Source organism: Saccopteryx bilineata, chromosome 7 (genome assembly GCF_036850765.1).
Source record: "Saccopteryx bilineata isolate mSacBil1 chromosome 7, mSacBil1_pri_phased_curated, whole genome shotgun sequence".
Classification (NCBI taxonomy): domain Eukaryota; kingdom Metazoa; phylum Chordata; class Mammalia; order Chiroptera; family Emballonuridae; genus Saccopteryx; species Saccopteryx bilineata.
In genome coordinates, this window is record NC_089496.1 from 66,152,955 (window position 1) to 66,441,312 (window position 288,358).

General features: G+C 48.1%; 2 protein-coding genes and 1 long non-coding RNA gene across 8 annotated transcripts; 1 reads left to right on the plus strand and 2 right to left on the minus strand.

Moving 5' to 3' along the window:
• Nucleotides 1-1,227: 1,227 nt before the first annotated feature.
• RGMA (repulsive guidance molecule BMP co-receptor a) lies at nucleotides 1,228-31,419 on the plus strand. 4 transcript variants are annotated; one of them, XM_066239661.1, is made up of 4 exons: nucleotides 1,228-1,544; nucleotides 12,722-12,837; nucleotides 23,325-23,839; nucleotides 29,161-31,419. In XM_066239661.1, the coding sequence occupies exons 1-4, from the start codon at nucleotides 1,531-1,533 to the stop codon at nucleotides 29,878-29,880; spliced, it is 1,365 nt and encodes a 454-aa protein (XP_066095758.1). In that variant the 5' UTR covers nucleotides 1,228-1,530; the 3' UTR covers nucleotides 29,881-31,419. The 4 variants fall into 4 exon arrangements, with proteins under 4 accessions (XP_066095758.1, XP_066095761.1, XP_066095760.1 ...); XM_066239664.1 differs by lacking the exon at nucleotides 1,228-1,544 and adding an exon at nucleotides 12,072-12,090; XM_066239663.1 differs by lacking the exon at nucleotides 1,228-1,544 and adding an exon at nucleotides 12,150-12,247.
• An 8,345-nt stretch (nucleotides 31,420-39,764) lies between these two features.
• On the minus strand, nucleotides 39,765-163,988 carry CHD2 (chromodomain helicase DNA binding protein 2). 3 transcript variants are annotated; one of them, XM_066240294.1, is made up of 39 exons: nucleotides 163,415-163,988; nucleotides 162,940-163,068; nucleotides 142,472-142,715; nucleotides 137,189-137,275; nucleotides 135,446-135,507; nucleotides 127,910-128,017; nucleotides 125,297-125,437; nucleotides 122,250-122,383; nucleotides 120,697-120,922; nucleotides 119,520-119,620; nucleotides 117,778-117,822; nucleotides 117,433-117,611; nucleotides 115,403-115,527; nucleotides 112,905-113,121; nucleotides 110,975-111,064; nucleotides 109,952-110,142; nucleotides 104,468-104,656; nucleotides 103,752-103,914; nucleotides 100,227-100,379; nucleotides 96,254-96,325; nucleotides 92,228-92,377; nucleotides 91,015-91,163; nucleotides 87,830-87,926; nucleotides 87,320-87,412; nucleotides 82,722-82,892; nucleotides 81,528-81,703; nucleotides 80,353-80,394; nucleotides 79,213-79,352; nucleotides 68,860-68,998; nucleotides 68,173-68,323; nucleotides 66,928-67,050; nucleotides 65,209-65,337; nucleotides 64,216-64,356; nucleotides 61,805-61,939; nucleotides 56,048-56,226; nucleotides 53,635-53,734; nucleotides 50,650-50,863; nucleotides 46,038-46,278; nucleotides 39,765-43,150 (listed from the first exon to the last, which is right to left on the minus strand). In XM_066240294.1, exons 2-39 carry the CDS (start codon nucleotides 162,996-162,998, stop codon nucleotides 42,817-42,819), a joined length of 5,490 nt encoding a protein of 1,829 aa, XP_066096391.1. In that variant the 5' UTR covers nucleotides 162,999-163,068; nucleotides 163,415-163,988; the 3' UTR covers nucleotides 39,765-42,816. The 3 variants fall into 3 exon arrangements, with proteins under 3 accessions (XP_066096391.1, XP_066096390.1, XP_066096392.1); XM_066240293.1 differs by lacking the exon at nucleotides 163,415-163,988 and adding an exon at nucleotides 159,506-159,999 and having other exon boundaries at nucleotides 162,940-163,071; XM_066240295.1 differs by lacking the exons at nucleotides 127,910-128,017; nucleotides 163,415-163,988 and adding an exon at nucleotides 159,506-159,999 and having other exon boundaries at nucleotides 162,940-163,071.
• A 66,021-nt stretch (nucleotides 163,989-230,009) lies between these two features.
• Nucleotides 230,010-233,902, minus strand: LOC136310191 (uncharacterized). The gene is made up of 3 exons (XR_010726529.1): nucleotides 233,806-233,902; nucleotides 230,918-230,964; nucleotides 230,010-230,153 (listed from the first exon to the last, which is right to left on the minus strand). It is a non-coding gene; the product is annotated as an uncharacterized lncRNA (long non-coding RNA).
• Nucleotides 233,903-288,358: the final 54,456 nt, after the last annotated feature.

Consider the following 288,358-nt stretch of genomic DNA (forward strand, 5'->3'; position numbering starts at 1 on the left):
AAAGCAGCCATCCCAATGCCCAGTCCCTTCCTGCTAAATCCCACAATTTTATTTATATCCCAGCTATATATTCTCTCAATACACTTGGCCAATAAGGCGCAGGCTATTGTGTTAAAACCACTTCCCTCGGGACCACAAGCAGCAATAGCGAGCTTGCTTTACTGCAGATGATGCCATTTCATTTTGCAAATCCAAAGAGTTGCCATCATATCAAAACCCAACACAGTTTGTTTTCTGTAAGAACAGAAGGTCATACTCCTGTCTGAAACGCACGAGCGAATCTCTCTACCCCCGCCCCCCTCCCAGTGCGATGCTAATCTGGGCGTGCGTGAGCTGTGTGTTCAGGCTGACTTCGTGCCCCAGCTGGGGTTTCACGTGTGCACAGGGGGTTTGCTGTCTCCCGGAGAGGGTCTTTCCTCGGATTCCGGAAGCCCCCCCGGGATTTACCGCAGCTAAGGGAGCATGGCTGTGCTCTTGCCAGTACGTGCATGCACTGCATGCTAAAACACCCTTTTGCAGAGCCCGTGAGAATCCACTTGCTTTCTGTACGTGTGCGTGCAAAAGTGCCGAGCAAGGACTGGAAAGAGCCGCAGCGGAGCACACACTCCCTGACCCGAGGTTACCTCTGGGGATAGGCTGCAAGAGGGAGAGGAAGGACTGTGGTCTCCTTTTTCACCCGAGATAAGCCTGAGTTGTGTTAAACTGTGCGCAAGAACGTATTCGTGCGTTGCACATTTCCTACAGAACATATACATTTTTTTAAATAAGATTTTTTAAAACAAAATAACATCTCAGTAGAACAAAGGTGCGTCTCGGCAGAAAGCTGCGGTGTTTCTCACGGCAGTGACTGGCTACCGCAGAGACCTCACAGCACGGAACTTAGGTGGAAAACGTGCTTTCCAGGGCATCCCGGCGGGGGATTTGGGAAGTTGGGGGCAGCTCGGGGATCGCCGCACTGGCCACGCCTCCCAACCCGTGCGCTCAGCCAAGTCTTGACTTTTCACTGGGAGCAGCCCCCCCCCCCAGTCCCCCTCCTCAGCCACCCCGCGTGTGCTGATGCGGGAGGGTGCGGCTGCGACGGGGCGGGGCAATCGCACGCGTACCCGGTCCCCTTCTCCCGCCCCGCTCGACCCCCGCCCGCGCCCCGGGCGCCGGCCCGCCCCCTCCCCTCTGCGTGCAAACGAACCTCGCGACGCCGCGCTTGGCGGCGGCAGGAGGGGGCGGGCGAGGGAGGGGGTGGCCCGAGCCACCCGACTCCGCAGTTGTCTCCCGAGCGCGGGCTGTGCCGCCCGAGCAGCTGGGCTGGGGACGCACTAGCCGTTCGCTCCCGGGCCGGCTTCTCCAGGCACTCGCAAGCATGCAGCCCCGGAACAGGCGGCGCGTCCCGGGCCGCTGCTGAGCCGGCCGGGGCGGCGGGACCAACGCCTGCCGAGCCCCTCCCTCTTTGCCCCGGGGCCGACGAGCGGCTCCCCGGCGCCCCGTGTTTGCCCGCAGCCCCGCCACGCCACCCCCCGCGGGCCGCAGGGGCTCATGCAGCCGCCAAGGTAAGCTCGGGCCGGGAGCGGGGTGGACCCGGCTCCGACCTCACCGCGGCGCCGCCGACGCTTGCCGGGGCCGCTGCCCTGGTTGAGTCCTTCCTAACCGCGCGTCTCATTTTGCTCTCGTCTTGCCCAGATTGGAGCTTCGCTGCGCATCGGTCTTTTTAGCTCTTGGCAGCAGTAAAGTTTTTGTGGCTTGGTATTTGCTCTTTTTTCCTAAAAGCCTCTCCCCAGGCAGCCGGCAGCACGCGAGGCTGGGTGGCCCCGGCGACCGTCTCCACTGTGTGCGAGCTGGAAGCTTCCTTTTTCCTGCCTGACCACCTCCTCCCGGTAGCTTGGGACGGAGCCGGCCACCGGGCTGTCCCGCCAAGGACCCCTAACTGGCCGGACTCGCCGGGCTCCCTCCTCCTGACCCGAGCCGGGCTTCCTAAGCCAGCTGCACCGCCGCGGGACAAGCGCCTGCGCCCGAGGGCATCAGCTCAGCGCGTGGCCTGGGCTCGGGTCCCAGCTGTCCTTTGCCTGGGGGCGCAGGTGCGCCGGAAAATGCGAGACTTGGCTTGAGTGCTAAGGGATGGGATTCCCAAGTAGCCTCGGCGTCCCTAAGTGGATGGTTGGGCCCTGCGGGCCGGGCACAGCGACGACTCCGCGCCCAGCTCCCGCCCTGGCTCATCCCGGGGAACCAGCTGCGGCAGCGGGACAGGTGTATTCAGGGGAAAGGCCGAGGTGGTGACGCTGGGAAACAATTCTTGATTGCAACCTGTTAATGTAATTGCATTGGATTTGCTCGGAGGTAGAACCAATTCCCCTAAATTGAGATTTTAATGGGGGCTTTCGAGCTGCTATTATGTAGTTTGGTTTCGGAAGGCGTTGGATTGTATTTATTTTATAAATAGGGTGTCTTGCGGACAAATTAGGGGAAATCGCGCCATCTAGAGGAAATGCTGAGCTTCGAGTTCCTTCTAGGCTGCAAAGTTGAGTGTTCTGTACAATCGGTGCCTCCTGAGCCAGGTGGGGAGGCGGGAACTAGTCTCCGCGGAAGAGGAATGCCCTGTGTTTAGTCCCCCTGAGCCCGAGTATCCGAGCTGAGGAGGCGGGTGCAGGTCGTGCTGAGTGGCAGGCTGTCACCTCAAGGAGATCCATCACATTCTTCACCTGGTTTTAGGATCCTCCACAGAAATACAACAGAAAACGTTACCTGCTGGTAAGAGGATGCCTATTCTTCAGGCGTCTGTGGCAGAAATCAGGAAACTCTATGCACGAGCCTTGCTCCTCTCCCGTGCATCACAGAAGAGTGACTTTTGAGGTGAATCCTGAGCCATGACCCCTGGAAAGGAGGTTGGCTGTGCTTTGAAGGACAACTGAAGGAGACCTTGGAAAGGGTCTCTTACCGGCCTGTACAGGAACTGTGTGGTTTAACAGAAATGGCATTTTCACATCTACAAAGAGGTTTCCTACTGTCCCACCAAAGCAGGTGGCAGGCAAGCCCCCTTTATAAGGGACATGATGTCCCATTAATAATGGGGGCAGATCTGGCCCAATGTCAGGCAGAGCAGAGGAAGCCCTTGGGTGGGGCACCCACACATCCATGTAGCTCCACATTCTCTGTGGCTGAAGTTTGCTGCCACCTTCCAGGCCAGAGGGTATTAGCAGTGAGCTGGGTTCTGCCTGTTCTGACAGGGACATTGGTTCCTCGTATATTAGAGTCACCTTCTGCTTGTGGTGAAGACCCCGCCCCAGCTGCGCTGGGGGGAAGGCAAGTCCCAGCCTCTTTTTCTCACCAGTCGGATTCCTGTCCATCATTTCTTCTCCGGTGACAGGTGCTTACTCTCTGAATAGACATGTAGAATTGTCTCCCCACCCCGCATGCTGTCTCAAACTGTCTCTCCATTTGCAGGTGTTTATCTAATAACCAGATTGTGACCAAAAAAAGGTCGGGGGAGTCTGGCAGTAACCTGCCCCCCCCCAAGGAGGGATTCTCTGACCTTTGCTAAGACACCTCTGTCTGCTTTATCTCCTAGTCTGTGTAATCATACAGAATGGAGGTATGAGAAGCTCCTATTTAATGGGACCCTGTAGTACGGCTTCCAGCTGCCCAGTGTGGGATCCAACACAGGAGTTCTTAGGTGAGGAGGTGCAAAATGAAACGAACAGGTACTGAGCATCCCTAACAATCACACAGGAGGTTTCTGTAGTGTGTTGGTATTTTCGTTTCTCAGAAGAGCCCGATGCCCAGAGAGGTGAAGGGGTGCCTTCCAGGGTCTGCACAATCAGTGTGCTCTTTCCCCTATAGTCTTGCTACCAAATGAATTCAACTCGAGCACTTGCCTTGACCACATGTGGTCCTCAAATTCGGCTATGCCTGAGGAGGTATGACCGCCATCTCTCCAGAAGTCTGCCATCCGGGGGAAGGGAAGGGATATTCCCAAGTGAAACTGCGCATAAACAACTGTATTATCAGAAACCAGTGCGGGCTCATTGGAATCTGTATGTCTGTCAAGTGCAAAGCTCCTACTCTTTAAAGATCATTCTTCTAGAACTTGACTTATAATCCCAAAGGGAAGTTCAAGTAACTTATTGGTGTCTGTGGTATTCCTGTGGCTTATTAGGGGATAGCTTTTCTTTTCCTTTCATTTTTTTATTTTATTAATTTTTAAAGAGAGGAGAGAGAGAGAGAGAGAGAGAAAGGCAGGGGAGAGGAACGGGAAGCATCACCTTGTAGTTGCTTCTTGTATGTGCCTTGACCAGGCAAGCCTGGGGTTTCGAACTGGTGACTTCAGCCTTCTGGGTCAATGGTTTATCCACTGTACCACCAGGGGTCTGGCCAGCTTTGCTTTTCAAACATCATTGTTTATTCATTCAACAAACTGAACATAAATAAGTTTAACCTGAGGAAGGGAGGACCAGGCTTTCCCACCTGTCTGGTGTCCAGCCCTATGCAAATGACAGGCACTTCTTTTTCTTATTTTGAACAAACAACAGCTTGATGCGGGCCTCCCTTCCCTTAGCGATCGATGAACAGGGCAGTGGGAAAAAATGGACTGCCTCACCCCAGGGTGCATACCCTGTCAGACTCACCTGTAGACATTCTGAGGCTCCAGATAGCACCCCCTCTCAGGTCCACACCTGCTTTTCACCCCTCACTGCTAAATTGGACTGGTCATGTTGTCCCCAGAACAGGGGATTCATGGGAGTTCATCTTGTTTTACATCAATCAGTGCAGCTAAAATAATTTGATACTTAGATTTCAACGTACTGATTTCAAAATGCTTCTCTTACCATCCTGAAGCACATCTAGTTTTGTATCTTGGGTATCTCAAGATCATACAGGAAAGAAAAGCCAGGTCCTGGCAGGTGGCTCAGTGGATAGGACGTCAGCCCAGTGTATGGGTATCTCAGGTTGGATTCCTGGTCAGGACACACAGGAGAAGCGACCATCTGCTTCTCCCCCTCTGACACCCTCCACACCCTCCCCCTTCTCTCCTTCTTCCCCTCCCATAGCCAGTGGCTTGATTGGTTTGAGCGTGGCCCCCGGCACTGAGGATAGCTCGGTAGGTCTGAGTGTCAGCCTCAGTCACTAAAAATAGCTCTGTACTCAAGCATCAGCCTCGGACTGGGTTGCCAGGTGGATCCTGGTCAGGGCACATGCAGGAGGAGTCTGCCTCACTAGCTCCCCTCCTCTCTCTCTCTCTCTCTCTCTCACACACACACACACACACACAGCAAGCTAGATGCCAGTCTCTTCCATGTTGTAAGGGTTTTATGTCTCTGTTGATAGCATTTTGAGAAAGGAAATCAGTAAACTCCCAGTGTCTGATTTCTTCGTGAGTATATGGATGCTATTGGCAGCCTACCGACTTTGGAGCTGATAGAGAATGTAATACTCCTCTAAACCTGGCAAAGAGTCAGTGAGGGCAAAGCAAACCCAAGCCAAGATGGTGCCCAGGCCCTCCCTTTCAGGGTCAATGGCCAATCTCTAGCCTTGAATTTGAAACATGCTCTGAACGGCTTGTGGTCTGAAGGGACTGCAATGAACTGAAACGATAGGTAGGTTTACCTAGACATCTTGTTGAGTAAGTACTTACCTGTCACTCAGAGCTTATTAAGTCCAGGTAAGTAACTATGTGAAAATTTGACCTAAAAATGCCATTTAGGCCCTGGCCAGTTGGCTCAGCGGTAGAGCGTCGGCCTAGCGTGCGGAGGACCCGGGTTCGATTCCCGGCCAGGGCACACAGGAGAAGCGCCCATTTGCTTCTCCACCCCTCCGCCGCGCCTTCCTCTCTGTCTCTCTCTTCCCCTCCCGCAGCTGAGGCTCCATTGGAGCAAAGATGGCCCGGGCGCTGGGGATGGCTCTGTGGCCTCTGCCTCAGGCGCTAGAGTGGCTCTGGTCGCAACATGGCGACGCCCAGGATGGGCAGAGCTTTGCCCCTGGTGGGCGTGCCGGGTGGATCCCGGTCGGGCGCATACGGGAGTCTGTCTGACTGTCTCTCCCCGTTTCCAGCTTCAGAAAAATGAAAAAAAAAAAATGAAAAAGAAAAAAAAGAAAAAAAGAAAGAAAAAAATGCCATTTAGCATCCAAAAAAAGAAAAAGAATTTTATAACTGTTTCAACTTGCTAAGTTTTTAGGCGGATGAGGGAGATTGTTCACGTTTCTAAACACGTGTGCGTGTTTTTGTTTGTTTCTGGAAAACAGTATATCTCTGAACACATTCCCATTTCTAATGTGTTATCCATCATGACACAGACAAGGCATATTATTTGACAAACAATAACAAGAAAAAAGCCCAACGTGAAGATGAGGAACAGCCATGGTTGGGTGGGAAAACCACTAAACTAGGCATCACCAGACCCTGAGTTTGAGCCTCTCTCTGCCATTTATACTCTTGGTGACTTTGGATAAGTCACTTAACCTCCCTGTGTCTCAGTCTCCTTGTTTCTGAAACAGAGATGTCTGTGCCCATCATGTCGTAGAGACAACTCTACACTTATGTGGGAGGCTTTGTCTCTTGGTGGGAGCTCACCAGAACTTTGAGTATGACCGCTAATGCGCTTAGAGAGCACCAGAAGGCAAGTTCATCTAGGGGTCCTCGGGGAATTCTGCGTACTTCCCCCCTGGTTCCCACACATCCAAAGCTCTTGCGGAATCCAGCCTGGTAGACACTCTCATGTTATCCAAACAATGGTTCTTATCCATGATATAAAACTAATATTGGCAACTACTTATCAACACTTCCTCTATACCAAGCATCTGTACTAAGTGGCCTATTAGTGTATTAACTCACTTAATCCACACAAGAATCCCCCCCCCCCAGGAAGCTGAAGTTCATCCCCGTTTTACCATCCCAGAGCCTGTTCAGACTGCGTTGCCTCTCCATGTGAAAGGGGAGGAGTCACGTCAGCCTCCAGCAGATTTTGACAGAACCATGGAGGCAGAGGGGAACGTCACATAAATTGGACACATTTGTCCTTCTTTCTGGACTGGCACTCTTCCCTACCTCCCATCAGCTGGGATCTTCCTTCCTTCAGCTCTGCATAAGCCATTCTAAACAATTTTGAATTTGATGAATAACTTGGTTATCTGTTCCTATTGCTAAATGTCTATGGTATTTGTGCTTGGCACCAAATGGTTCATTAATCCAAATCCTCCAGCCGTCTGCCGGTTGGGAGAGACACACAGACTCACTGTCAGTTCAAACACACTTGCCTTTTGGTGTCTAAATGGTTCCAAGCTGGTTCTTCTCCCAAGAACTTACTGGAATGGGGAGAAGTAAACACTGGGTTTTCTGTTCTCCGTGACAGGAACCTGTGGCTTCTTGATGTGGGTACCCAAAAGCTGCTTTGGGACAAGAGGTTACTAAGTGTTTTGTAAGGTGTGGTTTTTCAGGTAGACAGAAGTGTCGCCGGGGATTAAGACTGAAGCATTTCATGCTGACACCAAAGCACAAAATGTCACTCTTCCCCAATAACATTTCCCACTTGTTCAGCAACATGTTCACTTGGCGAATTCAGAAATGTCACAGATGAGGCTCCTCAGAGTCAGGAGTGAGCACAGCCAGTTAGTTATACAGGCTCCCCAGAGACATACGACCCCAAGGGCTAGAAGGCCACCCCCCCCGGCAGCCGGGCCATGACTCTGTAAGATTGAGAAGCTGAGCATGCAGAGACAGGACAGGACAGGACACTCGGGCCACAAAGCTAGAGGTTGAGTCACCCCATATCCCACGTCTCTTTCTTTGTATCCACTGCAGTGTCCAGAAGCCTCGATCTCAGTGCTAAACAATTCAGAACGCTGTTGTTTTCATGCGTGGCTTTGTAGGCAGAAGAATTTGCAAGCTCGTAGACCAGATTGTAAGGCAGGGGTCCCCAAACTACGGCCCGCGGGCCGCATGCGACCCCCTAAGGCTGTTTATCTGGCCCCCACCGCACTTCCGGAAGGGGCACCTCTTTCGTTGGTGGTCAGCGAGAGGAGCATAGTTCCCATTGAAATACTGGTCAGTTTGTTGATTTAAATTTACTTGTTCTTTATTTTAAATATTGTATTTGTTCCCATTTTGTTTTTTTACTTTAAAATAAGATGTGTGCATAGGGATTTGTTCATAGTTTTTTTTTATAGTCCGGCCCTCCAACGGTCTGAGGGACAGTGAACTGGCCCCCTGTGTAAAAAGTTTGGGGACCCCTGTTGTAAGGAGTGCTCTGGAGTCTCAGACAAGAGGCTCAAGGGAGAGCAAGAGAGGGGCACTTTTCAGGTGTGACACTCCAGTTAAACACCAATTTACAGTCCCGGTAGGGAGAAATGGGAGAGGTATCAAAAGAGAAAATGTGGCCATTCCGGGAGCTGCTGAGGAGCTCCAAGGTCATGAAGAAGAAGTGTGAAAAGATGGAAGGGTGGGGGCCAGGGCTTAAATCCAAACACCAGGGGAATGTGACCCCAGAAACTGTTACAGGTCATAGGGGGGCTCCAACCCAGCCTGGCCTGAAGCTGGGGGACAATAGAGGCTCCTCGCTTCCCCTTCAGAACACGTGCATGGAGTGGGGCTAATAGAGGCAGGGAGAAGACCAAATCTGCCCGTGCCTAGGAAGGAGCTGGTGAGCTCCTTAGAGGTGGCGTGACAGCTGAGAGTCACCCAGACCTGCTACCAAGTCAGCCGGGTGACTCTTGGTAGGTCACTTGCCTTCTGCAATGCAATTTGCTGTAAGTGTGAGCTATCTGACTTCCCAATGAGAAGGGACAGGATTAACATTGTTAAATGGGAACTGAGGTCCCAGAGAGGATGTAGCTGTGTGAAGGCAGGTGGCATCCCTCATACGGACTATTTGACATTTAACTCCATCTGTACGTACATCTGTATGTCCCCTTGGGCTGGTGAACTCAGTTCTTCTCTGACTGCTTAGGTCCGGCCACGATGGAAGGGTTCATGGAACTGTTTAACTGAGAAAGAATGAAAAATAGGAAATACCCACTGGGGAGGAAGCAGGCAGGAGGTTGCTAATGGTTTTTGGTAAAATGACAGGGAGCTAGATAGTTTGGTTAATTGTTGGATTGACTTTATATATGCTTCTGTCTATCCTGGGACCATCTGGAGGGAAGGGACCAGTGGTAATTAAAGATGGCCAGTGATGCCTAGTGGCCAAGATGAGCAGCTGTCCTTGCCCACACCAGACCTGTGCCCAGGGGCAGACACACCGGGACCCCTGCCCACAAAGGGAGCCCACCCATCTAGGAAGGGTCATTTTTAATAGTCACTTTGGTGGAATGTATCCTAAAAAGTAATACCACCAAGCGCTTCTTAAAGTCCCAGTTAACTGGACAAAGCACAGCACGCCTTCTGAAAGACACCGGCCTGTTAGCATCCTCTGCAGAGGCAGGGACAGGGCTGGAGACACGAGAGAAACCCAAGGACGGATTCTGTTTAAACTTCCGAAGTTCCTCCCAACCAAGTTCCGCTCCCAAGCTCATTTATGGTGAAAATAAGTCGTTGCAGAGTGTGGAGTGCAGGGGAATCGCCACGGATTGGAATTGTCCTTAGAGACAGGAAACAAACAAAATAGCCTAAACAGGTGCTTTTCTGGATGAAGAATTATATATGTGTGTGTGTGTGTGTATATATATATATATATATATATATTTTTTTTTTTTTTTTTTTTTTTTCTGAAGCTGGAAACGGGGAGAGACAGTCAGACAGACTCCCGCATGCGCCCAACCGGGATCCACCCGGCACGCCCACCAGGGGCGATGCTCTGCCCACCAGGGGGCGATGCTCTGCCCCTCCGGGGCGTCGCTCTGCCGTGACCATAGCCACTCTAGCGCCTGGGGCGGAGGCCAAGGAGTCATCCCCAGCGCCCGGGCCATCTTTGCTCCAATGGAACCTTGGCTGCGGGACGGGAAGAAAGAGACAGAGAGGAAGGAGAGGCGGAGGGGTGGAGAAGCAGATAGGCGCTTCTCCTGTGTGCCCTGGCTGGGAATTGAACCCGGGACTTCTGCACGCCAGGCCAACGCTCTACCACTGAGCCAACCGGCCAGGGCCTGGATGAAGAATTATAAACCGCGGGATCCCCAGGGTTCATTGGGGCTCCCAGGCTTAGTTTTCCGGGTTCCTACTTTGTCCAAAGGAGAGAACACTCAGCTGGTTCCAAGCCTGTGGATGAAACGGAGGCTCCGCGGAGGGATGGCAAGCAAATGGTGTTGGACCGCGGGACAAGCTTAGGCGTTAGCAAGGAAATGCATGCTAAGCTTTTGCAGGGGGCCAGCCTCACTTAAGGCATTTAGGAGAACATAATCCAAATTACAAAAAAAAAAAAATGGACTCTGTCCTGTCTGTTTACAGCCACACAAGGGATCCTGGGAGAGGCAAGGAATCCCTGTAAAATGTTTCTTTGCTAAAGGCCATGCAGGTTCAAGTGTTCAGAAGCTATGTACCAGGAGGCCCAGGCAGCTGCCTAGGGAGAGAGCGTCAGTAGTCAGAGTTACCAGGAGCTGTCTGTCTGAAGTAACTACAGTTTGAGTTACAGGAGTTTCTTTGGCAGATGAAGCGCTGACTTCCAAAAGCCCAACCTTTCAAGAATTTCTTATTTTTGCAGAATATTGGGGAGTTGTCAGCAAGCTGGTGGGTTTGGCCAAGGTGGGCAGGTACCCCCAGGTCAGCCCAAGCCCATCATCCCGCTCTGACGGGGCTGGGTTTCTCTTGATGGTTGAAAACCTCTGTTTTCGTGAGGTCCACATTCCACCTCACACATTTCTCCCGGTGAGAGAAAAGCCCTTGGCATTACCTTGCCCAAATTATTTGCTTCTGCCATAAGAATTGTTTCTCTCCTCCAAATGACAGCCAGTCAGTCTCCTAGCAGGAATGCCGGGCAGCTCCCGTGGCCCTGTGCCCCTTAGGAAGGAATTAAGGTGTAGAGACAAGAAGAATTGCTTGCTGTCAAAGGTCCGCTCGTGGGCCAGGGCAGGGCTGGAAGGGGCCACTACCTGGTGGAAATACTAACGGCTCTCTTTTCTCTCATTGGTGGGAGGCGTTAGACTAACTTGTGAAAGGCAGAGTCGGTGCCATCCGGCTCTGGGCCTGCCTGGGTGGGTGTGCCAGGGCCGTCCTGGGGTTCTGGAGAACGCATTGTTGGGTCTGGCCCAAGGCCGGGCCAGCCTTGAGAGGAATGCAGTTCAAGACCTAGACTTCAGTGGGCAAACCTGGAGCATTTTGCAAACCAGGGCTTCAGATGAAGCGCCCTTCAGGGGAGTGATCATTAGAACCTGTTAGAGACCTCGACATTAGAGGGAAATGTGGTGACACCCCAGCTGTGAAGGCAGGTGAGCCCCTGCCACCAAGACCTTTAGTCCAAAGGGAACAACAGCGTCCTTTCGCTCAGACACAGAGCAGCCTGAGCCCTCCTGCCTCTCTCACCTGTTTGGCAGAAGCCGGGTTCAGAAGTGTTGGTGCCTTGGGTTGTGTCTTCACAGACTCGGGACTTTCTTCCCTTGCCCGGAGCTTGTTCCTGCAGAGCGAGGCTCCCCTCCTGGCGGGCAGGGCGCCCTGCAGCCTGTGTGGCCTCCAGCAAGTGAGGGCTGTGATAGTGCTTAAGAGAAACATCTCAATTGGATAAAAACACAGAATTCTTTTCCAAAGAACCAGATGAGTCGGCTTGAAAGTGAGGTGAGGGGGCCAAGGAGGAATTGGTTTGACTAAAAACACTTGCTCCGGCGTATTTGTATTCCGTCCAAAAGATGTTTCTCAGGGGAAGCTGCCAGTCTCTTAAATATCCCAAGAGCAGCAGCGTAAGAGCTGGCGGACTTGGGGAACCTTGGGGAGGAGACAGTTCTCGCCTAGAAAAGTAAGCGACCAAGTTAAGAGAAGTCATCACGCTGATGCCTTCCCAAGAGCAGCCTTGGTGGCAGGGCCCTGAGCACCACGGGGACCGCTGTATCCAGCCCGCCAATGGGGTGGCATTGGTTCTGCCTCTGACGGGTTCCACGGCCCCCAGCTCGGGAGCGCAGCCAGGGCAAGTGGTCGGGAAGCAGCGCGGTGCTTGGAGGGGGTGCTGAAGGCACCCGAGCCCAGGCGGGGTGGGTGGCCCGGGGCCACGGCGGCCGGGCTTCGAGGTGCGCTCGAGGCTGAGGTCTAAAAGGCCGTCCCACCTAACCCCGGACAATCAGGAAGCAGATTTGCAGCCTTTTACACCGGAGGACACTTCTGAGCGAGAGAAAGGAGCGGCTTTGGGACGTTAGTCCAGTTGGAAGGGGGACCTGGGGTGTGTCTCCAAGCAGTCTCTACTTGGGTTGGATATTTATGGGGAAAATTAGGAGGCTGCCGCCTTGGCAATCTGCAGAGCTGGCGGGCCCGGAGACTGGGCCCTTTCCGCGTGGGGAGCCGCGGCGCGGCTACATCCCGGGGTCCCCGGGGTCCCCGCGGCCAGCTCCGGAGCGCCTCGGTCCCCTCCCGACTTCCCCACCCCTCGCAGGCGGTGTTGAAACCTGAGCGCAAGGGGGCGGGCGGCGGAGGCGGAGGGCCGAGCCGACATTGGAGGGGACCGGGTGATGGATGGCGAGGGCGGGGCGCGCGGGGAGGGGGCGCGCCGGGCGCCCGTGGCAGAGGGGTACCGAGCCGCCCGGCTCGCTGCTCCCGCCGGCGGAGCGAGGCTGCCCTTTCTTTGCAGTTTGATTGATTTTCTGCTTTTCTTCTAAACTCTTCTTCCAGGGAGAGGCTAGTGGTAACAGGCCGAGCTGGATGGATGGGTATGGGGAGAGGGGCAGGACGATCAGCCCTGGGATTCTGGCCGACCCTCGCCTTCCTTCTCTGCAGCTTCCCGGCAGGTAAGGCACTGCCCCGGACGCGGGGCCTCCTCGGAGCCCTGGGCCACGGCTGCCGGCGGGTCGGAGCTGAAGTTCGGCGGCGCCTCCCTGGGGGGCCTGCCTCCCATTTCCACGGGTCTTTGTTTCTCCCGTGCCCCGCTGAAGGCGCGGTGGGTGCCAGTGGAGACCAGGGCGGGGACCCTACTCGGACTGCATTGAAAGGGGCCGGACGGGGAGGTCGCTCGGGCCAGAGGCACCCCCTTCCTCCCAAGAAAGGGGGGAGACCAGGGACGCGCCCCTAGGGACCCTGGAGGGGGGTGCAGAGGCGGCACTGTCTCAGAGCAGGGGGCGCTTTCCCCGGCTCCTCACTTACCGGTTTGCAAACCTGCCGGGCACCCAGGTGTGGGCCCGGGGGCGCCGCTGAGGGCCTAGCCAAGGCCCCGATGCCCCCTCATGTAGGACCCGGTCCGGCCCCACGCGGGGAGCCCAAGGACTCGGCGCAAACGAGCCCGTATTCCTGTTTGATAACATCCCGCGTCGCCCCCTGTTTGTTTTTATTGTGTCAGAAAGGGAGAGAATTTCAGAATTAAAGCTGAAAAAGCCCATCTGTTTCCAATGAATCCCCCATAGTTTTTCACAATGTTTTTGGCAGATTGCTGCTTTCAAATTCCTCCGAGCCCGGACCTCTTGTTTTTGTTGGGGGAAGGGAGACCAACTCCACAGAGAAGCATTTGTTCGTTCCCAAACGCTCCAGTTTCTTGACTTTTTTTTTTTTTTTTTCCTTTCGGGGGGAGGGGGGAAGGCACGAAACTTAAATCCCTGCTCTGTTTTCTTTATAATGTTTCATAAAACTTTATTTCATTTTTGCCATATGCTACTCACAGTTGGGAAACGCCAGTTAAACCCTTCATACCTGTTTTTCTCTTGCTAAAAATACAAATAAACCCAGTGTCACGGGCTGAAGTGTCCCCGTTGCAAGGAGGAATCTCCCGGCTGTTGCTATTGTGTTGCGGAGGTTCCAGGTGTCTTCTTGCAAAAAGAATGCGAGTTTGTTTTCGCTCCGCAGCCCAACGCGGATGCGCAGTCCCGGCGCACCGCCGCGCTTTGCAAGAAAGGACCTGAGTTAGACTTGGGATTGGATTGTTTTGTTTTCCTCCTCAGCCAACTGGGTTTCAGGAACTGGCAGAACTGGGCCATCCAGGCTGCGAGTTGAGGCTCCTGGCAGGCGGACCGTGCAGGCAGCGTTAGGGGCCAGGGATCAGTTTACCTTCCCGCCTTAGCCCTGCTTCGGGTGTCCCCGGCAACCCCTGGGTCCAGCACACCCAGTTTACAGCAGCTGCATCCGCACTGGGCCCCGGAGAGCCCTAACCTGCTCGCAGCCCTGGATTCCACAGGGTAGGCCCAGGACAAGAACAAGGCCGGGAAGGGGCGCTGCCGTCAGTGCCCAGCGAGCCCTTGGACCTGGCGTGCCCTCACCCGGGAATATTACAACCTCCACAGTGCGTCAAGCACAGGGTGTCCCACCCACCCCCTCCCCTTTTATAAGTCAGTTTCTCCATCTACAGAGGGGTCTGGCTGAAAGGGTCACTTGGTTTCCTACCAAGAATTTTTTTTAAATAAAAATTTAAATGACCCTCTTCTTTAAAAAAGAAGTTTCCCCTTGAGAAGGAGAGCAGGAGTTTGCAATGCGTGTGCGCATCCAAGTTTGGTCTAGATAAAGATCCAGCCCATTGGAAGTTTTATCAGATGGGTTGATAAATGGCTTTTGTCCCTTGGCTGCTGTGGGGGATGTGATCTCAGCTCCAAGCTGAAATTGAGAAGGGGGGCTTAGAGGCCCTTAAAACAACACCTTCCTGCTCTTAAAGTGGCAGCGCTTGTTAACTTCTTGGGCCAGGGGAGGGAGGAAGGGAAGGGCTGACAGAGGTGCTCAGAGGCTAGAGGGAGCCGCCAGGGCTACTGGTGGTGTTTTTGTTGTTGTTAATTTCATTTCTCCATCTTTGAAACGTTCCAGTATCCCTCCATGGTCTGGAGAAAGCTGGCTGCTTATGTAATTCACAGCCCGAATTCCATCACTTTTGTTTCCAAGAAGCGCATTTCTTTTTGGCTTCCAGGCTGGTAACTCAAACCCGGCAGATAGAACGGATAGCTGTGGCACTGTCATGCCAACTGGCTAATGTTTCTTCTAATTTGAGGCCTTAACAGCTGCATTTAGTCAGAATTGCCCACCTCACTGAAAGTTGAGCTTTCAAGACCCGCAAATGCAATAAGCCGGGGGCTCCGAAAAGTTGTGTGTGTGTGTGTGTGTGTGTGTGCGCGCGCGCGCGTGCATGCGTGCTCGAGAGAAAACAGTGTCTTAAGGAAGGGATGAAATGGGCTGTTTCCGTGGCAGAGAGATGGGCTGCCACATTCTCTGATGCACTGGCAGAGGGGCTGCCTCGGGGTCAAGTCAACCTGCAGGTCGTGATGGGGGGGGGAGCAGAGTGGGTGTTGGGGAAGAAATCAAGCTCTGTCAAGGGCGGGGCCTGGGGACAGTCAGGGACCCTTGTGCCACAGCCTCTCCCACTGAAAACAGGTGAACGGTGGCTCCAGCGGCCGTGTGAAAGCATAGGTCTGTTCGATGCTAACTTGAACGACTGCCAGGAGTAAAGCCCAGGGGGGAGTGCAAATTAAATTGGACCTGGTTATGTGGAGAAAGATGCCTTAAGTTCTGCTGGACTGAGAGGGCTTGTGTCATTGGAGAGTGTTTACATGTAGTCCTTCCACGTCTGTGGCACACCTACCGGGGGCCCTCGTCTGAGCAAGGCTGGCATCTGCCCGCAGGTGGGGGGGGGGGGGCTCAGCGGTGTCCGTGGGCTGTGCGCATGTCTGCTTGGCCGACCGATGCTGTCAGTGGATACAGAGAGTAGCCACGTCTAGCTGGGGGGGAGTTCCAGGGCAGAAAAGTCTTCTTAGAACAGCCCTCCGCAAATAGTATCCTCCTCCAAACACAATTAATAGATACTTTGAAAAGTTTGAATCCCGTTGGGACTTCTTAAAGCAGATTGCTGAGAGAAACCCATTCAAACCATATGCTGCCGGCATGTTGGCACGCTTCCTACGACTACATATGGATGCTATATGCCGGCCTGGTGGTTCTCAAAGTGTGGTCCTGGGACCAGCCCCCCGTCTCCCCAGGAACTGGTTAGAAAGACAAGCTGTGGGCCCACCCCACACCTGCTGCAGCAGCTACCCTGGGGCGGGGCCTGCAGTCTGGACACTCGCCCAAGTGTGAGGACCACTGTTGTAAGAATTACTGCCCTGAAGCCTTTCTGCTTTTTCTTCATTTTTTTCCCCTTTACTTTGAAACTGCAGCTGTTTTCAAAATGTCCGTCCTCAGTGGGGAAACTAAGGCTGAGGGAGACCAAGCCCTCTGCAGTGTGTGTGTCTGTGTCATTTGAGACGCACACATGTGTCCTGAGCGAGCGTTCTTCAGAAGTTTGCCAGCAGCTCGCTCAGCCTGCCTGCCACACTACGGCCCTCCCGTAGGACGTTGTGGCCTAAAAGGCGAGAAGGAAATCATGTCGGTCGCAAGAGCCACATGGCAGCATTCCGGCTCGCCGGCTGGTGGGTGGCACGGCAGAGGGTCCGCAGGGCAGACAGAGCCTTGCCTCCCAGGGAGAACGGGATGTGAAATCCTACAGACAGATGGCCGCTTGAGCCCCGAGGGTGCAGAGGGGAACAAGGAGAGGATGTCTGGTCTTCTGGGGGCCCTCTCTGCAAGGTTGGGGAGTTACTAGCAATCACCCCAAAAGAATTAGGGAGAAGGGGTCCAGGATCATTCCATGAGATGGGAGAGAGAGGGGTCCTGGGCCTGTGGAGATGGGAGGGGTGGAGCAGGACTGGTTTACATGTTGGGGGAGGGGCTTGTGGCTTTTGCTAAAAATCCTCTCTGGTGAAAAGCGCACCCCCCCCAGAACTGGGCAGAGACCCCGACTTTATGTTTTGGTTGAATGGTGATGTACCAGCCTGTTTTAATGCTTGGCTAAATTCAACCTGCCTCAAATTGAAGGCACCGTGTCTTCTAGGGTGACCGACCCATCTGAGTTCACCCAGGATTTTTCTGCCCAGAACCATGTGAAGTGGGTCTCCATTCAATCCAGCCACCTGAGGCTGGGCCACCTCCTTTGCTCTTTCCTGCCTTTTCTCATTGTCACCTCCCAGCCCTGGGACCTGCTTTCCTGTACCCCTGCCCCCACCAAGTCTCCAAATGAGTTGCAATATTTTTTCCAAAGTATTTTTTTCTGATTATAAAAACAATACTCGTTTTCAAAACTAAAGATCGAAAATAATAAGAAAAGGTCAACAGCCCAAATTCCGCCCCCTCACAGGCCACCATCACTAGTGAACATTCATGAGCATCCTTCAAGACATCACACCTTCAGTTTGTTCTCTCCAAAGTAGGATTGTTTGAAAGATAACAGTAACTTTTAAAGCTCTTCCATTTACTGAGTGGCCGCAGTATACCAGGTGCTCTGCTAAGTACTGTTTAAATACATCACTGCACCAGATCATCACACCTTCCTCATGAGCCTCATCGTTCCCACTGTACAGATGAAGAGACAGAAGGTCAGAGAGGTTACCTGATGTTACACAGCTAGTTAGCAACAGAACCAGAGGTAGAAAGAACCCAGACCCCTGTCTTTTTCCATACAGCTGATTTTGTATCAACCCACTCATTAAATTTGCTCTGTAGCATATTAGACTTTGTACTGTGACCATATTAGTCTTTAAAGCAGGGAGAAAAATAAGAAACAAACTTTGGAGACAGGATTAGGCAGCAGAATGAGCAGTGAACCCATTTCCTATGGATCTAGCATTCTTGTCTGCTCCCAAAGCTCTTTTCTGTGCTCCCTTTCCATCCCTGGCTTAGCATTCCAAAGATGTCACCTCGCCATAGTTAGGAAGACCAGGCGGCAGGCTGTTCCTGGGCAAATTTTCCTAAGTCAGATTATGTCTTTGGGGTTTTGCTTATTTATTCATTTCATGCACCATTTCACACGAGCAGTCAGAAACCGAGACACCTATTAAAGTCGTCCGTCCCTCTGCGCCCAGGTCCGTGCAGAAAGGAGCCCATTATTGCTCCCCACGCGACGGAATGTCCCAGGATCACAGGCTCGCATGCGTGTGTGTGTGTGTGTGTGTGTGTGTGTGTGTGTAATTTATGGGTGTGCGCGTGCCCTGGGCACATGACCAGCTGGCCTGCAGTGGCCCTCCCACTGCAGGAGGAAGGTGGAGGAGGAAGGCCAGCCTGCGGATGGTGGTGAGGGAGAAAAGCCACTTCAAATGAATGTTGACCTGGAGCGGCCAAGCAGATGAGCCCAGAGTTGCTGGAGGCTGAGCCAGGATGGAAAATTAGCATCTGTGGAGCTCGCCCTCAACTGGGGGGGTGGGGGGGATGTGCCCCATTTCAAAGCAGAAAGTGCTCACCTGCAAGCTTCAATTACATCTGAAAAGTGATGTCTCTCTTTGCCCGTAACCACCCTCCTTAGGGAACCCTGGTAGCTAGCTAGCTTAGTTCTGTGCCCTCAGCCAGGACGATACAGAAATGGAATCCTGTGCCCGGCCCTTGCCCACCGTGAGTCCTCCCAGCCGGAGAAGCCCTCGCCTGCCTGGCAGTCCTATTTGCCGTTGATCTGGCCCCGTGTGGCCCCAGTGGGAGCTGGGAGAGAGTTCCAGCTTGTAGGCTGAGGTGTGCCCTCTTCCTTGGCACTCGGTGTGGTTTCTTGCAACAACTTGGCACGCGTGGAGGCTGGGGCCAGAGCAGCCAGCCGTGGCTGGGTGTGGCCAGGGGGCACTGCCTACTGCCTCAGCTCGCTGAGTGGCATTCAGCCACCTCTGCCTACACTTGGCAGGGAGTTAACCCCCAGCTCCCCAACCCACCCTCCTCCCCTGCCTAGCTCATTTGAGACTCTGGCTAGAAAATTCCTCTTGCCTCGCTCCGTCTTCTTTAGGCTCATTCTTGGAGGAGACCCCAGAAAGTCCCCAGTGCCCTCAAGGGCTGGGAGACGCATGGAGTTGTAAGCTAGGACCATTTCCCGGGATATTCTTAGGCCGGACTGAGGAAGAATATACCTTTTCAGAAAAGTGATCAATTCTGTCCGCTTGTAGGTTTAAGTAAGGTAGTGTCTCGCTGTACCTGGCGAAAAATCCAGCCCATCGCCTGGGTGTGTTCCTTTCGGTGTCAGATGCCAAACACTTGCACGATTACGCCAGGATGATGGAGTGAAATTCCTTCGAGAGTGACAGAGACGGGCAGCCTCTGGTGTCTGTTGAGCAAGGAGAAGCTAGAATACTGCCCAGGCCACAGTTTACCAAATACTGGCCCTAGCTCAGTCCCCGCCTAGATTCAGGGACCAGAGAGGCTGGAGAATGGCCTGTGGCCCTGCTGCTGGGTCTCACACTGGGTGAGGCAGGTCAGCCCTGATTGGTGCTCGTTCCCCAGCTCCTTCAGGACCCGCTCCGCAGCTTGTTGCTAAGAGATAAGGCTCAGCATCCACGCTGCCCAGGGAGGGTGCACGGTGAGGACTGGTGACATGGAGAACTGCCTTCATTCAGCGTGGCCTTTCCACAGAGGCTGTGCAGTGACTGCTCTTCCAAGCTGTGCCCGCTTCTATCCCAATGGGACCCACTGCCTCTGAGGTTACACCGCCCCCTAAAATAGTGTTCCGATCATGGCCTGTACTTACTGAAAATTATCTGGGGGGGGGGGCCACGATCCGCTGGGTCTAGTGTGAAGTCCTGAGGCTGGCGTGTATCAGGGTCCAGTCAGGAGAACAAAAACCGCAAGGGGCATGTCCACAGAGGGATCTAAATACAGGGGACAGTAAATGGGTGTGGGAACGCTGCCAAGGACCACTGAGGCACACAGAGGTGCTGGGGTGGCAAAGGGAAGAGCCTGGGGGCCCAGGTGGCAGAGGAGGGGCCCCTGCCGGGGGGGGGGGGGGGGGACTAACCAGTGGTGGTTGGTGACAGAAACAGTTGATAGAAGATAAACCAGTGGGCGCGTCCAGCCTTCGCTCCTCCCTCTTGCGCCCCCTTGTGGTGGGACCTAACAAGGAGCCTGGTGACAAGAGACAAGGCTTTTGCAGAGAGAGTCCCATCCCCGCACAGCAGAGGAAAGCAGAGTGAAGCAGCAACATTTGCTTTGTAAGGGGCACAGCTGGGCACAGCTGGCACTCAAGGCTCTGGTGTCCGGCCCCACACTCCTGGCTGTGTGCTCACCAACCTTGTGTTTCTGGGACCTTCTCCAGGCATCACCCTCCAAATCCCACTCCCCTTCCAGACCTCACAGCAGGGAAGTTACTACTTCCCTGATACCCTCTCGAGCCTCCAGTCTTCCATCTTTGTGGCGTTTCAGTACTCAGATGAAACGTGTTTGCTTTGCATTCTGGAAGTTTCCATGGCTCACCCTACCTGAACACAGGAGCTTACTGGGGCAGGTTCCAGGAACAGCGTGAGGCACAGGGCCTGGCGCAGAGCTCTGTAGAGCGTTCCAGCAAGCCGTGCAGGTGACCACGCAAGCCGCAGAGCTAGACGCCACCAGCTTGGCCACGGGGCTTGTGTGCAAACTGCGCCTTACCCCTTTAAGAAGAGGCAGGTTTCTCTGTTTCCTGGTTCACCCCACCCCTCCTGCTCGGCAACTGAAACCCGATCTAATCCCTTCGCAAGCAAGTAATTTATTGGTCTATTGGGCTTTTCTTGGTGGCAAATTGCATTGTCTTTATTCCCGGGTTCAGGCTGTGGAGCGGCTCACCACATTCCTAAGACTCCTTTCTCAGGGCCCGTCCCTCACACCCCCTCAGCACACAGCAAAATAAGTTTTATTGGGCTTCTTTGTCATGCAAACAAGGTGGTAATAATCGAGCTATTATTCCGAGAGATTGGCCTTGATTAACAGTTCAAAGGAGGTCTCCGAAAGCAGCTAATGCCACTCGGTGCATAAATACTTCCCTGCTGCCCGGGTTGGTACAGCTGGGGCTCCCAAGATCCCTGCCTCCCTCTCTGTTTCTGAGAGGCGCCGGGGCTGCTCTAAAGGACACCAGGAAGCCAGGCACGCTGTGTGGCAGTGACCTCTCTGCTGCTGTGTCTCAGTCCAGGAGGGGGCCAGTCTGGAGCCCACCTCCACCCAGTGTGAAATGTTACATATGCAAGGTGCCCAAGAAGGAGAATGAAGAGGGTGGGGGGCCAAGGATTTCAGGACAAAAAATGAGGGGCCCCTGCCCTCAGAGGACTCGAGGACGGGAGGTGGCACCCAAGCTGGGGTGTCATGGATGACACAGGCAGAGCAGCCAGAGGGTGAGGCCAAAGAAGAGGACACGGGGAAGCTGAGTGTCCTCGGTATATAAAGGTGGCAACATGTGAGCCTTTCTGTGCAGCTCTACAGCAGGGTCGAGGCCGCGAGAGGCCCTGGGAGGCGGGAGTGGGCCCACAGCTGGAGCACTTTGGAGCAGAAGAGACCGGCCCTGCCCTGGCAGAGTTCAGCAGCAGTGGCGGCCAGATGTCCAGCAGGCAGGGCTGCAGGTAGAAAGCAGTGACCTCTGGTGTCCCTCTGGGCCCAGGTTCTAAAACTCCGTGCCGCATCTTAAGCCAACACAGCGGTTGGTCACAGCGTGATCGGTAGAGGGACGAGGAGCTCTGACCCTCACTGCACAAGTCAGAAGCAGATAGGTCTGATGGCTGCCCAAGGGTTCACTCCTCAATCCTGTCTCAGGATCCCTGGGTCGAAGCAGAACGTGAATAATGGGCTTCAAGGAGCCTCAGTTTCTGCCGGTGCCTTTGCACCTTCCTGGGCATCTGGGGTGCAGCCCTGGGCACAAGACTTCGCCAAGGGCCCGAGAGCCATCGCAGCGTGAGGACACAGTGGCCAAGAAGGCCATGGACGCTCGGGAGAGGCTCTCCTTTCCAATCAGAGTCTTGCACTCCCCGGCTCTGACCCCCTTGGCTGTCTTGGCTCCATCAGAGGCGGCCCGAGGGCTGAAGGAGCCACACTGCGCGCAGGAATGGGGGAGCAGCGAGACATCTGGCTGCCGGCTGTGCGGGGGGAGGCGAAGGCACCGCCGGGCGCCCCCCCCCCCCCCCCCCCAGCGCGCAAGGCCGGCCTCCTCTTCCTGCTCACACAGCTGCCGTGCGATCCCTTTCAGACTCTCAGACTTGCTGCTCCTTGCTTCCTGGATGCTCACATGAGAACAGGCCGAGGTTTACTGCCTGGAATTCGGGTCTCCTGCTCTTTTATTAAAGATATTGAATATAAAAATCAGCACCTCTAGGGTCCCTTTGGCAGGTGACGCCGCAGCTGAGAGCGTTTTCTTTTGATGCCGCGCCAGGTTACATTCCGGTCCCCGACCCGAGGAGGCCCTCAGCCCGTGATTTAGTAGAGTGGACAGGGGGTAGGTAGCGGGAGGACTCCCTGGGGGTCAGGGGGCCCCTCACCTCCCCACATTGGGGACTACCCCACCCACCCTGGCGTCCCTGACGCCCCTCCCCAAGACCCCTAGGAAATGACAGCTCACTCAAGGCAGACGGGCCCTGAAGAGCTGTGTCAGGGCCTGGAGAGGTGGCAGAAGGGGACAGGAGCCAGCCATTCCAGTCCCAGCTTGTCACTCTCAGTGGCCTCTTGCGAGCTGCTCCCCTGCCCTGTCTACAGCTTCTAGTCTGGAATGGGGCTTGGGCTTTCTCTTACGCTCCCAGGAAATGTGCAAGGGCCAAGGGTTTGAAGGCAGCAGGGCACACGCGAGCAATCAGGTGTGTCAAAGCCATGGTTCTCGGGCGTGGCCGTTTGTAGCAATCACAGAGCTCTCAAAGCTTATGACTCTTTTTTTTTTTTTTTACACGAAAACCACACATTGAGGCAAACCCAGAGCAGGATAGAGAGGGATGGAGGGAGCTACACAGATGAGGTGATCGGAATCAGGCGCCGTGACCAGGGCTGATACTGTAATCATATTAAACCGACATTCACTGAGCTTCCGCTAAATGCTGTTGCCTTTCTAAGTCCTTGAATGTTTTTGGCAGCCTCACATGTTACATACTATTACCCATTTTCCAGATGAGTATAATGAGGCACTGATACGCAAAAGGCCACGCAATGGCAGAGCTTGGGACACACATGGAACAGTGGAGCTTAAATCCGTGCAAGATTTCTGTCGTTTTTGCCAAATTCGTGGGGGATGACTATAAAATTGTTAACAGATGTCAAAGGCCCACTGGTGGCCGCCCCGGAACACTGACCATTCCTCTCCGCAGCCTGGAAGCTGTGGGAGGGACTGCCATCAGCCCTTGCAGCTAGCTTGGGGGTCTGTGGCCACTTGGGGTTATTACTACGCGCGGAAGAATTTAGCCGAGAAGCACCAGTGGGGTTTTTGGTTTCACCATCTGTGTGCGCATGCGCAGTGTGGGCGGGACCGTCCCAGATGGGGGGCGTCTTTGTGCGTGGGCGCACGCTGATGGCGTGTCCCTTCCTTCCTCCACAGCCACCTCCCCGTGCAAGATCCTCAAATGCAACTCTGAGTTCTGGAGCGCCACGGCAGGCGGCCACTCCCCGGCCTCGGACGACGTGCCCGAGTTCTGCGCCGCCCTGCGCACCTATGCGCTGTGCACGCGGCGCACGGCCCGCACCTGCCGGGGCGACCTGGCCTACCACTCGGCCGTCCATGGCATAGAGGACCTCATGAGCCAGCACAACTGCTCCAAGGATGGCCCCACGTCCCAGCCGCGCCTGCGCACCCTCCCGCCGCCTGGGGACAGCCAGGAGCGTTCCGACAGCCCCGAGATCTGCCACTATGAGAAGAGCTTCCACAAGCACTCGGCGGTCCCCAATTACACGCACTGTGGCCTCTTCGGGGACCCGCACCTCAGGACTTTCACAGACCGCTTCCAGACCTGCAAGGTGCAGGGCGCCTGGCCGCTCATCGACAACAATTACCTGAACGTCCAGGTCACCAACACACCTGTGCTGCCGGGCTCGGCCGCCACGGCCACCAGCAAGGTAAGGGCCAGGCTGGGGCTGGGGCTGGGGCGGCCCTGCGGGTCTCCTCGGAGGCCCTGCTGTCACAAGGCCCAGACTGAGCTCCCTACTGACCCGGATGCCTCCTGCAGGTATTATTTTCAGGAAATGACCAGGTTATTTAGAAAGGAATGTTGTCTAGTGTGTGGTGTTTCTCAAACTGTTGGACAGCCCCACTAGGGGGTTGTAAAATCAGCGTTCTGGGGTCAGAAACCATCATAAACAAGTGTATGTATATATAGGGGGTCTTCGGGTTATGACACAGTTTCGTTTCTACACCAGTGATGTAATTTGAATTTTGGTGTAAGTTGAAACACCCTAGCCTAAGTCCCTTACCTATCCTAACCCAGTTGTAAAATCATAATCTAGAACATAAAAACAACTAAGCCATAAGAAAAAAGAAAAAGACATAAATAAACTGTACTGTAAGAACAGAAAACATGACCAAAAAAAATGAACATAGAAAAAATTCCTTACCTTCATTCCTGGGCGGGCTTGCACACTGGAAGGGGCATTGCAAGGTGGGAGAGAGGGACCCATTGGGAGGAGGAAGCTGGAGAGGCAGGAGAACCTGCAGAAGGTGCTGGAGAGACTGGGTCAGGTGACTCCAGATTGCCTAAGGACCATGCAGGAGACCGGAGATGATTCTACCTGTACAACAGGTGTTTCATCTCGAGAAGCAGCTGATGTAGAGGGTACAGGATCTGCTGCAGGCCTCTCTACTTTCTTACAGAATTGTTCCAGGCTAGTCTGGAAAGGTGACGACTTCTTCTCTTCCAAAATCTGTCTTAACACTGACGTCTCCATTTTTGAAAGTTTTTATGGGAGTGAGCGTCGTAAACTCCACGTCGTAAGTTGAGACGGTCGTAACCCAAAGACCCCGTATATTGTTTGTTTCATTGGGCAGGGAACGCGGAGCCTGCGTGTATTGAGGGCAGCTTGCAAATGCACTGCGCACAGTGAGGGTCAGCGTTCGAGGAAAGCTGGCTTCTGTTGTACGTGTGTGTGCACAAATCACGTATAGGCATGCACACGTGTGCACACCTTTGGCCCAGGCGATGGGACAGCCCTGTCGGCCTCCTGCTCTCACTTCAGCGGAGTCTCCCATGACCTCTCATTCAGACTCAAGAAGGAAGCTGGTGGGCTCTCAAAGTCCAGACGATGGGAACAGCTCTGCCGCCACGGGGCTGGGCCCACCCCTGGTGCTTCCAGGTGGGGGGTGGGCCTGTTTTCCTAGGAAGAGCATGTTGCTAGGCACCAGGCTGGCCCATAGGGTGTTTCGGTTCCTTCCCGTCCCTCCATGTCCCAGAGGACAGTGAATGAGATGACCTGGCAGCCGGGAAAAGTCTTGCCACTTCCCTCTGTGCTGGTCGCCACTGCATGCCCACAGAAGGTCTTTCTGAGACCAACTCCTGGGTAGGGAACAAGCGGGTCTTAGCCACAGGCCCTCGGCACCAAGCCTTGGAGTCTACTGGCGGCAGAATGGTGGCCGGCGTTTTCTCTGTCCCCCCTCCCAGCCCTCCACAGACGTGGGGGGCCCACATCAAGGACCCCCTCTGCCTTCTCCACAGCCCCTGCACCAACGCACCTCCTGCCCTAGAGCCAAGACAAATGAATGCTAGGAGCCTTGGCTGCAGCTTCTAAATCCGGCAGCATACACACTCTGGGAGGGGACCCGCCACCATGTCCCATCCTGGCAGGGGCTCACAGGGAGGGACCTGCCCCTCCCAACCCAGGGTGATAACAGAGCCAAGGGAGGAATCGTGATTAGTGACCAGCCAGGCTGGTCTGGGGGGTTGACACGGGCAGAGCAAGGGCCATTAGGTAACATAGGACTGGAGCCTGCAGGCAGGGCCGTGGGCCTGAGCTTAGAACCCCCGAGTACCACCCTCAGCTCCCTGCCGACCTGTGCTGGGGCCCTGAGCCCAGCAGTGCTGTCCAGAAACCAAGTGGATTAATCATTCCTTCTCATGCTCCGCTCATTCACTTGGCTGCGTTTCTCCCAATGCGTTTTTCTAGCTCTGTTGCAGGCCCTCCGCTGAGCACGGGGCTGCAGACCTGCCCCAGCAAGGGTGGGAGCCGCTCCCTTCCTGTATGGGTTTGCAGAAGGACGCGTGGCCCTGAAGCAGAGCCGGACCCATCGAGCCCCTTTCTGCCGTGACACAGGGCCCCTCTGATCTTGGCAGCAGGCTGAGAGCTGTGTCCTCATTAGCCAGAAGGCAGCAGCACACAACCCTGCTGGAGGCCCAGCGGTGACGGGGTCAGTGTCTATGCCACGCCAGTCTTGGTGTCAGGGCAGACCGGGGCCTGACGGTGCCGCAGCTGGGTCCCAGCGCCCGGGGCTCACCCCTGCCTCTTCTCACGGGCCTCCAGCACTCGGGCGTGTGTGTCTGTTCGCCTGTTGCTTCAGCACACATCTGCCCAGCACCTCTGTGGTGGCAGCCCCCTGCGGGACGCGGCCTCCCTCCTACAGCTCCCGGGCTAATAGCGGAGAGCAGAGACCAGCGGACAGGGCGGAGGGTGCCAAGGGTTGTGCCTGGAGCTTGAGGGAAGGCCTCCTCAAGTCCTCGCCCTGGGCTTGCCCCCAGGACGGGAGCGGGCAGCAGCAGAGCCGGCGAGTATGGGTGCAGCTGAAACCCCCAGGGAAGGAAGAGAAGCCAGAGGCCTTTCACCTCAAGGTGATGGGGGTCCGGGGCTTTTTTGACCCGGCTCCCGCCCAGGCTGTCCGCCCACAGCAGCGTGGTGCCTCGCACACTGCCATTTGCCCACCTTCTGGCCCCGCCCATCCTACTCTGGTGGATGATCAAGATCTGGGCTGACGTTTTCACCAACTTCCCGCCCCCACGGGACTGCCTCCCGTGCCCGTCTCCTTCCAGCTGTGCTGGTAGCACCCCATTTTACAGATGAGGAGACCGAGGCCTGGGGAGCAGAGTACTCGGGGCTCTGCCTCCCATCCCCTCTCCCCCTCGCCAGTTCCCGTTGCATGTACGACTCTGTCACCCTGCATAATTTATCCGCTTGGTCTGTGACACCCCCCGAACAGGAGCTCCATGAGGGCAGGGGGCCACCCAGGTGTCTGTGTGTGCCATAAACAGCTGTGGATGAAGCCTGGGCCGTGCCCTATGCCCTGTGCCCAGGCCACTCTGGGAGGGAAGGGGGCGGGGATGGGAGCGGCAGCCCCACCCAGGGCTCTGTTGGCAGCCAGCCGCCCAGCTTTCGACAGGCCCCCTTCGTGCTGTTACTTGTGGTTGAGTCCCTGGCACCGGTGCCAAGAGGAGTCAAGCCGCCTGTCAGCCTTCCAGGAGACTGTCTCCACAAGAGATGGCAGTTAGAGCAAAACCAGCCTTTCCTGTTCCAGGGAGACGGCACTTGGAAGGCAGCCCCCCGCCCCCCCAGAGTGCCTGTGTGGCCCTGCTCACCAAGCAGGGACACCAGAGTCCCTCATCCCCGCGCCCCCTCCTCCAATGACAGGACCACCCACTGCCCAGACCACCCTGGCTGGCCTACCTTGCGGCCCCTCTGCAGGCGGCCCCCGCGTCAGGGCAGGAGCCGTGGATGGGGAGAAGGGAGCCGCAGGAGATGGAACCGGCGAAGGCCTCGCCATCTTTCACAGGCCGGGGCTGGCAGCTCGAAGTTTCCTGCGGCTCGAAGCTGAGGGCTTGAGGGACGGAGGGGCCACCGCCACCTCTCAACATTTCACAGCACGCTGCAGAGCACCTGCTTGTCCTCACGCGGGGTTCCCAGTGCCCTGGGTCCAGGCGACAGGGCCAGGACGGGGGTGGGTGGGGGCAGTTAGAGGCACCAGCTGACCCTGGGAGCAAGGGCGGAGGGGCTGTGGTTATTTCTCTTCCCGGTCCGCTCATGTCTCCAGCCCACACACCCCTCCCATCAGGACTACAGTGGAAAGAGCAGCCAGACCGCTCTGCCAGGATGATTGATGGGCAGGGGGCCTCACTCTCACCCCCCAGGCTGTCTGTCTGTCTCCCGTCCTTCTCCCAGGCCTCCTGCCCTGCAGGGCTGTGGCCCAAAGTCCCAGCTCTGCTGCTTGCTGGCTGTGTGACCTTGGGCAAGTTGCTTTACCTCTCTGAGCCCAAGTTTCCTCGTCTATAAAGCAGAGGTAATGTCACCCTCCCCTGCAGTACCACACAGGACTAGGAGTAATACATATGGTGCCCAGGACACTGATGCAGCGAGCGAGTGTGCCTGTGTGTGTCCTTGGTTCTCAGGAGGATAGTGACTAACGGAGCTGATCACAGGCTCAGCCCAGCCCTGCCCCCAGCTGCAGACTCTGGCGGAAGTGGGCCCTCTGGCTCTGGCCCTGGCCAGTGTCTTGCATTCAGCCTGGAGAGGCCGTCTTTTCGCCAACCGGCACCTTCCTCCTGCTCCCTTCCAGGGCCTGGCTGGGTGACCTCTTAGAGCAGCCTGGGTGGCCTCTTCCTGCCCGCATGGACTCGGCCCCCTCGTTCTTACTCTGAGCATCCGTCTCTTCTGTTCCCCCTGCTGTTATGTCGAGTCTGTGGCTTGCGGTCCCTTGTCAGGCATTCTGCTGGAGGGCCCCCGGCAGCGTGAGAAACAGTGTCAGGTGGTTCTGCAGCATGTCAGTTTGCCGTTGCTGCTGTGACGGGTACCAGGAACTGAGTGGTTCGCACAATAGACAGACGTTTGTTCTCTGGTGGTTTTGGAGGTGAGACGTTTGAGACAAGTATCACAGGGCTACCAAGGTGTCGGCAGGGGGAGTCCTTCTGAAGGTTCCGGGGCACAATGCATTTACTGTCTCTTCCAGCCTCTGGTGGCTGCCAGCACGCCTCTGCTTGTGGCTACATCACTTGAGGCTCTGTCTCCATGGAAACATAGCCTTTCTCCACCCAGAATCCTTAACCTAATCTACCCTCTGCAAAGCAATTGGCCGTATAAGGTCACACTCGCAGGTTCCAGGGATGGGAGCCAATATCTTGGGGGGCTATTATTCAACCTATGACAGCGGAGAGTGACTTTTTATTTTTCATTAGCTATGCTTTTCTTTTTATGGTTTACCTTTCAATATAGTGAACCAGCTGCTGGTTTCCTATCTGTGGTCATGATGTAAAGTTCCCATTCTAAGTTAGCTTTTTTTAAGTAAAACATAAAGTAAGTGCCTAACACTACAGGTGGCACTGACCCAGGGCCACCCCGGAATGGGACAGTCAGTCTGGGGCATCCTAGGTCTTCTCTCGACCCTCCTAGAGCCCCGTAAGCGCGGGCCGGGCCTCCGGGCCCTGTTGTCGCTGCTCCGCCTAACTCCGCTCTCCGCCCGCCTCCCGCAGCTCACCATCATCTTCAAAAACTTCCAGGAATGCGTGGACCAGAAGGTGTACCAGGCCGAGATGGACGAGCTGCCGGCCGCCTTTGCCGACGGCTCCAAGAATGGCGGGGACAAACACGGGGCCAACAGCCTGAAGATCACCGAGAAGGTGTCGGGCCAGCACATCGAGATCCAGGCCAAGTACATCGGCACCACCATCGTGGTCCGCCAGGTGGGCCGCTACCTGACGTTCGCGGTGCGCATGCCGGAGGAGGTGGTCAACGCAGTGGAGGACCGGGACAGCCAGGGCCTCTACCTCTGCCTGCGGGGCTGCCCCCTCAGCCAGCAGATCAACTTCCGGACCTTCCGGGCCCCGGAGGGCGCCCAGCAGCCCCCGGCCGCCAGCCCCGCCCCCGCGGCCCCGGACACCTTCCCCTACGAGACGGCCGTGGCCCGGTGCAAGGAGAGGCTGCCCGTGGAGGACCTTTACTACCAGGCCTGTGTCTTCGACCTGCTCACCACGGGGGACCTGAACTTCACGCTGGCCGCCTACTACGCCCTCGAGGACGTCAAGATGCTCCATTCCAACAAGGACAAGCTGCACCTGTACGAGAGGACGCGGGAGCCGCCGGGCCGGGCGGCCGGCTCAGGGCTGTCCCCGGTGCGCCCGCTGCTCCTGGGCGGCCTCCTGCTCCTCGCCCTGCTCCCCGTGCTCCCGGGGGCCCCAGCAGCGGCGGCGTAGGCTGGGGAGGCACGCTGCCTGCCTGTCACCGAGCCGGCCGGCGGCTGCAGAAGGAAGGGCTGGTGGCTTCCCCATGGCCCCCGGTCTCTGCAGTGGCCGCCCCGCTTACCTCAGAGCTGCCCTGGGCTGTCTGCTGGCCAGGGCCTGGGTCTGGGGGCGCGGTGCGGCCCCTCCGCTCCCCCACGGCCCTGGACAAGGTTGTGGTGACTGACTGACTGGTGCTGTGACATCTGTGACAGTGGAGATGAGTGTGGGGGCACTGTCCCCCTCCGCCCGCCCCGCAGTGTGAATGTGCAAAACCAAGCCCCTCAGGCTGGAGGGGGCCCCTGCCCTGCCAGAGACACTGGGGACGCCCCGAGTCCGCCCCCAGCCCCTGCAATGCACTGAATGCCCGGCGACTGCTGCACGCACCCACCTGCCGTCCGTCCGTCCGTCAGCCTGCGCACACTCACACGTGCACACTCGCACACACCACGCCGGCGGGGCCGAGGCCCCCTCGAGGCTGGACCCCCACGGGGCCTCCCTTCCTCCGGGACCTTCGGGCCCCCAGCCCCGGGATGGCGCGTGTTGGCGCGTGCTCTAAGCGACGCCACTCGAGGGTCCCCGGGCTCAGATGCCCTCTGCCCTTCTCCAGCCCCGCCCCCACAGTCCCCTCGTCCCCCCTGTGCTTAGGAAGTCGAGTTGTTTCTAAATGTCTGAACAGAGAACTACCCTTTGAGTCCTGTTCCTTCCTCTCTGGGGGGTGGCAGGGGCCCTGGGCAGGGGGCTGGGCCGCAGGGCACAGGCAGGAGACCGGCGGATGGGGCCAGCTGGCCTGCCCGGATCCTCTGCTCTGCCCCCGCAGCCCCAGGGCCCTGCCCCCCCCGCCCCGCCCTGTCCACCCAGGTCTGCATTGGGGGAGGAGCAGGCTTGAGCAGGCCTCGCAGCCCCGGGCGACCCCGGCAGGGTCTCCTGCGTCTGATCCCACCCTGTAAGCCCAGGTCCCACAGCAGAAAGACCCACTCACTGCGGGGCCCCAGCCTGCCACTCCAAGGAGCCCTGGGCCGGCCCCACCCCCGCTGCTGCTCCAGAGAACGCCAGGGACCACCACGGGGCTGGGCTCCGCCCCGAGGGGCTGCCAGGCCCCAGAAGGCCACCTCAGAGGCCCTGCAGCCCCTCCCTGTCCCTGCCCACCCTCCCAGGGCACCCACGCGGCCCCTCTGCTGTGCCCCAGGGACCTCTCATACACTGGCCCGGGAGGCTGTGGACATGTCCCCACCTCCCCCTCCAAGAGGTCCCTCTCTCTGCCAGACCCCGCAGAGGGGAGGCAAGGCCCCGGCTGGCTGGTAGACAGCCCCCGCGTTGGAAGGAAAAAGTGAAGCACTTTATTTTGGTTGTGTTTGCTCGCGTTCTGCTTGGAAGTGGGACCCCTCACTGCGTCCTTGTGTCTGTGACCTGTGTGTGGAGTGTCCCCGCTGTGTACATACTGTAAATTATTTATTAACGGCTAAATGCAAGTAAAGTTTGGGTTTTTGTTTTGTTATTTTCCTTTGGACTGTGTATTGGAGTTTGTTTTCTGAACAGAGGACTGGTCCCTTTGGGGGGGGGGTGGAGAATGGACGGATAGTGGGTGGGTGTCCCGTTGCCGTGTCCTGACAGCAGGTGTGTGTGTGGTGTGTGTGTGGTGTGTGTGTGGTATGTGTGTGGTGTGTGTGTGTGGTATGTGTGTGTTGTATGTGTGGTATGTGTGTGTTGTGTGTGTGTGGCGTGTGGTGTGTGTGTGTGTGGTGTGTGTGTGTGGTGTGTGTGGTATGTGTGTGTTGTGTGTGTGTGGCGTGTGGTGTGTGTGTGTGTGGTGTGTGTGTGTGGTGTGTGTGTGTGGTGTGTGTGTGGTATGTGTGTGTTGTGTGTGTGTGGCGTGTGGTGTGTGTGTGTGTGGTGTGTGTGTGTGGTGTGTGTGTGTGGTGTGTGTGTGTGGTGTGTGTGTGGTATGTGTGTGGTGTGTGTGTGTGGTATGTGTGTGTTGTATGTGTGGTATGTGTGTGTGGTGTGTGTGTGGCGTGTGGTGTGTGTGTGTGTGGTGTGTGTGTGTGGTGTGTGTGTGGTGTGTGTGTGTGGTGTGTGTGTGGTGTGTGTGTGGTATGTGTGTGGTGTGTGTGTGTGGTATGTGTGTGTTGTATGTGTGGTATGTGTGTGTGGTGTGTGTGTGGCGTGTGGTGTGTGTGTGTGTGGTGTGTGTGTGTGGTGTGTGTGTGGTGTGGTGTGTGTGTTGTAAATATGTGCAGAGGGTGTAGCAATTCAACAACCAAAACCCCTGCTTCTCTGAGAATGCTTTCTATCCTGATGCTGAACTGCTTTGGGGGCTGGAGGGGGTCCGGGTTCCCTGGCTCTGGAGGGCCTGGAACAGCATCTCAAGGACTTACGGGCACATTGTGGGAGGACGTAAGGTGCCCTCAGGGGAGGCTGGGCGTGCTGGCCTGACACCCAGGACGACTCTATCCCGGTGGTCGTCCCTCCGTCCTGGGACTCGCTGCTCGGCTCCCTCGGAGTCCTGCTGGTCACAGGCAGCCTGCTGGAGCAGTGGCAGCTCCACGGGCTGGGGTGGGAATGTCAGGTGAAAAGAACCAAGGCTTGCTGGGGGCCAGGTTCACTGCTGGCTGGCACTACATTTCATCCTGTGTAAAACTACCCAATGGGCCAGAAAGAAACTCACACCCATTTTACAGATGAAGAAATGGAGACTCAATGTGACTTGACTTGCCAGGGGACTCCTTAGCAAGGGAAGGGCCAGGAAGTACAACTAGGTCTGTTCCTGCCCACAGCACCAAAAACCATGGGGCAGAGTAGCCACAACGTTAAGCCAGGCCACCTTCCGGCACCTCCACGTTCCTAGCTGTGTGTCCTTGGGCAAGTTGCTTCACCTCTCTGAGCCTCCATTCCCACCTCTGTAAAATGAGGGGTGCGTATCACCCAGGATTCTTGGAGGTTCAGTGACTTTAATTCCCGTGCAGTGCTTCTTGGACCGTGGCCAGACTCACAGTGCGTGTCCTGTGTGTTGGTGACATTCTTCCAAAGCAAGCAGGGTTGAATAAGCTGGCAGGTGGGGTGTGAGGGGAGCGGCCACACGGAACCTGGCAGCTTGGGAGGGACCTGCCCCGAAAGGCCAGCAAGGCGGGGAGGATGCGGAGTGAGCATGCACACTCGTCCCAACCCGAAAGGAAAGACTATAAAAGTACGGAGAGCTTTCTAGAACCTTCTAGAACCCAAGTCTTCCACTTCCGGAGAGAACTTGGGAGTCTGGGCTTTGGGAAGGCAAAACTGGTCTGGAAGGGACCAAACCAGGCCAGAACAGACTCACACAGTCTTCCTCAGTTTCCCCAGACTGTCAGTACCAGTGGGCCTCTGCCCGCCGGGAGTCACTCACAGGGCAGCACCACAGGGTGGCAGTCGTGGGCACTTGGCCAGCACAGAAGAATATTTCGAGAGGCCACGGCACACAGGATTTAAAAAAAAAAAAAAAACACCTTGTTCACCATCAGATGAAACTGCCACATAACTTGCCAGAAATATTCTCGGTCTGGAATTAGTTCAAGACCTCCCTTTAGGCTGCAATTCTTTTCCAAGTACTTTGCTACCAGCTGCCCTCCTGAACATGGAAATTCACGTGTCATGTGAGTACGGAACACAACGTCTTCAGCTAAATGGTTCCCGAGAAGCTGCTGCGTCTCGCAAGGCGGGCTGGGTGGGAGCGGGCCTCCGTGCCAGCTTACTCGCGGCCAGTCTGCCTCTCAGTAAGGGCATTTGCAGACGGAGGTGCCAGCCCAGCTCCCTCCCCACTCACTGGCGTGTGGCAGGAATCTGGTTGGTGAACCAGAATTTATAAGGAGAAGATGGGAGAGAAAGTACCGACCGGAAAAAAAAAAAAAAAAGCGAATGAGGGTCCTTTCTAAGAAAGGGGACAAACTCTGGGGTGAAAAGAATTAGCATAAGGTTGCGGCAAGACGAGCTCATGGGCGTGATGCCAGGGCGCAGCATGGAGCGGGGTGGGGGGGTGGGGGGGTCTTCGGCAGTGGGAGGACTTGGCGTCCAAACTGGCCCGGCCCGGTCACTAGCTGTGTGGTCTGCCGTGGGATTTTGAGCCTGAGATTCCTTATTTGTAAAATGGAATTATGAGCACCTACCTCCCAAGGTCATTCTAGAAATCCAATGAGCTAATGCTCATAAACTGCCTGGCACCTGGGCGCTGGTGTAGCACCGAGAGGCCTCCAAGAACCGCGGTCCCCGCCCTCTGTGGCCGCGTGTGTGCGTTTCTTCAGCCGACGGCCCTCGTGGCGACGTGTGCTGCGGTGTGCAGCAAAGACCCACGCTGACAACCCACATTCTCGTCGCAGAGACAGGTCCACAAACACATGGTTTTCATCCAACGCCCCATGGAGACAAGGAGAGGCAGACGAGTCAAAGGCGCTGAGAGGTGCACCTGGATTGGGGGAGGGAGGGGGGGAGAAGCTTCCGTCTCTGCTGGGGTCAGGGGGGCCCTCTGACTCACCTGCATGGATTTGGGGAGCCAGACATGCAAAGACCCGGGGACAGCATTCTACACAGAGAGGAGTGAGTTCCCGGGGCCTGGCGCAGCGGCAGCCGTGATGGGACTGGTGGCAGTGAGCAGACCCACCAGAGGCCATGGTGGGTCCCCAGAGAGGCCAGAACCTGCAGCCTCAGCAGCCGGGGCACAACAGGGCATTTCATTCCTATTGCCGGAAGAAGCCATTCACAGGTTCTGAGTGTAGGAGCAATGTGCCTGACTTGGGTGGTTGTTGTTGTGTTTTTCCTTCTTTTCCAACTGAGAGGAGGGGACATACAGAGGCACACTCCCACATGCAACCCGACCAGGATCTACCTGGCAACCCCCATCTGGAGCCGATGCTCTGCCCATCTGGGGCCATGCACACAACCAAGCTATTTTTAGCAACCAAGGCTGAGGCTCCATGAGCGCCCCAACCAGTTGAGCCCTGGCTCTGGAAGGGGAAGAGAGAGAAATAAGGGGGAGTGGAGGAGAAGCGGATGGTCGCTTCTCCTGTGTGCCCTGACAGAACCAAACCCAGGACATCCACATGCCAGGCCAACGCTCTACCACTGTGCCAACTGGCCAGGCCCTCCATGACCTGGGTTTTCAAGGACTTGGTCTGGTGGCTGTAGAAGCTCAGAGCAGCACCACCAGGAGACGAAGAGGAAGTCAGGGGCCGCAACACAAAGCCAGTCAGAAGTGGGGCGGCAGTGACCATGCTGGGGATGACACGCATGGTGGCCTCAGGTTTAAAAGGCAGATGGTGCAGACAGTGTTTGGGGAGTGGGGGAAGCTGAGAAGGGGCTGAGCGGAGGTGGCTGTTGCACTGCAGGGGTGCTCGGGGAGACGGTGCAGGAAACAACAGGGGGTGCCCCTGTCTGCTGGGAGGCGGCTGTGACAACGTGGGGGCAGCAGAGTGTGCCAGGGGCTCTGATGGCCTCCGTAAGCACAAGGAAGGGACAGGAATGGGAACCTGAACAGCAGGGTCCAAGGCAGCTGCTCAGAGAAGCTAAGCTTGAATTGAATCATGAGAAGGAACAAGATTGAGCAGGAGGCTGGAGGTGACAGAGGAGGAGAGAGAAGCAGCCCCAGGGGGCAGAGCTCTGGCTCAGGAACCTGAGGTCGCAAGAGCAGCTGGGTGGTCTGCAGTCAGGATGCCCGGGGAGAGGGCCAGGTGGGCATGATCAGGATGCCCGGGGATAGGGCCGGGTGGGCACGATCAGGATGCCCGGGGATAGGGCCGGATGGGCACGGTCAGGATGCCCGGGGATAGGACAGGGTGGGCGTGGTCAGGATGCCCGGGGAGAGGGCCGGGTGGGCGTGGTCAGGATGCCCGGGGATAGGGCCGGGTGGGCACGGTCAGGATGCCCGGGGATAGGGCCGGGTGGGCACGATCAGGATGCCCGGGGATAGGGCCGGGTGGGCGTGGTCAGGATGCCCGGGGATAGGGCCGGGTGGGCGTGGTCAGGATGCCCGGGGATAGGGCCGGGTGGGCACGGTCAGGATGCCCGGGGAGAGGGCCGGGTGGGCACGATCAGGATGCCCGGGGAGAGGGCCGGGTGGGCGTGGTCAGGATGCCCGGGGAGAGGGCCGGGTGGGCACGATCAGGATGCCCGGGGATAGGGCCGGGTGGGCACGGTCAGGATGCCCGGGGAGAGGGCCGGGTGGGCATGATCAGGATGCCTGGGGAGAGGGCCGGGTGGGCGTGGTCAGGATGCCCGGGGATAGGACAGGGTGGGCGTGGTCAGGATGCCCGGGGATAGGGCCGGGTGGGCACGGTCAGGATGCCCGGGGATAGGGCCGGGTGGGCGTGGTCAGGATGCCCGGGGATAGGGCCGGGTGGGCACGGTCAGGATGCCCGGGGAGAGGGCCGGGTGGGCGTGATCAGGATGCCCGGGGATAGGGCCGGGTGGGCACGGTCAGGATGCCCGGGGAGAGGGCCGGGTGGGCATGATCAGGATGCCCGGGGAGAGGGCCGAGTGGGCACGGTCAGGATGCCCGGGGATAGGACAGGGTGGGCGCGGTCAGGATGCCCGGGGAGAGGGCCGGGTGGGCGCGGTCAGGATGCCCGGGGAGAGGGCCGGGTGGGCGCGGTCAGGATGCCCGGGGAGAGGGGCGTGGTCAGGATGCCCAGGGAGAGGGCCGGGTGGGCGCGGTCAGGATGCTCGGGAGACAGACATGTTCAGAGGGGCCGGCAGGGGCGGCTCACAGAGTTAAGGCATGTCGTGGAGAGTAGCAGTGATGTCTGGGCCTTGTGGCTCAGGAGGGGCCCTCTGGCTGCCACATGAGTGGAGGGAAGCGATGCTGGACCCCAAAGAGCAAAAGCCCAGTCATCCCTGGCTGGGGGTGACCAGGAAGCAGGGCTGCCATTCAGCCCAGGGGGACACAGAGCCCAGCTCGGCCTCTCCCCGCCTCCGGTACCCTGTCGTGTCCCACCTTCTTCAGGGACAACTTCATTGGTAGGCTCTGCAGCCGCAAGGGACTGAGGGCTGCCTTCCCCAGCTCCATGTTGACAGCCAGATGGGCCGTTTGTGGGTGTCTGCTGCCCTCTGCTGTACAGTTCTGGAAACACATTCACTCAGAGCCACTAACCCCCAAACACAGCTCAGGCCCCACCTGGAGTGCGTCAGGATGTGCTGACACTGTCCTCCAACGATGACGTGATACCAAGCCCATTGTGTCACCTCAGCGACCTCCCTCACCCGACCGCAGCTTGGCAAGGGGCTGCCAGTAAACTGTAGAGGGAGAGGTTGCAGGCCAGCTGGTTCCCCTGGGGGCCTCCCCAACTCCAGGGCGGCCCCGCCCACAGTCCCCCCTGGGGGCCCCAGCACCCCACCCTCCACCAGCTCCTGCGCCTTCTCAGTGGCACTACCTCCCCTGACACTTGTCGTCTCGGGTCTGCCTCCACACCCCTCGGCTCAGAGGGAAGGCCCTGGTCCTGGGTCAGCATGTGGCCCCGGCTACTTGAACAGGGCCTGGCCCCCTGCAGAGGTCAAGATTTTGGTCACAGGAAAGACTTTCGCTGCCCTATTGGGTCCTAGCTGCACCTCCCCCGACCTGTGAGTTCCCCGAAGGTGCAGGATGGCCGCCCCAGCCCTGGGATCGATTCCCCGCCGGACCAGTCTCATGCGCCCCTCCGAGAAGCTGGGCTTGCGGAGGGCAGCTCCCGGGTTCCGGCTCTGGGGTGACGGCAGCTGGGGCACAATGCTAAGCAGCCCATCCTCCAAGCCAGGAAGTCCAGTTCCCACCCCTCCCTCAGCCCACGGCTGAAGAACAGTCACCCTCCTGGTGGCCCTTGGGGTTTGGAAATGTTTTCATGTTCCAGCCTTCACTTAAAACCCACATTAATCCTGCCTGACTGGTGGTGGCTCAGTGGCTAGAGAGCATCAATGTGGAATGGTGAGGTCCCAGGTTCGAAACCTGAGGTCACCAGCTTGAACAGGGGATCACTGACCTGAGCCCAAGGTCGCTGGCTTGGGCAAGGGGTCACTGGCTCAGCTGGAGCCTCCTGGTCAAGGTACATATGAGAAAGCAATTGATGAACAACTAAAGTGAAGCAATTACAAATTGAGGCTTCTCATCTCTCTCGCTGTCTCATGAAAAATAAAAGATAAGCCTGACTGGTGCAGTGGATAAAGTAGCGACTTGGAACACTGAAGTCCCCATTCAAGGCCCTAGGCTTGCCCGGTCAAGGCACATACGAGAAGCAACTATGAGTTGCTTCCAGCTTCTCCCCCCTTTCTCTCTCTCTCTCTCCTTTCTCTAAAAATCAATAAAATCTTTAGAAAAAAACTTTAATAATAAATAAATGATAAAAAATAAAAATAAAAACATTAACCCTAGAAGATGCCTGCGTTTGCAAATGATGAGGCCATCTGTCCAACCACACAAAGGGAAGGACCAAACAGGGACAAGTGATGGCTCCCCCCCCCCCGCCCCCTTCAGACCAGTTCAGCCGCAGAAGGCCACCCCAGTGCATGTGGTCAGTGAGAACTGAACTCAGCCACGGTTCCCTCTTAGGTCACGAAAGAACTGACAAGATGAGACACCCCTAGGGACACAGACCTGTCCATGTTCCCCAACAAAGCCAGGTCACCCCGGCCACAGACCTGCACAGGAAATCCCCACATCCACCCCAGGGTAGGGTCCACCAGGGCCCACGGCCTCTGTCGGGACCAAGCTGGCCCTGCTCCTTTAAGAACCACGGGTCGGAGTCCAGGGCCCAGGCTGCTCTGGCAAACTGCAGGGCCCTGCGTTTCCATAAGTGACCTTTCTGCTGGCACCAACTGAGGACTTGCCTCCGTGCCAGACGTGAAAGTCCCTGCCAGGGAGGTGGGAGGGGCTCGGGGCTGCGGCTTCCAGTAAGAGGCAGGCGTCCTGGCAGGAGCCGTCCAGAAGCCTCACTGCTATTGTAAATCATAATAAGCTGATTGTTGCCGCACTTGTTCTTAAGTCTCCCGAAGTCGCTCCTGCTGACTTGTGAATTGCAACATGGTTACGAGTTTATCATCGGCAGGAAGAACCCTCTACTCTTGGGAGTCTGACCCAAGAACTGCATGGAGACCTCAGGCTCCCATTCGGACGCGGGCCAAACCGGACAGGGCCCCTGCAGCCCCATTCCCTGGACTCACCAAGCATTGAGAGCTTCCCAACGATCAGAGTTTGGTTTCAGCCACTGAAGTCCCCGAGAAACCCCCCGGGCCGGGCAGATGTTGGCTGCTACCTGGATGGGATCTCTGCCCGCGGTCTGTGCCACCCTTCCTCCGTCTGGGCCACGCAGGAGCAGCGCCTGCCCCTGTGCCAAGCTGCTCGGGTTAATGTGTGTGTCAGTGTTTCCATTATAAAATGCTTTTTCCCCCCTTCAAGAATATATAACCCAACTGTTAAATTACCCTCTGGGCCACGGGCTGGCAGGCATAGTGTTTTTATTTCCTACGGCCAGAGGGGGATGTAGGACCTCAGTGTGGATGGGCACGTTTTCAAAGGCACCTTCTGGGTCACCTGCGGCTCCTCAGGTCTTGTCACCAGGCACAGGGACAGAGGTTACAAACTAGACCTGCTGCAGGGGGCGATCAGCCTCAACAATGGCTACTCAGGGAAAAGCTTAGAAACCTGTGGTATAAGGTCCTGGACACGCCGCAGGAAAAAAAAAAAAACCCACAGCTTTCAGACACCCTTTCGCAAGCTGTCAAAACCACCTGAATGACCCAGCGACTGAGGAAGCGTCCGGCCTCTGCCCATGCCCATGCCCATGCCCATACCCATGCCCAGCAACGTGCTTGCCTGAACCTACAGATCCTTAGCAACTCTTTTTAATATACAAGAATCAAAAGTACAGCAGTTTTACAATGTAGGAAAATTTAATACATACTATATAAACAACATTATTTACATCAGAAATCACTAGGACAGTGGCATTTTTCACAAATATAAATTAGTTACTGTTTAGTCAACAGGTTTTTAAAAGTCCACAATTTTACAATAAAGAAAAAACCGTCTGTCCCCAAACGAGGGGGGCACAGATGGACTAAAGCAGCCCGGACCTTTGCCCTGGCTCTCCTTGCCGACACGGCAGCCCCCCAGACAAGCCGGAAGACCCCCAGGCTGGGCCCTGGACCACCGCTCCTGCTGACGAGTGGCTTTTGGTCTGTAGGATCTGTGACCGTGTAGATGCGTCACTGGACCGCGTCTGCACCGCGCGTCCAACGCACCGTTCAGACACCAGGCTAGAATTCTGCAGCACAACGTGAGAAGTGTTCTGCTTTCCCAGGAAGGGCTCGGGGAATGACCAGGAGAGGGACGGGGACATCAGGTGGGCTCTGTGGAGAGACTGGCTGTTTCTCTCCAGCCCCCTCTGAAGGATGGCGACGGGGCCAGGGTGGGTGGGGTGGAGGGCCACATGTCCTTCTCCGGGGCGACAGGAGACCATGCTGATCCTTGTGTATGCATGGGTTTCAGGTGAGGCTAACCCCCCCTCTTCCTCAAGTCCTGCTATTTCTCCCTTGATCACACCTTGCAAAGCCAGGCTCCACAGACCACCATTCCCACAGCAGCTTCTCCCACCCATAGAGAATTTCTACCTGTGCAAACTCCAGACTTTTAATCTAAGCATACAGCATTCATACTGACTTGGGGCAATGCCTCTGTTCTCCCAACACACTCTTCAAACACGTTTCCGCACCTAAAACAGCTCAGCGGGGGACACTGCAGGCTTATAATCACTAACACTGACTGGCTGATACTGCCCTTCCGCTGTGTCGTATGGCACTCGGAGTCCGGAACACGAACAAAAGGAGGTTCCTTTCTCCTCACGAAGTGACATCTTTGGGAATAACTGGCCTCTCCTCCCCGCCTTGGGCACTGAAATGCGGGGCCTCCTGCATCAGACACGACCTGCCTGATGTCCTGCAGGGGAGACACCGGGCCACCCCCTGGGCACCCTACCCCACCACGCAAGGACCTGGCAAACCAGCCTCGCCCTCCTTTGCCCTGGGCGCCACAAACATGAAGTAGTGTTAGCACATTGGCAAGAGGCTGAATTTGTGGCCAACGCGGAGTCCTGACCCCACCTTCTCCCGTGGAGCAGTTGCAGCATGTCCCCAGGGGTGACTGCAGCCTGGGCCTCCTGTGCAGTCCCCCTTGGGCTTTGCCTCAGGATGTGCATGGTACACGGCTGCGGTGAAGAACCCCATGTACCCGAAGGGGGTAACGAAGGGGGTGGCGGGCCGCACACGGGCCCCCAGCATGAGCTGTGAGGACCCGGCCTCTCTGGATCCCGTCCTGGGCAGCCCTGGGCCGCTCCGTGCAGCAGGGAGCCATGGCCACCGAAGCCACATCTGCCTCCCTAGGGGGTGTCAGAGGAGTCGGCGGTGCTGCCCAGGGTGCCAGCACGTAAGTGATCACGACTGTGAAGTCCCTGCAGGGACAGTTCCGGGCGGTGGACGCTGCCCGTGCCCGACAGAAAGGCGTCACCGGGTTCGAGCCTGGATGCGCACAGAAACACTGTTTGAGCCCCTTGTTCTGTCCCCACCCAGAACAGCCTCCTGATGCACCCACAATACTGACAAGCTCTGTTTAGAACAAATGAAACGAAGGCCCCAGGATGGGGAATTGGGGGAGCCTGCATAACTGCGTGACCATTTCCCAGCCCAGACTCTGTGCAACCTGAGCGTGACTCAGCTCTGCAGCTGTCACCCTGTCCTTGGACGCTTCTTAGCATGGAGACAATTTAACCCGGGCCTCTGCTTTGGCCGACATTCTAACAGAAGCTGAGTTCTGTGCTAATGGTAACCGTGGAAGCCCATTCACCACAGGCAACAGCTTCCTCTCCACCTGCCGCCCCCCCCCCCCAGTGTCAGGAGACAGGACTGTCATCTGCTTCTTGAAGTCCGTGCAGAGAACTGAGATGCAACTGGCACGTGCTGACCCAATACAACACTGAAAGCTCCGCCCCCACCTGCGGGCACCGCCCCACCCCGGAAGCCTGCTCACCACCTGCACAAGCACCCCAGCTGGGCTCTGGCCAGCACCTCACAGGTCAGCAGGCCTGCGCAGCGCGTCCCCCCCTCCTCCAGGCCCCAGAGGTTAACTTCCTGTCACAGGAATCAGAAACCCACCAGGGACTTCCGTTTCCAGCCACAAGCCCCTCCCACCCCCACTGCCCACTCCCACCCAAGTCCATCCCAGTTGCCCCAGGCTGCCGCACCGCACTCGGAGCCAGCTCACGGACCCACCTTTGCCTGGCCCGGCAGCCCAGGACGCCCCCTCAGGGGGACCCCCCCCTTGAAATGTACAGACAGTGTGGGGAAAATTAGTGTTTGTAGGGAAGGGGCCACTGTGGAGCTATTACCCTCTGTCCCCCCACCCCACACCATGTAGCTGTCACACAGTAAGGCCCAAGGGCACCGCTTCTCCCAAGAACGCCCCTGAGGGTGCGCCTGCTCCCTCGAGTCCTCCGGTGCGAGATCCCCCCGCGCCCCCCACGTCCCGCTCCCACAAGCAGCATCATCACGCCCTGTCCAGCCGTCCCAGCAGCCTTCAGACACACCCTGCCTGACCCCCACACAGGGTCCCGGGTCCAGCGACCTGGCGAGAACACGTTCCCGACCAAGACCCCTTCTTCCTCCGCCAGGGAGATGGCCCATGAGGCTGGCACACAAGTCACCGTGTCCTCCGGGCGCCCGTCACTGCGGGGGGCCAGAGCCGGGCTGGGGACAGGGTGGCAGGAGTGGCGACTGCACCCAGGCCCCGGCCCTCTGCACCGCCCCTCAGCCGGTGGGCGGGCGGCAGCGTGTCCAGAAACTCCACTCACTGGTCTAGGCAACTGGCTCCTGTTGGGTCAGACCAGAAACACCCAGCCTCCCGCGCGTGCTCGCCCGGTCTCCCGCGGGCCTCTAGGTCTTCCGAATGTTCCAGTTATAATCGGGGTTGTTTTTCTGTTCTAGGGACCTCTCCAAGGGAGATCGGGGGTCCAGGGGTGACCTGGAGTCGTGGGGAGACTTCTGAGATGGGGGCGAGCGAGGGTCTGAGACCGCGGGGTGCAGCGGGGGCAGGGGCTGTCTGCACTCCCCCAGCTTGTCTGCGTGGAAAGAGCGGTAGTGGTCTGAGGGGCCCTGGCCGTGGTAGCCCACCGGGGGGCGGTGGTCAGACATCCGCCGGAAATCCTGCTGGTGGTAATTCTGAGGCCTGAACTCATCCGATCTCCTGCGCTTGGAGTCGTGGTGGTGCCTGAAACAGAGACGCAGGGATTAGTGAGGAGACCGCGGCCAGATGCTCCTCCTTCCCACGGTGTCAGCTCATATCTGTGGACGCTTCCCAAGCGGCAAGCGCTTACATTACTAGGGGCCAAAAACAAACCAAAAAGGGCAATCACAAAGGGCTATTTTACTCCTAATGGCAAAACACACCCTTTGCAATGACATAAGCCCCATCAAAGCGGCAACGAAACAAGTCCACTCTTGAACCCCCGACGGCCCAGGACTCACACCCCCTGCAGGAGCACTGGCCAGGTCTGCCTGAACCCCCGACGGCCCAGGACTCACACCCCCTGCAGGAGCACTGGCCAGGTCTGCCTGAACCCCCGACGGCCCAGGACTCACACCCCCTGCAGGAGCACTGGCCAGGTCTGCCTGAACCCCCGACGGCCCAGGACTCACACCCCCTGCAGGAGCACTGGCCAGGTCTGCCTGAACCCCCGACGGCCCAGGACTCACACCCCCTGCAGGAGCACTGGCCAGGTCTGCACACACGTTCCTAGTCGCCGACCCAGCTCAGGAGGGACAGAGCCACAGAAACTGTTCTGTAATTCACTAGCAACAGCAAAAACCGCAATCAACCTAACTAGTCAACAATAGGGGAAGGGTTCATTATTTTAAAAATAGGTTCAATGAGGCCCTGGCCGATTGGCTCGGTGGTAGAGTGTTGGCCCAGTCGGCCCAGCATGTGCAAGTCCTGGGTTCGATTCCCGGCCAGGGCACACAGGAGAAGCATCCGTCTGCTTCTCCACCCTTCCCCCTCTTCTTTCTCTCTACCTCTCTCTTCCCCTCCCACAGCCAAGGCTCCACTGGAGCAAAGTTGGCCCGGGCGCTGAGGACGGCTCCATGGCCTCCACCTCAGGTGCCAGAATGGTTCCAGTTGCAAAGGAGCAGTGGCCCCAGATGGGCAGAGCATCGCCCCCTGGTGGGCGTGCTGGGTGGATCCCGGCCGAGCGCATGCGGGAGTCTCGATGCCTCCCCACTTCTCACTTCAGAAAAATTAGAGAAAAAAAAAGGCTCAATGCAAAGAATATTAAATTATTTTTTACTTAGGGCCACGATAAACTGCTTGTTATCCTAGCAAAATAGAATCAGTACAAGACAAGAACAAAAAAAAATCCAATTCATAAATGGGCGAAAGTGTTCAGTAAACCTCTGTCCAAAGAGCATATATAAAAAATTGGCCGCTAAGCACATGACAAGATGCTCAACACCCTTAATGAACATCAGTCATTAGAGAAATGCCAATCAAAACCAGTGAGACACCTCCTCACACCTGCTAGGGTGGCTCTTGCCAAAACTCCAGGAAAGTGGTATCGGCAAAGAGGAAGGGACCCTGCAGCTCTCTACTTTGGTGGTAGGAGTGTGAAATGGTTTGGCCCCGTGGAGAAAAGTTAGGTGATCCCTAAAAATAAACACAGCCCCACGTGGCAAATGGTCCCTCCTCGGTTGACAGTGGCACCATTCACAGCAGCTGAGAGGGAGGAACCACTCAGAGGTCTATGAATGGACGGAGGGATGAGCAGAATGTGGCACCTGTGTACAGCGGAACACTACTCGGCTGTAAAGAGAACCACAGTCTGATGCATACTACTGTATGGAGGAGCCTCCAAAACACAACGCTAAGTGTCCAACGGAGGTGGTCACAGGAGGCCACGTTTTGTATGATTCCATTGTGCAAAATATCCAGAAGTCGTAAATCCACAGAAATAGCACACACACGGGTAACTGCAAGGAGCCGGGGAGAAGGCGGAAAGTGGGTGCTCAATGGCGACAGCGTTGTCCCAGGCTGATGAAAGTGTTTAGGAAGTTGGTAAGAGGTGGTGCTTCTGCAACACCATGAACGTACTAAACATCACTGAACCATTCATTTAAAAATAGTCCATTTATGCTATGTGACTGTCACCTCAATAATAGAAGAGAAAGAGAAAGAGATGGACGGAGGAGGGTGGCTTCAGGTTCTAGTCAACACGGAGAAACCAGGACTAGACTTACACACACACACACACACACACTGCCTGCAACAACCAGGAAGACACGCAATGTGTGCAAGGAAGGTTTTCAAGACATCATATCAGGTATAAGGCAACAAGCAACAGTGGTTCCTGATGGGAAACCGAAGACCATCCTGTAACCTTGCCTCTCCGCTGGCAGAGCATCTCCAGCCTCAGCCCAGGGAGGGGCAGCCCAGAGGCTCCGGCAGGCTTCCCGAGGAGAGGGCCTGGGCACCAACAGAACCCAGGCAGCTGGAGGTGCGAGCTCTGCACACAGGAAGCAGCTGCGTACAGTGAGGAAACCAGGCCAAGGCCAGGGAGAGAACCCAAGGGCTCCGTATGCCCTGGAGAATAAAAATCAACACCTGCCAAGGTGGCGTTCAAGGCCTCCTGACTATCCAATCTGCTCATCCCCCGGGGCCGCCTTTCAGAGGCACCCGCCCTTGGCCCTGGCCGGTGATGCCCACCCAGCTCCCGGCTGAGCTGACTCTTCAGGGCCCAAACCAAGAACCGCCAGCCTCAGCTCTCCCAGCCCTCCAAGGCCCTCCTATTGGCCATCCTATCAGCACAGTGTCCGCTGCCTACATCACGACCCATTCGCCAGCCTCAGCTCCCCCAGCCCTCCAAGGCCCTCCCATTGGCCATCCTATCAGCACAGTGTAGCTGCCTACATCACGACTCCCCCCCCCCACAACACTGCAAAGATGTGTAACAGCACAAACATTTGACCGAACTGGGGACCACATTTGAACACGTGACGAAATAAATACATTATCAGCTCAATGCGGCTGATCACGACATTAATGCATACGCCACCTATCTCTCCCCCTATAAGCCAGCTCCCAGTGTCCCCGGCCCTCTGCATACCTGTCATAGTAATCTCTGTGTCCCCGGTGGTCTCGGTCACTGCTGTACTGGTCATAGGGTCTCTTTCTGGACAGGTTGTTGGGTCTGTAGCTCCCAGAACGGTGGCTGTCCATGTGTCGCCGGTCCCCATAATGGTGGTCCTTATACCAGTGCTGCTCATACTGATGGTGCCTGTCACCGCCCCATGGCGGGTTGCCGCCACCATAGTTGAACTTCCTCTCCCTCTGCCAGTCTCCGCGATCTGCAGAGAAAGCAGGAAGGGGCTCGTGACTGCTGGGGAGGACTGTCATGTCCACTGAAGATCACACTGAAAGGCCGACACGTGCGGATAACTGACATTCAAGTCCCCCTCCTCAGCCTTTCTGCGGCTGAAAACATGACTAGTAATGAGTCCTAGCACTGTTTTGCCAAAATTTTAAGGCCAAAGAAAATTCACTGCTTCTCTCCTTCTGAAATCTTAAGAACTAGTGCTTTTGTTTTGCACCCGTTTACCCTCCAATCTTAATGGGGCAGACCATTAAAATGAGCTATCACTCAACAAACCAAATGTTAATTCAGAAAATAGCACTAGTGAGTCTCACAGCTGCAAGGTGCTGCCCGTTTACACGTCTACAGGGCAGATACCTGCTCGTGCTGGAAGCTGTGCTGGTCTCTGAAGCTCATTCCAAAGTAGACTTACTGGTTCTATCATTCTTCCCCTGCCCACACCAAAAAAGGGCGGGGGGCCTCCTCCTATTAAAAGGACCTCTGATTACGAAGTCGGCTCAGCACTCAACTCTCAAAGATAGGGCTTACAATCTGTTCTAGCTTCTGAAGCCTCCACTTTCCCTGCAGAAGAGAACCATGCTTATGTAAGTCAAAGACGGCGACAACACAGAGTCTAGGAACGGAGGCTATTGTAGGACATGCGCGCGGGCCTTGTGAGTGTGACCTGACTTGGAAATAGGGTCTTTGCAGCTGTAACTAAGGATGTCGAGATGAGATCATATTGAATTTGGGTTGCACCCTAAATACAGCGACCAACATCCTTTTGAGAGAAAGGCAGAGGGCGGCCTGAGACAGAGACATCCAGAGGCAGGCCAGGTGGGGACGGGGGACATTGGGGTGGGGCAGCCACACGGAACCCCGGGGTGCTGGCAGCCTCCAGAGCCAGGGAGAGGCTGGGACAGGGGCTCCCTCAGAGCCTTCGGAGGGAGCCCACCCTGCTGACAGCGGCTTTCACAGTCTGGCACCAGCACTGGGAGAGAACCAGTTTCTGTTGAAGCCACCAGTCTGTGGTACTTTGTGACGGCAACCCTGGGAAACCAGCGTGGAGACTCAGCCAGAAGGAACTACTGCGCGTGCCTCGTGAGAAATCCAATCTTCTGTCTGCACTCTGTTTAGACCAAAGACATGCCTCCCAATAAACGTCTGTACTCATTCTGCTGGTCCTCTAGCATTTCTGTGAAGAGCCCAGGAGTAACAGCATCACGGAAACTGTGCAGCTTAGACATCTGTGCATCAAAATAATGGTCATCCCGGGGCTTGAACTCGGTGCTGACCCAGGGAGGATCACGCCAGAGGAGTAAGAAGTAAAACACTTTTGATTCTTCTAACAATTAACAACAAAAGGAGACACGTTCACAATGGGGAAGGGTCACTTGGAGATGGCTTCAGACCAGATGGAAAGCAGGATTCCAAACAGGGTTCCGATGCCCACGACGAAGTGCGGATGCTGAAAGCCAGGCCAGGTTGCATCTGTTTCCAAGGAAACCACACAGCGCTCCTTTCTCCCTGAACCCTCCTTTCTCCCTGAACCCTCCTTTCTCCCTGAACCCTCTGTGAGGCAGGTCGCTGGTCAGAAGCACTGAACTATTACGGGGCTGGGCGAGGAATCCAGGATCTTAATAAAAGACTACAGTCAGCTTAATAAGAAGAGGCCTTTCAAAGGATCAGAGTATACAGTCCATGACATCACAAGAAATAACACAAAACCAGCCTAATCCCAGGAAAATGTCAGCACAGGGAACACAACCAGATCTAAGCACACAGTAACATTTCCCAACCACCTTGTGCGGGCGTTACTTTTTTTCTCCCTCAATAAAATGGTGATCAACTCATTTGGAACTATTTAGGTTTTTAGATTACAAGACACCGAATTTCTGCTTCCAAGTAGTTTAGAGTAGCTTGGAACAGAAGTTACACGCTGCCAGGAACACGAAGAAAGGGTAGATAAACAAAAAGGAACCTGTTTAGAGACAGCAGAGAGCAGCCAAAGCAATCAGGACTAGAAGGAGCAAGATTCCAAGGAGCAGAAAAACCTCCAAGAGGGAGAGGCCGGCTCTGCAGCCTCTGGGGAGATGTGTCACTCGGAGCTCCTGCAGAAGCTATCTTCAGGCTTGTCCCCAATGGCAGTGGCCCCAACCTTTTTTGGGCTACAGACCAGTTTAATGTCAGAAGATATTTTCACGGACCAGCCTTTAGGGTGGGACAGATAAATGTATCACGTGACCGAGACAAGCGTCAAGAGTGAGTCTTAGACGGATGTAACAGAGGGAATCTGGTCATTTTTTAAAAATAAAACATTGTTCAGACTTAAATATAAATAATAAGTTATTTATTCTTTCTCTGCGGACCGGTATCAAATGGCCCACGGACCGGTACTGGTCCACGGCCCAGGGGTTGGGGACCAGTACCCTACAGGGCCCCCTGCTGGAGAAAGAGACGCTGGCTGAGAAACAACTACTGTGCTCATACCTGCACTCCCTTCTCTATGCTAACTAGATACATTATTCAGAAACTTACTAGATAACAGTTTGGGCCCTAGCCAGTTGGCTCAGCGGTAGAGTGTCAACCTGGCGTGTGGATGTCCCGGGTTCGATTCCCAGTTAGGGCACACAAAAGTGATCATCTGCTTCTCTACCCATTTGAGGAGTTGGAAGAGTTTCAGAACTAGAATAAAGTGGTGGTTGTACAACATTACAAATGTACCAAACACTACACTAAATTGGTCATTTATATAATATGGTTACGTTTGTTATGTAAACGTCTCCTTAATAAATATAAACACAAATTTTGTTGTTGCTATTAATTTTTCCATTTTTTAAAAATTTATAAAGGTAATTCATTCTTTGTTGTTTTTTTTTAATTCAGTAAGAGGATGGGAAGCAGAAAACAGACTCCTGCATGTGCCCTGACCGAGATTCACCCGGCAAGCCCACTAGGGGGCAATGCTCTGCCCATCTGGGGCCATGCTCCGTTGCTCAGCAACCAAGCTCTTCTTAGTGCCTAAGACAGGAGCCATCCTCAATGCCTGGGCCCAACTTGCTTCAATCGAGCCATGGCTGCAGGAGGGGAAGAATGAGAGAGAAGTGAGAGGGGGAGGGATGGAGAAGCAGATGGGCCCTGACCAGGAATTGAAGCTGGGACATCCACACACTGGGTTGACATTCTATCACTGAGCAAACCAGCCAGGGCCAATTCATTCTTTTTAACTGATAATAATAGAGTGCAAATGTCCTATTATTCACTTAACCTTTCTCCTATTAATGGATATTCAAGTTATTTGCAGATTTTTGCTATTATTAGGCTGGAAGAGGCCTCAGACCCAGGTGCTCTTATTACGACAAGACAGACTACCAGAAACAGACCTGCATATTTAGATAGTTCAGATTAGTCTCTGGAAAGACTGTAGCAATTTACACTCAACAATTTGTGTGGAGGCACATTTTAATTTCTGCTGATCTGAATAGGCAAAAGAAATCCGTTAGCTTGTTGTTGCTTTAATTCACATTTCCCTAGTAACAATGTTGTTGGTCATCTTGTCATACTGGCCATTTAAAAACATTCTTTTGCCATTGATTTGAAGGGGTAGAGAAGGGAGAGAGAGAGAGGAGCATCAACTCCTCCCACTTAGTTGCTCCACTTAGCCAAACACGCAAGGGTTGCTTTTCCTTCGTACCAGGGATCAGACATGCGGCTGCGGTACTCCAACACAACGTTCTATCCACTGAGCAACCTGGCCAGGGCATTGTACTGGCCATTTGAATTTCCTCTTCTGTATGAATTCCCTATTCGTAACCTTTGCCCATTTTTCTTTCTTTTTATATGCAAATAATAAAGACCTAGTTTACAGGTTTGCTTTTTACCTTTTTCTCAAGCTTTCTTTTTTAAACTTCAGGTGAACATGACCTATTTAAACAACAGTCAGACCTTCTTATAAGTTGCCAGCATTCGTGCACAACCAGAGAACATTCTAGAAATCTATTACCATGAATGCATTCATAGCTTTTACTACTACAAATACTTTAAAAAAATGAAATGACTCCATTTTTCTATTTGGCTGTCCCCTTATCAATCCAAGGGCGGTTCCAAGGAAACAGCTTTAATCACTGTGCTGTCCCGTATAATGTGAACTGTTTCCCTCAGTCTATCGTGTGCCTGGTTCATGGGCCAATGTTCTCCAAGTTGGAAGCACATCCTTTGGGGTCTCTATTCGTGCTGTACCTCCCTCAGGGTAAAAAGAGGATAATCAAGTGACAGCTGGGACAGAAGCACAGAGGTCCAACTGCCGTCTCCGGAAAAGAAAACACCTCCTCTTGTCACCTTGTGTAACAAGCCCCCTGTGACTCACCTGCATTACTAAAGTGTCTCTTATTGGGGTAACTGTAGTTATCTCTGGGGTGCCCATGCATCGGCGGGCCATGGGACACAGGCACGTGGGACTTCTGAGGGTGGAGGCCGTGTGGGCCGTGGGAGTGGGACATCAGGGAGTCCCGGCCGGAGCCCGAAGCCTCCGAGCGAAATGGCTTCTTGCCACCCATTGCATCCTCCTTCTTCTTCTGCTCCTGTGGGGAGAGAGGAAACCAGAGACCCTCAGCTCCCAGAGGACACCACAGCGCAGAGACCACCCCCCCAAACAGTCCCCTCTGCTCCTCGTGGCTTCAGCCCAGCCATTTACTGACTTCTGTCCAAACCAGCTCGCCAATTCCAGAGCTCACAGCGTGACAGTCACAGAGCTCCGTCTCCTGCTGACCCACTGGGCCCCTCCACGGACAAGCTCGGGAGAGCAAGTAGGCGCACTGGACAGCTAGAGGTCACCACACGCCGGGAACAGGTGCCCGGGTTGCCAGCATCCTCAAAGATTCTGCTTCCATGGAAACCAGGGGCACCAACGTTCTTAGGCTAACCAGAACAGACCGCCCCTGACCAGTCCAGTGGAAACCAGTTCCTATTCCAAAGTCACTAAGCTAAACAGCTAAATGTCTGAGTAATACCACTTTATCACACACAAAAAAAATTTCACATAAAAACACTGAAAACACAGTAAGAAAAAAGAAATGTAAAGTGACTTAAAGTCTCACTAACAAGGAAATCATGTAAATAACTTCAATGTCTTTTGAAGCCATTTTGTGTGTTTTTTAAATATATATGTATATTAAAAATAATTTGGTATTATTTTTTCACTTAATATATTGTGAAAAGCTCAAGTAAATACTTATCTCCACAATATAATTATGGTTGAATAATATTCCCAACATGGATATAACATGATTTATCCAATCTATTTCTTACTGTTGAATGTTCAAGTCATTTCTATTACAAGCATGTTTAAATTCTTAATTAGGCCCTGGCCGGTTTGCTCAGTGGTCAAGCATCAGCCTGGTGTGTGGAAGTCCTGGGTTAGATTCCCATCAGGGCTCATAGGAGAAGTGACCATCTGCCTCCCTGCCCCACCCCCCCCTTGCCTCTCTCTCTCTCCCCCCCCCCCTCCTGCAGGAATGGCTCGATTGGAGCGAGTTGGCCCCTGGTGCTGAGGATGGCTCTATGGCCTCTGCCTCAAAGCACTAAGAGCTCAGTTGCTGAGCAACGGAGCAACACCCCAGATGGGCAGAGAATCGCCCCTTAATGGGCTTGCCCGGTGGATCCCAGTCGGGGTGCATGCTGGAGTCTGTCTACGCCTCCCCTCCTCTCATCGAAAACAATTTAAAAAATAAAAATTCTTAATTAGCTCCTTCAACTAAATTCTTAGAAGAAAGATTGTCTGTTTTAGTCTTTGACAAATCTTGAAGAATTATTCTCCAAAAGGTTGTGATAATGCACACCCCCACGGATCGGGTCACTGCTGTTACACAACTTACACTAACTCCCGACACCTACACTAATGAAGCCCTTTACATCATGTGTACAACTCTGAACACTCATCCCAGCTTTCCCTCTTTCCCAACTATTTCATTCCTTCCCAGGGCCTTTCCCGACTATTCTTCCAAAGACTTCTTATAATGCTTACACTCTGCACTAACATTCAGCAACGTTAGCATGGCACTGCCGCATTTACTGCTATATCATATTCTTCCGTGTAAATCAGGTTATTAGTTATGCCAGGGCACCGCCCCCACACAGCTCAATACAGCGCTGGGCAGAGAGCACGTTCCTGCCGCGAGCACTCCTGAGCACCTGCCCTGTGCTGGTACTGTGCCGGGTGCCAAGGCTCCCTACCGCAGAGGGTGAGACACACACACCCTGCATTCACGGAGCCACATGTCAGCAGAGGAGGCAGTGATGCCCCAGACTGCCTGGAATGGCTAACGGGGCTCGGTCCGCATACTTGTTGGCCGACCTGCAACCGGACCCGTCTGCACGGGGACACGGCCCCTGCAGCACCGGCCAGGTCACTGCTGTGCCCGCCCCACTCCGCCCCACAGGGCAGGCACCTTCTGGGTACCCTCTCACACTTACTGCTTTATATGAGCAGCTGGGACCCTACGGACAGACGCTAGGCAGACTCCAAGTTCATGTGGCCCAAAAAAGAACAGAAAAAAGTATTTTCTGACAACCCTGTCACCTACCAGAAGCCATGTATGTAAGACACAGTAAGAACTGTGCTTGGCCCTGGCCAGTTGGCTCAGTGGTAGAGCGTCGGCCTGGCGTGCGGGAAACCCGGGTTCGATTCCTGGCCAGGGCACATAGGAGAAGCGCCCATCTGCTTCTCCACCCCCCCCCTTCCTCTCTGTCTCTCTCTTCCCCTCCTGCAGCCAAGGCTCCATTGGAGCAAAGATGGCCCGGGCGCTGGGGATGGCTCCTTGGCCTCTGCCCCAGGCGCTAGAGTGGCTCTGGTCGCAGCAGAGCGATGCCCCGGAGGGGCAGAGTGTCGCCCCCTGGTGGGCGTGCCGGGTGGATCCCGGTCGGGCGCATGCGGGAGTCTGTCTGACTGTCTCTCCCCGTTTCCAGCTTCAGAAAAATACAAAAAGAACTGTGCTTACAAAAGGCCTGGGGAAAATGATTCCAGAACAGAACGACAGAGGGGGACACGCAATTTCCCCTGTGTCTAAAGCATCCAGTGAGTATACTGGCCATCTGCTGCTCGGGAACTGTTACACTGACCACTGGTGCAGCGTGCTGAGGAACGGCACAGCTGGCACGAAGGGAGGGCGCCCAGAGAGGCAGGGCGGCCGCAATGGGCTCCTGTCCCAGCCCCGCCCCACGCCCCGTCCGCGCAGTGAGGGCAGAGACTGGCGACCCCCTCACACAGACACCCCCGGGTGCTACGATCCCCTCCCCAGGGAAAACAGTAAGGAAAGAATCTTCCTGGAAAATTGGGATGAAATGTGTATTTTACCTCCTCTTCTTGAGATCTCTTCTTATGAGCCATTTTGTATAACTTATGCAATTTTTGAGCATCAAATTCTGTAAACTTGGAAACAAAAATCCATAGGTTCCTTTAAAAAAAAACACACAGTTCTGGTAAATTACAGATTTTAAGAAGTAACTTTTTATTCTCTTTTGATGGATGGCAAGCTACTGAATTTGGCTGTGGAATCCTAAGTGTAGACCGCAGAAACATCCTTGGCCTTTGCCTCAGCAACACGTCCTCCTGTGCTGCTGTCTACACTGCCTGAGGGTACAGAGACCAGGCGCTGTCTCACACCTACAGTCCCTGCGCCCCAGACCCTGCCGAGAAGCCCTCTGCTCCGGACAATGCGCCCCAGACCCTGCCGAGAAGCCCTCTGCTCCGGACAATGCGCCCCAGACCCTGCCGAGAAGCCCTCTGCTCCGGACAATGCGCCCCAGAACCCGGCCACGCGGCCCGTCCCCACCAGCTTCCAGGTGGGGCCCACACGGCCGGGCAGCTCTGCATGGCTGCCCCTCGTCCCCCCAGTCTTCCTCAAGACTCTGCGGGACCCCTGCCCTCCGATTCCGCGGCGCTCAGCCTAGCAAGGCACTTCTGTCCGCAAGGGAGGGGCTGACCTTGCACCCAGAGCTGCGAGGCTCCGGCACCAGCCGGGAGGAGTCAGACCTCCTCACACTCTTTCTATGAAGCAGTCCTCCCGCCACATTCTGCCATCAGAGAACACAGCACAGACTCCCTACCTCGCACACCTGCTGCACCAGCTAGAAAGCCATTCACCTTTCTTCCTAAAGCCCTCCCAGCCCCCGACGGCCCTCTCTACGCCTCGGCTGAAGCCCGAGCGTCCTGGTCAGGTCTACTTGGCTCTTCCACAGCCAGTCCCTGTGCCCCTGCTGCCTCCAGAGGACGCCCCCCCCCCCCGCTCCTCTCTGCACGTGCTCCCCCCCCTCTAGGAACTCCTGCCACGTGGTCCTGCACGTGGTCCTGCACATGGTCCTACAGTTACCACTTCACAATGGACAGCTTCTCAGCAGGGAGCAAGGACCATCCTGTGAGCTCCGGCCAGCCGGGACACAGCGCCCAGAGCGCCTTGGCCAACAGGCCCTGGCGACAGCAGGAAGCCCAGCTCGGGGGTCTATGTGCGAAGCTGCCCTTTACTTATCTTCCAATAGCGATTGAGTCCATTTAAAAGAAAGCCAGATGGCTAGGGACAGGAGACTGGTGACCATGTAAAGGGTGACAGGGTAAGTAATTTTTTAGTGTGAAGCACGCTACGGATAGCATCGTGACAGAAGGCTTCACTGAAACCATTTCTCCCTCCAAAGCCAATCCACTGATATTGGGCATATTACACAAAGGTAATTGATTATGCTCACTATGAAATACATGAGAGCAAAGTAACTTTGGATCATGAAAAGAGAATAATGTTACAAATTGTCCTTTAGAAATTCATTCTGGCCCTGGCCGGTTGGCTCAGCGGTAGAGCGTCGGCCTGGCGTGCGGAGGACCCGGGTTCGATTCCCGGCCAGGGCACATAGGAGAAGCGCCCATTTGCTTCTCCACCCCTCCGCCATGCTTTCCCTCTCTGTCTCTCTCTTCCCCTCCCGCAGCCAAGGCTCCATTGGAGCAAGGATGGCCCGGGCGCTGGGGATGGCTCTGTGGCCTCTGCCCCAGGCGCTAGAGTGGCTCTGGTCGCAACATGGCGACGCCCAGGATGGGCAGAGCATCGCCCCCTGGTGGGCAGAGCATCGCCCCTGGTGGGCGTGCCGGGTGGATCCCGGTCGAGCGCATGCGGGAGTCTGTCTGACTGTCTCTCCCTGTTTCCAGCTTCAGAAAAATGAAGAAAAAAAAAAAAGAAATTCATTCTGTTTTCTTAAAATACCAAAAATTAGTTCATGATGCCTTACAAACTGAAGTTCTGCATTTTCTGCATTCATCCAAAGGATAGCTGGAGTTATTTAATCACTAGAGTTTGGTGACATTGACCTGTTCCCCTCCCGTGTTAGCAGAAAGCTAACCCATTAGTTATTATATCTGAACATTAACCGCAGATGAGTAAAGCAGTAAAACTAGACAGTTTCTAAGCCTTTACTTAAGAGCTGAGTCTTTATTCTGAGTCAGGACTGTAAATCCTGTCTCACTGTCCTCTTATAAATTAATGACATCACCCAACCCATTCCAAACACTGGTCTCAGTGGAATGGCCTATTTTAGCCTGCAGGTTTGTTGCCAAAAGACAGCTTTTGTTGGGAAAAAAATGTTTCATCAGGTGGATACGCCACCTTTCACAAGACACACACAGACTCCCCTTCTCTCGCTCTCCCTCCTCCGTGTGTCCCTCTGTCTTACCCCCCCCCCCCCCCCCCCCCCCCCGTCCAATCCAGCGGTGCCAGGCCGGGCGCTACCTCCGCCACAGCTTGACGTGCTCCTGGTCGGAGTAGGCTTTAAGGCACTCAGCGATGCGGTCCCCAATCTTCAGCAGGCAGGTCCGCGTGTGCTCCAGCTGCTCCTGCACGTTGAGCCCTTTGTCGGGCTTGTCCAGCTGTTTGAGTGCCTTCTTCACAGGCCTCATCCTCTCCTTACACTGAAACAGGCCAAGAGGATGGAAATGTGAGACAGCTCGTCGCCCCCTTTGCTTCCCGTGCCCCGAATCCCCGGCGCACACAGCCCACCCCCAGGGCCCGTCACCAGCCAAGGAGAGGCGGGTCAAGCCGGGGGAATGAGGATCAGGATCCGAGTCAGGAACAGCTGAGATGCAAGTCCCCCTGCACCGCCACTCAGAGCAAAGACCTGGGACCCTTACTCGGCCTCTGAAAACGCTGCCGTTTCCTCACTGACCACCCTGTGAGGCCACTAGGAAGACCAAACAGCAGCACAGTTCCAGGCCTCGCCCGAAGGCGCCTATGAAGACTAGTAACACTGCAGGACAAAATCCTCGAGGCTGACAGACACTAAGGGAGGGGCTTCCGGACAGAGACTGTGAACTGACACAGGAATCTTTTTCTCCCCCTCCCCAACTTCTCGAAAACAACAAAGAGACTGCCTTCAAAATGAGATAAGCTCTTGCCTAACCAGGCAGTGTCAAAGCCCCGAGGTCACCAGCTTGAGCATGGGCTCGCCAGCCTGAGCGTGGGACCACAGACATGACCCCATGGTCACTGGCTTGAAACCCAAGGTCGCTGATGTGAGCAAGGGGTCACTGGCTTGGCTGGAGCCCCCCAGTCACGGCACGTATGAGAAGCAATCATTGAACTAAAAATGATGCAACTATGAATTAATACTTCTCACCTATCTCCCTTCCTGTGTGTCTCTCACAAAAAAATAAATAAAAAACTAAAAACAAAACAAAACCACAAAGTCAAAAAATTTAAAAATGAGGAAGAAAACAGTAACAAAATATTGGCAGGAAGGAAATTGAAATCGTGAAACCCTCCCTAAGGCTGGCCATGTGTTTCTAGAAGTAGCAGTGAGGGCTTAAAGATAAGGAGCAGCTTTTTAAAGATGGACTAAGAATACAGACACTCAGACTCATAACAGACACCCTGATCTCGGACACCTCCCAGAAACAAGGAAGAATATTATCTGAGAGAATAAAAGAAAGGGCTCTGGACGGGCCACGCAAGCAGAGCTGAGGGCAGGCAGGCTGCTGCCCGGAGCACAGAATCCCATGCACACACGTGCCCTGCACGAGCCACAGCCAGGCTTCCATCCCTCAGACTCTAGGGGGGAAGCCAGGCCTCCACTCTCCAGTCAGGAGACTGGAGATGTTTCTCCATAAACTCTGACTGCCCGAGAGGAAGAACCAAACCCTGCTGAGCCACCACTGGAAGCTCCTCAGGGAAGCAGCCCAGCCAGACCAGCCCACAGCAACACTCTCAGGCGTCCCCAAACTGCAGTCCCCTGAGGCCATTTATCCGGCCCCCACCGCACTTCCGGAAGGGGCACCTCTTTCATTGGTGGTCAGTGAGAGGAGCACTGTATGTGGTGGCCCTCCAACGGTCTGAGAGACAGTGAACTGACCCCTGTGTAAAAAGTTTGGGGACCCCTGCTAGGTGTCCATCCAGCCCCGCCCATATGCTCAGAACTGCCAATCAGAGTGTCCCTGCTCTTAAATATGAGCAGATGACCTAGGACTACGGAGCCATCTGAGCAAGTATCTAGCAGGACAACAGGAAATACATCAGAGAGACAACTGAGAATTACCACGCCATCTGAGACAGGATCTAACAGAAATGATGAAAACATTCAGAACTACATGAGAACCACAGCATGACGGGGGAGAGATGCTGGAAAGAAACCATGACAAGAGAAACAAAAGTCTCAAGACTGGAGATAAAGCTGACGGGATCTCCCAGAAAGTAGTTTATAAAGCGGAAATGGGGGGGGGATAACATGAGGGACCACTTCCAGACTCTAATATCCAAAAACAAGAAGTTCCACAAAGATAAAACTAAGAATTCAGGAGATAAATGATCACAGAATAATTTGAAAAAAATTCTCAGATCTGTAGGGCAGAGTTTCAGCCACAGAGTATCTGGTATAATGAGTAAGGCACCTGACAGGATCGCTGACACTTGGGAACACTGTAACTCCTACAATCCTCCATGGCTCTGTGGTGATTCCACACCTTCGTATACACTTTCAACCTCTTTCTTTTTCTGTGTTGTAATTCAATTGAGAAAAAGAACATACTTTAAAAATTATCACAAACTGGAAGACAGGTGTAAGGACTAACCGATAAAAGGTTAGTATGAATGTATAAAGAATTCCTACCAAAAAGATAAGAAAAGACAAAATTACCCAAAACAGGCAAAGAATAGGAATAGGCACTAAATTGAAAACATGATGAACGCCCAATAAATATGAAAATAATTTTAACTACATCTTCGATAGTATTTCGTACCCCTCAGAGTGGCAAAAATTAAGAAGTCAGAAATTACCAAGTATTTCCAAGACAGGGAAAGCAACCTGAACTCACATTCCCACTAGGAGTGCACACCCCTACCATGACTGTGAAGAGGAACCCTACCACATTTAGTAAGTGGCAGACGGGCATGCCCAACGAAACACCCAGCGCTTATGCTCAAGCTATATGCTCTAGAGAAGTTCGTGCACATGTGCACAAGGAAATATTTACAATTTTACCGCAGCCTACGTGCAGTGGAAAAATCTGAGAAAACCAATGTCTGTCAGGAGAAAAAATTAAATTGTGCAAGTTGTAAAAAACCAATGGCTGAAAAAGCAAGTTACAGAATACATACAATGAGGCATTTATATAAAACTTTTTTTTTTTTTTTTTCATTTTTCTGAAGCTGGAAACAGGGAGAGACAGTCAGACAGACTCCCGCATGCGCCCGACCGGGATCCACCCAGCACGCCCACCATGGGGCGACGCTCTGCCCACCAGGGGGCGATGCTCTGCCCATCCTGGGCGTCGCCATGTTGCGACCAGAGCCACTCTAGCACCTGAGGCAGAGGCCACAGAGCCATCCCCAGCGCCCGGGCCATCTTTGCTCCAATGGAGCCTTGGCTGCGGGAGGGGAAGAGAGAGACAGAGAGGAAAGCGCGGCGGAGGGGTGGAGAAGCAAATGGGCGCTTCTCCTGTGTGCCCTGGCCGGGAATCGAACCCGGGTCCTCCGCACGCTAGGCCGACGCTCTACCGCTGAGCCAACCGGCCAGGGCTATATAAAACTTTTAAACATGGAAAGCAATCTTGGCCCTGGCTGGTTGGCTCAGTGGTCGAGCATTGGCCTATCATGTGGAAGTCCTGGGTTCAATCCCTGGTTAGGGCACACAGAAGAATTGTCCATCTGCTTCTCTACACATCTCTCTCTCTCTCTCTTTCTTTCTCTCTTCCCCTCCTGCAGCCATGATTCCATTGGAGTTAGTTGGCCCCGGGCACTGAGAATGGCTCCAAGGTCTCTGCCTCAGGTGTTAAGAAGAGCTCGGATGCTGAGCAATGGGCCAGACGGGCAGAGCACCAACCCCTAGGGATCCTGGTCCAGGTACATGTGCGAGTCTATCTCTGCCTCCCCACCTCTCTCTGAATTAAAGAAAAAAAAAGGCAATCTTACATGCTGCTGTGTGGTATGTGACAAACTGCCTGGGTCAGATCTCTGCTCTACCTCTTAACTGTGTGCAGAGGACCTCTTGAACATTCTTCACTTTATTGTTTAATATGTAAAAGGTAGGTAATACCTACGTCAGAGAATTATTCTGGGGAAAATACACATGAAGCACACTAACAATGCCTGGTTGTTTATGGAGCTATTAGTGTGTCTTCAGAGACATAAATACTAAAACTCTAACATCATCCATGAGGATGATAATTGAATTCAGAATCAGAGTCACTTCTGGGGAGGTAACAAAGGAAAAGCATGGGTTTAGGGTGAGGAAGCTTCAACTCTATAGTCTAAGGTTTAAAAATGCACATTTGAAGCCTTGGCCGGTTTGCTCAGTGGTAGAGCGTCAGCCTGGCGTGCAGGAGTCCCGAGTTCGATTCCCGGCCAGGGCACACAGGAGAAGCGCCCATCTGCTTCTCCACCCCTCCCCCTCTCCTTTCTCTCTTTCTCTCTCTTCCCCTCCTGCAGCCAAGGCTCCACTGGAGCAAAGTTGGCCCAGGTGCTGAGGATGGCTCCGTGGCCTCCGCCTCAGGCGCTAAAATGGCTCCAGCTGCAACAGAGCAACACCCCAGATGGGCAAAGCATCGCCCCCTGGTGGACGTGCTGGGTGGATCCTGGCTGGGCACTGTAGGAGTCAGTCTCACTTCAGAAAAATACATTTAAAAAATGCACATTTGATAAAGCTTCATGCACCGTATCAATGTCTATCCCATTCCTGAAACTTTTCTTTTTAAAGATTTCATAATGGGAGTAAATGAGCCATTATGCAAAAGCATTTTTTAAAATAGTGCGGTGCCCTAGAAGCATTAGTTATGATTTTCCCTTATAAATACTGGGCTAAGGAAGAACCAGGAAGTAGACCAGAGAGCTGGTTGGGTAATGAATTTATTCATTTATTGATACTCTTGTAGCATCTACATGTAAAGAAAGACCCAGTACCTTCCCTGAGAGAGCTCAAAGACTGGAGAGAGAAGAATTAAGAAAAATAAGGTAAGAATATACATTTATATGTGTATATCCATTTGCTAGAGGACTGAGGAAACAGGAAAGGGGCAGCGAGTGAGACGACCGCCCTGCAAGGATGAGGGCCAAGTCCACCCTCGCCTGCCACAGGGCAGGAATACTCTGGAGAGTCGAAAGATCCCTCTGTCCTCGACACGAAATTAACTGTTCGAAGTGCTTCACGGAAATTGGGGCCAGAGAGAGACCACGGGAGTGGTGGGGAAGGGCGTCGCTGAGTGCACACAGGCAGCCCCAGGAAGGAAACAGGAGTCGCGGTCACCGGGCTCGTTTCTAGTGTCAGCGAGGCCGAGCCCACACACCTTCCCCGTCACCTCCCCCAGCCCATGGGGAGAAGGACCCCATCCTAGGCCATGTCTCAGCTCCGACCACCACAGGAAGCACGTGGGACACGCCACCTTCACCAGCGCTCTGGGCGGGAACCCAGCCTCGTCCCATCATGCTGTCCCTTCTCTCACCACTCTGACCACCGCAGCCTCTGTGCATGCCACGGCCTCGCTTGGGCACGGTCCTCCCTTTTCTCCTGTTCCCTCTTCCTCTTCCTCCAGACCCCAACTCAAACATCACTTCCTTCAACCCGCCTTCCTGATACCCAAGTGGGTCCAGTCCGTCTCCCAGGACGCTCCCCCACCGCCCTTCACAGGGGCGCAAACACGGTTTGTAAACGACCTCACTCCCCTCCCTACTCACACACACGGTCTGCAGCGACAGGAACCATTCATCAGACAGTACTCCCCACGTGCTAGCTCAGTGAGCACTTCTGCTTGCAGATGCTATTTAGGGCCCCGGCCGCCCTTTCGGACTAGAAGCAGCAGGCACAAACCTCATTCCCTAAAATTCTTTCCCACTAGAGGTCCAGCGTGAAGACCTCTTCCTGCCAGCCTGCTCCAGAGCGCAAGTGTTTCCAAAGTAATGCACTGAGGCTGAGACCAAAGAGGCCGTGTGCCAGGAGCCACGCCGGAAGGGCCACAGCCAGCATCGTGGTGGCAGGCGCGGGCGGCCCTCAACGCCAGGACTTACTATGCTGAATGTCTCCTGGTCCAGATCGTCATCCTCATCCTCGCCGATGGGGACAGGCTCACTTCCTGCCGTGATATGGACAGGACCCTGAGAGCGCTTGGATTTACTCGAAGATTTGGCATCACCACTTTTGGGCTTTTAAAAAAGAGTTACAAAGAGTCATTGTCACTTGTGCAGTTGCGCCTTGCCATGTGGACTTCCTATTTAGGCCGCATCACTAGAGCAGGTATATGTGACGGCCTCAGTTTATGGGAAAAAAATCAAGTTCTCTGGGACATCATGAAGCCAAACCCACATGAGTAATGGCTCAATCACACATCAGTCCTCCTTCCGTCTCAGCGTGCTCAACTTTCACTCTAGATTCATCAGTGTGTTTTGGCGTCTGGTCCTCCATTCATAAAATGTACAAAAAAGTCAGTAAGAGGTGAAGAGTGTAAATTGGTGGAGATATAACACAGTATCATGTAGCAACTTTTACTAATAGCCTATAAATATATATACACTTTGACCTAGGGCTTTTTATTAATGAAGATATTGGAACTGACAGAAATCTGCATAAATCCAAAAAGATAAATATTGTGCAGACATAAACATTAGAAATACAAATATAGCCTGACCAGGCGGTGGCGCAGTGGATAGAGCATCTGACTGGGATGCCGAGGACCCAGGTTTGAGACCCCGAGGTCGCCAGCTTGAGCGCTGGCTCATCTGGTTTGAGCAAAGCTCACCAGCTTGGACCCAAGGTCGCTGGCTCGAGCAAGGGGTTACTCAGTCTGCTGAAAGCCCGTGGTCAAGGCACATATGAGAAAGCAATCAATGAACAACTAAGGTGTCGCAATGAAAAACTGATGATTGATGCTTCTCATCTCTCTCCGTTCCTGTCTGTCTGTCCCTGTCTATCCCTCTCTCTGACTCTGTCTCTATAAAAAAAAAAACATATATATATATCAATATAAATATATGTGTGTATATATATAAAATGTATAAACATTTGAAACTTTAAAATAATACTATGCTTTGTGATTACATAATATGTAGTAAGAAAAGCTATAATATCTGGGTGATGGATACATGAATGTTTATTAAATTGTTCTTTTATTTTTTAAATCTTTCACTTTTAAAAAGGGTACTTCTTGCCCTGGCTAATTGGCTCAGTGATAGAGCGTCAGCCAAGCGTGTGGCTGTCCCAGGTTTGATTCCTGGTCAGTGCACATAGGAGAAATGACCATCTGCTTCTCTACTCCTTCTCCTCCTCCTCCTCTCTCTCTCATTCTTGCCCTCCCGAAGCCATGGTTCAATTGGTTCAAGCTAACTTGGCCACTAAGAATGGCTCCATGGCCTGTGCCTAAGGCACAAAATAAATGGCTCCATTCCTCAACAATGGGGCAAGGGCCCCAAATGGGCAGAGCATTGCCCCGTAGTGGGCTTTGCCAGGTAGATCCTGGTTGGGGCGCTTGTGGAAATCTGTCTCTCTGCCTTCCCTCCTCTAAAACAAACAAACAAATTGGGTATTTCTGTGGAAGCAAACACGCACAGATTCTGTCACAGGATGGTTTGTAACATTAGAAATGTGTAAGCAATTTTGATTGGGAATATACACACTGCTTCCAACCAAGCTGTTATAACCAAACAGAATCTTCCTCAGCTATTAAAAAAAATGATTCGGACACATCTTGATTCACTTGAAAGCTGCCTGTGATGTATTGCTAAGTGGGGAGAAGAGGCTTCTCACACAGTCCAGTCTGATACTTATTGTATACTTGTTCTTATATGCACAGGACAAAAGTTCCCACGGGACTGAGCAAGAAATGTACTAGAGATATGATAGAATTATAACATTTACTTGTACGTTTTAATGATAATTAGGGACTAATTGCAAAGTGATTTCATTGGAAGTCAGCAAGCATACATCAACACTGTACCAGAATTTTACGGTTCAGAACCACCTTCATAAAACCCCCAAAGGGAAGGTAATATAGTAACAGGGCTTTTCACCCAAGTCTATTCTAAAAGCTTAACTCTCGATGGTACTTGGTTTGACTCCTGAAGGCGTTAAATATTCAAATTCCTCTGTGGACTGTGCTCTTCCATCAGGAATCTGAGAATGTATCTCAAGCAGTCACCTGACAACACAGATTTCCCTCACCTGGTCTACCTCCCTCAAACATCCCCTCTGAAATATGTAAAAAAAAAAAAAGTGCAAGTAAAGGTCTTTTACATGAAAGAACAGCCCAAACGTTGTTCACACTCCCTTCTCCCTGTGGGAGAGGGCAGGCCTCACGATGACAGCCCCCCTTCCTTCTTGGAGAGACCCATAAACAGATGACTTCAGTGCCCCTGACCCCCACTCTGTTTCTAAATCCCAACCTCGGAGGCCACGGGCACCTTGGTAAGCAGAATAACACAGGTACCTTCTCCTTCTTCTCCTTCGACTTCTTCCTCTCCTTGTCCCCATCTCTGTCTTTCCTGGAACTTGTTTGTTTCTCCTTGTTCTCCTTGTTCTCTTTCTTCTTCTGTTTCTTCTTCATTGGACTTTTTTCTAAGCCATCATCCTAGAAGACACACAGGGCTGTGAGCCAGGCTAGACTGCCGATGCCTCCACCTTCAGAAGGAAGCACTGCCCCCCGTGGCCGACCCGAGCCTACACCTGGACACGGGTTTCAGAGCAGACAGCTTACATCCATAATTCTAACTCTCTGGCAATACCAGCCGAGCCAGCAGAGGCTTCACTGTAGCTTCTCCTTAATTCTCACAGCAACCCTTCAGCAGAGGCATTACTGTTCCCATCTCACGGACAGAAGAACTGAGGCCCAGAGATGACACAGCTGTCAGCCAGTCACGGCTAAGGTCCTTAGCATCTCAACTCCTGTTTGCCCGACTCTCACACCCACGGCTGACTCCCTGGGAGCTCATCTGGAAGCAGTTACACTCCAAGAGCAACACAGCACAACCCCGTGAAGGGCTCACTCACGCAACAACACCCGAAGGATGCTGGTTACCTTCCACTCTGCTTAGACCAGAGGGCACGCACTGGCCACCCTGGGCCACGCCCGACCCACAGAGGTGCTCCACTGGGCACAATGACCACTGACCTGCATAGCAGCTGCCCCACATGGGGTCTCTGCTCATGGTCCCACCGCTCCCTACCGTCCCTAACAATGAGGCTGAGTGTCCACTGCCATTCAGGACGGACACCTGCCTTGTTCTCCCCGTCCTTCCACTATCTGTGACTGTGCTATCGCCAACCTAAATGAACAGCTACACTACCCTCAGGTGAAGCCACCACACACAGATTCCACTTCATCTACTCTGCATGCACACCAATCACGCTCTGAACGGTTTCCTACTGACTGGCGCGGGAAGTGTCACTCAGAAAACAGCCCTCCACTCAGCCCGCCTCCTACCTTCACCTCCCCCTCCTCCGACGGGTTGTCCGAGTGCCGCGGGGAGGAGAGGTCCAGCCCGGGCTCCTCCTTCAGCCTCGGGGCTTTGTTCTCTTTCTTCACTCGAGGCTTTCGCTTCTTTAACGGGGCCTGAGAGGGCAAGAAAAGGATGCTGACACTGCCAATCAAGTCTCTCAAAAACACGGCCAAACAGCATAACTCTCTGAGCCAGCAGCAGACACGCAGTTCACACAGAGACTCTAAGGTGTGCCGCCACCGTCACGGGAGGGGCTGCAGACCTACGCCACCTGCAAACACCCAAGTCCTGAACCTACTAATTCCATGTTCTGGAAGTCATCCTAATGATGTAATTCAAACAAAGGGAAAACTCTCATGTACAAAGATACATATAAAGATAATGTGTAAAAAACAATAACAACATTAAAAAAATCATAAGCACGCTATATTTAAAAATAAGGAAAAAGTAATTATCTACTTAATCAAATCTAATGTGACTATAAACATGGTCTAATATCTCTGGAGTATGACTTCTATCTGGAAAAGGATACTATTTATGTGATGTTATTCCATGAAAAAGGAAAAGATATGGGATTAGGAGAAGTTTTTCCCCTAATTCTTTTGTTTATGATACAGGAAGCAATACGAATGGGCATAGCTCTCGGAGCACATAGCAACATCAACACACAAAGGCGGTTACTACCGGATGTAACATCCTCTGGACTGTGACCGCCACCTTTCTAAACCTGGCTTGAAATGAAAAGTTGGAAAAATAAAAGGAGACACAGCTCAGATGACTTCATTAGCAACTCACTTGGTATTTTTCACTGAGCAAGTAAAGTACAGGGGGTCCTTGGGTTACGACACAGTTCCGTTCCTACGACAGTGATGTAACCAGAATTTTGGTGTAAGTCGAAACACACCTTAGACTAAGTCACTTACCTATCCTAACTCAGTTGTAAAATCATAATCTAAAACATAAAAACACAACTAAGCCACAGGGAAAGAAGAGATAAAAGCACTGTTACTGTACTACAGTAACAAAAAAACACTTGCACTTTTAACAATCCAGAATGGCGTAGGTAAGTGTACTGGAGGACACCAACTCCCTCCCTCACACGCACCATTACTGCGTGTTCTTCCACCACGCACAACCAAACTAGCTTACCCACATAGTCCGTAAGTGCAACGCTAACGGTGTAAGCCAAAACACTCACGTCTCAGTGTTCTTAAGTTTTTGTGGGAATGAGCATCGTAAATGTAAAACATCCTATGTTGAGACTGTCATAACCCGAGGGCCCCCTGTAATCTTAACTGAAGTCCCACTTCTGAATTCACTGTGGGTTCCAACTACCCATTTTATCCACAGACCCACTATTACGAGTGGCCCAGAGTGAGTTCTACCAACAGGAAGACCAGTGGTATTCAGACAGCTGCTGGAACTATGTATGAAAATTCAGGATGCAGCATAAAGAAACGGCAGCAGTACGTTTGGACCAAGCGGTGCTGAGAGCCATGAGGACTACTCTGAGGCGGTAGTGTAAGAAAGTTGCCCAGATGTTCGGGTCAGTAATTAAACGAACACTTCTATTCCCACTAACCGCCATGGCTACTTGGAACTGAGGGCAGCACCTGACTCTGAGACAGATGACTGGGGCCGCACCGCGGTGGCTCTCCACTGGCCCCAACCCACAGGACGCCGCCCAGCGACAGCGCGCTCACCTCCTCCGCGCCGGACCCGGCGCCCTTCTTCTCCAGACTCTTCCTGAGCAGCTTGAGCAAGTAGTCGGCTCGGGTCTGCAGCTGCTTCCCCTGCGGCTTCTTATCCGTCTCCACGGGTAGAATCTTCAACAGGAAAGGAAGAGAAGCACCCGCCACCGCCCACGTCCCGGTTAGTGCATCAGGATCCACAGCGGCCACGCAGAGCTGAGCAGTCCTTCCCCGCCCGCCCGCCCGGAACACAGACGCAGCCTCAGATCCTATCTCATGTCCATGGCTCCCAGTCACTGCAAATCCCTCATGAGCCGTTCTCGTGTTACAAAATGGGATGGAGAAATCCAGCTCTCCCACTGGCTCCTACCTGTGCTGTTAACAGGGTAGAACAACTCAGGTAGGAGGGGCTTGTTGGCTTCATCTGCTAGAACATCCCAGCCGTCGTGGATTTCCTCCTTCCAGGAGCAGGGAATCCCTGGAGCTAGGTTAAAGCTTCGTTTTAGATTGAAAATGCTTCTTAGAGCATTGCCGGAGAGCACCGAGCTATGCCAGGACAGGTTCTGCACCTGCGCCCGTAGCTGGACCTCTCGGGCCAGAACGGCTTTGGTCTCAGTGCTTATGGCAGGGTGCTGTCACCCTCTGAGGACGTGGCGTGTGGGATGAGCATTGTGTGAGGTGCCAGGAGCCCTGCACGAGGCACAGCCTGCCGACATGTGAGCCGGCTGGCGCTCCTGGCTACCGCTCTGACCACAGCCTGACTGACTACCTGGAGCCTGCTCTTAGGGGGCCGGGTGGGAGGCTCGATTTTGTGGGAGAAGCATGGCCAGTGTTTAATTCCATTGCAGAAAACACCAGGGTGGCTCACTCTTTGTGCGGAGAACTGAAATACAGTTGTTCCCAATACAGTGCGCACCGAGGGCCAGCAAGGCCAGCTGAGGGATGCTTCAGTTATGAATGCTCCTACCCTGGTATTTGTTGCAATGAGATTGACCTATGATAAAAATCAGAGTTTTAAGATTTCTCCTATTATTTTCCAAAAATTTTACTTGGCTGTCACCTTCCCCTACGACACAGTGTCCCAGAGTCCACTAAAATGGTAATGATTCCGAGGATAAAGAAATCCCAGGAACATGCTATTGTACTAATTTCCAAGCTGATCCCTACCCCCCCCCAAGAAAATACTTAAACATACGTAATATAAAAATATTATGCACCAAATCTTCTAGAACTCTCCAGCATGACGGAGTTGCTTACTTTGTCTGTTAACTTAAGCTCTGGGTCCGTTTTGATCAGCTCCCAGTTCCCGTAGCCATGTTCATAGATCCCCAGAAGGAGGCGGGAGTCATCCTCTACCCCCCACTCCACATCGAAGTGGGCAGCTTTGACTCGGCAGGTTAAGCAGTACCTACAGGAATTCAGAAAGAGGACATCAGAGGAGGGCCCTTTCTGACTTGGAAATGAACACAAACAAACATGAACACAATATTCTGATGTATTAAAGAAACAACAATGACCCTGGCCAGTGGCTCAGTGAACAGAGCATCAGCCCAGCATATGGATGTCCTGGATCCGATTCCCAGGGAGGGCACACAAGAGAAGCACCCATCTGCTTCTCTCCCCCGCTTCCCCTCTCTCTTCCCCTCCCATAGCCAGTGGCTCAATTGGTTTGAGTGTGGCCCTGGGCAATGAGGGTAGCTCCATTGGAGCACAACAGCCTCGGGCACTAAAAATAACTCAGTATTCGAGCATCAGCCCCAGACGGGGTTCCAGGTGGATCCTGATCAGGGCACATGGCGTAAATCTGCCTCGTATGTCGCCAACTCTCACCACACACACAAAAAAAGAACAACAAAACAAACTACAATGAACACTACACATAACTGTGACTTCAGGCACCTTCTGGGGCACATCTACCTGTGCATGGGCATGCAACACACTCACTTTTTTTTCTCTTCAGGGTCCACAGGGATTGACTTGTGCAGCATCTCAAACTCTTCTTCATGCTGGATAATAGACTTCACATTCACCTGAACCCCTGATATCTTGATTGTGGGGCCTCTCTTTTTTCCAGGTCCTTTCCCTAAGGAAGACCAATTTCACATTACTTAAATAAGAACTACCTGAAATCTCACAGAAAACATGGATCAAGCCCTGAAATGCTTATTCCCACACACTCTATCTGTCTTATTTGTTAATTAAAGATACAACCTACAAGGCAAAAAAAATTCTCAACTGACGTTTATAAAATAATCCCTAAACAATTCAACTTTCTAAGATTTAGATTTTTTTTACTTCTTTTTTAAGAGAGGAGGGGAGACAGTGAGACAGAAACTCCCGCATGTGCCCCAATCCGGATCCACCTGGCAAGCCCCATCTGAGCCCAATGCTCAAATCAATCAAACTATTTATATCTTTAGTGCCTAAGGCCAATGCTCAGACTAACCAAGCTATCCTCAGCGTCCAGGGCTGAAGCTTGGATCAATCAAGCCACTGGCGGAGGGGGGTGGGGGGGTGTAGAAAAGCAGATGCTCACTTCTCCTGTGTGCCCTGACCAGGGATCAAACCAGGGACATCCATATGCCAAGACGAAGGTCTACCACTGAACCAACTGGCCAGAGCCAAAGTATTTTTTTTCATTAGTGTCATCATTATATTTTAATTCTGCGTCTTATACTTTGGTTCTAAAATTAATAAAATTAACATAAAAAGATTCAAAAACAATTAGTGCAGAAGATCTTTCTATTGATTTCTAACTAGTCCATTAACAGAGGTTTTGGTGGTTTTTTAAGTGTTTTAAAGATAATATCTATCTCACTCCTTCCCCCTTCTCTCCTTCTTGCTCTCCCTCTCTCCCCTCCTTTTAAAATTAATAAATAGGGGAGACCTGAAGATGGCAGCGGAGTTGGCAGATGCACAGACTCCCAGCTCACACCACCAAACTGGATTACAAGTTAATTTAGGAACAATCAGTGTGAAAAACCAACTCTGGACTACAAGACCAGCTCTCAGAAACCAAGGAGCAAAGAAGAAGCCACAACAAACCTGGTAGGGACCGAGGAGCGGTGAGTCTACCCTGCTTACAGGAACAAAGGGGGTGTGAGGCTGAGAGCCCAGAAGGGCTCTCATTCCAAGGAAAAGAGTAGTAAATATCACTCACAGCCACTTGCCTGGGGACCTGGGAACAAGGTGTGTTGAAAGGGCCAGCTTGTCTTCCAAAAGGAAAGAGGGGAGAGAGAGACAGACAGTAACTGGCAGGAATGCATGGGAGGACCTGAGAAGCTGACTCATCCAGTGCCAGAGGCAGCCATAATTGGGGGAGGGGTTGATCCTTCCACATAACACAAGACTAAAGTGCTTCTGAATCAGACATCTCTCCAGCTCCAATCAGCACAAGACAGCTGAAAACAAGAAGTGGGGAGGAGGGGTAGTAACTCAGGTCTCCATGGAGATCTGAGATACACCTCCCCCTACTGAAGCGGAGAAAGCACCCCACCCCCAGAGAGAGTAACTGGCAGATCAGGCCTTCAGAGTCTCAGGTTACACCCACCCCATTCCTGGATACAGTTTCAAATAAGCCCCCTGCTGAGATCAGTAAACAAGACTACAACTGAGAAGAAAACAAACAAATCAAGACTTCAAAGCAGCCCAAATCCAAAAGTGGATTACAAATAACAGCTGATGCCAACCCAAGAACACCTAGAAATAACAGAACTGAAAAGTGGAGGCAGACAACACCAAACCTAGACTCAACCAGCCCTACAAACACACCCAAACATACAGACATAATGAGAAGATAGAGAATTGCAATCCAAATGAAACCACAAGAGAAATCTCCACAAAAGGAACTGAATGATATGGAAATAACCTAACTGCTAGATGCAGAGTTTAGAATAATGATTGTTACGATGCTGAGGGATCTTAGAACAACAATGGATGGTCATTACGAACACCTAAAGAGATAGCAAGTATAAAAAAGGACATTGAAATATTAAAAAAGAATCAGTTGGAGGTGACAAATATAAGAAATGAAGACCACAACGGAAGGAATTAAAAGCAAGATGGATGAAGCTGAGGATCGAATCAGCGAGTTGGAGGACAAGATGAACAAAGGCATGAAAGGAGAGCAGAAAAAAGAAGAGACTCAAAAAGTCTGAGGAAACTCTGCAAGAGCTCTGTGACAACATGAAGAGAAATAACATCCGCATTATAGGGTTTCCTGAAGATGAAGAGAACAAGGAATAGAAACTTTATTCAGTCAAATCATAGCTGAAAACTTCCCTAAATTGATGCAAGGAAGGGTCTCACAAGTTCAAGAAGCACAGAGAACTCCATTAAAGAGAAACCCAAAAAGATCTACACCAAGACACATCATAATTAAAATACCAAAGCTAAGCGATAAAAGAGAAAATATTAAAAGCTGCTAGAGAAAAGAAGGCTTTCACCTACAAAGAAGCCCCCATAAGGATGACATCCGACTTTTCAACAGAAACACTTGAGGCCAGAAGGGAATGGCAAGAAATATTCAAAGTAATGCAGAACAAGAGCCTACAACCAAGACTACTTTATCCAGAAAGGCTATCATTTAAAATTGAAGAAGAAATAAAAAGATCTCCAGACCAAAAAAACCTCAAGGAATTCATTACAACCAAACCAATGCTGCAGGAAATGTTAAGGGGCCTGTTGTAAACAGATCAAAGTAGGAAAAGAATATAGCAAAAGGGGAATACAGCTTTAAAGAATAAAATGGCGATAAACAACTACATATCAATAATAACCTTAAATGTAAATCGATTAAATGATCCAATCAAAAGACACAGGGTAGCTGCTTAGATGAGAAAACAGGACCCGTACATATGCTGTCTACAAGAGACACACCTTAAAACAAAAGATGCACATAGACTGTAGGTAAAAGGATGGAAAAAAATATTTCATGCAAATGGAAATAAAAAAAAGCTGGGGTAGCAATACTTATATCAGACAAAATGGACTTTAAAACAAAGACTATAGTAAGAGATAAAGAAGGTCACTACATGATGATAAAGGGAGTAATCCAACAGGAAGATATAACCATCATAAATATCTACACACCTAATATAGGAGCACCTAAATATATAAAGCAGACTTTGATGAATATAAAAGGCGAGATCAACAGCAATACTATAATAGTAGGAGATTTCAATACCCCACTAACATCACTAGATAGATCCTCAAGAAAGAAAATTAACAAAGAAATAGCAGACTTAAAGGACACACTAGATCAACTTGATTTAATAGATATCTTTAGAACCTTTCACCCTAAGGCAGCAGAATATACACTCTTTTCAAGTGCTCATGGTACATTCTCTAAGAAAGACCACGTTAGGGCACAAAAGTGGTCTCAACAAATTTAAGAAGATTGAAAGCATTTTCTCTGATCACAATGGCATGAAACTAGAAATCAACCACAACAGAAAAACTGAAAAATACTCAAACACATGGAAACTAAATAGCATGTTATTAAATAACGAATGGGTTAACAATGAGATCAAAGAGGAAATAGAAAAATTCCTAGGAACAAATGATAATGAGCAAACAACAACTCAAAATTTATGGGACACAGCAAAAGCAGTCCTGAGAGGGAAGTTCACAGCACTACAGGCATTCCTTAAGAAGTTGGAAAAAGCTCAAATAAACAACCTAACCCTTTATCTAAAAGAACTAGAAAAATAACAGCAAGTGAGGCCCTGAGGTAGTAGAAGGAAAGAAATAACAAAGATCAGAGCGGAAATAAATGACATTAGAAGCTAAAGAAACAATACAGAGGATCAATGAAACCAAGAGCTGGTTCTTTGAAGGGGTAAACGAAATTGATGAACCTTTAACAAGACTCACCAAGAAAAGCAGAGAGAGGACTCAAATAAATAAAATTAGATATGAGAGTGGAGAAATAACAACCGACACAACAGAAATACAAAATATTTTAAGAAAATACTATGAAGAACTGTATGCCAAAAAATTAAACCTCCTAGGTGAAATGGACAAATTCCTTGAAACATATAATCTTCCAAAAATCAATCTGGAAGAATCAGAAAACCTAAACAGACCGATTACCACAAAAGAGATCAAAACAGTTATCAAAAAGCTCCCAAGGCCTGACCTGTGGTGGCGCAGTGGATAAAGCGTCGACCTGGAAATGCTGAGGTCACCAGTTTGAAACCCTGGGCTTGCCTGGTCAAGGTACATATGGGAGTTGATGCTTCCAGCTCCTCCCCCCCATCTCTCTCTGTCTCTCCTCTCTCTCTCTCTCTCCTCTCTAAAATGAATGAATGAATGAATAAATAAATAACTTATATATAAAAAAAAAGCTCCCAAAAAACAAAACTCCTGGGCCCGATCGCTTCACTGGTGAATTGTACCACATATTCAAAGAACAACTAACTCCTATCCTTCTCAAGCTATGTCAAAAAATTCAGGAGGAAGGAACACTTCCAAGTTCCTTTTATGAGACGAGAATAATTCTGATTCCAAAACCAGGCAAATACAACACAAAGAAAGAAAATCATAGGCCAATATCCCTGATGAATTTAGATGATAAAATCCTCAACAAAATATTAGCAAATCAGATCCAGCAATACATGAAAAAAATCATACATTATGATGAAGTGGGATTTATTCTGGGGAGGCAAGGATGGTACAATATTCGCAAATCAATCAATGTGATTCATCTTATAAACAAAAGGAAAGAGAAAAACCACATGATAATTTCAATAGATGCAGAAAAAGCATTTGATAAAATCCAGCACCCACTTAAGATCAAAACTCTTAGCAAAGTGGGAATACACGGAACATACCTCAACATGATAAAGGCCATCTATGACAAACCCACAGCCAACATTATAATTAATGGACAAAAATTAAAAGCAATTCCCCTAAAATCAGGAACAAGGTAGGGGTGCCCCTTTCACCACTCTTATTCAACATAGTACTGGAAGTCCTAGCTACAGCAATCAGACAAGAAGAAATAAAAGACATCCAAATTGGAAAAGAAGAAGTAAAACTATCATTATTTGCAGATGATATGATACTGTGTATAGAAAACCCGAAAGTCTCAGTCAAAAAACTACTAGACCTAATAAACGAATTCAGCAAGGTGGCAGGATATAAAATTAATACACAGAAATCAGAGGCATTTTTATACACGAACAATGAACTGTCAGAAAGAGAAATTAATGAAACAATCCCCTTCACTATCGCAACCAAAAAAATAAAGTACCTAGGAGTAAATTTAACCAAGGAGGTTCAAGACTTGTACTCAGAAAATTATAAAACATTGATAAAAGAAATCAAGGAAGACACAAACAACTGGAAGCATATACCGTGCTCATGGTTAGGAAGAATAAACAATTAAAATGTCTATATTATTCAAAACAATTTATAAATTCAATGCAATACCTATTAAAATACCAATGACATACTTCAAAGATATAGAACACATATTCCAGAAGTTTATATGGAATCAAAAAAGAACACGAATAGCCTCAGCAATCTTGAAAAAGAAGCATAAAGTGGGAGGTATCACACTTCCTGATATCAAGTTATACTACGAGGCCATTGTACTCAAAACAGCTTGGTACTGGCATAAGAACAGACATATAGATCAATGGAACAGAACAGAGAACCCAGAAATAAACCCACCATCTTTATGGACAATTGATATTTGACAAAGGAGGTAAGAGCATACAGTGGAGTAAAGATAGTATCTTTAACAAATGGTATTAGGAAAACTGGACAGCTACCTGCAAAAAAATGAAACTAGACCACCAACTTACACCATGCACAAAATTAAACTCAAAATGGTTAAAGGACTTAAATGTAAACCGTGAAACCATAAGTATCGTAGAAGAAAACTTAGGCAGTAAGCTCACTGACATCTATCGCAGCAATATATTTGCTGATTTTTCTCCACAGGCAAATGAAATAAAAGACAGGATAAACAAATAAAACTATATCAAACTAAAAAGCTTTTGCACAGCTAAAGACAATAGGAACAGAATAAAAAGACAAACCACACAATGGGAGAACATATTCGACAATACATCTGATAAGGGATTAATAACCAAAATTTATAAAGAACTTGTAGCCCTGGCCGGTTGGCTCAGTGGTAGAGCATCGGCCTGGCATGCGGGAGTCCCAGGTTCGATTCCCGGCCAGGGCACACAGGAGAAGTGCCCATCTGCTTCTCCACCTCTCATTCTCTTCTTCCTCTCTGTCTCTCTCTTCCCCTCCCGCAGCCAAGGCTCCACTGGAGCAAAGTTTGCCCAGGCGCTGAGGATGGCTCTGTGGCCTCTGCCTCAGGTGCTGGAATGGCTCTGATTGCTGCAGAGCAACGCCCCAAGATGGGCAGAGCAACGCCCCAAGATGGGCAGAGCATCGCCCCCTGGTGGACATGCCGGGTGGATCCTGGTCGGGCGCATGCAGGAGTCTGTCTGACTGCATCCCCATTTCCAGCTTCGGAAAAATACAAAAAAAAAAAAAAAAAAGAACTTGTAAAACTCAACACCAGGAAGACAAACATTCCAATCAAATAATGGGCACAAGAAATGAATAGACACTTTTCCAAAGAGGACATACAGATGGCCAATAGACAAATGAAAAAATGTTCAACATCACTAATCTTTAGAGAAATGCAATTAAAACCACAATGAGATACCACCTCACACCAGTCAGAATGGCGCTCATTGACAAAACAACACACGTCAGGTGCTGGTGAGGATTTGGAGGAAGGGGAACTCTCCTGCACTGCTGGTGGGAATGCAGACTGGTGCAGCCACTATGGAAAACAGTATGGAGATTCCTCAAGAAATTAGAAATGGAACTGCCCTTTGACCAGCCATCCCACTTATAGGAATATACCCCAAGAACCATATCACCAACTGAAAAAAAGAAATGCACCCCCATGTTTATGGCAGCATTGTTCACAATAGTGAAGATCTGGAAACAGCCCAAGTGTCCGTCAGTGGACGAGTGGATTAAAAAGCAGTGGTACATATATACTATGGAATACTATGGGGCCATGAAAATAGTACCTTTTGCAACAATATGGAGGAACCTGGAAACATTATTATGTTGAGTGAAATAAGCCAGGCAGAGAAAGAAAAATATCGTATGACCTCACTCATTTGAGGAATCCAAGGAATAATGAGAACTGAGGAACAGAACTGAGACAGAGGAGGGATCACAGGGACCAGAGGAAAAGAGGACAGAGGGAAAGGGGATGATAGGATGGGATACACCTGATGGGAAGGGGGGAGGGCGCTGTAGGGAGGAGGGCAAGGGAGATGTTGAGGGGAATTGGGGGGAGGGGGGATGCATTCGGGGTGACCCTAGAATCTATGTAAACACAATTAATTAAATAAAAATTTTTTTAAAAAATAAAGATAATCTTTAAAAAAAGCACAAGATCAAGTCAAAACCTAATGCATTTGAAATGAACAAAAGATGTTATGGAAAGGTTACCCTAACCTTCGTTTCCAACTAAAACATCCTATAAGAAAAAGTAAAAACCCATCAACTAGAACCAGAGTCCACATTTAAATCCATGAGAATGTCGCTTGTCTGAGAAGAAAGATAGCTCAGAGTGTGAGAAAAGATCTCGTTTTATAAAAATGTGTAAGTAGATGAAATGGCTCTACAATTATAGATGTTTACTTAGGGATTCTCCTGGAATCCACTAGAAGTTCACCTGCATACTCCCAACGACACTGATGGGAGAAGAACAGAAGTCAGTAAAATGGAACAGGCCCTGCTCTGAAAATGAGAAATCTGGGATTTATTCCCAAATCTGCACAAACTATCCTTCTTCCTTCTCACTTTCAGCCATTATCCTCGCTGGGTCTGTTTCCTGGAAGACAATAAAAAAATAGACGAAGGATAAAGATACAATTTGCAAAAAAGGAAATTTAAGAGGTTCCTAAACATATGAAAAACACTCAGCCTCGTCGGCCTAGCGTGCGGAGGACCCGGGTTCGATTCCCGGCCAGGGCACATAGGAGAAGCGCCCATTTGCTTCTCCACCCCTCCGCTGCGCCTTCCTCTCTGTCTCTCTCTTCCCCTCCCGCAGCCAAGGCTCCATTGGAGCAAAGATGGCCCAGGCGCTGGGGATGGCTCTGTGGCCTCTGCCCCAGGCGCTAGAGTGGCTCTGGTCGCAACATGGCGACGCCCAGGAGGGTCGCAACATGGCGACGCCCAGGATGGGCAGAGCATCGCCCCCTGGTGGGCAGAGCGTCGCCCCCTGGTGGGCGTGCCGGGTGGATCCCAGTCGGGCGCATGCGGGAGTCTGTCTGTCTCTCCCTGTTTCCAGCTTCAGAAAAATGCAAAAAAAAAAAAGAAAAACACTCAGCCTCACTTGTCATAACAGAAATGCAATTAAATATATACACATGCCATTTTTACCCTATCAGGTTGGGGAAAAAATTTAGAAAATATTGTATTAATGAAGACTAAGAACAGACTTTCATTCAATCGCGTGGGACGGAATGGTGCAAAATGGGATACATACAACACGATTCTTCAGCACAAGACAGTAAAGCAACAGTTTAGAATGCTGAATGTCCATTAGTAGGACACGAACATTGTACGTCCATATGGATTATGAAGCGGGGTAGGGAAGGAGAAAGGGGAGGGGAGAGAGACAAACTCCCACATGTACCCCAATCAAAATCTACCTGGCAACCCCCATCTGAGTCTGACGCTCAAATCAACTGAGCTATCCTCAGTGCCTGAGGCCCATGCTTGGACCAACTGAGGCAATGGCTGCAGGAGTGGATGCGGGGGGGGGGGAGGGAGAGAAAGAGAGAGAGAGAAGAGGACGAGAGAGGAAAGATAGGCAAATGGTTGCTTCTCCTATGTGCCCTGACCAGAGATCAAACCTAGGCCTTCTGCACACACGGCCAACGCTCTATCCACTGAGCCAACTGGCCAAAATGAACCATTTTCCATGAATGGTGCTGAGACTTATAGGCAGCCACACAGAGAAAAAATAAAACTGGATATACTAGGAAAAACTCCAAGTGTATCAGCAGTAAATGAAATCACAGAGGTATGATGGGGGGAAAAATAACAGTGAACTCCCTCATGCCCTGGGAACAGAGAAAAACACTGTGACCATAAGGGTTACTTCTGGGACGTATTCTGTGTGTGATAAAAAGAACCCATTTGGATCACTGTCCAAACCCGTTCAAGTTACTGACATTTGTTTTCCATAAAATAAAAAGTTACATCTTAAAACTTTTACTATATTTAAATTTTTTATTACTTCACTCATACCCTTGGAAAAAAAATTCCCAAAACACAAACACTTCTTTATTGAATGGAAACGGCGAGCACGGCAGGCCCAACCCCAAGCTGAGCGCAGACAAGCGTGGAATTCCTCGAGTAACAGCCCAGCCCTGAGGGGCAGCAGCTTCTCTCGCCCCTGCCCCGCCGGGACCATTGAGGGCTGCCCTCGTCTCAGGTCCTGCAGCCGGAAACGCTAGAAGCGGGACTCCAGGCAAACAGGCTGCCTCCAGGGCTGGGGCACCGACCCCAGCCGCAGGGCCTCTGGTGAGGGGGGACAGGCCACGGAAGACGGGGGAACCAGAAAAAACACACCACAGCTCAGTGAACCGGAAACAGCAGCACCCTCGCCTCTGTCCGAGGTTCCCCCACGCGAGCGTCCCTTCACGGTAAGGGAGGGGGCCATCCCATCACAAAGCCCCCCACACCAGCTCCGAGAGGACAGGCAGAGACACTTTCTGGTGTGTAAGAAAAGACTATAGGTCAAACCCAATTATACTGAATTCAGTGCTATGACAATCTTTGTAACAATAATGGTCACAACGTTCATCCAGTATTTTACTCTACTCAACTCTCTAACCCCTTTAAGTTCTTCACAACAACAGAATTATATATACATATGTATGTCCAAGATCATCACTGAGCCTGTGACGTCCTCATTACAGCCAGAACAGACGCGCCTGCTCAGCTTTGCCCTTTCAGGTCTTGACATCGAACCAATTTAGTCTTCTCACAACAACACACAAAGAAACCATTCGTCCTGTCCATCACTCTGCATCTTCTGCAAATCGACTTCGTTTGTGAGTAAAGCTCTGGAAATCTCACAACGCTGACTTCGCAAAAGGCAGAAGACAATGCACACCTCACGGGAACAGGGAGGCACGGGAGACGAGTCCCCTCTCCTGTGAGCAGCAGTCGAACAGCAGCAGGCACAGCCCGGTGCCGGTGCCGGTGCCGGTGCCGGGTCCGCTCGGGACTTACCCTCGCTGGCATTCTCCTTGAGCTGCTCCTCGTACTCCTGCATCGCGGACACGCAGCTGTTGTGGATCAGTTCGCCCAGGCGCTTCAGGTCCGCCACGGACTTGTCCACCAGCTCGGCGTCGCGCGCGATGCACTCCAGCCTGAGGGCAGACCAAAGTGGGGACACGTCAGGGCCCTGAGCCCACTCTTCTGTGGTCACCTGAAGTACCGCTGCTCTCCTAAGAGCCTGCTCCTGCAGGGACACTGTTCTCGACATTCTTTAATTGACCTGTCAATTAAAGTGTCCCTGCGACACTGAGGGCTAAATTACTCACTTTCTATCATAGAGAACTGTGCCTTAGAAGAGTCCATAAAGGCATTTCAAAAGGCAAGGGTTCAGGCCCCAGGCAGTTGGCTCAGTGGTAGAGCATCAATCAGCCCGAAGTGTGGATGTCCTGGGTTCGATTCCCGGCCAGGACACATAGGAGAAGCGCCCATCTGCTTCTCCACCCCTCCCCTTATTCCTTCTCTTTCTCTGTCTCTCTCTCTTCCCCTCCTGCAGCCATGGCTCCATTGTAGCAAGCTGGCCCCAGGCACTGAGGATGGCTCCATGGCCTCCACCTCAGACACTGAGAAAGAGCTCAGTTGCTGAGCAACAGAGCAATGCCCCAGCCCCCTAGTGGCTTGCCAGGTGGATCCTGGTTGCGGTGCATGCGGGAGTCTGTCTCTGCCTCCCCTCCGCTCACTGAATTAAAAAAAAAAAAAGAAAAGAAAAGAAAAGAAAAGAAAAGAAAAGAAAAGAAAAGAAAGGTAATAGTTCAGCAGTCGGTTAACTAAACGGGCTGAGAACAGGAGCAAGTGAGGGCCCAGCGCCAGCACGGCACCGCGCTGCCTCTTCCGCCCCCTGGGCTTCCTTCTCCAGCCCACTTTTCCCTCAACACACATTCCCAGAGGCAACGTCCAGTGACTTCTACGTGCTCTGCCGACCTCGAAGTCTTAAAGAGCGTGTGAACACATTAACGTCTAAAACTCAGGCTTCTCATAAGGTGCCAGACCTTAAATGGCAACAGTACCAAACAAAAGAAAAAAGAAAATAAAAAAAGAAACTGCTACACAATAAAAGGAAAAGAGAGGCAGCTAAGGAACTGTTACCACGCTTACCGTTCAAGGGGGAGGCCAAACTTCTTATACGCTTTGATGAACCTAAGAAAAAGATTAATGAAACACACTAAGAAACACTGACTTTACCGATGGTAATGCAAACGCGTCCTGCATTAAATGTGAGCCCTGCAACTGGGTAACACAGACTGGGCCCAGCCTGTTCAACTGGCACTGAAGGAACTGACGCTGAACGCTTCCGCAAATGGCCAACCGCAATACTGAGTGCTGGAAACCTAGTCAAACTGAAGCTCCCCTTGACTCTCTGATCATAAACCACTCAGGAACGTACATGACAGCAGGGACTTAACCCCAATGTTACCCACTGTCAAAGGGGCAAGTTTATGCAAGACACGACTCAGTCACATCCCTGCCACTCTGAAGAAAGAAATCCCCAAGTAGACAACTGGTCCACCCAGTCTACATTACTTTCAATTCCATACTATTATATTTTTCATTATTTTCTGGTCAATAATACAACCATATGATTTTTAGGGCTGCTTCAAATATATATTTTGGGAATGAGACAATGTAAAATAAATATATGATTTAAAGCTTCTTAGGTAAAACTATTTTGGAAACTGGGCTGACTCCTGCCCAACCGTATCTCCAACCAAAAACCCAACCTACCCTTCTTCTGCAAGTCTCCACCCTAAACCACACAGCCTGCCAGTCAGTGAAACACCTGCTCCCCTTCCTGTGGCTAACCACCTGCTCCCTCCCTGCAGCTAACCACGACACTGTCAGGGGGACGCAAGAGGTCACAATACAGCAAGGGCCTCACTGTGACATGGCAAGCCAATCACTAGGATGAGCTGACAGGTCACAGTGTAAGAAGAGACAGGACAGGAGGAAAGCTGAACAGGGAGGGCACGGGGACTGGAGAAAAGGGGCATGAATGGGACAGCAGCTGAGGAGGAACCTGCAAGCACTGGTGGGGGCACGATGATCGGGGTGGTGCCACGTGCGGAAGGGGACCTGGGGGTTACTCCACGCTGCATTGCCTCCCTGATGTACAGCGAGGCATTTTACACCTGAAATGATGGCTTTTGGGATTTCCTTCACAATGGAATCGAGACGGAGCAGCAGTTCTGGCATGTGCACGACTCCGTCTCCCCTGCCCTCCCAGGCGGACAGCATGCTCATCCGACAAGGCCACGCACGGGCGCCCCACCGACCTGCGGATCTCGGCATCCGTGAAGCCCTCCACGAGGTCCTTGCGCACGCTCCGGGGGCGCCCTCTCCGCTTGGGCTTCTTGTCATCGTCAGAGTCGTCTGTCTCGCTCTCGGAGGCCGACGACCTCTGGGCCTGCCTCTTAGACTCGGTGTCTGAGTCACTGTCATTTGTCTGAGCCTGAAACAGCAGAACCACCCTTTAGCGAGTGCTGGCCCAGGGTCTAAGGACCAAGACCAGCCCCCTCTTGGTTCTTTGGTACTCAGCTGCTCCGCACATCAGACGAGTCCATTTTCCTTTGAAAAACAAGGAGGCGGCTGTCAGGAAACGAAGGAAGCCCTGAGGGGGACAGTCCCGTTTCCAGAGAGGTGTGACTCTGACGTCTATAGAAGCCCTGAGGGGGACAGTCCCGTTTCCAGAGAGGTGTGAAGTCTATAGAAGCCCTGAGGGGGACAGTCCCGTTTCCAGAGAGGTGTGAAGTCTATAACTATAACCTCAGAAGCAGACGGGAATGGAAGTGTTTGGACTGTGGTTGACCTGGGCTCCTTTGGACAAGTTACTTGTTTGCTATTTGTAAAATGGAGATAACGGCACCTGTGATCAGGGTTTCCTTAAGGATTAGTGAATCGATAAGTGTAAATGCACTAGCTTATGCCTGGTACACAGTGCATGCTCAGTAAATAGAAGCTACTATTTTTAGCTAATGCTGATTTACTAAGATCTTGGACAAACTCAAGTCTGCTGTAGCCAACAACCTGGAGAGCAACCCATCTACTCCCATGATGTTGCAAAAATCCAATCTGATAGCTTCGTAAGCTAAGAAGTACAGCTCTACAACCTCTTACAAGTATTTACACCGAGTGACACAAACGGGCACAAAAGGCGAAATGAGGTTTGGCAGTTAGAATCAAACCACCAGGGTTACTCGTTCTAATTGCAACGGTAAAACGTGAAGCCAGTCCAACTCCAGCCCCCACCAGCCCCCTGACACAGAGCCGGCGGGCAGAGCGGGAACACCTCCCAGTGTGTTCGTGAGCCCCGAGGTGGCCCCTGCTCCCTGCCCGGGGCCCCAGGACTCTGCCCGGGAGCCTCCAGGTTGGGGCGGCAAAGCCAGGCCCATACCTTGAACAACTGGCACTTCTGCACCAGCAGAGCGGGGAGGGAGGTCCCCGTCTTTCATCTCCCTCGGTCGCCTCACCTTTTTGGTGGAACTCCGAATTCGAGGCAACATGTAGATTTCTTCCAGCTCCTTCTGCCGCTCCTCCTCCTCGACCCTCTTCCTCTGCTCTTCGGGGATGATCTCGTCCCAGTCCCTGTGCGGACGCTCCTCCAGCTCCTCCTCGTCCTCCATGGTCGCAAAGTTGGCCACCTGAGCACAGAGGGACAGCTGAGGAGTCCTGTTTCCCTAATCCCGCCGACTCCCACAGCGGCTTCATCCAGGTGAGGCACTATGAGTGACACAGGCCGTCCTGTGACAGGACATAATCAAACAGCGATCGGTTTTCTACTGATCGCTCCCTTATCCCCCAGTGCATCCGAAACTTTACTGAAAAGCAGGGGAACAGATATAAATATGTAAATTGTCTTATAAGTTTTACTAAAATATGTTAATACAGATGATGTATTCTAGAACTGTACACCTGAAACCTGTATAATGTGATCAATGTCACCCTAATAAATTCTATGCATTTTCTAATAGAATGCCAACTAAAAATTTTAGATTTAGTCAGATTACAAATCCCGAACACCTAATGCTAATCCACTATGAGTTTACAGTTCTATAAATAATAAATTGCTGCTAAACAGAGTTCACTTGAAACAATGCATAACTCAAAGCACTAGCCTTTATTTAGCCAACTAGTTCCCTTACTCCTTTTATCAAAAGTACAGAAGCTAAAGGTATATAATAATTCATTCACTCACAAGTCCACGCCAGTCTTAGGACCGAAAATGAGAACATAAAATGCAAAAAATTCAAACAAAGCCAGGTGACTATTTCCTCTACAGCAAATATTTAGTATCTGCTCTCTATCTGGACTGAAAACAACATGTGTCCCAGACAGAAAACCACCCCCGTGTGTGCACTGCACACTCGGACCCTGACACACAGAAACGTCCACCAGCCCCGGCCCGCCAGAAGCCTGCACAGGCCCAGGCCCAGGCCGCACTCTCTCCCCCTTCCCACCTCCACCTGGCAGCCACAGCAGAGACTGTAACAAAATACAGAAGAGCTTTGGGGTGTTCCATTCCCCAAAACCACTTGGAGCTGACCGTGAAGTCAGAACTTGATGACTTCTGGCAGAATTTAACTCTAACTTCCAACATAGATATTATGACCGTCACAATCAGATTTTTAAAATCCCAAGACAAACAAGAGATGTAATTTCTGAGATTAAAAATGTGGCCTTTCTCTGTTTTATATATACTGTAGAAGGAATCATCTGACGTATGTCTTTAAGTTAAGCACTGTCTGTAATTCTTTAGATCTGACTCTTAAAATGGCCCAATGAAAATGATATCAATTGTTATAAATATGTACCAGTATTGCATACATGCATGTTAGTGGTTCACGCAGCTAGGAATGGAACTTTCGCAAGGGTGCCGCAGGGGTTAAGGGCCAGACTCTGTAGGTCAGACCACTTGCCTAGGATGTAATCTCAACTGCATGTGCTGTGCGTGTGACCTTAGGAAACCTACTTAGCCCCTGGGCCTTACATTCCTTATCTGTAAATGAAGACAACACAGCCACTGTTGTAAGGACCAAAAGAGTTGATATATGTGAGGCATTTAAAACAGCACTTAAAGTAGAGAAAGAGTTCTATAAGTGTTGCTTATCCTTATTTAACAAAATGGAATTTTATGTGTGTGTGTGACAGAGAGAGACAGAAAGAGGGACAGATAGGGACAGACAGAAAGGGAGAGAGATGAGAAGCATCAATTCTTCGTTGTGGCACCTTAGTTGTTCAGTGATTGTTTTCTCATATGCGCCTTGATGGGGGGGCTACAGCAGACCGAGTGGCCCCTTGCTCAAGCTGGAGACCATGGGCTCAAGCTGGTGAGCTGTGCTCAAACCAGGTGAGCCTGCGCTCAAGCTAGAGACCTCGAGGTTTCAAACCTGGGTCATGTGTCCCAGTCCGATGCTCTATTCACTGTGCCACAACCTGGTCAGGCAGAAAATGGAAATCTTAAATATCTTAAAAAATGTTTGCTAGCCCTGTCCTTGCGGCTCAGTGGACAGAGCACTGTCCTGGCATGCCAAGGTCTCAGGTTCAATCCCCAGTCAGGGCACATGTGAGAAGCAACCAATGAGTGCACAACTAAATAGAACTGAGTGGAACAGCAAGTTGATGCTTCTCTCTCTCTCTTCCTTACCCCCCTCCTCCTCTTCTCTCCCTCTCTCTCAAATCAATGGGAAAAAAAAAGTTTGGTGTTTGAAACATGTTAAAATAGGGTAACAAAACAAAGATTGGGAAAAAATGAAATCAATTCAGTGAAGAACTCCAGAAAAGGAACAGTAAGCAGACACCTACATCTGTCCAATCATTTGACCAAGTGCTGAAACACATTTGCACAATGGGCCTTAGAAATATAAGAGTTGGCCCTGGCCAGTTGGCTCAGTGGTAGAGCACTGGCTCAGCATGTGGGAAGTCCCGGGTTCAATTCCTAGTCAGAGCACACAGGAGAAGCACCCATCTGCTCCACCCTCACTCCCCCTTCTCTCTCTCTTCCCCTCCCACAGCCATGACTTGAATGGTTTAAGCAAGTTGACCCTGGGTGCTGGGATGGCTCTGTGGCTTCTGCCTCAGGAACTAAAATATAAAATAACTTGGTTGACGAGCACCGGATCAACAGCCCCAGATGGTCAGAGCATCACCCAGTAGGAGTTTGGTGGGTAGATCCCAGTCAGGGCGCATGCAGGAGTCTGTCTCTCTGCCTCCCTGCCTCTCACTTAATTAAAAAAAAAAAAAAAAAAAAAAAGACCAAAAAAATGCAAGTCACCAGCAGAGTGACTTCTGACCTAATTTTTATATCTAAAAACTCGTAATATTCTGACCAACACATCATGGAGATCACTTCTGTTTAAGGAGCAGCGGTCACAGGAGTGGGTCCAGGTGCAACACTAATAATCCCCTCCGTCCTCAGACACAGGGACTCTGACCCTCGAGCTCTTCCGTCCATTCAACTCCTTCCCTGTTCTTCCACCAAGATGGCTTACCCGTGTGCCAGCCCTGGCCTCCTCACACACAGCTTCCTCCCAAACACTCCACCCACTTCTCCCAAACCCTCACGTTTCCCCTCACTCAGCCGTCAGGGTAACCTGCAAGAGCCGCCCATGGCCATCCTTCCACCATGTTCTCACTCGAAACCAGAAGGCCCTGGCCACGCTGCCTCCCCCATGCCTGCAAACCAGCCTCCCACCCTGGGAGTACCAACGGATTTGACTTCTCTGGCCTCAAGGACTGCTAGAGATACTCACATGACCCTGCTGACTGGCTCCAATGGAAAGCTCTATTTTCTAAATTCAGTTCTAACCCCTATCAAGTTCCTCCCCGCAACCCTGGCCATGGCCACAGCCACGCCTGTCCCAGATCTGAGCCACATCTCAGCAAACGCCCCACTATTCTGCTGGTGATGAAGGTCACCAACAGGAACTGCCACATCTCCTCTCCCTTAACTGTACCTCCCTTTTCTTTCAAAAACCAACTCCTCTGTCTGTGCTCTTAATTACATCCCTTCTAGTCCCCTCTGAGTCAGTGTGCCTTCTCTCCTCAGAACCTTCCATATCTCCCTTTTCTCAAATTCCTTCCTCAACCTAGAAATACAGTAACAATGTTAAAGAAAAACTTTGGCCCTGGCCGGCTGGCTCAGTGGTAGAGCACTGGACTGGTGTGTGGATGTCCCGGGTTCGATTCCCAGTCAAGGCACACAGGAAAAGTAACCATCTGCTTCTCCACCCCTCCACCCCTCCCCTCTCTCTCCCCCTCCCACAGCCAGAGGCCCTGAGGATGGCTCCGTGGAGCCTCTGCCTCAGGTGCTAAAATAGCTCGGTTCTGAGCATGGCCCCAGATAGGGGTTGCTGTGAGAGTCTATCTCCTCCCCTCCTCTCACTTGGAAAAAGAGGGAGGGAGGAAGGGATGGAGGGAAGAAGGAAAGGAAACGAAAGGAAAGGAAGAAAAAAAGAGGAGAGGGAGGGAGGGAGGGAGAAAACAAGCCATCCCTTGCTTGCTTGGCCCTCTAACCACAGTCCCTTTGCCCCACTCCTCTAGCTTCTTCCCAGCTCAGTGCGGGCCCCGCTTCTGCACTTGGTCCTGATCTCACTTAATTCTGTCACACCAGATACCACTGACTACCCTGTAGTCACCCTTAAAAACCAAACCCGTCTAAGTCATCAAGAGCTTCCTATCACCTTCCGTTTTTATACTCTTGACCCCTCTTTGTCACCTGATTCTGTTAATGTCTCTCACACACACCCCCACGGCCCCCAGAGCTCCACACCACCTGGGTCACCACCTAGCCTATCCCATGACATCACGTCCTCAGCCCTCCTCACAGACCTCTTTTCCTCCCCCCACTGGCCCTGGGCAGACGGACCATCTCGGTGGTTACCTGCCCAGGAAGGACCAACAACTCTACACTCAGAGCATCCCTGAAACTCTAGAGAATGACACTGAGAACAGGCAGTGGTTCCATACAGGGTAGAACAGGGCGCCTTAGACCCAGAGGGCACGCACAGGCCTCGGTTCTCGTTGGGGCAGAATCAACGCCAAGGGCTGGATCCCGCATGGGGTCTCCCACCTTAAACTGGGACAGGAGCTCGTCCGTGGCACTTGTCGACACTTCGTTCTCTCTGGTTTCAGCCAAGCGCAGGATCTCATCTATATCCATTTCCTAGAGAAGAACAGTAACCCAGCTCAGGGGAAAGGCACACACTGACAATGACACAAAGAAACCAGCTCTTGTTCCTGACGTTCCAGTTTTAAGTTCCTTCTACAGCCTCAACGTTAAATCGTTCGTATGTGACGTTCCAAACAGTTATTTATACAAATAAATAAGGCGAAACTTCAGAAATTCCAAAAATAAAACTGGAATAAAAAAGACCAAAGACAGAACCCTCAAATGCTTTTCTCACTGTTTCCTATTCAAGTGAGTAAGAGATTTGAGCTTTACTAGAAAAAGACAAACCCAAAATAAACCACACCTATGTCTTTTAAGTAGTGACTGCTGCTATTAGAAGCCTGTAACACAGACTCCAAATCCGCTTCGAAAATAACTGATCTCAAAAACACTTTCCTCGTTGTTAATTACCTGAGGCTCTGACTCCTCCCCTTCAAGTTCTTTGAAAAGATCCTCTGCTCCAAATTTCAGAATAGCTGTCAGCTCTTCTTTATTAAAAGGATTTGAACTGAAAAAGGAAAACGTAGCTGTCATCTCTCTCGGGAGTGTCAGGTAAGCTCTATGGAGTTCTCCTACATGTGTCCTTCATTAAGGGCTCAGATTAACTGGTGAAAATATAAATTCTGCTCTAAGAAAAATGATCGCTCAACTATTTCATTTTTTTTACCCACAGGATGGGACTGCGGTGGTAAACCTAAGCTAACAGAAGACTAAGAGATCCATTATTTTTCTGTTGGCTCGTCTATTACATGGTGTAAGTATGACAGGTAGTTAGCACTGGAAGGAGGAGGTTCTCTCTTTGTACTCTTGACCCCAAAAGTTAGCACTTGCCAAGAATTTGCAACCTCCTTACCTCTGATCTAAAATAAAAGAACCAAACTTCTCCTACACAGACTGCTCTACAATAGAAAATTACCCGGAAATATTCTACGCAGAGAGCTCGCTGGATCTCACCTGTAACAAAGCTATGAGACCACCGGGAAATAGTCTACGCATTAAGAGCTCACTGGCTCTCACCTGTAACAAAGCTATGAGACCACCGGGAAATAGTCTACGCATTAAGAGCTCACTGGCTCTCACCTGTAACAAAGCTAGGAGACCACCGGGAAATATTCTATGCAGAAAGAGCTCACTGGCTCTCACCTGTAACAAAGCTATGAGACCACCGGGAAATATTCTATGCAGAGAGCTCGCTGGATCTCACCTGTAACAAAGCTATGAGACCACCGGGAAATAGTCTATGCAGAAAGAGCTCACTGGCTCTCACCTGTAACAAAGCTAGGAGACCACCAGGAAATATTCTATGCAGAAAGAGCTCACTGGCTCTCACCTGTAACAAAGCTATGAGACCACCGGGAAATATTCTATGCAGAGAGATCACTGGCTCTCACCTGTAACAAAACTATGAGACCACTGGGAAATAGTCTATGCAGAGAGCTCATTGGCTCTCACCTGTAACAAAGCTATGAGACCACCGGGAAATATTCTATGCAGAGAGCTCACTGGATCTCACCTGTAACAAAGCTATGAGACCACCGGGAAATATTCTATGCAGAAAGAGCTCACTGGCTCTCACCTGTAACAAAGCTATGAGACCACCGGGAAATAGTCTATGCAGAGAGCTCACTGGATCTCACCTGTAACAAAGCTATGAGACCACCGGGAAATATTCTATGCAGAGAGATCACTGGATCTCACCTGTAACAAAGCTATGAGACCACCGGGAAATATTCTATGCAGAGAGCTCGCTGGATCTCACCTGTAACAAAGCTATGAGACCACCGGGAAATATTCTATGCAGAAAGAGCTCACTGGCTCTCACCTGTAACAAAGCTATGAGACCACCGGGAAATAGTCTATGCAGAGAGCTCACTGGATCTCACCTGTAACAAAGCTATGAGACCACCGGGAAATATTCTATGCAGAGAGCTCACTGGATCTCACCTGTAACAAAGCTATGAGACCACCGGGAAATAGTCTATGCAGAGAGCTCACTGGCTCTCACCTGTAACAAAGCTACAAGACCACCACAAGACACACCCAACAATTTGTTAAGGGCCCTGGCCCTGGCCGGTTTGCTCAGTGGTTTAGACTATCACCTTCTGTTTTTTTGCCTTTCAACTCTCTTTATCATCTGATTCTATCTGCAGGTTCAATCCCTGGTCAGGGCACATACAAAAATCAACCAATGAATGCATAAATAAGTGGAACATCAAATTTTGAGAGCGATGTTTCTCTCTCTAACCAATTAAAAATTAAAATAAAAAAAAAACCCGCCTGACCAGGCGGTGGCGCAGTGGATACAGCGTTGGACAGGGATGCGGAGGACCCAAGTTCGAGACCTTGAGGTCACCAGCTTGAGCACGGGCTCATCTGGTTTGAGCAAAGCTCACCAGCTTGAACCCAAGGTCACTGGCTTGAGCAAGGGGTTACTTGGTCTGCTGAAGACCACAATCAAGGCACATATGAGAAAGCAATCAATGAACAACTAAGGCGTTGCAATGAAAAACTGATGATTGATGCTTCTCATCTCTCTCCGTTCCTGTCTGTCTGTCCCTATCTATCCCTCTCTCTGTCTCTGTAAAAAAAAAACAAAAAAAAAAAAAAACAATTTGGTCAAAATGTAAATTCTTTAAGAGAAACAGTTGTGCTACAAGTAAAGCCAATCTAAACTTGACTACCTTCCCTCTGTCTCAATATAAAAAATATCATTTTTACCACAGTATGACAACTGCCAATTCAATCTGGTGGAGTCTCGCTGCTGAAAAGTTCAAGGCTAACAGGCAGCACACAGCTGCTGCTGCTGTGTCATAGGTCACATGCACAGCCAAATGCACAAAGAAGAGAGGGGCGACAGAGAGAAACAGAGAAAGAGAGAGAGAGAGAGAGGGAGAGGGAGAGAGGGAGAGAGGGAGAGAGGGAGAGAGGGAGAGAGGGGAGAGAGAAAAGGGAGAGGGAGAAAAGGAAGAGAGAAAAAAGGGAGAGGGGGAGAGGGGAGAGGGGAGAGGGGAGAGGGGAGAGGGGAGAGGGAGAGAGAAAAGGGAGAGGGAGAAAAGGAAGAGAGAGAAAAGGGAGAGGGGGAGAGGGGAGAGGGGAGAGGGGAGAGGGGAGAGGGAGAGAGAAAAGGGAGAGGGAGAAAAGGAAGAGAGAGAAAAGGGAGAGGGAGAGAGGGGAGAGGGGAGAGGGAGAGAGAAAAGGGAGAGGGAGAAAAGGAAGAGAGAGAAAAGGGAGAGGGAGAGAGAAAAGGGAGAGGGAGAGAGAAAAGGGAGAGGGAGAGAGAAAAGGGAGAGGGAGAAAAGGAAAAGAGAGAAAAGGGAGAGGGGGAGAGAGAAAAGGGAGAGGGGGAGAGAGAAAAAGGGGGAGAGAAAGAGCAAGTGTACACACACACAGAAGCAGAGGGCTGATCAGCAGAAACAAAAAAGAAAAGGGAAAACCAAATAAAATGGAAATGCGATCCCTCTTGCAGACTTAGCTTGGCCTTTCCCAAGCACTTCAGGCCTAAGGTCTGCTGCACAGAACCCTCTCAGCAGAGGAACAAGGCCCACGCTGACATCACGTCCGTCGGAGCGCTGCCCCCCGCACACGGTACTACTTACTTGGACCTCCCCGAGTTGTTCTCCAGGACTGTCCGGCCAGTGGTGTCCATGCGCTGGATCACCAGATGGTCCAATACCATCTTCTTCTTGGCCCGTTCTATGATCTCTTCCTCTACGGTCCCCTTTGTAACTAAGCGGTAAATATTCACCTGCAGGGAAAGGAAATGTGACGCTTGGACCTGACCACACACACAGATCGTTAACTCTGTCTAAAATCGAGATGGGAAATAAAAGTTCTGTCTCTAGTGCCATCAAGGACTGCGAGCCATCCACTCAAGCAGGCAGCTTAAGTACATGCAGCAGTTTTACTAGCTGCAGCAGGTTACACTTTTACATGAAACTGTCCTTAGGAAAATTTTAATAGTCTTGTTCCCTAATAATAACAGTCTTGCCAAAGAATAATCCATTTCACCAAAACTGAATCTTTGGCCAAGTATGAAACTCATGAGTTACCCAATAGTAGGAGCCAACTTTGAGATTCATATTCAAAGAAAGTAAGCACGTATTTGTTCCAACATACCTCAGAGTTGAGATTGGTCATGTATAATAAAAACAGACCATCTTGAACAATGTTAGAATATTTAACAACTTTTTTGTGTTAAAGAGAAATTTTCGGTTCTAGGACTAGGCATTGTCTATCTTTCTTAGAGTAAACCAGAAAGTCACTAGTAATGTACTTTTTAAACAGTAAAAGTGTGCCCTGGCCAGTGGCTCAGTGGATAGAACATCAGCCCAACGTATGGACGTCCCAGGCTTGATACCCGGTCAGGGCACACAGGAGAAGCAACCATCTGCTTCTCCAACCCTGCCCCTTTCTCTCCCTCTTCCTTCCTGCAGCCAGTGGCTTGACTGGTTCAAGCATCGGCCCTGGGTGCTGAGGGAGCTAAGGATAGCTTGTTGGTCTGAGTGTCAGCCTCAGGAGCTAAAAACAGCTTGGCTGATCCAAGCATCAGCCCCAGATAGTGAGGGGTAGGGGGCTGTTGCTGGGTGGATCCAGTCAGGGTGCATGCAGGAGTCTGTCTCACTATCTCCCCTCTTTTCACTTAAAAAAAAAGTAGAGGTGAACAGCTCCATAACAGATTCATGTGCACTAATTAACAGACAGCTCCCCTTTGGAAATGAAGTTGAACAGGAAAAAAGCCTTTTATAAAACATCCTAAAAGGCCTGAATAACCCCCACCCAAGCCAGAGCCAGAAGCCTCTGCCCACTGACCTGCTTCTTCTGACCGATTCTGTGGGCTCGGGCCTGTGCCTGCAAGTCGTTCTGGGGGTTCCAGTCAGAGTCAAAGATGACGACTGTGTCCGCGGAAGCCAAATTGATCCCCAGGCCACCAGCCCTTGTCGAGAGCAGGAAACAGAAGTCCTGTACACAATGCAATACACTACTTTATGCAGTGGCCTTCTCAGAAACAGTTTCACAGTCCAATTAGCCCTGACACCTGGAAACCCCTGCAGGTGTGAAGAAAAGTGAGATATGATGGATAAAGTTTATGGAGGCTAAAAGAATGTCAGGGGCTTGACAGCAGAGCGAAATTTCATTTGATTAAGAGGTAAGAGTTGGTGCAATGAACCGAGGACTAAGGTAAGGTCTGTGAGGCAACAACAGCAAAAGGACACATGTTCCCACCCGGCTAGAACCAGCAGACAGGCCATCACAAAACCAGACAAACTAAGTATCCGGGGCTCATTCCAGCAAGTGCTCTCGGTGCTGACTTTCTGAGGAAAGGTGGACCATGCCATTAAGGCCGACAGAACAGACAAGAACAGACAAGGACACTATATTCTGTAAATGTCCCTCTGCTTGTTAGGCTGGGGACAAGAAAACGCTGCTGAGACCACGTGAGGGCACTGGAGAGAAGCCCAGTGAGCTCCATGTCCCCGAACATGCACGGAGATGGCCAGAGCAGGTGCGCTGGGAGTGGGGGGACGCCACACTGACAGGACACACTCCACGTTCCACAGCAATGACAACAGGGAACAGGCAGGCGCAGCACACCTGCCTGAGCCTGAGTGCTCACAGCAGCATGGGCAGGAGGCACAGGATAACTTATCTGAGCCAGAGAAAAAGAGGTCAGATTTCCATTGTCAGGGAGTTTAACCATGTCCGTCAAAGGCGGGCAGCTTCGTGGAAAGGAAGTGGCCCTCAAAAAAACTAGTAGTTCTGCTTTGTTTTGATAAATGGGTACATTCAACACACAGACATGGATGATAACAAGGTCCTCACATTCTAATGAATAGTCCGTTGGCCAATACTATGACACAGAAATAAAAATCTAGACAGCTGTCCCACAGATCATCAAACGATTCCAATAAAGAACTGATTAACAGGTGTGCTGATGCATGCTGAGATCCCAGGTACAAATGCCGCGCGATCATACCCTGAAGAGGCCTACAGGGGAACGGGACACTCGGAAGGAGACAGCTAACACTTAACAATCTGGGACCTGACTGCTCACGTCAGCCCTTTTCAATGTTGCTCTTTACCAAAGAGAATATAAATTACACAATGTTATTTGCGTGTATTATTAAGCGGCAAAGGTTAAAAGTCACGAAATTTAATGACACTAAGCATGAGGCAAAAATGAAAATATGTGTACATAAACAGTATAAATATCAACTGTATGTAACCGAAATTTTTTAATGCTCACATCCTCTTACCGAACACCCAACAACAAAGTGTTTAAATACAGTGTGTCCGTAAAGTCATGGTGCACTTTTGACTGGTCACAGGAAAGCAACAAAAGTCAATAGAAAAATCTGCACCAAATAAAAGGAAAACCCTCCCAGTTTCTGTAGGATGATGTGGCAGCATGTGCGCATGCGCAGATGATGACGTAACACCATGTATACAGCAGAGCAGCCCACGGCCATGCCAGTTGAGATGTGAACAGTACAGAGGAAAGTTCAGTGTGTTCTGTGGCTCGCTAAATTCGAATCCGTGACCAAAGTGCAATGTGAATATCGGCGTGTTTATAACAAAGCGCCACCACATAAGAATAACATTACTCAGTGGGATAAGCAGTTGAAGGAAACCAGCAATTTGGTGGAGAAACCCCGTCCTGGTAGGCCATCAGTCAGTGACGAGTCTGTAGAGGCTATACGGGATAGCTACCTAAGGAGCCCTAAAAAATCTGTGCGTGAGCCCACATCGAACTGCACTGAATAGGTATGAGACTGGGAGAGTTTTCCTTTTATTTGGTGCAGATTTCACATTTCTATTGACTTTTGTTGCTTTCCTGTGACCGGTCAAAAGTGCACCATGACTTTATGGACATACTGTATATAACGGCACCGGCATGAGAAAATATTTGAAACTTGAAATTTTTAAAATCTTGAACGACGCTGGGAAAATGCTCAGAGCATAATTTTGAAGGAAAGGTGGCAACATGGTCCCAAAGCAGGTCAACACAGAAAGAAAGAAACAGTTTCACAAATTATAAATGGATATACACCCAAATGCTATAAATGAGCAGCAAATTGTCTTTGGGGTGAAGTTTTGGGGGGTTTTCTTTGGGGAAGGGGGAGGGAGGGAGGGAGGGAGGGAGAGAGAGAGAGAGAGAGAAGCAGGAAGCATCAACTCATAGTAGTTGCTTCCTGCATGTGCCCTGAACAGGCAAGCCCAGGGTTTCAAACCGGCGGCCTTAGCATTCCAGGTCGACGCTTTAGCCCCTGCACCACCACACAGGTCAGGCTAGGGTGTGATTTTTATGCCGTTTTTTATTTTGCATTCTTCGCCATCTTCTAAATTTTCTAAATGTGCATACAATATTTTCTCCCAATGACTAAGTATTTTTTTAAATTAACTTAAAAAGACTCAAATTTGCACAAAAGCCATAGAGCACCTGTAATCTATATGTAGCCACGGGGCAGAGGGCTCTACCCAGAACTATTTACAAAGTGATTGTAGCTTTCTTCTGAGAACGGGCAGTATGAAACAGCTGACTCAGACTATCTGTCAAACTTAGAGCAGAGAACACAGAACCAATTTCAGCAAATACTAACAACACAGCCAGCGTGTCCTGGGCGCTTCCAGTGCCAGGCAACGCGCTCAGGGCTGTGGGCTGACTATGTCCAGGGACCCTCACGTGACCCTCACAGCGGCGTCATGAAGCAGAAGTGGAAACTGCCTGAATGACCACAGCTACAAGCGGAGAAAACAGGGAGGAACGGGAATGAGACGTGAGCAGTGCTGTCAGTCCTTCATGCCTCTTCTCTGCTACTACTCAGAGCTGGGGTTCCGAAGAGATCAGAGCACAGAGCTCCCCACGGAGAAGTGCAAGTCCAGGCTGGAGAAGCAGCCGAGCCCGACAGCTCACGAGGGCGACGCGCAGTCCGGAGGCGGGCGCGGGGCAGGCCACTCCGGATAAGGGACTGACAGACCCACAGCTCACGAGGGCGACGCGCAGTCTGGAGGCGGGCGCGGGGCAGGCCACTCCGGATAAGGGATCTATACAGTGTACAGAGCTCTTCGGAAGCAGGAAGTCCAGTCTGGTCTACTGACTTTTTGTAAAACAAAGGCCAGGCGGCAGCAGCGCTGTCTTTTCCTCCAGACGCTAAGTCGACCCTGAGTCTCTCTGCAACATCTTCTCTGTCTGTCTGCCCTCAGCCCCTTCTCCCCACTCCTCTCCGATCTCACAGCACTCCACCGTTCAATGTGCACAAACAACAGCGTCACCGGAGTTCCCAACCTGTCCTAAGTGGCCCTTCTACACACCTTAAAAGTGCAGTCTTAGAATGCCGCGTTCAGGTTGGGCACTGAACTAAATGTTGCTGTTAGTGAAAGAAAGAGCAGTAATCCGCACTGTACCAGGGACCAACAAATCTGAGTGAGACACAGCAAATAAACTTCTCAGGACTCAGAATCTCCAAAAAGTATAGATAGAACTTTCTGATATGAACATACAAGTCAAAAACCCTACTGGCCAGCCACTCCCCACCTCTGCCTGGCTGTTCTCCCAGCCCAGAGAACTGCCATCAGGAAGTCACAGAGACAACTCGTTGATATCAGAACTACCCTGTCCTTGATCCACACCAGGGGAGGCAAATGAGCATGCGTATGCTTTTCTGGGGTGCTAACAAAATTAAGAGACATCTTCTACTTAGTGGTTTCTCGTTCCCTTCATGTAACAGGGAGACTGCATGGTGAACGGTCTCTAACACAGAATACATTCAGACAGAAAGGCTTTGCCCTCGACAGACCCCGCACTGCCCCCGACAGAGCCATGCATGGGTGGTGTACCTCAGAACCATCTGCATTGAAGTGGTCCAGTGCCTGCTTTCGAATTTCTCCTTTGATGGAACCATCCAGCCGCTGTAAAAATAAACCACAAGGAAATCATAAGGCAGAAAGATCAGCGATGCTCAGAATAGAACAACCAGGCTTGCAACCTTTACCAGTGCGACACCGCCGGGTAAAAATAGCTGGAATGCACTGGCCACGTGCCGTCGGGGCCTGGGCCTGGTCACCAAGCACCACGCTCCACTTGCCCTGAGCTCTCCGCTTACAAACCCAAGGTCAGGAGCTTCTGAATCCAAGGCCTATGTGGGTTCACTCAGCATTCAGAATGGCCGCCAGCACCCGAAAGGAGGAGGCCGCAACCCCAGCTGTGCTCCAGGCGTGGTCGGCTTCTGCACCTGCACCTGCACCTGCGGGTGCCGACAGGCAAGGGAGTGCTGCCCCGGTCGCCGCCTAACTAGCTCCTGCAGGAAAACAGTGCTTCTTGGCTACAGTAGACAAAAGCTGCCCAGTTAAGTGCTACACAAACCAAAAAACTTCTTTCATCGTTTTGTTTGGAAGACATTTTGCCATAACATTCAAAATGTTTAAAATTAAGTTGATCATATATCCTAGCTTTTCCAAAAATTTCACTCTAAAATCAGAGGAAAGTTCAAGCAGACAAAATACGTCTGTCAGAGAGCCTCTGACTGCCTGACCAGGCAGTGGCACAGTGGATAGTGTTGGCCTGGGCTTCTGAAAACTCAGGTGTGAATCCACAAGGTTGCCGGCTTAAACGCAGGCTCCCCAGCTTAATCATAGGGTTGCTGGCTTGATCATGGGATCATAGACATGACCCCACGGTCGCTAGCTTCAGCCCAAGGTCACTGGCTTGAAGCCCAAGGTCACTAGCTTGAGCCCAAGGTCGCTGGCTTGAAGCCCAAGGTCACTGGCTTGAGTCCAAGGTCGCTGGCTTGAGCAAGGGGTCACTGACTCAGCTGGAGCCCCCTGGTCAAGGCACCTATGAGAAAGCAATCAATCAACAACTAAGGTGCTGCAACTACAAGTTGACGGTTCTCATCTCTCTTCCTGTTTCTCTCTCACTAAAGAAAGAGAGAGAGAGAGAGAGAGAGAGAGAGAGAGGAAGCGTCTGGCATTCACCAGTACATACAATGCTTTTATTACAGTATATGTCAATTTAAGTAAAAAAAAAGTGTCATCTAGAGAAACTATGTAAAACAAAAAGTAAAAATGAATGATCTCTTGTACATATAAAGAAAGCACTTCTCACTCTTTAAAATCGTTTTCGTATTTCTTCGCCTCACAATCACCACTGAAAATAAACAACACTCCTCATTTTACAGAAGGCACAACTGACTCGAGAGATGGTGCCTGCTGGCCAGGGATGAGTGAGGACTCAGGGCGGTCTGCGGCAGGACCTACTCGCCCCTGCTCACAGCTCTGCCCGCCAGCCCCACAACCGTGTGAACCCCAGTGGAATCCCACGTGAAAACCCCCTTCCTTCCTTCTGATGAAAAGCCTTAACCGACAGTAAGTTTAAATTGGCAGGTTCACTGCCTATATTGGAAATCAGAAAACACAGCTGGCCCCATTTACTATCCCACGAACAGAAGACATCAGACATGATAAAGCTACATGGACTACAGCTACTTGTCCCTGAGAGAGAAACTTAACCCCTTCTTATTCACTTGATATCAAATAATTACTAGTCCTGCAAGCTCACAGGAACCCAATGCACAAGTGTACTGTAATATATTTTGATAATAACTACAGCACTAAATTGTATTCCATGACAGTCACTGAAAGCCACGCAAGGTATTATAGACAGAGCAATGCCTTCTCGGGTATTCTGAAATGTCTTTCAGAATTAATGAGTCTGAAAGCTTAGATTTCTCAGGAGAGAATCACTGACTCTCAATCTTCAATACCAGCATTAACCGCATGAGTTGGTAGACCAGTCCACCCATTCAAAGTTAAAGAAAAAAAAATTTAATGAGTCTTAAAAATCAAAGCTGTAAAATTATTATGTTGCTTTTATTAAGTTGTGGGCTTACCAAATAAAAGTGTCTTCACTACTTTAAAATATATTTATATATTTTATGCCAAAAGTCAAGTCAAGGAAAATCACAGACATGTCTATAAATACTTCAAAGATAAATATTCCAGAATCTAATACTCAGGAAAAAAAATTTTTTTTTTCTTTTTTTTATATTTTTCCAAAGTTAGAAGCAGGGAGGCAGTCAGACTCACTCCCGCATGCGCCTGACCGGGATCCACCTGGCACGCCCATCAGGGGGCAATGCTCTGCCCATCTTGGGGCGTTGCTCTGCCACAATCAGAGCCACTCTAGCGCCTGAGGCAGAGGCCACAGAGCCATCCCCAGCGCCCGGGCCAACTTTGCTCCAATGGAGCCTCAGCTGCGGGAGGGGAAGAGAGAGACAGAGAGGAAGGAGAGGGGGAGGGGTGGAGAAGCAGATGGGCATTTCTGTGTGCCCTGGCCGGGAATCGAACCCAGGACTTTCACATGCTGGGCCGACACTCTACTGCTGCGCCAACCAGCCATGGCCCAGAAAAATATTTTTATGTTAAAGAAACTTTGTACATCTTATTTTTCTTATCGCAAAGGGGATGAATAAAGATGGAAATCTGCACTAACAGCATTGCAGAGAAAAAGGGGGCCATCACACTCACCTCAGGGACCAACAAGTTTGCAAGCACACTATTCCGCCAGATCCCAGCCTCATAGCCAAGGTCAACCCCCTTTGGGGTGAATGCTCAATGCTGTATGTCACCTCTCATTTTCTAGTATTTCCGTGTCTGTAATCAGTGTCACACTTCATTCCTATTTATACCACAGATTCGGAGATGTAAGACACAATCTAAGACAGCGGTGGTCAACCTGGTCCCTACTGCTCCCTAGTGGTAGTCAACCTGGTCCCTATCGCCCTCTAGGGGGCGCTCCAGCTTTCATGGTGAGCGGTAGTGGAGCAACCAAAGTATAAATAAAAAAATAGATTTAACTACAGTAAGTTGTTTTATAAAGATTTATTCTGCCAAACGTAGTGAAAATCCGACATAAAGTACTTGGTAAGTAATTATTATTATATGCTTTAACTTGCTGTAACTCTGCTTTATAAATTTTATAAAGTAAAGTTACTTCCCTACTTTATAAATCACCATTACTGTGGAACTGGTGGGCGGTTAGAAAATTTTACTACTAACAGAGATACAAAAGTGGGTGGTAGGTATAAAAAGGTTGACTACCCCTGATCTAAGATATGGTTTACAGCTGCCAGTCTGCCAGAAATACCACGCTGGGCTGTTGAACAGTTAACCACCCTGACATGGTATGAGGAGGATCTAACACAGGCATCCCCAAACTGCGGCCCCCTGAGGCCTTTTATCCGGCCCCCGCCGCACTTCCGGAAGGGGCACCTCTTTCACTGGTGGTCAGTGAGAGGAGCACTGTATGTGGCAGCCCTCCAACGGTCTGAGAGACAGTGAACTGGCCCCCTGTGTAAAAAGTTTGGGGACCTCTGATCTAACATAACAGAATTCCTTCTTCCCTCAGTTGTCCTTACTCTATTCTCCAACTCCTCGCCCCCCGAGAAAGAAAAATGATCTTGGCCCTGGCCAAATAGCTCTGTTAGAGCATCGTCCTAAAGCACTGACGTTGCCAGTTTGATCCCCGGTCAGGGCATGTACAGGAACAGGTATTCCTGTCTCTGGTGCTTTTCTGACTCTCTCTAAAATCAGTAAAATAAACATTTAAAAAAGAGAAAGAAAAATGATCTTCACATGACCATTGTCATTACAGGGTTAGCCTAAAGGCCTGGAAATAAAACTCGAGACCCTCCAGGAACCTTAATCTTGGTTTGTTTCAAGCAAGAAAACACTTGTTTTCTACTTTAGGATAACTGAAAAAGCCCAGAGGAGGAGAGGGAAGAGGGAAGAGTCCAATCACTGGGCATCTTACCTGGAATGGGTAGTGCTTAATAGTCAGGTACTCAGCCAGGATGTCCAACATCCTCACCATCTGGGAGAAGATGAGGACACGGTTCCCCCTATCTCGGAGCCTCGTCAACAGTTTATCCAAGAGGATCAGCTTCCCACTGCTCCTGATCAGGGACTGAGGAGTGAAAAGATTCCAGCGTTCAAAATACTTCCACCAGCCCTCAATCTCTAGGAGTTCATATTTTTAAAGTCATATGTAAGCTTTTTGAGGCCTTCTGCAGCCTGGCTGACCATTCTTCACCCGTTAACGGTGACAATACTTTCAACATTTTTCCTAACTATGTAACAATTCACACCTGTTTTCTTTTGTTTGTTTTTTAATTCAGTGAGAGGGTAGGCAGAGAGACATGTGCCCTGACCAGGATCCACCCAGCAACTCCACTAGGGTGTGATGCTCTGCCTATCTGGGGTGTTGCTTTGTTGCTTAGTAACTGAGCTCTACTTAGTGCCCAAGGTAGAGGCCATGGAGGCATCCTCAGCACCTGGGGCCAACTCACTCCAATAGAGCCATGGCCATGGGAGGAGAAGAGAGAGAAATAAGCGAGAGGGGGAGGGGTGGAGAAACAAATGGTCACTTCTCCTGTGTGTCCTAACAAGGAATCGAACCCAGGACATCCAAATGCTGAGCTGACACTCTACCACTGAACTAACGGGCCAGGGCTGGCTCATACCTGTGTTGAAAGCCTCTTCTGGAGCTTCAGTCGTTCTGATAAGAAGTACCTACAGAATCTACACTCTCTCTGAGGAAGTCACCGAGAACAGAGGGCGCGCGCACCTGCAGAACCTCCTGCCCGTTCTCCCTACAGAATCTACACTCTCTCTGAGGAAGTCACCGAGAACAGAGGGCGCGCGCACCTGCAGAACCTCCTGTCCATTCTCCCTACAGAATCTACACTCTCTCTGAGGAAGTCACCGTGCACAAAGGGCGCGCGCACCTGCAGAACCTCCTGTCCGTTCTCCCTACAGAATCTACACTCTCTCTGAGGAAGTCACCGTGCACAGAGGGCGCGCGCACCTGCAGAACCTCCTGCCCGTTCTCCCTACAGAATCTACACTCTCTCTGAGGAAGTCACCGAGAACAGAGGACGCACGCACCTGCAGAACCTCCTGTCCGTTCTCCCTACAGAATCTACACTCTGAGGAAGTCACCGTGAACAGAGGGCGCACGCACCTGCAGAACCTCCTGTCCGTTCTCCCTACAGAATCTACACTCTCTCTGAGGAAGTCACCGAGAACAGAGGGCGCACGCACCTGCAGAACCTCCTGTCCATTCTCCCTATAGAATCTACACTCTCTCTGAGGAAGTCACCGTGCACAGAGGGCGCGCGCACCTGCAGAACCTCCTGCCCGTTCTCCCTACAGAATCTACACTCTCTCTGAGGAAGTCACCGTGCACAGAGGGCGCGCGCACCTGCAGAACCTCCTGTCCATTCTCCCTACAGAATCTACACTCTCTCTGAGGAAGTCACCGTGCACAGAGGGCGCGCGCACCTGCAGAACCTCCTGTCCATTCTCCCTACAGAATCTACACTCTCTCTGAGGAAGTCACCGTGCACAGAGGGCGCGCGCACCTGCAGAACCTCCTGCCCGTTCTCCCTACAGAATCTACACTCTCTCTGAGGAAGTCACCGTGCACAGAGGGCGCACGCACCTGCAGAACCTCCTGTCCATTCTCCCTACAGAATCTACACTCTCTCTGAGGAAGTCACCGTGCACAGAGGGTGCACGCACCTGCAGAACCTCCTGTCCATTCTCCCTACAGAATCTACACTCTCTCTGAGGAAGTCACCGAGAACAGAGGGCGCGCGCACCTGCAGAACCTCCTGTCCATTCTCCCTATAGAATCTACACTCTCTCTGAGGAAGTCACCGTGCACAGAGGGCGCACGCACCTGCAGAACCTCCTGTCCATTCTCCCTACAGAATCTACACTCTCTCTGAGGAAGTCACCGTGCACAGAGGGCGCACGCACCTGCAGAACCTCCTGTCCATTCTCCCTACAGAATCTACACTCTCTCTGAGGAAGTCACCGTGCACAGAGGGCGCGCGCACCTGCAGAACCTCCTGTCCGTTCTCCCTACAGAATCTACACTCTCTCTGAGGAAGTCACCGTGCACAGAGGGCGCGCGCACCTGCAGAACCTCCTGCCCGTTCTCCCTACAGAATCTACACTCTCTCTGAGGAAGTCACCGAGAACAGAGGACGCACGCACCTGCAGAACCTCCTGTCCGTTCTCCCTACAGAATCTACACTCTGAGGAAGTCACCGTGCACAGAGGGCGCACGCACCTGCAGAACCTCCTGTCCGTTCTCCCTACAGAATCTACACTCTCTCTGAGGAAGTCACCGAGAACAGAGGGCGCACGCACCTGCAGAACCTCCTGTCCATTCTCCCTATAGAATCTACACTCTCTCTGAGGAAGTCACCGTGCACAGAGGGCGCGCGCACCTGCAGAACCTCCTGCCCGTTCTCCCTACAGAATCTACACTCTCTCTGAGGAAGTCACCGTGCACAGAGGGCGCACGCACCTGCAGAACCTCCTGTCCATTCTCCCTACAGAATCTACACTCTCTCTGAGGAAGTCACCGTGCACAGAGGGTGCACGCACCTGCAGAACCTCCTGTCCATTCTCCCTACAGAATCTACACTCTCTCTGAGGAAGTCACCGAGAACAGAGGGCGCGCGCACCTGCAGAACCTCCTGTCCATTCTCCCTACAGAATCTACACTCTCTCTGAGGAAGTCACCGTGCACAGAGGGCGCGCGCACCTGCAGAACCTCCTGTCCATTCTCCCTACAGAATCTACACTCTCTCTGAGGAAGTCACCGTGCACAGAGGGCGCGCGCACCTGCAGAACCTCCTGTCCATTCTCCCTACAGAATCTACACTCTCTCTGAGGAAGTCACCGTGCACAGAGGGCGCGCGCACCTGCAGAACCTCCTGCCCGTTCTCCCTACAGAATCTACACTCTCTCTGAGGAAGTCACCGTGCACAGAGGGCGCACGCACCTGCAGAACCTCCTGTCCATTCTCCCTACAGAATCTACACTCTCACTGAGGAAGTCACCGTGCACAGAGGGTGCACGCACCTGCAGAACCTCCTGTCCATTCTCCCTACAGAATCTACACTCTCTCTGAGGAAGTCACCGAGAACAGAGGGCGCGCGCACCTGCAGAACCTCCTGTCCATTCTCCCTATAGAATCTACACTCTCTCTGAGGAAGTCACCGTGCACAGAGGGCGCACGCACCTGCAGAACCTCCTGTCCATTCTCCCTACAGAATCTACACTCTCTCTGAGGAAGTCACCGTGCACAGAGGGCGCACGCACCTGCAGAACCTCCTGTCCATTCTCCCTACAGAATCTACACTCTCTCTGAGGAAGTCACCGAGCACAGAGGGCGCGCGCACCTGCAGAACCTCCTGTCCGTTCTCCCTACAGAATCTACACTCTCTCTGAGGAAGTCACCGAGAACAGAGGGCGCGCGCACCTGCAGAACCTCCTGTCCGTTCTCCCTCTCGTTTTCCTCCGGGGCTTTGATCAGGTAGCAGTGGTTGCAGCATTTTTTCAGCTCCATCACAATATTCAGGAAACCGGAGGTGCTGCCTCTTGTCCCTTTGGCAAGAGCCTTGTAATTCCTGGTCAGAATCCACCTGCAAATCATAGGTGGTGATGATGTCAGATTCAAACAAATAGAGACGGGGGTGCTCTGAAACGCTGACGACAAACCGGAGTCCAGTCTATCCTCTGTGCTCGTCTGGGAGTGCACAGGAAGCGAAGCGCCCAGCGCAAATGCTAAAGAATGCACAGAGCTGGGGTCGGCCCAGGCCAGGCTGTGAGGAAATCTACACAACGCAGACTCATTGTCCTCACTCACAGCGTTTACAAGGACACGGGGAGAGTGGGGTAAAATAGACTTAAGGGACATGCCACAAGGTATGGGCTTACTTAGACCCCAATGCAAACAAGCGCAGGGGTGTGTCTGTACTTGCGTGTGAGCGCACATTTATGACAAACAAGAAAACGTAGACACTCACTGGACGTTTTAAAAATATTAAAATAATCACTGATTTTTTTTTTTGGCATAACAATATTGATATTGTGTTTGATCCTTTTTAATTGAGGTGTAACTGATATATAACACTGTATTCACTTCAGGTACACCCATTACGATTCAGTACCCGCGCAGCGCAGCTGGCAGCTTACTTGTAATACTGCTTCTGCAGGGCCGACATCTCCACGCGGAGGATCTGCTCCACCTTGGCGGGGAGCGACTTCTCCACGTCCTTCTTGACTCTCCGCAGCAGGAAGGGCTCCAGCACCTTGTGCAGACTCTGGTAGCCGTTCTCCCGCCCTTTCCCGTGGTCTTCCTCGAAGTCTTCCCAGAACTCAAACCTGGAGGTCAAACAGTGCAGTGGTGCTTAGTCACACAGAAATAAAAGGCGTTTTTCCAACAAACGTTATTTCAAAAGGACTAAATGAAAACAAAATCTTTTAAAAAGAAAAAAAAAGATTCTTCCCTATAAGGAAAGATAAACTTTCTCAGTCACTAGCTCTTGAATATAAGAGGGGAAAATGCAAGTGCATTCATTTCATCAGTGTGCCCTGGATAACAGGTCTCCAATTTTGAGACTGAATCTCGAGTTTGCAAAACGTCAGTATCTCATGCAGTTAGTATCTACACAAACGCAGTAAGTTATTGTGTGAGCTATTATGCAGGAAAAATCACCATAACTATCTTTCAATACGCTACAGTTCCTTGGGAAAATGAAATTCAGAGGTGAAAGAGTCATTAGTGGCAGTATTAGCGTGGTCGCCACTCAAAGGTAAAAGCTCTATCACTTCTATTAACGACCTTCACTGTTCAAACACTGAAAAGCCACTGCGTTATAACAATAAACACGATGACAGCCCTCAGACCGAAAGAACCCAAATGATATGTTTAATATGAGTGACATAAATTCTAGTTAGGAATTTTAAAAGTTGCCACCCATAATAAACAGTTCTGCCAGAACACTAGATACTAGTGCCTTAAGCTTAACTTGTTAACTCAGCCAACTTTGGTTTACTGGAGGATTTGCAGCAGAAATCGGGAAAGAGACATTAAGATCAAACTTCCTTCAAAAAATAAAAAAAAGTAAAGACAATGTACTTTATGTGGATTAGGGAAACGTGCTGTCTTGCCACTGGAAGGCCTGCTTGGAGCAACTAGCTGTTCTGTGTGCAGAGAGTTCAGGAGGGGGGAGTGTGCCATCAACGGGCCACAGGGCACTGCCCTGCGGCTGCTCCCACACCAGGCGGCCCTGCCTGCTAAGGCCTTCAGGTCCCATAACAACGAAATCCAGGGCCTCAGCGTGATCCGGGGCGACGGAACAGTCAAGGCATACGCTCTCTGATGAGACAGACAGAGACGGCAAACGCCAGCCCTGCCACCCGGCACAATGCCCGCACCAGCGTCTGCAGCCATTTCTAAACTCAGGCCCAGCCAAGGACCACACCGTGCACTGTCAGGGGGGTCCACAGGAGCCTTAGAAATGTCCCCAAAACTGCTTAACTTTCACCTAAAAATGACCAAGAAAAAGGGACAAGACACAGGCTACTGTCATCAAAAAATTATATAGATCACTGCTGATCCTTCAAAGAGTAAAAAGATTAGGAGGATATCCTGTGACTTTATGGCAATAAATGGAACAAGTGAGATGAAACAGATAAATTCTTAGCCACAAATTAACAACACTAAGTCGGGGAAAAAAACCTGACTAGATCTATAACTGAAAACTGAGTCAGTCATTAAAAAATTTCTCACAAAGGAAACCTAAGGCTATATTGGTGAAGCCTATCAAATATTAAAAAGAAGAGCTACACCAACTTGATGAGTTCTTTCAGAAAACAAGAGAGGAGGGAACATTCCCCAATTCATTCTATGAACCTGATACTAAAGTCAGGCAGACATCAAAACAAAATAGAAAACCGAGAGACTAATATCCCTCAAAAACACAGATGCAAAAATCCTCAACAAAACATTAACAAACTGAATGCAACAATACAGAAAGCATTCAACGTCAGGATCAGGGCGGACTTACCCAGATTAACATCTAAAACGGAACTATTAATACCACACTGATAGAATGAAGAACAAACACCACAGGGCCATCTCAATATACATACACAGAAAGATAGCCCATGACAAAATCCAACGTTTATTTCTTATAAACACTCTCAAAAACCAGGGATAGAAGAAAACGTCCTCGGCCCAACAAACAGTACCTACAAAAATCCCATTGGGCCCTGGCCGGTTGGCTCAGTGGTAGAGCGTCGGCCTGGCGTGCAGGAGTCCCAGGTTCGATTCCCGGCCAGGGCACACAGGAGAAGCGCCCATCTGCTTCTCCACCCCTCCCTCTCTCCTTCCTCTCTGTCTCTCTCTTCCCCTCCCGCAGCCGAGGCTCCACTGGAGCAAAGTTGACCCGGGCGCTGAGGATGGCTCTGTGGCCTCTGCCTCAGGGGCTAGAATGGCTCTGGTTGCAACAGAGCAATGCCCCAGATGGGCAGAGCATCGCCCCCTGGTGGGCGTGCCGGGTGGATCCCAGTTTGGCGCATGCGGGAGTCTATCTGACTGCCTCCCTGTTTCCAACTTCAGAAAAATACAAAAGAAAAAAGAAAAAAAGAAAAAAATATCCTATTGGTCCCATTCGACCCCTACCAATTCTATCCATCATGGAGGATCTAGCCAGTACAACAAAAAGGCAAGAAATAAGACATCCTATCCACACTGAGGAAAGGAAATACAACCACCTTTATCAGGAGAAGATGTGACCCTGTATCTAAAAAATACTGAGAAATAAACAACAACAAGAAACTGTGGGGAAAAGCTTTGCAAGTTCACAGGATACAAGATCACTCTACAAAACTCAGCTGGAAAAAAAGCTAGTAATCAATACAGCAGCATAAGAACAGATACATGTATCAGTGGGACAGAATGGACATTTCAGAAACAGACCATTACATTTAGAGTCGCAGCTGATTTTCAGTGAAGGTACCAGGCAATTTAATGAAGGATACCATTTTCAACTAATGGCAGTGGGACAATTTCCAAAATCCCTCAGCAAACAAGATTGAACTTAGGCCTTCACACTTAACACTTTGAACAAAAAGTAATTCGCCCTGGCTGGTTGGCTCAGTGGTAGAGCATCGGCCTGGCGTGCAGGAGTCCCAGGTTCGATTCCCGGCCAGGACACACAGGAGAAGCGCCCATCTGCTTCTCCACCCCTCCCCCTCTCCTTCCTCTCCCACAGCCAAGGCTCCATTGGAGCAAAGTTGGACCGGGCACTGAGGATGGCTCTGTGGCCTCTGCCTCAGGCACTAGAATGGCTCTGGTCGCAACAGAGCAACACCTCAGATGGGCAGAGCATCGCCCCCTGGTGGGCATGCAGAGTGGATCCCGGTCGGGCACATGCGGGACTCTATCTGACTGCCTCCCCGTTTCCAACTTCAGAAAAATACAAAAAAAAATCAAAATAGAACACAGACCTAACTGTAAAAATTAAAACTTCCAGAACAAAATAAAAAAGAAAGCCTTTGTAACCTTAGGTTAGGCAAACAATTTTCTTTTATGACATTCAAGTGGAATCTATTTTTTAAAATGCTAAATTAAACTTCACCAAATTGAAAACTTTTTGCTCTGCAAAAGGCAATACTAAGAACATGAAAAGATAAGCCACAGACTGGGACAATTACAGTATTTGCAAATCATGTACTAATAAAGTATTTGCATCCAGAACACTAAAAAGAAAAAAATTAGAAACCTGTTCAACTCGAAAGACAAGCCGATCCAATTTTATAATGGGCAAAAGATGTGAAGAGACAGTTTACCAAAGATACACAAGTGACTAATGAACACGTAAACAGATGTCTGACATTATTAGCCACCCTAGAAATGCTAGTCCAAACCACCATGAGACAGCACGACAAGAGACTGACAGCACACCTTGTATTGGTGATGACAGAGAAACCAACAAATTCAAACAGTTTCCTAATAGGAATGTAAAATAGCCCAGGCTCTTTGGAAAATAGCCTGGTAGTTTTTTAACAATATAAACCCCACTCCTGAGCCTCTAACCAAGATAAAACATAGGCCACACAAGGACACAACAGCCCAAAACTAAAGCAGCCCAAATGTCCATTAACAGGAAAATGGACAGGCACACAATGGAACATTAGTCCATAAGAGAATAGCTCCTGATCAACTATGACAAAGGTGAATCTCAAAAACATTGTGCTACGTGAAAGGAGCCAAAAACAGAAGCCTAGTTACTAGGATTCCATCTACATGGAATTTCTAGAAAAGGTGTATCACTAGGGATAAAAGCTGAGTCGTGACAGCCTAAAGCCGAAAGAGATTAGCTACAAACAGGCGAGAGGGTTTTTGGATGAAAAAATATTCTAAAACTAGATTATGGTGATGGCAACACAACTCTAAAGATTTAGAAAAAAAATAATGAATCATATATTTACAATGGTACACTCAACGACATGTCAATTATGCCTCAATAAGTTGGTTTAGAAGTTAACACCTTATGAGGGAAGGGACCATTTCTATGCTGGTCATTAGACTATCCAGAACGTGTCGATCCATTTCTGACACACAGCAGGCACTCACATCTTTTCCGAATTTTAAACAAGACGGGCATTTACCTTGACAACTCTTAACTGAACTGTTTACTGAGTGCCAGGTCCTATTGTAGGCAATGTAGGCCATTGCCTACAATAAAAGTAAAAAAAAGTAAAAAAAAAGATCCCCATTACATTTGAACTCATAATTTAGTGAAAGAGAAAATAAATGAAAAAAGAAAATAGAAAAAAGAGGTGCCACACAGAAAACAGAACCAGGTCGGGACAATAAGCGTGGTTATGAGGTTACTTGAAGGTAAGGTGGTCTGAGAAGACCTCCAAAGGGAGGTGGTCACATCACCTGAGGCAGAAACCTTAAGAAGTGACTGGCTATGTGACAAGAACATTCCAGATTGCAAGCAAGGCAATGGCGTGGCATGCTACAGGGGTAAGAGGGGGCCAGACGGCTGAAGCAGAGCAATGGGAGAGACAGCGGGCCAACAGGAGTCAGAACTGTCAAGGGGCAAGCTGAGCAGGGTCCCTCAAATTAGAGCAACAACATTACATTTCATTGTAAGGATCATCCAACACCACTGGATAATTCTGTCTTTTCTGGAATGTGCATACCATCTCTGTCATGAAAATCCTCTCAAAATAGACACCCCACAGATCTTTAATAGGATCTGACCAAGACCTGAAGCTGACGCTTCTGTTTGCAGAGGTTTGGATCTGAAGTATTTTTAGGACTCATCACACGGTGTACCTGGAGACTTCACCTGAATTGTGCTAACCACCTTAGAACAGTGAGGTCTAACATTTCTTATTTACTCATTATTTCCCCAAAGCAGTAACTGATTTAACGTGTTTGGTATGCAATCTAATTTCTTCCTCAACAGGCTGATTTCTGTGCCTTCTCTCATTTATTACGGAACATTTTAATATTGTCCCTGCCTCAGTTAACGCTTTGCTTTCCCCAAAACATGCCGTCCATTGTCCCTAAGGTCTACTAAAAAAAAAGTTATAAAAAGCATTGGCATTTCAGACACTCTAGCATGTTTTGAAATACACAGGAAGGGAGCTTACTTCTCCGGCATAATAAAGTGCAGCAAGGACCAGAGCTCTTTGAGAGAATTCTGAAGAGGGGTCCCCGTAATCAGGAGCCTATGGTTGGACTTGAAATCAATCAGAGTTTTATATAATAAAGAGTCATCATTCTTCAACCGATGGGCTTCGTCCACTCCCAGAAAGGCCCAGTTAATACTGCCCAGCACAGTCTGAAGTAAAAAACAAAACAGAACGAGCCACCAGGTCAGAAGAGAACCCAAAAGTACTTTCACGTGTTAATTATCTCTACAAATGCCATCACAAAGATATACACAGAAACATTTATTCTTCACGGACTTCACGTGGATGAGGATGGTTCTGTTCATTCTGTTGGTCGCCCGGGTGAAGACGCAAATAGAGCGCGTCCTTCTCTAAAAGGGACGGGGGCTCTCTCATGCCAGGTACTGCTGCATGCCCACAGCAAAGACACAAAAATCGCTATGCTGGGCAAAAAAACCAAAAAACAACAACAAAGACATGATCTTGCCCTCTCTCCTTCATAAAGATTCTTCTCGCCTTGTTCTCCAGCCCAAACCCAAAGCGCAGAAACATCAAGAGCCACCAAATTGAACTTATTTACACTTATCGTCACCAATGGGATCACCTGCCACGTGCATTTCTTAGTAACTGCAGGAAGGAACTAGTTTAAAGAGCTTCATCGTCCTGTCCTTCTCAGAGACCCGCCCCATCATCTGTTCTGGAAAAGCCCCTTAGCAATGACTCAGGCCCAGTTTCCAACGACTGACTAGGACCTCAGCAGAGTGACAGGCCTAGATCCCCCTTCAACCTGTTGAATTTGAATGGATGAGGTGACCTGAGGTCCTCCCTTCAACGGAAGGTTCTGTTTTCTATTTATAACCTTAAGATTCTTTATGGATGTTTCCCATTTCTTTGCTTTTTTAAAGAAATAAAGAAAAACAACATGGCAGGTGGGTGGTGCCGACCTCACCATCTGGACAAGTCACACTAGAAGGTTCAGCAGTTGAGCCGCCGATTACACACCTTATCTTTTAAAAGGATCTCGTAGGTCGTTATAAGTGCATTGAACTTGAGTCTTTTGGTCTGAGAATGAATCCATTCATATTCCCGTATCTATAAAAGAAAACGGTAAATAAGATACAATTTCTACTTTGACCTTTTTAGACCCCTTCAAGTCTTATGCAATAGAAACATGCCCAATAAAAAGTATGATTAGAATTTAATATATATCTTACATATTCTAAAACGACCTAACCAAGCCAAGTACAGAGCAGTGAGAATTAGAAGAGCTCAGTTATGGAGCAGCAAACTTTACTGCCCTAACGTAAACAAAACTGTCATTTCCCTCTGCCCCTCCGCCCTCAACACAACTGACCCCGACAATATGCATTTCATCAGCAGTTGAACCGCAAAACCAAAATTTACTCAAGAAAATATAATTTGATTATTCTCTGGGCAGGGCAAATACTTTTAATCAACAGGTAAAACAAATTCCAACCACTACGTAGGTCAGCAAGTTCACTATCATAGAGCAGAAAGATGGGGGCCCCCCCCAAAAAAGGAAAAGGGAAGCTTAACAGCTGAATATATAACTCAACACAAATGAAAATAACATCAATGTGAAGGGACGCAAAAGCCAACCCGTGCCCACAGAGGGATAACTGGTCACGGGCACCCGAACAACACAGGGCTCAGGACAAAGCTCCCGCGTTTGGGTCAAGTCAGAAAACAGTCACAAGACAGGAGAACGTGCGGCTGACTGCCTCCAGAGGGGTAGAGATATATGTGTGTATATATATAAAGGAATACTGAACTTTTCAGAGCGCTCCTTGTCCTCACCCTTGAATGCTGGGCTTACATTTTGCACAATCTATTTTTTTAATCCTTTGTTTGCCATGGTTTTAAAAAAATGAATTAACAAAGCTAAAAACTGCTGCCTTCTTAGAAACTCAAATTGAGGGCCATGAAGTCTCCCAGGGTTTAGGTGAGACAACGAAAATATTTGATGCAAATAAGTTTGAATTAGCATGATAACACATGATTGTAACATTTCTCAGAGGTCTGCAGATTCCTGACAGCTTGCTCTTATTACCAGCAATCCCCCAGAAACAGTCCAGTCTTACAGAAGGGGGGGACAAAGCAAAAGGTATGGGACCAGACACACTGTCCGCACCCCACATTCTAGCTGGCCGGGGACAAGGGTTAAATGCTGAGTCAGTACCGTCATCAGCTGGTTGGCAAGACTGTGATCTACTTTGTAGCCCACCATGAGGATTACAGGTAATCTACGTAAGGCACCTGTCTCAGAGCCTGGCACATACTGAATGGATGCTTTCAAAAAAAAAGTCGTTATCAAGAACAGATCTGCTTGCTAAACGAAGATACACAAGTCCCAGTGTTCTTCATTTCTGCTGCTTAAGCTCAATCACAGGCAAAGCTCAGGTCGGCCGCCTTGGAGAGGCTCGCTGTCCTCTCCCCTGACTCCTTTCTTGTACGTTCTGCATCCTCACCATTTTAATTACTTTTTCTTAATTTAAAAATTGTTCATTTATACTTGCAACGTCACCATTCTGAAAGGTTAGGAATCGCACTCTGAGAACCCAGTTATGATCAGCAATACCTCTCTACTCAAACAGCAAAAATCATGCTGACGTTATTCAAGGTATTAACTCCTTATCATCCTTCAAAAATAAAGCCGTCTTGGAAATACAGAGGACAGAGGGAAGAGAGACAACATTGCAATCCGACTAAGCGATGCCCTTTCATGAATTTTCTTCAAGCAGTAAGCAAGCACGTTGCAGTTGTATTTTTATGAAACATACAGCTCCCAGTATCGGGGGCACGGCAAGGTGCCAGAATCGTACTTTTACTAAACACTATAACGGCTATAAGGTCAATTTCCAAAAAGACATTTATAACACAGATGCTATCCCCATTCTTTTTGTTTACACACCGTATTTCTGCTCATCAGGTCACCTATGTAAACCACTACGTTAATCTCTGGTGCCCAGATCTCAAACTCCCTCTGCCATGAGGTGAGGGTGGATAAAGGGACGACTATAAGAAAGGGGCCATACAGCTGGTGTTGGTGGAACAGGTAGGAGAGGAATGATATTGTCTGGATGGTCTTTCCTAGGCCCATTTCATCAGCAAGGATTACACTGTTGCTTCTGCAGAAAGAAAAAAAGAAATTGTTAGTGCGCGCGCGCGCACACACACACACACACACACACAAAACCAGTGAGGACACCAATGTCCTGTGCGCACGCGCGCGCACACACACACACACACACACAAAACCAGTGAGGACACCAATGTCCTGTGCGCGCGCGCGCACACACACAAAACCAGTAGGACACCAATGCCCCCCGATGTCACCGACCAAGACATTTTGTGGTGAGCCTCAAATGTATTTCCTCTCACGTGCAATGAAATCTGCTACATAAGAAAGTAGAAGATATAAAGAGCAGAGTGACGTGAATTCAGCATGATCAAGATTTGGATTCCCTTACTTCAAGAGCCTGGCCAAACTACATTGCTGGCCTTGCACTGTGGCCTGTACACCTACCCCTGTAACAGAGAAGGCAGGAGTGCACAGATGCATGGCCGTGGCTTCCCAGACAGAAGGCTGGGCTGACTGGCTAGCCCCACTGCTGGGGAACCCCAGCCTGACAGGTGCCTTGGCTCAAATCCCCCTCAATCCACCACCACCCACTGGATTGTTCAATGCCACACACACCACTCCCTAGACACACACGCTGCCGTGCACAAAGCCTGTTGTAAATACAGTGCCATCTACAGGCGTGGAGGGCTGACAACTCGGAATCCCACCCTATGCTGCTGAGTCAGAGCATCTGGAAAAGGGCTCAGGAAGCGCACTTTTAACAGCACTCCTGCACATTCTGATGCAGGTGCGTGCCTGGGACCACACTTTGAGAACAGTGCTTTAGCAGATGGGCTAGATTTCAACAGGATACCAACAGGAAAAGGATTGTGTGGATATAAGAAGAAAAAACTGGATGAAATGGCCAGAGTTAGGAAAATTACATTCAGGAAGTAGGAAATACCCACTCATTGGGCAGGAATTTAGAAATACACATATGACAGGTTGAAAACATTAAGTGTTTTGAAATCAGGCCACTGCACGTTTACACGTATATAATACACACTTAACCAGGGAACCAGAGAGCACCGAAAGGGATGTATGGGTTCAACACAACTTGATTTGAAAAACGAGGTGCTTCCTTCATTCACCAAAAAGAGATCAGATTTTTAATTTAGAGAAAAAGGACACAGACACACACAAAAAAAAATCAAAGCAAAATATACTTGAGGAGAATGATGAGGTCATTCCTCCGTAAATCTCACACTTATTTTATGTGCTGTTCAGATACAGCCTATTCCTGAGTCACTTCCCATCACAGCTCTCTCACCTATCCACCCTACTAGAAGGAAACAGGGTCAATGTCCACCAATATCTCCTCTCCCTAACAAGCTTTTTTCCCAGAATATTTTTGATCCAAAATTGGTTGAGCCTGACCGGACGGTGGCGCAGTGGATAGAGCGTCGGACTGGGATGTGGAGGACCCAGGTTCGAGACCCGGAGGTAGCCGGCTTGAGCGCGGGTTCATCTGGTTTGAGCAAGGCTCACCAGCTTGGACCCAAGGTCGTTAGCTTGAGCAAGGGGTTACTCAGTCTGCTGTAGCCCCATGGTCAAGGCACATATGAGAAAGCAATCAATGAAATCTAAAGTGCCACAACGAAAAATTGATGCTTCTCATCTCTCTCCCTTCTTGTCTATCTGTCCCTATCTCTGACTCTGTCCAAAAAAAAAATTGGTTGAACCTGGCCCTGGGCGGTTGGCTCAGTTGTAGAGCATCGGCCAGGCATGTGGATGTCTCAGGTTTGATTCCTGGTCAGGGTACACAGAAGAAGCAACTGTCTGCTTCTCCCCCTCTTCTCTCTCTCTCTCTCTCTTCCCCTCTTGCAGCCATGGCTCAACTGTTTTGAGCACATCAGCCCTGGGCACTGAGGATGGTTCTGTGGAGCCTCCACCTCAGAACTAGAAATAGCTCCGTTGCGAGCACGGCCCCAGATGGACAGAGCATCGGCCCCAGACGGAGCTTGCTGGGTGGATCCTGGTTGAGACACAGGCCCCAACCTCTGGAGAGATCCTCTAATCTCTGCAGGATCAAGTCTGTCTATCCTCCTAACACTTGGAAAAAAAAGAAAATTGGTTGAACCTGTGGATTCAAAAGGCTGGCTGTACTCTTCTTGACTTCAGAGTACAATGGTATTACAGATACATAAAAGAACACCCAGGGGGACTTCTCTCAATCACACAATTTTTTTATCTCTACAAATACTCAGCAGAAAAAAAGCAATTTTTCGCAACTAACAACAAAGAAGCCAGAAGCAGGGAAGAACCCGTCAGACAGCTTTTCCACCTACTTGCACCAGGAGTGAGCGAGCCAGTTGAGACCTTCGAGCTGATAGTCACGGAGCTCCAAGCTCTCCCCTCCCAGATATGCCGGCTGTTTCTTTAAAGCCACGAATCGTGGTCTCTGCTTAAGGGCCTGAGAAACGACAGTGAACAGAGCCCAGTGAGCAGAGCCCGGGTCTGAAAAACACTTTCTTCCTGACCCTGCGTGAAAATGTTTGCCACGACGTATATGCTGTACGCGCCAAAGCGTAAATCTTCAAATTTCACACCCAAATCACCACCCCCTCCTCCTTCCATCACGGCCCATGTGCCCGAGACCAGAGTGCGTCCTGAGGCACTCACTCATGGCCTTGCTCCTTCCCGGAGGTGAGTCTGTGACCATCACCGAGTGGCCCCTATTGTATGCCTTCTCCGCTGGACAGCAGCGGGTGAAGGTGGTGTTTTCAGCTCCAGACGTGTGAGGGACAGCAGTCTAGGAAGGCCCTACCTCCACGGTTTGCAGAGAACATGGATTCTGTGGCCAATTCAGTTTGGGAAACAATGAATTAAATTACATAAATTTCATTACAACTTCTTCAGAGTCTCACATGCCTGTGTCTCTTATGAATTGACAAGAGAAATTCAGGAATACTTCCCAAAGTTACTTGGCCACAGCTATGTCCCTTGTCCTCACGCTGGTCCTCCCTTCAGGGACTTCTGTATCCCCTGCTTCTCACCCTCTTCTCTCTCTCTCAGGATCCCTGGGTGGATCCTGGTTGAGGCGCATGCCCCAACCTCTGGACATCCAGGCTTTAATGAACGACTGCCCTCACACATAGCTCTTTAAATAAAATAGTGTTTGTTCTGCTGCCCTGCTCGGTGGAGGAGGCGTATTGATACCCATAAGATAAAGTCAAAATACCCTTCAAAGCCCTGGCCGGTTGGCTCAGTGGTAGAGCGTCGCCCTGGCGTGCGGGGGACCTGGGTTCGATTCCCGGCCAGGACACATAGGAGAAGCACCCATTTGCTTCTCCACGCCCCCCCCCCTGCAGCCAAGGCTCCATTGGAGCAAGGATGGCCCGGGCGCTGGGGATGGCTCCTTGGCCTCTGCCCCGGGCGCTAGAGTGGCTCTGGTCGCGGCAGAGCGACGCCCCAGAGCCCCAGAGGGGCATGCCGGGTGGATCCCGGTCGGGCGCATGCGGGAGTCTGTCTGACTGTCTCTCCCCGTTTCCAGCTATTTAAAAAAAAAAAAAAAAAAAAGATTTAAAAAAAAAATACCCTTCAACCTCTTCAAGACCTCCACACTGTGACCTCAGGGTGCTTGTCAACATTACCTTCCTCCTTCCCAACCTTGCTATTCCTTCTGCTGCACCGGGAGGATCTCTTCACCTTGGAGTCTTTCAGGACAAGGCAATACCCGGGGCCCATCTCTCCATCTACCCAGCACTGGTCTATCCTACAAACAGGGACCTGGTTCGAGGGCCACCACTTCCTCTTTAGAAAGCCTCCAATAATGACTGGGGCTCAGCCAGTTCACCTCTGTGCTCCTCTGACTGGGCTTCTCCTCACCGCTTTTATCACACTCACCGATCCTCCATGACAGATAGAGGTTCTCAAGATAGAGGTGTCATGCCATGAACTTGAGTGTCACCTTCTTGGAGACTGAGCCCTCGTCTTACATATACTTTTATTACTGAGGACTCAAGGACATCCCTCTACACACAGCCAAGGAGAAGGATGTGTACACCCAATCCAGCCAATACAGTACACTTAGTTACTAAATAGGAATCAAGAGATGCTCCTCTTCCTATCATTCTTCTTTAAAGTACTTAACTTCATTCAAGTGTTCTCCACAACAGCCCTAATTAGACACATCTCCTTCTATAAATTATAAGATTAAAGAAGTCAGCAAGGCCGCTATACAACTCATCCTATCCTCTCCTTTTAATGCTTTTTCTTCGGTGTCAATGGGAATTACCATTTACTTCAGTAGTAGTTTTTCTCCCCAGTTCCAGAGCGAGCAGCCCCTGACCACTCCCCCGGCCCCCGGAAAGCCCACCTTGCACTCCCTGGTCGGGATGGTCTTGGAGCTGTTCCGACTGTGGAAGCCGTCGATGCAGCCCTGGAACTTCTTCCCAATCAGCGCCTCGTCCTCCCAGCTGCACTCCGAGTAGGGCAGCCCCATCCACTTGCACAGATACTCGGGTTCGTTGGAAGGTGCCGGCTTCCGACTATGAGCTAGTTCGTGTACAAACATGTACAGGTCAGCCACTGTCCATCAAAGGGGGGGAGTGACATTCTGTTTTACACATAACCAGTGAAAAACATCATGGGGCAAAATTGTCAACACTATAAACTGCTTGTAAACACTGAGCAATATTTATGAACAAGATCTCTTGCTTACCTGGGAAATCTGTTTGACCCAGCGTAGATTTGCTCGTCTTCACAGCTAAACAAATGGAAGAGAGGAGAGAAGAGTGATCACTATAGTCAAGAAGGGAATGAGATTTTTAAGTCCTCTGAGAAGCAGTGAAAACAGACTGGCATCTCACACAGAAAAACGCAGTCGTGTTCTCACGGCCCCGTCTAGCTCTCACCCCGGTCCTCTGGTCCTCTGTCCCTCTTTCGGCAGAACTCCCGGGGACCGCTACTCTTCCTCCCTGTCCCCTCACTCTCCCCTCACTCTCTGGAGGCCACCCCAGTCAGGCTGCACCCCCCCCACTGCACACACTCACTTCTCCAGTGCCACACCAGCCGCCGGGTTCAAGGACCAGGCCCGGTGCTCACGGCCCGCCCGGCACCGACGGGTCCGACGGCCCGGGGGCAGGCCCTCCCCCTGAGCTGTGGGGCCCGCCTGCTCTCAGTGCAGCTCTCCCCTGGCCCCCTCCGCCTGGCTCACCGCTGCCCCTCCTCAGTCTCCTCCGCCGGCTCCTCCCACTTCCAAAGGCAGCAATGCTCTCACACCCCCCTCCCCAGACACTAGTGCTGACGACCTCACTCCATCGTAGGCTTTTTTTTTTTTTTTACAGAGACAGAGAAAGAGTCAGAGAGAAGGATAGACAGGGACAGACAGACAGGAACGGAGAGATGAGAAGCATCAATCATTAGTTTTTTGGTGCACACTGCGACACCTTAGTTGTTCATTGATTGCTTTCTCATATGTGCCTTCAGCAGACCGAGTGACCCCTTGCTGGAGCCAGCGACCTTGGATTCAAGCTGGTGAGCTTTATGCTCAAACCAGATGAGCCCGTGCCCAAGCTGGCGACCTCAGGGTCTCAAACCTGGGTCTTCCGCATCCCAGTCCGACGCTCTATCCACCGCGCCACCGCCCAGTCAGGCCATCGTAGGCTTTAAATACTACCTTACCTATCAATTCTCAAGTCAAAAACGCCAGTCCAAACCGAGCTCTCAACCTCAGGCCCACACGTGTGCAGCCTTCGCACTACCCTCCACTTAGACGACTGAGAAGGGCATCAGACCCAGCTCTCGTTTTGCTCTCCAAACATCAGCTCTTCCTTCAGTCTGCCCGTTTCCAGAAGCGGTACCCCTACTCCCGGGTCAAGATCTTGGCATTGGCCCTGACCAGTGGGCTCCGTGGTAGAGTGTCAGCCCGGCCCATGGATGTCCATCGTTTGATTCCCAGTCAGGGCACACAGAAGCGCCCATCTGCTTCTCCACTCCTTTCTTCTTTCCTCTCTCTCTCTCTCTCTCTCTCTCTACCCTCCCACACCCCACAGCAATGACTCAATTGGCTTAAGCGAGTTGGGCCCGGGCACTGAGAATGGCCCTATGACCTCCCTCACGTGCTAAAATCAGCTGCCAAGCAACAAAGCAGCAACCCAGATGGGCAGAGCATCCCTCTGTAGGGGGCCCAGTTGGGGCGCATGCAGGAGTCTCTCTGCCTCACCTGCTCTCACTTCATTTAAAAAAAAAAGATCTTGGCACCGTCCCTGTACCTCTTCCTCTCATTCCCCCACCTCCAAGTTTACCCGCACATCTCGCTAGCTTTCCCTTCAGAATAACTCTAGGCATCCGTGTCATCTCCAAAAGGAAACCTAGAGAAGAGCACCGTTTGATTCCCGCCCTGCCCTGCCCCGCCCCGCCCCCCGGAGCTCAGCGAGGGCCGTTCCAGCTCCCAGCTCGCACCTATGACTCTCTCCACTATCTGGTACTGCTTGTTCAGCTCCGAGGCCAGCTCTTGTTGGCAGTTGAAATATTCCACGTCTTCAGGAGAAACTTTCCCCAGCCTGGACAGACAGAAAAAGAACACACACCCTTTCAATCTGGGGGATCCATCCGTAACATCAGTCAGAGCCAAGTCAGAGGTAGCAGAACAGGACCTAAGCCGTGACCTCCTTCCACCCCATTCATCTAGCAGCCAGCCCAGCGATTTTACAAAAGCGAACACTCCCAGAAAACAGTGATCACCCCAGACGACTCCTCTCTGATAGGGCCTCTTGACAAAGAAACCTAAAAATGACTATTTTGCGACACATTAGTGTCATTTCATGGGATAATGCCTGTATCTAAACGCATCCCAGAAATATTACCAGATTTAAAAGATAATGTGTTTTTACTATATAATGGGCTTCAGAACTGATGAAAGGTGACTCTTTGGGGGAAACCAGTTATTCTTAGCACCAAAGCTCTTTAGGACAACCGCAGTCACCTGACATTAGATTACTACTGTACTGAGAATTTTAAAAGTCTATGCTTTATAAGCTACTCCTACCTTAGGTATGCGCCTTTTTATTTTTGACTCAGGGAAAATATGTAATGTGGTAAAATACAGGGAGTCCTCAGGTTACGACACAGTTCCATTCCTACGACAGTGATATAACCCAAACTTTGGTGTAAGTCGAAACACACCCTCACCTAAGTCACTCACCTGCCCTAAAACAGTTGTAAAATCATAATCTAGAACATAAACACACAACTAAGACACAGAAAAAGGAAAAGGACATAATATACTATTCTGTACCATCTATTGCATATTCTTCCACTGCGCAACCAAACTAGTTTGCCTACATAGTCCACAAGCATGACGCTAATGACGTAAGCCGAAACACGTCTCAATTTTTTAAGTTTTTATGGGAGTGAGCATCGTAAATGCAAAACATACGACGTCGAGACTATCGTAACCTGAAGACCACCCATAGTATATTTTGCCTAGCAATGAAACAGAAATTAGGAATCATCTGTCCCTATTCCTCACACACAATAACAATCTGTGTCACACGGACAGGTGTGTGGTCCAGGGCTACTAAACCTTCCCGTCCCTCAGGCCACACGGGCACCCTTCAATCCGCGACGTAAAACGCACCACTGCTTGATCTCATCCTCTTTCTTCTTGAAGTTCTCGAGCTTCTTCAGGCCCTTGACCTTCTGCTGGTGTAAGGATTCCTCACTCTCCCACGTGCTGTGGATGTGCGACCAGCCCTTCCACTTGATGAGGTATTGGACTTCACCTTCATCCTGCTCCGGGTCAAAGTCACCGCTCGGGTCCCCGTTAGCCTCGACGGCATACACAGTCGTAGCTGCTCCAGTGGCTGGGAAAGGAGCCGGTTTTTAACACGCTTTAGAAAGTATGGGAAACCTGACACTGAAATGCTTCCCAAGTACGCAACTGTCTAGAGCAGCGGTTCTCAACCTGTGGGTCGCGACCCCGGTGGGGGTCCAACGACCAAAACGCCGCGGTCGCGACCCACAGGTTGAGAACCGCTGGTCTAGAAAGTCTCCTGTTTGGACAACACACTGAAATCCTCTGACTTAAAAGAAGCAGGAATTTACAAACAATACAGGATCAACTAGATCAATGATCGCAAATGCTTTCAAAATGCAAACCCCATTTTTACACCTTAAAATGTATTCCCAGATTCTGCTGGTGAAATCAATGAAATCCTGGTGTCCAAACACAACGGCAACATCCTTTCGTTTTGGTGCCTAACTTGGAAAGCAAATCCATCCCTCCAGTAACATTAAGAATAAGGTAAAAAAAAATAATCTCAAGCCTGGATGGTTGCCTCAGTGGTAGAGCGTCGGCCTGGGCATGTGGATGTCCCGGGTTTGATTCCCGGCCAGGGCACACAGGAGAAGCGCCATCTGCTTCTCCACCCCTCCCCTCTCACTTCTCTCTCTCGTCTCCTCCCCTCCTGCAGCCAGGGCTCCACCTGAGCAAGTTGGCCCGGGTGCTGAGGATGGCACCATGGCCTCTGCCTCGGTGCTAAAAAAAATGGCTCTGGTTGCGACGCAGCAGGGGCCCCAGAATGGGTGGAGCATCGCCCCCTGTGGGCTTGTTGGGTGGATCCCAATCGGGGTGCATGCAGGAGTCTGTCTCTGCCTTCCCTCCTCTCACTGGAAAGAAAATAAAAATCTCTCCCATCAATTCCCTTTAACTTTCTTAACCTTTTGAGGATGAAAAGAATAAAAGACAGAGAAAAATAAATTCAGTATTACCTTGATTATTCCTATATGGAAAGATTACTTTTAAGAAACTAGGTTCGGAGATGTATCAATTTCAATATAAAAAAATCTTCACTACCATCCAAACCAGGCACTGACCCAGTTTCGTTCGTTTCACAAGCAGAGTCAGTAATAACAAAAGGCACGTGTTTTCAGGTGGATGAGCAGGAACCTCTGCCACATCACTGCTTTTGAAGGTATTAACACATCTAGACTAGCTTCACTTTTAACATCTCAGAAACTATTAAATGCAGCCCTCTATTTTCAGCTCTGAAACATGATGGGTCAGAAAAATGTCCACATTTCACAATAAACATGGACATGGACCAAAACACATTTCAGAGCTGAACTATGTAAAACTGGGGCCTCACTGAGCGGATAGGAAAAGTAACTCACTTTCCCAAGGACACATACCTCCTTTCTTCCCCAGCCTCGAGTCCAGGACCTTCTCGATGGTTTCACTATTATCCTGCTGGTCATCAATTCCTTCACCAGTCATCTCAATGAGATCGTCCGAGTCGGTCTCAAAGTCATCATCTTCTTTGTAACTGCAGAAGAAACAGTGCTGAATAAATGAGACACTACCTTTTCAGAACCTAACACTGCCACACAGAACATCACTGGACCAAAGAACCACACCACGCTGGCCCCAGTGTGTCCTTTTACAGACCAGCCACTGACAGTGGGCTCCAAGTTCATTTCTTTTCCTATTTACTGTACTAACGTATGCTTATAGACAACCTCAGGAGGCTAACTCATTTCAAAATAAAAACAGACTGTATTTACGTGATCTGTGTTAGCAATGCTAGGAAAACTACAATGACAGGCCTATGTGTTCATTTTTTTAGTGAGATCATTACTGTGTTATTACAAAATAGGAACAACACAGAAAATGTATAATGAACAGGAATACATGCTGGTAGGCGAAAGACAAGCAACATTTCTAAGGTGAAATGTCTCAACCCTGTATTTTATTTCCCAGTGACAAGCATATGAAATTTAAGTTTTTTCAAACTTTTGAGAATTTCAATAAACATACTTCTTAGTAACAGAATATTCAAATGTGTCTTCCATCATATATAATTCGGGGATATTTCAAAATGAACATGAAGCGATAAAATATCCCCTAATGTTTGTGAGCTGTATATTAACAAGTGGTTTGGGAGTTACACAGAGGAAAAAATAACCATGGATACAAGTGGGAGGGAAAAGCTCTACATCAGCAAATGTGAAGCCTAGTCCTGGCTTTGGAACAATTAACTGGCTACATTGGACAGGTTATAAATATCTCCAGACCCGAGGATCAACATCTCTTAAGTAGACCAAAATATTTGCATGCCCTTTAAAAAAAATTAAATGCCCTTCGATTCACATAAAATATTTTTTACTTTTTTTTTATTTATTCATTTTAGAGAGGAGAGGGAGAGACACAGAGAGAGAGAGAGAGAGAGAGAGAAGGGGGGAGGAGCTGGAAGCATCAACTCCCATATGTGCCTTGACCAGGAAAGCCCAGGGTTTCAAACGGGCGACCTCAGCATTTCCAGGTCGACACTTTATCCACTGCGCCACCACAGGTCAGGCAAAAATAAAATATTTTTGCATGTATGCATTCCCTTATTTCATTATGTTTATGCACAGAGCCTATTAAGGCTGATAAAATTATTATTCCCCAAATATCAATATATAAGCTATGTTCAAAAAATTTTGTCTAATTCAAAGAGCAATTTCGGAAGCAAGAACACAACCCAAACATCTTTCCTAAAAAAGGATGTCATGAAACAAAGGTAACATTACTAAGCAACCTTGACAGGCCTTGAACTTGAAGCAGCTCTTTCTACAGGAACAAAGGCCTGAAATCAGCTATGGTTAACTTGTTCCGTGTTGCCACTGGCCAACATGACTCTCTTCTGCCGGAACACAGACCGGACCTTCAAACACCTCCACAGGACAGCGGCCATTACTTCTGCCTCTTGCACGCGTGCTGCTGGGCTTCGAACCAGGCCCACAGCCGTCACTGATGCTGTGTCCCCCTCCCGCTAGAGAACCCCTCGGAACCGGGCCTACCTGACATTCTTAGCTGCCCCGCCCCGTCCCCCTCCCGCTAGAGAACCCCTCGGGACTGGGCCTACCTGACATTCTTAGCCGCCCCGTCCCCCTCCCGCTAGAGAACCCATCGGAACCGGGCCTTCCTGACATTCTTAGCTGCCCCGCCCCGTCCCCCTCCCGCTAGAGAACCCATCGGAACCGGGCCTTCCTGACATTCTTAGCCGCCCCGCCCCGTCCCCTTCCCACTAGAGAACCCCTCGGGCCCGGGCCTACCTGACATTCTTAGCCGCCCCGTCCCCCTCCCGCTAGAGAACCCATCGGAACCGGGCCTACCTGACATTCTTAGCCGCCCCGCCCCGTCCCCTTCCCACTAGAGAACCCATCGGAACCGGGCCTTCCTGACATTCTTAGCCGCCCCGCCCCGTCCCCCTCCCGCTAGAGAACCCCTCGGCACCGGGCCTTCCTGACATTCTTAGCCGCCCCGCCCCGTCCCCCTCCCGCTAGAGAACCCCTCGGGACCGGGCCTACCTGACATTCTTAGCCGCCCCGCCCCGTCCCCCTCCCACTAGAGAACCCCTCGGGACCGGGCCTACCTGACATTCTTAGCCGCCCCGCCCCGTCCCCCTCCCGCTAGAGAACCCCCCGGGACCGGGCCTACCTGACATTCTTAGCCGCCCCGCCCCGTCCCCCTCCCGCTAGAGAACCCCTCGGGCCCGGGCCTACCTGACATTCTTAGCCGCCCCGCCCCGTCCCCCTCCCGCTAGAGAACCCCTCGGGACCGGGCCTACCTGACATTCTTAGCCGCCCCGTCCCCCTCCCGCTAGAGAACCCCTCGGGCCCGGGCCTACCTGACATTTTTTTTTTTTTTTTTTTGCATTTTTCTGAAGCTAGAAACAGGGAGAGACAGTCAGACAGACTCCCGCATGCGCCCGACCGGGATCCACCCGGCACGCCCACCAGGGGCGACGCTCTGTCCACCAGGGGGCGATGCTCTGCCCATCCTGGGCGTCGCCATGTTGCGACCCTCCTGGGTGTCGCCATGTTGCGACCAGAGCCACTCTAGCGCCTGGGGCAGAAGTCACAGAGCCATCCCCAGCGCCCGGGCCATCTTTGCTCCAATGGAGCCCTGGCTGCGGGAGGGGAAGAGAGAGACAGAGAGGAAGGCGCGGCGGAGGGGTGGAGAAGCAAATGAGCGCTTCTCTTATGTGCCCTGGCCGGGAATCGAACCCGGGTCCTCCGCACGCTAGGCCGACGCTCTACCGCTGAGCCAACCGGCCAGGGCCCTACCTGACATTCTTAGCCGCCCCGCTGCGTCCCCTTCCCACTAGAGAACCCCTCGGGCCCGGGCCTACCTGACATTCTTAGCCGCCCCGCCCCGTCCCCTCCCACTAGAGAACCCCTCGGGTCGGGCCTACCTGACATTCTTAGCCGCCCGGCGCCGAGTCTGCCTTTTGGGAGCTTCGTTGTCTTCGTCGTCGTCGTCAGAAGACTCCGGCTTTTTTTTCTTCCCACGCTGAGGCTTAGGTTGCTTTCTGACACGGGATTTGGGCACTGCTCTAAAATGAGAAGAGCAGAAACGGCAATGTTTACTCTACCGTTTGGTGTTTACTTCGAATCCGTATTATTAACCAGGGGAACACTGGAAATGTCTGTCTGGTTCCCGGGTGCCATCCTCATTCACTAGAGATCTGCCTTTTCAACGTGGAAGGGTCCCTAATGCCAAACAAAGTCAAATACAGGAGACAGGGCGGTCCCGAGGCTGGGGATCTCAACTGTCCTCAGGACCCCTGACAGACACACAGCACAGCGCGATGGCTTCTCTGTGCAGGGCAGTTTGGGAACAGCTCTCAAACGTACCAGTGTAACAACTTTGCTTCTAGAACTGATTCTACAGATACACACCAAACAGGCATATTAGGGTGTTCACTGATTATTATTTGCTGTAACAGAAGATTAGAAAAACTCTTAAGTGTTCATCAACTGGGAACTAGTTCAATAAACAGAATACTGTGGAGCCATTTCTTTAAAGGGGGCGGAGGGAGTTTTCCGTGTACAGATGTAAATTAAACATTTCCAAGATCATGAAAAAAAAATACACAAGATGCATGGAATGTATAGTCTGCACAGAAAGAAAAGGACCAGAAATAACTATACATATACATTTCGTACATGTGTATCAAGGGCACCAGGAAGACCGCCTGAGAGGCTGCCCCACCTCAGACCAATGGAGCAGTCGGAGGCCACAGCCCCAGGGGACTCCCACACACAGCCTGGACTGAGGGCCGTAATCTAGGAGCTCACACAAGGAAACCCCAAAATTACCACGCTCTCCGTGGAACAAAGGTGAGAGAGAAAAACAGGAGATGGAAGCTATCACATCCGTCTGTCTCTCTTGGACCTACCATGCCCAACACTACCACAGCGGATGCAAGATCAAGGGTCTAATAAATCAGTGGTCCCCAACCCCCACGCCGCGGACCGGTACCGGTCCGCAGAGAAAGAATAAATAACTTACATTGTTTCCGTTTTATTTATATTTAAGTCTGAACGATGTTTTATTTTTAAAAAATGACCAGATTCCCTCTGTTACCTCCATCTAAGACTCACTCTTGACACTTGTCTCGGTCACGTGATACATTTATCCGTCCCACCCTAAAGACCAGTCCGTGAAAATATTTTCTGACATTAAATCAGTCCGTGGCCCAAAGAAGGTTGGGGACCACTGTGATAAATGATGAGGAGAATGTAGAAAACAGAACTGTGCTGTGAGCTGAGACTCAGCTGAAAGGAGACAGATGCAGCCGATGACCTTCCCTGTGGGGCGGGGACAGGAACAGTGTCCTAAGCTAGGTGCAGGCCAGCATTTGCTGTCGATAACCAGAGGGTAGTTTTGGCTTTCCCAGACAAGAGGCAAAACTGAAGCGACTGCATAGGAATTTAAAACAGCAAAAGAAAATAAACTTTCCCGTAATTTTTAGTGACAAATTCAAAATAAAATAGTAATCATCAAGTGGTATTTTTTGTGATACCTACGAATAAGAAGAACAACTGTTAGAATTCAAATTTGGTGTTCCCTATCATCTAACTACAAATGTTCATCTCTGAAGCGATACTTAGTTGGCAGGCCGGACAAAACGAGGTGGTGAAATCCAACCCCATCCTACACTGACCTTAGAGGAGGTCAATTTTCCTGGGACCTCCCTTTCCCAATACCAGGGCCTCCTGTTGCCATTCGTCGGGTCAAACATTACCAATCTCCAGCCACCTCGGCCTACTTCCTTTCCTGTACGATTAGATGCTCTGTTCAGTGTTGTATAGATTATACGAACAAGGTAATAAACAGTCAAGTATGCTTTCAACCAGGCAATCAGTGTTTCAAACTTAAGAATTAGATTCTTCAGGCCCCCTAGCCAGTTGGCTCAGTGGTGGAGCACTGACCCAGCATGTGGAAGTCCTGGGTTCAATTCCTGGTCAGGGCACACAGGAGAAGCAACCATCTGCTTCTCTCCCCCTCACTCTTCCCTACTTTCTCTAACTCTTCTCCTCCGGCAGCCATGACTCAGCAAACCTAAGCCCATCGGCCCTAGGCAGAGGATGGCTCTGTGGAGCCTCCACCTCAGGTGCTAATAGGATAATAGCTCAGTTACAGGCATGGCCCCAGATGAGGACTGCTGAGTGCATACAGGAGTCTGTGTCTCTCCTCTCCCCTCACTTGAAAAAAGATCTTACGCAGTAGTCAAATACACAAGGAGCTTTTTTAAAGAGAAGACACATTCTTCCCCCTAACTAATCGCCGTGGAGTAAGCGATACCGTGCAAACACCCACAATCAGTATAAGCAGCCCCATCGTCCAATCATTTGCTAATGATGCAGGCCGGCAAAAGGGCACCGTGGGCACTCCAGACCCAGGGTCCTCACACAGCGCGCCCCGTGTCCCGCCAACGAGGGCCCCTTTCTAAGCGCAGCAGCATCTCCGCCTAAGCACCGTCAGCCAGCCAGAAGCAGAGATGTTCGAGCGCACACTGCACCTTCGGGGGATGGGCCTCCTGGCTTTCCCTTTTTTTTGCTCTGGTTCACTCTCTGCACTGGTGCCTTGCTCCTGTTCATCTTCTGAGGGCTCCCGCTTCCATTTTTCTCTGTGATCAAAAGCAAAGCAGAATTGATTTTTTTTCTGAAGGAATTCTCCCAATTGTTGAACTTAAACAATTTGACACCACCAATTTGGATCTAGTTATCCAAAAGGCAGAACCCGGGGGGGGGGGTTTAAGGGACAGAGAGAGAGTTAGAGAGAGGGATAGATAGGGACAGACGGGAACGGAGAGAGATGAGAAGCATCAATCATCAGTTTTTCGTTGCGACACCTTAGTTGTTCATTGATTGCTTTCTCATATGTGCCTTGACCGCGGGCCTTCAGCAGACCGAGTAACCCCTCACTCGAGCCAGCGACCTTGGGCTAAAGCTGGTAAGCTTTTTTTGCTCAAGCCAAATGAGCCCGGGCTCAAGGTGGCGACCTCGGGGTCTCGAACCTGGGTCCTCTGCATCCCAGTCCGATGCTCTATGCACTGCGCCACCGCCTGGTCAGGCAGAACACATTTATCTTATCTATGATGCTAGAGGTTTCTTTTAGCTCCATGTAAAAGTCGTTTGTGTTCTTCCCGGGTCTGTGGAATACATGTTCCTATTTTATCTCTTGTAACACAATAAATGAAAATGGAATCTAAGGCTGTATTTTTTTAAAATGACTTGTTCTGGAAATATCACTCACATTCTATTTTGCTTTGACTGCTATCATGAGCAGATTGAAGCCACAATACACTGCTCACAAAAATTAGAGGATATTTCAAAATGAATGAAGCGATTAAAAAAAGCAGCATTTGATTTTTTTTATTAAACAAAAAGCAAACAAGTCAAAGAAAGTTGTTTGATTATGCAAATGAGATGCAAAACCAACTTTTATTTCACTGGTGAAGATGTACTACACAGAAGGCTGAAAGTACTAGAGTGTCTGGATGTCCCCTGATTCCTCTTCATTTCTATGAGCAGTGTATACACTCAATCAGAAATTTCAGCATCGATCAAGCTACTTAAAGAGCTTGTTAAAACAGGCTTCTGGGCCACAGCCAGTTTCTGATGCAGCAGGTCTAATGTGAGGCTGAATTTTTCTTTTAGTATTTTTTAGTTTATTGACTTTAGAGAGAAAGGAGAGAGACAGAGAGAAGAACACAGATCTGGTCCTGTATGTGACCCGATCGGGGATCAAACAGGCAACCTTTGCGCTTCAGGATGATGGTCAAAACCCCTGGTCGGCAAACTGCAGCTCGTGAGCCATATGCGGCTCTTTTGGCCCCTTGAGTGTGGCTCTTTCACAAAATACCACATGCGGGTACTACCTCAATAAGGAATGTACCTACCTATATATATAGTTTAAAAAATTTGGCTCTCAAAAGAAATTTCAATAGTTGTACTGTTGATATTTGACTCTGTTGACTAATGAGTTTGCCAACCTAGAGTCTAAACCAGGGGTCAGAAACCTATGACTCGCGAGCCAGATATGGCTCTTTTGATGGCTTCATCTGGCTCGCAGACAAATCTTTAATAAAAAAATAACAACAACATTAAAAATATAAAACATTCTCATGTATTACAATCCATTCATTTCCTACCGCTCATGGTTGTGGGTAGCTGGAGCCAATCACAGCTGCCCTCCGGGACAACAAATTTTTATTGGATAACACATAATGTACACGGGTCGTTGTATGGCTCTCATGGAATTACATTTTAAAATATGTGGTGTTCATGGTTCTCTCAGCCAAAAAGGTTCCCGACTCCTGGTCTAAACCAACCGAGCTATCCGGCCGGGGCTTAAATTTTTAATTTTAACAAGTTCACTGATGACGCTGACAGCAGTTAGAGACAGCACTTAGAGAAGTCTTTAAGAATTCTCATACTAGATATCTTATCATTAGACTACCTTTAAGGAAACAGTTCCTAAAACTATTTTTCAATGATAAACCTACTACCTACTAAATAATCTGTCCGGCCAAAGGTGTAGCTCTCAATAGTTATTAGACATGGAAGATGTTTCCTTGCTCCCTGAGATCTTGGCATCAAAGAGCCATATCCTACTCCCCCCGTGTTTGTAGATTACCTGGAAACCAAACAAGGTATCACAGGTACCTAGCGCATTTCTCATCTGTAGGGAAGAAGGAACACATAATAGCTACTGGCATGAAATGTCTAAGGGAAAAAAAAACATAGGAAAGTACCTGAGGTTTCTCTGCAATTTTGTATCAGTCTCTGTACAGAAAATGGGGTCATGCTAATGACAATGGCAGCAGAACTGCTAAGTCAAATTGATCTTCTTCACCACAGAAAGTGTCCAAGCCATAGCGGGGCCTGTCGTCAAGATGCGGCAGATCTGCGGGTCCCGAGACCCCTCCCGAGAGGTGCAGGAGGCACACCCTCCACTTGGGTTTCTATAGACTTAAGGGGAAAAGCATTGTTTTCAAGCCTTCCACGAAAAGGCAGTGGTAGGCTCCGGGGACTGTTTCATATCCTTTCCCCTAACTGTGGCCGAGTTCCTGGGGCAAGGCCACACCTGTTCCTCTCTGCACCAGAGCTCGGCTCCAAGGCGAGACAGTGCTTTGCTAAGCAAGGCAGTCAGTCAGGAAGAATGAGCCAGGTTGGTGTGTGAGTCAAACAGGGAGGTGCTTTGGAAGCGCCCTGAGTTACGACACTCAGCACTGCTATTAGCATTGCTAGTCCTCCAGTCTCTCTTTAAAACAAAGACCTCCGGATGCCGAACTGCACTCAGCACCTGACTTCCTCTGCTGCCCCAGAGCCTAGACAGCATGTGTCCACTAAGCACCGAGGACGGAGTGACGGTGGGCAGGGAAGACAGGATGATGTCTCTAGACCCTGGGAGACTGCCCACAGGGCCGCAGAGCCCCCAGGACCCGGGCAGAGCAGCTGGGCCTCCCGGAGGGGTGCGCACAGTCAGACTGCGGAGAAGTGGTCTCACAGGACGCGGGTGTGAAAGAACAGGAACAAGTGAGACCTGAGGGAGGGGCGCGCACAGTCAGACTGCGGAGAAGTGGTTTACAGGACGCGGGTGTGAAAGAACACGAACAAGTGAGGCCTGAGGGAGGGGCGCGCACAGTCAGACTGCGGAGAAGTGGTCTCACAGGACGTGGGTGTGAAAGAACAGGAACAAGTGAGACCTGAGGGAGGGGCGCGCACAGTCAGACTGCGGAGAAGTGGTCTCACAGGACGCGGGTGTGAAAGAACAGGAACAAGTGAGACCTGAGGGAGGGGCGCGCACAGTCAGACTGCGGAGAAGTGGTTTACAGGACGCGGGTGTGAAAGAACAGGAACAAGTGAGACCTGAGGGAGGGGCGCGCACAGTCAGACTGCGGAGAAGCGGTTTCACAGGACGTGGGTGTGAAAGAACAGGAACAAGTGAGACCTGAGGGAGGGGCGCGCACAGTCAGACTGCGGAGAAGTGGTTTACAGGACGCGGGTGTGAAAGAACAGGAACAAGTGAGACCTGAGGGAGGGGCTCGCACAGTCAGACTGCGGAGAAGTGGTTTACAGGACGCGGGTGTGAAAGAACAGGAACAAGTGAGACCTGAGGGAGGGGCGCGCACAGTCAGACTGCGGAGAAGTGGTTTACAGGACGCGGGTGTGAAAGAACAGGAACAAGTGAGACCTGAGGGAGGGGCTCGCACAGTCAGACTGCGGAGAAGTGGTCTCACAGGACGCGGGTGTGAAAGAACAGGAACAAGTGAGACCTGAGGGAGGGGCGCGCACAGTCAGACTGCGGAGAAGCGGTTTTACAGGACGCGGGTGTGAAAGAACAGGAACAAGTGAGACCTGAGGGAGGGGCTCGCACAGTCAGACTGCGGAGAAGCGGTTTACAGGACGCGGGTGTGAAAGAACAGGAACAAGTGAGACCTGAGGGAGGGTGCTCACTCGCTCCCCGGAGCACGCCCGCGCCTCTCTGCCCTCTCCATCCCTCGAGGTGTGGATTGCTCTCCCTTTTCCTCCTAAGCTCCAGGGACCCTTCTTCTGCCTCTTCAAATCTCTAAAGTAAACTTTCCCTTACCAAAAAATAAAATAAAAGACCTAAGAGACAAGAGATTATCTGAGAAAGACCCTCAGTCAAGTGTCAGCTGTAAAGTACACACCCCACCAGGCACTGCGAATTTTAAGAGGCCGAAACGGCAGTGAACCCTGGGAGAACGGACACCAAGGCGGGCATTTTCCCGTTAAGACTGCAGATGGACAGACTTCCAGACAACCAGGAGGAATTTTCCAGTATGAGAAGGTACAGAAGAACTTAGCTCATCAGCTGGTCCCCAGGCCTCCTCCTAGAGAAAGAAACTGGAGGCCCCTAAAAACAAGTTGTTTGGCGACCCTGTCAAACACCCAGCTCTGCGACTCTCAACCCTGACCCTGATGTCCAAGGGTCAGGACAAATCACAGCCAGGTGGGCACATTCTGGGAGGATCTGAACGAGCAGAGGTCTGTGTGTGTGTGTGTGTGTGTGTGTGTGTGTGTCTCCGACGATGCTGGATTGTTTTAAATTTCAATTTTCAAGAACAGAGTGGCAGGGGTGGGGGGAAGTAAGTTAGGACAGCGATATTCAGTCACTTTTTATGTAAGGGGAAAAGATGGCCTGTTGGTTACAAGAATGACTTCCCAACCCTGCAGATGTACCCTGCAGGGACAGAATGCTGTGACACTTCTACGTTTTTAAAATGCTAATTCACACTCTGACTCTGGGGATCAGTCCCTTGTTAAAGCCACATTTTCCAAAAATGTCTATGTCATAAAAGCAGTAAAAGCCCGTGTGTGACAATGCTCCTGATTATGTACACCTGACAGTGAATGCAGCCTCTAGTCCTAGGCTGGAACTCGGAGGGGAGGCGGGAAGTGTTAGAAAAGGTATGACTCCTGGGCCAGCTGACAAGAAGGGGAATGCGACTTGGACAGAAGTGGTTCAGCAATGCCAAATCTATTTCTGTCACAACTGAACTGTGCTTACGAAAGAGCATTATTCTTAGAAAATACACTTAGACATTTAAAGGTAAACGACCATGATGTATAAATGTATGTCTTCAACAACTCAGAAAAAAATATTCTGTGTGTGTCTAGAAACAGCCATGACAGCAAAGGAAATGGGGTAAAAATCGTAATCCTGGGTGAAGTACAGAGGCATACATTCCTGGTGCTTTTAATCTCACAACTTTTCTAAAGTTTGAAATTAATTGGAAAAAAATTTTTTTTAAAGAGCTGCTCTTGTAAATCTGTGGCACAAAGCGCAGGGTTTCAGAACAGCACCTCTCTGTGCAGGTGTTTCTGCATGCCCCTCCCTCCAGGGAGCCTCTCTCACCTGGGACATCCCTGTGCCCAACCGCTGGGCCTGGTCACACCAGCTCCGAGCCCAGAGCGTGCCTTCAGCACTGGGCCTTAGGACCTGCCCCAAGTAATCTAACCAGACCAACCCCCTGAGGGCTCAGCCCAGCCAGCTGCCCAGGGGAGGGCGGGAGGCGAGGCTACCCCGGGCCCAAACATTCCAGCTCCCACAGAACTAAGAGGCTCTACTGGGGGGAAGGGAAGGCCCTTGAAGGCGTCTGAAAGCTGCCAACTGTGCGAGGTTGGAGCACTGACAGGAGAGGGAAAGAAGTACGGAAGCAAGGCCAAGGAGTCGTTCAGTGGCTGTACCAATGTGGGTTCCTGCCCGCCGGCCCAGGCCACTGGCACGGGCAGGGGAGGTCTGCCAGCACAGTGCGGCCGCTCCCAGGCCGGTGGCCTGCAGGATTCAGCGGGCGGTGAAGGAGAGCACAGACACTCATTTCTCCAAGGCCCCTCAAGGCCACCTGGACCGGGCAGCTGAGAACACACACGGTCTCCCAACAGCCCACGGGACTGAGGCAGAACGAAAACCTTCTCAGACACAAGTGCTGTTGCATCCAGTTACTTCTCCACCTCTGAGTATTTAGAACACAAAAGAAAACTGTGTGTGCTCTGAGCAGGTCAGTGTTAAACCCCTGACACAGCGACCTTTCTAGTAACTGTTCAGTCAGCAGCACAGGCATTATGCTATCCTGCAAATGAGGAAATGGAATTTGAAAACTCAAATCACTCTGCCTTACACCAAATATTCACTGAATTATTAATATTTTGGAACAAAGAATATCCAACTGCAGCTCTTAATAGGAGCCACACACAACCGTTTACCATGAGAAACCCTTAAATCCATGTGCAAAGATCTGAGTACCTACATTTCTCTCTCTCTCTTTTATTTTTCTGCAATGCTGCTATACATTCTCCTGAGGAGACAGGCTATAAATTCCACACTATCAAAGAGATCTGCACCCCCTTCCAAAAATAATTTTTTTTAACTATTTCTCAAAAAAAAAAAAAGAAAACCAAATATATTTTCACCCTAAGTCGAATTATTACAATAAGTTTTAAAATAATGAATATGTAAGGTCTACCGGAAAGTTCTGTCCGTTTCTATCACAAGTTTCGACACGTAAGCACATGTTTATTTGGCGCATGTGTGCCTATTTTTATCACTTAATGTATACATACTGACGTAGCAATTAACTAAAACAAAGTTGATTCACATTAGTCTTATGTGTGAAGCGATAGTGTACCCATGGCTACTGATAAAGTTCATTTACGCCACTGTAATTTTTACGAATTTCAACAAGGAAGAAATGCTACAGAAGCATGTCTGTCGCATCCACCATATTCCCTGGACTTAGCACCCTCCGACTATCACTTGTTTTTGTCCTTACAAAATTTTGTGAAGGGCAAAAAATTCAAAAATGAAGAAGATATCAAACAAGTACTGGTTCAATTTTTCGCATCAAAAGATAAAACATTTTTCAAAAATGGGATATACAAATTGCCCTCACGCTGACAAAAAAATCATTAATAATAATGGCAATTATATTACTTAATAAAGTTTACTGATGGTAAGAATAATCTGTATTTTGTTTTATTCCAAAAACGGACAGAACTTTCTGGTAGACCTTATATAATCTACATTATAAAGGAACTGGCATATTAAGCCTAAGTATTAAAATGTTCCGGCTTATGTACGGTAACATTTAAATGATATGCAAACAACCATGTGAAATTTCATACTAAAATGGGTGTCCAACCAACATAATCTTGTCAAGCCAACACAAAGAAAAAGTGAAAATGAAGAAAGGCAAATATAAATTTGCTCATGCTTGACTAGAATACCAAATACCTCTGTGTTCGGTATCTGTGCCCACTTTTTAGAAGAAAAATGACTGGGTTAACTGGGCTCACCAGATGGAATAGGTTGGGGTGTGTCCCAAGATGGAGCCCAGGCCCCTGCGAATACATACTCCAGTGTGGGAAACGGAGAGTCCTGGGCTTCGAATGCTGACAGTGACCCAAGACAGTGGGACACAGAAGTGGACTCAGGGACTGGGTGACTGAAGACACAACGCAGGCAGCCTGAGAAACGCAGACATGTCCCCAACTAGCAGGTGAGGTCATTCCCCCCAGAAAAGACTTACGGTTTCTTCAGCTGCCTCTGGCCTCTTCGCTTTGGGCTCCCGCTCTCAGACCCGCTACTCGCCTTCAGCACGTGAGGGGGAAAAATGATTCCAGAATTTAATTCACGGTTCTCAGGGTCAACATTACCCCCTGGCTCCACAATCTACTCAGTAGGACATCGTGCAATATGAGCTTTCAGACAGAAAGACACCTCAGCATCTATCTGTGGTGCACACTCTTCTTCTACTTTTCAAATTAATCTGTGTGGCATCGCTGCGCCGTCACTAAGGCCGGGAAACATCTCCCAGCGTGACACCCAACAAGGTCGCAGCAGAGGACAATCTCCCGGGACAAAGGTCACGCTCTGTATCTGCGCCGTCCACAGAGAACACCGTGGCCCGCCAAAATTAGGCAAAATGGCAAACTGCCCCTATTGTTCTTAAGTCTTGTGCTCTACAGAGAATGTGGTAGTTTATATGCAAACAACAAAGAAAAGATCTGCACAACTGTGTGGCTGGTTATAACCACCATGGCTCCGCAGCCCAGTCCCAGGCACTATGGAAAAAGATCGCTCAGGCAAACCAGCTCGGAGGCCACACAAAATAAAACGCTGTAAATGCAACGTGGACATTATGGTCAATTCAATTTTTAAAGTAAGTTTACTAAAACCCACTGCTCCTTAACCTTTACCTATTTGTATTTAGCTTTCAGCAGAAGGAAGTTATATATACTGCTTACCAAAAACTAGGAGATATTTTATCACTTCATATTCATTTTGAAGTATCCCCTAATTTTTGTGAGCAGTATAGTTAAGAGTAGAGAGATAAAAAAAAAAAAGTACCTCTTCAGAATGTTATCTGCAAACCTAATACAGAGGTAAGAATCCAAAAAATATCACACAAAATGAAGAAAGTCTGATTCTACAGAAACTACAGAACCTAGCACATGATACTAATTGTAAAAATCACCAATACGTGTGGAACATTTTATATTGCGCACTAAAAATGAGCTAGGAAACCAAATCTAAAGGAATTAAATACATTACTTTATGTCAAGCAAACTCTCTTTCCTTTCACAGAAATGAACCTGAAACAACTTCCATTGTTCTATTTGCTTACCAGACAAATTATTCATTAACAAAGATTTAAGAGGTTTAGAAATTAGGTATTTTAAACAGTAAACATCTTGCTACAATCAATTTTACTATGAGAAACATAAAAAAATAAAAAATAAATAAAAAATTTAAGGCCAGTTTTGTATATATAATCTTCTTAACACTCTCCTGAAGCACTCAGTGTGACACGTTCTTTCTGGTTTCTTTTTAAAAAAAAAAAAAACACGTGGCTTTTCTTGCTGTCCTAGGTTAAAAAAGCTCATATCGTGACGCCGTCTTGTGTATGGTATACATACCAGAGTCAACAAGAACGAGGCAAGGTAAGGAGTTTCAATAGAACCCCTTAAAACAGTGGTCTCCAACCTTTTCTGGGCCACGGACCGGTTTAATGTCAGAAAATATTTTCACGGACCGGCCTTTAGGGTGGGACAGATAAATGTATTGCGTGACCAAGACAAGCGTCAAGAGTGAGTCTTAGACGGATGTAACAGAGGGAATCTGGTCATTTTTTAAAAAATCAAACATCGTTCAGACTTAAATATAAATAAAACGGAAATAATGTAAGTTATTTATTCTTTCTCTGCGGACCGGTACCAGTCTGCGGCCCGGGGGTTGGGGACCACTGCCTTAAAACATTTCTTTTTCTTACCTCTTCCTTAATGTTAAATCGTGATGGTTCTTGTCTGCTTCTGTTTGACCGCCTAACTCCATAAACATCAGGATATTCTTCCCACATCTGTAAAATTAACAGACCATGCATGAATCTTTTTTTTCTGGAGCCCTTCATTTCATTTAAGAATGCCCAAGTAACTAAATATCCAAAGGGCTGTTTTGCTAGTTTTGGTTTTGAGTGAATAAACTGCCATCTTTAAACAGAAAAAAGCATATTATCCTACAGTACATTCAAGTTTAACAACGCCTCTTCATTACTAACAGCTGTTAAACCATGGGCACACTGCTTACCCACCATTAAAATACAAACTCACAGTTGAAAAATATGGCAAGAGAACACTTGCCTCCATTAACAAAGTAGTTACTGATGCATTTTAAGTCCCTACTGTTTTCTATTTCAGCTTTGACTGCATGTTGGCCCATCTGAGAAACTCAAGCAGGGCCCCCCCCCCATCTCCTTCAATACCAAGGCCAGCACGTGCGTATTTTGGGAGTGAAACACGCCAGATACACACAGATCAGGTGTTCTAACACTCAATCAGAAAGCCTCAGAGGGTGACCCCTATCTCTTCCCCAGACTGCTCATCTTACTCCCTTAGCAGCAAGCAGACCTCTGCTTTTAAGAACTACTTTTAGTAACAATCCTCAAAAATGAACAAAAAATAAACATATAAAGTGTAAAGGAGGAATTAGTTGAAAATTTTTTTCACGATATATTTCAGCACCATCTCATAAAAACACTCAGACCAACAAATGTACAGAAGAAAATACACAAGGCCCCGCCTTCCTCCACCTCTGATGATTCGAGCCCAGCCCAGAATCACCCTCTCCATCCCACAGGGAAGGTAAGTGCTGTTCAGTGTGCTGTGCTCTTTCCATCACGTCAATCCCATGAGGCAGAATGAATCCCAACACTGCGCAGAAACGTTTAACTGGAATTATATATGCAAAAGGAGCCTCATGAGGCCAGGATTAGAAATGGGTTCCGCCATTAAACACGGTGACAGCTGATGTCATGAAAATATGGGGAAATGGAGGCAAGGGGAGAGAGAATGCCCCTGGCTGAGACTCGCGAAGTGTCAGGTGGATCCCCAAAGGGACAAACTTGATGAAAAATGACATCACCAAGCCATGGGAGGACATCCTCAACAGTGACTTTCAAAAAAAAAAAAAAAGCTGAGTTATAGAAACGCATGGCCTCCAAAAAAACAAATCTCACGAATAGCCATTCTATAGCTAGAGTCTGATATAATCATGGAAGGCAGTGTCTTCAGTTTAAGCCATTCTATAGCTAGAATCTGATATAATCATGGAAGGCAGTGTCTTCAGTTTAAGCCATTCTATAGCTAGAGTCTGATATAATCATGGAAGGCAGTGTCTTCAGTTTAAGCCATTCTATAGCTAGAGTCTGATATAATCATGGAAGGCAGTGTCTTCAGTTTAAGCCATTCTATAGCTAGAGTCTGATATAATCATGGAAGGCAGTGTCTTCAGTTTAAGCCATTCTATAGCTAGAGTCTGATATAATCATGGAAGGCAGTGTCTTCAGTTTAAGCCATTCTATAGCTAGAGTCTGATATAATCATGGAAGGCAGTGTCTTCAGTTTAAGCCATTCTATAGCTAGAGTCTGATATAATCATGGAAGGCAGTGTCTTCAGTTTAAGCCATTCTATAGCTAGAGTCTGATATAATCATGGAAGGCAGTGTCTTCAGTTTAAGCCATTCTATAGCTAGAGTCTGATATAATCATGGAAGGCAGTGTCTTCAGTTTAAGCCATTCTATAGCTAGAGTCTGATACAATCATGGAAGGCAGTGTCTTCAGTTTATGGAGGTACAAACCTGTCCTCTGAGAATCTCAGAGGCAGGAGTTGGGGAGGACCCAGAGGCAGGCGACCCAGGCCAGAGAGGCAGCTCCTGCAGGATCGGAACCAGGATGGCCGCGAGGAAGTACAGAGCTTTCTCTAGTCCTGCCCGCCCACCCCAGCCCCACTCGTACCTCTCCTAGAACTGCAAAACTACTCCGTGCAGTGCACGTGATCTTAACTCACTTTTACTTATTTTACTAATTTTTATTAATGGGGTGGTAGCTAAATTATTTAGTGTCACTACATCAACTAGTTTCATCATCTAGAAATATTAGGCATTCAGGCTCAACTGTCGGGATAGTACAGTATATATTATAATGCACACAGCCTACAATCATCTGGACCCTTGTGAGGGCTAACAATGCCCAATTTAACTGCTCGATGAAAAAGCTACCGTGTGAAAGGGATACGCATAAAGAAAGCCAAGACCCTTCTTTAGAACTCTTTTAGAATAACCATCAGTCACAACCCAATCTAACTGGCTGGTCTTTTTTAGAACTGATCACCTTAACGTTAAAAGTATATTTTAATATTTCTGTCAAGATAGAATCTGTGCTTCTATCTTAGAATTCACTCTTAATGACTTCCCTTCTTTCTTAGTTCCCTTTTATCTTTTTTAAAATGAAGTTAAAAACGTAAGGACTTACAGCTAACCGTTGTGAATGCCAGACAGTCAACACCATTTCAGGCAAGTTTCAAATGCACTTGGCAAGCTACGGTGCCCGGGGCTAATTCATCTTTACTGACAAAGAACACTGCACTGTGCAGACAGAGGTGATGTCACCCCCATCTCTGCCCCTTACGCTTCATGCAAACACGTGTCGAGGTCCTTGGGAGAGAGCACCGGGTTCTAATGGCCAAGTGAGGCCCTCTGCTACATGTCTGGGCGGTGAAAGTTTCTCAGTTCAGTGACACTCAGAGCAAGATTCCTTGGGGGTTCCTCCACATGCACAGTCTTTGTGAATGACACTGATCAGTGAAAGTTCCGCCCAACGCCACGTGGGCAGACAGGCGTGGGCTGGAGGCGCTGGAGGGCGCGTCTCTGGTGGTGAGCTAAGTAGCGAGGATAACCTTCACTGTCCTGTCCCCAGTACTGCCACCAGCACCTCCCAACCTCCCACCCTCTCCTGAGGGTCACGCCCACTAAGCAATCAATGGCCACGCTAGGGACGGAAGAGCTGAAATAATACAGTTAATCCCACAGTTAGTTCTGCCTCTAGAGTTCAAAGCAGTTTTGTTTCTTTAATTTTACGTTATTGAAGCTACTCTGCAGAGCTTGTGGATAAAATCACATGCACTGCTATGAAAATCTGAGACCGCAAACCTTTGTATCTTAGAAGAATAAAACTGGTTTAGCATAAAGCTCTTGATTTCATTAAGATATTTTTAAGTTTTTTTAAAAATTTACTGATTGATTTGAGAGAGACAGAAACATCAATTTGTTCTTGAATGTGCCGTGACCAGGGATCAAACTGGCAACCTCCGCACATCGGGCCAATGGTCTAACCCAGTGGTCCCCAACCCCCGGGGCCGTGGGCCATTTGGTACCAGTCCGCAGAGAAAGAATAAATAAATTACATTATTTCCGTTTTATTTATATTTAAGTCTGAACGATGTTTTATTTTTAAAATATGACCAGGCCTGCCTGACCAGGCGGTGGCACAGTGGATAGAGCATCAGATTGGGATGCGGAGGACCCAGGCTCAAGACCGCGAGGTTGCCAGCTTGAGCGTGGGCTCATCTGGTTTGAGCAAAGCTCACCAGCTTGAGCCCAAGGTCACTGGCTTGAGCAAGGGGTAACTCGGTCTGCTGAGGGCCCACAATCAAGGCACATATGAGAAAGCAGTCAATGAACAACTAAGGTGTCGCAACAAAAAACTGATGATTGATGCTTCTCATATTTCTGTTCCTGTCTGCCTGTCCCTACCTATCCCTCTCTCTGACTCTCCCTGTCTCTGCCACAAAAAAAAAAAAAAATGACCAGGCCTGACCAGGCAGTGGTGCAGTGGATAGAGCGTCGGACTGGGATGTGGAGGACCCAGGTTTGAGGCCCCGAGGTTGTCAGCTTGAGCGCTTGAGCTCGGGCTCATCTGGCTTGAGCAAAAAGCTCACCAGCTTGGACCCAAGGTCGCTGGCTCGAGCAAGGGGTCACTCGGTCTGCTGAAGGCCCATGGTCAAGGCACATATGAGAAAGCAATCAATGAACAACTAAGGTCTCGCAAGGAGAAACTGATGATTGATGCTTCTCATCTCCCTCCGTTCCTGTCTGTCTGTCCCTATCTATCCCTCTCTCTGACTCTCAGTTTGTTAAAAAAAAAAAAAATGACCAGATTCCCTGTTACATCCATCTAAGACTCACTCTTGATGCTTGTCTCCGTTATGTGATACATTTATCCATCCCACCCTAAAGGCCGGTCTGTGAAAATATTTTCTGACATTAAACCGGTCCGTGGCCCAAAAAAGGTTGGGGACCACTGGTCTAACCAACTGAGCTACCTGGCCAGTGCTCAGTAAGACATTTTATTTTTAAATTTCTAAAAGGAATATTCTTATGAGTGCGTCAGTGAAATCACCTAATTCTCTCAAAAAGGAATTTTAAAGTACCAGCTGCATTTTTACGATTCATTAGGCCAAGTCGTTACACTTTCCCCAAAAGGAATGTGTCCCACAGTTTGGGCATCAAGGAGAAAATGTGATGCAACTCAATTTTTGCCTTTTTACACTCGTTGCTGGAAGACCCGCCTCTGTGAAGCAGAGAATACTCCACTCACTGCCCTGAGACGGAAAATTTCTCCTCTATAAGAAGTATTTTTCCTCCATTCTTTTTTTTTTTTTTTTTTTTTAATTTTTAGAGAGAGAGTGAGAGAGAGAAGGGGGAGGGAGGAGCAGGAAGCATCAACTCCCATATGTGCCTTGACCAGGCAAGCCCGGGGTTTTGAACCGGCGACCTCAGCGTTTCCAGGTCGACGCTTTATCCACTGCGCCACCACAGGTCAGGCTCTCCTCCATTCTTGAGAGAACAGAAACTGCCCTTATTCTTGGGTTGTGGTTACCTGTCACTACGCTTTCCAAATGCATGTCACCATCACCTGTCAATAATTCTCTGGCATTTTTCAGTAGTGTGTGTTTATATATGTGTGTGTGTGTGTGTGTGTGTATAAAATTAACCACCTTCTAACAATGTCAAAAACCCAAACGACAGAAACGTGTCCTTCAGCCCTATCATCTGACAGTTTGTGACTGTTTCCTTTATAGCCTATGACCAACCAGCAGAGCAGCAGGCGGCCCTGTCTCTATCCGGAGACGGTGTCTATTAGACAAGGAGGCTACAGGGGCCCCACAGGTGTTCCTGGGAAGTGAGGCGGCCAGTCCGTACAGGGCTGCAGAGAGTACCTTCTTCACGTCGGCTATCCGCTCCTTCTTAGAGGCCGGCTTCTCCTTGGCTTCGGGAAGGACCGGCTGCGACTTGGAGCCGGCCGACTCGCTCTCGGACTCCGACGGGCTCTCGGACGACTCGGAGCTGCTGTTCGTCTCGCTGCCATGCCCGCTGCCCGGCCCGCTGCCCGCCTCGCTGCCCGGCTCACTCTCCGACTGGCTGCCTGAGTCCGAACCTGAGGCTTCTTCAGATGCCGAATGGCTTCGTTAAAAAAAAAAATTTTTTTTAAAGACTTTAAGGACTGCCACAGAAATCTGTTTTAAAAAAAAACTGTAGTGGTAAAATGCGAGTGGATAGTAATTTTGGTAATACAAGATCAAAATCACCAAATTTACTTTTAAATTCTTATATTATAAGCAATATTTGTATCATTCTCAGCAACCCTATCAGCTGCCACAACTAGGTGTTTATGATACCACATACCGGCTGATTTATATAGATTAGCTCTTTTACAAAAAGTCAAAGCAACAGTCTGACACCCAGAAGTACTGAAGACTCCCAGGTGCCAGAGGCGGTGCCTGAAACCAGGTCTCTCAGGCTGGACCCACCAACTGTACTGCCCTTTCCTCCTCAAGACAAAAGAAAAGCAAACAAAAGCCAACAGAGAACAAAACCAAACCGCTCAGGGTTACCCAATCAAAAAGTAAGACTGAGATCTGGCTGTCACTTCCCACTCAGTGTCCTCAACGGGGACAGCTCACAAAACCCCACACATGTGCCTCAAACCAGAGAGCCTGCCTGGGGATCTACCTGTAGGGAGGAAATCCCAGACCCGGGCGGCCGAACAGAACCAAACACACCAAAGAGGACGCCTGATTCTAGCAGAGGCCTAGCCCAGGGCGTACATCCGCCCTTCCCTGTCCAAACATCGGGAGGCGACGGCAGGCGGCTGAAGGAGAAGCCTCCGCACAGCACAGAAGGCCTACGACAACACTGAGCCTTGGGGTGCAGAAGGCAACACGCCCTTCCCAGCTCTCCAGCTGGTGGTGGCCGGGTGACCAGGGGAGACGCAGGCTGGCAGAGGTGCACTTTAGAGGACGGAAAGGTGACAGCCTCGACAGAGAGAGAGGGCAGCCCCCTTAACTCGGCTGCTTGGAAACTTTTTCTCCGCCTGACCTGTGGTGGCGACCTGGATAAAGCATCGACCTGGAATGCTGAGGTCACCGGTTCAAAACCCTGGGATTACCTGGTCAGGGCACATATGGGAGTTGAGGCTTCCTGCTCCTCACCTCCCTCCCTCCCCCCTCCCCAATCTCTCTCCCCCCCAAATAAATTTTTAATATTCTTTTTTCTTTTTACAGAGGCAGAGATAGACAGGGACAGACAGACAGGAACGGAGAGAGATGAGAAGCATCAATCATCAGTTTCTCCTTGCACGTTGCGACTTCTTAGTTGTTCATTGATTACTTTCTCACATGTGCCTTGACCGCAGGCCTTCAGCAGACCGAGTAACCCCCTGCTGGAGCCAGCGACTTTGGGTCCAAGCTGGTGAGCTCTTTGCTCAAGCCAGATGAGCCCACGCTCAAGCTGGCGACCTTGGGGTCTCGAACCTGGGTCCTTCCGCATCCTAGTCTGACGCTCTATCCACTGTGCCACCACCTGGTCAGGCCCCAAATAAATTTTTTAAAAAACACAACTTTTCTTTAGGAGAGAAGGAGCAGAGATGGGACAGAAGCAGCATAACATTACCAGAAAGGTCCTCAAGGTTAGCCACCAGGGATGAAAGACGTGTGCAGGCAACCCCACAAAGTCAACATGGAGGCCACCCAGGACTGACCCAGAGACCGTGTGGCCACAGTAAGCACGACACAGTGCGGGCCACTCTGTTCACAGGGGAAGCCAAGGACAGGGAATGGGGACAAGGTTCTCTGTCGGGAAAGGGAGAAGAGGAAATCCAAGGACTGGTCGCAGGACCATCTAACAGGTGCTGGGCAAGGCTCTAAGTGCTTTATATATTACTGTTTATTCCCCAGGAAAAAACCCTGTAAGGCATCATCCCTACATGAAGGAACAAAACACTGAGATGTTTTAAGTAACGTGGTTGAACACATAACTCAAAAGTGTGTGGGGGGGGGAGGTCGAGCAGGGACTCCACCCGAAGTCCAGCTCTAAAGAGCACATTCTATTTTACTACGGGGGAGACAAAACCTTCTGGACTCAGAAAATACCGTATTTCCCCATGTCTAAGACTCACCATTTTTGAAAAATTTGGGGTCTAAAAACTGGGTGCACCTTATACAGTGGTTGTAGATAATTTTTACTTGCATTTCCTGTTTTCGTGCCTATTGAGTTGTATGAATTTTATGAAAACTTGACTTCAATAACTAACTTTATGTAATTAAATTTTTTTTCAAATTTCAGGCCCCAAAATTAATGTGCGTATTATACCCAGGGAAATATGGTAAGCTGTACCCCTGCTGTGCCCATGGCAAACCAGTCCAGCATCTCCCATCCACCCGTGCCTCAGCATGGCCATGGCCTCCTAATGCTCCGACGCCCTGTCTGGACACGGTAGAAGCTGACCAGTCACTCAATCTCTGACATCTTCAGTCACACATCCTCCACAGGTGACCAATGAGGGGGTGGTCACCAGGCACAGTTAAGGAAGTGTGGACTCTGGCATCCACGACTTGGGTTTCAGCCCCAGCCCATCCTAGACCTATGCCATTTTTAACCTGTGCCGTCCTCTGGGACATTATCTACAGCAGCGGTTCTCAACCTGTGGGTCGTGACCCTGGCGGGGTCACCTAAAGCCATCAGAAAATACATAATGCGTATCAGGTATTTACATTCCGAATCATAACTGTAGCAAAATTACAGTTATGAAGTAGCCACCAAAATTATTTTTTGGTTTGGGGTCACCGCAACATGAGGAACTGTATTGCGGGGTCAAGGCATTAGAAAGGTTGAGAGCCACTGGTATACAGGGTCACAAGCATCATCAAACGACAGCGATAAAAGCAGCACTATGTAAACATCAGTGCCAACACCTTACCCAAACACTAGGAACTTTAGAATTTCTCCTCCGAGCTCAGTCCCCTTCTGACACCAAGTTCTTCCCCACCAGCACCGTGGGGAGTCGCCGCCACACACTTTGTGGCATGGTTGGAATGTACTAGAAGTCTCAGAAGGCCAGGCATGGCAGGCTCCCTCCGGAGGGCAGGCCTCCCCCTTCCTCGCCCCTCCCCCTTCCTCGCCCCTCCCCCTCGCTCCAGGGGTGTCTCTCCGTTTCTAAGCTCCAAGGACCCTCTCCTTTTGCCTCAGAAGCTTATCTCCTAAAGCCCATTTCTTCTGTGACTGTCTAAATAGATTTTCTTTGATAGTTTGAGTCTTTAAAAAAAAAAAAGTTAGGCTTCCACCAGCTGCTCATAGAAAGAGGCCGCTCCAGATATTTCCTCGTAAGGGATTTAGAAAGGGGTGTTGCATGTAGCCGATCATCAAACAGCTGAGGATCTGGAAAGGCCTGAAAGGGGGGCCCACCCTTCCTCCTACCACCTTGGGCATGGTCACTGACAACATCCGGTCTCAGCCCGCCCTATAAAACCTAGCTGATCTCACTGATGGGTGGTGGCACAGTCAATAGAGCGTCAACCTAGGATGCTGAGGGTCCCAGATTCAAAACCCTGAGGTCACCAGCTTGAGTGTGGGGTCACTGGCTTGAGCATGGGATCACTGACATGATCCCAAGGTAGCTGGCTGGCTTGAAGCCCAAGGTCGCTGGTTTGAGTGTGGGATCACTGACATGATCCCAAGGTCACTGGCTTGAGAGTCCCAGGTTGCTGGCTTGAAACCCAAGGTCACTGGCTCGAGTAAGGGGTCACTGGCTTGGCTGGAGCCCCCCCCCCAAGGCACACATGAGAGAGCAATCAATGAACAACTAAGAAGCCGCAACTACAAGTTGAGGCTTCTCATCTCTCTCCCTTCCTGTCTGTCTATCCCTCACTAAAAACAAACAAAAAACAGCTGATGTCTCATGACTCATCACTGAACCCTTCCTCCCTCACCTCCCTGCAGCCAGACTGAACCACTTGCGGAGCACAGACAGAGCAAACAAGCCCTAGCGCTCCTCACCCCCAATCTCCGCTTGTGCATCAAGCTAGGTCTCTCCGATTCTTCCAGCCTCAAGCGCTGCCCTCCCTAGGAAAACACCCTCCGCGCTCCACCCCTAAACTAGGTGCCCCGAGGGGCTCCCACAGCACTCCAGCCCCGCACCTCGGCCTCACCAGCAGCCACCCCTGGGAGCTGAGGACGGCCGCCTGGTTTCAATCTGGCCTTCGTCCCTGATGGTCCGAAGCCTCTCTTCCTCATACACCTTGGAACAGAAAATGTTAAAAAAAAAAAAAAAAACTATAATATAAATACCTCCACATTTAGGGCACTGATGATCTAATTAGTCCCTCCAAGAGCAGGATATTTCTTGAAATATGATCCAGATGTTCTATTAGTGCCTAAATAATTATAACACCACATACTAGCCATGCTAAGTAGTAGTTCTCAATGGTGATTCCCAGTGAATGAGAAAGTCCATCCGACTCCGACAGAGAGGGTCCCACCAAGTCACCTGGTGAGAAATCGTCAACTAAGCTTTCCCCTCAACGGTCAAGTAGTAAAATTACCTGATTTCCAATGCAATTAAAAACCGAACTTTCAGGAATTATCCAGCATGCATACAGAATCTTCACAAAAAATAAGTATCTGAACCTGAAACTAACAAAATAATATTGGATGTAAACTGTTAACTGAAAAACAAAATCAGAAAAAGAAAACAAGGATCTGAAAATTACTCAAAATCTAAACTGGAAAAAATTTTCATAATTTTTGATTGAACAATCAACACCAGAGAAACACAACACAAACATCACTAAAAGGGCCACAAGTCAAAACTGGGACTTTAGGTTCCAACAGAAAAATGAATGCTTGTGAAAAAAGTTTAACATGGGTTTCACATGTGGACGGAAAAAATCTGGTATCTTTTCAAAATCCTTTCCTAGGCTTGCAAAAAAAGGATTCTTACAAATGGAGTTTGAAAGCAAGCACCAGTAATAGCTACTGTGTCCATTTCTAAATTTCCAACTGCCATTTCCCATGTGGCCACAAGAGGGCAGCACAGCAAGACTTCACTCAGAAGAACAGGCCTGTGGGTTCTCAGGCCCAGAGCTGCCATTTCAGCACATGGATAGTGTTTGTTTTCCTAAACTTAACAAAATGGCTGAACAGCTTGGCAGAGCAAGTCTGTTGCTGGTGATGCTGGTGAAACCAAAATCTGGCAGAAACACTAAGCAATCTACATTGGAATTCCATCAAACTTACTTCCAGACTAAGTTCTTATCAATGACAGAACAGCTAACATTTTTGGAGTGTAAGGATCAAGAAAAGATCAAATTGTTAAATTCAGGAAAGTGTGCTGGGATTGCCAGAGTGTGGAAGCAGAGACAGGGAGGTAGTGATAGGGACCTTGTAGGGCTAGGAACAAAGGAAGACAAACATTTGCATTCCATTGGTTACAGACCCTTATCAGAAGTTTATGTTTGAAGTTCGCCAATGAGTTAGACCCAGCCCCTGTTGCTATGCTATGTGCAACTCCCTTAGCGAATAGGAAATCGCCATTTTTGCTTCTGTATTATGCTTGCTTACTTAGGATATATAAGGAACTAGCTGTAAGCGCCCGGGGCGGTTCCCATTTGCAGCTCGTACTGAGTAGGGTGTCTCCGACACCAGGGAATTCGCCACTGCACAGGTGAAACTGGCCAATAAAGTTACATCTATACCTACCTCTGAAAGTCTCCGACATTTGTTTTTTTTTTATTATACCCGGTGGATGCTTCATGGAGCACTTAGCGTATCAAACATATGCGAAAGTTCTCCTTTACCCGTTACAACGAAGACGATAAATATTCTCATTTTACAGAAGGCACTTAGCCCAAGTGTGTGTACGATGTCATCACCCCCACCCTCTTAATGGATTGCAGAATCCACACTACCTGACCTCTAAGTGGATCCCACCAAGTCATTCATACATTTGCTAGTTCAAAAATTATTAAGCCACCCAAAGCTGATGTAAAACAATTCCTTCTAGTAACTAACGTCAAAGGTCTTTAGGACCTCCTCCATCCTCCACCTCTAGCTCAAAACTGAGGATTCTGAAGACTAAGCCACATGCATTATAAACACGGTCAAAAGACAAGGGAAAGAGAAATTCCAATGTATACACAACAAAAAAATTATATACAAACCATGAAGAATTACACGTCAAAGAAAAACAAACAGAAAACTGGACAAAGAAAATGGACACGCAACTACTGAAAGAACTGAAAGGGACCCTCGCTGGCTGCTCAGTGTAGAGGGCCAGCACACGGGAGAGCGACCATCTGCTTCTCCCACTCCCTCCACCCCTGCCCTCCCGCAGCCAGTGGCTTGACTGGTTCAAGCATCAGCCCCAGGTGGGCGGCGCTAAGGACAGATAGTTCAGGTGATTCTCTAGCCACCAGCCCCATGCGGGGGTTACCAGGAGGACCACAGCCGGGGTACATATGGAGTCTATCTCCCCTCCTCTCAACTTAAAAAAATAAAATAATAAAAAACCTAAAATGGCAATAAATTTACAAAAAATAAACCTCACCAGTAATTTGGAATGTGTATATTACAACAGATTACTTTTATACTCATTTGCCTTGCAGAAGAATAGTTTGATAATATCAAATGATGGTGAAACAGTAGGAAAAATAGTCCTTGTGTACCATTATTGAAAAAGCACTCAGGAGACACTTTGGAAAGCACTGTGACATACATACCCAGTAAACCTCAAAACACCCACATAGGCCCTGGCCGGTTGGCTCAGCAGTGGAGCGTCGGCCTGGCGTGCAGAGGTCCCGGGTTCAATTCCCAGCCACGGCACACAGGAGAAGCGCCCATCTGCTTCTCCACCTCCCCCCTCCTTCCTCTCTGTCTCTCTCTTCCCCTCCCGCAGACAAGGCTCCATTGGAGCAGAGATGGCCCGGGCGCTGGGGATGGCTCCTTGGCCTCTGCCCCAGGCGCTGGAGTGGCTCTGGTTGAGACGGAGCAAGGCCCCAGAGGGGCAGAACATCGCCCCCTGGTGGGCAGAGCATCACCCCTGGTGGGAGTGCCAGGTGGATCCCGGTCGGGCGCATGCCGGAGTCTGTCTGTCTCTCCACGTTTCCAGCTTCAGAAAAGAAAAAAAAAAAAAAAAACACACGTAAATCGTGCAACTGACCCTATGAGCATATAACCTCCTGTCACACTGTCACACGTATGCCAGAGGTGGGACGTATGAAACTGTTCAGCGCTCGGCTCTCAAGTTTGACAAAAGAAAATAATATCAACTTCCATGTATGAAAAGTAAAAGTAAAACACGAACTATTCATACTATGCAATGTATGATGGCGGACTAGGGATGGGTTGTATCTATAAATAGCAACATGACAATTTCAAAACTACTGGGTTTTTTTGTTTTTTGTTTTTGTATTTTTCTGAAGCTAGAAACGGGGAGAGACAGACAGACTCCCGCATGCGCCCGACCAGGATCCATCTGGCACGCCCACCAGGGGGCGATTCTCTGCCCCTCCAGGGCATCACTCTGCGACAGCACTTTAGTGCCTGGGGCAGAGGCCAAGGAGCCATCCCCAGCACCCGGGCCATCTTTGCTCCCTCGGCTGCGGGAGGGGAAGAGGGAGACAGAGAGGAAGGAAAGGGGGAGGGGTGGAGAAGCAGATGGGCGCTTCTCCTGTGTGCCCTGGCCTGGAATCGAACCCGGGACTCCTGCACGCCAGGCCGACGCTCTACCACTGAGCCAACTGGCCAGGGCCTAAAACTACTGTTCTTAAGCACAAAATATATTATGTAAACCGTGTATATTTCAATGTTTTATATGCCAAGTTCACGAAAGTGCCTAAGGGAAAAGAGGTAAACTACATTTATCTAACTTGCTTAAAAGTTTAATTGTATTCTTGGCACTTTTCTGAATTTCTCAAAAAAAAGTCGACTAACATTACAGAATTGATCAGTATTCAGGAGCAGAATTTCCTAGGATTCGACAGTTCTTCTGGAAGTTGCCCTTACATTGGTAACACTATGGATCCTCTTTCTAGAAAAAGGTACATGTATAACAAAACTGCTGCTTAGAGTTTCAAGGGATAAAAGCCAGGTCTTGCCCTGGCCAGCTGGCTCAGTGAGCACTGGCTTGGCATGTGAATGTCCCAAGTTCAATTGTTGTTCTGGGCACATAGGAGAAGCGACCATCTGCTTCTCTACCCTTATTCCCCTTCTCTCTCTCTCTCTCTCTCTCCCCCTCCCTCCCTCCCAACCACAGTTATGGCTCAATTGGTTGAAAAGAGTTGGCCCTAGGCACTGAGGATGACTCCACTGAGTTAGTCTCTAACTCAGGTGCTAAAAACAGCTCTGTTGACAATCAACAACCCTAGATGGGCAGATCATCCCCAGTAAGATGGGGCTTGACGGGTGGATCCTGGTTGGGGCGCACACACGAGACCATCTTTCTGCCTCCCTTCCCCTCATTTTAAAAAAAGGGGGGGGCATGCCCCATCAGCACCTCTAAGATAGAGAAATCCAGTAATAAACACAAAGTGGAGGTAGCAGGGGAATCTATCCTTTTTTTTTTTTTTTTTTCATTTTTCTGAAGCTGGAAACAGGGAGAGACAGTCAGACTGACTCCTGCATGCGCCGGACCGGGATCCACCCGCACGCCCACCATGGGGCGACGCTCTGCCCACCAGGGGGCGATGCTCTGCCCATCCTGGGCGTCGCCATGTTGCGACCAGAGCCACTCTAGCGCCTGAGGCAGAGGCCACAGAGCCATCCCCAGCGCCCGGGCCATCTTTGCTCCAATGGAGCCTTGGCTGCGGGAGGGGAAGAGAGAGACAGAGAGGAAAGCGCGGCGGAGGGGTGGAGAAGCAAATGGGCGCTTCTCCTGTGTGCCCTGGCCGGGAATCGAACCCGGGTCCTCCGCACGCTAGGCCGACGCTCTACCGCTGAGCCAACCGGCCAGGGCCGGAATCTATCTTTTTAATGAATATGTTTCTAAAATTCCCAGCCAGCACTAGACAGAGGGCCTCATCATTTATCATGCTATTTAGGGCACATCAAAGATGGCACCCAGGCACACATATCATTAGGGGAAAATGAATTACAGGAAAAAGCCTTCATGTGGTACCGCTGGACAACCATGTCAAACACCCACGCAGTCCAGGCCTGGCAATGCATTAAGGATTATACAAAGGACAAGACAAGCTTTCTGCCCAGTTTCCCCCAAATTAAGATATCCCCCGAAAATAAGATCTACTGCAATTTTTTTCAAGCTTAGAAATATAAGGCCTCCCCTGAAAATGAGAACTAGTGCGTCTTTAGAAGCAAAAATTAATATAAGACACCGTCTTATTTTCAGGGAACCAGGGTACCTCTGTAAGGGCAGGTAAGACTCTGCACCCCACCAAGCAATTTAAAAGCATTCTGAGGGGAGTATCTTCCCTTTAATCCACCAGATCTCAAGTGATATATTCACATCCGTTTAGAACCCTGAGGGGAGATGGACTAGTTTGGCCAGGAACTCCTGTCAGCCCACTGAGTCTTGTCTTTATTAACTCGTAAGCTATAATCTTTAGAGGTTTTATAGCACAGCAACTGCAAAGTTCAAAGGGGATTTAAAAGGTGTGGCTGCTAACCTCCACAGCAGTAAGCAGCACTCAGGCCCCCAGTGTCGTAGGAAGTAGTGGGCTTCCGGGATCATGCCACAGACAAGACACAGAAGAGGCAAGGGTTCACAACTTCCGGAGTAACCACCAACATTTGCTGTGGCGGGCCATTCACTGAATGCTTTAGACCAGATGCTCGAGCACAGCGTTACTGAGGTTTGGGGCCAGGCAATCCTTTGTTGTGGGGCTGTCCTGTGTGTTGTAGGGTGCTTAGCAGCACCCCTGGCCTCTCACCCACTAGGTGACATTTGCCGCCCAGCCCCAACCACAAATATCTCCCAACACTGCCAAAAGTCACAGGGCTGGGGGCAGGGAGGACAGGGGATGTCCCTAGTCAAAAATCACTGCTCCCAAAGCATCATTTTAACTCTGACACATATTATACATTTAAGAACTAAGAGGACACACTGAATCCCAACATTGGCTAATAATGAGCTGTCCAAGCCCACCTGGACAGCTTCAGACTGACCTAACTACTAAAGCGCTAACATTAAAATATAATCAGGTGATGGCCGATTTTTCTAAGTGACTCGCATGCAAACTATGTAAGTTTAGGACTGAAAAACAAATCCGAAGCCAAGGCCAATATTCACAAAGGGAAGTCAAACTGCACAAGGACAAAGGTCTCTAGGACACCTCCCCAGCCCACCCAACTTCTCAGGCCACGCCCATGTTGCTTCCCAAGCAACCCAGGAGGGCCAGGCCAGCAGCTACCTTGTCATTTTAATCATCTGATGTAAAACTATGGCCTTTCAACAACAGTTTCCTGGCACTGGTCGCACCTATGATGCAGTGATTCCGAGCTTCTGGTTTCTTTAAAACGAGAGGTAAGACAGGCAGAGTACAGAACTATTCTAGACTTTTACTATGCAGCACAACCTAGAGTTTCCCCTTACTCGTGATCTGACAGTAAGTTTGGACAAGATGTTTAAGTGGAGCCCAACTGCCAAGTCGGACTCCAATTCTATCATTTCTTCTACCTGGGCCTTGGTTTTCTCATGTACAAAACAGAAATACTGATCATCCCCCACAGACTTAGGAGGATGAATCAAGTGAACAAATATCAAGGGCTCAGAACGGATCCCAGGCTCATGCACAGTAGTACTGTAGTAACAGCTACCACTGATTCTTCCCAAAGCAGTCAACTTAGTTTTCACTGAAAAATCTCACATTCATCATCTCATGTGTTGGCTGGACATTTCATTGAAATGCACAAATACAAGCACAATCAGCATAAACAAATGTGGTAAGTAGCTACAAATTCTTCTGAAGTATCTAAGTCACCTGAAGGGAGAGAACAGGCAGATGTTCTGTGGGGGTAAGGGGGGGACCACCCACAGACCCGCAGAGGAAGAGCATCAATGACAGTTCATTGGGGAGAGCTGGTTCCAGCCTAAAGGGGTTGCTAAGCAATTCTGCTACACTAACCCCCACATTAAATAAAATCGACATCAAAAAAGCCCTTAAAACATGCCTGACACAGTCAAGCACTCCATTAAAATGTAAATCTAACTCTGGTATTTTTCTATAAACTGTTCACCACATTCTCCTGTCCCTCCAAAATGAAAAGATCACAGGCGTTACCGGCACTGCTGGTCTAAAGAAATAATGCCAGGTGCACACCCCTGTGGCTCATCTACTTATCCTCTTCTCTTGCAAACAGCACTCCAACTGCTCCTCAGGGTAGCGGTGGCCACACCCACCAATACAGTCTCTGCTTTTAGACTGCACCTGCATCAGCTAGAGGGAAAGGGAGTTCTAGGAGGACTGGAACTGAATCCCAAGCTAATTCTGGAATCCAAGCTTGAGGAGGCAACTAAAAAGGAAGAGCTAGCGCTAGAACTTAAATCAACCTGAGATGAGGGCGGCCTGTCAGCACGCACGATTTAAAGGCACGCTGCAGCCAGACATGCAGAACATGGTGCAGAAACTTCCTCTTCCGTCAGAAACACACCGCACTCCTTAGCCTTTGGTTCCGGATTCCAAACTCCAGCTGCTGTTAAAACTGCCCTAAAACGGGAACTGAGAAAATAGGACAAGCAGGGGCAAGACCAAGGGTCAGAAAACAATAGGACAAGAGGTGCTCGGTCAGCAGTCTTGAGACACATGGAGAGACATGCAAACGTAGGGAAAGACATGCAAATTTGAACCACATGGACAGCTTTTAGGTTAACTCAATCCCAGGGGTTGAGTTGGCCATTGTTATTTTTAGAAGCTCTCCGAGGTCTGATATTAAAAAATAAATAAATAACTCAGTTGTGAGGTCAAAATTCAACCAAGTAAAACGTAAAGAACAATTCAGGAATGGGGCATCAATCCTTCTAGCAAGTGCAGAGGAGCCCAGAAAGGCTCCACAAAGTGCAAGGTTTTTAAAGGCTCATGGGGGGCAAGGAAAGAAATTAGTAGGGAATCCATTGTTTCAGGTTAGGCCCCCATCCAAAGGGGAAGTGATGAGCAGATTGCCTCTTCCTGCTGACCAGGAAATTCCAGGTTGGTAGGTGTAAAGTCACATTCCTGGGGAAGTTTGAAAGTTTAAGTAGAATCTGGCCTGTGGTGGTGCAGTATAGAGCATTTATCTGCAATGCTGAGGTTGCCGGTTCGAAACCCTGGGCTTGCCTGGTTAAAGCACATATGGGAGATGATGCTTCCTGCTCCTCCCCCCTTTTTCTCTCTCCCTATCTCTCTCTCTAAAAAGTCAAGAAATTAAAAATCTTTAACTAAAAAAGGTGTGGCCCTGGCCAGTTGGCTCAGTGGTAGAGCATTGGCCTGGCATGCAGAAGTCCCGAGTTCGATTCCCGGCCAAGGCACACAGAAGAGCCCATCTGCTTCTCCACCCCTCCCCCTCTCCTTCCTCTCTGTCTCTCTTCCCTTCCCTTCTCTTCCATTGCAGCAAAGTTGGCCCGGGCGCTGAGGATGGCTCTATGGCCTCTGCCTCAGGCGCTAGAATGGCTCTGATTGCAGCAGAGCGACGCCCCAGATGGGCAGAGCATCGCGCCTGGTGGGCATGCCGGGTGGATCCCGGCTGGGCGCATGCGGGAGTCTGTCCGACTGCCTCCCCATTTCCAACTTCAGAAAAATACAAAAAAAAAAAAAAAGGTGTAATCAGGTTAGAGATTAGGTCTTGGTTTGCTAGTGTGACATTTCACACAAGTGACCCTGTTTGGGGCCTGGTGTGTCTCTCTCTTTCTTTGTTTCTTTCTTTAAACACAACTGGCGCATTAACCATAAAGGAAAGGAAATTAAGTACAGGAAACCAAATACACAAATATCTAGACTAGCCAGTTCTAACATAATACACCAGAGACGGGAGGTATTACACGAAACCAAATGCACAGTGCTAAGGGGAAGACACCATGATTCCTAAAAACACGCTACAGCCAGCCAATATGAACAATGGTTGTAAATATTATTGCTGTTACGTTTACAACCAAATAGCACTGCGCCTTGGTATTCAACAACTCGCTCTACACAGCCTCAGAGGGGAAAAGGGCAGAGAAGGCAGGACAGGAACTGCTAGCTCCAGAGGGGGAGGGGCATTTGTTCAGAGCTACACCCCAGAGGACGGACTCAAATAAAAGGCTGCCCTTGGCCTGACCTGTGGTGGCGCAGTGGATAAAGCGTCAACCTGGAAACGCTGAGGTTGCCGGTTCAAAACCCTGGGCTTGCCTGGTCAAGGCACATATGGGAGTTGATGCTTCTTGCTCTTCCCCCTTCTCTCTCTCTCTCCCCTCTCTATAATGAATTAATAAAATCTTAAAAAAAAAAAAAAGGCTGCTCTAGTCCAGAAAAAGTAAGAGGCTCCCTTCAAAAGGCTGACGTTCACAGAAAAAAGTCCTAGGAGAGGACTGACTGCAAAGCACATGCAAAGTTTCAGTTAGCTAGAAGGAAGGGTAGTTGCCTCCTAAAATCACCTTAACCTAGACAGATACTTGTGGGAGAGCCAGACACCAACCGTGACCCTCAGGGACAACCTGGCTCGTAGAGGCTCAGAAAGTGCAAAAGGATAAGAAAAGGGTAAGAATGTAAGATAAAAAGGTATTCAAAATAAAATAACATTACTAATAGCTTACATTTACGGAGTGCTTTCAAAGTACCAAGCTCTTTGTTAAGCACTTTAGAGCAGGATGTTATTGAATCATCATAACCTAGTAAACGCTATCATCCACACTGTTAAAAAGAGTCAACTGCAAGTCCAGCGATGAGTATTTCACTGGCTAAATTGGGAGCATAGTTTTCAGTATTAAAGTGCGCACTACACTGGTGCCTATTACATACACAGCTCTCACCAGCACATTAGAAACAGTTCAACACATCACAAGTGACAACACAACTCACTAGACTTGAATCCAAAGTATAAAATCAGAACTATCCTTAGCATGATGCCTTAACCAGCCAGGGAGTTCTTCTACAACATTCACCCCTGAATTCCAGGGTGCCAACAATGGGGGCATCCCGGGAAAAAGAACTTCATACTTTCCAGTTTGAAATAAAATCTAGGAATGTCAGTGAAATATCAAAACAGGTGACCCTTAACCAAACATGTTCACAATAAAAAGCTAAATTGGAACTGTTCAGAAATGTAGCATGGACTGCTTCCATACATTGTGGTTGTCCGTGGTTTATAAAGTCATGCCCTGTCTGTCCCCCACCACGTAAACGGCACTCCAAGTCAGACAGTGCAGGGGAGCTGTCACTTGCCCTATCAATTCAAGTTTAGATTGAATAGGGGCAAAGGTCCTAAGAGACTCATCAACAATGTGTCCCAACCCTGGTATTTGAAGAGTTATTCTGCAAAAGTATAAATTTGACTTCAATTCCCAGGAAGGTTAGGATGCAGTCTCAGCTCTATAAAGCACCCAGAGAAAGTCAGCCAACAGTTATTTTTATTTGTATACAAAATAACATAGATGAGCCTGGCCTTTGGTGGCCCAGTGGATAAAGCGTCAACCTGGAAGGTTGAGGTCACCGGTTAGAAGCCCTGGGCTTGCCTGGTCAGGGCACATATGGGAGTTGAAGCTTCCTGCTCCTCCCCCTTTCCCTCCTCTCCCTTCTTTCTCTCTCTCTCTCTCTCTGAGTTGAAGCTTCCTGCTCCTCCCCCTTTCCCTCCTCTCCCTTCTTTCTCTCTCTCTCTCCTCTCTCTAAAATGAATGAAATCTTTTAAAAAATAAAACTAAATAACGCAGATAATTAAACTGTTAACTCACCTAGGTGGCCTGTGGCTAGTTAATAAAACCCAGAGATTTAACAACAAAGAAATAACACTTTACTTTGCTAAAGTGACCCCCACCCCATCAAGAAAGCCAAATGACTTCTTAAGGTCTTCAGAAAAAAGGTAAAAATTACTGTGTCACCCAGCAGTCAATTTTTGTCAGGAACAAGTTTTCTATACAACATTTTATGGGGAAAATAACTGGAGTTTGGAAATCACAGGTGGTCTCAAGATGTAGCATAAACGGGGGATTGCTGTACTTGGGGGTGGGGAGACTTAATTGTTAAATTTTGAGTTTCAGATATACCTTGAAGTATAATGCAATTACACTTTCCGGTTCACCTTTCAATCAACAACCTGCTAAATAAAACTTTTACAACTTTAATTCCCTATTAGTTTGCACATCTTCCTGTGATGACATAAATCTTTACATACAATGTTAACCTCCAAAGAGCCAAATATCAACTGGAAACTGATTTTCAAAACAAGAATCCAAAAGAGAGACAAGAGGAAAACAGAGATGGAATTAATGAACACAAGAGGAAAACAGAGATGGAATTAATGAACGGACTTAATTCTGGTTCTTTAAAAAGGTAATTGGCTCAAGTGGCATGCCAGCAATTCACAAATAAATTGCTGTAATATCAGATGTACTTTAACTCAAATATTAATGATCTCTATTTTAGGTAAACCATCTTCAGCAGAGCAGTTTAGATCCTGGCACATGACTACAATGCTACTTAATTCTATCTCACCTTTAGGAGTTAAAAAATGAGCATGAATTCAGCAAAAATGAAAGTGTTGATACAGTAATCTACTCTCAATAAACAAGGAAACTTTGTTCTTGTTGCTTCACATGCACTTTGAGAAGGTGGAAATACCGGTTAAAGATAAAATTCTAGAGTATTTGTCTGTAAGGCTGTTCAATGTGTTATAATTTATTTGACCATAAAATTGTAGAGAACATCACATACGGAACCTCTAATGAGAAAGTCTAGAAAACGGCCTGAAAATTCAGTTTTACCGGAAGTATTCATAAAATATCTGAAAAGTAACAAAATGATGAGAATCTACAAAAACCAATTATAATGAATTTTACTTTATACAAACTTTATTCAGAAATTTAACATATGCTCAGGTGAACACTTCTACCTGTACTAAGAAGGGTCACATCTCTTTCAAAGTGTTATTTTACTCAAAAAGTGCCTGACCTATGGCCAAAATTTCACTTCTGTTCCTGCTTAAAAAAATACTCCATAACGTAGAAATAAACTTGTTGGGTACAATAGAAAAACATTAATATAGCCTTACCTTCATGCTTAAACTCATTAGTTGAACCTGTATAATGTCATCATTGGTAAACTATTTTTTTTTTCAATCAGAAATCCTTGCAAGGGTTTCCAAACGTAGACAACGTATGTCACTATAGTATTTTTCCTAGTTTATCTGAACTGAATTAAAACTCCTAGAATGGGGACTCTGAGAAGTTTCCCAAGATTTTTCCATGTGATTCCACTATCAGCTAACTTTTGGGAGTCACTTTTCTTTACCACATGCTAGTAATATTTTAAAAGTGTTTTTACCTAACATATAATTTGCATAGAAATGGGTGTCTAATGCTGTATTCTATCTTTTTAGGTTAACCAAATATTTGCACTTACTAAACAAAGTCTTAAGATTCTGCTACTTAACTATCCCTGTTCATCTTAAAAGCAGGTCACTTAGCACATACTGACCTGAGCTTCTGACCTGTTTCTCTCAGTCACACGCCAATTCAGAAAATGTGTGGTACCAAGTAAAAATGCAGACATGTTCCTTTGTTTATGAGCCATGTATATATAACAACAGCTCTAACACCTGCTAAAACGTTTCAATTTAAATAAAAATGTCTCCTCCGACAATGAAATGGCTTGGATCAAGGGTAACAAAATTAAACTCACTGAACACACTGAACAGAAAAGGGGAGGAAAAGAAAGGTTCGCTAGAAAAGATAGCGAAAACTGTAGAAACTGGCAGGTTTTCGATGTGAAGGTTTCCAACGAGTGTCTTTTACTTACTCCAGAAGTAGAGACTCGTTTGGCTTTTGCGAACCAATGTCAACCAAATAAATACAATTGGGAAAGAAAAAAAAAGCAGCAGCTGCTGCTAAAAAGAAAACCATCCCCAGACTTCGGCAAAGGAATTCGTGCTGCAGGGTGTGGACGGCCCGACAGGGCGGAGAACCGCCAGGAGCGAGCTAGTTCAGGGAAGCGACCGCCCACCGGAAAGTCCCAGCTGGCGCTGCCCTCCCCCCCCTTCCTGGCCACGGCTGGCTGGGCGGAGAACAGGAAGCACCCGAGTTGCGCACGCAGCGCGACGTCACTGCGTCTACTCGTCTCGACGGCGAGGCGGCTGACGTCACGGGGCGGGGCCGACGCTGTTGACCTGCTGTTACCGGGCGTGCGCTCAACCAATCAGCTCTCGGCGCCGGCGCCGGCCGGCCTTTGAACTCGGCACGGCAACTTCCTGCTGTTTGGCGAGTACACAGTGCAATGCAGTATGTCTGTCAGCGCTGCGGCACAAAGGAACAGCCATTTTGTGACTGAGCTGGACCTGCACCAAGATGCCAGGGGCTCCCAGAGCTGCTTCCAGCGCTAAATACCGAGGTGCCCTTTATTTTAAGCACCAGAGGACCCAAAAAGGACAGGGGGGAGAAGATGAGATTTTGGTATTTCACGTTTCGATTAGCTTTATTTTCAAGTCTTCTCAAAACTCCCGATCCGTAAGAATTATCAGTGTCATAAAATGGCTGCCACACAAAAAACTGACTTTTAGAGTCCACAAGCAACTGCATTTGCCGTTTCTAAACACCCCCAGGGTTTTGGAATAACTGCTAAAAAGCTGATTAAGAAGCAGATGATTTTCACCACACCCCAGGTTATCAAAATAAATCTGGTTCCAAGGCAGACGATTTGGAAATCAATGTAATAAAAAGTTTCAGTTCTTAGGATAAATTGCAAAGGCGGAGGAGTCCTAGCCCTAGAACACAGAACTCTGTGTGCCCAGACACTTCCATCCTGTTCCCTTCTCTCCTGATTTCCCTCTGATATTACAGAAGTTAGCCCGACATGTAAAGTAGTTAGGTAAGTGTGTGGTATACATTTCACTTGCAGGTCTATCCCTGAAACTTTGTTTTAAATATTTAGAAACATTACAGGTATCCAGTAAGTTTATAATCTTACTTTTAGAAGTAAACTTTTTACTCCACGAAAATGATGCTATGCAAAGTGTAACATTATACTTAAATATTAACTGCAAAAGAATACAGGAGTAACTTACATAATCACTGGTAAATACTGCATGATTTCCAAAAAAAGAGGAAGCCTGCATTCAATCCCTTCAGACCTTAAAATTAATTCTCAGACCAAAGTTTACTTGATTTGCAAACTTCTCCCTTGCTCTCCAGCAAAAGTGGTTTTTGTAATGCTTCCTGAACACAGGACTTAGTGACACAGAAACAGGTCCTTAAAGGAAAAAGTCTGATGGATCAAGGAACCAAGTACAGTACTAGTTCAGGACAGTCTTGTATTTTAGCTCCCTAAAAATAAAGTAACATCACTACAATGAAACATCACTATTATCCTTTAGCTTTACAATTTTTAAAGGAAGAGATGTCATGATTATGTACATGCTTAAGGTATTCAATTTAACCATAATTCAAGGAAATTTAAAACTTAAATTAAAAATTTAAGAAACCTCAAAATGTTTTTGGACATTCATCAGGTACACAAATCAAAATATACTTGACAAAATGATCTGAAAGTACAGTGCATGCTTCTTGTTAGGCTGTAACCCCACTGTGCCTGTAGACAAACACATGACAACTTCAAAGTAGTTTTCCAGGTGCAGTAAATTATTAAAATAACAACAACACTGCTTGATTTTTAAATTAGAAAGCAGAGTTAACCACCAACCTTGCATAAGAAAGCCAAAACCCAGGTGAGACTATGCAAATCATACTCAAGGGAGTAACAATTTTAGGTACTGACCCTTTAGTAATTTGTCAAAGGTATGTGAGAATTCCTATTTCCTCAAATCACTGTTACTTTCCAGGGTAATCAGTTTAGGATTAGTAGAGAAGTCTTCTGTCCTAAACCTAACCTAGGTGATTAGGAGGGCATGTAAGATCAAAGGACAGCAGACCAAACTATGTGACAACTCAATTAGCAAAAGAATGTGGAAAGGTACTTTTGAAATCTCAAGTCAAAATATTTGTAGTCTGAGGAAAGGAATGAAATTCAACATCTGTAATAAACCACGTTAAAAACTTTCATATTTACTAACCCAATAAAGTATATTACTTATATAAAATTATAAACATAAAGGCAGAACTGGGAAGAGGAAAAAAAAATATCACATCACATCCTTGTTAACTAGATTAAAAATTCTTAACATAATAATTTATAAGAACACCCAAGAAATAACATGTGCTTTTAAAAATTAATGTGCAGACCATATAACAAAACATCTAAGACTTTATTACTTAGTCACTAATAAGGTTCTCCAATTAACATGAAACAAATCCTGTTTTGAACAGTACATTTGTAAGCTTCAGAAGGTAAAAAATTCCAGAAGACACTGTCGAAATAAATCAATAAGTGTAAAGCAGCTACAACTAAAGTGCCAGGGTAATATACTACATCTACCAACCAGAAAGCATTGTCTGAATATAAGTATACAAAAGTATATAAATGTAACCTCAAAATATTTTAAATAAAAAATATACTATTTTAATCACAGTAAGAAACACAAAGCAAAAGTACACTGACAGTACCCCAGGATTTCTGGGATCAGATTTAATTTCCTAAATGCAGGAACTGTAACCATCGACTAAAGGTTTTGATAAATTATATCAAAATTTCTTAAAATGTCAAAGGTATCAAAAGAAATAGAGAATCAAATAAAAATATAAACTGAGAGGCATCAGTCAAAGAGTCCTTTTAGCAATTTCCCTTTAAAATGCACATTTTTTCATTCATCTAACTTTCTCAAATGTCTATTTACTATAATTTACTACCACAAGGCTCCTCTATGGCCTTCAGTTCCAAGTTTGGGTACCCCAGCTTCTTCAAAGAAAAAATCTGCCTTGTATGTAAAATGGTGCAATGCAGCAATGGCTAAACCGACAAGGTCATTTTTCCACAGCACAAAAACCTAAAACTAAAATTTATGGACAGAGAAACTGTAGTTTTATCAAAAAGGCCCCCTTGAATAAAGGTACCTTACCTTTAGACTGCTGTAAGAGGCCTTAGTCAACTCAACTTTCATAAATTGCTACCAAAAAATTAGGGTGTGGCATATTAGCAATCTCAAGGTCATGCTTTAAAAAACGAATCCAAATTAGTATAATACTTAAAAAAACACAGACAGCTCTCCATGTCTGTCAAGGTAAACAATGTAAGCTAAGGTTTCCCAAAAAAAAGAAATAAGGAAGAAAGTTGATAGTTCATACCTCGATGCATTGCTGTGTGGCGAACTGTCCTCTTGGCTTTTGTCCTTATTTCTCATCATCTTTTAATTCTTAAAATTAAGGGGGAGGGGGAATCTGTGTTTGCTTTGAAGTCCTGTGCCCAGGTATTTACTGTCAAAAGTTGAAAGAAAGGTAAGGTCCCGGCTTCTATCGATGGCTTTATTATCAGGAACAAAGTCCTGACCATGTAACGATATTATTGTAATACAACAGCGGTAAGCACCGAAAACCAAAGTATTTCTATTTTTACCATTAAAAAAAAAAAAAAGATACAGGATAAACCGAACAGGGGAAATCATCTCTATCAATAAGGAAAGTTTCTCAAAGTAACACCCTGGATACAAATAACAATCTCTGAATCTTATTGCGTCATCCAGGAATTTCTCGTATTTACAGAAAATAAAGCAAACTTTAACATATAAATCTTTAAAATTATCACTAATGATCATGAACTTACCTGATCCATGTAGTAGGTCCAAAGCAAGAGTCCTATCTAGTAGTAGAAAAATATCAGATCGCAAATAATTAAAAATAAAAACAATTTTCCGATAAAAACCGAAAAATAAATAAAATAAGCCTCCAGTAGGTTAACTGGTCCCCAAAAATGAAGCAACAATTAAAATTAAAACGGGTGCGGAAGGAAAAAACCTCATTAGGAGAGCGCACAAAAATGGAGGTGCGCCATGGCTTCTAAGCTGGAAAACAACGACCTGAGCTCTCAGTACGGCTGCCTCTTTGCAACAAGGCACGAAAAGCAAGCTCCTAAAAGCTGCTTTCCTCCCTAAAAAAGGTTCCAATCGACCCCAGTAAGTCACTAGGAAAGGCAGGGGGCTGCGGGGGCCCCCTGAGGCTGCCCGAAAGTTAGGGAAAGTTGCGTAAAGTGAGGCGAAGGCAGGGAGCAGAGCGCGCTCTCTCTAAGGCACAGCCGCCATCTAGAGCCTCCTTCCCAGCTCTGAGCTCTGCCTTTGATTGACACTCTCTACATTTACCCCACAACTCAGGTGATGTACCATAGACCCACCCCTTCATCTCCACCAAAAAAAAAAAAAAGAAAAAAAGAAGAAAAAAAAAGATCTTCCATCCCTGGGAGCCTAAGGACCCCCACCCCCACACCTCCCTGCCCCTCCAGACCACCCCATCAAGGGGAGGGGGGAGGGTTTCTTAACCCCCTCTGGCTCAAGCACCCTTTTTAAGCCAGAGAGAAATGTAATTTGTTCCTTTTGTCTAAAGATCTGCTAAATATTTCAGTCCTTGAGCTAAAATAACTTCCTCTCTGGACAGGAAGTGGTGTTTTACAAAGCCATTTTGAAAAAGGGATAATTCTTAGAGAATTATAAGGTCATCTTAATACTAATCTTTTAAAAAAATTAAACCCCCCTGGGTAAAATGGTGTCTAAAAAGCAAAATCTTAATCTCATAAATTAAGTTCAAGTTTTGCCTTCTTTATGAAGCATAAAAATTAAATATAGACAGATTTTAGGGGGAATTTTCCAACCCAACTGGAAGAAAAGGGCACAACTCAAGAGCGCCTCCCTAGTGTTCAGTTGCATTAGAGCAAAAATTAATAAAACTAGTTTTTATTGGAGAATCTCAATTTTTCTTTGCACTTCCACAAAATTTTTTAAAATTATTCAACCTTGCAAACTTTACCCCCAAAAAATTCTCATAACAATAAATTTACTTCCCACATTGATTCAGGCAAAACAAAGTCATTAAATGGAACTACCACAGTCATCTTCAAATAAATCCAAGAAAGTCCACCTCCAAAACCAAGACAACACATATATCCCCACTCTTCCCTTGTATTTCAAATCAATTTCTAAGTATATACACATTTCAAAAATGGTTAATAACAATGGGTCAAATCTGACAGCAAGTTATCAAAAGTAATGTCACAGGGCAAATTCTCTTAAATTTCAAAACTGCAATGGAACAAAATTAATACTAATGCCAAGAACAAATTATTCAATACCCATTCTCTCAGAAAGCACCCAAGAAAACAATACATCCAAAAAAGAATCAAACTTCCCCTACTCAACATTATAATCTTCCAGAATAATGTCCTTTCCTCACTGAGGACATCCATTTTCAAAGACTACCCAACAAAAGCAACAAGTTGCATCTAGGTAATTGTAAAATCCATAATCAAAACCCAGTTTCAAGCCCATTCTTTCTACAAAGGATAATTTTGTATCAAAATCAAAATACAAAATTCCATTTTGATTTATACAAACCAACCACTTCCAATCAGTTTATGAGAACACATACTGCACATGTCCTGATGTGTGCTATATAGCACTTGACAATGATCACAAACCAAAGTATGGTTAACTTTTTCTCATCAAAAAAGCAATCAATCTAAAACTATTCCTGTGTAATGGCAAAATATTATCAACAACAAATTTGATCTAGCAAAATAAAGCCTACTACACATTTATAAATTGAGATCAGTTGATTATCAATAATTAAAATGCCAATATTCACCTGAAAATCAAATAGAAGTAATCTGTAATATGGTGTCATTCATTTATTTTAAAGTCCTAATTTTATAGTGTAAGAAAAATGCAGAATACCCATATTTTATATTTATATTATTGACAAGATTGCCACCAAATTTTCAGGTCTTTTATGAATACCCTAAAGAATATTTCCCTAATAAATCCAACACTTCTTCCCCTAACAGTGACTAAGGAAATAGGAGGCATCCATTTGATTTAAATGTTCAGACTAATATCCTATTGCAAGACAGTTTTATTTCCAATGTCAAGAAGCATAGGTTAAAAAGATCATTTTATCAACACAAAATAACTCCAAAATGCTGTTATCACTCTTCCAGAATCTTAAGACAAAAACATATTTTGCTTTCAAAGTTCCTTAAAATCACGTGGCAAGGTAAAGAGTCTATTATTACCCATTGGTCAGTTATTTTGCAAAATCTTTTAACAAACCATAAAACAGCATTTCAACCAAATGACCATCTCTAAAAGCACAGATAAATTTCCATAACGTTGTGGAGAGAAATCTTAATCAACCAAGTAAAATACTTCCCAGCACACCACTACATTTTACTAGCTTTATTCTGTGCACTTTACAGCTGGACAATTGTAAAAGCCAAAGTGTTATTTACGGCGATAACCAAACATTTAATTTAATCAATCTTAAGCTCAGAAGAAAAAAAAAAGGCCAAACTGAGAAATTTTAAAGTGTTAGAAATTTTATTAAAGTTAACATTCCACAAGGTCATATTCATACAAATCAAACTGAAAAAATTTCAGGCATACAAACTATCATCTCTGTTCAGGTGCCATCTTTCATCTTCAAATGTCAAAAATGGACTTGTTTTAATGGTACAAAAAGCCTTTAGAAAGTCAAATCCACTGTCCACTTGTGTTGGATAAGAAACCTATTGTCTTCATTTATTTCATGAAATCCACGTTAAAAGAACCCTGTCTTGGTTGTACATTATCACAGCATTCTTGCATTAATCCATTTTCCTCTATTCCCCACAGTGGACTGCCATCTTGATTTCTCAGTGGTAGGGTCCATTTGAGACTCTTCAAGCTGACTGGGTGCTTGATGAAAACATTAAAAGAAAAAAACGCTGTTGGAATACCAATCATCTTATTCCTTCAAACAGAGAACATCCATCCACCTTGAAGATACTCTTATAATACACAAAGCTTTCATTGTGTTAACAGCTTTGACTATGAAACTGTTTTAAAGTTGTATGTACTACACATACAACTTGTCAAAGACTATGGTAGATAGTAACAAAGTTCTTTTACTATCACAGATACATGTAGCAGTAAAAAGATAAATTTTTATAGTTAAATGTGATATTGTCACACTGTGAGAAGACAAAAATTCAAATTCGAAAATCCTGGAAAGCTAAATTACAGCAATATTGAGATTTTAAATCTCAATGCAGAAAAGTTTCCCAGCTTCTTCAATTAAAACTAATTATGTAAAAGAATCTTAAAGGATAAAATAAAAACAACAAAGCAGTGGATCATAGCATAGTTTCCCAGTCCAATAGATGTTAATTTTATTTAGATAACACAGATAATAAAGATGCCACCATCTTTAGGTGTATAGCTAAAATTGCAGGAAATATGTAGTCGGTAGAAAAACTGATTAAAAAAGGCAAAATATGGCCCTGGCTTATTTGATATTTGCCATAAAATGTCATCAGACTTCAAATTAAATAACAAAATAGTCCCACTGCCAAAACAGCAAATGTTCCTCATAAAACAACAAATCCATTATTTAAATAATTTGAATTAAACGGACAAGTGAGAGACCAGGAGATATTGCCATTAATTGACCCTGACTCATCAGGATCATCATAATCACAAAAATAAATTTAAACTTATTAGGTTTTGCAGCTCTGAAACTAATTTAGAGAAATAGTCTGAGTAACTAAGCGGTTAGTAAATATAAGGGCATTCCTGCTTATTAGGTAGTTAACACCTTATATCCTCAACTATAATTAGGATTCGTTGCCTACTATATACAATAGAAAAATCTAGTATTTGGTTAACCAAGAAACACTATCACCCACAAAACAAACAAATAAAGCACTGAGAATGAGTGTCATGACATCAGTAATAAACAAAAGATATTTCTCCTTAATATGTTTTGCCGATTTCTCTCCAACCGAAAAGGAGAACTAAATAACTCCTTTGGTTCCCCACACCATTAAAATATCTTCCACTTGAATTGTTCATTACTTTAAATTAAGGGATATACACTTCTATAGAGAACTGTAAAAATAAAAATATCATCATTCCTCTTGCAATTATAAACCAATTTTCCTCCAATCTCTATTGCTTTGATGCAAAATGGAGCTCTAAATGAAGGTGGGGATGTAAAATATTATGAACAATGAAACTAAAGCATTGATAGCAAGTTACAATCATTTCAGTGGTTATAGGTGTAATTTATTCAATTTAGTTCATGAAATGATAAGTCAATAATGCTCTACATTCCTTTGCCACAGAACAAGAGGTAAAATTTATCCAGGACTTTACATAAAATTTCCTTTTAAATACCATTCTTCTTTTTTTAATTCCAAAATTAATGAAATCACTAGTTTGTGTAATAAAGAGATTAGAAAGTAACATATTGGTCATGTTATGACATATGTCACATATTTACGATAACAGGGGAGGAGGAAAAAAAGAGTGCCAGGAGAAAAATCATCCATCGGCACTCCCGGCAAAGCCAATCAAAAGCCAAAAGTGAGAAATCTTGTTACCAAGTAAAAACGGTCAGTCAAGCATCAAAGCACCTACAGGGAGAGCGAGGGATTTAGGAGTGAGCCATTCATTTTTGTGAATTCCAAATTATTACAAAACCTGAAATGGTTTAACAAGCAAAGTCATGTTAAAAAATTTAAAAGAGCAGACGTGAGTTCTGTGAGCCTAGAAATATTCTTGAAGAACAAAATCCAGTTCTTCATCTGTGAAACAGAGTACCTACTTCATGTGAGGCTTAAATGAGATAGTACGTGTATTGCATTTGCATTACCTGGTACACAAAGACCACAATAAATGTGAGCCATTACTCTAATATATAACAATAACCACAGTGCTCGGAGGCCTACACACTAACCTTACTATATTCAGTAAGTTCAAATGATTTTTACTGCAACAGTAATGAAATATCTGAAGAATCCACTGGATTGTGGAGTCAATCATTTAAAGACAAAAAAAAAACCTTGAGTAGGGGATAGGGCTGAGATACCCAAGCCCTAGGACTCCATGTCTCTCCAGTAACTTGTGTGGTACTACGGACAGACTGATGGGAGGATGGTTTCATGTAGAATTCCATCCTCAGACCCACATCTGTCGTGTATTTCACACACAAGCTAAGGTTCAAACTCATACTATGGAAAGTTAAGACTTTACTATGAAGTTCACTGGTTTATGCCTTCTTTTTATGGAAAATTGCTTATTCTAAGGTAAAAAAATCTACCATGGTAAGAAGATAGAAAATAACTCTTGAAATTACCAGATGTTATATATTTAGAAATAAACAAATTTTTTTGAGCAAGGACTTCTTTTCTTTAAATTCTAACTAAATTAAGTAAATTTCTCCCAAAATCAGAGACAATGTAAAATAAAAACTAGGTGAGGTGAAACGCAAGCACGCGGCTCACGGTTGGGTTGGCCTGAAAAACTGCTCCCCCAAAAGAAGCAATCTCCTTACCTCTATTTCCCAACAAACCCTCAATTTCTAATAGCAACAAAAATGTGGGGAACAGGGTAAAATACAAGGACAAAGACATGATTAATTATTCTTGATTTTACAAACAAGGGGCTCTAATAATGCCACAATTCATTAAATCATGGTAAACAGTGAATACTTATTACAAAACCAAAGGGACAGATGGATATAAAATTATAATCGGAGCAGAAATTGATCCTTCTTATCATGTTAGTAAGGTTCTTGGTGCTGATGGCTTGGATTTCAAAATTCTTTGTACTGGTCTTGAATTTGAAAACATTGAGTAGAAAATTCACATCTTTCGTCTTACTACCCAGAAAGAACTCAAATCCTCTATAGGATTACAATATATGAAAAAGTCTGGGTCCTAATAAAGTCAGCATAAAAACTAACTACAAAATGATATGAAAAAGACCAGCCAACTATTAATTCCCTCTATTAGTTCAAAACATGACTATACCTGCTTAAAACATTTGTCAGTTTTAATTTTCAGTGAGTCAAAGTTTTAGCTTTCAGGCATACCAAAAAATTAATATTTAAAGCAGTAAAAAATTATGTTTAAAAAAAAACTTGTTTCATAATGAATTTCACTTTTATTAGACCCAAAACACTAGTTGGTAATGTGTAATAAAAACTATATATGATAAATCAACAAGTACTTACTGAACATCTACTTTATGCCAGGCAATCTCTTTAAGATATGGTAAGACAAGGTCAATGAAAGTTCTCATCTGGGACCATCAAAAACCAAAAATAAAAACTTTACTATTTTGCAGGCCTTAATAGCCATTTATACAACAGAATTTGAAGTAGTAGTTAGAAGCAAAAATTATTATCTAGAATCTAGACTCCCAAAATGGGATTCAAAAATAAGTATGCTTACAAAATAGCTAATAGGTAATCATCATACATAAAATTTTTTGTCAAAAATAAATAAATCCTTTTGAGAATTCATCCAAATTCCTTACCACTAACTCTTTTCCCACTATGTCTCAGGTTGGGAGGTAGAAAAACTATTCAATAGTAACTGTGACCAAGTCATATTTTTCTTTTTGTAATCAAGTCTTCAAATATCAGAGCACAACTCCAGTGTGAGAGAAGTTTTTGTTGGTCTTTCAAGTTTAAGGGAAGAGAAGTTCAGAATTACTTAATTGATTAGAATTACCACCCTGAAACCCACTAAAAAGTATCTTCTATTACCAAAAGAGAACCCAAGGCTTGTGTGTCTACATAGGTAGGTAAGGTTGTCAACAGAGATGGAACTAGGACAAAAGAAGGTCCATCCTTTCCTTACAAGACAAGACAGTAAATATTTAAGGTTTGTGGCCATTAGCTACAACTATTCTCAACTCTGCAGATGTACTGTAGTATGAAACCAGACCAACAATGTATAGCTATTCCAATAAAACTTAATATACAAAAATATGGGAGTTTACCATCACCCAGAACAAAGGTGATGTTAGAAACATGCTCAAAGGTCAGCTTCTCTGCATTGTACCTTGTACCTCTGTCTATGTGAAGAAAGTAGAAAATAATAATAGGTTCAAATAAATTAATAAGAAAAATTTAATCAATAAACTTCACACACATTTAACCATATTGGTTTTACATTTTTTGCCGCTTTGAGCTTTACTAAATCTCTCTACATTTTTATAATTTTGACTCAGTTACTCAAAATTTCCAAAGTCACATTTAAAATTTAAAAGATTTAGAGCAAAGAAACATGTAAATTGAATAAAACTTACTAAATGCTTCCACAAAGATCTATTATGTTGGACAGGTCCCTTAGAGATTCAGTCTCAGGATTCACATTTCTGCAGAAAACACAAAGAAGATAATTTTATGCAAAGAAACAACAAAAACAAAACTAGATCATGAACATGCCATGATTTATTCAGAAACATCAGGATCACTTGCCAGAAGACCAAGACATGTATGTAGTTAGGAACAATAAAGACCACGCAGATGATGAGAAGTGTCACCCCAGAGACTCTTAAATTTGTCTGTGCAGGAGGCTCGTCTGTAGAATCAGTTACTATAAAAACACATAAATAATTCTAATTCTCAGTCCCCAAGAACTCCCAACAAAGGACCTACTGGTTTAACAGAGACATCACTCCTTTATAGTACAGAATGATTTTACCTTCTGGTCTGTCATCTAATCTGCCACTAAAACCTCTAAAGGAAAACTTCCATTACCTACCTAGCTGCAAGGCCATGTTGCTCACTTTATATTTATCACAGCATGTTCCATTACCATGTACTTATCACATTATCATGTGCTATTTTCTAAAATAAAGAGTTAGAAAGAAAAGAGTTAGGCAGGATTTAAAACTCTTTATACTGACCTACTCAATTCAAACACTACCCTTTCTAAAAATGTACTTGATAACAAAAATGTCATACTTTTTACTAGTTAAGACTGAAATACCTCAAAAACTAAATGTTGAAAGATTCGTTTCCCATATCTCAAATACCTTCCGAATGTAAGGCTATAATGCTTTCACTCACTCCTGCCCTCAGTATGATTATAATAATCACGGTATGTAGAACTACCAAAAAAGCTCTGTTTAAAAGTTCAGTATTACAGTCTAGTAATTGAATAATTTTTAGAAAGGAATAGTTTACAATTTAAATTAAAATTAAGCTATTCAAGTGCTTTTCCATGGTGAGGTTTCAGATTTTTAAGTTATAAAGCAAGTTCCTGATAGCCTTACGGAATCTAAATACCGAGTCGTCTTGAATAATCAGTCAGTACAGCGAAAACCTGCTTCAAAATTACCTCTAAGAGCACAGTGCCAAAGTAACAGGTAACAAAGCAATTTACAAGGAACACAGCAATGTATTTTCAAGCTTCTGATTTAATCAGACCTTATAAGGAAGAGAGGATTTTCTAAACAAAGAAGAATCCTAAATCAACCAACTAAAACAAACTGATATAACCCCTAAGAGAAGAATGGAACTGATTTAAGGAATATTGGTAAAAGAAAAGCCAATTTTTCTGATAATGTGTTTATAAAAAAGTTACCTTCCAAAATAAGTATGTACCTCTGGGTTCACCCTCCACCAGAAACAGAAAAAGACTAGGATCTCACTCTGTCTACCACAAAAATCACTGACACCGAGGTCAACTACCATACTGGCTCCTTTCCAAACCCTTCGCAGCCCCTCGCCTTCCTTCAGAGAGGGAAGCCGAGAATGGCTTGTGCAGACTAAGAGAGTTGATTATTTTGCTCATATTCCTAACTTCAATATTTTGCAGATATATAGACTCTCATTTAATATGAAATCATAGGTGTTATATAAATAACCATTTTGATTGCTGGACCTTTTATAATAAAAGGCAAAGACAGCCTGACCAATGCTGTTGCAGTGGATAGAGCATGGCCCTAAAACGCTGAGGTCCCAGGTTCTAAACCCCAAGATCACCAGCATGATCCCAAGGTCGCTGGTTTGAGCAAGGGGTCACTGGCTCAGCTGGAGCCAGCTCGTCAAGGCACATACGAGAAGCAATGAAAGAATAACTAAAGTGCTGCAACCAGAAGTTGATGCTTCTCATCTCCCTCACTTCCTGTCCCCCTTCTCTTTCTTTAAAAGAAAAAGATTTAGTCGTTTCATATTATCATGAGTTCATTTGTGCTTTTCTTGTATTTGATTCAATCATCTTAAAACAATTTTTAACACTTAAATTAAGAATAAAAGCAGAGCATTATGAAATTAAAAATATCTTCCACAAAAATAAGGTAGTAATAAAGTCATTAGACAACTTTGCCACAACTCACAAACCATTCATTCTAGTTATGTGAAATGTCTATGATAATATCTAAATTAAACTTACGATTACTATGTAGTAATACCATATTTCTCCATGTATAAGACGCACTTTTTGGAAATTTGGGATCTCAGTAGTACTGGGTGCGTCTTATACAGTGGTTGTTGGGGGTTTTTTAACTGCATTTCCCACTTTTAAGTGTTTGTTTCTGTGCTCATTGTTAAACAGTGATTCGTCATCAGACAGATGAAGACGAGCTAATGGACAGGAGTTCTGACAGTAATGAGTTGTATGAATTTTATGATGAATAAAACTTGAGTTCAGTAACTTTATGTAATACATTTTTTTCAAATTTTGGGTCCCAAAATTGAGGAGCATCTTATACATGGGAGCATCTTATAAATGGGGAAATATGGTAATTCTTTGTTTGGGGACTATTCTATTTCAAATAAATGATTTACCTTCAAAAGCAAATTTTTCCAAACACAAAACTAGCTTTATACAATGTTTAAATCAAAACTATCAAATTACTGTAGGAAGAATGCTATATAAAAAAATCAAGTCAGTTTTTTAAAAAGTTGATAATATTCTTGAATTTAAACTGTAATGATTAATCACACCTAGAAATAATAGCCAAATTGAAAATTAAGTCTGAATTAAACCACTCAATCTGCAACGGAAAGGCAGCCGGGAAAACAAGGGTATCTTTCATGTACAGAGATTTCTTAAAGGAGATTATGTCAGGCACATAAACTATAAATCCTCATTTGTAATCCCAACAGTCAGCTGCAAATGCTTCATTAAACTAAACTTTAAACAGTTGTCAAATAATTATTATTAAAATTCTAAATAATGCTTTCATGTCATTTTAAGTCTTAATTGATTCAAGACAATTTCACATCTTAACTGCCTTTTTTAATTTTTATTTTTTGGGGGGAGGGAGGAAGAAATGAGAGAGAGAGAGAGAGAGACTGAAATGGAGAAGGGAGGAGCGAGAAGCATCACCCACAGTGGTCACTTCTTGTATGTGCCTTGACCCGGCAAGACCAGGGATTCCAACCAGCAACCTCAGGGTTCCAGGTCGACACTTGATCTACTGCACCACCACAGGCCAGGAGCATCTTAACGGCTTTTTAAGATCAATTTCCCAACATGTCTTCATTTACCGTATTTATTAATACCTTGGAATGCCTAAAATTAAGAAAGTTGGGTACGCCAGACCAGGTGGTGGCACAGTGGATAAAGCGTCGAATTAGAATGTGGAGGACCCAGGTTCGAGACCCCAAGGACACCAGCTTGAGCTCAGACTCATCTGGTTTGAGCAAGGCTCACCAGCTTGAGCCCAAAGTCGCTGGCTCCAGCAAGGGGTTACTCAGTCTGCTATAGCCCCCTGGTCAAGGCACATATGAGAAATCAATTAATGAACAACTAAGAAGCCGCAACGAAAACTTGATGTTTCTCATCTCTCTCCCTTCCTGTCTGTCTGTCCCTCTCTCTGACTGTCTCTGCCAAAAAAAGAAAAGAAAAGAACGGGAAAGTCGGGCACACTATTGCTCAAGTCTCTTATTCTTGAAATAGTTTCACAAAAAAAATACATGATTTGTAAGGCAAAAATTACAAAAACTATTCTCCAGGATTTGTAAGAGAATTAAGCTCTCTTTATTATTTTTATCACGGAATTTAAGATATCAGAATTGAAGAACTAAAAGATATCTTAAGAGATTGGGAACTCCAAGTACTTCATACTAACTAGGAGACTAAGGTATACAGTGAATAAGATGTCAAGATCACAGGGCTAATTTACATTAGAGGTTGGGTCTCATGACTGCAGAATTCAGTTATATTTTCTTTTCTTTTCTTTTCTTTTTTTTTTTTTTGTATTTTTCCAAAGTTGGAAACGGGGAGGCAGTCAGACAGACTCCCGCATGCACCCGACCGGGATCCACCCGGCATGCCCACCAGGGGGCGATGCTCTGCCCATCCTGGGCGTTGCTCTGTTGCAACCAGAGCCACTCTAGCACCCGAAGCAGAGGCCAGAGCCATCCTCAGCGCCCGGGCCATCTCTGCTCCAATGGAGCCTTGGCTGCGGGAGGGGAAGAGAGAAACAGAAAGGAAGGAGAGGGGAAGGGGTGGAGAAGCAGATGGGCGCTTGTGCCCTGGCCAGGAATCGAATGCGGGACTGCTGCACACCAGGCCGACACTCTACCACTGAGCCAACCAGCCAGGGCCTCAGTTATATTTTCCATCACACCCCTCTACCTCTCATTAATGCATAAGATGGAGATGGCCTCAAATTACCTTTTTCCCGTTACTCCTCTCAACAAAGAATTAAATCTGAGAGAAAAGTAAATAATTGGTTGTCCAGCGCTTTTATAATCAAGACACTGAATAACAGTAAACTAAACTTGAAAAAAATTTTATATTCAAAAGTACTTATTTCCATAATCTAGCCTCTAAGTGTCAAGTCATGGCTCAGGAAAACCTTGTGATTCAGTGTAAGTATGGCTTTCATGTCTGTAGAAGTTCAGGAGTTTAAATAGCTATCCGTAACAAACGCAATCCAACCTAATCACCAAAGTAACTGAGAGACTCTTTTATGATTCGAGAATTAGTCCAAAATGCTACATTAAAAGTAAATATTTAAAAGCATTTCCTACGTTGATACTCGAAGCAGAAATAGTAGTAAACTAAATAATTTACTTTTCTTGTGAATTACAGTAATTTAAAATAATAGTATCTACATTTATCTTTGCTTTCTGTGTTCATTTCTTATGCCCATCAAAACTATCACTGCCCACTGTACACGCTTGGAAGCAGCAAACATCAAAACACTCAATAAAAGCACTGTCATGAAATAAAGTACATGAAGATCTTTTTAAAATGTAATCTATTACAATCCTTCATCTTGCTGGTGATAGAAGTTGTGTTCCATTAATTGGGAATGAATTTAGAAGTTACGTCATTTAGATTCTTCTGTAATTATTGACACTAAAATAGATAAAAATCTTCATTTAACATTTCTAATCTTCAACTGTCCTTTTTTTTATTCTATGGGTTAAACTGCACCTTTCGTAAGCCATTATCAATTACTGCCATTTATAGTCTTTCGTTACACTTCTCATACCTTTGTGTCTTTAGAGACCCAATTCTCAATTTTTGTAAGTGCCCAACCACATGAATGACAATCTCATATCCAAACACAGAGGAAACGCTAGCACTGACATTGTTAAGAAGCTTGGGATAAAAGATGTTTGGAATTTTTTGCGTGTTATATCTTTAAGACACTATAGTTAAAGGTCTAACGTTGTGTTTTCTTTTGCACACACACCATAAAAACAAATCTGATCAAAGTGCAAAGGACTGGATAGGAAATATTAGACTAAAACAAAGGCAAAAATATTGCCCGTGTCACCTATTTAAATCAATACAATAAGCAATCACTAACAGATAAAAGATTTTGCACATAAATTCCCAAAAACAAAGGTGAACTTGCTCTTATACTAATTAATAGTTACTTCGCTATTCTTCAACTCCTTAATGTATATACTAGTATATATTTTCTTTGATAAATCCTTATTAGTATCAGCTTGACATTAATTTTCATTCAGTACTCTAGAGTATTTTCTGAAAATTATCAGTGAACCTACTTTTTTCACTCACATATCTAGTTTTAAGATGTAAAATTATTGTATGCATATTGAATAGTACTTCCTCCTTTTCATGACTTAAAAATAATTACTAAGCTATGGAGGTCTCTTTGGATGCATTATTCTAGCTTCCTATTAAATAACTTATTTTTATATGTTTGAAAGTCAACTTATAAAAATTAGTAAAATGACTATTTAAAATCCATTAAATAGCAATCAGAATGTAAAACTGTCCATTTAGTTTCTGAAATGTAGTTCTTTTAAGAGTCCTAAGATCTGCAAATACAAAATCTAGGCCATTTCTAATGTGATCAGTATCATCAAAAAGAATGTACACTTTAGACCATAAAGATCTTTTGATGACTCAACTACTGATTTAACCATAAATAATCCTGAAGCACCATTTTCTTGCAAAGTACTTAAACGTCTTACTGTTCTCGTAGAAACTACATGTATGAACTGTTTCAATATTAATACAAAGTGCTTTCATGTAAGGAAATGGAATTTAATGGGTTTTTTCTCATCCCTTTTTCAAGACAGATACACAGTCTACAGTTTATGTTGACAAAGTTTACAGGTATTTTCCTACTCAAATAGTGGTAGCTATCAAATTTCAGAAGTGGGACAAAAACATTTACTTACTTGCTATATAAGATACAGACTTTCTCAAAGATTTCCTTTATCCTCAAAGATAAAACTCCACGGTCTCAGTCTTCAAAATGGTTTCTTTTGGGGGGAAAAAAAATATTCTCAACAATTTATTGATCAAACAACCAACAGCAAGTAGAGTTAAGTATTTTAAAACTTTTTATCATATGAAAGAATCAAAAACTAAAATCTATCCTCACAAAACCTGATTTTTTAAATGTTCTTTCCTAAAATCTATGGGTAGGAATAGTAACTAGCTCAAATATTCCAAAAAATTTATTTACTTACATATTTAGAAGATTAAATCTGTTTGCCCAATATATTAGAGAACCAAAAAGAAAAAGTGTATCTTAGGTTCATGGTTTTCTTCAAAATATCATCAGTCTTGTTCCCAAATTCAAACAAAGGAATAAAGGACCTTCAGTATTTTAAACTATCCAAAAGGCACAGTAAGTTACAATGGCCATGTACGTATTCTTTCTCCATCCAATGACAAGGTTTAAAGACTTTGTAAAATTACTTCAAATATTTATTCATGCTCACAATCACTACTTACTGGAAATATAAATAACCAAAGAACGAAAACTAAACCTAATAAGCTCATTTTTATATCAAAGTAATAAAAATTTACCCAGTCTTACCTCAAATAAAAGAGCTGTATTTGTTCAGAACCATGATCAACCAAATTTAAATGTTGCAAGTTACCTTAAAAAAAAAAGGAAGATGATATCAATGTCTTTTTAAACATTTCTTTGCCTAAGTTTCAGTGTGATGAAACAATGAGGAAAATAGATTTCACAGGCATGATCTACAGATAAATTTAAGGGACAACCCATCCTCCACTACCTGTACATTTTAGGTTGTAGCTATTTCTTATCTTAACATCTATCAGTCTTTGTTTTCTCATCATTTAGTTGCATATATCAACATTTGTGATTAAGGCGTTGAAATTAAAAAAAAAACACGTAAGATTACATCTTTGGACAGATTTAAGATTATGACCTTGTTTTTATTTTTCTTCTTCTTTTGACGGCAAATAACATAAAAATAAATAAAGTTTACCATTTTCAAAGACTGAAATCTTAACATTTCCCTTACCATCTAGAAATACCTTTTAAAATGATGAGTAATTCAGAATTAACTCTTCAAGGAGAAATTAGTGAAGTTAAAATGGCCACTGGTTACTTTAAATTTTTAAACTACAAGTTATTTGATCTCACCAAGTGGGATATTAGCTTTGTCTTTTAAGCAAGTCTAATACATGCAGTATCTATCTATGACCTTTATTCAATTTCAAACCAGGGTCTTCAACATTTTCGTCAGTCTCCCCCTCCCCCCATTACTCATGTAAAAAAGATCGTAGGTTAAATTGCCAGCAATTATTTTGCATTTCACTAATCAAAAAGGATTCTGAAATTCCAGAACCAGAATATTAATTTTAAACCACTTTGAAGTATTCAAAAATTTCAAAAATGTTAATTTGGAAAAACAAAAGTGGTACTTAAACAACAGATCCTGGAAAAATCAAGATATGCGCAACTGATGTAACATGGAGCACTATATGAATGCTATTCGGAAATAAAACCATTTTACTGACAGAAACACCCTCAGAAATATGGTCGATCCATTAGAGTAGTATCTTTGATCTCATAATTACTATGTAAATTTGCCCAACACTATTTTTACATAAATCTGCACCTTTCCAACACAGGAGCTACCGCAGAATGAAGACAAATACCAAATACACAAAGGTTTTTTTGCATTTGTGGTTTGTTCAAGCCATTAAATTCCCTCCCAAACAAATCTTCAAATTCACCCAGAGGATTCTGAAGATTTTTTTGAAACCGATCTATATAATGAAAACAGTATTCCGTTTTAAGAATATCTAGATTTTCATGCATGCAACAAATGCAACAAATATGGCTTCTCTTCTTCGTCCATTACGGAGAGCAATCCTACTTTAATATTTACACTGCGAGAAAGTAACTTCACAAAGGCATTTGGTATCAAAATATACCTACCTAAAAGTTTTGTCGATCATGGCTCCTGATAATAGATTATATTTTTAAAAATAACAAAATGATTAACTTAAACTTTTAAAAGTCTAGGAACTGACCCAAGTACGTTCTAACATTCGGGTATGGCAAGTTACAGATAACGGCTCCTTATGACCCTTTAAAAAGTACCAACACAGTGTATCTCATCGTTATTCAAACACCAGAATGCCAAATACACTCGGTAGCAATAACCTATATTAATCAAACGTCATCGTCTAGCACCATAATCAAAATTTACTCCCATTAAACGGCCCTGACATTAGAGTTCATTTCTCTTCCTAATTTTTCAAATACCGGACGCACTCCTCCCAACTTGCATTTTAAAAGACAACCTCAACGTCATCAAGGTTTTTCAATAAGCTGCAAGTCCCTTCTCCTCTGTGAACACTGCAGCCCTTTGCAAAATCGGCTTTGAAAGAGTTAAGAGCCAACACCCAAAAGAAGGAGGAAAAAAAAAGAAACACAAGTTTTATTTTTCTTTCAACGTAGCCAGGGCTCCATTGTTCTTGTACATACGACCATCACGATGGGTTCCCACCTTACCGGAAAGAGGCTACAAAGCTCCCCGCTGGTGACCCCGAAAGGGCTTTCTTTGCTGTTACCTTCAATATCAGAACAGCTCACCCGGACAGCAAGGGGGTCCGGCCGCGCGGTCCCCGCCGCCGCCGCCCCTGTCCCGGCGGGGCCGGCCCGGCCGAGAGGCGCCCCCCGCCCGCTGCAGGGCCCCCCGGAGTCCCCGGCCCGGGGCCCCGAGGCCCCGCGGCGCCTCCAGCCCAGGGAGCCCGCTCCCGACGCCGGCGGGGTAGCCAGAGCCAGGGCCGGCGAGGCCCAGCCGCCACCCCCTCCTGCTCGCGCCCTCAAGGACATTCCGCTTTCCCTCCCAAGGACAAAGGACAATAAAGGGGGCCGGGGAGCCACTCACCGAGTCCGAGCGCGGCTGCCGGCCCCCCAAGGGCTCCCGCACACCGTGCCCGCGCCGGGCCGCCCGCCCGCCCGCCCGCCAGCGCCGGGCCGGGCCGAGCCGCCGGGCCCCAGGGAGCCTCCGCGGCCGCTGCCGCAGCGGCGCTTTCGGTGTCGCGGGCCGGGCCGCTCCCGGGCTCCTCTGCCGCGGGATCCAACCCCGGCGCGCGGCCGATCTCGTCTCGGCCGCGGCCGCTTCGCTCCCGCGGGCCGGCGGGCCGCCCGGGCGCAGCTGCTCAGCAGCCCGCGGGGCCCCGCGGCCGCGGCGGAGCGCCTGACAGCTCGGGCTGCTGCTGCCTCTCCGGCCATCTTGTGCCGTATGTGTGTGGTGTCTCTCTCCCGTCTCCTCTCTCCGCTCTACTCCCTCCTCCTCCTCCCCCCCGCCCCACACACCACACAACATGGCCTCTTCGCTGCGGCGGCGGCTGCGGCGGCGGCAACAGCGCCGCGGCGTCCCTGCCCGATCCCCTCCTCCACCCTCCCGCCTCCCGCCCGCAGCCCCAGGTCCCAGCGCGCACGCGCGCCGCCACCCGCCCACGGCGGCCATTGGCTCTGAATGCTTCCTGCCACGCCCTCCCCGGAGCGGCCTCACGCACGCTCGCTGGCGTCTCCTTTCCTCCTAACAACAACTTCTTCGATACAATTGGTTCGTTCTCATCTTCTCAGCGCCAATAGGCTTGTCTTAGTGTCATTCACTTCCCGTAGAGGTTTCTGGTTTATCCTGAGGGGCCCAGGCCAGCGATTGGCTGGTGATGAAACCTTTGGTTTGAAGCTGTTGCTTTGCGCCCCGCAGTGCGGACTCCTCGGGGCTCATCGAGGGGGTCCTAGCCTAGCGTCCAGTCCGGAATGACTAATATAGTACCCTCCAGATAAGGGCTTCGCCTCTGGAAAAAACTCGGGATGTGGTGCTTCTGAATTCAGGTCCTTTGCAGGTTGTTGTGTTTTTTTAAGGAAAGTGACTGACAGGATGACGAGCAAACACAGGACGCAGGTTTAACAGTCCTAGGGAAGAGCAGCCATATCTTCTCAGCTGTAGAGTTCAAGTTTTTTTCTTATCCACACCCAGAGTCAGAGCCAGTGGTTTTACAACCAGTGCATGCCCTTAACCCAAAAGCATCTGTGAGGGTTCGTGAGCTTCTTGTCTCCCGTTGATACGAAACAGCCTATCAGTCTGTCCCCTGTCCTCAGTCCTTAAATGAATCAGGATCTCTTTCTTCATCGTGGTTGGGCCCGATTCCACCCTCTAGGGCAGCAGTTGCTAAAAGGCTAGTTTGAACCTGAACTATCACAGTCTGCCCAATCTCCTCGCAGGGAATCAGGCAAAAACAGTTTTGTTTCCTTTAAGCAAATTTCCCTTTTTTGCATTACTTCTTACTTGAATCTGGAAGCATCACTAGGCAGACCACAGGAATGAAGAAAAAGCTAAGCTTTCCTGAATTGAGCGGGGAAAAGAGAAAGAGGTGGCCCTCTCCGATTGCCAGCGTGTTGGAAATCTTTGCTCCATTTGGCAGGGGACCTGGGGAAAAGGAAAGGAACCCTCTTGAACAGGTTTTTTTCTTAAAGGGGTGGGGGTCTTGAGACAGGTGCAGTGGCTTCTCTTGAGACCTTGCGCCTTTGTTAGAATCAAAGGATATTGAATAGTCAGAGGGCCTAGGAACTAGTTCTGGCCCCGTCTTTTTAAAAGGACAGTTGTTCATTGACTTGGCTCAACATGGCATCAGCTACTTAGGGCAAAGCTAGGACTAGAACCCAACTCTCCCAACTTGGTTCCTTCGATGTAGCCTAGCCACCCTCCTTAGCAATATAATTTGAGCTCTAAATGGGCGCGCACACACTCACACACAAATGCTTCTTTAACTGAAATTAAACTTTCCTCATTTACTTTCTGAGAGTCTTTCCCTTACACGGTCTAGCTTTTTGAACAGGTAGACCAGCGAGGAGGCTATTTTCCCTGAAATCGCCCCACCCTGAACCCTTTTCCTCGCGTCCTTCCTGGTGTGTTCTTGCTGTGCTTTTGTTCACTCCCTCCCCCCACCCCACCCCTACCTGACATCCGTCTATGATTCTGTTTTTCCAGATTCATCACCAAGTCCTTCTGTGCCAGCCAGACAGGCCTGAACAGGCCTTGATGACAAGTAGTAATGGCTGAAAAGCATTGTGTTAGCTGTGTGCCAGGCATTGTTCTAAACCCTCTTTGAAGAGGGACTCAGTTGATCACACAGCACCCCATGAGAGATTATTATGATGTCTATCAGGAAACGGCCTCACCAGCACAAGTTTCATTTGCCCAGGGTCACCCTGCTAAGTGTTGCAACCAGGACTGAGCCGCTTCCCTTCCGCCTCTCCCGGATTCTATTTGGAGACTGCCCCCTTGCCAAATAGGTTCCTCTGGGTCTTCTGTTGTGGGGAGCTTTCTGATTGGCCAGCTCCTTCCCCTACTTCAGTGAAGTCTTTCACCTTCAGAATTGGGCCCCCCATCCCACCCCCCATGGGAAGTCAGATCCTTTCTAGCTTAATTCCCAGACCTGGGCCCCATGCTGTCGTCCATCTCCTGACTGGCCACCTGGGAACCATCTAGCTCTCTTGTTTTGTCCTTTCTTTGATTGGAAGGGTCACAGTTCGTTAATAAACACACACCCCGCAAGGTGTATGTAAAACAGCTTTCTTCTCCCAAACTTACACCCACACAACCACCTGTTCAGAAAAGGCCCTTATTTGCCGCCTTGAAACTGTATTCTTTAGCACACAGGACAGGCATGACTTCTTTTGCTGTACGTCTTGTGTCTTGAACCATCGCTCTTTAAAGCTAGACTAGCTTTGTCCAGGATTCAAGGACCTGACACCTGGCAAGCCACATCCGATCTCTTCCTCCTCCCACAAAGCGATCTGCCAGTGAACCCAGAGGGGATCCCTCCCTCCCCCATCCTGGCTGGTTCCTATTACTGCTGTTTCTCTCCCGGTGAAAATGGAGAGTAGCCCTCAGCTTTGGCTCACTGGAGGAAAGGTCTCTCTGCCTGGGCTTCTGGTACTTCCGGTTCCATTTCATTGTGTCCCAGAGAATATTTCTGAAAGGATAGGAGGATCTGTTTACACTGGTCATCTCCAAAGAGACCTCGGAGGCGGAGAAGAGCCGTGGATCTAAAAGCACCTTTCGCTCCATTCCCCTTTGTGACTTTTGCATTTTGACCTATTGTAAACATATTACCTTTTTTTTTTTTTTTTATGGAAGAAAAGGGGAAAATATAAGCTGAACTGGAAGATGACACTAACTGGAGAGGAAGATAACTTTTTAATCGTTTGTGTCAGCTACATTTGTCACAATAAACACCTTGCCTCCTTCCTTTTTCTTAACAAAATAAAGGTCACACAATATTCAGTAGCTCCGCGGATATAACCGGCACCGGACACGGCCCTGGTTGATGATAAAGATTCCTGGTGCGTAAAATGGGGGAGCAGCTTCCACTCCTGATGTGACACACGGCAGAGGGGGGGCTTCCCGCTGCGTTCCCTGCTCCCTGCAGCTCCCCAGGGTCTGTTCCCCGTTCTGCCCTCCTCTCCTCTGGTAATAAAGAAGAGGCCGAGACAGCAGCGTGTCGGCTGCTCTCCCTGTCCCCCCTTCTTTGTGCCCACCTTTGCCTGGGGTGTCTCCCTTAGCGTCAACCCAGCTCATCATAGAGACTCAGCGAAAACCCAGGATGACCTGGGTTTTCCTCTCTGGACTCGGAGTCAGAGAGGCGGTTTTTAAAACACAGCTCTTGATAGATTCCCGCAGCTTGGCCCCTGCCCTTAGCGACAGCTCTTCCTGCTCACACTCGTGTGCCTTACACACAGGCTGTCTTGTTTCTGTCTACGCCCTGCTCCTTGACGAGTGGCAGTCTCTCTCTCTCTTTCCCCCCCCCCTCCGGGGTACATCGCACAGAGGGATGGAAGCTCGTTTGCTACTCCCAGTATTATCTCTGAGCCCAGGTAGGGAGCTTCCTCCGTTTACCAGGTCCTGTTCTAGAAACTGGAGACAGTGCATGGACAGGGGCTCCTGTTCTCATGGAGCTTACACTCTATCGGGGCAGAAGTCCACAAATCAGAAAATACCACGTAGCGATAAATGTTATGACGATGGGAGCCTCATTTCAGTTGAGTGGGCAGGGAAGGCCTCTCGGAAGAGGTGACAGTTATTTAAGTTGAAGCAGGAAGGACACAAAAGAGGCAGCTATGCGTATATCCGCACACAACTTCCAAGAGAGGATGGCAGATGGCATGTAACAAATTTTGCTCAATCCCCAAACTGCACTAAACATAGATGTTTTTCTTTTTTTTTTTTTCTAAATCATAAACTCCAAAGGAAATGTTAATTTAAATCCCTATATGATTTGAAATTTGGTTTTCTTAGCAAAGAGATGAATAATCATTTCTGCGTTATCCAAGTCTTTGAGTTCTAAGGTGATCTTCGGGCGTCTGAGAAACACACACATTCTACACATCCAGTCTTCGCGTCAGTCTGGAGGTTTGCGGATCCACTGCGAGCCAGTCAGCGCTCAGGGCAGGCGTGCGTCTCTTCGTCTCTTCTCTCGTTTGGCCTTAGCATCTGAACTCAGCCTGCAACCGAAAGCCAGACAGCTCTCCACTAGCACACCTTTCGTTGGAAATGTTCTTTCCCTTTTACTCAGAAACTCTTAATTTTATTACATTTCAAAAGGAAGCATGAGGGAAATTGTGCTTCCCAGCCAAGATGTCGTATCAAAAACGAGATTTACGCATCCACATGAAATAAAGTAAAAACAGACCAAATGCACAAAGGAAGGGCTTTTAAGACATTACATGTTGGGTACTAAAGGACTGTGATTTATTTATTTTTCTTCTTCTTTTCTAAGTGAGAGGAGGGGAGATAGACAGATTCTCTCTTGCGCCCCAACCAGGATCCACATGACAACCCCCTTCTGGCTTGATGCTCTCTGCCCATCTGTGGCCATGTTCACCACTGAGCTATTTTTTTAGCACCTGGGGCAGAGGCTCCATGGAGCCATCTGCAGTGCCTGGGCTGATGCTCTTGAACCAATCGAGCCATGGCTGTGGGAGTGGGGAGAGAGATAGGGGGGAAGAGATGGGGACAGGTAGGGATGGAGAAGCAGATGGTTGCTTCTTCCTTGTGCCTTGACTGAGAACCGAACCTGGGACATCCACATGCCAGGCTGACACTCTATCACGGAGCCAACTGGCCAGGGCCTTTGATTCTTGAATACAGGAAACAAATAAGGTAAGCACTCTTGTTGCCCCATGTTACTTCCTGGATTGTGTTTCCAGGCTTCAGTTCTAGGGGGGTAACTCAGGCAAAGCCTAGCAATCTCCCTGAATTGAGGAAATGGAGCTGGGAATCCAGAGAAAGCGAGGCAGCTGGAGTCAGCAGGGCAGAGTACCAGAGTGAAGACAACATGAGCAATAGAAGAAAAAAAAAAGTCAAGATCTTGACTTCATACATATTCAAAAGTCTCTTCTTTGAAACTGTTAAGAAAATGGAAAAACAAGCCACAAATTGGGGCGAAATATTTGCAAATCACACATCTGACACAGGACTTGTATTCAGGATATGTAATAAACTCTCAACATTCAATAATAATAAATAAATGATTCAGTATCTTTTTAATGGGCAAAATTTCCAAGATAGTTCACCAAGGAAGATGTACAGATGGCAAATAAGCACACAAAAAGATGCTCAATATCATTAGTCATTGGGGAAATCCAAATTAAAACCACAGTGAGGGCCCTGGCCAGCTGGCTCAGTCATAGAGTGTCGGCCCTGTGTGTAGATGGCCCGGGTTTGATTCCTGGTCAGGGCACACAGTAGAAGCGACCATCTGCTTCTCCACCACTCCCCTACTCTCTCTCTCTCTATGTCTCTCTCTCTCTTCTGCTTTCCTGCAGCCATGGCTCCATTGGTTGGAGCAAGTTGGCCCTAGGGGCTGATGGCTCTGTGGAGCCTCCTGCCTCAGGTGTTAAAAATAGCTCAGTTGCTGAGCAACAGCCCCAGACGGGCAGAGTATCACCCCATAGAGGGTTGCCAGGTGGATCCCGGTTGTGATGCATGAGGAAGTCTATCTCTTTGTATCCCCACCTCTCACTTAAAAAAAAACAAAAACAGCCTGACCTGGTGGTGGCGCGGTGGATGGAGCGTTGGACTGGGATGTGAAGGACCCAAGTTCGAGACCCAGGTTCAAGACCCCAAGGTCGCCAGCTTGAGCGTGTGCTCATCTGGTTTGGGCAAGGCTCACCAGCTTGAGCAAGGGGTCACTCGGTCTGCTGTAACCCCCCTCCCCCAGTCAGGGCACATGTGGGAGATCAATCAATGAGCAACTGAGGAGCCGCAACGAAGAATTGATGTTTCTCATTTCTCTCCCTTCCTGTCTGTCCCTCTCTCACTCTCTGTCTCTGCCACACACACACACAAAAAAAAAAACACACAAAAAAACAAACAACAAAAAAAAAACCAGTGACATATTACTACAGACATATAGAAAGTTGAGGATACAAAAGACCCTGCTGGGTGGTGAGGCTATGGAGCAACTAAAACTCTCATTCATACCTTCTTGGTGAAAATGCAAAATGATACGGCCACTTTGGGAAAGTTTGGTAGTTTCTGGTACAGTTAAACATGCTTAGGCTATGGCTCTGCTCCTAGGTATTTACCAAGCGGTGTTCCTATAAAATGAAATACTGCAAAACCAATTTTTAATGAATGAGCTATTGATAAATGCAGCATTGATGAATCTCAAAAATAATTTTACTTGCATGAAAAAAGCCAGACAAAAGAGTATATAATTGCCTGACCAGGCGGTGGTGCAGTGGATAAAACATCGGACTGGGATGCAGAGGACCCAGGTTCGAGACCCCAAGGTCGCCGGCTTGAGCACGGGCTCATCTGCCTTGAGCAAAAAGCTCACCAGTTTGGGCCCAAGGTCTCTGACTTGAGCAAGGGGTCACTCGGTCTGCTGAAGGCCCGTGGTCAAGGCACATATGAGAAAGCAATCAATGAACAACTAAGGTGTCGCAACAAAAAACTGATGATTGATGCTTCTCATCTCTCTCCGTTCCTGCCTGTCTGTCCCTATCTATCCCTCTCTCTGACTCTCTCTCTCTCTCTCTCTGTCTCTGTAAAAAAAAAAAGAAAAAGAGACTTACACAAGTTTGCTTGTTTTGTGATGGAGCATCCTATGACAATGGTGGTACTCTTAAAACATTTTTTCCTGTTTTATTTAATATTTTTTAAGGGAGCGAGAGAGGGCGGGGGTAGGGACAGGCAGGGACAGATGGACAGGAAAGGAGAGAGATGTGAAGCATCAATTCTTTGTTGCGGCACCTTAGTTGTTTATTGATCACTTTTCCATACATGCCTTGACCCCAGGGGCTCCAGCTGAGCCAGTGACCTCTTGCTCAAACCAGCAACCTTGGACTCAAACTAGTGACCATAGGGTTATGTCTATGAGCCCAAGCTCAAGCCAGCAACCTTAGGGTTTCGAACTTCAGTCCTCAGTATCCCGGACCGATGCTCTATCCACTGTGCCACATACTGATCAGGCTCATTTAATTATTTTCAACGCACATGTATTTTATTCTTCAATTAAAAAAAATTTTTTTAAACAATTAACACTTGATTCAAAAATCTCACATCTACTCAGCACCCCTCTCTGAAAGCAATTAAGGTCAATAGTTTCCTAAATATATTTCCAAAGATTATTCTAGATTTTATTCTACAAAACACACTACTAACATGAATTTAGGAGGTGCTTGTCCTTTCTCTGTTGGCTCAAAGATTGCAGGACTCATCCAGTATTTCCAAAGCCATGTGATTAGGACACCTGCCCTCCTAAAAATATGACCATCCATCTTGTGTTTCTCTCACACTGACTCTTCTGATAACTCTTAGGACCTGCACACATCTTCAAGTTGGTTCACACATCTGGCCTGGTCTATAGAGCCAATGCGTGCAAATGGTTGTTTTCTCTCTCTCTCTTTTTTTTTTTTTTTTTTCATTTTTCCGAAGCTGGAAACGGGGAGGCAGTCAGACAGACTCCAGCATGCGCCCGACTGGGATCCACCCGGCATGCCCACCAGGGGGCGATGCCCTGCCCCTCTGGGGCGTTGCTCTGTTGCATCCAGAGCCATTCTAGCGCCTGAGGCAGAGGCCACAGAGCCATCCTCAGTGCCCGGGCCATCTTTGCTCCAATGGAGCCTCGCTGCAGGAGGGGAAGAGAGAGACAGGGAGGAAGGACAGGGGGAGGGGTGGAGAAGTAGATGGGTGCTTCTCCTGTGTGCCCTGGCCGGGAATCGAACCCGGGACTCCTGCACGCCAGGCCGACGCTCTACCACTGAGCCAACCAGCCAGGGCATGTTTTCTCTCTTTCACTGTGGCTGCTTTCCCTCCTTGGAATTTCTATGACTTAACGGCTAAGCTATTCAGTATTCAATTGGCTCTTATCTAAGTTAACATTTGTCTGTTGTCATATGGATCACATGTCCCTAAGTAGACTCCACATGGCTTTACTGGAGGTAGAGACTTTGACTTAGACTTTGTTGACCACTGCACAGGTATAGATGTTCCAATAACAGCTGCTTGAAGATTTGCTATATCACCACTACCCAATAGGCCAACAAAATTCCCACCAACTATAAATCAGATTTCATTGACTAGATTAGGAGAACTTGATATGGAATGAGCTTCAACATGACTTAGCCAAAATAACTCATCACAACTTAATGTACTCTTCATATGCATGTGGGTTTCTGTTTATTAGAACTCCGTAGCCTGACCAGGCGGTGGCGCAGTGGATAGAGCGTCGGACTGGGATGCGGAAGTACCCAGGTTCGAGACTCCGAGGTCGCGCGCGGGCTCATCTGGCTTGAGCAAAGAGCTCGCCAGCTTGGACCCAGGGTCGCTGGCTCCAGCAGGGGGTTGCTCGGTCTGCTGAAGGCCCACGGTCAAGGCACATGTGAGAAAGCAATCAATGAACAACTAAGAAGTCGCAACGCGCAACGAGAAACTGATGATTGATGCTTCTCATCTCTCTCTGTTCCTGTCTGTCTGTCCCTGTCTATCTCTGCCTCTGTAAAAAAAAAAAAAAAAAAAAGAACTCCGTAAAAGTAGGGCATACCCTGTGTGTTGGTGATCAAAAATAGATCTTGCCCCTGCCACTCGGATCGAGTCCTTGGAATGCTGGCATGTTATGCAATCACTCCTAACCAGCCAACCAGAGTACACCCATCCTGAGAACTCCTTGCTATTTCTCGTGAGCTCTTGCCATTTTACTGTGCAGTGGAATGATTCCTTTACATTTATTTTTCTCCTGAACTACACTAGGAATAGAGTGGGCAGAGGCAGTTCAGTTCCAAGCAAAGCCCAAGGGCACTGATATCATCAGCTTTGGGATCCAACCTGCACTTGGTCATTCCCTGGAACCTTAGCCCAGCCAGGTGCTGAACCTCCCCTTCTAAAGTCAAAAATCATGACTCTCGGCCCTGGCCGGTTGGCTCAGTGGTAGAGCGTCAGCCTGGCGTGCAGAGGTCCCGGGTTCGATTCCCGGCCAGGGCACACAGGAGAAGCGCCCATCTGCTTCTTCACCTCTCCCCCTCTCCTTCCTCTCTGTCTCTCTCTTCCCCTCCCGCAGCCAAGGCTCCATTGAAGCAAAGATGGCTCGGTCACTGGGGATGGCTCCTTGGCCTCTGCTCCAGGCGCTAGAGTGGCTCTGGTCGCAACAGAGCAACGCCCTGGAGGGGCAGAGCATCGCCCCCTGGTGGGCAGAGCATCGCCCCTGGTGGGCGTGCCGGGTGGATCCCGGTCAGGCGCATGCGGGAGTCTGTCTCTCCCCGTTTCCAGCTTCAGAAAAATACAAAAAACATAAAAAAAATAATAATAATAATAAAAAAATCATGACTCTCACTTTCTCTGGTTCTCTCTGCCCTGAGATTCCCCTTCGTTTCCTGACGGCCAGAGCCGCCCTGTGACATTCATATGTTCCCTGGTTGCCAACACCAAAAAAAAAAAATGGCAGGGCTTCTACTGGAAGTAAAACCACCCTTACGCCACACAGTGACTACGGCCTTTACTCAGGCCAAACCCCATAGAAGGAAACTCACCCTGAGTCAGTTTCTTTCTCCAAACTTTGACTCCCTTCCAAAATGTGCCTGATTCTGTCCGCTCTCCAGAGACATTGCTTACTTAGTTGCCTTCTGCATTCTGTGTATCCTTTGCAGTTGCCATCTGTGGTGTGGCCAGTCTTGTAGGCACCTACTCCACATAGTAGAAGTGCAACTTCCTCTCATTTGAATCTTGACAGAGAATGAAGAAGACTGGGAAGGGCTGTGGCTAATTTGTTCCCTAAATAACATTCTCAGGAGCTGGCTTGACAAACTCCCGAGCCTCCCAGCTCTTGTCCTTTTGGAATCTGGCCCTTGAGCCTTCCCTTTGGTCATGCGTGCTTCCTTGGATGCTCTGGATAAATCCCTTTCCTGACTTCTGACCAGAGCAGGTTCACAGAGTTTACATCTAGAGGTTATATCATCATGCTTTCCCTCCCAATTGGACTGTGGACACTTTGAGGGCAGGTGTTCTATCCCTTTACCTTAATGTCCTAGGGCCATCAGCCCTCGCTGCTCCCCTTTCCTGCCCACCAAGGCAGCCCCCTACTGCGTGGGAGCACCGATACAACCCAGACGGGAGCCTACAACCTTGTCCTTGGGAGTCCGCTCTAAGTAAGGTGGCAGGATTGGCATTTATGACATGAGTGGGGTTGGTACAAAGTAGAATATGATCAACTCTCTAGAGGGGGAGCTAACGAATAAAGACTCGGTGGAGTCCAGAAATGGAACAGATCAGCGTGGGTGGGAATTGCCTGGATTCGGATTTGAGAGGAGAGCTTACCCGGAGCTGTGAGGACCTGGACAAGCCGAGGTGGATTCTCTATGGGAAGGGCTGTTGTCATCATGTTACACCATGCTTTTTTTGAAAAGTCATACATTTTTTTTAAAGATTTTTATTTATTGATTTTACAAAGGAAGGAGGAAGAGGGGGAGGAACGAGAAGCAACAACTCATCGTTGCTCCAATTTAGTTGTTCATTGGTTGCTTGTTGTATGTTCCTTGTATGTTGTTGCTTGTTGTATGACCGGGCAGGCCCAGGGTTTTGAACTGGCGACCTCAGTGTTTCAGGTCAGCGCTCTATCCACTGCGCACCACATGCCAGACTGAAAAGTCCTACTTTTTAAAGTTATATGTTGACATAACAGCTATTCAAATGTGAATAAAAAGAAGCATCAGTGTAAAGCTAATCTCAGACAGGTAGATAAAACCAGCGAAGGATATGGTAGGTAATCAGCTTCGCTCAGAAGCTATAGGAGACAAGCTATACTTCATACTGAGTATGGTATATGGCTTTTAAAAATAAACATAACTGGTAGAGCATTGGCCTAGCGTGCGGAGGACCCGGGTTCGATTCCCGGCCAGGGCACACAGGAGAAGTGCCCATTTGCTTCTCCACCCCTCCGCCGCGCTTTCCTCTCTGTCTCTCTCTTCCTCTCCCGCAGCCAAGGCTCCATTGGAGCAAAGATGTCCCGGGCGCTGGGGATGGCTCTGTGGCCTCTGCCTCAGGTGCTAGAGTGGTTCTGGTCGTAACATGGCGACGCCCAGGATGGGCAGAGCATCGCCCCCTGGTGGGCAGAGCATTGCCCCATGGTGGGCGTGCCGGGTGGATCCCGGTTGGGCGCATGCGGGAGTCTGTCTCACTGTCTCTCCCTGTTTCCAGCTTCAGAAAAATGAAAAAAATAAATAAATAAATAAATAAACATAACTGCCTGACCTGTGGTGGCACAGTGGATAAAGCCTTGACCTGGAACGCTGAGGTCGCTGATTTGAAACCCTGGGCTTGCCTGGTCAGGGCACATATGGGAGTTGATGCTTCCTGCTCCTCCCCCCCTTCTCTCTCTCTCTCTCTCTCTCTCTCTCTCTCTCTTCTCTGAAATGAATAAATAAAATAAAAATAATTTTTTAAAAAATGAACACAACTGATCAAGTAGGGAAATCAGTTTCCATCACCTGCAGCCCCAGGCTTCGAGGTCAGAAAGCATTATGTGTGGCATGGCCACTTTTTTCTCTTTTTAATTTTATTTCTTGATTTTAGAGAGAGGAGAGAGGAAGAGAGGGTGAAGGAGGGAGCAGAAAGCATTACTCATATGTGCCTTTACTGGCAAGCCCGGGGTTTCAAACTGGCGACCTCAGCATCCCAAGTTGACGCTCTGTCCACTACGCCACCCCAGGCCAGGTGACATGCCCACTTTTAAGTGGTGAAGTCGATGGCACTAGCCACCTCCTCCTTTGGATGTGGTTTAAAACTAAGAAAAAAAGAGAGAAGGGCAGAACGGTAGGGGCTAATCTTTTCCCGTGTGCTCAGCGGATAGAGGAGTCAGGTCCAGGCAATCTGGGCGGGGCTGTTAGGAAGATGGTTGTTGCCCGGGGAGAAGACAAAGAGCCAAGGGGAAGTGTGAAGGTTGAAGAACGAACTGCTAAGCTGGGTAAGAATTAAACTCAGCGGGCACGGTTTTACTGGCTGTCCCGCAGTGCTCCGGGGCTGCGACATTAACCCCTTCCTCGCCAGAAACCTCCAGTTCAGTCTGTTTCTTAAAATTAACGAAAACGGAAAAGGGGTTTTTCTTTATAGCGCGGTTAGCTTTCTACAATAAAGTTTGGGAAAGAAAGCGACTTTGAGGAGCCCTTTAGCCCTTCTTTTCCTTCAATCTCATTCTAGAACAATTGAGGAATTCTCATGTTCTGTGTGTTCAAATATTTAGCTGTAAATATTACAGGTACAGACCATGCGTGCGATACTTGTGAGCGTGATACGTAGCAGAATTTATCTCCAAAGACAAAGAAAACGAGAGCCCTGGGGACAAGGGAGGCCTGCTCGGTGCTGGCTGCTGAGAGCGGAAGGGAGGGTTTTAAATACCTGAGGAAGTAGAAGAGGAAAGGGGGCGGGTGAGGTGGGGCAGCCTCCCTGTAGGACTGAAAGCCTGCTGCCCAGAATCCGCAGCCTTGGGCAGAAGGAGAAAGCTCTAGAAGAAGCGTGCTATCATGAAGAGTCCGAAGGGGACACATACTGAGATGGGGAGATTCACAGCGGGGCTGAGGATGGAAGCGGATCCCGCCGGCTCTGCAGAGAGAAACGGCTTCCACGACGGGGAACAATGTAGGGTCACTCCAAAGGCTCAGACTAAGGAGAGCATGACCCCCCACATGTAACTGGGCAACTGAGTGATTGTGGTGTTATTCTGTGAGCGTTGAGGCCGTCTGCAAACCGGAATGAAACAAAGTATGGCCTGACCTTCACTGTCACGCTTCAAGTGGTAACTGGACTCTAGAGAGAGATCAGTTTTCCAGGATCAGCATGGACCGTCAAGACAACCGGAGTAGAGCACTTCCCCCCAAAGGTTACTTAGGCGATGAGGAAGGTAGGTGCATCTGTGACACACTAAAATACATATATGCCAGAGATGATTTGCATGAAATTGTATCTGCTTTTTTAAAACTGTGCCAAAATACACATTAAATTTACCACCTTTGGCCTTGGTCAGTTGGCTCAGAGGTAAAGTGTTGGCCTGGCATATGGACGTCCCAGGTTCAATTCCTGGTCAGGGCGCACATGAGAAGCGACCATCTGCTTCTCCATCTCTCCCTCTACCCACATCCTCTTCTCCTCCCACAGCCAGTGGCTCCATGGTTCTATTGATGGTCCCCAGGTGCTGAGGACAGCTCAGTTTGTCCGAGCATCAGCCTCAGACGGGGATCTCTGGGTGGATCCAGTTGGGGTGTGTAAAGCCAGTAGCCAGGGCCACCATCACAGCTGCCTGGCCAATGCAGGTTCGCATTGGATTCAGACAGTCGGTAAGGAAACAATGGAGCCAAAAATTGGTGGGCCATCATCTTCAATCCTAGCTTGCACCCGGCGGGCAAGTAAAAACACACACTGGGCTCCAAAACCCACTCACATTCAGTGCTCACAAAGCTACTGACTTATCCAAGTTTCCTAGAATCAAAGGTTTCTAGCTCATCAGACTTATTCACCTCTGTTCCCCATCTCCTTCCTTCTCCCTGCACAAACTGCACAAACTGGCTTCTCACTCAACACTCCGCCATCTTGGCTGCTTCTCCTGGCCTCCTCCACATGGCCTCTCTCTCTTCTCCTCTCTGCTCTCTCTTCTAATGCTAATCTCAGGAACTAAGAGCAAGCTCCTGTTCTGCCCCCATTTTATAGTGTAGAAATCCAAACCTTTAATCCAATATACAAAATAGGAAAGTCTCTAATACAAAGTTACTTATCTGGGGCATGATGGGATTGTACCACCCCACATCAAAAAGGGTGGGAAAGGCTTAGTCCTAAAACCAAGCCCCAGGCTACAAGGATCCTGCCTGCCCACAGCCCACCCCCAACACACATTAATATCACCTGGGCAACGGCCTCCACGTGGGCAGCGCCATCTTTAACAAAGTGAGCATAATATATTTAACTGCCCAACAGGGTGCATGTGGGAGTCTCTCACTATCTCCCTTCCTCTCAGTTAAAAAGAAAAAAAGAAAAGAAAAAAATTACTACCTTAATTGTTTTTGAATGTATGATTCAGTGGCAGTAACTACATTCATACTGTGCTGCTATGGTGTGTATGCTTTTAAGAGTTCATGAAGCTCTTAGGATTTGGGGGTTCATTTGGTCATTATTGAGAACATTAATTACGGCTATTCAGGAGGTGGGGAAATGCCTGGGGAGTGGAGGAGTTCTAGTTAGCAAAGGCCTGGCGGTGACTCTAGTGTTCCCATTTTTCACTGGCCCGGTAAGCGCTATTCTTAGCCCAGTGCTGGGCCATGGCAGCATGACTGTGTACAGCTCAGGGTGTGTTACCTGAGAGGCAGGCTCCACGGGAATTGGGAGCACGAATCTCCAGAGGGCTCTGAATTGAGGCTGTGTCCCTTACCAGCTGCATGACCTTGAGAAGCTACTATACCTCCTGTGCCTACATTTTCTCTTGTTTAAAAGGAAGGTAACAGCCAAGGAGCTCAGTTGGTTAGAGCATCATCCTCATACACCAAGGTTGCAGGTTCGATTCCCCAGTCAGGTATGTACAAGAATCAATCAATGAGTACATGAATAAATGGTACAGCAAATTCTCTGTCTCTCTTTCTCTCTGTCTCTCTTTATCTCCCTCTTTACTTCCTCTCTCTCTCTCAAATCAATAAATAAAAATTAAAAATACGGTGGTATCTTGAGATACGAATTTAATTTGTTCTGTAACCGAGCTCCTAAGTCAGTCAGTCAACTCGTATCTCAAACTGCCGATACTGGACTCGTGTGCCAATGTGCCAACTGGCGGCAGCTTCCCGAATCACGACTCATATCTCGGAATTTCACTCAGATCTTGAACAAAAATACGGACTGAGTCACAGCTTGTATCTTAAAAAAAAAAAAATAGTATGTTGGTCTGTTCGTATCTCAAGGTACCACTGTAATAATAAAATGAAGGTTAGTAATAGCTACCTTATTGGGTTGCTACGAGCATTCATGAGTAAATATATAAAAACCTTGGCTCTGGTGAGTTGGCTCAGTGGTAGAGTGTTGACTTGGCCTGTGGATGTCTCATGTTTGATTCCCAGTCAGGGCACACAGGAGATGCGACCATCTGCTTTTCCATCCCTCCCTTCTCTCTCTCTCTCTCTCTCTCTCTCTCTCTCTTCCTCTCTTGCAGCCATGGCTTGATTGGTTCGAGCACATCAGCCCCAGGTGCTGAGGATGGCTCCGTGGAGCCTCTGACTCAGGTGCTAAAAATAGCTCAGTTGCGAGCATGGCCCCAAGTGGGCAGAGCATCGGCCCTAGACAGGGGTTGCCTGGTGGATCCCAGTCAGGGTGCATGCAGGAGTCTGTCTCTCTATCTCTCCTCCTCTCACTTAGAAAAGAAGGGGGGAAAACCCTTAAAACAGTACCTGATATATCTTGAGTGCTCTGAAAGAGCTAATATTACTACTGGAGGGAGGGAGAGAAGCGAAGTGAAAGGTGGGGCGAACGTGGTGTCTCTGCAGGTCAGGCTCAAGAGAAATGGAGCCACATCGGCACAAGAGGGTGGAGTCAAAGCCAAACCAAACCAGGTGAGAAGTGATTTCTATCTGTGACGGAGGAATCGTACGTGATGCTGGGCCTAAGCCAATGTGAGGCCAGGTGTCGGTGTCCTGATGGTACCGTTGTGATCGGGCATACAGGGAAGTGTTTCCTGTGGACCTAAAGCCAGAGCTGCACAAGGTCCAGAGAGGAGAGGCGTGGGCACTCCTGAGCAGGCACAGAGGGCATCCTGTCGGGTCAGCTGACTCAGGAGGGTCAGGAAAAGATCGTTCTGGCAACTTTGGGGAGGCCAAGACTAACACTGGAGTAACTTTATGCTAACCAGGCTGAACTTCCGGTCCCTCACTTGACTGCCCCTTGCCCTGTTTCTGTTCCAAGTGGTATGCACCCAGCTATTCCCTTAACAGACATACATTTAATTCATGGGGAGAGGGTGGCTATAAACAGCCCTTCCATGTATGAAAAGATGCTCAAAGGAACTCATAACAAATGAGATGAAAAAGAAAACTCCGAGGAGCTCATTGTCATAGCAGATTGTCAAAAAACTCAAAGGTTGGCACTATACCCTGTTGGCAAGGCTACGTACAAACAGGCACCATCATGCATTGCTAGTAGGAATGCCAAATGGCATCATCCCTTTTGAGGGAAATTTGGGAATATCAAGCACCGCCCCTTTTGCTCTCTGAAGTACATACCCAACAGATCTAGCAATCTTTTTTTTTTTCTTGAGAGAGAGAGAGAAAAAAAAATTGAGAGACTGGGAGAGAGATGAGAAGCATCAATTCAGAGTTGCGTCACCTTAGTCGTCCATTGATTGCTTCTCATATATGTGCCTTAACTGGGAAGGGGGAACTCAAGTCAACAACCTTTGGCCTCAAGCCCAAGACCTGAGGTTTCGAACTTGGGTCCTCAGCGTCCCAGCCCCAGGTGGACACTCTATTCACTATGCCACCACCAGTCAGGCAGATCCAGCAATCTTAGCAATACTCACAAGGACTCACATTGTTCTAACTCAGAATTCTCAGCAAAGCAAAGTGCAAAAATAAAACAAAAATGAATTCTCGTAGACTTGGTACATTTTCTTCCAATTCTGTATAGGAATGCTTGAGCGCATGTGCAGAAAGAGTCAGCTTGGCAGGCCAGAGACTGTCCTTGGAAAGGCCTGCTTCCAAGGTGAACCCCAGGCTAGGATCTGGGAATTTGAATTTCACGAGGGTTCCTACCATTCCTAAACTGGGAATAATGGCTCGCTGTGTCTCTAAACCACCTGGACAAGAATATAATTCACGATGAACCCCTGCTTTCCCTCTGTGAGTCTGGAATTTGAGTGCACACTAGGCACAGGAGTGCTAGTGACCGGCCCCCAATAAAAATCCTGGGTACTGAGTCTGTAATGAGCTTCCGCGTTGTCACAAGTCATTGCTGGGGACACTGAATGCGTTCTGTGTGCCTCTACTTGGGGAAGGTGCTTGGAAGCTTGCGCCTGGTTTCTCCAGACTTCACCCCGTGCACCTTTTCCCTTTGCTGATTTTGTTTTGTATCCAAAGTCGCCTTGAATGGTTCAAATTACCTTTGGTTTAAGCACCTTTGTACTTGTGATTGACTACTTGGGATTGGCCATTTGCTATTTCCAAAGCCAAAAAGGTCCAAAACAGGACTTCTGTTCCTACTTTGATACTTCAACTGCTCCATCATTAGATTTCACCGAAAGATCCTTCCTTTAACTTAGCTGTCTCTGGTCTTATTCTGTGGAATGACAAGGCTTTTTTTTTTTAATTTATTCACTTTAGAGAGGAGAGAGAGAGAGAGAGAGAGAGAGAGAGAGAGAGAGAGAAAGGGGGGGGAGGAGCTGGAAGCATCAACTCCCATATGTGCCTTGACCAGGCAAGCCCAGTGACAAGGCATTTTTAAATGCCTGTCTGTCCAGAGATCTAGGAAGAGAGGTCTTCTTGGGCAACTCTTACTGCTGAGCACATGGGAAGGTAAAAATTCAATCTGTTAAAATAAATTTCTAGGTTAAAAATAAACACAATTAAAATGAGCCTCTCTGGCTTATTCAAAAGAAATTGCAGTATAACTTTTAAAATAGCTCTTATTGAGAACATGCTGGTGAAAATGAAGACCAAACAAATGTAGTTTCTTTAGCCAGAGGGTGAAATGTGGACAAACCTGAATGTTGGATTACTGCTTCCTGCACAGAGAAGGTGTCCAAAACTCCTGGCCAATCCTTAGACTGTGATTCTGTCGGCGACTCTCAAGGTTTCCATGGGCATGCTGAACACCTTCACCTGGTGAATAGATATCTAAAAAATAATGAACACCTTCAAAATTATCTCACTGAGAAACCCGCTGGTTTCTGAACAGGATAAGTGCATCCTTAGTGTCCATATTTTCATGCCATTGCCTTGTTGAATTACAAGAACTTCTGTTTATATACTTGCTAATAATAATAACAAAAAAAGTTCTTATTTAGAATCAGAAGTTGCCCTGGCCGGTTGGCTCAGTGGTAGAGCGTCGGCCTGGCGTGCAGGAGTCCTGGGTTCGATTCCCGGCCAGGGCACACAGGAGAAGCGCCCATCTGCTTCTCCACCCCTCCCCCTCTCCTTCCTCTCTGTCTCTCTCTTCCCCTCCCACAGTCAAGGCTCCATTGGAGCAAAGATGGCCCAGGTACTGAGGATGGCTCTGTGGCCTCTGCCTCAGGCGCTAGAATGGCTCTGGTTGCAACAGAGCAATGCCCCAGATGGGCAGAGCATCGCCCCCTGGTGGATCCCGGTTGGGCGCGTGCGGGAGTCTATCTTACTGCCTCCCCGTTTCCAGCTTCAGAAAAATGCAAAAAAAAAAAAAAAAGAATCAGAAGTTGAATAAGTTTCCAAGACCTTTTTCTTCATTAAGAACAACAAAAAAAGTAATATATGCTTCCATGTTGTGTTATTTTCCCAGGGCCGCTGTAACAAGGTACCTCATACCAGTTGACTTAACATTTTTTTTAAGTGAGAGGAGAGGAGATAGAGAAACAGACTCCCAAATGTGTCCTGACTGGGATCCACCTGGCAACCCCAGTCTAGAGCTGATGCTTGAATCAACCAAGCTATCCTCAGTGCCCAGGACCAATGCTCAGACCAACCGAGCCACTGGCTGCAAGAGGGGAAGAGAGAGAGAAGGGGGAGGGGGAGGGGGAGAGGGAGGAGAAGCCGATGGTCACTTCTCCTGTGTGCCCTGACCAGTGATAGAACCTGGACTTCCTCTGCACGCCGGGCTGGCAATCTATCCACTGAGCCAACTGGCCAGGGCTGCAACAAAATGTATTCTCTCACAATTCTGCAGCTTAGAAGTCTGACATCAGGATGTGAACAGGATTGGTTCCTTGTGCGGACTGTGGGGAAGAACCTGTCCATGCTTCTCTTCTAACTTCTGGTGGTTGCTGGTAATCTTTGGTGTTTCTTGGCTTATAGAAGCATCGCCCTACTCTCTGCCATCATTTTTGCCTGGCATTGTCCCTGTGTGCAATGTCTGTGTGCCTAAGTTTCCTCTTTTTATAAGGACACCAGCCATAATGGGTTAGAGGCCCATCTTACCCCAGTTTGACCTCATCTTAATTAATTATGTCTGCAACAACTGTTTCAAAATAAGGTCACATTCTGAGATACTAGGGTCAGGATTGCAACATGCATTTAGGGGAGACAGTTTAACCCGTAACACTTGTGAATGCATTTATCTTAAATGAATAACTACATGACTTTGTGTGAGAGATCTACCCTCTCGGGACCTCAGATTCTTCATTTCTCAGGAAAAGGGATTGTGACTGCTCTCACTCTCAAGACTTGCGTCTCCAAGAGATCAAGGATTGGCCTGTCTTATTGCATCGGCTGAGAGGGAAGCGGGTCCAGTTTTGCTTTTTCTGCTCAGACAAGCTGCTGGAAGCAGAACTGCCCCCTTGCTCAGCCCTCAGCGCTGTGGCGGGAGTCCTTCGCTCTCGCTCACTGCAGCCCTTGCACGAGCCACGTGTCACCACCAGCTCAGCAGCAGCTGCCCGCGTGGTGCTGTCCCTTTGCCAGGACGGCCTACCTCCCTCCTCTCACTCTTCCTCCCAGTACTCGAGCCCCAGTTGCCATTGCAGGTCCCCACATCTGGCTACGTATTCCTCCTCTGCGTTAGTGGCACCCTGACCAACGAACGCCTCCAGCCGCCCTTCCCCAAGGCCTGTCTCATTTTCCCAGGACTACTAAGGGACAGAGCTGAGGCTGCAGCCCAGGCCTCACACCGACCCAGGTGTCTGACTGTACACTCAACAGTTCCTCCTGTCTCATGCCCTGGGATAAGTTAAATCTGAAACTCGCCAATAATCATCAAAACTATACATAAGGTATTCCTAATTCCTAGAATGGAATTTACTGCAACCCAGCTTTGGAGCAGTCGAACTGTGTAGCCTGGGAACCTGACATAAATGCATGCTGCCAATGATTGTGCTCACAAATGAGGACTATCAAAATCTTTCTTTTTTTCCAGTCTACCTGAATCATTACCAGCTAGAAGCAGCGGTCATTGGGACTTGGACGTGAGCTGCAAAGTATAGAATTGTGACAACAATTCCAGTGCCATGCGGACTTTTCCTGGAGGTGGACTTTTCCTGGACTCCTGCTCCTTGTGACAGCTCCTAACAGACTGAACTGGGGTTGAATTGCATTTTTCAGGGATTTGGCATGGTGTTGGGGCCAACTTGGACTTGGTGAACATGTTAAGGACACTACTCTTTTATGGATTCTTGCTGTATTGGCCAAGAGTTTGCTTAAAGGCTTTAATCACTGTAAAAAAAAAAAAAAGACTAGATAAAGAAGATATGGCACATATACACCATGGTATACTATTCAGCCATAAGAAATGATGACATCGGATCACTTACAACAAAATGGTGGGATCATGATAACATTATACGGAGTGAAATAAGTAAATCAGAAAAAAACAAGAACTGCAGGATTCCATACATTGGTGGCACATAAAAACGAGACTAAGAGACATGGACAAGAGTGTGGTGGTTACGGGGAGGGGGGTGGGGGGAGGGAAGGAGGGAGACGGGGAGGGGGAGGGGGAGGGGTACAAAGAAAACTAGATAGAACTTGACGGAGGACAATCTCTCTTTGGGTGATGGGTATGCAACAGAACTGAATGACAGGATAACCTGGACATGTTTTCTTTGAATATATGTACCCTGATTTATTGATGTCACCCCATTAAAATAAAAATTTATTTATAAAAAAAAATCTTTTTATATGTTTTTATTAATTGATCTTTAGAGAGCCAGAGAGGGAAGGGGGAGAGACAGAGAGACGGGAGAATCATTCATGTGTTGTTCCACCTAATTGTGCGTTCTTTGGTTGCTGTCCGTGTGAGTCCCGACTGGGGAGTGTTTTAGCGATGCTCTGACCAACTGAGCTAAGCAGCCAGGGCCAAAATCTTATACATTTAATAAAACTTATACATTTAATAAAACTTTTACATTTAATAAAGTCTTATACATTTAATAAAACTTAGGAGACGGCACACTCACAGACAAGCTTTTAAAATCGTAAAAGCATGGGCTGAGAGGGATTTTTAAATGCAAAGGAGTCTAGGTGCCTCCCTGGATATGTGATATAGGAAGGAAACTCAATCCCACGAGATCAGCGTGAAGGTTATTTCATGCGTCAGCATGGCTAGGTGATGGTGCCAGGCTGTTTGGTCCAATACTTGTCTAGATGTTGCTGTGAAGGTACACTGTAGGTGTCATAAACATTTATAATCGGTTGACTTTAAATAAAGAAGGTTGTCCTCAATAGTGCCTCACCAAGTCAGTGGAAGCTCTTAAGAGCAAAACATGGAGGTTTGCAAGAAAAGAAGGAATTCTGAGAGAGAGAGAAAGAGACATAGAATGAATCTTATTGGGCCTATTTTTCTTAAAGAAACTTTATTGATATGATTAGACTAATAAATTTTAAAGTTTATTTTATTGATCTTAGAAAGAAAATAGGAAAAAGAAAGGGAAAGAAAGAGAGACAGAGAGAGAGAGAGAAATATCTATCTGTTCCCATATGTGCCCTGACCAGGGATCAAACTAGCAACCTCTGTGCTTTGGGCCCATGTTCGAACCAACTTAGGCATCCGGCCAGGGCATGATGAACCTCATTTTTTACAAAATTTTTAAAAATTTTATTCATTTTTAGAGAGAGAGGAGAGAAGGGGAAAGGAGCAGAAATCATCAACTCCCATATGTGCCTTGACCAGGCAAGCCCAGGGTTTTGAACCAGGGACCTCAGCATTGCAGGTCGATGCTTTATCCACTGTGCTACCACAGGTCAGGCGATGAGCCTCAGTTTTAATGAGTTGCGTGAATAAAGGGTTTGAGATGAACAACAAATCTTTAACAATTTTCCAGTCTGGGTAGTATAGAAAGAAAGAAGGAAAAAGAGAATGACACTTGACAACTTTATTTATTTATTTATTTTTACAGAGACAGATAGAGTCAGAGAGAGGGATAGATAGGGACAGACAGACAGGAACAGAGAGAGATGAGAAGCATCAATCATCAGTTTTTCGTTGCAACACTTTAGTTGTTCATTGATTGCTTTGTCATATGTACCATGACCATGGGGCTACAGCAGACCGAGTGACCCCTTGATCAAGCCAGTGACCTTGGGTCCAAGCTGGTGAGCTTTGCTCAAACCAGATGAACCTGCGCTCAGGGTCCCGAACCTCGGTCCTCTGCATCCCAGTCCGACGCCTCTATCCACTGCGCCACTGCCTGGTCAGGCTGACACTTGGCAATTTTAAATAATTTGCTTCCCACTTGGAAGTTCAACAGTATGACAAAGGAAGTCCTTCCAAGAAGGAGGTCTAAGAAGTTTTCTTAAATCCACATACTTCAGATCCAAAGATGGGATGAATTCTTAGCCTACCCATATGAGTAAATGCTTAGAAAACTCCCCTGCTAACAGGCTATCAGCATAGAGTGGACTCTTTCCTGTATCTACACAGTTCTTGAAAAGATGCAGTAAGTAGGTTATTCTAGCCTCAAAGGCAATGAAATGAATTATGGATAACTAAATGGAGAGAACTGTGCAGATAACAAAATATATACATCTTCTGGGCCATAAATAATCTAATTAAATTAAAACTCAAAAGGCAAACACTAGATAAGGGGAACTATTTATTAATAATATGGAACAGAATTAATAGTCTTTTTTTTTTTAGGTGAGAGGAGAGGAGGATAGTGAGACAGACTTTCACATATACCCCAACGGGGATCCTCCCAGCAACCCCATCTGGGGATGATGCTTGAGTACCGAGCTATTTTTAGTGCCTGAGACTGAACCTCTCAGACCAACCAAGCTATCCTCATCTCCCAGAGCCATGCTTGAACCAATCAAGCCACTGGTTGCAGGAGAGGAGAGGGAGGGAGAGAGAAGCAGATATGGTCACTTCTTCTGGGTACCCTGACCAGGAATCTATTGCAGGACATCCACATGCCAGGATAACGCTCCATCCACCAGGCCACTGGCCAGGGCCAGAATTAATAGTCTTAATATTTAAAGAGGTCATAACATTCAGTAGGAAAACCCCAATGGGTAAATGTGCCAAGGATTCTACCAGACAGTTCTCAGAAACAGGTTATATGAATGGCTGGCAAACATTTGAAAAAATGTACAATGCAATTCAAAGAAATGCCGATGGAGCAATAATGAGATTGCATTTTCCGCTAACAAATTAGCAAAGATAGGGAAAAAAAAGAAACTACCCATGACGGTGCTGACAGGAGTAAGTAGCCAACTGGAAAGCAACTTGGCAAGACCTAAAAGCTTTGAGCAACTTAACTCCTCTTCTGGGAATCTACCTAAGGCAGGATTGAATGGCAAAGTACTTCATACAGCACTATTTAAAATAGCAAGAAACTGAAATATCTGACCAAAAGCTGGTTTATTCATTTAGTTATTAAAAAAAAAATTTTTTTTTTCTTTTCCAAATGAGAGGCAGGGAGATAGAGAGACAGAGACAGACTCCCGTCTGGGCCCGATGCTCTGCCCATCTGGGGCCATTGCTTACAACTGAGTTGATTTTAGCACCTGAGGTGGAGGCTCCACAGAGCCGCCCTCAGCACCTAGGGCTAATGTGCTCTAACTAGTTGAGCCAGGGCTGCAGGAGGAAAAGAGAGAAAGAGAGAGAGAGAGAGACAGTGAGAGAGAAGGGGAAGGGGTGGGGAAGCAAATGGTCACTTCTCCTGTGTGCCCTGACCAGGAATTGAACTCAGGACATCCACACACTGGGCTGATGTTCTACCACTGAGCCAACTGGCCAGGGCCTCAAATATTTATTGAGTCCTTACTATATAATCCCTTCTTGAGACTGCTAAATGATTAGTTGTTCTAGATAAGTCTTTTAAAATGTGGGAGCGTGGATAGATTTGGTATAAATAAATAGGTGCATATGATTATTCATAAGCTCATGTATGACGGTATATGTTTATGCCATGACTGGAAGGCTATGAAGACAGAGATTGTCTTTGGGAAAGGAGTGGGGGGAGCAGTCCAAGGGAGAACACTTTTCACTGTGCTCTTTTTACCACCTGATCTTTTGAACACATACATGGATTTTGTTAACATTTTGATAGTGCCGAGTGTGTAGCTAATCTTATTTTTTCATAGACTTTTCTTGAGTTATTTTCAGGAGTGTCTCGTCTTCCTGAACGTGGAAAGCTCTTCAAGGGAAAGGGCTGTTTTACATTTCTTTGTATTCTCCCACAGTGTTTAGCACAATTTTGACACATAATGGGTATTCAAAAGCACTTGAATAGAAAATAATGTAATTTGGTGCTCTAATACCCTGTCAGTGGAAGTTGAATCAATGACTCTGGGTATTGCTTTAAAGCTGATTTGTGTATTTTAAATCATACCACTTGTATGTTATATCATAGTTTACTACTCTGCCAATGGGGAAAAGCAAGTTAATTGATGACATTCTTTTTTTTTTTTTTTTTTTTTTTTACAGAGACAGAGAGTCAGAGAGAGGGATAGACAGGGACAGACAGACAGGAACGGAGAGATGAGAAGCATCAATCATTAGTTTTTCGTTACGCGTTGCGACTTCTTAGTTGTTCATTGATTGCTGTCTCATATGTGCCTTGACCGCGAGCCTTCAGCAGACTGAGTAACCCCTTGCTCAAGCCAGAGGCCCTGGGTCCAAGCTGGTGAGCTTTTTGCTCAAGCCAGATGAGCCCGCGCTCAAGCTGGCGACCTCGGGGTCTTGAACGTGGGTCCTTCCACATCCCAGTCCAACGCTCTATCCACTGTGCCACCTCCTGGTCAGGCTGATGATATTCTTTAATGAAACTCTATCTAGAGAAATGCAAAATTCCCTTTCAATTCTTATGTATCCACCTGTAATTTAAATAGTTAAATTGACTTAAAGGCCTCAATAGCGAGTAAGGGAACATAGACACTCTCAAGGTTTTAATTATTGCAAAAAATAAAATTTTTAATACAGAGATTGTGCAGTTGTAAGAGACTAGGTTTGCTTTCCTATATGTTAGGTGTCTAAGCTACAAGAATTCCTTTAATATCAAACACAGGTTTGTTTTTCTTTTTTGTCCTCTATCTGAGAAACAGGTAACAGGTTATTATGGTAATAAGTTGTGTTCATCAGTGAATTTATCCCTTTTCTACAATTTCATGAATGAACGGGAACATCAGTTGAAACTGGGACCTGATTTAGTATATTGATTCCCTTCACTGACTTTATACACGCATGCACACGCACATGCACGCACACATACACACACATGCGCACGTGTGCACCCAAAGCCATTTACTTTCTTTGCCAGCTGGAGAAATTAGCTAGAGGCCTGACCTGTGGTGGCACAGTGTATAAAGCATCGACCTGGAAATGCTGAGGTCGCCAGTTCGAAACCCTGGGCTTGCCTGGTCAAGGCACATGTGGGAGTTGATGTTTCCAGCTCCTCCCCCCTTCTCTCTTTCTCTGTCTCTCTCCCTCTCTCCCTCTCTCTCTCCTCTCTAAAAATGAATAAATAAAATTAAAATTAAAATAAAAAAAAATTAGCTAGCAAACTACCAAAGGAAGCCTATTTCACTAAACGATGTTCCTGAAACGTAGCTTTGGTTTTTTGTTTTGTTTTTTTTCTTGCTCTGCTAGCAACTTCCAATTATGAGAAAGTGCATTCTCTGCATTGCATAACAGAAGACAGGACTGTTCTAGAAGGCACAGCCACTATTCAACACAACGTACAATGCCGGGATAAGCTTGAGGAAGAGAAGGAAAAAACTATTGGACAATGGGTCCGTTTTTGTTTCTGAAATTCTCAGGTGGAATTAGGTTGGTATTGAATGAAGTACTAGAGGTGAAAAAGCCGGTCCGGGCCTGACCTGTGGTGGCGCAGTGGATAAAGCATCGGCCTGGAAATGCTGAGGTCGCCGGTTCGAAACCCTGGGCTTGCCTGGTCAAGGCACATATGGGAGTTGATGCTTCCAGCTCCTCCCCCTTGTCTCTCTCTCCTCTCTGTCTCTCTCTCTTTCCCTCTCTCTCTCTCCTCTAAAATGAATAAATAAAATTAAATTAAATTTAAAAAAAGCTTCTTAGTCTGATGCGGTCCCATTCATTAAAAAATAAAAAAAAGAAAAAGAAAAAGCCGGTCAGTGTGAAAAAAGTAATCGTGGAGAGGGAGGCATATATGAGGTCTGTTAACCAGAGTGTGAGAAGGACCAAGCTCAGTGAGCGGAGTTCTCCCAGCTGGTTGACTTTGCTGCAAAATTTCGTAATGAAAGGAAACCCACAGACCTACTGGGATGCAGTGAAGCTACATGGTGCAAAATTGAAGATCTTATTAAACTAGAAAATATAGATCGAGATCCCAGTACAACTGACAGACTGTCAATGGCCAACTGTCAGCCCTGAGGCCAGACATGAGTTAGGGTGACCCAATAAGATGGGGCGGGCGGTACACCTTGTCATCGAAGTGAAGGGGACAAAGCGTTGAATTTATTGTGGCCTGGGCAGTGTCTCCTTCAGTAAGAGGAAGAAGAAAGAAAGAAATAAAAAGGAAGAAGCGGAAGAAAAAAGGAGACAGTAAAGAAAACAAGGAAAAAGACAAAAGATAAAGAAATCTTCATTTCACAGAGAACAAAAAAGAGTGAGAGGAGGCAATAGGAAGAAGTGGAAGTGGACATTTATATGTTATTTTCATTTAATTTATTCATTTTAGAGAGGAGAGAGAGAGAGAGAGAGAATGCAGGCGGAGCAGGAAGCATCAACTCCCATATGTGCCTTGACCAGACAAGTGCAGGGTTTTGAACTGGTGACCTCAGTGTTCCAGGTCAACACTTTATCCACTGCGCCACCACAGATCAGGCCGGAAGTGGACATTTGTAGACATCATCTTCTCTTCTCCTCTCTACAATCCCAAAGTGATATGTATCCCCATTTTACAGACGAAGGAGGGACAGGTCCACACGGCTATAAAGGAACAGAGCCGGGCCAGAACCTGTGTACAATAATTCCGCCTCCTTTCTGTGGTGCCTGTGAAAATTTGCAACTCAGCCCAGAGGACGTCTGTGAACTCTGGTTTGGTCAATCGGTACTAAAGTGTAAAGGAAAATGAGCGTGTGGGACATTACTTGCAGAATTGTTGTGGTAACATTACGTTAAATTTCACCTTTGGGACAGCGGTAATGAAGGGCATGGAGAAGCTTTAAACTCCTTTAGAGCAATCCTGAATACACAGGGATGGAATTTACAACTAGTCATAATGTCATGATAAAGAACAGGCCTTTAAAAAAATAGATTAGTTTATCCTGGAAATGGAAAGCTGGGAAGAGGTGTAGTGTTCCATGATAAAAAAGAAATTTATAGTGTAGGGACTTACTGATAGTTTTAATCAACACACACACACACACACACACACACACAGACTGGTAACACAATGCAAGTGTTTACAACTACAGAGCTGAACTGTAAACACTCAACTTGGAATTTTCTCTGACTCAGAACATCACCTATCCCTTAGGAATGATGAATTGGCTTACTGTGGTCTTGTCTAAAAGCAGTGATTATGGGTTGAGTGACTTCTTTGTTGGTGCTGACAGTCTGTTAGACCGAGAAGAAGCTAGGACACAGGTTTCAATGCATTGTCCTTTGCTTCAAGGAGGACAAGACCATAGTCCCAAACTCTCCTAGGTGACTACTGTCATTCCAAACCCTCTTCAGTCCTCAGACTCCTCTATTAGGCATCCTTCACTTGGTCCCCAAACTACTGTGTCCTCTGACTTTGGGGAAGACCAGCCAGGGATTCCATGGAAATCGCCTTTGGACCACAGCTGCGCCTAAGCACCCTGACTTCCGGCTTCGGACCCCGCACTATGTCCTTGTCGTGGCCGGCCTCTTTCCTGCTCTCATTCCTGGGTCTTATTAAAAGGGAAAAATATTGTCCTCCTAACTGGCTAAGGTGAAAATGAGACAAAACCACCATCGTAAAGCAAAAATCTGATTTTTAATTAATTATCTTCAAAATACACATAATATAAAATTTACCATATTAATCAGTTTCTTTTTTTTAAAAAAAAAAGCATTTTATTGATTTTAGAGACATAGGAGGGAAGAGAAAGAGAGAGAGAAAGAGAAGAGCCCTGGCCGGTTGGCTCAGCGGTAGAGCGTTGGCCTGGCGTGAGGGGGACCTGGGTTCGATTCTCTCCCAGGGCACACAGGAGGAGCGCCCATCTGCTTCTCCACCCCCCCCCTTCCTCTCTGTCTCTCTCTTCCCCTCCTGCAGCCGAGGCTCCATTGGAGCAAAGATGTCCCGGGCGCTGGGGATGGCTCCTTGGCCTCTGCCCCAGGCGCTAGAGTGGCTCTGGTTGCAACAGAGCGATGCCCCGGAGGGGCAGAGCATCGCCCCCTGGTGGGCAGAGCGTCGCCCCCTGGTGGGCGTGCCAGGTGGATCCCGGTTGGGCGCATGCGGGAGTCTGTCTGACTGTCTCTTCCCGTTTCCAGCTTCAGAAAAATACAAAAAAAAAAAAAAAAAAAAAGAGAAGCATTCCTGTGGTGTTCCACTTAGTTGTGTATTCATTCGTCGCTTCCTGTGTGTGCCCTGACCGGTGGTCAAACCCGCAATGTTGGCATTTTTGGGACAACCTCTAACAGACTGAGATAACCAGCCTGTGCCCATTCGAATCAGTTCTATTGTAAATGTACAGTTTGGTGCAACCAGTACCACCACGCATCTTCAGATCATCCTCCAATGGTAAAACTCTGTACCTCTTAAACAATAACTCCCCGCTTGACTGAATTTGACCACTCGTGGTACCTTCCGTCAGTGGGATCATACTGTACTCGTCCTTGTTTCACTTAGCACAATGTCAGCGTTCCTCTGTGTTGTACCATGTCTCAGGATTTCCTTTTCCGGGTTGAGTAATAGTCCGTTGGATGCACAGAGCACCTTTTGTCTCTCCTTTCATCCGTCAATGGACGCTGGGTTGCTTTGGCTTTTTGGCTATTGAACTGATTTTCAAAGTATTTCATTTCTACTGAAATGTTGAAGGAAGTTTCAAAGTCCTTTTCCATATATGATCTCACTCTATTCTATATACCTTCTTTGTTGTAGTTAGGGATAAATTCACAGGGTTATTTTTTTTTTTTACAAATTTTGAAAGGGAAGTCTAGCCCAATAGGTGAAAACAACCACACGAAGCACGCCATCGCAAGCAGTCCACGGAGAGGCCTCGTCAAAGGCAAGGAGGGCCCGGAGGCCCCAGCTCTGTTCTTGGGGTAGACTGGGCATTAGGTTGCCCTTGGCACCCTGGAGAAGTCCAGTGCCAGTTGGAGCAGGCCGGAAAAGAAGGGCTGGTCCTAGACCCTGACATTATGATCTGCTGCCCTGTTGTTTGGTCATAGGCAAAAAAATGCAATAGGTTCACTGTTGCTATCAAATAACTGAGATCAGAACGCGAACGACTCCCTTGTCACGGATTAGTTAAACCTGAAATGTGTATAGTTCAGGATCAGGGAGGTTATTCACCATAGTTCCTATCAGAGGGAACTATGTAGAGTTCAGGATTAGAGAAAGCAGCCAAAGATAATGACAAGTATTTAATGGGCTCATCAACATTGGGTCAGTCATTCCACAAACAACCTCAAGGACCTGGCAGGTACTAGCACTTACACATGGGTTGTCCCACTTTGACCTCGCAGGAGCCCTCTGCAGCAGGCCTGTTTAGTCACATTTTATGGAGTTAGTACCAGGCACGGTGCTGAGGGCCTCATGGCATGTGGGCTCTGCATCGGGGGCCTGGTTCCGGCGTTACCAGCTGGGCCTCCTGTAGAAGGAACTTCCCCACTCTGAGTTTCAGTTTCCACATCTCTAAAATAAGGCCAGTGATCATGTCCACCTCCATAAGGCCATGTTACGGAGATGGGTTGAGGTAAGTATGTAAGTCATTCAGTCCAATGCCTGGCAGACAGCTGGCATTCAATGCATCCCACCCATTATTGCATATGTGCATTCATCCCAGTTTACATGCCCAACAACCCGATGAGGTGCATATTCTTCTTTTTTGTTTAAGTGAGAGGAGGAAAGATAGTGAGGCAAACTCCCACATGTGCTCTGACCAGGATCCACCTGGAAACCCCATCTATGGCTGATGCTTGAGTACCGAGCTATTTTTAGTGCCTGAGGCTGATGCACTCCAACAGAGTTATTCACAGAGCATGGGGCCACTGGCTGCAGGAGAGGAAGAGGAAGAGAAGAGGGGGGAGAAGCAGATAGTTACTTCTCCTGTGCACCCTGCCTGGGAATCAAACCCAGGACATTCATATGCTGGGTCGATGTTCTATCCACTGAGCAAACCAGCCAGGACTGAGGTGTATATTCTTGATAGACCCATTTATGGATGAGAACACAGCAGCTCAGAGAAGTTAAATAATCATCCAAGGTCTCTTGTGCTCGCAGTACTAACGGGTGGGGTTCAGAGCTTGTATCTGGCTTCAATCTCAGACTTCTTCCACTGTACAGCTGTTGGTGAAGCTGGACCCCTAGCCAGGAAGCTCCACTGTGCTGAGATGGCTGTATGTGGCTGGCCTGGCAGTGACAGGGAGGTCAACTGGTGGTAGTCCGCAGTGCTGGGGGTTGGCCTGGGCCTGAGCAGCGGCTTCAACCGCACAGCAGCTGCCGCCTGAACAAAACCTGACCTGCATCATTTGCAAACCCCAGACTCTTTCCTGCCTTCACACCCCTCCCTCCTTGTCTCCCTTCTCTCTCTCACCTTCTCTTGCCTTTAGCCACATTCACCCTCTTCATTGTCCCCTAGCTTTCTCTCTTCCCTCCCTACTAGTCTAATTTGAAATAGAGCTAAATTATTCCATGTCCATTAAACAAGGTGTTACATTTCCTGTTCTGAAGTTTTCAAAAGCAAATGAATTGAATATATATATATACACACACACACACATATATATATATGTGTGCATGCACCCGACCGGGATCCACCTGGCATGCCCACCAGGGGACGATGCTCTGCCCATCTGGGGCGTTGCTCTGTTGCAACCAGAGCCATTCTAGTGCCTGAGGCAGAGGCCATAGAGCCATCCTCAGCACCCGGGCCAACTTTGCTCCAATGGAGCCTCAGCTGCGGGAGGGGAAGAGAGAGACAGAGAGGAAGGAGAGGGGGAGGGGTGGAGAAGCAGATGGGCGCCTCTCCTGTGTGCCCTGGCCAGGAATCGAACCTGGGACTCCTTCACGCCAGGCTGACGCTCTACCACTGAGCCAACCGACCAAGGCCTGAATTGGATATTTAAACCAGCCTCTTTAAAAGCCTCAAACGGCCTGACCAGGCAGTGGCGCAGTGGATAGAGCATCAGACTGGGATGTGTAGGACCCAGGTTCAAGACCTCGAGGTCGCCAGCTTGAGCACGGGCTCATCTGGTTTGAGCAAGGCTCACCAGCTTGAGCCCAAGATCACTGGCTCAAACAAGTGGTCACTCAGTCTGCTGTAGTCCCCCGGTCAAGGCACATATGAGAAATCAATCAATGAACAACTAAGGAGATGCAACGAAGAATTGATGTTTCTCGTCTCTCTCCCTTCCTGTCTGTCTGCCCGTATCTGCCCCTGTCTATCCCTCTCTCTGACTCTGTCTGTCTCTGCCACAAAGAAATAAAAATAAAAATAATAAACAAAAGCCTCAAACATCAGTGGCTTGGAAAGATGAAAGAATTAATGTAAGGAAAGAACATCTAGGATACTGTTCATTGTACAGTCTAAGTGGTACATAGATGACTGTTCACTGCATAATCTTTCAACTTTTCTATGTGTTTGGGAATTTTCAAGGTAAAATCTGGGAAAGAAATCAATGACTCGATACGGGTCACTTTCAACCAGTTTCTGTTACAAACGAGGAGGGCTGGGACAATGGCCTCAATATAGAAAAGGTTTCTTGTCTATCCTAGCAGAGTGCTTTGGGGGGGGGGCAGGGTGCTCTCGGTGTTGGCATCTTTTGGGAGAGAAATCATGAGGAGCTCAGCAGGGCTGGCAGGCGAGTGAGGCACTGCAGACAAAGCCAGGCAGGGGCAGACATTCAGCTGTCGGCTCTTCTACCAGGAACCACGAGCTTCAGGAAAAGCTTTGATCTCGGGGCAGAGAAAAAGAGAACTGAGAAACAGCCGTGGTAGGAAACCTCAGAGAATCCTGTCCTGTTCGTTCCCTATCTGTTGGCCCACATTGCTCGGAATTATCGGCAGTATCTCCAGCTGTGTGAGTCATGGAACCAGCCCAGCCCTGGCGACCGAAGGTCCTTCTGGAAAAGATGACAATGGTATAATATTTGCCCAGGCGTATTTGGAAAAGCTCGCGGTGTTGTTTTTTTATTGCTGCTGCTACCAGACTTCAACTGCTGCCTGGATGCCTTTATTTATTTTATTTATTTATTTATTTTTTGAGCTGCTCCTCCCTGTAGCCATATGAATTCTCTTCTGACTACAGCCCTGTGGGGGAAACTCCAGCCATAAGCTCTGCCTTGCTGGCTGGGAAAGGGGGGGGGCCTGCCATAAACTCCACTCCCTCCCTCCTCCTTCCCCGTGACGTAAGCGATCTCGGAGGGGCCTACACCACACGGCATCAAAAATAAATACACGCAGATTCATTAGGCTGGTTTGTTAGAGCTTCCAGTTGGAAACAGCCTAATCAGTCACCATAGGGGACTGGTTAGATAAATTATGACACAGCCCTGCAACAGAAATGCACGCAGCCCCTTAGAAAGCAAGAGAGTGCTTTAGGTATTGACAAGGGATAATTTCCAAGCGACATTGTTCATTAGCAATGAAAAGAAATAGAAAAACAGTGCATGTAGCATGTAGCATGCAGCATGTGCCATTTGTGTGGTTAAAAACATATACCTCTATGGTTGTATGTACAAGACTTTCTCTGGCTGGGTGTGCAAGAGCTTGTCTCAGGAGATGGAGACAAAGGCAGGGAGAAGATGAAGAGTCATAGTCAGTAGATAAAATATGCTTTTCGTGTTATTTGACTTATTATCATGTGTATATTTTCTATTTAAACATTTCTTAGCTAGAGAAAGTAGAAACAGGCCCTGGCCAGTTGCTCGGGGCATTGAGCATCAGCCTGGCATATGGACGTCCCAGGTTCTATTCCCAGTCAGGGCACAGAAGAGAAGCAACCATCTGCTTCTCTCCACCCTCCTCCCCCTCTTCTTCCCCTCCCACAGTGGGTGGCTCCATTGGTGCAAGTAGGGCCCCAGGCACTGGAGTGCATCAGCCTCAGGTGCTAAAAATAGTTTGGTACACAAGCATCCGGTTACGGGTGTGATTTTGGTGGGGGCGCATGCTGGAGTCTGCCTCACTATCTGCAATCCTCTCACCAAAAGAAAAAAAAAAAGGTAGAAACAAAACCAGATTCTTAAAGCAACAGCATCAAAACCATGGTATTCAGGTTTCCCAAGCTCTCTTCTTTGACTGACATGTGAGTCCCAGGTAAATAATTCAACATTGGGCTTGGAGGGTTGGAAAAGAGCTTGTATCAAATACTGAGGACCTGCGGGAGAGATCCCACCTGGCTTCTGCAGTATCTGTTCTGGAAGCCCCACCACCAGCGCCCCCAGAGCAAGGTTTTTTTGGGCATTTACAGCCCTAAGTTTGGATTTCCAGGCACCTGGTTTGGTAAGAGGGGAGAAAAAGAAAGGGGAAATGCAGTCAGGTTGCAGCTTGGAGTGGAAGGTGTGACTATGTCAGGTCAATGTGGATATTTCTGTGGGGGCCTTTGGCAGGATTCCCTGGGAGTTACCAAGCTGTGATCTCACCCTCCCTAGGACTCTGACGCCTGGAGACACTTGACCCTAATTTTGATGACAAGCTGCCTAGGTTTCCCATCCTGGCTCCACCATTGTCCGGCTGTGGGACTTAGGATGTAATAAATTTTCTAAGGCTTAGTTCTATTTCATTCAAAAAGTAGGCAGGAGGGTGGGGGTGGGGAGAGAATACTGTTACTAATGATGTCATAAGGTCATTGCTAAAATTAGGCTTTCAATGAATGTTGCCTAGCTTAGTAAGATCATGGATTCTGGAACCAGACTGCCTGGGTCTAAATCACAGCTATACCATTTATTACTTTTGTGACTCTGAGAAAGTTATTTAATCTCTGTGCCTCAGTCTATTCATCTGTTAAATGGGTATAATAACAGTACTTATATCACAGGGCTTTTTTTTTTTTAACAGAGACAGAGAGAGAGTCAGAGAGAGGGATAGACAGGGACAGACAGACAGGAACGGAGAGAGATGAGAAGCATCAATCATTAGTTTTCCGTTGCGCATTGCAACACCTTAGTTGTTCATTGATTGCTTTCTCATATGTGCCTTGACCGTGGGCCTTCAGCAGACCGAGTAACCCTTTGCTCGAGCCAGCGACCTTGGGTCCAAGTTGGTGAGCTTTTGCTCAAACCAGATGAGCCCATGTTCAAGCTGGCACCTCGGGGTCTTGAACCTGGGTCCTCGGCATCCCAGTTCGACGCTCTATCCACTGCGCCACTGCCTGGTCAGGCTCACAGGGCTTTTATGAGCTATAAATAAGTTAACTCATGTAAAATGTTCAGACCAGTATCTTGTGTATAGCCATTTTTAACCTGGATATGGACTTCATCCCACTTTTTATTTTTAATAATGGGGAATTGTGATGCAGAGAGGGACCTGACCAGGGGGTGAGGGAACTATTGACTAGTGACAGAGTGAGGAGTTAACACCCAGCCTCTCACCTCCCGTTTCTAGAATGTTTTCCACTTTTCCTTTAGACCAACATGTTTTCTTCCATTTTGGTATAAAATTAGAAAGAAGTGAGCAAAACCTGTTTGGAATCAAATAAAAATGATATGGGGTTCAAATTCAGTGGTGTGGCCACAGCCAAGTTTCTTCAGCTCTTGCAACTCCATCTTCATTGGGACTGGGGTGAGGGTAATAGTATGTGTCTGGCAGTACTGGTATGGTGAGTGCTCTCTGTGAGAGGTACCTGGTTTCTCAGCAAGCAGCAATATCAGCCCCGGTGAGTGACGGGCAGTAGCTGGGTTGGTTAGAGCGTCGTCCTGGAGCGCAGCGGTTGCTGGTCTGATCACCAGCCAGGGCGTCTAGACGTTTCCGTCTCTCTCTCCCTCTCTAAAATCAATACAATAACCCTTAAAAAAAAAAAAAGATTCAAAATAACAGGCTATGGTGGAGTAGATCCTATATCTGCAGATAGATGGCTCTTAATTCCTCTCTTCCAGGGCTTTCAAACTGACTTGATAATTCCCAGTGTGGATAAATATGTAACCATACAGACTCATTTTTGTAGCAATTATTTTAAAATAACAAATCAGAAATGTTAGCAAAAGCTCTGAAATGTCAGGGGCTGGGATGAGATGGTGTTCTGACAGATGCCTATGAGATATCATAGTATATAAGGTGGTTTTCTAAGTTGGGTAGTGATGTGCTGCTCACAGAAACTAAGAGATATCTCAAAATGAATATGAAACAATAAAAATATCCCCTCATTTTTGTGAGCAGTGTACTTCTGATCAAAAGTACATGTGGGTGGCATCATCAGAAAATGCAAATTAACAGCACAATAAGAAAGAACTCCACATCCACTTGAAGGGCTAAAATTTGAAAGACTCCATGATAGATATCAACTGTTAGTAAAGGATTAGGCATCTGGAACCACCATGCATTGCTGGTCAGAGCACAGAATAGAATGGTTAGATCACTTTGGAAGATAGTTCAGTACAGGAGTTTCTTATAAAGTTAACTGTAATCTTACCATGCTAGTTATCTATTACTGTGGAACAAGTTATCCCCAAATTTAGTGGCTTAAAATAGCATTTATCTGCCCTGGCCGGAGAGCTAGGTTGGTTAGAGCATCATCCCAAGCACAGAGGTTGCCAGTTTAATCCCCGGTCATGGCGCATACAGGAGCAGATTGACACTCGTGTTTCTCTCTCTCTATCTCCCTCCTCTCTCTAAAACCAATAAAGTAAACACTTCAAAAACAAAATAGCATTAATCTTTGTTAACATCTAAAAGAGAGGAGGAGCTAGGAAGAAAGAAGTAGAGCTATCCCTGAAGGTGGGGATCAGATCCATTTTCATACCCTCACCATAGCTTCAGCCTGGAAAAGCAACCTTGTCATTTAACAAGTGAGTTTTCCAAAATGGGTGTGCTAGTCTGTGTGATGGTTAATTTTATGTGTAACTTGGCAGGGCCACAGTGCCCGCTGGTCAAGCATTATTCTGAATGTTTCTATAAGGGTATTTTTGGAGAGATTAACATTTAAATCACTGAACTTTGAGTAAAGCAGATTGCCCTCCATAGTATGGGTGGGTCTCGTCTAATCAGTTGAAGGGCTGAATAATACCAAGACTGACCTACCCCGAGCAAGAGGAAATTCTGCAACATGTGACCTTCAGAATTCATGCATCAGTCTGTCATTTCACTTGGCAGATTCTGGGCATGACAGCCTCTATAATTACATGAGACAACCCCTTAATATATCTGCCCATCCACCTCTCCACACACCCATCTACCCCTCCTTCCTATTGGTATCTCTACCTCTAGAGAGACCCGGACTAACACAGCCTGGTTTTCTAGTATTACCAAAGTCATAGACTACTATTAGTTTTTGCCCTTGGTTCATAAGTTCAAATGAGATTTTTATGGAAAATATTTCCTGTACTACTTACTTCTTAATGGAAGACAACATTCCCATAATATATATGGCATTTCCATCACGGCTGCAAGGCCTGGCAGCAGGTTGGCGATTCTCTGGTTTCCCGAGGTGGACGCGAGCAAGAGACACTGCATGGCTCATCAGTCATCTGTTGTAAAGAAACTGTGCCCGTCAGAGCAGAAGTAAATCTTTTATTACTGGAAAATGTGAATCAACTCAAGTGAAACAGGGTTCTGTCAGCTTATAAAATTTAATTAGGTTTTTAACTCCATAAATTTGTCCAATTAAAGATGTTTGGAAATACTCAATTCCAGCTTGAACCGACAGGAAATTAATTATAAGAATGCAAGGTGCTAAGAAACAATCAGGCCCTGGCCAGATAGCTTGGTTGGTTAGAGCATCAACTCAATACATAAAGGTTAAGGGTTCGATCCCCGGTCAGGGCACATACAGGAGCAGATTGATATTTCAGTCTCTCTCCCTTCCTGTCTCTCTAAGATCAATAAATAAAAAATATATTTAAAAAAAATATGGTCTGAATTCCTTCACTGTGTCTTCCAGCAGGAATGTGTGCTTAAATATTTGTGTCAGCTCTGCATCAAAGTTTCTCCGTTTCTTTTTTTAGAAAAACAAAACAAAACCCAGAAACTTCTACACTGTCCCCAAGAAGAGAAAATAGAGTGCGGGGGAGGGGGGGAACCCCTACGTGGCTTAGGTTTTTCACCCGGTGGAGTTAAGAAAAACACTTCAGCCCAAGGACAAAAGCTCCCTTGTTTAAAGTGCTAGCCCAGCTGCACTTCAACTAAATATATCCTGGGCAGTGTTTTCACCCCTCCACCCCTCTCCTGGAGCCAATTACACGGTAACAAACAGCCCCAAGGCCCCATGCGACGGCCCGCAGCAGCACTGCCTTGGCTACATACACAGTCCACCTTCCTCCCAGCACAGCCAGGCGCGGAGGCCGCCGCGCTTGCCCCAGAGCCGCACCGAGACTGAGCCTCGGCTCCGAGAGGGGCGCGCACGGGTTAACTGGGCGGCCTCCGTCTGGAATGCGCGCTCCACCTGGACTGACAGCATCAATGACTCATTGTTTCCCCTCCGAACAGTCTGAGGAGTGCTTCTCGGTGTCAATAACGAAGGCAAAAAAAGTTGTTGTTTTTTTCCCCCGCTTTCAACAGAACCAATTTTCAAAAACTGAATATAGAACTGGAAATCTGGGGAGCGAGAGTGTTTCTTCTGCGACAGCGGTAGCCAAGGTTACCGCTTTGAGTTGGTCCTCGGGGACAAAGGATTTAAATGGACTGTCTACAAACTGAAAGAGGCCTAAAGCCAGGGGTCCTTTTACTTATAACTTGTGTGCCTGTCCTAGAAAACGGAGCAAACTTAGTTCAAACCTTTACTCTGCCTCATCTTGTGGTCTGACTGGATACAACCCTGGGTTTTATATTACGCACGATTTGCAGACATGGAAATGTTGACGGATCACTTCCCATAGCTAAATGTAAGACCCGTAGGCACTGCAGTCCATATACGGCTCCTATGGCCCTATTTCTAAAGCAGCGTATTAATGATCACGCCCCACCTTGTTTCCCTTCGTTGATTTCAGTGGCTTGTACCCTTCTTGAGAAACAGGACTGGGAGGTTGGCCCCGACTGTGGAACTTGTCTGCTTTTCATAAATATAACTCATTGCAAACGCTCCAAAGCAGATGGCACATCTTCCTACCTGTCTGCACGTGTGTCGTATACAACACATTTTCAACTCCTGTTTCTTTTGCCTCCTCCTATTTACCTACGTTGTTAGACGTTTAAAGGAAAATAGTGAAAAAGGAAGACATGGAGAGAATAAATAAATATAGAAATATAGAAAGGAAAGGAAAAGAGGCCTGTGGCCTGACCAGGTGGTGGCGCAGTGGATAAAGCGTCGGACTGGGATGCGGAAGGACCCAGGTTCGAGACCCCGAGGTCGCCAGCTTGAGCGCGGGCTCATCTGGCTTGAGCAAAAAAGCTCACCAGCTTGGACTCAAGGTCGCTGGTTCCAGCAAGGGGTTACTCGGTCTGCTGAAGGCCCGCGGTCAAGGCACATATGAGAAAGCAATCAATGAACAACTAAGAAGTCGCAACGCGCAACGAAAAACGAATGATTGATGCTTCTCATCTCTCTCCGTTCCTGTCTGTCTGTCCCTGTCTATCTCTGCCTCTGTAAAATAAATAAATAAATAAATAAATAGTAGATGGGAAAAGAGGCCTGTGTAGATTCAGGAACTACCTTCTAACTCGAAGGGATGGGGGGTGGGGTAGAGGTCTAGCACACGGCACAGTGAGTGGCCTTCTCATCCAATGAAATGACAGCCCTGAATAGATCCCAAGTCACGGGGACCTGGAAAGGGAATATGCACAGGATATAGAGATAAAATAGGATGCTTAATAGAATGGCAATAAACGCCTTTGAGTTGATATCAGTCAGGTGACATGGCCTCTAAATTTCCTCAGGAATTGGAGACTGGTTTGGCTTTGCCCAGTTTTCCTGAGATAGATGGGGTGACTCTATCCTGTGGAGGGAAATTCCTGTGGCTTCTGAATTAGAATCAAAATTACAAAGGGCACGTTTCTTGCCTTCAAACCTACACTGTAATTTAACTGATTGAATTTCTTTGTTTGTTAGTATCCTTAAAGTCAGGTATGAAAATATTTGCATCAGCCCTTTTGAAGCGACTGAACACCTACGAAGAGGAACTATTGCTTTGTTTTTGTAGACAGGACACAAATATTGCTGCTTGCTTAGGGAAGCGGCAATAATCAGAGCTTCCATTTCTCACATGGAACCACAAATAAATGTGTAGGGCGCTGAATGAGCCTGGTGCTTTTTTTTTTTTTTTTACTTTTTAAAGATAATATTTTATGTATTCTCCCACAAGCGGCAATTACAGAAAATAAGTTATTTTATCTAGCTTTTCTCTTAGCATGAACAAATTAAAAATGAGAAATGCTTTTTCCCCTCTATATAAACATATTGAAGTTTGGGCCCTGGCCGGTTGGCTCAGCGGTAGAGCGTCGGCCTGGCGTGCGGGGGACCTGGGTTCGATTCCTGGCCAGGGCACATAGGAGAAGCGCCCATTTGCTTCTCCACCCCCACCCCCTCCTTCCTCTCTGTCTCTCTCTTCCCCTCCCACAGCCAAGGCTCCATTGGAGCAGGGATGGCCTGGGCGCTGGGGATGGCTCCTTGGCCTCTGCCCCAGGCGCTGGAGTGGCTCTGGTCGCGTCAGAGCGATGCCCCGGAGGGGCAGAGCATCGCCCCCTGGTGGGCAGAGCGTTGTCCCTGGTGGGCGTGCCGGGTGGATCCCGGTCCGGCGCATGCGGGAGTCTGTCTGACTGTCTCTTCCCATTTCCAGCTTCAGAAAGATACAAAAAAAAAAAAAAAAGAATAAACATATTGAAGTTTGATAGTGTTAAATGTTTTACATAGCCTAATTCTTTTTTTATAAATAAGTTTTATTAATTTTAATGGGGTGACATCAATAAATCAGGGTACATATATTCAAAGAAAACATGTCCAGGTATCTTGTCATTCAATTATGTTGCATACCCATCACCCAAAGTCAGATTGTCCTCCGTCACCTTCTATCTAGTCTTCTTTGTTCCCCTCCCCCTCCCCCTTCCCCTTCCCCCCCCCCCCCCGTAACCACCACACTCTTGTCCATGTCTCTTGGTCTCGTTTTTATGTCCCACCAATGTATGGAATCATGCAGTTCTTGTTTTTTTCTGATTTACTTATTTCATTCCATATAATGTTATCAAGATCTCACCATTTTGTTGTAAATGATCTGATGTCATCATTTCTTATGGCTGAGTAGTATTCCATAGTGTATATGTACCACATCTTCTTTATCCAGTCTTCTTCTTCTTTTTTTTTTTTTTTTTACAGTGATTAAGGCCTTTAAGCGAACTCTTGGCCAATACAGCAAGAATCTATAAAAGAGTAGAGCCTGGTGCTTTTTTAAAATTTATTTTTTATATAGAAATTAAATGTAATGGGGTGGCATTGGTACATAAGAGCACATAGGTTTCAGGTAAACATCTCTATAGTATTTAAACTGTTGATTGCAATGTGTGCCAGTCGCCCAAAGTCAAATCATTTTCTGTCACCGTGTACTTGTCCCTGAATGAGCCTGTTTCACATCATATACAGTCTATTTGCCAGTAGGTTCCATTTGCTACTGAAGATTTTATTTATTTTTTTATTTTTTTAGAGAGGAGAAAGGGGGGGGAGAGAGAGAGAGAGAGACGGGGGAGGAGCTGGAAGCATCAACTCCCATACGTGCCTTGACCAGGCAAACCCAAGGTTCTGAACCGGCGACCTCAGCATTTCCAGGTCGACGCTTTATCCACTGCGCCACCACAGGTCAGGCTCTACTGAAGATTTTATGGTCCTCGTGCCAACACCACAATCAAGCAGAGCTGCTGAGATATCTAGAGGACTGAGATGGGCGATGAGCAGAATCAGCACGACCCTACAATGTGTGATATGGTATGGGTCTTCCAACAGACTGGAATGCATATTTTGGGGCAGCTTCCAGGCTAAGAGAGGTGACTTACTACCATTTTCTCATCAGAACAGCCACCTTCCCCTCGTCCCTCCTGAGTCTTTTCATCAGAACACAGCCTCAGGGCTGCGGATCTGCTCTGGGTCCTTTCTAGTGTGTGGTTGGTTCATTCTGCTCTGGGTCCTTTCTAGTGTGTGGTTGGTTCATTCTGCTCTGGGTCCTTTCTAGTGTGTGGTTGGTTCATTCTGCTCTGGGTCCTTTCTAGTGTGTGGTTGGTTCATTCTGCTCTGGGTCCTTTCTAGTGTGTGGTTGGTTCATTCTGCTCTGGGTCCTTTCTACTGTGTGGTTGATTCAGATCTGCTCTGGGTCCTTTCTAGTGTGTGGTTGGTTCGGATCTGCTCTGGGTCCTTTCTAGTGTGCGGTTGGTTCATTCTGCTCTGGGTCCTTTCTAGTGTGTGGTTGGTTCATTCTGCTCTGGGTCCTTTCTAGTGTGTGGTTGGTTCATTCTGCTCTGGGTCCTTTCTAGTGTGTGGTTGGTTCATTCTGCTCTGGGTCCTTTCTACTGTGTGGTTGATTCAGATCTGCTCTGGGTCCTTTCTAGTGTGTGGTTGGTTCGGATCTGCTCTGGGTCCTTTCTAGTGTGTGGTTGGTTCATTCTGCTCTGGGTCCTTTCTAGTGTGCGGTTGGTTCATTCTGCTCTGGGTCCTTTCTAGTGTGTGGTTGGTTCAGATCTGCTCTGGGTCCTTTCTAGTGTGCGGTTGGTTCATTCTGCTCTGGGTCCTTTCTAGTGTGCGGTTGGTTCATTCTGCTCTGGGTCCTTTCTAGTGTGTGGTTGGTTCAGATCTGCTCTGGGTCCTTTCTAGTGTGCGGTTGGTTCATTCTGCTCTGGGTCCTTTCTAGTGTGTGGTTGGTTCAGATCTGCTCTGGGTCCTTTCTAGTGTGTGGTTCATTCTGCTCTGGGTCCTTTCTAGTGTGTGGTTGGTTCAGATCTGCTCTGGGTCCTTTCTAGTGTGTGGTTGGTTCATTCTGCTCTGGGTCCTTTCTAGTGTGTGGTTGGTTCAGATCTGCTCTGGGTCCTTTCTAGTGTGTGGTTCATTCTGCTCTGGGTCCTTTCTAGTGTGTGGTTGGTTCAGATCTGCTCTGGGTCCTTTCTAGTGTGTGGTTGGTTCAGATCTGCTCTGGGTCCTTTCTAGTGTGTGGTTGGTTCAGATCTGCTCTGGGTCCTTTCTAGTGTGTGGTTGGTTCATTCTGCCTGTGTCCTTTCTAGTGTGTGGTTGGTTCATTCTGCTCTGGGTCCTTTCTAGTGTGTGGTTGGTTCAGATCTGCTCTGGGTCCTTTCTAGTGTGTGGTTCATTCTGCTCTGGGTCCTTTCTAGTGTGTGGTTGGTTCAGATCTGCTCTGGGTCCTTTCTAGTGTGTGGTTCATTCTGCTCTGGGTCCTTTCTAGTGTGTGGTTGGTTCATTCTGCTCTGGGTCCTTTCTAGTGTGTGGTTGGTTCGGATCTGCTCTGGGTCCTTTCTAGTGTGTGGTTGGTTCATTCTGCTCTGGGTCCTTTCTAGTGTGTGGTTGGTTCATTCTGCTCTGGGTCCTTTCTAGTGTGTGGTTGGTTCAGATCTGCTCTGGGTCCTTTCTAGTGTGTGGTTGGTTCGGATCTGCTCTGGGTCCTTTCTAGTGTGTGGTTGGTTCATTCTGCCTGTGTCCTTTCTAGTGTGTGGTTGGTTCATTCTGCTCTGGGTCCTTTCTAGTGTGTGGTTGGTTCATTCTGCCTGTGTCCTTTCTAGTGTGTGGTTGGTTCATTCTGCTCTGGGTCCTTTCTAGTGTGTGGTTGGTTCGGATCTGCTCTGGGTCCTTTCTAGTGTGTGGTTGGTTCATTCTGCTCTGGGTCCTTTCTAGTGTGTGGTTGGTTCATTCTGCTCTGGGTCCTTTCTAGTGTGTGGTTGGTTCAGATCTGCTCTGGGTCCTTTCTAGTGTGTGGTTGGTTCGGATCTGCTCTGGGTCCTTTCTAGTGTGTGGTTGGTTCGGATCTGCTCTGGGTCCTTTCTAGTGTGTGGTTGGTTCGGATCTGCTCTGGGTCCTTTCTAGTGTGTGGTTGGTTCATTCTGCTCTGGGTCCTTTCTAGTGTGTGGTTGGTTCATTCTGCTCTGGGTCCTTTCTAGTGTGCGGTTGGTTCATTCTTGTGTCAAGTCCAAAGTAGACGCAGTTTGCATGGCTGGCTGTTTTTCTCTCCCAGTGCATAGAAGTCTTCAACCAGGAGTTTAATAAATGTAACCATTTCTGACACCATCCCCTTTGATAACCTGGTTGTGTACCCTTCACTTATTTGTCTGTGGGTCTAAGAGGAAAACTCATTTCTTAACGGAAGGCTAAGTCAGCATCCACCCTGAGGCTTTTCCTAACTGGTCCCACCTCAATTAATGGTCCCACCTCACAGTGCTACACTTTGGAAAGGACTGATATGGCCAGGCAGAAAAGTATTCGATGCCTTTAAAATCCTAGGCACCCTGGCTGGATAGCTCAGTTGGTTAGAGCACCATCCGGAAGCTCAGAGGTGGCCGGTTTGATTCCCGGTCAGGGCACATACAGGAATGTCTGTCTGTCTGTCTCTCTCTCTCTTCCTCCTTCCCTCCATCCATCCATCCTCTCTCACTGAAATCAATAAATAAAAATTAAAATAATAATAATAATAAAATCCTAGGCAAGGAAAAGCTACAGGGACAGATGACCTGAGTTACATGCCATGATGTCCCAGCATGTTTGGAGCAGAAAGAAACACTTTGCCTTGACTCCATGTTATTCCATAGTCAATAATGCCATTAAGGACCGAGAACACTCAAGGATTTCAGAGAGATTCTCTGTTCCACTAAACCAGATAGGATAATTGTTTAAACGATGTAGCTTTAAGCTACCAGACTTCAGAAGGAAATAATTTACAATCCTTCCTTGAAAACAAAAGTTCTATTAAATAAATCCCTAGAATTAAAAACTATGTAACATCTTGCCCTGGCCAGATAGCTCAGCTGGTTACAGCATCCTCCCCAAGAAACGGAAGGAAGCGTAGAGGTTGCTGTTTCGATCCTGGTCAAGCACATACAGGAACAGATCAATGCTCCTCTCTCTCTCTCTCTCAAATCAATAAAATAAGCATTTTTTAAAAACCTATGTAAAGTCTTAAATATGGTTTTGCTATCTTGGTCAGTTTGATGTGAGACAGAATATCAGTATTCTTCTACTTTGTACCTCAATACTTACCTTGCTGGTGTTTCAAGAGGAAAGATCTATATGTAGAAGCTTATTTTGATCTGAAAGCATTGATGATAGCAACAGGGCTAATGACTTCCTCTTGTTTGTTAGTTTTACAAAATAATTCAGACATTGCCTCCCATATATAAGGTGCTATAATCCTCTAGAAAATTACCCGCATGTGATGATTTTTGTGTGTGTACCTGTTGAGTCAGTAGGACAAAGGACATATATATGAACTTATCTTACTGGGTTTTTTTGTTTTTGTTTTTGTTTTTCTGAAGCTGGAAACGGGGAGAGACAGTCAGACAGACTCCCGCATGCACCCGACCAGGATCCACCCGGCATGCCCACCAGGGGGCGATGCTCTGCCCCTCCGGGTCATTGCTCTGTTGTGACCAGAGCCACTCTAGCGCCTGGGGCAGAGGCCAAGGAGCCATCCCCAGCGCCCGGGTCATCTTTGCTCCAATGGAGCCTCGCTGAGGGAGGGGAAGAGAGAGACAGAGAGGAAGGAGAGGGGGAGGGGTGGAGAAGCAGATGGGCGCTTCTCCTGTGTGCCCTGGCCGGGAATCGAACCCAGGACTTCTGCATGCCAGGCCGACGCTCTACCACTGAGCCAACCAGCCAGGGCCTCTTACTGGTTTTTAATAAGATAGTTGCTATAGGAATCTGATTATCATGTGCACACTCAACCCAAATCCAGCATATGTTAGATGTTCACGATGGAATGGAAGGATTGTCCAAAGGTGATAATGTGGGAAGTCTGTTCAAGAAACTGGATTTAAAAGTTTGAAATCTTAACCATTTGGCCCTGGCCGGTTCGCTCAGTGGTAGTGCATCCACCCGGCATGTGAATGTCCTGGGTTCAATTCCCGGTCAGGGCACACAGAAGAAGCAACTATCAGCTTCTACACCCTACTCCTTCTCTCTCTCTTCCTCTCCTGCAGCCATGGCTGGATGAGTTCTAGCATGTCAGCCCTAGGCGCTGAAGGTGGCTTCGTAGAGCCTCCACCTGAGGCGCTAAAAATAGCTCAGTTATGAGCATGTCCCCAGATAGGCAGAGCATCGTCTCTACACAGGGTTGTGGGGTGGTTCCCTGTTGGGGCCCATGTGGGAGTTTGTCTCTCTATCTCCCCTGCATAAACTTGGAAAAAAGGAAAGAAATTTAACCATTTGCTGAACTCTTTTCCCCTACCTTCTTTCTTCCCTTCCTCAAACAGCTTTTGAGTATCAACCCTAAGGGTCAAAAACTCAAATATCTCTGGGGTCAGGAAGATAAACTAATAAGCAGAGGACTTTAGGGAGACAGACACATTTTATGTGCCTAATAAACCCAGAGACAGCTCTCCCATTATTCTTGAAAGATGCTTTTAGTCTTGCTTTCTCTCTTTTGGTATTGAGAACTATTTTACTCCAAGATGAATATCAGCACGCACTCAATATAAATGACACCTTGTACTGAGCCTCGATGGGGAAGCAATATGGTGGCAGAGGCTGCAGTAAAGTGAGGCGACCTTGTCCCGTCTCTGTGCCAGGCACCTGCTGCCATGTGGAAACAGGCCCAAGGGGAACCATATTTGTGTGTGTGTGTGTGTGTGTGTGTGTGTGTGACACACACAGAGACAGAGAGAGACAGAGAGAGGGACAGATAGGCCCAGACAGGAAGGGAGAGAGATGAGAAGCATCAATTCTTCATTGTGGCTCTTTAGTTCATTGATTGCTTCTCAAATGTGCCTTGACCCTGGGGGCTCCAGAAGACCGAGTGACCCCTTGCTCAAGCCTGCGACCTTGGGCTTCAAGCCAGCGACCTTGGGGTCACGTCTATGATCCCATGCTCATGCCAGTGATCCCGCGCTCAAGCTGGTGAAGCCGCGCTCAAGCCAGCGACCTCAGGGTTTCAAACCTGGGTCCTCTGTGTCCCAGTCCAATGCTCTATCCACTGCGCCACCGCCTGGTCAGGCCATATCTTATTCTTCAAGAGAAGTCAATGAGCCTGATCTTATGTAAAATCCAGATTTGAAAATGTGACCTGAAATTTAAAACATATTTTTTGAAGATTTTATTTATTCATTTTAAGAGAGGAGAGAGATAAAAAGAGAGAAGGGGGGAGGAGCAGGAAGCATCCACTCCCATATATGCCTTGACCAGGGAAACCCAGGGTTTCGAACCGGTAACCTCAGTGTTCCAGGTCGATGCTTTATCTACTGTAAAGCACATTTTAGAAAGGAGCCAAAACTAGTTTGGTGAGCTGGATGAGGCCTTTAGATCACCAGTTCGAGATCTCAGATAGATTTATCCAGGCACCCTGCTATAAGGTGCTTGGATACAAAAAGATTTATTTTATTTTTTTTTAATCTTTGCTCTCAAGAAGTTTATGAACTAGGACTTGAAACATGAGTTGTGAGAGTCATAACAGGGGAGATGACCACCTGGCCTGTGAGCTGAGGAGAGACCAAATCAGAATGAGGTGAGTGATCAGGAAGGCAAGGATAGCCAAGCTATCTTGGTATTTGCGCCAAGCAAAAAACTGGAGGAAGGACCTGTGGTGGTGCAGTGGATAAAGCATCGACCTGGAAATGCTGAGGTCGCCAGTTTGAAACCCTGGGCTTGCCTGGTCAAGGCACATATGAGAGTTGATGCTTCCAGCTCCTCCCCCCATCTCTCTCTCCTCTCTGTCTCTCTCTGTCTCTCTCTCTCTCCTCTCTAAAATGAATAAATAAAAAAAAGAAATAAATAAAAATTATTAAAAGAAAATTTAAAAAAATTAAAAAAAAAAAAAAAAAAAAGAAAGAAAGAAACTGGAGGAAGGTGGTCCAGGCTGAATACCGGCACAAGCTAAGTCACTAAGTCACGGAGGCCACCAGCGGCCCAAGTCTTTGTCAGAGAAGCTAGGATAGGTGTTTGACAGCCAGGAGGCCTGTGGAGGGAAGGGCTCCCCTGTCAGGTGTAGCTAAGGCTGTGCAATGACGAGGGAGGACAGAATACTGAAGACTGAGCTCAAAAGAACATCAAAGCCAGTCGTCCGTTTGGCGGTTCTGAGACACATTCTCATGGTCTGGTGCAGCACACAAATTCTCTCAGCATCTGCTAAGAATTAGATATCATTTCAAAGAAACCAGGAAGTAAGAATTTGAATCAGAATAGAAATGAACCCTCTGCATTTGGTAATATATTCTGGCTTCCTACAAGTTGCCTCACTAGTATGTCTATAAAAAGGGTGGGTCAGTGAGGTGAAAATTTGAATGCAAGCAGACTCGGATGAAAGAGCTAGCCTGCGGTTCGATCCCGGTCAGGCACATACAGGAACAGCTCAATGTTTTCTGCCTCTCTGTCTCTTTCTTCCTGCCTCACTAAAAAAAGAAAAGAAAAAAAAAATTGCGCTGGCCTAAGTTGTCTTTGCATCCTGTGTCAGGATAGATACAAATCTAAATAAACAAACCTCCCCAGTAGAGAAAGGGAAAGAGACACGCCCGCTCCCTTTCTTTCAGCATTTACTTGAGAAAATTTGCCCTGCCCTGTGCGAAGTATGCAAACCTTTTCAAAAGGTAAATAAGCCTCTTAACAGCTTTACAACCCATGGCTGTCTTTCCCAATGAGGTGAGAGCCATCTCTTTGAAATGTAACCAACAAGACAGATAACATCCCTATTTCACAGGTTCTGTGGGAGAGTAGGAGTCTAACTGTGGTAGGTGCCTGGTTCCAAGTTATAAACCTTCCTCCTGTTATAAAAATGTTTATTTTTCCCTCGGATAAACTAATTAGCTAACAGGTCACCAGCTGCCAAATACCAACGTGAATTTGGAGTGAGCTGTGTGTGACAAATGGTGCTGCCAAGTCCTTCCACCTGCGGACGAGTTAGTTGTTTATCTTGAGAACAGGTAAGTAACAGGGTGTATCTGCTTAGCTATGTATAAGGGTGAACCGTCTTTGCAATCTCTCAGTGGATTGCCTTTGATGCACATCATATTTTTTGGTTTCATGCTTATTCAATAATAAACCTGTTTTCGTTCTCTTCCATTTTTGTGGACAGGGTTTTTTTTTTTGGGGGGGGAGGGGAGTTGGCAGGCAGTTTTGTTTTTAATTATATTTCTCCAACACCTGTCATGAAGGTTGGCTCTGTTTAGGTTTTTTCGGCTCAAAGTATGATAAGCATCTAAATGCCTGGACTAATTGCAAATGTGAAAAGTCTATTCATAACAAAGCGCAACATATTTCTGGGAAAGAGACGTCCACACTCCTCCCAGAGTGCTGCAAGGTGAAGACGTCACGTGCTCTGGAGTATTTACAGACGCAACAGCACCATGGCAGCCCAGCGCCGGGCTTGGATTGTCCGGGTTTGAATCTCAGCTCCACCGTTCACAAGCTGCGCTGTGGACACTTACTTTCCCTCTTGGTGCCTCAGTTTCTCCCTCTATAAAATGGCAGCAATCTTGGGAATATATGTACCTCATACAACAGTGCTTGGCAAAGTAAAAAGCCTCAATAGTTTGTATTATATAGCGACATTTTTTGAAGATTGGCTGTAGGCAAAAACACTTCTGGAATATAAAGATTAATAAAACAACCTGACCTGTGGTGGCGCAGTGGATAAAGCGTCGACCTGGAAATGCTGAGGTCGCCCGTTCGAAACCCTGGGCTTGCCTGGTCAAGGCACATATGGGAGTTGATGATGCTTCCAGTTCCTCTCTCCTTCTCTCTCTCTGTCTCTCTCTCTCTCTCTCTGTCTCTCCCTCTCCTCTCTAAAATGAATAAATAAATAAATTTAATAAAAAAAGATTAATAAAACATAGTCCCTATGCCCAGAGGAATTTACAATCTTATAATAATTATAACGGCACCGTAAGATTAATCTGGGTGTAAACCAAACTTCCCAGAGGAAGAAAAAATAGAAAAATCAACAAGTATTTATTCTAAAAGGGAGAAGACGGCCAGGGGCTACTACCTAATTGAGTCCCACATAATTATACGGTTTAGAGCCCAGTTTAAAACTAAAAAGACTTTTCCCTGAGCTATTTTAACAGGAAAAGCCAGAACGCTTAGCAGTGAAGTATCATCAACTTGGAGACCAAAAGCCCTGCCATGGAAAGGCGAAGAGACATGGTTTACACCCCCTGTTTCTTCCATCCAGGTAGCCTAACTGAAATAATTTTTGTAAAGTTATAAAAGTAAATAGATATTGATACTGAACATTCTGAAAACCAGCCATACAACTTTGGTTCTGGTTTCTGCGAAGCACAGGGTTGTTGCACTGGCTTTGCTTTGTTCCTGGCGCATTAAAGCCAGAACTCGGAAGCCATCTTGGAAACAAAAGGGCCTCGTGCGCCATGGGTGGAGGAGCTGGTATCCCGGGCAACGAGAAGCGTGCGCCCACCGCGCAGCCACACTCCGCTGCTCCCGCCGCCAGCGCGGGGTTGGAACTGGAGGGGCTGGGGGCGGGCCATGGAAAATTACTGAGGTTCCTCTTGCAGTCATTCGCACATTTCCTGCCCAGAATTCCTTACCTGGTCACCCGATGACACTGAAATGTGAAGCGGGGTCTCCATTTTACCTTGGGAGAAAAAGTAAGATTCAGTTTGAAGGCAATTCCCAAGGCAAGCCTAGTCTATAATTAGGCAAATGTATCAGAATGAATAGGTTTCCTCATAATCAAGAGAAGAAACAAAACCCTGAAATATTGACTCTTGTGCAGAAAGAGCTTCTAAAAACAGGAATGGTACAAAAGGTACAGCTTCATAAAGTCACATAAACTGTGCAACAAGTTTAAAATTATTATTGGGCTCTGAAGCAAAACTTATTTTTGACAGATGAATGGACCATTTATAACATACTAAAAATTACCAAAAATCAGGACAAATGTGTTTATGCCCACAGGATGGGTTCAGCATGCATCACAAGGTGTCTTCTGTTTATAAATCATTTATACAGTAAAATAATCTATGAGCTTTTTCCTGCTTCTTAGTGGTCAGAGAACTTCATGTTAGAAGCTTTTCATGATTTACAAGTCAAGCTGTAGTTTATTGCTATCTTGTCCGAAAGAAGAAAAATTATGGTTTTTGCAACATAAACATCTAGGATATATTATTATATTACACTTCGTGGCTCCGCAATTCTTCCCCTTACCAAGTAATATTTACTGTAAGCCATTCTGCAAACGGATGAAAAAAATACTGGTCTTCCAGAAATAAAGCTCTTTACATATTGAGTGTTTCTTCAGTCCATTTCAAAATATAAAAGATCGTCCTCCTTTCTGTTCTTCCTCTGATGGTCTGCTCCGTGGCCTTTTTTTTTTTTTTTTTTGGCAATTAGGCATACACACCCCTTCCTACTGTACTCGCGCTCTGACTGCAGACACTACCTTGGGTATCAGAATGAATTGTTACCAATACGGAGGTGATGTTCCGGTCTTATCATGGCCCAGGCAAATTGATTTTCCACTCCGGGAGGGATCCCTTTTCACCATGCTTCTAGGCTATATTTAAACCCCATTCATTATGTCTCCACTCCAACATTTTTTTTAAACGTCTCTTTTCCCCCCTAATTTAAATTCTTTCACATTCCAATAGCCACGTTTTAGTAATTTCTGATGTCCTCTTTCCTGTTTTTCAAAATGCAGAACTGTGATATTTGAGAACTAAACAAATGTTTCTTGTTTTTTTGTTTTCTTTCTTTGTTTTTTGCAAGAGTTTAGACACTTAGGACAGTGTTCAGCCTGTAACTTTCAAGTTTGGATGTCAAAGAAGGGATAGCATTTGTAATATTATCTTACTTCCTAGAACCACAAGGAAAACGATTTACAAGTAACAAAAAGGTATGTTGTGCACAGTTGTCACCCACTTTGAAGATGCAGATTTATGTCACCAGAAACGGTGCCTTTGAGACAAAAATAAGCGCAGCTGCCGTTGGTGCCTGAATTTTTGGCCTAAGAGATTGCTTATCAGAGCTAAGCAACTGAAATCTGAAAACTCTCCCTTACAGATCAGGTGATGTTTCCAACTTGTAAAAGTCTTGTCATGTAAAGTCTAATCTATAATAATATATAATGGCCGCAGAGCTAGGCCAGTGCAGGTGTCCACGCTGCGTCCTGCGGCTGCCCTCTTTCATCTGCAGGGAAGTGGCATTTTACAGCCGGAATAGCTCCGCATGGCTGGGCGGAGCCGTGCTGTGCCTGGGGCTAATCTCGCAGAATAGGGATGGGAAGAAACTACCATATACGGGGTGGGACCGAAGTAGGCTTGTACCTGTGGCGAAAATTTATTCTCGTGTTATTAATGATTGTATTATGTTCCATACCAACTGTAAACCTACTTTGGCCCCCCTTGTAGAGAGAATTCAGATGGTAGGAGTCGTGGGGTTTTCCCTCTCAGATCCAGTTCTAAGTGGCTAAGAGGCTAAAGAACTACAAATTAGAACCCGATTCTGATGGTTAAAATACATATAATAAAAGAGTTCTGGAAGAAAACTAAAGGGTTTAAATATGTGTGAAAATATGAGTAAGCAGAGTTGGGAGATTTTGCTTATTTATTTGATAAAGATGATAAAGTTGCATCATTCATAAAATTCTCCAAGAAGGATTCCTGGGTCTCAGTGCAGGAAGACAGGGTTAGGGAAGTCAGTCCTTGAGGTACGGGTGCCAGATAAGATAAAGTACAGGATGAAAAACAAAAAACAAACAAAACAAAACAAAAAAAGATAAGATACAGGACATAGACACAAATTATAATTTCTGATAAACAATGAATAATTTTTAGTATACATAACATTTAGGACATAATTGCACTAAAATATTATTTATCAGACATTTAACTGTATTTTTATTTGTCAACTGTGACAATTGTACTTTTAAGGGCCTTAAGGAGGACACATGTAATTAGGTTTCTCCTCCTGCATGAGTGTGGTAAACACCAAAAGCTTGCTTCCTGTTCAAGGTGCCAGGCCGACATGTGAATGTGACACACACAGTGTACAAGTATGCTGCCCCAAAATAAGAAACAGATGACCACTATGTGCGGCCCATCAAAATATTATAAGCACGCCTGACCAGGCGGTGGCGCAGCGGATAGAGCATGGGACTGGGATGCGGAGGACCCAGGTTCAAGACCCCAAGGTTGCCAGCTTGAGCACAGGCTCATCTGGTTTGAGTAAAGCTCACCAGCTTGGAGCTTGGACCCAAGGTCGCTGGCTTGAGCAAGGGGTTACTTGGTCTGCTGTAGCCCCCTGGTCAAGGCACATATGAGAAAGCAATCAATGAACAACTAAGGTGTCATAACGAAAAACTAATGATTGATGCTTCTCATCTCTCTCCGTTCCTGTCTGTCCCTATCTATCCCTCTCCTGACTCTCCCTCTGTCTCTGTATACAAAAAAAATAAAAAAAAATCATGAGCACTTACTCATAACTGTTTTGGTGCAACCGCAACAAACCGGAACCGGAGCCCCAAACTGATGTGATCAATTTGAGTTTTATTTACTGGCCAGTGGACTGCCCTCCGCGCCTCTCGCAACAGACAGTGGTGAGCTCAGGGGGAGAGGGGTATTTATAGGTGAAACCCACAAGGTTACAATTTTTCAGCACGTTTGTACAATATCCTTGCAAAAGCACACCAGCACACACTGTTCGAAGAGAATAAACCGCCTTCCTGGAATATCTGCAGGGCTGACGCACAAGGAACGCGCAAGATTAGATTTGCTGAGGCTCGTGAGAATTTTCTACTTTACCTGTGGCTATAAGCTAAATTGGGTCAGGGGCCCTCCCCAGTATGTGCTGGCACACCAGTACAATAACTTGTTCATCCATCCATTCATGCAACAAGTATTTACTGAGTGCCTGCTATGCGCCAGGTGTAAATTCTAGGAAGAGTCAGATAAACAAGGTAAAAATCCTCTTCCGTGGAAAGTACTTAGTTTTGTCAGGCGGACTAACGTCAAACAGCAATTGCAATAAATGACAGATCACAAGTTTGACCAGAAAGCCATGGGAACATCAAGTTATGTTTATTTTACCAAGGCAGGAGAACAGGAAGGCTTCAAAAAGGAAGTGACTTGAGTGAAGGTGACTAAGCTGGTGAAATAGGACAGGACAATCATAGAGGAGACTTCATGTGCAAAGGCAAGGAGTATGAGGGCATTGTGGATTTTTTTATAAAGCAAATAGGAAAAACCAAAAGCAATTACAAAACCAGTGAAGAAAGGTCAGGTGTAGCAGGAGATAAAAGAGGATTTGATGAGGTTATCTGACGGTATAGGGTAGGGCCAGGTTATAAAAATGAGTCTTCTGAGCTCAAACTGGCCCGTGGGCTACCAGAATAGAATCAGGGTAATGGTGGGGGAGACTGTGACAGGAGACTTTACAGTTCATGTTTGAAAACAAACAGCCCTGGCCAGCTGGCTCAGTGGTAGAGTGTCAGCCCACCGTGTGGAAGTCCTGGGTTTGATTCCCGGCCAGGGCACACAGGAGAAACACTCATCTGCTTCTCTCTGTCCCTCTCTTCCCCTTCTGCAGCCAAGGCTCCACTGGAGCAAGGTTGGCCTGGGCACCGAGGATGGCTTCGTGGCCTCTGCCTCAGGCACTAGAATGGCTCCAGTTGCAACGGAGCAACAGCCCAGATGGGCAGAGCATCGCCCCCCTAGTGGACTTGCTGGGTGGATACCTGTTGGGTGCTTGCGGGAGTCTGTCTGTCTGTCTTCTTGCTTCTCACTTCAGAAAAATACAAAAATAAACAAACAGAAAAAGAAAGTGTGTGTGCATTATGCTGGATCCTTGGAACATAATAGTGAACACAGCCCTGGCTGGGTAGCTCTGTTGATTAGAACATGGTCCCAATACACCAAGGTTGCAGGTTCAATCCCTGGTCTGGGCACATACAAGAACAGCAAATTGATGTTTCTCTCTCCCTTCCTCAATCTCTAAAGTCAATAAATAAATTAAAAATAAGATAAAAATAAAAATTGTCCTGGCCACATAGCTCGGTTGGTTTAGAGCATCGTCCCGAAGCACAGAGGTTGCCAGTTCAATTCCCAGACAGGGCACATACAGAAATAGATTGATGTTCCTGTCTTTCTCGCTCTCTCCCTTACTCTCTCTAAGATCAATAAAATAAATGTTAAAAAAAAATGAGCCCAATACCAATCCTGTCTTCTAGATGCTATTGGTTTTCTAGTGAAACCACTTCTGTGGACAGTTCCATTCACTACAATGGGATAGCGTTGTAAAGGAATAAACTCTGGAGTGAATCAGGGAATGTGAGGAGGGCGAAACTCCCTGGGAATGAAGGGAGGGAGAGGCCAAAGCTTCCTCAATAAAGAGGATCTGGAATTAAGATGTTGTTGTTATTAAAGAAATTTAATACTTTATGCAAACAGACATTTTCCTAACAGAACAAAAAGTAAACAGTGAAAAGGAAATGTTTTCTCACCCTGACCCTGGACTGCCCATCTGAAGGAGGCAGCCTCATGGTTTCATTACCATAATCTTTTTTTTTTTTCATATGTGCCTTGACTGTGGGGCTACAGCAGACCGAGTAACCCCTTGCTCCAGCCAGTGACCTTGGGTCCAAGCTAGTGAACTTTGCTCAAACCAGATGAGCCTGCGCTCAAGCTGGTGACCTCGGGGTCTTGAACCTGGGTCCTTCGCATCCCAGTCCGACGCTCTACCAACTGCGCCACCGCCTGGTCAGGCACTCATTACCATAATCTAAATGTATCACTCCTCTCTCTCTTTCCAGACAAATGAAGGCATCATCTATTCAGCTTTTCATAGCTTAGTTTTTTTCACTTAATATATTTTGGAAATCAGTACCTAGAGAGTTACTCATATCTTTTTAATAGTCCCACAATATTTTATTGTAGGGATAAGTCAGAATTTCTTATACTAGTGCTCTATTGGATGTGTGGGATTTTATAATCTTTTGCTGTCACAGACAGTATCTTTGTATCCATTCCCTTTTTGCCCATGTGTGAGGCTATCTATAGGCTACACTCCTAGAAGTAGAATTCCTGGATCCATAGATTGTTGTGTTTAAGTTTTGATAGTCTTTGTGAAAATTCCCCTTAATTTACACCTTCATCATCAAGATAGTGAGGCTTGAGTTGCATTCATTTAAAAATATTATTACTTATTTGACTTTAAAGGAAGGAAGGAGAGAGAGAAAGAGAGAGAGGAACATAGACTGTTCCTGTATGTGGCCCAAGAGGGGGTCAAACCGGCAACCTCTGAGCTTCTGGACGACGCTCCAACTATCTGGCCTGGCCACTGAGTTGCATTCTGATGAAAGAATAGGAGTTTAGGCAGACAAGAGAGCAAGAGCACGTTTAAAGGGAAGATGGTTCAAGGAATGGCAAACAGCTCAGGTGAGGCTGGAGAGCTGGAGACCTGTTAGGAAGCAGCTGGACAGAGGAGAGGACGAGGAACCGAGTGAGGCATAGGCCTGGAGAGCCCTGGCTGATGGAATGTGCCTACAACTTGCCAGCATAGCAGCCAAGACTCTGGGGGTGTTGAGTCTAGGACAGGAAGCAACCGCGATGGCCTGCTGTGTTTCTTTCCGGTAGTGCTCAGTGAGGGGGCAAATTTACAAGACCTTTCCTTTCATGCTGATACTGAGTGGAATCTGGATGTTTTCAAGATTTTTTTTTTTTTAGATTTTTACTTATTCATTTTTAGAGAGAGAGAGAGAGAGAAGGGGGGGAGGAGCAGGAAGCACCAATTCCCGTATATGCCCTGACCAGGTACGCACAGGGTTTCGAGCCAGTGACCTCAGCATTACAGGTCGACACTTTATCCACTGCGCCACCACAGGTCATTCCTCAAGATTTGTTTTTAAATATTGAGATCCTTCTTCCTTCTCCCATCCTCACTCCCATTTCTCCTTCATTGATATCAGTAGATTTTATACTTCAGCTCCTAGGAGACAGGTTTCTAAGAGATAGCTTCCAAAAGCTGTTCAGTCTATTGATCCTTAAAAGAACATTTAAAATAGCCATTCATCTGCTGTCTTAAGTATAAGCTCTGAAATCTAAGAACATGACTAATGGTTAATTTTGACATAATCATCTGATAGAATATCATGCAGGCTATAAAAATCATGAAGATTCCCATTTGACATAAGAAAATGTACATTTTATGTGGCTAAATACAAAATGTGTGATGCAAAACTAGGTATAGTATTATTGTAAACAAACAATATTGGTTATTTCTTGGTGTTGGCATTCCATGTGATTTTTTTCCTTTGTATTTTTCTGTATTTTTTCTGTTTTCTGTTGAGCATACTTTGCTTTAAGTAATATAAACTAAAACAATGTATTTTTTAAAGTCATTAAGGAAGGAACCAAATTGAATACACAACACAATCTCTCCCACACAAACTTAAATCTATCCTACAAAGGACAAGGACCTGCATTATTGGAGTACTGTTTAATTTTCTTCTGTTTATCTAGTTTTTAAAAAAGCAAATTTGCTATAATAAAATATTTGAAAATTTAAAATACATTTTCTCCTTTTATCAGGACGCAGTGCTAATGAAATTTTGGAGGCAAATAACTTAAGGTCTGAAGATGCTCTCTGCTTCTTGTGCTTCTGTCTATTGGGCTCATCTGCAGAAAAAGTTGCCCAAGATTTCTATCTGAATCTTGTGTACAGAGGAGACAAAGAGGGGTAATCAATGCAAAACATAAGGATACAACAAGGCAGGCCCCTAAGAAGCAAGCTGCATTCTTTTCCCAGGCTGAGGGGAGAAGAGGTTCTTACCCCCCAGGTTAAACCATCCTTTTAAACTCAGCCCAGCCTTTCTTTGCCAAATGATGGGAGTTGCAAGTGAAACCTCTGAAGGCAAGGATACAAAAAAAAAAAAAAAAGTGGATAAAGGGAAATTCTCTCAAACCTCTGCTTGGGTCAAAAATCCCTAGTTAAGCCTTAAAACAAACCTTAAGCCTTTTCCCCTCCCCTCCTGATCACATTATACCCTTTCTCGTCTGTCAGTAACAATGCAGTTTTGATCAGAGCACAGTGTTCAACTCCCTTCCAGATTGTGGAAACCACAAGGACTTCCTCCTTCATAATGTGACGTCTTTCCCGAGCTTTGTCACCTTAGCGTACAGTCATTCTTGGCCATTATTCAGAAATGTTCATTAATTCATTAATTACATCTCACAAACTTTTGGGAAGCAAGTTTTATTACTTAAAAAAAAAAAAAAAAAAAAAGCCAAGTCACATAATCTCAGGTGTTCCACTAGTCTCACAAACACGAATGAGGATCTGAATCTCAACTCTAAAGGGACAAATTTATAAATAAAACCAAGGACAAATGTCTCCTTTATGCTTAATATGCCATCACCAGTGTATGGCTTGTGCTATTTTTACCCATGCTGGCTTTATTTATTTTTTAAATTGATTTTAGAGAGCGACAGAGACGGCAACATCCACCTGTTCCTGTATGTGCCCTGACCTGGGATCAAACTGGAAACCCCCGCATATCCTGACAATGCTGTAACCAACCGAGCTATCCCGCCTGGGCCCACACTGGCTTTTAAATAACAAACCTAAAATAAAACCGAGATGAATGAAAATGAAGTCAGGGCAACTGTCCAGGAAGAGATGGCAGTCTAGGTGCCGGAACTTGAAGGGGAAGCTTTGGGCCTCTAAGTAAGTGCCATGCACGCTAAGGGGCTTTGCTTTCTTATTCCCTGCATGACACAAGAAACAACATCTACATTGTCTTTTCTTTTTAAAAAGAACAACCAAGGCAGTGATATAAAATAACAGAACTTCGGACTTTGTCACACCTTCTTTGTCCCGGAACAGTTCCTGTGTGGAAGCAAACCAAATCCAGCACTTGGCAACGGCAGGGAAGTACTTTAAGCCTTAGGTCACTCAGCCCCCTCCCCCACCTTCTGGAGGGAGTGTGTTCTAACCCTTAGGACAAAGGCAGGAAACAGTAAGCAAAGCTGCAAAAAAAAAAAAAAAAAAAAAAAAAAGGAATGCATTTCAATCCAACTGGAACTAGCCTGGCACGATTTGCAGCACCTTCTCTCTCCCTGGCCATCAAACGCCCGGGGGAAGGCGTTTCTGCCGTACTGCTTGTGGTTAGCAAAGCGCAGCAAACGTAGGGACAGGACCGGGAGCACCGAGAAGCAGGCTGGGGCTTCAGACGAACGGGCCGCGGGTGCTCGCGGAGGTGCCCAGGGCTGGTCCGCCTGGCACGAGCGACTGCGTGTCCCTCGGCCCGGGATCGATCGGGTGCCGGGCAGCGCAATGTGCCCCCATCGCGCCATTCAGGTCGTTCTGCCTTGCCCCCCCTTCCATAGCCGCCCTTTAGGAGCCACTCGGGCCCCTGGGCGCCCAAGCGACCCCACCCTTCGCCACCGCCTCCATCTTGTTGTTTTCCTCCAGGACGGCCACGTGACGCCGCTGCGGAAGCTCATGGCCCGCTCCAACTTCCGGCCAGACCGGTTCCGGCCAGACCGGTTCCAGCCGGCCGCGGCCTGCAGACGCGCTGCTGCCCCCTGGCGGGCGGCCGCTTCCGGCCCCGCCCGCCCTCCCGCCATTTCCGGCCGGGTCTGCGGCACGTCAGCGCCCTCGTGTTCGGCCTGTCTGCGTAGTATGTTGTGTCGTGTGGGTCACCTGCGTATTTACGTGTAGTTTGAAACTGAACCGCCCCACACAGGCATTCGAGGGATTTTTGGTATGTGGCCGTGGGCGTTTCAGATATGCAAATACTGGGCCCTGCACCACATTAGCTTAGATTCGCCAATGTTAACGTGTGGCCATGTTTGCTTGATCACTTTTCTCTATTTATATGAGTTGCAGAGCAATCCTATTTGTGTGTGATTGTGTGTGAGGGAAAGACAGAGTCAGAGAGAGAGAGAGGGACAGATGGGGGGACAGACAGGAAGGGACAGAGATGAGAAGCATCAGTTTTTCGTTGTGACTCCTTAGCTGTTCATTGATTGCTTTCCCATATGTGCCTTGACTGGGGGGCTCCAGCAGAGCGAGTGACCCCTCGCTCAAGCCAGCGACCTTGGGCTCAAGCTGGTGAGCTTTCAAGCTGACGACCTCAGGGTCTCGAACCTGGGTCCTCCACATCCCAGTCCGACGCTCTGTTCACTACACCACCGCCTGGTCAGGCCAGAGCAATCCTATTTTAAAGTTAGGGAAACCAGCCTAAGACTCCCAGTTTATAGAGGGGGGAGCTGGGATTTGAACCCAGGTCTGTGTGTCTCTATTACCTCTGTTAAAAAAAAAAAAAAAGGAATAGTTGCCTGACCTGTGGTGGCGCAGTGGATAAAGCGTCTGGACCTGGAACGCTGAGGTCACTGGTTCAAAACCCCCGGGCTTGCCTGGTCAAGGCACATATGGGAGTTGATGCTTCCTGCTTCTTCTCCCTTCTCTCTCTCCTCTCTCTCTAAAAATGAATAAATAATAATAAAAAAAAGAATAGTCACGTTGAACTTGCCTTAACTGTCTGAAACAGAAATGGACAAGGGAAATGTCTCAAACGTTAAGTATCCTCCTTTGGAACAGCTGACCTCTCAGCTAAGTTCCTCTCTGCCGAACATCTAAGCCAAAGGCTGTTATGTAATGAGGTGTCAGAAATGTTAACACGCAGGATTTTGGGCCTGTTGGTTTAAACAGTCCCTCAAGCAAAAGGGAGCTATGGGGGAAATGAGAGCAATTTTCCAGGAAGGGAGCTGAATGCTCTGCTTCTTCTAATCCTATTATCTCCCAGTTTTTGTTCTTTTTATGCTTTCTCTTGAAACCTTCCCTTGTCTCTACCCTGACCTCTGTCCCTAGTTAGATTCCTAATGCCTGCCCCCCTTAGTGTATCTCTCGGGGATCAGTGGCTGGATTCCAGGACCCAAGCTGTTGGTCTCCTCCAGGTGGCCTTGCTTCTTTGTCCTGGCCTCACTGGCTGGTGTCCCCTCCCTGCGCAGCCGACTGACACGGTTCTGTCTTTTAAACTGTAGACTCAAAGGTTCCTTTACCTTCTGGGCGTTTCTGCCAGGCTATCTCAAAACCCTTCAAAGTGAACATGTCTAAAAGGGAACAGGGCTTTCTCAACTCCCCAGTCCTCATGTCAGGTCCCTTCCCCCTTCAGATTCCCCTCCGTCTGCTGTCCTGTCTGAGCAGACGCCCGGGAGCCATCTCTGCACTCCCCTGTCCTGCCCCACCCCTAGCCAGTGGTTTATGGCGCTCTCTGTTGCTCAGTCCTTTCCCTTCATTGCTGTTGCCCCCACCCTGATGCAGGACACTTTCTTCCTCCGTGGACTCCCATCATAGTTCATTAAAAATCCTCACTGACCTCCTGTTGCACTTGGGGCCTAGACCCAAGTCTCCAAACAAACAAGGCCTGTGAGGCCACATGTCCCTATTCTTTGGGCTCCAGACACATAAGAATACAGGCCTCCCACTCTCCTGGGAGCCTTCCACAGGCTCTTCCCTTTGCCTGAGCTCTCCCTCCCCACCCATCACCTTCCACTTCCGGTTCTTCCTCTGACCTTAGTTCCTTCATTTTTTTGCTCACCCCTTTCTTCTTTTTTTTTTTTGTATTTTTCTGAAGCTGGAAACGGGGAGACAGTCAGACAGACTCCCGCATGCACCCGACCGGGATCCACCTGGCATGCCCACCAGGGGCGATGCTCTGCCCACCAGGGGGCGATGCTCTGCCCCTCCGGGGCGTCGCTCTGCCGCGACCAGAGCCATTCTAGCGCCTGGGGCAGAGGCCAAGGAGCCATCCCCAGTGCCTGGGCCATCTTTGCTCCAATGGAGCCCTGGCTGTGGGAGGGGAAGAAAGAGACAGAGAGGAAGGAGGGGGGTGGGTGGAGAACCAAATGGGTGCTTCTCCTATGTGCCCTGGCCAGGAATTGAACCCGGGTCCCCCGCACGCCAGGCCGACGCTCTACCGCTGAGCCAACTGGCCAGGGCCTGGTTTGATTTTTTGTTCATTTCATCACCTAGACCACAAGGTCCACAGACAGGGACTGTGTCCTCTTTTGCTGATCCTTGTATCCAGATTGTGGTACAAGGCACATATGAATAAATGAATGAATGAATGAATGAATGAACGACGAATGAATAGATACTGAGTAACAAATAGTGCTCAGTTCTGAGAACCCATCTTATTAACCAATTGCTTAGCACCATTATTGCCATCTAGTGGTGACTGGTGTTGTTATACCCCTGGGCCCATTCTCAGAGATGGTCCTTTAGTTGCAGCAAGATTTCTCACTGTGACTATTGGCACTAGAAGGAATCAATACTAGAGTAAGGAAGACCTACATTAAGTTAAACTTGATTGAGTAATTCTCTTGACTCTCAGTAAAGATTAACCATGGGTCTGATTCTTTGACCACCTCAGGGATATTTTTAATCGAATCTTATCAACAGTTACCAGATCTATGCAGTACTCAGAGTGACCTGAGAAAGCCCCACTCCAATGAATTTAAGGACAAAGCCTGGACTTGATGCAAGTGCAGGCTTCCAGACAGCATCTAACCCCAAGCAGTGCCCTGCTGCCTTGAATTCTCCCTAGAAGCACCTAAACAGAAGCCTAAGTCCTACGAGTCCTTTCTAACGTCCTGCCACCAAGGTGCATGGACTCCATAGAACTCAGTGTCGCTTTCCGAGTACAAAGGAAATTCTTAGCCTCGGCCCGTGAGTGAGCCAGCGGAGGTGGGAGATCCTCTGAGGTGTGATTGTGAATCCTGGCACTGTCACCTTCTGGTGGTGGTGCTCTGGGTGGCTCTTTCTCCAGTGTAAGGTGGGGCTAATTGTATAGGACCATGGGTTTTACAAAGTTCTGATAAATCTGAAAGTTTTTTTTCAAACTTTGTTCTTTCTTTATTTTTTAAGAGTTTACCTATTGATTTTACAGAGAGAGGAGAGTATGGGGAGAGGGTTGAGAAGTACCAACTTGCAGTTGCTTCACTGGAGTTGTTCATTGGTTGCTTGTCATATGTGCCCTGACCGGGCAAACCCAGGGTTTCAAACTAGGGACCTCAGCGTTCCAAGGCAACACTTTATCCACTGTGCCACCACAGGCCAGGCAGAAAGCTTTGTGCTTTTCTTTCTGTTTTGTTTTAATTTTTTGACAGAGACAGAGAGATAGTCAGAGAGAGGGACAGATAGGGACAGAGAGACAGGAAGGGAGAGAGATGAGAAGCATCAATTCTTCTTGTGGCACCTTAGTTGTTCACTGATTGCTTTCTCATATGTTCCTTGACTTGGGGGCTACAGCAGACAGAGTGACCCCTTGCTCAAGCCAGCAACCTTGGGCTCTAGCCAGCAACTTTTGGACTCAAGCTAGCAACCATGGGGTCATGTCTATGACCCCTTGCTCAAGCCAGCAACCCTGTGCTCAAACTGGTGACTCCGTGCTCAAGCTGGATGAGCCTGTGCTTGAGCCAGCGACCTTGGGGTTTCAAACCTGGATCCTCTGTGTCCCAGTCCGATGCTCTATCCACTGTGCCACCACCTGGTCAGGCAGAAAGCTTTGTTTTATATACAGTAAGTCTTCACCATTGTTGATAGCCTTAGTGACTTTTAGCAAAATAATGTATGATAATAACATCAATTTTCTGTAGCCTAATTGACATAAAGGAGAGTTAAGTTCCTATGGCATGTCATCAATCATGTAACGAAATGACTTTGAATGATGTGACCTTACTTGAGGACCTCCTGGGTTAAAACTAAGAGACTTGCCTTATATTAATGTCTTTTTGTATATGTGTTATCTGTAGGATAATTTCTAGAGGCAGAATTGCTGGGCATCTGGATTTGTCATTTTAATTTTTATGATTTTACTTGCCTGCGCCTGCTACTTGTGGTGGGAGTGGAGAGAGGCGGGCTGAGAGGTGACTGCCCATCTTAGGTTGGAACCTGGCAGGTCTCTGGCCATCCTGTAGCTTTAAAAAATATTTATTGCCTGACCTGTGGTGGTGCAGTGGATAAAGTGTCGACCTTTCAAACTGAGGTCGCCAGTTTGAAACCCTGGGCTTGCTTGGTCAAGGCACATATGGGAGTTGATGCTTCCAGCTCCTCCCCCCCTTCTCTCTCTCTGTCTCTCCCTCTCCTCTCTAAAATGAATAAATAAAAAATAAAAAAAAATTAAAAAAAAATTTATTGCCTTGGGGGGGGTGAGAGAAAGAGATAGAAAGATCAATTTCTTTTATGTGCCCTGACTAGGGATTGAACCCATAATGCCTGAGCATCAGGATGACACTCCAGTCAACCGAGCTATGCAGTTGGGCATCCACTGTTTTTTGTATTTTTCTGAAGTGAGAAGCGGGGAGGCAGAGAGACAGACTCCCGCATGCGCCCGACCGGGATCCACCTGGCATGCCCACCAGGGGGCGATGCTCTGCCCATCTGGGGCGTTGCTGTGTTACAACCAGAGCCATTCTAGCACCTGAGGTGTAGGCCATGGAGCCATCCTCAGCGCCAGGGCCAACTTTGCTCCAATGGAGCCTCGGCTGTGGAAGGGGAAGAGAGAGACAGAGAGGAAGGAGAGGGGGAGGGGTGAAGAAGCAGATGGGTGCTTCTCCCGTGTGCCCTGACTGGGAACTGAATCTGGGACTTCCACACCCTGGGCCAATGCTCTACTGCTGAGCCAACGGGGGGGGGGGGGGGGGGGGGGGGGAAGGCCTCCAGTGGTTTTTGTTGTCTGCATTGCTGGTGTTACCCCACCCCTGAATTGCACCAAGCATACAACTCAAAAGGTTTGCCCAGTCTTGATGGTAGGATATGTAAATCTGACTCAATTCACAGCCTCTCTTTAACAGTTCAGTTGAAATTGCATCTAATTTAGGCTCATTCATAATAGTCACTGATGTAAATAACTGCAAATGTGGAGGAGCCCACCACAAGGGCTAGTAATCACTTCATATGAAAACCCAACTGTAGGTTGCTATGACAACCATGTGAGAAGCCTGGTTGCCCACGGTTACCTCTGTAACCAGATGTCACTGGCGTTTTGAGTCTTAGCTCTGAATGAGCCCCAGGAGCATAAAGGGGAAAGGCGGTAGGAACTGGATGAATGGGTCTGAATGAAAGGCCCTCCTGGTGTCATGGGGATCGCTGGCATCCCTTTTGTTTTCTCAGCCATGATGGGCTCATGAAGAGTCTATCTTGTTACACTTGTCACCTTGCAGCCAGAGAATCCTAACACGACCCCTCCTCTAAAAGCCCTTTCTTTTCCTTTCCTTTAAAAAACTCTTTGTTAAAATTTTAAAATAAGTAATAGAAATATGTGGTTCAAGACTCAAAAGTCGAAAAGGTCTATGGGGCAGTTCTCCCTCCTATCTGTACCCCACCCCATTATATGGTCCAAAGGTTTTTTTTTTTTTTTTACAGAGATGGAGAGAGAGTCAAAGAGAGGGATAGATGGGACACACAGACAGAAACGGACAGATGAGAAGCATCAATCATTGGTTTTTCGTTGCGCATTGTGACACCTTAGTTGTTCATTGATTGCTTTCTCATATGTGCCTTGACCGCGGGCCTTCAGCAGACCGAGTAACCCCTTGCTCAAGCCAGCGACCTTGGGTCCACGCTGGTGAGCTTTTGCTCAAACCAGATGAGCCCACACTCAAGCTGGTGACCTCGGGGTCTCGAACCTGGGTCCTGGGCATCCCAGTCCAATGCTCTATCCACTGCGCCACCGCCTGGTCAGGCTCAAAGGTATTTTTATGCCTATGCAAGTCAATACAACATATATTGCTTTTTTTTAATGCAAAAGAATATGTAACACACAAAAAAATAATATATCATACTCACTATTATGCACCTTGCTTTTTTCCTTAATATATATCTTGAAATTGTCTTTTATCAGTCCATAAAGCACTTCCTCAGTCTGTTTAAAGTGTATTATATTGTTATGCCAAGTATACCCTCCCAGTCCCTGCGGATGGCCTTTAGGGTTGTTTCCAGCAGCACCGACTTGCCTTACTTTAATGCTTTCTCGCACAGGCGAGTTATCTGTAGGATCATTTCTAGAGGTAGAATGGCTGGGCATTTGGATTTGTCATTTTATTTTTTATGATTTTACTTGTTGATTTTAGAGAGAGAAAGAGAGGGAGTTGCTTCTTGCGTGTGCCTTGACTCTGCAAGCCCAGGGTTTCGAACTGGTGACCTCAACGTTCCAGGCCAAGGCTCTATCCATTGCACCACCACAGGTGAGGTGATCGATTTGTCTTTTTAAATCGCCATTCCTACATCTCATATTGGTTTGCATCCCCACAGACTCACAGTGTTTTGTCAAACTTTTGTGTTTTTTGCCAATCTGGTTGGTGAGGAATGGTAGGTATCTCAGTGGGGTTAAACCTCCATTTTTCTTTATTTTTAAAAATTCTCCCCCTCCCCCACTGATTTGAGAGAGAAAGGGAGAGGGGTGGGGAAAGGGAGAGAGAGAAAGAAGCATTAACTTGTTGCTCCACCCAGATGTCCCATCCAGCTGTGCACTCATTGATCACTTCTTGTGCCCTGGTCAGGGATAGAACCTGCAACCTCAGTTAGCCAGGACAACGCTTCATCCCTGACTGAGCCGCCTAGCCAGGGCAAGCCTGTGTTTCTCTTACATGTACTGATTCTTTGTGAACTAGCTATTCATACGCCTGGTCTATTTTTATATTGGATTGTTGGCCTTTTTCTTAGGGGGATCTCTTCATATAATAGGGAGACTAGCTAGCACTTTGTGATATGAGTTCCAAATACTTTTTTCTTTTTTTTTCTTTTTTTTTTTTTTCTGAAGCTGGAAACGGGGAGGCAGTCAGACAGACTCCCGCATGTGCCCGACCGGGATCCACCCGGCACGCCCACCAGGGGCGATGCTCTGCCCCTCTGGGGCGTCTCTCTGTTGCATCCAGAGCCATTCTAGTGCCTGAGGCAGAGGCCACAGAGCCATTCTCAAGGCCCGGGCAATATTTGCTCCAGTGGAGCCTCGGCAGCGGGAGGGGAAGAGAGAGACAGAGAGGAAGGAGAGGGGGAGGGGTGGAGAAGCAAATGGATGCTTCTCCTGTGTGCCCTGGCTGGGAATTGAACCCGGGACTCCTGCACGCCAGGCCGACGCTCTACCACTGAGCCAACCAGCCAGGGCCCCAAATACTTTTTTCTTCCGATTTGTCACTTATCTTTGAATTTTTTTTTAAAGACTTTATTTATTCATTTTAGAGAGGAGAGAAGGAGGAGAGAGAGAGAGAGAGAGAGAGAGAGAGAGAGAAGAGGGGAGGAGCAGGAAGCATCAACTCCCATATGTGCCTTGACCAGGTAATCCCAGGGTTTTGAACCGGCGACCTCAGCATTCCAGGTCAACGCTTTATCCACTGCGCCACCACAGGTCAGGCAAGTAATAATACAATAGAATGATTCTAGTAATATATGTAATAAAAGTTATGTGAATATGGTCTCTTCTCTCTCAAAATACTGTGCTGTGCTCACCCTTCTTGTGGTGTTGTGAAAGGAAGCAGAGCCTCCAGGCTGAGCTGAGGTCAGGTGAGTGACACAGGCAAGGTCATCTAGCATTAGACTGCTACTGGCCTTCTGTCCATACATAACAAGCATTTACCACCTCCGTTTACCATATCTGAATTGCCAGCACCACTGCTCTTGTGCTTTGGGGCCATTATTAAATAAAATAAGTTACCTGGCCCTGGCCAGTTGGCTCAGTAGTAGAGCGTCGGCCTGGCATGTGGAAGTCCCAGGTTCGATTCCCGGCCAGGGCACACAGGAGAAGCGCCCATCTGCTTCTCCACTCCTCCTCCTCTCCTTTCTCTCTGTCTCTCTCTCCCTCCCGCAGCCGAGGCTCCATTGGAACAAAGTTGGCCCTGGCACTGAGGATGGCTCCATGGCCTCTGCCTCAGGCGCTAGAGTGGCTCCGGTTGCAATGGAGCAATGCCCCAGATGGGCAGAGCATCGCCCCCTGGTGGGCATGCCAGGTGGATCCCAGTCGGGCGCATGCAGGAGTCTGTCTGACAGCCTCCTTTCTTCTAACTTTGGAAAAATACCAAAAAAAAAAAGTTACCTTTGAACACGAGCACTGGGTATGCAGGCAGCTAATCTGATAGCCAGGGTGGCTAAGAGGTGGATTGATGGGAACTGTCTAGGCAGCAGTGGGAGCGTCTGCAGCGTGGAGACAAAGGTACGAGTCACATCCTGGGTGGAGCAGAAGGAGACATGAAATTTTATCACACTACTCAGAATGGCACTCAACTGGCCTGGCCTGTGGTGGTGCAGTGGATAAACCTTCACCTGGAATGCCAAGGTTGCTGGCTCGAAACCCTGGGCTTCCCTGGTCAAGGCACATGCAGCAAGCAAGCATGAACAACTAACATGAAGGAACTATGAGTTATTACTTCCCATTCCATGCTCCCCTTTCTCTCCTGTCTCTGTAAAACCAATAAAGTATTAAAAAAAAAGAAAAAAAAGAATGGCACTCGATTGAAAACTTATGAATTGCTTATTTCTGGAATTTTTCATTTAATATTTTCCTACTGAGGTTGACGAAGATAACTTAAACCGTGGAAAACAAAACAGTGGATAAGGTAGGATGTCTGCATTATTTATGTATTTATTTATTTATTTATTTATTTATTTGCAGAGATAGAGAGACAGTCAGAGAGAGGGTCAGATAGGGACAGACAGACAGGAAGGGAGAGAGATGAGAAGCATCAGTTTTTCGTTGTGGCACTTTAGTTATTCATTGACTGCTTTCTCATATGTGCTTTGACCGTGGGGCTGCAGCAGACCGAGTGACCCCTTGCTCAAGCCAGCGACCTTGGGCTCAAGCTGATGAGCTTTGCTCAAATCAGATGAACCTGTGCTCAAGCTGGTGACCTCGGGGTTTCAAAGTTGGGTCCTCTGCGTCCCAGTCTGACGCTCTATCCACTGTGCCACTGCCTGGTCAGGCTGGATGTCTGAATTATTTAAAATACTTTTTTGCCCTGGCCAGGTAGCTCAGTTGGTTAGCTACCGAGTGTTGTCCTGGTTGTGAGTTCAATCCCCAGTCAGGGCACATATAAGAATCAACCAACGAATGCATAAATAGTGCAACAACAAATTGATGTTTCTCTCTCTCTCTGTCCCCCTTTCTCCTCTCCTCTCTCTCTCTCTCTCTCAAATCAATAAAATTTTAAAAGATAAAATAAAATGCTTTTCATGGATCTTGGATTTCATGTCTGAGTCAGGAAGGCCTTAAGAAGCCTCCCCAGAGCTTGCCTTTGCTCTGCTCTTCACATAGTCCTCTCCCTGGAGTAGGCTTCCCCATCGCATTTAGAATGATAAATTCCTGCACCCCTACCCACTCTTCCTGTCTCCTTCCACCTCCACCCATGTACCTGAGCTGCACTGCTCACAACCAACTTGTTGACTGTCCTCCCACGAGGAAGGAAGTTCCGTGAAGGCAGGGATGGTGTGTCTGTTCACATCAGTATTCCCAAGGCCTGGAACAGATGATGCCGAATGGGTCAGGGTCTCTCTCTCAGGGATTTGCACTCAGCTCCCTGGGACTGAAAATGTGTGTCCAGGGCAGTTCCCAGCCAGATTGGGAAACTGGCATATTTTCCCTTCGGCTCCTTTTCTTCACTCCCGTGGAGTCTCTCCCATCGCTCCGCTCCTCCCTTGCAGTGCTGATATCCCAGGACCCTGGGCGGCAAACCGTGGCTCATGAGCCACAGGCGGCTCTTTGGCCCCTTGAGTGTGGCTCTTCCACAAAATACCATGTGCGGGCGCTATCTCGATAAGGAATGTACCTACCTATATAGTTTAAGTTTAAAAATGTTTGGTTCTCAAAAGAAATTTTAATCGTTGTACTGTTGATATTTGGCTCTGTTGACTAATGAGTTTGCCGACTACTGTCTGGGACACAACACTCCGGAGACTGATAAAATGTTGATGAATTAGGTGTCTGTGGGGTTTGGGTTATTTAGATCAGAGTTAGCCTCAGGACAACCTGGTATCTTTTAAACTTGTTACTGCAGGCCCTTGCTGGTTGGCTCAGTGGTAGAGCATTGGCCTGGTGTATGGATGTCCCAGGATCAATTCCCAGTCAGGGCACACAGGAAAAGCAACCACCTGCTCTTTTCCTCCCTCTTCCTCCTCTCTCTCTCTCTCCTCCTCCCACAGCCATTGTTTGATGGATTCCAGCATGTTGGCCCTAGGTGGAGCCCCCACCTCAGGTGCTAAAACTAGCTCAGTTGCTTGCAGGCATTGGCTCCAGATGGGGGTCGCTCAGTGGATTCTGGTCAGGGTGCATGTAGGAGTTTGTCTATGTCCCCTCTTCTCACTTAAATGAAAATAAAACACAAACAAACAAACAAAAACTTGTTAATGTCAGATAAAACACACCAGTGTTGTAGTATTTATAGAGTTAATAGGTAGAGATAAAAAAAAAAAAAAGAAAAAGGATATTGGTTAATCATCATTTACATAATGCAGTTTTATGAGCCTACATAAATTATTCATTGCTGACCTTTAAATTAACTTAGGCTTAATGAGATGGTTTCCTTATGTTTACAGATGTAATCTAATTATTTTATTATGTTTTTTTATTTTATTTATTCATTTTTAGAGAGGAGAGAGACAGAGAGGCAGAGAGAGGAGAGAGAGGCAGAGAGAGAGAGAAGGGGGAGGAGCTAGAAGCATCAACTCCTATATGTGCCTTGACCAGGCAAGCCCGGGGTTTCGAACTGGCGACCTCAGCATTTCCAGGTCAATGCTTTATCCACTGCGCCACCACATGTCAGGCTATTTTATTATGTTTTATTTATTGTTTTCTCAGCTTATTTATGCTTTGTCTCCCATTAAAGCCTAAGCAAATGGCCTTTTTACTGAATTTTTTTTTGCTGTTTTCTGGTGTGAGGTTTGCTGAAACCTGATCTAACTGAGGTATGGTGTTCCTAAGTTGTTTAATTTCCCAGGACACATTACAACTCTTGCTTTAACGGAGACCTGTATTTCCAAAAGAGTTAAACATTGTGATCTGAAAACGGGCTGTTTAAAAATGCAGTTTGCAACAGGAATCTTTGTCATCCTGAGCACAAATAGGAACATGAACCTGGAGTTCAACAGAGGCTCAGCCATGCGCCCTCTAGTGTTGGATCTTGAAAGTGCAGATTAGTTTTGAACATGGCCTGTGTCCCACGGAGTTCCAAGAGTCCCCTATGGACCCCAAGAAATCGAAAGGGAAGGAGGAGGATGCTGAACAGTCTGGTCTCTGGCCTCATCACGTTCAGTCACAAAAGCTGCAGTGTCAGATTTTTTAAAAAATTTTTTACAGAAGTTACTGACTTTAGCCAGAGAAGAAGGGGAGAGAGAGAGAGACAGGAATATCTATCCATTCTTGTATGAGCCCCGACCAGGGATCGAACCAGCAACCTCTGCGTTTTGGGACAGTGCTCTAACCAACCAACCTATCCATCCAGGGCAACAGAGTTAGATATTTTCTTTAATTTGGGACATTGCTGACCTCTTACTTGATAATATAGTATGGTTTTTTTTTTTTAGTTTATTCATTTTAGAGAGGGGAGAGAGAGAGAAGGTGGGGGAGGAGCAAGAAGCATCAACTCCCATATGTGACTTGACCAACTGGGGTTTCAAACCAGCAACCTCAGCTTTCCAGGTTGATATTTTATCCACTGCGCCACCACAGGTCAGGCAATAATATAGTTGTTTTAGTGCTTCAAAAATAAAGATTGTAGAACTACAATACTAGAGTATAAGCATATTAACATTAAGAAAGTGATTGTTCATTTATGTCATCAGATTTTAGAATTTGGGCAGTATTTCCTCATATAAAACATATCAATTCTTGGACTAGCCCCTAAATACTAATCTCCAATGGAACTGAACATCTATATATTTTAATTAACAGAATATGCAACAGGAAACTATGTTTATATGCCCGGGTTTTGTGCTCTCACAGTCAAACATATTTGCAATACTGTATTATTGCTGATAATCAATGGGTCTTTGATTCCCAGAGGGAGGCTCTGGTGGAGGCCCCCTAGAACAATTCTGCTGCCCAGTGCAGTGGCCAGGACTGCAATGTCACCCTCTGTCTTTCACCGACACAGGGAGAGACATGCAGAGCACTCAGCGGTCTGTTGAGAGCCCCCCCCCCCCCCCCGCGACATTGCCCAGCGCACTTTCATTCCCTTCCTGTCACCAATGGTCAGACCTGTGTGGCCACGGCCATCTTGTCTGGAGGCAAGGGTGGTCTCCTGATCTCCTGGGTCATTTCCACATTTGTGAATTGATGACCAGATGACTGATTTTTTAAAAAGATTTTATTTATTCATTTTAGAAAGGAGAGAGGGGGAGAGAGGGAGAGAGAGGACAGAGAAGGGGGGAGGAGCAGAAACTATCAACTCCCATATGTGCCTTGACCGGGCAAGCCCAGGGTTTTGAACCGGTGACCTCAGCATTCCAGGCTAACACTTTATCCACTGCGCCACCACAGGCCAGGCCAGATGACTGATTTTCAAGTTCTCACCCAATGTGTCCCCTAACCTCTTCTGTTCTATTTCTCCTCCATGAAATGGGTGTGGACATGCCATTCTTAGGAGGCTTGGAGGACTGAATGAGAAAATGCGTGTCTAGCGTAGTCTCCAACACTAATGAAGGCCCCCAAAATATCTTTCTTGTGATTAGCTTGATATGAACTTGCTACATTTTTTTGTAGGTCAGACATCACTGAATGTCGACAATTTCATGTGGTTCAAGCTAATAGCTTTTCTTTCAGAGTAAGATTCCATTTGAAATTTAAATTCCTTCGTTAAACTTCAATGCCTGGGAAGGGCATCATGTGAGAGAAAGAGTCTGAGCCGAGGTCCAACGGCACAGGCTGTCTGTGGGGACGATTTTCCCTGTAACCCCAGCCCCTTTCCAGTGATGTTTCTGTGTGTGCATGGAGGGGGAGCCAGTGCTGGAACCTGTATGAGAACCAGGGCCCTGCTCATCCTCTCCTTGTTCAGAAGCTGGCACTGCCAAGAGGACACTTAGGGCCTGACCAGGTGGTGGTACAGTGGATAGAGTGTTGGACTGGGATGCAGAGGACCCAGGTTTGAAATCTCAAGGTCTCCAGCTTGAGTGGGGCTCATCCGGCTTGAGTATGGGGTGGCTGGCTTGAGTGTGGGATCATAGACATGACCGCATGGTCACTGGCTTGAGCCCAAAGGTTGCTGGCTTGAAGCCCAGGGTCACTGGCTTGAGCAAGGGGCCATTGTCTCTGCTGTAGCCCCCGGTCAAGGCACATATGAGAAAGCAGTCAATGAACAACTAAGGTGGTGCAACAAAGAATTGATGCTTCTCATCTCTCTCTCTTCCTGTCCGTCTGTCCCTGTCCATCCCTCTCTCTGTTCCTCCCTCTGTCTCTGTCTCTGTCTCTCTCTCTCTCTCTGTCACACACACACACACACACACACACACACACACACACACACACACACACACGACACTTAGGGGTGGTGACCAGCCAGCGTCACAGGCTCGCCCCTTCCTGGAACAAGCACCCAGGACGTCTGCAATCTGCAGAGCCCACAGCTTCACTTTAAGGACTGAGGAGTCGCATTTTCCTGGCAAAGTCAAGGGACAAGGTCATCTAGAGGTCAACGGGGTTTAGTGACTCTCAGAGGGTGAATCACTTACAATTCACTTTGTCCCTGATAGTATTTTATTGTGGGATATTGGAAAAATATCAAAGAGCACAAGAAAGAAAAGAAAAACAATGGTATAAAGAGACTTTGGAAGTTTTTTCCTCCCTTTAAGTAATAGGATCTAAATGATATGGAAGTTCCTTTTCTAGTTGCTACTGATGCATAACAAACCACCCCAAAACTTGTGACATAAAATAACCATTTTCTTTAAAATTTTTTTAAATTTATTGATTTTAGTGAGAGGGATAGAGAGAGAAAAGAAGAAAGAGAGCGAGAGGAACATTGGTCTGCCCCTGCATGTGCCCTGACTGGGGACCCACTGGCAACCTCCTCACATCGGGACAGTGCTCTCCAGGGGTCGGCAAACTCATCGGTCAGCAGAGCCAAATATCAACAGACAACGATGGAAATTTCTTTTGAGAGCCAAATTTTTTAAACTTAAACTATATAGGTAGGTACATTGTTATTTACTTAATTAGGGTACTCCTAAACTGGCCTTTGCTAAAAATGTCCTCAATCTGATTGAGCCGCATGGGAGGGTGGTGGTAGAGGAGGAGTACAGTGGTGCGATTGTCGTTGTCACCATCATGAAGGTGGCACTGCCATATACTGAATACCTGATTGTGCCAGGCTTTGTCCTAGGGCTCATCACTAGTCCTCATTTCATCCCCCCGAGGCAGGGATGATTAACTTCACAGTCAGGATGGGGTCCAGGAGCCCAGAGCTGCGGCTGAAACTGGATGAAGCCCACGGGCAGTGACCCAGGCGGGATTTCAACTTGCGGCTCTCTGACCTCGAAGCCTGACTCCTTTTTTTCTGAAATGATATCACGTGCATTTGAGAGATACACATTTAAAGAAAAACCTCCCCCCCCCCCCCAATTAGTCCTCTGCCTACTTTGCTTCTTGCTAGGGAAGTGTTACTGTTTTCCTTCAGAGACATTCTCTACTTCCAGTTGTAAGGACTGGCTTTTACAAAGTAACCTTTGGTGTGGAGATGTGAAAGGCTGCTCTCCCTTTCTGTCCCGGAGCCTGATGCTCTGCTTTCTCTGAACTCCCGCGGGCTCGGTGTGCAGGCGGCCGCAGGCAGGGGGAGCGGGGGTCCGGAACAAGGCCTGTGTCTGTGTCCTGTGGATCTCCCTCCAGCTCGAGGCCTCCTGTGGGCACAGCAGGTATTTTATAGCCTGCTCAGTGACACAGGTGACCCGAGATGTGACTTGGCAGAACAACTTCTGTCTTAATTTCTGAGAGCAGTGAGGGAGGACTCATTTGCGATCCCACAAGAACAAGAACGGCTTGCTGAGATCTCCAGTGGGGAGGTGCTTAAAATCTCCATCCTGGGTTTACTAGATTAACCAAACAATTTATTTCTCTTCACAATGAAGTGTAATTTTTTTTTTTGTATTTTTCTGAAGTTAGAAGCAGGTCGGCAGTCAGACAGACTCCCACATGCGCCTGGCTGGGATCCACCTGGCATGCCCACCAGGGGGCAGTGCTCTGCCCATCTGGGGTATTGCTCTGTTGTGGCCGGAGCCATTCTAGCGCCTGAGGCAGAGGCTATGGAGCCATCCTCAGTGCCTGGGCCAACTTTGCTCCAATGGAGCCTTGGCTGCAGGAGGGGAAGAGAGAGGTAGAGAGGAAGGGAAGGGGGGAAGGGTGGAGAAGCAGATGGGCGCTTCTCCTGTGTGCCCTGGCCAGGAATCGAACCTGGGACTTCCACACACCGGGACGACACCCTACCGCTGAGCCAACTGGCCAGGGCCCACAATGAAGTGTAATTTATTCATTTATTTCAAACAGTTCTGGCTCTAGCCACATACCCCACCCCAGAGACCAGGTAGAGCTACAGGTGCCAATTCAGTCATTGGCAACATGGGTGTCCCTGGATGACATCTGCGTTTATATTCACAAGACCGTTCCACTTGCAACTGTTGCTGTCGTGCCCACTTGCCAGAATTTGAGTTAAGTCAGCAGGTAAAGACAGGCTTCTAATGTGTTTTACTTACACCGCACCTCTTCTGTGTCTGATGAAACTTTAAACACAAAACGTATCTTCTGCCCTGGCCGGTTGGCTCAGCGGTAGAGCGTCGGCCTAGCGTGCGGAGGACCCGGGTTCGATTCCCGGCCAGGGCACACAGGAGAAGCGCCCATTTGCTTCTCCACCCCTCCGCCGCGTTTTCCTCTCTGTCTCTCTCTTCCCCTCCCGCAGCCAAGGCTCCATTGGAGCAAAGATGGCCCGGGCGCTGGGGATGGCTCTGTGGCCTCTTCCTCAGGCGCTAGAGTGGCTCTGGTCCCAACATGGCGACGCCCAGGATGGGCAGAGCGTCGCCCCTGGTGGGCGTGCCGGGTGGATCCCGGTCGGGCGCATGCGGGAGTCTGTCTGACTGTCTCTCCCTGTTTCCAGCTTCAGAAAAGTGAAAAAAAAAAAAAAAAAAAAAACCACCCAAGGTGATCCCAATATAGTCATCCTGCTGTCCCTAACCCTTCACTCCCCTTTAAAAACAAACAAACAAACAAACAAACAAACAAAAAAAACGTATCTTCTCTGTCAAAGTCAATGCTAAAGGCACAGTGAATAAAACCAACCTAGGATTATTTTGGAAATATGTATGAATATGTTCAGGAAAAAGCCTAGACTCCTAGCTGCTTGAAGTTGCTTTTCTTCTAAAATATAATAATAATTATTATTATTTTTTGGTATTTTTCTGAAGTTGGAAATGGGGAGGCAGAGAGACAGACTCCTGCATGCGCCCAACCGGGATCCACCCGGCACGCCCCACCAGGGGGCGATGCTCTGCCCATCTTGGGGCATCGTTCTGTTGCAACCAGAGCCATTCTAGCGCCTGAGGCAGAGGCCACAGAGCCATCCCCAGCGCCCGGGCCATCTTTGCTCCAGTGGAGCCTTAGCTGCGGGAGGGGAAGAAAGAGACAGAGAGGAAGGAGAGGGGGAGGGGTGGAGAAGCAGATGGGCGCTTCTCCTGTGTGCCCTGGCTGGGAATCAAACCTGGGACTCCTGCATGCCAGGCCGACGCTCTACCACTGAGCCAACTGCCCAGGGCCTAGAATATAATTATTATAATAACAATATAATATTACTGTATTAGTATAGAATTTTGTAGACATTCTTCTACAATAGAACTTTGAAAACAATTTTGTTCTTTAAAAATAATGTTACCTGAGGAAAAAAAAAAACACTTTAAAACTTTGTAGCTGTTTCAAGAATAACACGAGATGGCGCCAGAGAGCCAAAGTGGAGGTGGATTTGCTTCCAGGAGGCAGAAGGCCCCTGTACATCCCCTGAAGCAGTGCACCGGGGCCCCAGGTTCGCCAGATTCTCACGATATTTGCCATTTTATTAATTTTTAAATTTTATTTATTGATTTCAGTGAGAGAGTAAGGGGGGAGAGAGAGAGAGACAGACAGACAGACAGGAACATTGAGCTGTTCCTGTATTGAACCAGTAACCTCTGTGCTTTGGGACAATGCTCTAACCAGCAGGGTTATCCGGCCAGGGCTTATTTATTTATCCTTTATAATAGCCATCCGAATGGGAGTGAAGTGATCTCTTACTGTGGTTTTGGTTCACGTTTCCTTGAGTGATTGGTTTTTACTTATTTTTCAAGTCACAGAGCCTGTTAAGGGTGGTTGGGGTTTGGGGCCTGGCGTGTGCAGCCTGAGGGAGAGTCCCAGCACCTCATCCAGGAGCCGTGGGGAGTTGCTGCCTCCCGGAGCCCCAGGGGGACACCAGCCCCTTCAGAGGGCCGGCTGGAGGAGCCCCCGGCAGACCACAGCGCTCTCGGCACGGGGTTGGCGCGCAGTAGGGCCGAGAGGCAGAAGCAGCAGCGGTGTAGACGGAAGCCCAAGGCACAGAGCAGGTAACCGGAGTGCTTCGGTTGATGTGGCCAGAGGGTCTTTCATCTCCTTCCTCAACACCCACTTTTGCCTGAATTGCTGACGTCCTGTCCCCACGTGGGACATCTTTAGCAAAGAGCAGCCCACTTTGGGCCCTTCACTAAATGGTTTCTAGGGTCCTCTGAGTGCCAGAGTCTGAATATTGCAGGGGCTCGCTAAGGCGATCCCCAGGTGTCAGTTGGAGTAGACAGTCTCTCCAGCATTGCCCTCGGTCCTTGGGAGCCATCCACTGCTCTTGGCCCACACTCGTTCTTCCAGAGGGTGACAGCCGTCCCCAGGTCCTGCCTGCTACGGAACCCTGATTAGGACACCAGATGATGCCCAGTGCATCCATCTGCCAGCTCAGCTTCCTCTTTGAAAGGTAGCAGCTGGTGGGATTCATAGAGGCAAGAGGCAAAGTGCCATCATTACTGATGACATGGGGAGACGGAGGAAACGGAGCAGCTTGAGCTTCTTTATATGTGCTCATCCTTGGCAGTTTGAACAGAGCAAGAAGTATTTTGAAAAAGTGCTGCAAGTTCTCCGAGAAGCCAGGAAGCTTGAGAGGAGAGAGAGGCGAGGGCAGGACCCAGGTCCCTTTTCCTTCCACGGAGCTGGTGATAAGTTTGCAGGATGATTGCTTTTGGATCTGTGCCCCAGGATTTGTTTACTATGCAGGCACAGTCCCTAAAGGAAGAGATAGTATCTGCAAAGGATAATCAGAGAGCAGCAGAAACAGGCAGGCTCACTGAGGAGGCTTGAACTGGGGAGGGCTGGGCTGCAGGGCAGGAGCACAGAGGGCAAGGGAGAAGCTGGCCCAGCAGGAAAGGCAGAGACCAGGGCTGGTGGTGAGATCTTAGATGGTACCAGGAACTGCTTGAAGGGGTGGTGCTGCAGAGAAATTCTTTCTGGGGTGTGAGAGCTCAGGAGAAGGTCCCTCAGCCATGTAGAGGGCTGAGAAGCGGCACCTGGGACACAGTGTCCCCACCTCTCCTTTCCATTCAGGAAGATACTCAGCCCCACATTTCCCCAGGCCAGCTTCTCACCACACAGCAGAGAAATGAATGGCCCTGGCTGGTTGGCTCAGTGGTAGAGTGTCAGCCTGGCATGCGGGTGTCCCGGTTTGATTCTTGGTCAGGGCACATAGGGGAAGTGACTCTCTGCTTCTTCACCCCTCCAACTCCCCCTTCTCTCTCTCTCTCTCTCTCTCTCTCTCTCTCTCTCTCTCTTCTTTTCCCGCAGCTGTGGCTGGATTGATTCGAGCACATTGATTGACCCTAGGCGCTGAGGATGGCTCTGTGGAGCCTCTGCCTCAGGCACTAAAAATAGCCTTGGCCCCAGATGGGGCTCGCTGGGTGGATCCCGGTCATGGTGCATGTGGAGTCTGTCTCTTTATCTCCCCTCCTCTCACTTGGAAAAGTAAAGAAAAAAAAAAAAGAACTGAAAAGGGTCCATGAGGGAGACATCACAGATTTTGTTGGCTGTACATCTCGAAGATGAATGCTCCTGTCACATTGTATGAGTACGGGTTTTAAGCTTCATAACGCCAGGCTGTCCTCCTCCGGTGCCCACGGACTCCCTCCTGAGGTGACGATGGGCAGCGTTGACTCAGGAGAAGACCTGGGGTGATCTGGTGATGCCCAGGGCCTTAACGCTGGAACCAATGGAGGCGATGATCTTTATTTGTTTTTCATGGATGGCAGAAAGAAGAGTTTGCTGTCTTCTTCGAATCCTCTGTGGGATCCTCTGTGGGGAACTTGGGGGGATCCTGAGCAGGCTGGAGATGGGTGGTCCTCAAAAGTATCCGAAGACTCTGAGGGTTACAAAGAACAGATAAAATTGGGGTATGGAGGGAAGGGAGCGAGGGGAACAAAACTATCGATTGCTAGAGCTGGACAGAACGTCTGGGTTATCAGCCCCAGCCTGGGAAGTTTATAGATTGGGCACCAGAAGCTGAGTACTTCTGAGGCTCACCTCAAGGTTATCCAGCGGCCTCTGACGCTTCAAAGTAGTTCTTGAATTTACAAAATCACAGTTTCTTTTGTTAAGTGCGGCAGTTAAACGAAACAGGCCTTCACTGTGGCCTAATAATAAACCACAAGTTTTCTGCTGCCCTAAATTAAGAAACCTCATTAAAGAACGGGGCTTTTGTTGCAAGAAGCCACAAGCACGGCCTGTTTTTCTCCTGCTTAGGAGGACAGCGGTGGTCCCAGCCCGTGGCTTAGGCAGCGGTTTTCTGTGCCTTCTCTGTGCTCGGGAGAGATGAGAGTCATTTACGAGACGCTGAAGATCCAGCTCCCACACACGACCTCCGTTCTGCCTCTCCCTGAAGTGGTGAAGAGGCCTCTTGGGGGAAACCCCAAACACCCAAGTTCAGGGTCAGTTCCAAAGGACTGACACGTAGCCTCATTCAAACTCATAAGAGCTTTAATGGAAGAAACCTGCGTACATGGGCACAGCAGCTACTCCCGGTGGTGGCAGGCTGGAAAACCCACACCCCTCTGTAAAGCCAGTATCCGGGCCACCATCACAGCCACCTGGCCCATGCAGGTTCGCATTAGATTCGGACAGATGGTAATGAAACAATGGAGCCAAGAACTGGTGGGCCATCATCTTTAATCCTAGCTTGCACCCGGCGGGCAAGTAAAAACACACTCTGGGCTCAAAAACCCACTCATTCAGTGCTCACAAAGCTACTGACTTATCCGAGTTTCCTAGAATCGAAGGTTTCTAGCTCACCAGCCTTATTCACCTCTGTTCCCCATCTCCTTCTCTCTGCACAAACTCTGCACAAACTGACTTCTCCTTCAGCACTCCACCGTCTTGGCTGCTTCTCCTGGCCTCCTCCACGTGGCCTTTCTCTGCTCTCCTCTCTGCTCTCTCCTCTAATGCTAATCTCAGGAACCGAGAGAGCTAGCTCCAGGTCTGCCCCACTTTATAGTATAGAAATCAAAACCTTTAATCCAATATACAAAGTAGGGAAGTTTCTAATACAAAGTCACTTATCTGAGGCATGATGGGATTGCACCACCCCACATCAAAAAGGGTGGGAAAGGTTTGGCCCTGGCCGGTTGGCTCAGTGGTAGAGCGTTGGCCTGGCGTGCAGGAGTCCAGATTCGATTCCCAGCCAGGGAACACAGGAGAAGCGCCCATCTGCTTCTCCACCCCTCCCTCTCTCCTTCCTCTCTGTCTCTCTCTTCCCGTCCCGCAGCCAAGGCTCTATTGGAGCAAAGTTGGCCCGGGCGCTGAGGATGGCTCCATGGCCTCTGCCTCAGGTGCTAGAATGGCTCTGGTTGCGGCAGAGTGGCGCCCCGGAGGGGCGGAGCATTGCCCCCTGGTAGGCATGCCGAGTGGATCCCGGTCGGGCGCATGCGGGAGTCTGTCTGACTGCCTCCCTGTTTCCAACTTCAGAAAAATACAAAAAAAAAAAAAAAAAAAAAAAAAGGGAGGTGGGAAAGACTTAATCCCAAAACCAAGCCCCAGGCTACAAGGATCCTGCCTGCCCACAGCCCACCCCCAACACACATTAATATCACCTGGGTGATGGGCTTCCATGTGGGCAGCGCCATCTTTAACAAAGTGAGCATAATATAGTTTATCTGCCCAACACCCTCCCAGAACAGGGTCCCTTTTTATAGGGGGTTACTAGCAGAAAAGGGGTTAGTAGCAAACCCACAGGGTGGGTAGTCACATAGACCACCAGAAAGAACAATGCATTTCTAAGTGTAAAGGTAATGTCAGGTAGTTATTACACTCTGCACATTCATGGGCTCCCTCGTGGGGCACGATGCTTGTCTTTGGGTGGCATCTGTCTTTCTGAGCAGTCTGCCAAACGTAAGGCTGCAGAGGGTCACAGAGAGCACAGTACTTCCCAGACGCCTCTGCTGCCGAAGCCATATTGCATCTCTGAAGTGAGTTTCCCTACAGCCTCTTCTGTTTTCTTCTCCTAAGCCATGGTGGTCAATTCAGGCCAACTCTGGAGCAGGGGGTAGATTTGCAAAAGTTGGGCAGAATCAACCCCATTCACTTTGGGAAAATGATTTCTCCAGGGCCTGTGTCCTCTGCCGAGGCTCCTAGCCCCACACCGCGGGCCTGCACTGGAGGCTCTGTAAGCGTGGCCCTCCCTCCGCTGGCCTGTTCTCTGCTGTCGGAGCGTGGATGGCCTGGGGGAGATTTGCTCTGCCACGTTCTGCTCCCTACCTTGACCTCAGAGCCGGACCGCTCTTCCCTCTGTCGTCATGGACCTCTGCTTTGAAGCAGAGGCCTGGCCTTGCCTTGGTTGTGTGAGCAGCCCTTTCCTGATCAGTGCTACAGCAGACCTGTACACTGTATGCCAAGCCTCGAGCTGCGTGCCTGGCATTCAGAGGTGCCCAGCTGTTCAGTTTGGGTCCCCCCAGAAGCAGATCTTGAGACTCACTCTAGGGAGCCAGGGGACACGAGACAAGAGCAGGCGGGCAGCCAGTGAAGGGGAGCAAGGACGCCAGCCCCCTCCCTGCGCAGCCGGCCCTCGGTCCTGCGGGCAACATGGGCTGTGATGGGGAAGGGTCCCATCGCGGGGTGGGGAGGCTGGGGACTACACTTGTCAGTGGTTGGTTGGGAGCTGGTGGGTGCTGATCCCACGCGTGCCCGCGGGTCTTTGGCAGCTCCGAGAGAGCCTCGGGCATGGGTGACACTGGCTGCTGGTGGTCAGCAGGGCCCCGGCCCACAGGTAAGGGCGAGGCACGGAGAGCAGCCACCACAGCGTCCTCCACACTCTTTCCCTCTCACTTCTCTCTTACCTTCTGCCTGGCGACTCATTTCCAGCCTCTGTCTGTCAACTGAGATTCCATTCCAAGCTCTGTATCTTCCCTTATTTGCCTTCGGTGCCACCGCACCCTGGCTGTGACATTTGTTTTTCTTTCAGTTTCTTGCAGAATGCAAAACTGATTGCTTGCACGTTCCATCTCCCCACCAGGATGTAGTCAGAGCGGATTGCAGCGAGGCTTTAAAAACTGGTTTTCTGAGTGTTCTCTGAAGAAAACTTGCTGCTCGCCCAAGGTCACACAGCTTGGCAGTGGCCTGTCTGGTGGCAGGGCCTGAGCCTTCTCCTGGAGTCTGCTTTGAGGTGATCTGTGGAGCCTCTAGCTCTGTGCAGGTGGCCCTCTTTGGTGCTGGCCTTGGGGACATCTCTTGTGAGCTGCTCTCCTGGGGCGCTCTAGACCGCTCACCTTGGCTCCAAAGGGCTGCAGGTTAGATGTCTCAGGAACATGGGGGGCTCTACTAACTAGGCCCACTTTCCCCCGGAGGTCTTTGGGGAGTGGCAGTGGAGAGGCCTGTAGTTGGCCCCCAGTGGGAGAGGGATGGAGGGGCCCGGGGCCATTTGATTCTCCAGGGGTCCCCAAACTTTTTACACAGGGGGCCAGTTCACTGCCCCTCAGACCGTTGGAGGGCCGCCACATACAGTGCTCCTCTCGCTGACCACCAATGAAAGAGGTGCCCCTTCCGGAAGTGCAGCGGGGGCCAGTTAAATGGCCTCAGGGGGCTGCATGCGCCCGCGTGGGCCATAGTTTGGGGACGCCTGCATCTAAGTGGTGTGTTTGCACTGGGTTGGGTTTGGTGAGGCAGGCACGCCCACCACGGCTGGGTGAGTGCAAACTGGACATCTCCGTGGTGGACAGCATGGTTACTAACTATCAAAACTACAGTGCCCAGGGCCACGTGCCCAGCAGTCCCCCTCTGGGAGGCTGTCATGCAGACACACTCATGTGTGTGAAGCGGCTTGTCAATTTTGTGGGTCCTTACAGCATCGTTTGTGCTAGTTTGGAAATCACCTAAATGACCATTGGTAGGAGACTGGCTAAAACAGGAGTTAGATGCCCATGCCATGGAATGTCATGCAGGCGTGAGAAAGGAAGCTCAGTGTGTATTTATTTGTCAGAGAACAAACAGTGTTGGTTATTTGTTAGAGCAGAACAGTGTACTCACTGTGCCATAACTTGTGTAGAGAAAGAAAACGTGTGTGTACTGGATGACGCATGTCTTTGACAGGAGACCCTGGAAATGGGGGACCCAATGTTGATTGCCTCTGAGAGGGGAGCTAGGAGGTGAGACCGAGGGGGGGAGAGGAGACTTTTCCCATACACCCTTTAGTATCTTTTTTTGTTTGGTTTTGAGAGAGGCAGGGAGAGAGACAGACAGGAACATCAAGCTGCTGCTGTATGTGCCCTGACCAGGGAATCGAACCAGCAACCTTGTCATTTCAAGACAATGCTCTTAACCAACTGAGCTAACCAGCAACCTCCACGCTCTGGGTCAACACACCACTCCAGCTAACTGGCCAGGGCTTAACTTTTTTTTTTTTCTTCTGTATTTTTCCAAATCTGGAAACAGGGAGGCAGTCAGACAGACTCCTGCATGCGCCCGACCGGGATCCACCTGGCATGCCCACCAGGGGGCATGCTCTGCCCATCCAGGGTGTCGCTCTGTCGTGACCAGAGCCATTCTCGTGCCTGGGGCAGAGGCCAAGGAACCATCCTCAGCGCCCGGGCCATCTTTTGCTCCAGTGGAGCCTCGGCTGCGGGAGGGGAAGAGAGAGACAGAGAGGAAGGAGAGGGGGGAGGGGTGGAGAAGCAGATGGGTGCCTCTCCTGTGTGCCCTGGGAATCGAACCCGAGACTTCCGCATGCCAGGCCGACGCTCTACCGCTGAGCCAACCGGCCAGGGCCTTTTTTTTTTTTTTCCAGGGCTTAACTTTTATTGATTTTTAGAGGGAGAGAGAGGGGGGGGGGAGAGAGAGAGAGAGAGAGAGAGAGAGAGAGAGAGAGGAGGGGGAAGGGAAACATTCATTGGTTGTTCTGCTCAGTCGTGCATTCTTTGGTGCTTCCAGTGTGTACCCTGACCAGGGATTGAACCTGCAACCTTGTCATTTCAGGACAATGCTCTTAACTGACTGAGCTAACCTTCCAGGGCCACCCTTTAGTATCTTTTTAATGTCAAATGATGTGGCTACATTGAGTAGCTACTGAAAAACAAATACGATTTGAAATTCTCTGTGTTCTTCTTGTTACATTGCATTTCACCCTGAAATCTCAGTTTCCTTATTTGTAAAATGAGGAAAGTAATATTTATTTCAAAGAGTGCTGACCCCTGTGCCTATTTGTTGATAGCACCTACCACTGCCCTTATAGATTTAATTTTAGGAGCAGTTGATTTGATCTGTCTGCTGTCGGAGAGAACTGTGAGGTCAGGTCCTTGTGTCACTTGTCACCATTCTGTCTCTGGGACCTGCATTTGGTGGAAGGAATATTTTTTGGAAGGAATGAAAAAACAGGAGTGCTTTGTTAATTAGAACAGGCTCTTTATATCTTTGTTCTTTTTTTTTTTTTTTTTTTTTTCATTTTTCTGAAGCTGGAAACAGGGAGAGACAGTCAGACAGACTCCCGCATGCGCCCGACCGGGATCCACCCGGCACGCCCACCAGGGTGGATGCTCTGCCCATCCTGGGCGTCGCCATGTTGTGACCAGAGCCACTCTAGCGCCTGGGGCAGAGGCCACAGAGCCATCCCCAGCGCCCGGGCCATCTTTGCTCCAATGGAGCCTCGGCTGCGGGAGGGGAAGAGAGAGACAGAGAGGAAAGCGCGGCGGAGGGGTGGAGAAGCAAATGGGCGCTTCTCCTGTGTGCCCTGGCCGGGAATCGAACCCGGGTCCTCCGCACGCTAGGCCGACGCTCTACCACTGAGCCAACCGGCCAGGGCCTATGTCTTTGTTCTTAATATTTATAGCATCAAATTGCAAGAGACAGCGGTGCACAGAGGCTCAGAGAGTCTAGGTTCAAGCCCCAGCTCTGCCGCTTCTTAGCTGTGTGACTGTGGGCAAGTGACTTAACCTTTCTGTGCTCCAGTTTCCTCATTAGCAAATTGGGAGCTGTGGAAGTACCAGCCACATAGGATCGCTGCGGGGTTACCAAGCGCTCCTGCATCTGAAGGACCTAGAACAGCACCTGACATTCTGTACAGGTGAGGTGTGACCCCTTACCCTGCCTTTGATACTTTCCTCATTATAAACACTCATCTCCGCGATTCTGGCAAAAGTTCTTTCAGAATTTGAGAAGACCTTCAGCAGAGTAGGAGTATGTTTTTGCTTTTTTCTCTTTGAATTCTTCTGTTTGATTTTTCTGGAGAAGATCACTCTCGGAACAGAGGCTTTCTAATTTAGAAGACAGTACGCCCTCAGGTGGTGGAGCCGAGGTTGTAGGCGGGGATCTTCTGTTCTTTCCTTTCGCAATATTCAGAGATTTCACATAGTCCTCAGACCCCTGACCCCTGAACTCCCTACTGACCTTCCCTGGGAAGCCCTGCCTTTCTCATCCCCCCCCCCCCCCCCCCTGGGATCGGGATCGCTTGGCTGGGGTCTGTCAAAGCCCCGCTCCTGTTCCACCTCTCTCTCCGCATCCTGGGGGCGAGGAAGCCACAGGGAGTCCCAGGAACGCCTTGGAAACCCTCTGCTTTCCTTTTGAGCTGGTGTGAACAGAGGCACGTTGGCTGCGAGCTTACTGGAAACTGTGGCTTGAGTGGCCTTGCCGGAGACCCACAGAGGAGAGAGACAGCCGGCTGGGGTGCTCAGCACAGTTTCGTAGGAGGTGGGGCTGCCGCCGTGGGCAGCTTGGCTCTTCTGATCACAGTGCTCTGGGGAGAGGCTTGAGGATGCTGTCTCAGCGCCAGTGTGCTCAGCCCTGTGAGTGCTGTGCGCGCACCCTGTCCGACAGCTCGGGGTGCAGCAAGGCCTCTGCCCTTGCCCCCTGCCCCCTCTTCACCTCGGGGACTGTGCTGCAGTGCTCACGCATCCTGGTGGCCCTGGGAAATCCTCTGGTCACAGCTGGGAGTGCGGGTGCTGGTGGGAGGTGGCCCGTCAGCGCCAGGTGTCCTCCGCAGAGTGCTCAGGGCCCCTGTGAAGTGTCCACATGAGAAGGCGCAGGGCGCAGCTACGCCAGGCTGGCCCATCAGAGCTTGAGCAGGTGCCCAGGACAGACAGACAGACTCGAAGACAGGAGGAACTCCTCACACCACAGCCCAGGCTCAGAGGCTGAAACGAACCTGCCTCCCTTTTCAGGACTCTTCGGGCCTGTTTACTTGCCATCTGTTTCCTGACACAGGCAGCATCTTTTCATAGTAAAATGAAATCTCCTTGCTCCCCTCCCCCGTCCCCATGGGGCTCAGCCACATGGAAACAGCAGGACACAAGCACCAGAGTGTTTCAGAAACGACACAAGACAGGGGTCTGCAGTGGCCAGCAGGGGAGACCAGAAGCCCAAGCCCTTCAATCTCAGGGTCTAGCTTCCTATCTGCTGGGACCTGGGGGCAGGGCGGGGAAGAGCTGGAGTGTCTGACACTGGCTGCTTCTCCTTGTTCTGAAGTCCCCATGCCCCCACAGGTCAGGAAGGAGGGAGAAAACCATTTCCAGAGCTTGATTTTTCAAACTAGGAAAAAGCCAAGCCAAACAAACGAACAAACGAACGAACAAGCACACAAGCACACCTCCCGTCTCCCTCTTCACACCCACCTCCGAAAAGCCAGAGTGAAGCGAAGGCCACAGAGGGTGGGTTGCAGCTGGGCCTGGCTTGTTATTGATGTGTTTTGCTTGGCCCACACCGTATTTTGTTCTTCTTCTTCAACTTGAGCCAACAGTTAAACAAAGGGAGATTTCAAACAATTCTGGGGAAAGTCTGGAGACCCCGTGCACATACACTGTTGCAAACCAGATGGAGCCATGGAGCTGCAAGGGACTCAGAGGCTTCTTTTTGTTTGTTTTTTATTTTTTAAATAATCAATACCTCTTTTTTTAATAAATTTTATGGATTGATTTTAACGAGAAAGAGAAACATTGATTTGTTGTTCCACTTACTTATGCATTCATGAGTTGATTCTTGTATGTGCTTGACCGCGGATTGAACCGGCAACCCTGCCTTATCTGGACGATGTTCCGATCAGCTAGCTACTTGGCCGGGGCGGGTGCCCATCAGCTTCCTGCGGTCTCCCTCCCTGTCGTCCTGCTCTCTGGCCCTTGTAGGCGTCAGAGTTGGCCACCTCCAGTTAAAAGAGCTGCTAACCAGTTGTTGTTGCAGGAGTTTTCTGGATTCAGCTTTTTGGAGCAGTGAGGTATGGTTCTAGTCTTAGAATGATATAGTCTATATTATTTATTGACTTTAGAGAGAGAAGGGGGGGAATAGGAAGCATCAACTTGTAGAAGTTGCTTCTTGTATCTGCCTTGACCGGGCAAGTCCGGAGTTTCGAACCGGCGACCTCAGCATTCCCGGTCTATGCTCCAACCACGGTGCCAGCACAGGTCAGGCTGGATTCTTCTCCAGCTTTGTCTCCCACTCCACCCCCCTGACTGGTTCTGTTAACCCTCTTTCTGTATTTATTTTAAGCCTGGAAGGTGAGGTTCCACTTCAGTCTCTCCGCCAAGACCCTGCCTTAGAGAACTTTGCTATTTGACTTTACATTTTGAGGCTTTATAAATTTATGAGCATTTCGACTTGAATGGTGGTGAGAAAGCGAGCAGGTGTAAGTGTGCAGATGTCGATGTGTAAGCTGTGGCATTCTCCTCAGTTTGTAGCTGCAGCTTCAGATTTGTTCTACAGCCTCGGGCTGTGTCGGCTTAGTCATTAAAAAATTTTTTTTAATTTAAGCTGATATACAATATTATATTAGTTTTAAGTGTACATACAACATAGTAATTAGACATTTATATACCTTACAAAGTGTTTGTCGTGATAGTAATTTTTTAAAGGAATTTGCCCATTTCATCTAAGTCGTATTTTTTGGCATAAAGTTGCTCATAAAGTAGGTTTTACTGTCTGCAGGATCTGTAGTCATGTCAGTCTCTCTCGTTTTCTAAAATTACTTTATTGAATTTAGAGAGAGAGGAAGGGAGAGAGGGACAGAGGGACAGAAACATCGACCTGTCCCTGTATGTGCCCTGACCGGGAATAGAACCTGCAACCTCTGTGCTTCCGGATGACAACCGAGCTATCCAACCAGGGCTGACTTCTTTTGGAACACTAGAAATCTGGCAATGTAGGCCATCCATGGTCTGGAGTTGGGTGTCAGCCCCTTCAGCGGGGCGGCATGCACAGGGCCGTGGGACATAGGCTCCCCCTCCAGGGACGACAGTGTCCTCTCCCCTGTTTATGGAGCAGACCCGGCTCCTCACAGGCCTTCGCATTGACCCCCCAGAGTGGAGGGAAATTCAGCTGACAGTCTTGTTGGGGTAGGATTCACTTCTCAGAGGCTTCTCCCAACTGGGGCTAGTGGCTTAGGGACTGCTGACTCGTCTGGCAGCAGTTAGAAATGTCCTTTGATTGATGGCAGGAGTCAGAGCAAACATGGAACACATACCAAGTCCCCTCCTGTATATGTTGGGCACACTCAACCTAACAAAATGTCAGCCTTTTAAAATAATTTTTATTTATTGACTTTACAGAGAAAGAAGGTGGGGTGGTGATGAGAAGTAGTTGCTATACTCTAGCTGGTCATTGGTTGCTTGTCATATGTGCCATGACCTGGCAAGCCCAGGGTTTTGAACCAACGACCTCAGCACTCCAGGTTGAATGCTTTACCCACTGCACCACCACAGGTCAGGTGATGTCAGCTTTTTAAAAAAAAAAAATTTATTTTTTTGAAGTTGGAAACAGGGAGGCAGTCAGACAGACTCCTGCATGAGCCTGACCGGGATCCACCCAGCACGCCCACCAGGGGGTGATGCTCTGCCCATCTGGGGCATTGCTCTGTTGCAACCAGGGCCATTCTAGCACCTGAGGCAGAGGCCATGGAGCCATCCTCAGCACTTGGGCCAACTTTGCTCCAATGGAGCCTTGGCTGCAGGAGGGGAAGAGAGAGATAGAGAGAAAGGAGAGGGGGAGGGGTACAGAAGCAAATGGACGCTTCTCCTGTGTGCCCTGGCCGGGAATTGAACCCGGGACTCCTGCACGCCAGGCCAACGCTCTACCACTGAGCAAACCGGCCAGGGCCAATGTCAGCCTTTTGAGAGCTCCTGAGTCATGAGGGAGAGAGATCTGTCAGCTTAGAGGAGCTCTATGAGGCAATGTGGCAGCAAAGCCTCCGAGAATTAGAGTATGTATTACATATAATGTTTATAACGTATACATATATTATATACTAGCATGTATGATATACTCTATACTATATATTAATACATAGTATATACTAGCATATACTATATACTGTCATATGTATAATATACTGTATTAAATAGTAGTATATACTAGCATACACTATATGCTAGCACTAATATATAGTATGTGGTACTAAACTATATATTACTGTATTTCCCCATGTATAATACACACCTTAATTTGGGGGCCCAAATTTGAAAAAAAATGTATTACATAAAGTTCTTGAACTCAAGTTTTATTTTTTATTTATTTATTTATTTTTTTATATTTCTGAAGCTGGAAACAGGGAGAGACAGTCAGACAGACTCCCGCATGCGCCCGACCGGGATCCACCCGGCACGCCCACCATGGGGCGACGCTCTGCCCACCAGGGGGCGATGCTCTGCCCATCCTGGGCGTCGCCATGTTGCGACCAGAGCCACTCTAGCGCCTGGGGCAGAGGCCACAGAGCCATCCCCAGCGCCCGGGCCATATTTGCTCCAATGGAGCCTTGGCTGCGGGAGGGGAAGAGAGAGACAGAGAGGAAGGTGCGGCAGAGGGGTGGAGAAACAAATGGGCGCTTCTCCTGTGTGCCCTGGCCGGGAATCGAACCTGGGTCCTCTGCACGCTAGGCCGACGCTCTACCGCTGAGCCAACCGGCCAGGGCGAACTCAAGTTTTACATACCAGTAACAAGTGTGAAACCATGAGCACAAAGACAATAAGAGTAAAAACCAGGAAATGCAAGTAAAAAAATCTACAACCACTGTATAAGATGCACCCAGTTTTTAGACCCCAAATTTTTCGAAAAAGGGTACATCTTACACATGGAGAAATGCGGTATATAATATATACTAGTATATATATAACATGTGCTATGTATATGCTGTGTATTACATATGGTATAGATGTGTGTGGGTGTATATGTAGTGTGTGTATATGTATAGTATTGTATGAATTCTCTGATACCTCTTTGGAATGTAAAACATTGGGCCCCTGGCTCCTGGTTGCCGCCCCGTTGTAAATTCCTAGCCAGCCCGGTGCTCATATCAGGGTGTGCTACTTCCTGTCTGTCTGTCAGTCTCTGTCACTTCCTTCCTTGGCTTGGTTTGAACCTCTGGGTCCTGGCCATCTTTCCACAAGCAACCAAAGTGAGTTGTAGGGAAACAGCATGTGGAAACTAGCAGATTATTCCACCACACCTTTCTCCCCAGTGACTGACACCCCACTTTCTTAAGTTGACTGGTACCTTAATATTTTCAAAGGACTCTCGCATCTTTCATCTCATTAGATCCCTCCACTGGAGTCTGTAGGACGGAGCAGACAGCCCCTCGGTACAAGATGGAGGGGAGTGCCTGCGAGGTTGAGTGTTTTGTCCTGTACTCATTGGCAGGGTGGGCAAAGGGCGGGTGCTTGGACCCAGGTCTTCAGGGTTTTTTCACTCGGCTCCCTCGACCCCCATCAACTGGGGATGTTATGTAGCTTTAATTCTCCAGCCTGGACTGGTGCAAGAGGTATTTTTAAGACGAAGGGATGTGCCTGACCAGGCGGTGGTGCAGTGGATAGAGCATCACACTGGGACGCGGAGGACCCAGGTTCGAGACCCCGAGGTTGCCAGCTTGAGCGCTGGCTCATCTGGTTTGAGCAAAGCTCACCAGCTTGGACCCAAGGTCGCTGGCTCGAGCAAGGGGTTACTCAGTCTGCTGTAGCCCCATGGTCAAGGCACATATGAGAAAGCAATCAATGAACAACTAAGGTGTCACAACGAAAAACTGATGATTGATGCTTCTCATCTCTCTCCGTTCCTGTCTGTCTGTCCCTCTCTCTGACTCTCTCTCTGTCACTGTTAAAAAAACAAAAAATAAAAATAAATAAATAAAGACGAACGGATGCAGCCCAATAGTGAAATCAATGTAATGGGGGCAACCAGTTTTGACAAATGAAATAGAATAGATAGTATCAAAGCACATCTCATAGGAAGGTAGATGAATGTTGTTTAGTAAAAACTTTAGATGCAAGTGTGCTGCTGATTCGGTTTTGCGGGCTCTCACTTTGCTTGGTGGGGACAGAGCCACATCTCTTCAGCTGTGGACAGTGGATGCCCCGAAGCCTCATCAGGGGCTTGCACCTCAGTTTTGATGGGTTCTTTCAGTGACAGATTGTTGGGATGTGTTGCTCTTGCACATTTGATCATCTGAGGCAGGAATTCAACTCACAGCTGATAGGGCCCCCACTGTGCCTACAATACTGAACTAAAAACAGACAGACAAACAAAAACAGACAGACTGGGTATGCCTGCCTAAAAAAAGCCAGAACCAGAAAGATCATCAGCTCCTAGCTCCCAGCACGTCCCTAACATGATTATAAAGAAGTGACATTTTAATATTCTGCTCTGAGCACGTGACAAATGAATGCAGGGGCCTCAGGGAACACAGGTGGCCGAGCCTGTGCTGGGCAAGAGCAGATATAATTCCAGGAGGAAAGGAGACTGACAGCTGAGGGGAAGGACGAGGGCAGTCCTGAGCGGGCCGTATCCGGCCAGGGGAGGGGTTAGGGGGGGAAGCAGTGGAGCACTAGCCAGACCCTGCACCCCGAAGGGGGGGATTGTGCCAAGCAGCGTTCTCTGCAGGCGCTGGCTGGAGGGCTTGCCGGCGGTTTGTATTGAGTCTCTGGACAAATAGTTACAAGTCTAAATGATTAAGTGGTCAATTTACATGGGGTCATTGACAAAACTCAATAAAGCAAAAGCCAATCAATCAAAAAGGTGGTTAATAAAACATAAATACAGTTAACAGGCAGCACTCTTTCTAATTGATTGCCTGTGTGACCACCTCTTCTTGCTAATGTCCAGTGGGAGGCCTGTACGCATAACTCATAGTCAAAAGGACAATATTATTTTTTTAAAAAAATTATTTATTAATTTTAGAGAAAGAGGAAGGGAAAAAGAGACAGAAACACCAATCTGTTCCTGTATGTGCCCTAACCGGGGATTGAACCAGCAACCTTTACATATCAGGATGATGCTCCAACCAACTAATCTATCTGGCCAGGGCAAAGAAAGAATATTCCTTTTTATTTTTGGCCAGGGAAGGCCATGGTCATGGTGGGACCAAGAATCATGGTGTTGGGGATAGTGGGCATGGGAGTGTTGAGTCAGAAGCAATAGCAAAGACCTCGTGGAAGCTCGTTTGTGATGGGAAGTTCCAGAGAGGAGCAGGAGTGCCAGCCCACGTGCTACCCTGGCACAAAGGTGCACTGGGCACTAGCAGCCCACAGCCACAGCTCCTCACTGCTCCTCAGTTCTTACACGGGCACTGAGGGCAGGAACCTCTGGGAGGTGTTCTGGTGGACAGCTGGCATTTGCTTCTTAGGGGATGTGCTCTTAATCCTGAGTAGGAGTGACCCATGAAGGGAAAGCATTTGGGTGTTATACTTTATTATATTATATATATATATATATATATATATATATATATTTTGTATTTTTCTGAAGTTGGAAACAGGGAGACAGACAGATTCCCGCATGCGCCCGACCGGGATCCACCCGGCACGCCCACGGGGGGGGGGTGCTATGCCCGTCTGGGGTGTCACTCTGTTGCAACCAGAGCCAGTCTAGTGCCTGAGGCAGAGGCCACAGAGCCATCCTCAGCACCGGGGCCAACTTTGCTCCAATGGAGCCTTGGCTGCGGGAGGGGAAGAGAGAGACAGAGAGGAAGGAGAGGGGGAGGGGTGGAGAAGCAGATGGGCGCTTCTCCTGTGTGCCCTGACCAAGAATCGAACCCAGGACTTCCACATGCTGGGTAGGAGTGACCCATGAAGGGGAAGCATTTGGATGCCATACTTTATTATATTTTTTAAAGTGAGAAGAGGTGAGATAGAGCGACATACTCTCACATACACCCCAAGTGGGGTGTACGACTAACCCTGTTCTAGCTCATTGGCCCCAGGTGCTGAGAATGACCCCATCAAGCATCCACCTCAGGCACTAAATGTAGCTTGGTCGTAATGCTCTACCACTGAGCCAACCAGCCAGGGCCTGAGTGCTATACTTATCTCAGCAGTGGGCCCTGATGAACTGTTAATAAGCCCTAGCTTCCCAGACCCCCAGAGAGGGTCCAGTTTCAATATTTCCAAGAGTGACGGTTCAGCTCTGCATTCCATCCCTGTCTTCCTATATTCTTCCAACAGATTCCCATTTTGCTTAAGAGAGGTTGCTTGTACCAAGTACCCTCACTGGTACAGTGTATACTAAGTAATGACTTTTGAAATGAAGTCATTGTCCTTGGGCTGTTCAGAGACAAGAGGGCTGAGCATGGGGGCAGCGAGATTCATGGTCAGCGTCATGCATCCAGGGTAGGTTGTCCCGACTTCTCTCAGCATTCACTGTCTCCAGGGACAGCACCACACCCAGGCTTCTAAGCCTCTTTTAGCCAGCACAGAGCCCGTGATGCATGACAAATGCCTAACTTAATTTTCTAAACATCTACCTTTGGCTTTCTCAGATGGAAAGATTGTCCATTTCCTGCTGTACAATTCCTTTAGTAGATTCAGAGTTTAGCTTTGATTTTGTTTGCTTCCACCCTTTTCTGGTCAGTTTGGGGAAGTAACTCGATCACTTATGGCTGAAGGTCCTCATTTGCTTGCACAGAAGGCTGGGAACAAGGGGAGAGAAGAATGAGTCCAGGAACAGTTTGTGACAAATATTAGACCTCTGAGCTGCAAGATTTTGACGTTGTTCCCAGTAATACAAATGGGCTGAGTGGTCCAGATGCAGCAGTCTGATCCTGACCTTCTGGAGAGCATTAATCACTTGGGGGGTAGTCTGCGTCTGACGGCATAAAGCGAAGCTTCTTGCCGGTGATCCTGGCTGATTTTGTTAGTTACCTGCTCCTGGTGATGCGCACAGAGGCATCTGCTCAAAATAACACTGGACTGAAGAAGCAGGGAGCGGGAGAGAGGACGTTACCCGGGCCCCACTCTAATCAGGGGACACCCTCAGAAGCCCCCGTGACTCCTCTCTCATCCTTTCTGACACAGCAGGGATCAGCTGAGAGAGGAGGGCTGGCTCCTGTCCCTAAGTGTCACAGGGCAGGAGGCCCGATGGGTTCTGGGGTCCAGGCTGCTGCCTTGGGGGGGGGCAGACAGAAAAAGTGAGGACCGAAATAAGTTACCAGAGAAGGTTTTTTATTTTTTTTTATTTTATTCATTTTAGAGAGGAAAGTGAGAGAGAAAGAGAGAGAGGAGGGGGTAGGAGCAGGAAGCATCAACTCCCTTATGTGCCCTGACCAGACAAGTGCAGGGTTTTGAACTGGCGACCTCAGCATTTCCAGGTCGATGCTTTATCCACTGTGCCACCACAGGTCAGGCCAGAGAAGGTTTTTTTTGTGGTTAGTGGCATTTGAGCACATGTGGAATTTAGGCCTACCAAAAATTGTGGGGAGACTTATTCCAGATAGAGGTGGGTGCCAGCTAGTTTTCTGTTTTTGTTTTTAAGTGAGAGGACGGGAGATAGTAAGACAGACTCCCACATGTGCTCCGACTGGGATCCACCTGGCAACCCCTGCCTGGGGCTGATGCTCAAATCAACTGAGCTATCCTCAGTGCCCAGGGCTGACGCTGGAACCAATTGAGCCACAGGGGAAGAGAGAGAGAAGGGGGAAGGAGAGGGGAGAGAAACAGATGGTCGCTTCTTCTGTGTGCCCTGACTGGGATTGAACCTGGATATCCGTATGCTGGGCTGACGCTCTATTCATTGAGCCAACTAGCCAGGGGATGCCAGCTAGTTATATGGTTAGTTGGTTGTACTGTCTCACATTGTTCTGTGTCATTGTCTATATTCCTCACACGATTGTTAAAACTTCGAAGGCAGAAGTGTTAGAATGACTCTCTCAGTGTCTTCCAGCATGGTGATGGGCATGTAGAAAATGATACACGAAAGTGTATACGAGTGGCCAGGCTTTTCTGTGTTTGGATGGTGAAATGCCCTTCCCGCTGCTTACGCTTGACCTTGACTTTGACCTGTCAGAGCCAGGCTGCTGCCAGGAACACTGCTAATTGACTGCTTTGCACTCCAGCGGCTCCTATGATGGGGCCCAGGAGCATTTCGCTGTGAGAAACCAATGCTGAGTTCTGCTTCTGTTCACCTTCAGCCACTGAGCAGCTGTCAGGCGCCAGGGACTTCAAGTCAGTTGCTGGGCCTCAAATTTATTAGGTGAGTCACCGGCCACCTCTGAACATTCCCCAGGGAGCCAGTCACCTGGAACGCAATTTTGAATTAGAAGTTCGTGTATTGCTTGGAAGGAACATGGCAGCGATGGCCACAGAGGCAGAGAGGGGGCAGCGGTGGAGGTTGGCTTCCGCGGGTAGGTGGGGGACATGAAGTGGAAATCTTTCTGCAAAGTTCAGAACATAAATATTTCACTTTGATGCTCATCTCAGATCAGCTGCAACCGGGAGCTCTCCAATTCCGGGACTGAGCTCGCGGGTGGCGTGCTTTTTAGTGTTGATGATTCTGATTTGGAGGAGGGGAGGCAGAAACAAACTCAGGATGCCCCCCACCCCAAGAGTTGTGGCTGGGGGGCAGATCCGAGCCCTCTGGTACCACCCGCACAGCGTGCTGCTGGCCCTCTTGCTGTAGGCCATGCACTGTAATAACCATTTCTCCCAGAATTCAGAAACTTCACTTACTAGACTCATTTCTTCAGACTCGCCCTCTCTGGATAGCCTCTGCTGAGGAGACGAGAGGATAGAGTTAGCAGTTCTTGCTGTTTCAGAGTGAGTGAACGTATCAGATCGCATTTATTTCTTAGCAGGGCGGGGAGATGGTGGGAAGTGAAGGGAATGGAGGGAAATGGGCACCTGTAAAGAACCTATGATGCACCAGTCACTGTTTTGGGAAAAGGACCGACATCTCCATCCATCCTCACAGCTGGGTGAAACAATGTATTTTTGACCTCTGAGGCCCAGGATTAAATCAGTGATACCTCATTGTTGGCCAATATCACGTAACCTTCTTGTTTCACTTATTTTTGCACCTGGGCATCTAATTTTGTGTCTATTCCCCAGTCTCCTAAGGGCAACCATTCTAATATACTAGTGTGTGTCCTTTTATTTGTATTTTTGTGTTTGCGTATTTTACCTTTTTTTTTTTTTTGTATTTTTCTGAAGCTGGAAATGGGGAGAGACAGTCAGACAGACTCCCGCATGTGCCCGACCAGGATCCACCGGCACGCCCACCAGGGGGCGATGCTCTGCCCCTGTGGGGCTTCGCTCTGCCACGACCAGAGCCACTCTAGCGCCTGGGGCAGAGGCCAAGGAGCCATCCCCAGCGCCCAGGCCATCTTTGCTCCAATGGAGCCTTGGCTGTGGGAGGGGAAGAGAGAGACAGAGAGGAAGGGGGGAGGTGGAGAAGCAAATGGGCGCTTCTCCTATGTGCCCTGGCCGGGAATCGAACCCGGGTCCCCCGCACGCCAGGCCGATGCTCTACCGCTGAGCCAACTGGCCAGGGCCGCGTATTTTAAATTTACTTAGATAGTATGGTAGATACCCTGTTCCATTTTTTTCTTTTTTTACTCACTACAATTTATTTATTTATTCATTTTTTGTGGGAGAGACAGAGAGAGTCAGAGAAAGGGACAGATAGGAACAGACAGGAAGGGAGAGAGATGAGAAACCTCAATTCTTCGTTGCGGCTCCTTAGTTGTTCATTGATTGCTTTCTCATATGTGCCTTGACCGGGGGGCTACAGCAGACCAAATGACCCCTTGCTCGAGCCAGCAACCTTGGGCTTAAGCTGTTGAGCCTTGCTCAAACCAGATGAGCCTGCATTTAGGCTGGTGACCTTGGGGTCTCGAACCTGGGTCCTCCACATTCCAGTCCAATGCTCTATCCACTGCACCACTGCCTGGTCAGGCTCACTCACTACAATTTAAAAAAACTGTTTTATTATGCCAAAATTTAGAATTTGTTTTTTGTACTTTTCTGAAGTGAGAAGCAGGGAGGCAGAGAGACAGACTCCCGCATGTACCCGACTGGGATCCACTCAGCAAGCCCACTAGCTGTGCCTATCTGGGGCATTGCTCTGTTACTACCAGAGCCATTTTAGTGCCTGAGGTGTCGGCCACAGAGCCATCCTCAGTGCCCCAGCCAACTTTGCTCCAATGAAGCCTTGGCTACGGGAAGGGAAGAGAGAGAGAGAGAGAGAAAGAAGAGAGGGAAGGGATGGAGAAGCAGATGGGCACCTCTTCTGTGTGCCCTGGCCAAGAATCAAACCCGGGACTTCCACATGCCAGGCCGACGCTCTACTGCTGAGACAACTGGCCTGGGCTTGAATGTTGTTTTCTTCTTCTTCTTCTTATTATTAATATTATTTTTTAAATTTTTAAAATTTTAATGGGGTGACATCAATAAATCAGGGTACATATATTCAAAGAAAACATGTCCAGGTTATCTTGTCATTCAATTATGTTGCATACCCATCACCCAAAGTCAGATTATCCTCCGTCACCTTCTATCTAGTTTTCTTTGTGCCCCTCCCCCTCTCTCCTTCTCCCCCCCCCCCCCCCCAGCCATCTCCCACCTCTGGATACTTACTTAGAAGTATGAGAAAAAAGGAAGAAGACCTTGTGTGCTGTCTGCAGCTGAAAACAGTCGGTAATTTCACGCAGTGCATCTTACAGTTTACTGCTAATGAACTGTTCCAAACCCTTACAAAACAGGGCCCACAACCTGCAGCTCTTTCTGCAGCTAACTGAACTCTAATGGCTACCTGCTGGTCACTTGGAGTCTGTTCCGCTCTGACTGCCCTGTGCTGTGGGAGGACTCAGTTTCCCGACATGGTCCCTCTATTCGGACTACTTAAAAAATCTATAATGTAGGCCCTGGCCAGTGGGCTCAGTGGTAGAGCGTCAGCCTGGCGTGCAGGAGTCCTGGGTTCGATTCCTGGCCAGGGCACTCAGGAGAAGCACCCATCTGCTTCTCCACCCCTCCCCCTCTCCATCCTCTCTGTCTCTCTCTTCCCCTCCCGCAGCCAAGGCTCCATTGGAGCAAAGATGGCCCGGGCGCTGAGGATGGCTCTGTGGCCTCTGCCTCAGGTGCTAGAATGGCTCTGGTTGCAACAGAGTGATGCCCCAGATGGGCAGAGTATTGCCCCCTGGTGGGCATGCCGGGTGGATCCCGGTCGGGCGCATGCGGGAGTCTGTCTGACTGACTCCCCATTTCCAGCTTTGGAAAAACACAAACAAAACAAAACAACAACAACAACAAATCTGTAATGTGCCCTGCCTGTATGTCCCCAAACACAAACCTGGGCACTGGAATCTTGCAGTAGTTCTCCTATAAAGGTGTGACCAGTAATGCCCAATAGTCACATCTTAGATGACCAGCAAGTTACAAACTCAAACAAAAAATTCTGCAGAACTGCTGGGTCCCCAACATGTCTGTAGAATCCAGTTTGAGAAACTGGCTGGAGAATGAAACCCACTGTCCCGTCAGGGAAGACGTTCAGATTTCTGAGAGACTGTCGGGCTGTGAAGATGCCGAAGGGAAGGGAGCAGCGAGGTCTGTGGAGGGCTGTGGGAGGGCGCCAGCCGGGAATGGCTGAGAATTCTCCAGTCGTTGCCCTGAGGACAAAGGGGGGGGCGGGACAAAGAGAATTAAACACGTTATGTTGACAATAGCTAGATTAGGGTAACTGTTTGGAAAGACCCTGGGCAGCAATTAAGAGCGAGGAGCAAGGACCCCGGTGCCCTGTGGCAGCGGCACTCAACCTGGTGGCCTGTTAGCACTGCCAGGGGACCCATTTAAGGAGCTGCTGCATGACCCATCTCTGGAGGTTTGAATTAATTGGTTGGGATAGGGTGTCAGTCTTTGTAAAAGTTCCCTGGGGGATTCTAATGTGTAGCCAACGTTGCCAAGCACTGTTTGAAGGGAAGCTTTCTCTATGGTCTAACCACATTCAAGGTCACCTGTATTAATTCGTTTCATGGGGGAAGGGAGCCAATCCTCATTGAATGCACTGTGCTAACTCTTTAAACAATAGTAGCAGCTAGTATTAGCATCTGCTGTTGACTGAAAGCTTGTTATATGACAGGCGTCATGTGAACGAACCACTTTAGATCCATTTAATTTTCACGTCTCTACGAATTGGATGTTATTATCTCAGAGGCTCGGCGGGACCAAGAAATGTGCCTGAACTCATTCAGGGACAAACAGTAAATATAGAGAAAGTAATAATTCGTTCAAGGCCGCGCAGGAGGGGGGACAGGATTCGAACCATGGCCTTTGGCTCTTTTACTGCCCTAGTTAATTGCTGATTCCACGAACACATTTAGCAAACATTTATTGAAAACGGGCCATATATGTGCCTGGCATTAGGTCGGAAGCTGGGAATGTGAACATGAACAAGGCCAAATTTCTTCTCTGCAGTCTTGTCGGGCTGTTAATTCCAAAACAATGTGATCAATGCCTTTCCGTGACCAAACAGCCCTGGTGCCTGGGACTCTCTGGTTTTAGCAAAGTCCCTCATTTTCCGGTGAACTGGGACAGTTGGTCACCCTCGCTGTCACTGTGGGACGTGTGTGGACTGCGGGGCAAGACCACTATGGTTTGGGAGGCGGTAGGGGCTCACCTGAGGGGAGGAGTCTGAAGTCTAGACAAAGGCTGGGGGGATGTTATCATGGGCAGGTGAGACAGGGGACGGGGAAGAATGATGACACCACCAGTGATATCTGATGCCTGTTGGTTAGCTGTTGTGTACCGGGCACTGTGATGAGCGCTTACACATGTTGCCTCATTTAATCCCATCAACGAGTTCTTGGGTCAGCTGCTGTTTTTATCCCATATTACAGATGAGGGAATTCAGACTTAGGTTAAGTTAACTTAGTTTAAAAATGCACACAGATTGTGAATGGCTGGGCCCAGATGCTAATGCTTGCCTTTGGGCTTGAACTGCGCATGAGCACCCACTGCGTCACCTGGGTATGTTTGTTCGTTCAGTCGAGGACGTTTATTAAGCACTGAGTGTGCCGGGCACACTTCTGGCCGATGAGGATACAGCTATGAACAAAACAGACGAAACTCCTGACCATCATATTTGTGTATGTGTCTGTGTGTTGGGAAGACAAATAATTGGATAATGTGGGGGCTTTGGACTCCGTTCCCAGAGAGGGGACAGGACTTGGTGATGTGGGAGCAAGGAGGGGAGGGAACGAAGGCCCCCAGGTCCCTGGCTCTGCTGAGAGCTGTGCTGTGCTCGGCAAGGACTGGGAGCAGGGGCAGAGCAGGTTGGGGGTGGGTGGGGGAGACGAGAGTCCAGTTTTGGACAAGTTGAGCTTGAGGTTTCTGGAGTCAGAAGCTCGTAAGGATGGTCCTGGGGCAAATGGAGGAAGTCATTTAAAGCTGGGACCATGGCCAAGGCCTGAGGGAGAGGGGCAGACTGAGAAGAGGTCTCAGGTGATGACCCTGCAGACTGAGCTCCAGGCAGGGGCGCCGGCTCTGGAGAGGGAGGTGGAGGGCGGGGAAGACTAGTGGGGGAGGAAGAGCTCTCATCTCTCCAGGGAGCACGCGGAGAGTCCTGGGGCAGGGTGCTGCCTAGAAGATCCTGGAAGGAGCAGCCAGGGGATCTGGAGCTGAGGGGGACACGCAAAGCTGAGGGGACACAGTTAAGTGCTGAGAGACCAGGCTGCGACGTGTCTGGTAGAGGATTGGAGGAACAGGAGGAAGTGGGGTGACCTGTGGACAAAGCCCGAGAGGAGACGGAGGAGATGGGATCTAGGGTCAGGTCCAGAACGGAAGGTATATCCCTGCCACTGGAGGGGAGCAGGGAATGAGGGCTCAGGGGGACGTGGGGGTAGAAGGGTCTAGACAGGAGCTAGGAGGTCTCCACGGAGGGTTCTGCACTAAGGGACGGAGAGAAGGTGTCACCTGGAGCCGTCACAAAACTTAGCGTCCCTGTGTTGCCATCCTTCAAAAAGCTCTGCCTGGGCTTGACCAGGCGGTGGCGCAGTGGATAGAGCATCGGACTGGGACGCGGAGGACCCAGGTTCGAGACCCCGAGGTCGCCAGCTTGAGCTTGGGCTCATCTGGTTTGAGCAAAGCTCACCAGCTTGGACCCAAGGTCGCTGCCTCCAGCAAGGGGTTTCTCGTTCTGCTGAAGGCCCGCAGTCAAGGCACATATGAGAAAGCAATCAATGAACAACTAAGGTGTTGCAACGCGCAATGAAAAACGAATGATTGATGCTTCTCATCTCTCTCCGTTCCTGTCTGTCTGTCCCTGTCTATCCCTCTCTCTGACTCACTCTTTGTCTCTGTAATAAATAAATAAATAAACAAACAAACAAAATTAAAAAAAAAAAAAAGCTCTGCCTGGGAACTCAAACATGAACTTGTGCAAATGCAAAACCGAACTGGGGCCTTCTCTGAGAAACCGGAGATGGCACTGTGGCACTGTGGTTCGTGGAAACCACCGCGGGACAGGCATGGAGGAGGGGGTCTCTGGACATGGGGCGCCTCCTCTTGGAACTGCAGCCCCCCCCCCCCACCATGGAGGCCCTCAGAGGCGACAGCTGGTGTGTTTTCACCAGGTCAGCTGGAGTCTGCCTCACAAGAGCTGTTTATTGTACACACAGCCATTGGAGGGGAGCCGCCCGCATCCTCGCCCTCAGCTATGCCAGAGAAAGGAGTCTGTAGCCCGTTTAGTTCTGCCCCGCTGCTCTTTGCCTCTCACAAATCTTCATTTCTGAAAAGAAAAAGATTGAATGTGACTTTGATGCGTATTAGAAAAGAGCTGGACAGACGGGCCACCCTTAGGTCAGAGGCTGGGCCCTCCTCCCATGATGCACTGGAGGACTTTGTGTCCTAATAAAAGCCCGTGCAAGCTGCTCTGTGGGTGGCAGTCTTTGCTGCTGTGTGATTGGCCGCGAGGGTTCCATCAGCCAATATTATGTCATCTCTAGTCGTTGGCATGCTCTCCTAGGGGACACTTGAGATTTGATAGAAATATTTCTCTTTGGCAACAGCCTGCTGTTTCCATGGTTGGACAATACTATCCAGATGTGAAGTAGGCCAGCAAAGGAGAGAGAGGCCCATCCCGGGGAGAGAGGGCCGTCACACACTCACGTCCAACCCAGGCAAGTCAGATAACCTGTGAGGTCTCTTTTTTCCTATTCGTTGGTCTGGAACTACAACCTGAGCCCCAGCTACCTCCTGTTGTTGTGAGAATGAGTGTTAAAGAACTTGGGAAAATGTTTAGTTCTTTTGGTGAATAATGGTCACGTCCTTTGGAGGATATATTTTGGAAATGAATAAAATAATAAACAAAGCAGAACTTAAATGTAATGATGTTATTTTGGTTTTAGTCGAATAAACTATTGTTTCCCATAATGTAAACACTCTTCTCATCCGATATTGGCAGAACAGTTTTAACTTTTTTTTTTTTCTTTTTGTATTTTTCCGAAGCTGGAAACGGGGAGGCAGTCACAGACTCCCGCATGCGCCCGACCGGATCCGCCCGGCATGCCCACCAGGGGGTGATGCTCTGCCCATCCGGGGCGTCGCTCTGTTGCGACCAGAGCCACTCTAGCGCCTGGGGCAGAGGCCAAGGAGCCATCCCCAGAGCCCGGGCCATCTTTGCTCCAATGGAGCCTCGGCTGCGAGAGGGGAAGAGAGAGACAGAGAGGAAAGAGAGGGGGAGGGGTGGAGAAGCAGATGGGCGCCTCTCCTGTGTGCCCTGGCTGGGAATCGAACCTGGGACTTCCGCACACGCCGACGCTTTACCACTGAGCCAACCGGCCAGGGCCTTTTTTTTTTTTTAGGTAAGGGGAGGGAAGATAGTGAGGCAGACTCCTGCAAGCACCCCGATCGGAATCCACTGGCAACCCCTATCTAGGGCTGCTGCTCAAGTACCAAGCTATTTTTAGTGCCTGAGGCTGACTCTCTGGGACCAATCTAGCTATCCTCAACAGCCAGAGCCACGCTTGAACCAGTTGAGCCACTGGCTGTGGGACAGAAAGGGGGAGAAAAGGGAATAGAAAGCATATGGGCGCTTCTCCTGTGTGCTCTGACCAGGAATCAAACCTGAGATGTCCAAACACCAGGCCAATGCTCTATCCACTGAGCCACTGGCCAGGGCCATCCTATATCTTTTTGAAATATATTTATTGATTTTTATTTATTTTTTTACACAGAGGGAGAAATATTGATATTTTTAAAGAGGTAGTAAACTCCCATGGTTCAATATTCCAAATATGTGAAAGGATACAGTCTCTATTTTCTGCCTTGCCCCTGTCCCGCCAATTCAAAGTTCCTCCCCATAGGTATGGTGACCCATAGGTCCTGGTTTTCCTGGGACTTTCCTGGGTTTAGCACTGAAAGTCCCATGTCCCGGGGAAAAGCCTTAGTCCCTAGCAGACTGGTTGGTCCCTCCATGTTTATGGAACCAACATGATAAGTTTGCTCGATATCCTTTTGGAGATAAGCTGACAAGAGCAACCAGAGTATCTTAAAACTCATCTCCGGTGTCTGACCAGGTGGTGGCGCAGTGGATAGAGCATCCGACTGGGATGCAGAAGACCCAGGTTCGAGACCCCAAGGTAGCCAGCTTGAGCGCAGGCTCATCTGGTTTGAGCAAAGCTCACCAGCTTGGACCCAAGGTCGCTGGCTTGAGCAAGGGGTTACTTGGTCTGCTGAAGACCCGTGGTCAAGGCACATATGAGAAAGCAATCAATGAACAACTAAGGTGTTGCAACGTGCAACAGAAAACTAATGATTGATGCTTCTCATCTCTCCGTTCCTGTCTGTCTGTCCCTGTCTATCCCTCTCTCTGACTCTTTCTCTCTGTCTCTGTAAATAAATAAAGAAAAACATTTAAAAACACACACACACACACAAAACCCAAACAAACAAAAAAAAACTCATCTCAGGTAATGAAATAAAGATCTCGGAAAAAAACTAGTGTGTGATATTGGGGGGCAGGGGACCCATAAGAACATCGAAGCCCAAATCTCATTGCCTTAACAGTCGTCATTACGCCTTCCCAGCTCCGGAGCTGCTCTCCTGAAAGCGCGTTGTCAGGCTTTGGGAAGTCACATAAACGGTGACAATCTGTGGTCCGTTTCCCACAGCCGTGGTTGATCTGACTCCATTATCCTTTTGTTTATAATTTATTTCTGTGGAGTTTAAAAAAAGCATTTGTTTACTGGCGGCTGAGATTTCATAAATACGCCTATTTCGCCAAGTTATCTTTTAGAGTTCCCTGTGCGAATGTAACTGATTTGGGAAAGCCCAGTTTCAGAGAAAGCAGAGCACGGCCTGTTATCAAGTGTGAACTGAGAAAGACATTGGGAGGCCTTTTTCAGGCTAAAAATAGACCTAGAACTCCGTGTATTTTCTCTCTGGGACTTTCTTTCACCAACTGCCTGGCAAACCCGCCCATTATTATTTCATGAATCAGGCACCACTGTTTCTTTTAAATGTTCTAGCTTCAGGCTATTTTACTTCTGTGCAAAGAAAGATGAATTATTTATAAAAATAGGCATGAATATCATATGATAATACCATCATCTCTAGCGGGGGATGAAATGAGTGGCAGCTGGTACTCTCTCAGCATCCTAGGAGAGCCGAGTGGGAACAAGTTGAGGATGGAGCTGCATCCTTTAGGGGCAGATGCTGAGATGCAGGATGTTCTCCTCGGAGGATGCTCTGTCACCATGCTCTGTTATCCCTTTCTTTCCTTTTCTTTCCCCCCTCTCCTCCCCTCCCTTCCCCTCCCCTCCTTTTCCCCTTCCCTTCCCTTCCCTTTCTCCCGTCCCTCCCCCTCCCCTTCCTTCCCTCCCTCCTTGCCTTCCTTCCTTCCTTCTTTAAAAAAAATTTTTTTTTTTTTTAGCAAGAGAGAGACAGAGAGAAGGACAGATAGGAACAGACAGATAGGAAGGGAGAGAGATGAGAAGCATCAACTCATACTTGTGGCACCTTATTTGTTCATTGATTATTTTCTCATATGTGCCTTGACTGGGAGGCTGCAGCCAAGCCAGTGACCCCTTGCTCAAGCCAGCGACCTTGGACTCAAGCCAGCTACCATGGGGTCATGTCTATGACCCCAGCTCAAGCCTCCCTCCCTCCGTTTGCCTCTGGGGCAGACTTCAGAAAGCAGAGTAGGAGACCCTTCCTAAACTCACTGTGGGCTGGTTTTAGGGAACTGTTTGTACACAAGTTATTTCATACCGTTAAGCCTCAGGTTTTTCAGTGATACTAGCATTTTCTCCTGTGTGGAGGATTAACCCTTTGATTCGTTTTTTTCATGCTCACTGACCCCCAGGAGTGACTTTATTTCTTTCAAAAAATGAAATTAGTTCCAGTTTGTATGGCCAGGATCCACGGCCACCATCACAGCCGCCTGGCCCGTGCAGGTTCGCATTGGATTCAGACAGACGATAATGAAACAACAGAGCCACGAACTGGTGGGCCATCATCTTTAATCCTAGCTTACACTTGGCAGGCAAGTAAAAACACACACTGGGCTCCAAAACCCACTCATTCAGCACTCACAAAGCTACTGACTTATCCGAGTTTCCTAGAATCAAAGGTTTCTAGCTCACTAGCCTCATTCTCCTTTGTTCCCCATCTCCTCTCTACACAGACTCTGCACTAACCGGCTTCTCGTTCAACACTCCGCCATCTTGGATGCCTCTCCTCTCCTCTCCTCTCCTCTCCTCTCCTCTCCTCTCCTCTCCTCTCCTCTCCTCTCCTCTCCTCTCCTCTCCTCTCCTCTCCTCTCCTCTCCTCTCCTCTCCTCTCCTCTCCTCTCCTCTCCTCTCCTCTCCTCTCCTCTCCTCTCCTCTCCTCTCCTCTCCTCTCCTCTCCTCTCCTCTCCTCTCCTCTCCTCTCCTCTCCTCTCCTCTCCTCTCCTCTCCTCTCCTCTCCTCTCCTCTCCTCTCCTCTCCTCTCCTCTCCTCTCCTCTCCTCTCCTCTCCTCTCCTCTCCTCTCCTCTCCTCTCCTCTCCTCTCCTCTCCTCTCCTCTCCTCTCCTCTCCTCTCCTCTCCTCTCCTCTCCTCTCCTCTCCTCTCCTCTCCTCTCCTCTCCTCTCCTCTCCTCTCCTCTCCTCTCCTCTCCTCTCCTCTCCTCTCCTCTCCATGTGGCCTTACTCTGCTCTCCTCCTTGCTCTCTGCACTAATGCTAATCTCAGGAACTGAGAGAGAGCAAGCTCCCGGTCTGCCCCACTTTATAGTATAGAAATCAAAACCCTTAATCCAATATACAAACAAGGAAGTCTCTGATACAAAGTCACTCATCTGAGGCATGATGGGATTCCTCATGAGAGTGTACCACCCCACATCAAAAAGGGTGGGAAAGGCTTAGTCTTAAAACTAAGCCTTAGGCTATAAGAATCCTGCCTGCTTACAGTCTGTCCCCCTATATCCAATGTAAACTATAAGCGAGCGAACATATATATCATTATTTACAAACTTATTTGACCAACAGTCAGGAGGCACAAGGATGTACATGAACGTTCATACTACTCAAAGGGTTAAATGAGACAAACGTGTCAAGTACCCAATACTGGGTGAACACTCAACAAACACTGGCTATTATGAAACCGACCGGCTGGGGAGCACGTGGGCAGAGGCGGGGCCACAGCCAGAGGCTCCAGAACCTGTGCACAGGGGTGCCAGGTAAGGTGACCCACTCTTCCCAGTTTGCCGGGGACTCGCCTCATTGTCAGAGGGCGAGTGCTGCACCCTGGGAACTCTCAGACTCAGGCACGCTGGAGGGCGGGCCATTCCTCTGAGTTAGGGGGGGCCGACTGAGCCCCTAATTCATCCTCTACAGCAAGACAGAATTCCAGGAATTCCAGCAAGCAATGCAATTCAAAGGCAACTGAGAGTTCACTCTCTCCACAGAGGGTGGCAGTGGCAGGGACAGTGCAGAGACGGAGGAGGCAGCGGTGATAGTGGAGCCCGCAGAATACCTGCTGTACAGCGCTGCTGGGTCAGAGCGTCCTCAGGGGAAGCTTTGTGGGGCATGTGGCTTTGGTTCTAGAAGTCTAGCCCAACTCCGCGCCTTCTTCATGCCCGGGGGAGTGGGAGTTGTAGCCCATGCCACGCCCACTTCTTTTCCTCCTCTCTGTAGCAATACTTCCCTCTCCTTTAATTTTCTGCTGGGGGCTGCCCCAACCCTACTTGCAAGCAAGCCTAGTCATATCAGTGCCTGATGTTCCCCTGCTGTGCAGTCAGTCACTCAGGATGGGCCCACCAGAGTGAGAGGTGGGCTCATAGTC

Excerpts from the sequence above, each read along its gene's own strand:
- RGMA (XM_066239661.1), top strand. Across the intron at positions 12,838-23,324 it reads TCTCTGCAGCTTCCCGGCAG|CCACCTCCCCGTGCAAGATC; the intron begins GTAAGGCACTGC and ends CTTCCTCCACAG. Across the intron at positions 23,840-29,160 it reads CCGCCACGGCCACCAGCAAG|CTCACCATCATCTTCAAAAA; the intron begins GTAAGGGCCAGG and ends CGCCTCCCGCAG.
- CHD2 (XM_066240293.1), bottom strand. The coding sequence starts at position 159,609 with ATGGTTTTCTTTTTAGCAGCAGCTGCTGCTTTTTTTTTCTTTCCCAAT. Across the intron at positions 120,923-122,249 it reads GAGGCTGGGGAAGAAAGGAG|CCACTGGAGCAGCTACGACT; the intron begins GTATGTGTCCTT and ends CTCCTTTCCCAG. Across the intron at positions 56,227-61,804 it reads ACCAGGAGACATTCAGCATA|TGTAAGGAGAGGATGAGGCC; the intron begins GTAAGTCCTGGC and ends GGCCTGTTTCAG.